The sequence below is a fragment of the Rhipicephalus microplus genome, chromosome X (assembly GCF_043290135.1).
Source record: "Rhipicephalus microplus isolate Deutch F79 chromosome X, USDA_Rmic, whole genome shotgun sequence".
NCBI classification, from domain to species: Eukaryota; Metazoa; Arthropoda; class Arachnida; order Ixodida; family Ixodidae; genus Rhipicephalus; species Rhipicephalus microplus.
In genome coordinates this window covers 380927445-381196614 of record NC_134710.1, presented here as the reverse complement: position 1 = coordinate 381196614, position 269170 = coordinate 380927445, and the positions used below count along the sequence as shown (strand labels likewise).

At 45.1% G+C, this 269170-nt stretch overlaps 2 protein-coding genes and 11 non-coding genes across 14 annotated transcripts; 12 read left to right on the top strand and 1 right to left on the bottom strand.

Annotated features, from left to right (window-relative positions):
- Positions 1-49747: 49747 nt before the first annotated feature.
- LOC142777325 (uncharacterized) lies at positions 49748-184719 on the top strand. The gene is made up of 5 exons (XM_075881624.1): positions 49748-49945; positions 112987-113042; positions 118971-119084; positions 154079-154186; positions 184558-184719. The coding sequence occupies exons 1-5, from the start codon at positions 49860-49862 to the stop codon at positions 184662-184664; spliced, it is 471 nt and encodes a 156-aa protein (XP_075737739.1). The 5' UTR covers positions 49748-49859; the 3' UTR covers positions 184665-184719.
- Positions 184720-198055: 13336 nt separating this feature from the next.
- Positions 198056-198128, top strand: TRNAT-CGU (transfer RNA threonine (anticodon CGU)). The gene has a single exon. It is a non-coding gene; the product is annotated as a tRNA-Thr (tRNA).
- Positions 198129-198515: 387 nt separating this feature from the next.
- On the top strand, positions 198516-198588 carry TRNAT-CGU (transfer RNA threonine (anticodon CGU)). The gene has a single exon. It is a non-coding gene; the product is annotated as a tRNA-Thr (tRNA).
- A 383-nt stretch (positions 198589-198971) lies between these two features.
- TRNAT-CGU (transfer RNA threonine (anticodon CGU)) lies at positions 198972-199044 on the top strand. Its single transcript has one exon. It is a non-coding gene; the product is annotated as a tRNA-Thr (tRNA).
- A 383-nt stretch (positions 199045-199427) lies between these two features.
- TRNAT-CGU (transfer RNA threonine (anticodon CGU)) lies at positions 199428-199500 on the top strand. The gene has a single exon. It is a non-coding gene; the product is annotated as a tRNA-Thr (tRNA).
- Positions 199501-199887: 387 nt separating this feature from the next.
- Positions 199888-199960, top strand: TRNAT-CGU (transfer RNA threonine (anticodon CGU)). The gene has a single exon. It is a non-coding gene; the product is annotated as a tRNA-Thr (tRNA).
- Positions 199961-200343: 383 nt separating this feature from the next.
- Positions 200344-200416, top strand: TRNAT-CGU (transfer RNA threonine (anticodon CGU)). Its single transcript has one exon. It is a non-coding gene; the product is annotated as a tRNA-Thr (tRNA).
- A 383-nt stretch (positions 200417-200799) lies between these two features.
- Positions 200800-200872, top strand: TRNAT-CGU (transfer RNA threonine (anticodon CGU)). Its single transcript has one exon. It is a non-coding gene; the product is annotated as a tRNA-Thr (tRNA).
- A 383-nt stretch (positions 200873-201255) lies between these two features.
- On the top strand, positions 201256-201328 carry TRNAT-CGU (transfer RNA threonine (anticodon CGU)). Its single transcript has one exon. It is a non-coding gene; the product is annotated as a tRNA-Thr (tRNA).
- Positions 201329-201715: 387 nt separating this feature from the next.
- Positions 201716-201788, top strand: TRNAT-CGU (transfer RNA threonine (anticodon CGU)). The gene has a single exon. It is a non-coding gene; the product is annotated as a tRNA-Thr (tRNA).
- Positions 201789-202175: 387 nt separating this feature from the next.
- On the top strand, positions 202176-202248 carry TRNAT-CGU (transfer RNA threonine (anticodon CGU)). Its single transcript has one exon. It is a non-coding gene; the product is annotated as a tRNA-Thr (tRNA).
- Positions 202249-202631: 383 nt separating this feature from the next.
- On the top strand, positions 202632-202704 carry TRNAT-CGU (transfer RNA threonine (anticodon CGU)). Its single transcript has one exon. It is a non-coding gene; the product is annotated as a tRNA-Thr (tRNA).
- A 299-nt stretch (positions 202705-203003) lies between these two features.
- Positions 203004-257340, bottom strand: LOC119161042 (fibronectin). 2 transcript variants are annotated; one of them, XM_037413364.2, is made up of 12 exons: positions 257183-257340; positions 251005-251109; positions 247346-247393; positions 238289-238594; positions 233295-233633; positions 228249-228334; positions 224388-224688; positions 217795-218088; positions 214133-214233; positions 213044-213254; positions 208463-208639; positions 203004-203381 (listed from the first exon to the last, which is right to left on the bottom strand). In XM_037413364.2, exons 1-12 carry the CDS (start codon positions 257229-257231, stop codon positions 203230-203232), a joined length of 2169 nt encoding a protein of 722 aa, XP_037269261.2. In that variant the 5' UTR covers positions 257232-257340; the 3' UTR covers positions 203004-203229. The 2 variants fall into 2 exon arrangements, with proteins under 2 accessions (XP_037269261.2, XP_075736165.1); XM_075880050.1 differs by lacking the exon at positions 257183-257340 and adding an exon at positions 252393-252503.
- Between the last annotated feature and the right edge of the window lie 11830 nt (positions 257341-269170).

Genomic DNA, 269170 nt, shown 5'->3' with positions numbered 1-269170 from the left:
TCAGTGCCTCGCTAATTTCTCAGAGACAAAAGAGAACACAGTGGTGCTAAAACACTTCACATGTAACTAGTATATATATATATCAGACCTCACCTCAATGCATACGCATTATTCTTTCCCCTATATATATATATATATATATATATATATATATATATATATATATATATATATATATATATATATTATATATGCCTCCATCTCCAGCGCGAAAAAAAAAACACAGCATATGCACGGAGTGAATGATAATGAGTGGGGCGAAGCGTCCTTCAGCCCGTCCATGCTTCCGGCCGTCTATTCGTTCTTGCCTCTATCCGTCCACGCAACCATCCGTGCATCTATCTATGCGTCTGTCCTTCTGTACGTGCGACCGTCCGTGAGTCTATTCATCTATATGTCTGTCTGTTTGTGCGTCCATCGGTCATACGTTCACGCGTCTATTCATCCGTCCGTCCGTCTGCTAGTCTGTCTGTCCATCCTTCCGTGCGCCAATTTAGTGAACACTGCAAGTGCCGCCATCTCGCAATCACTGCGGCACATAGCCGCTATAAAGCGGGTATGTGCCACCAGTGGCTACGTACTACTACATACATACGCAAGAGATGGACAGACCCAGACATTAAGGAGCTTCGCCCCTAAAAAACAAACAGTAGAATTACAGCGAAAAACTCAAGATAAATGAGCATTTGCGAATGCTACAGTTGGCATCAAAGTGAGCATGTTCATTTTTTAACCCCGTTTTGTGTTTTCTTAGCCTAGTGTTAACGCACCATCCCGGTTGGTTCATTGTAATGTAAATATGATAGGCTGCGTTCGTCAACGCTTGTTGTACGTGCCGTGTAAGGACAAATTGGACTCTGAGAGACGGCAGGGTAAAATACACACGACGTTTACAAGAAGTCACATGAACGATTAGACAAAACACTGAAGTGAAAAAGCTACAACGCACACAGAAAAAAACTGAGCTTCATTAGGAATTAACTCATGAATGTTCAATAAAAAGCGTTTAAACACCTGACGGCAAGATGGTCGGTACGACGGAAGCTGAGGTGCAGGACAAGTGGCGGGCGAATGACACGATCGAACGGCTCACGTGTTGAAGTGCGACGCTGTGGTTACGATGACGCTTGGTGGCGTGGGTTTCACTAAGGAGCAGGCAACCCGCATCGGAGACGTGATGTGATGCTCCATGCAGGGAATGGCCAGCCTATCCAGCGAACAGCTTTTCTCGAGACGCGATGCTCGGCGTCACCGGGACCATTGGCCAAGTCACGTCCGTCACAGTGACGTTCGCTAACTGCGGAGACGCTGGGCGAGATCCGTGATGCCCTCGGCAAAGAACAGAGCAGCAGCCCAGGCTACGCCCTGAGATGCATTACTAGTGCCGGTAGTGCCACCACAGCTGGTAGTATGACGGCAGCAGCACGGACAGCCGCGTTCTTTGTCTGAAACCTGTATTGCCAGCATCCATCGCTTTGACCCACGGTCCGCCGTCTGCGGCTGCTTCGGCTCGTCCCCAGCTACGAAGCTTCACCCCACGTAATCCTCCCACGTGCCCCAACTGTGGCACGCCATCTCTATTAGCCACCACAGGGCATCAGCTGATTAGCTGACCTCACGCGCACAGTTGGCTCAAAGTCACACGTGCCTGGCAACGCGCTTTATTGTCGTCGTTGTTTCCGCTCTCCCATCACACCGACGTAAGGAGCATAACACAACATATGGTACATGACTTTCAGTACGCTGCTTTCATTAATACACCACTTTTGTGGCACAAAGAACAAAACCCTCAAACTCATTATGGCTAATGCCATACTTCCCTTGTACATTGTTATGTTTGCGCTGATACCTTCTTTGCACAACTGCACGCATTGCCAAACGCACTTCCTAACTTTCTTTACTTGTGGTTATTTTGTGCCCAAAATGACTGTCACAATGCTTAACGCAAACAGACCATTCACTGTTCGAGATACATCATGATTGTAGTAGATCGTTTTGTTGTGACTGCACGCTTGACGTGAATATTCGACCTTATTTCATAGCTTTCCTGACGACCAGTGATACGGCGGGAAAATTCAAACGTGCATATAAAAATGCCGACACCCATCATTACTTGTCAAGTCATTGACGGCCGACGCACTATGCGCTGATAACAGTGTACAGAGTGCGTTGCTTGCCATGACTCGACTTGCAGTTTCCCGACTACAAGTTCGGCGAAGTAAAGTGTTTCGCCTTCAACAAGCCTACTGCTGTCTTCATACTTGTCACTGCCACGTGACACCTGGTGAAGGTGCTCTTCGTTCATGTACCTGACGGCCCCCTCAAGATACTAAACCAGCCCCCATTGCGGAAACGTCATCGACACCTAGCACTACCAACGAGTTAAATATAGGCAAGGTTTACCACCAGAGCATGAACTTCTACTTGACAAGACTCAGAAGATTAGACCATGTCCTCAATGAAACTATGACAGCCACTGTACCACAGCCCTCCTTCTTGATTCTGCCGCCCAGAAAGCCGCCGACCATGTATGGATCGCCAAATCAAGAACCCAAAACCTGCTTTTAAATGTTGGAAAGAGTCTACGCACCTAACAACTGGCGCTCTCAGGAGAGGCCACGCAATGTGTACTTCTACCTAGAGGATGCGGCAAGGATCTCGCTTGAGAACAGGGAGTCACCATGGCAACATGGAACATTTTCTGGACAAACTTTCTCGCCACGTTTACAGGTGTCATACAAAAGGGAAAAGCTACCACTTTGCCTGACACACGGACTTAGCTCCCAAACGAAAACGTGACAATATTTGGGAATAGGTGATCTGTATGTTCTATCTTGCGAACCATAAAATGACCGAAGTGCATAAAGTCCACTTCTCATGTGAAAGGTGCAAAAGCTCTTCGCTAGTCTGGTACGGAGCCCTCCCAAGACAGCACAATACATTTTCTCGGATCCAAAATCAATGAACACGCTGGAAGTGTGTATCTGTCAATACAACAGAAGATCGATGCAAGACAGCGCAGCTCTTCGCGCCCTGGCTTCCAACGACCTACGCGTAACAATCCGAGCTATCACGCGGGAGGAGCTGCAAAAATTGTGACCGACCACGTAGTCCCAAGTTACCTCGATAGCTGAGACTGCTCAAAACGAAGTTAAGCAGTCACTCGGTACTTCTGAGCCGCGACAACTTCAGCCACATGATACGACTACGCTGCTGCAGCCCGATGCTGAATTGATCCTGACTGCCCACGCCAAGATGCCGGACCACCTCATTTGCACCACCAGACACCACCGTCACCACCATCGACGCCATACCACCCATCTGGCGACAACCACTACGCCCCAACAGCAGACAGCTGGCGTACACATGACAACCTCCCGCTGTGCTACTATTGCGGGGAATCCGGCCATATCTACTTCCGCTGCTAGTACCGACAGATAGGTCTACCGGGATTCGACGTCAACACGCCTTGCCCAAAGCGGGGTGAACGACCGCACGACATCGCAGACTACCTCGCAGGAGTGCGGTTGACACACCGACGTTCTAACCATGCGCCGTCGCTAAGCCGCTACGCGTCATCGCATCAAAGGCAGCCCAGTTCGGAGCCGCCATTACTCGAAAAACTTAGAATAGCAACCGATGTAGGTGCGGTTGGTGTGTGACGAACTGCCGAAGATTCTCCGCCGATGACGACAACATAACAATGAAACCGTAAGAACCTGCTGCAATCCCAGCCCAGGTACAAGGTCAAAACTTCGTGGCCAGAAAAAGACCTCACAACCCAATGTCGAAGCCGTGCAGCAAGCCGACATCGCCGTGATTCGACGCTGCGACCCGACCACAACACCAGACGACGCACTTCGCATCTCATCGATTTCCACAGCGGCACATTTCTCGTCGACATGGGAGCTGTCTATTCTGTCGTCAGAGAATCATTCACTGTGAAGTTGAAGAACGTCAAGACCACGTGCAAGAATTTGAACAGTTGGTTCTAACAAAGTAACGCTAGATGGAAGGTGCACAGAGGGAGTCATCAATAAATACCGGAATTTCTCAGCGATTTTCATAGTCCTACAACGTTGCTCGAGAGACGTAATCCTTGGTATGGACTACCTAGGCTTTCTTGGTGCCGTGATCAATCTGACACCCGTGTCTATAACAACATCAACAACAAAAAAATTGCCCCTACCTCCCCGAAGGCAATTGTAAGGAAATGCCAATACATTTCTTGCGCTAAAAGTACACGGCGTAGTAATTTTATTGACGTAAGTAGCAACGAAACGAGGATTCATCCCGTAGTCATTTATTAACATGTTCATCAGCCAGTGAACAGTCGAGAATGATGTGCGCGCTTCACTACACTGATATATACGTACGAGCGAGCGGACGGAAAAGTAAGGTGCCAGGTGGAGAGAGACCGAACGGCGAGAGAAGTATCAGAGAAACACTGCAGCTACCCTCTTCCACACTGCCTCCACACGCGGGAGCTCCGCCAAGGATGGATGGATGGATGAATCGTTGTATCCGACAGTGCTCTTTAGATCGGGCGGTGAGTCACGCCACCTAGCCATAAAGTTAAGTACTATCACGATGTGTTTCAGGTATTAATTTCACTCGCGCCTTAATCGTAGCCACCAAACAGTTAGCCTCCTTCCAGTTATTTCTACCCGTTTAAAGTCTATTTTGCTTTCTCTGTGACTAAACTCCAATGCTTTCAAAATTTTGTGCCATTATCTTGTACTATAGGGTGGAGTTCTTTACAAAACATTATCAAATGTTCAGCCGTTTCCTCCTCCTCTCCACACGTACTACATACCGAGTCCGTGTATTTAGCTTGGTACGCCTTCGTTCGCAATACTCCCGTTGTGGCCTCGAACACCAGAGAACTATACCAAGTATTATAGTAGATATTTTCCATTGCAAATCCCTGCTCAAAAGTTTAGTAGGTCTCGAGCGATGATTTCGTAAGCATTCCAATCTTCCACATGTCCCTCTCTGTTTCCTTCACCTTCTGTTTTACCGATGTTTACTTTTGACTTGGTATTCTGCTGTTTTATAAATACCTGCTTGGCAATTTTCAAGTTCGCTTCTTCCATTCAGTATCAGCATTCTTCATGTACAAGTAGCTGAAAACTTCCCTTGCCCTAGGCTCCTCTCCCATTTTTCTTTCGCTCCTCAGAATCTATCTTGCTGCTAGCTTCCCTGCACTCAAACGATGTTCATCACATGTAAGCCTGTACCCTCTGATTTGGGGTATTCCAGTGTCCTCCCAAAGCAAGTCTACCTATGTCACGTTGTTTCTTCTTCAATCTTGCTTGAATTTTTATTTCATGCATAAGACCGCATTGCTCAACGTCAAACCCAGGACCATGACACACTTCCAAATCTCTCTCACAAAGTCATACCTGTTGTAGTTTCACAGTGCCTTATTTTCCATTACAGCTGCATTCCTGTTACCCTTAGTCATAGCGTGTCTTTCATGCTCCCTTAGCTATTCAGCCATGTTATTTATCCGTAAGCCCACATATTTCTATTTATCTACAATTCCTAGCTTGAAATCCTGCATATTATGCTCACAGCCTTTGTTATAACTAAAAACTGTGATTGCTGATTTTTCCCTGATCAACTCATTTTAATCTATCTCCCTGATTACCACAGATATCTATCAATTCCCGCAGATCTCCTTTGTGGTCGGCTATTATGTCCATGCATCAATGCTGTTAATCACTGTTCAATGTGTTTTCCTTGCTTAAAAAAAGCGTAGCTGAAGCCCAGTTGACTCCTCTCTAATATGGCTTCCAGTCCTTATAAATACAGCATAAATAACAAAGATGACAAGGGGCATCCCTGTCAAAGCCTGCGTTGTATTTCTACAGGTTCAGATACCTGTTCTTCCCATTTTATAACTACCTTGTTACTCTAATACACGTCATTTAGAAGATGACTTATTCTATGCTACACATCTAGTGTCTCCAGTGTTTCCCACAAGTATTCTTGCATTAACTATCGTAAGCTCCCTTGATATCTAGAAATGCCTGAAACAGGCGCTTGTGTTCTTTTTCCGCTATTTCTATACACTGCATAAATGAAAGCAGATTGTCCTCTAACTTCATTCGTTTATAGAACCCATCTTGTAGTTCTGCCAGCACCCCCGTATTCTCCACCCATATCTGTAGTCTTTGCTTTACTTTCTGCACCACCAGCCTGTAAACTACTGATGTCATTGTTATGGGATGGTAGTTGTTAACATCGGCTTTCTTTCCCTTTCTTTATGGACCATGCTCATACTGTTTAGTTTCCACCCATTGAGGGCTTCACCATTCTTCATTGCTTTGTTCGCGGCCTCTCTTCATATTTCCTTAGAGTTTGGTCCTAGTTATTTTATTAGCATGCTTGAGATACCGTCAGGTTTGTTGATGTGCTATTGGGAACGCTCTTTTGAGCCCTTTCGCACTATCGTTGTTCATGCGAAGCCACTGCGCTAATTAGTCTCCACTGATTCGGTACAGTGCTAGCATTGCTTTCTCGCTGCTTAAGTTTGTTCGTCATCATTGTTTATATATAGTGCATTGCCTCAACTTTTTTTTAGTCTGACCCCTTAAGCTATAGTAATAAACTTCTGTGCCATGTTTGTCTTATTACTCAGAGAATTGAGATGGGTCTAAAACTTTGTAGCTACATTTTTATCCTTTTAGTTTACTTCCATCATCCGCTGGGTCCCCTTTCTTCTAATTCTTTCACTGATCAGATCGGACACATCTTCTCTGCAGCTCAGGTTTTACCTTTTTTCTTCTGACCTCATCTTCCGGTTCCCCCCTTGGTTTAGCATACCTGTGTTCCCTAGAGGCTTTCTGACGTCTTATTATGGCTTTCTTAAATTCCTCATCCCACCAGCTCTTGGGTCTGTGTCTCCTATTTCTGGTTGATTTGACTCATGCCTTAGCAAGCTCTAATTCAAACAATCAAGCTCACGAAATGCGAGCGCCCTCACACGCCAGTGAGCGCTCTACCTCTCCACTCAATCACCGCTACTCCGCCCGCACAACGTGCTCCGGTTGCTAGGGCCAAGGATAAGCATGCGCTCCCGCATCTGTTGCTATTGAGTGGGAGTGAGAGCAGTGAGGTAACACCTGCCAGCGTGCAGACGCCACCAGACGCCTGACATAGCCCGACTAATAAATGCATTCACATGTAAAACAACTACCACCGGACGCACCGCCAGAAAAGCACGGACCAAGTGTGCTGGAAAACTAAGTCATCATTCCGCCTCGAATCATCATTTCCGCCAGTACTAAGGAATACACAGATCTTGAAGGTGCCGTTGAAGGCGACAAGCACCTGTCGATCAACCGCGAGTTGTGCATAGCAAGAGGAATCGCTGAGCTAGGTAGAGGGAAAGCAAGAATAGTGCTCACATATTTCAGCGATGAGTACAAACACTTGAACAAAGGCACTAAAGTCATTTGCATCAAGGAAATTGTGAAAGCCACCAATGCTTTCGCCCTCACTCATTCTGAAGAAGCCTTCCAGTGAACCAAGAATCTCACCAACTTTTCACGTCAATCCGAGTCTTTTGAAGCGAAAGAAGAGCCCAAGCTCCTGATCCTGCAAGATGCGGACTCCTTTTCGTCGTCGTCAAAAATCCTACAGACTTAAGTAACGAAGCACCACATAATAGCAGAGGAAAGTGCCAGACAAGTTTGTTAGAGCCCGTACAGAGTTCCGAAGCAAGAACAAAGACTTCATTGAGACAAGTCGATGGAATGCTATGCGATGATGTAATCCAGCCATTCAAGAGTTCGTGAGCGTCGCTCGATTATCACCGCCTGAACAAAATCATAACAAAGGATGTGTATTCTCTACTACGGATTGACGATGCACTGGATCGACTCCAGAACACTAAGTACTCTTCGTCAATGAACCTGAAGACTGGCTGTTTGAAAATAAAAGTCGACGGAAGAGACCAAGAAAACACTGCGTTCGAAATACCAGAAGGCCTCTTCAAGCTGAAGAAGTGTGACAGCTTGGGCTAGTTGGTATGGCATGACGATAGTTATAGCGCGATAACAAAACGACGACACAGAGGCATTTCATGTCCTTCTTGTCTCTGTGTCATCGTTTCGTTCTCGCGCTATAACTATCGTCAAGCTCAAGGTCATACCCTTCGGTCTTTGCTTGGCACCTGCGGTCTTTCTACACGTCATTGATACACAACTGGCCGGATTGAAGTGGCATACTTGCCTCGTGTACTTGGGCGACGCCCCGGCATTTTCCTCAAACTTTGATGAACCCAGCTGGTACCTTTGAGCTGTGATTCAAGCAGTCAAGTCCTCCGTACTCACCCTCAAGCCACCAAAGTGCCGCTTCACGTACGAGGACCTATTGTTCCTGGGCCCCGTCATCCCTAAGTTTCGAGTCCACCCCACCCGACTGAAAACAGGTGCAATTCCGCCTTCGCGCCACCTACCCACAAGAATGCCGCACGCAGATTTTTTTGCTGGTGTGTTTGCTACAGACGCTTCGTGAAGAACTTTTCACAAACCACCAAGCTACTAAGCGCCTCATTTAAACCGATGTGCTATTCAAGTGGGAAACCAATGCAAATCCAAGAATTTGAAGTACTGAAACGAAGGCTTCACATGCCTCTGATACTAGCGCATTTCGACAAATACACTGATACTGAAATCCAAAACGATGTAAGCAGCTTTGGATTCGTCGCCATCCTAGTGCAGAAGACCAATGTGCTGTAAAGGGTTATTACCTACGCTGGTCGCTCGCTATAAAGGAAGATGTTAATTAGTCCAGTAAATAAAAGAAGCATCTTACATCATCTGGACTATGTGAAAGTGTCACCCCTACCTCTAGGGCAGGTCCTTCAATGTTGTGAGCAACCAGCACACCTTGTTGTGGCTATCTACCTAGAAGGACCCTCAAGTCACTTTGCACGCTGGGGCCTATGACATCAACGTCGTTTACAAGTTATCGACGTCGTTTACATCAATGTCATTCACATCAACGTCGTTTACAAGTCCGGCGGAAACCATCTATCGCCGACTGTGTTTCGTACTCCCGTCTGCGCACCGCCACCCAACGACCAGGATAAGGACAGGTTCTTGTGAACTATGACTGCTGATGACTTCGCCGAATGACAGCGAGCCGACACGGAACATGAAGACCTATTGAAAAATACGTCGAGAGCAGGACCGCTGTTGTTCCGAAGGTATTGAAGCGGGTGTTTACATCGTTTTTGCTTCAAAACAGCGTTCTCCAAAAGAACTAATCCCCTCTTCACCTGAATCACCTGCTAGAGGTAATTTTCGCATTGCGACCAGAAGTCCTACAGGCTCTTCATGACGACCCAATGGCTGGACATCTTGGGTGTTTCAAGCATGTTTCGAACATACAAGAGAAATACCAATAGCCACGCCTACTGCCGACGTCAACCGCAAAGTAAAGACCCGCCGAGACTGCGAGCGACCCAACACACTGCCGGCTGGGCCAGCTGGACATCTGCAGCCGATCGAGCAACCTCTCCAGCCATTCCAGAAAATAGGCCTAGACCTACTGCGGACGTTGCAGACGTCGAATTCCGGCAAGAAACGTATCATCTTATCTACGGAGTACTTCACCCACAAACCCAAGGCAAGTGCCCGGCCAAAAGGCATTGTCGCTAATGTAGCGAAGTTTTCCGTTGAAAAAATCGTCGTGTGTCATGGCCTCCCAAAGGTTCTCATTACCGGCCGAGGTACGGCTTTTACTACGGAGCTAACTAAGGTGATCTTGAGGTACAGCCAAAGAAGCAAGCGCCAGGCCTCCACCCAACCTTCACTAATATATGGCCTAACCGAGCGTCTCAAGAAGACCATCAACAATATGCTGGCTATGTCATCATCATCATCATCATCATTACTATTAGGCTGAATGTGCCCAAGCACACCAAAGACCTCTCCCGTGATCAGACCTCTCCCGTGTCTTGTACTTATGCCTGCCACGCTCTACCTGCGAGCTTTTTAATCTCCTCGACTCATCTTACTCTCTGTCTTCCCTTCGTGCGTTTGCCTTCTATGGGAATTGAGCCTGTTCCCCTTAATTACAGGTGGTTATTTATTCTTGATATCAACTGTCATATTCTTAACCCTGGTTCGTTTCCTGACCCACTCTGCTTCTTTTTGTATCTTAATGTTAGACCTATAATTCTCTTTTTTATCCCTCACTGCGTCGTCCTCAACAAAGCTGAACCTGTTTGTAAGCCTCCAGGCGTCAAGTATCGACAAGATGCAGCTGTTATAAACCTTCTTCTGGAGGGTTAGTAGTAGATTACGATCCATGATTTGAGAATGTCGGCCGAATGTGATCAACCCCATTCTTATTCTTCTGGTTATTTCACTCTCATGGAGCGGCTCCACAGTTACTATCTGTCCGAAGTAGACATATTTTATTACCACTTCCAGCGTCTGTCAGCTATCGCAGTGCTGCGTTCTGCTGAGACTGTTGCACGTTACTTTAGTTTTGTGCATAGTAATTTTCAGACCTACTCTTCTGCTTTTATGTCTATTTCAATAATCACGAGCTGTATTTCGTCCCTTGAGTTACTCGTCAAGACAACGTTATCAGCGCTTGTCAGGTTACTAGTATTCTCTCTACTAACTTTTATCCCTACCTTTTGCCAGTCTAGGGCCTTGAAAAGCCCCTGTAAACACTCGGTGAATACCATTGAAGAAATCGTGTCTCTCTGCCTTACACCCTTCTTTATTTGGATTCTGTCGCTTTCTTTACGGAGAGCTTTGGTGACTGTAGGTCCTCTGCAGATTTTTTTCCAGTATGTTTATGTAAGGTTCGTCGATGCCCTGATTCCGTAGTGCCTGCATCACTGCTGATGTGTCAAATCAGTGAAATGAAACACCTTCTCGTAATCTATGAAGGCTCTGTATAGGGGTTGGTTGTATGCCGCGCATATATCTATTACCTGAATAAAAGTGCGAAAGTGGACTATTGTGGGAAATTCTGTACTGAATTCCGCTCGGGTCTTTCCTTCATTGAACTTTAATGTCACCTTAATTCTATTAGCTATTACTTTCTCAAACAGTTAGTATAGAATGGACACCAAGTTGATCTGCCTATAATTTTTTATGTCCTTGACTTCGCCTTTCTTATCGAATAAGATGTTGTCGGCGTTGTTCCGAGATTGTGGTACTCTTCCCGTGAAGAGACACTTCGCATATAAGAGCGCCAGCTTTTCTGACAAAATTTCTCCGCCATCTTTCAGCACGTCTGTTGTTACCAAAACATCGACAGCAGCTTTGTCTCTTTGCATTCCTTCTAGGGCTTTTATTACTTCCCTTGTCGTTATTGGTAGGATGTCGAACTTCTCTGGGCTCTCATCGCTTCGTATGATATTTTAATAGTTGTTTCGGCTTCTGTGGAGCTCGCTAAGACTGCTCTGCTACCTCAACTATCCTTTTCGAATTAGTAAAGGCAGTGCCTTCCTTGTTTTTTAATGCATACATCCGATGTACTTAATCAGAAGCTTAATTTCGCTGCTTTTAGGCTTCCGCAGATTCTTACAGCCTGCTCAATTCCCTTCATAGTATTTCTTGTGATGTGGGCTACTTCGTGCATATTGGTTGACTTCGAAAGCTTCACTAGCTCTATGTGGTTGGTTGCATTTGAAGCTTTCATGGTTTCTCACCTCTGAATGAGATTTTTTTGTCTCATGATATTGTTATCCGGTGTCTTGTCTAGTAAGTGTACCTGCGACTTCCATAGCACGCTCTTTGATGATACTTAAGAGATTATCGTTCATTGTGTCAACGCTAACGTCGGTTACCTTGTTTAGAGCCGCGAATCTATTCTGAAGTGAAACTCAGCATTCTTGTACTTTCCCTCTCACCGCGCTAGTTCTCTAATTTGTTCTTTGAGTATCTCTTCATGCCTTTGATTTTTCAAATACAGGGGAATACGTGCTGTTCTATAGTTGCTGCATCTGATCTTCTCAACTACGTTTACATTCTGCTCATTGCCTGGGTGCGCATACAGAATGAAGCCTATTTCATATTTATTCTGCCATTACGAATTCACCACGTCTGCATGTATTTGGCCCATTTTCTGAAGGAGGTATTCAAGATCTGTAAATTATTACGTTCAGCGAACTGTACTGATAACTCCCCTCTGCTATTTTTATAGCCGATACCATATTCTTCCAATGCATGGTATCCAGCCTCTGTCTTGCCTACTTTGGCAATAAAGTCGCCCAACATAATTGTGTACTGTGTCTTAACTCTAACAATGGCTCACTTTACATATTCCTAGAAGCATTAAAAAAATATCATCGTGGCTCGATGTAGGTGCGTAGGCCTGTACCACCTTCATGTTGTACCTTTTGTTGACCTTATGAAACTTGCCACGATCTGTGGGTAAAGGCTGAGCCTTAAAGTAAAGAACAAATAGAACTGGACTAACACAAACAAAGCCCATTTCATGTATGTTCCAATTGTCTCCCACACAATCTTTTCTGAATGCCAGCACGTCACTGATGTTCAAATATTCCTCTACGTTGCCAGTGATGACCTTGTGTTTGAGAATCCCATCTCTAGTTCTTTTCTGTCTTCTAATTCATCATAGCATAATACTCGTCCATTCTTCAGCACTGTATAAGCCTCACTTGTCCTCCAAACTTCAATGAGCCCTGTTACATACCATTTCACACCCTCTAATTTTGAAAATAGCATCGCTAAGCCTGTCTGACTAGATAGCATTCTTACGTAAAACGCAACCAAGTTCATATTACAATGGCGACCTTTCCTTACCCAGAGATATTTACGAGGTGGTTCTGGGCGGCATTGCGAACTCTCTCTGGCTTCGTGTACAGCCCGAAGTCATGCATGTTGTATGCCTCAGGCCATTTCAAGGGCGTTAGAGAACCTTATGACTCTACCTTTTTCGTTATTATTGTACTTTCTTGCTTTCTTGTTGGTATTTATTGTTGCATGTATTCCCCTCTCCCTGCCCCCGGCGAGTTCAGTTTAAGGCATCAGAACAATAATTTTTTCCGAAATGGACATTGTCACGCGCGTTTCTCCCTTCCTTTTTACTGTGTTAAGTTTGCGCCTACAAAGACATACAGCGATGTTCAGCTCAAACAGCACACTCACTGTTCGAGAATCTTCATAATTGCAGTTGATCGTTTTGCTGTAATTGTGCGCCGGAGGCGAATACTCCAGCTTATTCCAGAGCTTGTGCGAAGACCAGTGATAAGACTGGAAAACTTTATGGCGCATGTATAGCTGCCGAGCACTTCACCGCTTGTTGTATTATCGACGACTGACGCAGTGTGCAGCAATAACAGTGTACAGCGCATTGCTTGTCGTAACCTGACTTTCAGTTTCCCGGCCACAAGTTCGGTCATATAAATTGTTTCACCTTCAAGAAGGCTACTGCTGTATTCATACGCGTCTGTGCCACGCGACAATATTTTCCGGTCGTCAAAGGGTCCCCACTGCAGCACTTGTGATTCTGAAATTATTTATTGCCTAACAAATAAAAAAATCGCCGCTTATCTACGGAGTGGATAATGAGTGGGGCGAAGCGTTCGTTCCTCCATCGCTGCATCTAGTGAGCACTTCAAGTACCACCATTTTATATAATTTCATTATTTTGTCCGTCTGTCTGTTCATCTGTCCATCTAGTGAACACACTAAGTACCGTCATCTCGCACTTTTTTATCATATATTCATCATATACTAGTACCGCCATCCAGCCCACATTCCAAAATACTAAACGAGAGGTGTCTACCTTGCTTGACTGATATGGGGGGGGGGGGTCACGTCCCGAAACCACCGTTTGATTATGAGAGATGCCGTAGTAGAGGGCTTGAGAAATTTCTATCACCTGGGGTTTCTTTACGCATGTCAAAATCAAGCACCCAAGCCTACAGCACTTTCGCCTCCTTTGAATATGCAGCCGCCACAGCCAGTATTCGTAGCGCGACTGGTGGGCCAGGAGCCGAGTACCTTAGTCACTATACCACCACGGCGAAACTCGAGATGGCTATCTACTACTACTTACATCGACGATGCATGACCCATGGCTTGAAGGGCTTGGCCCCTAAAATGCTCGAAAACAATCAAGTGCTGGTAGTGGTAAGGTGGAAGAAGAAAAATAGGCTTATTTCTGCAGCCCTTAAGGGAGCATGACACAGTGTCTTGTAGGGTGATTGTGGAAAGCGAATAAAGAACAAGAAAGTAAAAGGTAGAGAGGGGAGCAGTCAGAAGGTCGCAGGTTGACAACACAGGGGCGAAGGGGCAACTGCCGCAGTAGAAACAGCAGTCTGTAGTGGGCGAAAGTCCTATGAATCATCTCTATGGTAGGGGGCACATCTGCCCCAGCACAGGGCTCGTAGTTGAGCTGGGTGGTTCCGGGCTGCGTGCTGAGTGCTGCAAAGCACATAGCACGCAACAAGAGTTTGGGAGGGAGCGCGTCTCCAACAGCGCACAGTGCAGTGAGCAAGGAGGCAATGAGGGCATCCGGCAGGTGCTTGGCAGGCTCAGCGTGTAGGGCAGAAGGTGGCCTCGTAGTGGACAGGCTCACTGATGGCAGGGTGGATCGGCGTGGTGCTGGAGTGGGGCGCTGCAGGCCGGCTTTCTTGGTGGGGCTCTCGGAAAGGTTGGCCTTGATCACGGCAGCATAGAAGCGAACCTCTCGGCACTCCTCGCGTACTGCTGCCTTGACCACCCTTCTCGAAAGCGGCGTTGCCGCGGAAGGTAGCGTGGCCACTCTCTGCTCCTTCTGCCAGCTAGGACAGGTGTGTGTGCGGGCAAGACGCCGCTATCCACGGTTGACACAGCGGCGACGGCAGGTAGTGGCAGCCGGATGTTGACGACTGCATCTGATGCAGGTTCCGGCACGCAAGCATGCTTCAGAGGCGTGTCGAAAGCATCGGCATTGCCGGCACTGTAGTGGACGCGGCATGAAGTCCACAGCCGCAGCTGCGGACCACTGAGGGTGGTCTGCAGCTGCGGCTGCGTGGTTCAAAGGTACGCTGCTGGCGAAACACAACTGCCCCGTCTGCGCTTCCTTGCTCGCTACCAGGACCAAAACTGTCGACGCAAGTCATGTGGTTATTTGTATGTGGTGTTCTCATTTATGCCACTGTGTGCCTAATTACTCAGTGATACTTCGAAATGTTGTTGTTCACGAATATGACTGATATAAAACGGGTGAATCATGAGGTGAAATGATCATGGCTAGTACAGTTTTTTTCGTTAGTAACCGTTACCACTTTCATTAGTAAACATTGCTCCGTGTGTTAGTAACGATAGAGGTAGTAATGGTTACAATCCTCCCCGTTACTAACTTCACTTATTCAATAGGATAGAAATTGAGTGACAAGTACTTAGCAAACCAAAGTTAGTAAGTACTTCAAGCTTATTTTTAAGAAAGAATTCATGGCAACAAAAAAACTATGGCTAATCTTTTAGAAGGGAACCCTGATGATATGCAAAGCAACAATGGTGTGCACGGCGTTGACCCGGTTGAAACGGGCGTCGACGCGGGTGCTGGAAGAATGGTTTGAAGCGAAACTCGGTGTAGCGTTTACTAGAGTAATTGTTAGTGTGAAAAGCAAATACATAGGAGGAGGGACACGTTTAAGATGCTTGCGCTTGGCTTTCTCGGCTCGTGTCTCGTCCGTGTTACCCACGCGTCGTCTGTATTTTCGAACACGATCGGCTTCCCTGGCTCGTGCTTTGGCGGTGTTGCAGGCACGACATCGCCATTCGCGAACAAGATCGGCTTCGCCAACCCTCAACGCCAGCCGTGAAAGGTACACGCACACTAGCGGGATGCATACCTTGAGTGTGTCCGGCCTATCGGCGTAATTGCGCGGCAAGCAGTGGCGCGCTGTCCACATTGCCGGCGATACTGGACCATGGCCGAGCTTGACCATGACGCGCGATTGCGCACAGCTAGCCTACTTGGGCTTCTTCTCGCCGATTGATGGAGAGAGGTGGCGCGAGTGAGGAGATGAGGCCGACGTGAGGTGTGGAATCGAGCATTGCGAGCGAAGGAGAGGGTGTTGCGAGTGAGATGACACGAGAGGAGTGGCGACTGGCTAGGGAGAAACTGACGTCACGCGCGGGCGCTGCGAGGGACACCGGAGTCTACTTGGCACCGCCACGCTGCGGACGACAGGGTTACACAGGCTAGTCAAGAGCTGCTTTGCTTCTAAAATCAACAGCACTTGCCCCTAATTGGGCCGCTATGTACAGATGCCATAGAAGCAAATATCGTCCTGACGCTGTGTGCTGCCTGGAGAGGGATATATATTGTCAAGTAGATCCACCGAGAGCAGTCACAAGGTGGTTTATTTTGACGTTTCAGCGAGAGTCTGGCCTTCATCAGGATATATATATATACAGTCGCAAGAAAAACACGACCGACAGCCACGAGTTGACCTGAATCAGAGCAACAAAAATCTATCCTCTTCTCAGCCCAAAGCAAGTATGAGCCACAAAGGCTCGTTCAACAATAGTGGCATGCGTCATTACCCCCTCTCCCAAGAAGCATCGTCTGAATTCTGTACAAGAAGGCAAAAAAAAGAAAATGAGACGAAAATGACTATGCAAGCAAAATGAATGGCATAAAGCAGAATAACGTAGTCGGTGCTGGAGTCAAAAGTTAATGAGAAAAAGAAAAATAGGAAAGAATGAAAGCAAAAGAAGAAACAAAAAGAAAAACTCAAGGTCACCAATAATGTCAGTCACTCCACTCGTGAATCACAGCGTGAAAGGTATGGTTTGAGCCATGAAATGCGAATGACTTCAGTTTGTGGAGGACGACGGGAACGTCTCGATGTGCCTTCTGGGAGAACCTGGGAAGTAACGTCACTGAAACGTCGTACGACTTTGTAAGAGCCGAGGTAGCGGTGAAGCAGCTTTTCTGAACCACCACAATGTCGGGTAGGGCTCCACACCCAGACTTCATTACCAGGCTTGAAAATAACATAACGGTGACGAAGATTATAGCGGCGTGCGTCTGCGGTTTGGTGATATTGAGTATGGCGACGAGTGAGCTGACGGGCCTCCACTGCGCACTTCGCGAATTTGGCGGCATCCGTGGGGTATATTCCTAAGTTGTCGGGCTGGAGCACGGCGTCGAGCATCGTCGTCACCTCACGACTGTGGAATAAGCGAAGAGTTGTGAAACCGGTACTTTCTTGAACAGCAGTATTATGCGCAAAAGTTATGCAAGCAAACATGGCGTTCCAGTACTTGTGGTTGATGTCCACATACATTGACAGCATGTCTGCAATTGTAATATTGAGCCGTTCAGTCAGCCCGTTTGCTTGCGGGTGATAAGTCATTGTTTTACGACGTTCCGTGCCACTTGATTACAGGACTTCCTGCAGCATCTCTGCGGTGAAAGCTGCCCACGACCAATTATGATGACAGCTGGCGCACCGTGACGTGAGACGATGCTGTTAACGAAAAAATGGGCGACGTTTGTTGCATTGTCTTTTGGAAGTGCTTTTGTTTCACAGTAGCAAGTTAAGTAGTTCGTAGTGACCATAATTCACCGGTTTCCAGGCGAAGACATGGGGAAGGGCCCCAGCAAACCCATACCTTTGCGATAAAAATGGGCCTTTGGTGGGCCTATTGGTTCCAGTAGTCCTGCTGGTCGTAAAGGTTGAACCTTACGTTGCTGACAGTCGTGGCATGTGCGAACAAAGTGCTTCACTGTTTTTGTGAGACGTGGCCAATAGTAGGAGCGTTGAATCTGTTGCAGCGTGCGCGTATAGCCGAGGTGTCGGGACGGTGGCTCATCATGACACCCATGTAAAATGTCACCACGAAGCGTGGTTGATGCAACAAGCGCATACATAAATTGTGTAGGATGAAAGTTCTTTTTATAAAGCACTCCATCGCGGAAACAAAACGACAATAGCGAGCGTGCAAAGCTTCGAGGAGGGTGGTAATGGCATCCTTCCAGGTACTCAATAAGCAGGATGAGCTCCGAGTTAGGATGCTGTTGCTCAGCCAAGCTGGCTGCTGATACCGCAGAAAGTGCCGTTGTCTTCAAGGTCAGTGTTGGCATTTTAGACTGGTGCACGCGATAGACAGTCGGCTTCAGTCTGTTTCCGCCCAGATTTCTGGATGATGGTGACATTAAATTCTTATAACCGAAGGCTCCATCATGCTAGATGACCTGAGGAAACTGAGATTCATGAGCCAACAAAGGGAAGGGTTATTGTTAACTACCCGAAATGACCGCTCATACAAGTACGGGCGGAAGTTTTTTGTGGCACAGACAACAGCCAGGCATTCCTTTTTGGTTGCAGAATAGTTTTTCTCCGCTGGGGATTATGTTCTGCTCACATAAGTGATCACGCGCTCTACGCCATTATGCTACTGAACTGAAACCGCTCCTTGTCCAACGTTGCTGGTGTCATTGTGTAATTCCGTGTCGGCACTTTTGTCAAAATGACCCAGTACAGGTGGAGCCTGGAGAAGGTTTTGAAGAGTGTCGAACGTATGGCATTGACCGGAACAACAAACAAACGAAACACCGCCTTTTGCAAGGTTGTTGAGGCAGTCAGCGATCTTTGAAACGTTTTTGGCAATGCGCCTGTAGTCCGCGCAGAGCACGAGAAATCGGCGTAGGTCGCGCTTATTTGTAGGTACGGGGAAGGCGGCAACGGCGCGGGTTTTCTTCGGATCTGGGCAGATGCCGGCATGGCTCACGACATGACCAAGGAACTCTAGTTCTTCGTACTCAAAATGGCAGTGCTCGGGTTTGAGAAAACGCACCGCTGTTATAATTGCCTGAAGAACTGCCTGAAGGCTTCGAACGTGTTGTTCGAACGTGTCCACAAAAATCACGACGTCATCAAGGTAAACAAGACATGATTGCCATTTGAGCCCTGTTAAAACCATATTCATAATTCTCTGGAAAGTAGCTGGCGCTGAGCACAAACCGAACGGCAAAACTTTAAACTCGTACAGGCTCTCGGGAGTAATAAAAGTCGTCTTTTCGAGGCTGCGCTCATCCACTGTGATTTGCCGGTAGCCGCTACGCAAATCTATGGAGGAAAAATATTTATCGTTGCGTATACGGTCGAACAAGTCACCTATCCGGAGTAGACGATAAATGTCCTTTTTGGTGACCTTTTTCAGTTTACAGTAATCAACGCAAAAAAGCAACTTTCCATCCTTCTAACACAACAAGTGAAGCCCAGGGGCTAGTCGATGGCTGGATGACATCATATTGAAATATCTGCTGGGCTTGGTCTCGTATAGCGTCTTGTTCTTTTTGCGACACCCTTTAGGCATGTTGTCGGATAGGTCTCTCGGTGGGTTCTGTGATGATACGATGCTGAGCAAGTGATGTCTGTTTAACCTTCGACGTAGTGGCAAAGCAGTCTTGAAATGAGCCAAGTATATGCTAAGGCTTTCTCGATGAGCCGAAGTTAGGCTCTCGTTTACGTCCAAACTTCTCGGGGAAGCCTCGTCGGGGTGCCCACTCAATGAAAATGAAGCTAACGTGGCCAGACCTTTGGCATGGGCAAGTTCTTCTAAGTATGCAATGGCAATGTGTCTTGTGAGGTGACGATATCGTCGCTGAAGTTTGTGAGTAGCAGGTGAACATGCCTGTTGCCAGGCTGATTGATTCCTGGGGCAACACAGCTTTGTTGTGAAATAAGCAGCCACAAATTGGTTTCCCCAATTATTGCGTCATACACGTACTGTCCCAATTCTACCTTGACAAAGATGCTGCTTCGAGTTTGGCGAGTCAGAGCGAAATCGGTAACACGGAGTGCTCTTTTCAGGAATCGCGTATTGTCAGTTGCAGCTCAAAAAGTATCAACTAACAACACAAGTAATTAACGGAGGTTGATGATGGTGCCGTAATCACGAAGTAAATTCATTCCTAGAATGACTGGCCAAGAGCACATGCGCAATACGAAGAAAGAGCCCGCAAATGTCGACATACGTACTGAAATGCGTGCCATGTACATACCTGTAGGCATCACCTGATGGCCACCAGCCGTGCGCAACTGGGGTCCTTGCCACGGTGTGGTAACCTTCCTCAGTGTAGATGCCGTGTGGGCGCTCATTACGGAATAGTCTGCGCCGGTGGCGACGATGGCGTTAACAGTATGATTATCGACGAGGATAGCAATTTCGGCAGAAACAATCATTCTGCTGTCGGAGAACACTGCAAAACCAGAATGGTTCTCATCAATTCGTTGCGTGGAAGGAAATAGGGTCTTTAACAGTTTGCTGGACTACGACTTCACCCCCAGAAGTCGCCGTTCCTAGTTTCCCCTGCGGGGACGTAGTGACCGGCTTCTGAAATGAGCGGAAGACGACGAGGACAAACTGGGTGATGAACACCAGCGAGGCGATGGTGATCTCAACTGGTGGTGCTGAATAGTCGAAGTAGTTCACTGGCCCGTGAAATAGGCTTCGATTTCGTGGGGGTGCTCACCATAGCATGGGCATCGAGCATCAGGGTGGAAGCCGCGAAGACCTAGTTGGGGGTATTGACAGTTCCGGTACACGTGACCCGCTTCGCCGCAGTGATAGCAGAGCAGACGGTTGATGAACCAGCATATGAAACCATTGATGAACGAGCCACAGTAGCTCGTTCATCAATGGTGGCATGCGTCAATTAATAAATAAATAAATAAATGAATGAATATATATATATATATATATATACGTACGTGTTTGTGTGTGTGTGTGTGTGTGTGTGTGTGTGTGTGTGTGATGTCATGGTAGCAGAGTCGAGGAAGAAAAAGTGCTTTTGAATAAACATGGCGTATGAGCCAAGCCTAGTATCCCGCCTCTAGCGTCAATCACATGAGTCCACAAGATTAAGACCTGGCCGCCATTTCATCAACTGGCCATCATCATCGAACACCTTAGCAAGACGCAGTGAACGGACGTGGACGACACAGTGCATCCCAACTCTACACCATGACCAGCATCAAGACATTGCCATCAGCTGGCCTTGACATCCCCAAGTACACCTGATCCGAGGACGACGGACCCATACAGGGCTGGTTCAACGTATTCGAACTCCACGCCGCCGCTGCATCCCGGTTGGAACGGGAGATGGTCATCAACTATACCGACTACATCGCCAGTGAGGCTTTCAAATTCTACCTCACACAGATAGTTTAATTTGACGAGTCATGGAAAAAGCATGAAGAAGAAATGACCATCCGATTTCAATATTAGAATTACGACTATGACAACGACTCCCTTATAACCAACCATCCACAGGTAATCGCACTTAGTTGTCAATTTCAGAAGCAGTCTGCAAGTTTACGAACGCTCAGCATGAATCGACCACTGCCACAACACTAAGTGGAACATGAGTAAACTGACAGGTGACCAAGCATATTTCGAGAAAAACACAGCCATCGAGCGGGCCTCCCTTCTGCACGCAAGTCGGTGCTTCCACAGTCATCGCTTCAGCATATGACATGAGACGTAGCTCAATAACTTGATACTCTCGATTCATCGTCTCGTGTACATGGCCCGCCACCCGGTTTCACATCAAGCCGCTCCTCAGGTGCTCTTAACACTCACCGTCTGCTTCGGAAGGGCACAGTGTTCATAATAGATGAACTTTTGACGCATCAGAGAAAATACCCAACCATGACATGATGACTCTAAAAGGTGTTTTTCATCACAAGACTTCATTTCTATGGCTCCACAGACTGTACAGTCCAAACCTAAGAATTCCACTTCACCTGTGGTATCCTCCTTCAGTGCTTACAGCTCTAAGAACGGAAACAATGCATAAGTAATACATACGTTAAATCTCGCACGCAGCTGTCTGTCAGAAGCGTCCGTAATGGACCACCTTACCGAAGCTTCTTAGGAGCATGCTAGCAATGATGGCGCATTACCAACTATGCCCGACAAGTAAGAGACCAGATCATCATGCATCAGCTGTCTACAGGACACGTCATCTTGCGAAGAAAATGAATGCCCGATTCCGGAAAAGTCTCTAGTACAGCTATCTGCTGAGCAACATCAGAAAAGCAAGCAAAGCCAAGTCTACAAACTTATGCGACAACGAGAGAGACTACTACGAAGGCATGGACGAACGCGAAATTCAATGGAGGCGCACTCACCAATTGAAGAACTTCGGAAAATACAATCTCCCAACCACAGGCCATTTCAACACACCAGGCACTTTCGCACAAATAAACGTCACCAGAGACGCTCCCTGCGCGTGCCAATACGCTGACTGCAACACCACAGAAAACATCGAGAAAGACACGGAAGCACTGCTTGCATACTGCAAGCACTCAGGCACTCCGTCACAGTCTGTCAAGAAACACGCAAGCAAGAAGCACCGGGATTGCACCCCTCATGACAAAAAATAACACCCCGATGACATCTGAGCTGCCTATGCAACAAGGCGTTCCAACCTTGCTCAGTCCCCACAAGAGTTCAAGCAGTATTGTCAGTATCCTAACCCACTCTGTGACCCACTTTGTCCGGAACACAACAGTCAACCTCACCCGCCAGGGTTGTTATAGAATTCACCGGACTGCTCCTTCGGCCTTGAAGATTTAGTTAGATTGAGAAACTCCGTTGGGACGTGAAACCATGAATTTTTGCACTATTTTGTTTATTCTCTTCTTGAATTTCTTGTAGTTTGTAAGCAGTACCATCTTTTGGGGGGAGTGTGAATCATGTGACGTAGTAAGGCAAGGTAGGAGAAGCCGAGGAAGAGAAAGTTCTTTTGAATAAACATGGCCTACGAGCCAGGCCACGTCTTCCGCATCTAGCTTCTATATATATATATATATATATATATATATATATATATATATATATATATATATATATATATATATATATATATATATATATATATATATATATATACGCTCCTCTAAACCTATGTATGGTCTCGCCTCTTTCTACCGAGCGAACATCGTCTTTCTAGCTGGGGTAGTCTGCGCGCGCGCTTATCTTTTGAGCGAACGAGGGGGAGGTGGGTGCTTATGGGTGCCGTGTTATGGCGGAATCAATAAGCGTGCGACTCTTTCCCCGACATCAGGCCGGAGCGTCTGTGCTCTCAGCACTAAAAAGGGTGCCAAAATAGCACCTGGAGCAACCGTCCACCTATAGACGCACTCCACACATAAAAAAACTGCCACCAGTGGCGCCACGACGCATAGCCTTTCGTACCAGCATGCGCTGCCCACAAGAAGCGCTTCTTATCAAAGCCGTCACTTCACACGAGTATTGTTGTGGTCCTCTTTTGTGGCTGTGCCGCAGAAAATTGGTTACCTAACAAGGGCGTGTTTACTACAATTATTATTGCACCTAAAATGCTAGCCTCGCTACGTAAAACTTTCGAATATATTGTTATCGCATTCAATTCGGCCTTTTGGCAAACCTGTAACTTTTTATCTGTTCGTCCTATATAGCTTCATCTCAATTATATCACGGTGACTACAAATAACATCCTCGATTCTTTCTTGCTTGGTTATTTGTTAGTTCTCATTATTAGTTGGAGTATCGGCTGCGTCCGGCAAGACTTTCTGAATTTATGACAACTAAAGCGTTCCTTGGCTACACATGTTCTCTCATGAATTAAAAATTTCACTTTGCACGTTTGGGAATATGTCAAAGTTTTTGCGCCAACAGATAAGTAGAATATAATAAGTTGTTGCAGTTTTTCTTTACGTGTACGCGATTCTTCCCAAATAATGTTGCTAGCGTTGCTGCATTTGTACGCTTGTCCAGTGATTTGATGTTGCGTAAATGTTTACGATATTGCGGAACGTTAACAGAAGAGGTAAAATTCTACACTGGTAATACTGTAAGAGTTGAGGGTCTTCTTTCGATGCTGTTGTTGTTAGATGGCTACCAGATAATTACGCTAGCTTTTTGCAATGCAGAAAAGCGGCTCCCATCAATTACAGAAGTGACAGGCAAGAACTACTGACAGCACGGTGTATACTCAGCTGGCAAGTGAAACAAAATCTGGAGAACACACGCTTCTTTTCGGAATGAAACTAATATATTTTCAGCTGATAAGGCAAAGCTTTTTTGACGTGCTTTTATTGGTTGCATCAACTTCCAATAAATAATGAGCATTGACCGTAAGCACGCATGCTTGCGTTGAAAAGTTTGAGACTGTCATTTGCCTACGAAATTCCACCTGCCGGAATTGCTCTAGTATGGCCGGGAATATTTTAATTGTGGTTAGCAAGACAGCAAAATACTGGTGCAAAACACCACAATAACTTGCTGTAACAGTTTCACGTGACATTCAAGCAAAAATGACGCAATGCTTTTCTTCCTACTACCCACTGGTGATAACAAGAGATGACTGTGCGTCACATCAGGGAGAAGTATTGTGATGATCCTCCCTGATTTGCAGACGCACGTTATATTGGAAAGCACAATCAGAATTCGCTACTTAATGCCTCAGAGCCCACACGAGCCTGAACAATGCTATCAAGTTTTAACCGTAAAACATCCACTGCCTCTAACTTTTACATAGGAAAATGCCTGCTTGGTGCAGTCCATAAAAAAACCGCAATTATATTTTAGTTAACTCGGTGGCCGACAACGATAACTACCTTCTCAATCTACTCGCCCTGACCACACAACTTGACAAATGTGAAGCATTTGTTGGTGAACGAAAGGCTCTTTTTGCGTTTCTAACTACACGTGTCTATTTATCTGGGTGCCTACATCTTAGCGCTGTCATGATCACCTCCATAGTTTGGGGAGAAAAATCGTTATGGGATGGAGGTATGAAGGTTTAAGCCTTATGACTATTTCATCATGACCCAAATAAAGAGAAAATGTTGTTGCACACGTTGTCAAACCCTTTCAACCATGCATATGTGAACCATACTCATACACCATGGGCCGTGGAGTGCGGGTATGTGCGCCAAAGGCGTTTGACATTTCGTATCTACCCAGGAATGGCGACAACAGAAAGCTCTTATACAAGTGCCAGAGCGTTTAGGGGAAATGAACAAGGCTAGCATCAACCACAAGAATGCAGAGAATAAAAACAACAAGATTATAACAGGAATCTAAGCCAAGTGTTCTGGTGGCAGTGAGTCATTCTAGTGCAGTGCCACGCTAGGTCTTGAAGCTGCTTACCACACCCTATATGCAAGCGCCGTGTCTTTTTATGTCTAGATTAATAACAATGCAAACGGTACACATGGACTACCTTGTCACCAGGGTCATGGCATCTTAATCCCAATTGTGGTTCTGGTGTTGCCTTTGCTCTAAATTAGTGTAATAAACAATACATCTGTATTGTTATAATTCATCGAACTATATTCAACTGTTGCTCGACCCCAAAAGAATACAAGAATAAAAGTTACACATGATAAATCAGTGCACCTTGAAGTGCACTTTGTTTCGTGCACATTAATGTCTGTGCCCTCACTATTTTCTAACGTCATGTTATATTATACGTTACCCCTTAAATACCAGTGTAGTGAATGGTGTACGTAAGCCAATGACGTACGTACACATACTACAATAACAAAGCTCGTCGATCTACCCCACAAGCGAAAATTGCTGCATAGACAATTACTGATCGACAGCTTATCATGAAACCGATTCTCACAAGGCGCCGGATCTGATCTGCCGAAATCTTTGCTGAAGTTGCCTACACAAACCTCACAGTCACTAATTTGAAAAAAAAACTAAAGTTTTGGTTGGTAACAGAATTAAGTGAATTTTTATTATTTCTAAAGCATGAAGTCAGAACAAGGACAAAAAGGCACACGAAGACGAGCTCTGGCATCCAACTACCTGCCCTGCCGTGGCGGTCTATTGGCTAAGGTACTCGGCTGCTGACCCGCAGGTCGCGGGATCGAATCCGGGCTGTGGCGGCTGCCTTTCCGATGAAGGCGTAAATGTTGTAGGCCAGTGTGCTCATACCTGGGTGCACGTTAAAAAACCCCAAGTGGTCAAAATTTCCGAAGCCCTCCACTACGGCGCCTCTCATAATCATATAGTGGTTTTGGGACGTCACACCCCACATATCAATCAAAGTTCCAACTACATCTATTGTGCAGAACACGAAATTTTAGAGGCAACGAAACACGTAACAAAAATTAGCAATGCAAAGAACATGAGCAAGCCAGCCAATTGATTCAAATAACAAAAACACAACCAGAAAGAACCCTTCGGAAACATAGAAGAAAAGGTATATCACTTGGCACGCGCGCCAGTGCTTTTAAGAAATCTCGATTCCTTCTAAAAGAAGAGTAAAGAAGGCGTGCTCATGCGTGAGCCATGCTCACGTGTCATCTGGGCAGCACCGACGATGATTCAGGTGCGGTGACCCCTGAGTTTGTACAGTCTTACTGTGTGCTCTAAAGAAGGCACACCGTTGCACTCATTGACTGCAGTGGTATGCAAGGGATATATCGTTCACATTTTTTTTTAATTTTGTTCAGCTGGTAATATATGTTGACTGCGCTGAAGCTTTTTCAGATTGAATTGAAACGTATCATATCGGATACAATATTTGCCGTTGTGTATTTTATCTGTATCTCAAATATTCCTAGCCCGGGTTTTTCGGACCTTATCGACATACAACTTCATAGTATTGTAAGGGTATTTCTTTGACGGTGCTCTACGGGAATGTACAATGACGAAAGTCAAAAATGAGCATGGACTCCTTGCACAAGTGGCATTTATCCAGAAAGCAGCCAAAGAAGACGACCAAGCAGCCGAAGAAAACGGTTAGAAGCCGCCGGAGGGGACGACCCACTACTATATTCCAAGGCTTCGCTAAAGTACAGTGTACTGGAACAGGGCATGACGAGGATTTGGAAATATGTGCATACAGCGCAAGTTCTCTCGGGCAAAGCGGCAGGCCGCAGCAAATAGATGAAAAGAAAGTTAGCGAAAAATCATAGCTGACCAAGAAGCATAGCTCAATCAAAAGAACTCTCGGTTCTATGCACCAGATACTTATTTGAGGAGTCTGCAAAGTTACAGAGTCACACTACAAACGGCGTGGCTTCCCAGAGTGTTTCCTAATTAAGAATGAAATCCCAGACTGTCTTTGTGAGTGTTGTTCAATTGTCCTAGGAATCTACGCGCTTCACATTGCGAAACTGCAATTTTACCAAAATTTACCAGTGGATATCTGCCACATACAACCCGGAGTTTTTTTTTTCAATGACAAGATTTTTTTCAAAAATAACGTTTTCTGACATATTTATATTTCAGTTATGGCAGGACGCTACTGCTGTCGCTGAGAGACGGCGCCACATTCATGTGTCCCCGATTCCCGGAAATGGAGTCAGAGGAACTTGCTTCAAAAACTGAAGCCCTAACCAAATTGATTCGCTTGTGGCACTGAGATCGGTAGTATGCAATATGTCATCGTTTTAAGAAGTGCGCGCGCCTGCGGCAAAGTATTTCAGAGTTTAAATGCCCGTTTCCTACTTGAAAGGCCCAGATTCAAATCGCAGCTCTATAGGTACTCAGTTTTTATTTTCTTGTGCAACTTGTTATTACCATTACGTTTTTATTTGTTTCTTCAAACTAGCTGTAGCTGTTTTGTATTATTGCAAACGTAACTTGAACTGTGAAGTAAAATAAACTAGGGAGTTCGTGAAATTGTAGCACAATTGCACGGAATTTAACGAAAATGTGAAGTACGGCTCCGGTATCTTTGCAAATTGCAAATACGAGCAGTCTCAGAGGCCGTACGTGAAGTTTTTGTTGAATGTTGTGCACCAGCGTTGCAAATAATGAAGCTCAGTATTCATTTTTTTTTTGTTTTAACTAAAATTTAGAGTTACTTCTTGTAACTACATGTACCAACTCAAGCTAGTTTTAGGAAACAAAAAAAAACAATTATTATATAACAATTTACGCGAAAAAATAAAAACTAACGTCTTCAGCTGCTATTAGAACCTGGGCCTTTCGATTGGGAAGCGAGTCACTGTGCTGGAGCCGCACAGAACTCTTAAAATGACACATTGCAGACTACCGATCGCACCGCCACAAGCGACTCGACCCTGCTTGGAAGTTCGTTTTCAATACGTTGTTGCTGCGGCCATTTTGAACGCTGCCCTGTTCTATTACCTGTATCTACGATCAAGGTCATGTGCTTAATTTTATTATAAATAATTCCATGGTCGTGTCAAAGTACGTACGAGGGAGATTATTTTGTAGAGGCGCATAAAACATTTTTAGAAAGGAAGGGGCTGCGCGGCGCGCAGCGCTCTAGTATAAGGAAAATGTGATCGCCGCGGCAAACTTACCGTATAAAATGGCAAGCTTGTTTCGGGGGTGTAAAAAAATTGGCAATTTCCACGTACGTAGGCAATCGATGTTCTGCGAGGCATGCAGAGGAAAGGTGAAAGCGTTGGATGGAGAGACTTTATTTGTAGCCCTGAGAAACACGACTAGCGCGCAGTGGTCTTCTCTATAATGTTTTTTTAATGAAACGTCACAAAACCACGCTAAAGATATGTACAAATGCTCGCGCAGACACATGTACAATAGTTCAATATGCTTTATATAACCAGTTGTCTCCAGTTGGCTAACGATGTCAACAGTAAAATGGGTATTAGAAGCACCAGAAACGATAGGCTGATATGTAGCACTCGTGCTTGCGAGGAGGGTAGCCATGGACACTGTTACATGAATCAACTTCAATTAATGGCACTTAACTACATTTAACGTTAAGCCGACGTGATGTCAGTATTATAAGAGCATATATGAAATGCTTATAGAGTTTGACATGCACCACTTCAAACCACAAGACGTTTGATGAACAATACGGTCTTTTTGAAAAGCACTTCCTAGAGTTGGCATGGCTCTGTGGTAGAATACTTGATTGCCACGCTGTATATTTGGGTTCAATTCCTGCTGGGGCGCTGAAATTTATTCTTGGCATTTGTCGAGTCAGTGCTGCCATGTCAAATATTTCTAACGCTATCGCGTCAAAATTGCTTCCGCACGTTTTCGTCGTTCCTGGGAATGTAAAAACTGTGAATCGCATGTGAAACGTACCCGCCCATGATAGAAGGTTATGTGCCACTTGTGTCTGGCTGAAACAGTTTGACGACGTAAGGGGCAGCATTTTCTCATTATTCATGAGAAGACCAGCAAGTGCAATTTCGCAACTCATCCTAGTTTCTTATACTGAATTTGATTTATCCCAAGTAGAGGGGGTGATTATGAGAGCAGCTAAAGGAAGGCCACATAAATACGTAAAGAGACACGCGAAAGTACCTATCGTACGCAAAGAAATGATTCACAATTTAAAAAAACGTGTAAGCATGCTTTTTGTTTCATTAAGCTTTTTCTGCTGGTTATTTTCGTGTTGGTGAACCACGGTAGCGGCTAAAATAGCTTCAATCTTGGCGCGCCTGCGCACTTTCTGAACATCTCTCTAACGTGCTAGTTCACTATCTACTTCAGCAATAACTCAGCTTGCAAGTTTGCCTTTCCTTGACATTGAACCAGTCATTTAGTTATCTTCACTAAATGACTGGATTCAATCTGTGGCTTCGACGAAAGCACAGATGGCCCAAGCCCAGGGGCCGTACGTGGCGAGACTGACTGGCCAATGGCTGGCGAAGGAGCCTTAAAGATTCGCCTTCTCACGTGATGCCGCCATTGCTAGGCTGCGAGCGAGCGCAGTTTAGACGCCTCTACAAAGTGGATAACGTGGCGTGACCTCATGTTTGCCTAGCTTTGATCCCTCAAGCGCATCGCGACAACACGAATGACCTCGGGAGACATATAACCACAGAACTGACGCCTTAAAAGTCAAGTATCATTATTTCAAAAAATCGTGCAAAACTGTAGAGGAATGTAGGCGCACTCTTGTTCTGGACAAACCAGCGCTATAAACTATACCTGATTTGCTTTCTCAGGTAAAAATGCCGCAACATGACCGATGAACATATTTAGTAATACAAACTACTTGTTGTAACAAGTTTTACAATCACAAACCCTGATGTTAAACGCAAAAAATTCTGCTCTCATATAACCCAGATATACACTGTCAAGTAACCTCACCTGCATTACATTTAACGAATACGTCTAATGAGAGAACTGGAAACCATATATGCTTTTGCATCTTTTATTTGTGCACAATGTACACTGAACTATTGTTTGGTGCAGAGGCAGGTATTTCGCGATAATTAAAAACCAGTTATTTCTTGCACGAGAAGTTCGGTGCATAAAACAAATAAAACAGAACAAGAATTTCAACTTACCTGTAACTGTCTTAAGCCATCTGGCGAAAGCTACCAGAGAAAACAATGACAAACCGAAATGAAAATGCGAACCCACACACGAGCCTGCAAACTCGCACTCGCGATATCACTATTTTTGTATGCTCGTTATTGAGAGCGCTCGGCTATCGCTTCGACGAGCTGCGGTGGCATAAAACCAGGTTGATGTATATATACCACAATAAAATCCGCGACTTTCGTTTTAAAACTAATTTTTTCTCATTTGAAGAGCTGCTGCTAGTACAAACCGAAGGCTTTGTCACTGAAGCTTACGACACCTCAAGAATATGGTGATCAATTTATCAGTTGAGTGGCCGATCACATTTTAGTGGCGCGAAAAGCGTCCAAAACTTCAACGTTTCCATAATCTCATTTACTCAAAACTTAACCCACTATTTGGATCAAGTTTCGGGCGTAAGCAATGGCGCCACTTTCATGAGATATCAGGGTGGTTGTGTAAGACGTATTTTTTCGGGAACTTTTTTAAATATGACTTCTACGACAATAAGTTATCTATGAAAAATAACATTCTCCCATAAAAACCAGCGTGTTTGCGAGGACGGCCGCTACAGGCGCTGCTCGCCGATGTCACTCGCGAGGAAGCAAACCAGAAAATCGACGGGGTAAATACTTAGAAAGCAGAAGGGGGCAAAACCAAAAAGAATTATCAGTTAATTAAGAAGGTGAATGAAGCTGAGACTGATATGTGGAGAATTGGCATGATTAGAAAGTCCACACTAGAGATTTATTGAACTTTTAAGCAGAAAATTGCCAAAGAAAGAATCTATGATAATTCTCGAGGTAGTTCTCTGCTGTTTGAGGCCACGACGGAAGTACTGCGAACCAAGACATATAAGGCCAAATACGAAGAGGTAGACACGGTATTCAGTGCGTGTGGAGAGCAGGAGGAAACTGCCGAACACTTGATAATATTCTCTAGAGAGCTTCACCCTATAGTTCAGGATAGTGGCGCAGAGTTTTTCAAAGCACTGGGGTTTTAGGACAGGGAGGGCAAAATAGACTTTAAGCGGGTAGAATGAGCTAGAAGGAGGTTATCTGATTGGTGGCTAAAGTCAATGCACGAGTGTAAATAAACCCTTCACTGCAAAACACCAGTCATTAACCTAAGTATTAACTAAGTGTTATGGCTTGGTGGCGTCAGCCACCCCCTGATCTAAAAGGTACAGCCATATCAATTCATCCATCCATCCTCGTCGATGCCCTGTTTGTTGAAGTGGACCTCATGAGAAGCTACTAGTGACGTTGAACACGTGTGTGTATGTTGCAGGCGGCAGCTACAAACAGGTTTTGAGGTAGGAGAGTTAGCGGTAGTGGCTGGATAGCGTTAATAAGGTTGAATTTAGGGCTTTCGAGCCCTAAGCTCTCATGGTCGGGCTGGTGAGGGCCAAGCAGGCTAGCAAAACCACGAGCGAGAATGAGCCGGTGCAGTGTGAATAATGCAAGTGCTGCTGCTACCTGGACGAGAAAGCCTTCACGAGTTTGGCCGACGCGGAGAAAACGAGCTTCGTGTGCAGTCTGTGCGAGGCACTGAAGGCGGCCGTATAGCGCATGGAGGCTAGCATTGAGATACTGCAGGGGAAGATGAAGGCGGAATGGGAGCAGAGAATGGAGCCCCTGAAACAGCTGGGAGCGTGATCCGGTGCCTGCCAATCCGGTGCGAGCACACCCCGTGTCGTCATCCAGGATGTTCTTTATGTGATTGAATTCATTATGTTGCCCTCTTGCTCTCCCGACATCATATTAGGGTGAGATTTTCTCTCCACACATTTTGCGATCATCAATTGCGCCCGCGCTGAACTAAAGTTGTTCCCGTTTTTGACAGACGTCATCAATAACAAGGACACCTATCACAAAATCACAGTTTGTGACGACACCATTGTGCCTACCGAGTATACTGTTCTTATCTCTATCTCCTGTGAATCTGAAGACGGCGGCTCAGTGCTTTACGCACCGTCTGCACTTCTAGTTTGCCGCCGATCACTGCCATGGCCTTTTGCCGTTCTCTAGTTCCATTCAGGCACCTCTGTGATGTACATCGTCAATCCATCGGCAGAGCCAATCACATTGCACTGACGGGAAACCCTCGGCAAAGCCGACCCGCTGGCGTCATCTTCGATATTCAATACCATGGACGACCCCGCTGATATGGCCACCCTCGAGACACCAACTCCTCGACCACTACCGCGATTTTCACACCAGCTATACGCAGCGACCTTAAGACAACACAACGAGACATACTTCTTTGCTTGCTCGAAAAGTTTTTTTCCCCTTTTGACTACCATGCCAGGGCACTCGGCCGCACGACGACTATTTCGCCTACTATCGACACCGGAAACCATACACCCTTTTGACTGCGGCCCTACCGAGTATCGGCGAGTGAAAGGCGCCCTATTGATGACGAAGTGGATGGTATGCTTAAAAACGGTGTCATTCAACCTTCAACAGTCCCTGGGCATCACCTGTCGTCCTTGTTCGGAAGACAGATGGCACAAAATGAATTTGCGTTCTCTGTCGCCGGCGTAACAAGATCTCCCGAATGAATGTGTACCCGCTGCCACGAGTTGATGATGCACTCAACTGCTTGCAAGGAGCGGAGTTCTTCTTTCCCATAGATCTACGCTTTGGGTACTGACAAGTGCCCATGGCTGAGACTGACCGCTCCAAAACCGCGTAACACCAGATGTATTACACGAATTCACTCTAACGCAATTATTTCTCAGTAACGCGCCCACCACTTTCGACCGCATGATTGACGGCATCTTACGTGGTCTGAAGTGGCACACTTCTTTCTACTATTTAGACGATTATGTCGTCTTTTCACCATATTTCTCGACCCATCTAAAATGGTTGCATCAAGTTTTGACCTGTGTCCAAAATGCCGGTTTCCAGCTTAACTTCACAAAGTGCCTATTCGATGCTAGAAAACTAACTATACCAGGACATGTCGTCTCCAAAGAAGGCAATTTTCCCAATCCTGCTAAACTTCGCGCCGTATCCGAGTTCCCGAAGCCTAATAACCTGAAAGCACTGCGCACCTTCATTGGCCTGTGCTCCTATTTTTGGCACTTCGTTCAAAATTTTGTTACTGTCATCTCAACTCTCAATGCACTCCTCCAAGGCGACAGCGAACTATCTACCTGGTAAGAAGCTTGTGACGATGCGTTTACGACACTTCGACGCCTGCTTACATCTCCATCAATTTTGCGTGACTTCGCTTCGAGTGCACACACAGAAATTCCCACGAGTGCACGCACAGAGATTCCCACTGAAATTCCCACTGATCCAGTGGTGTCGGGCTTGGTGCTGTTCTCGCACAACATGACCATGCCAACGCCGAATACGTGGTTGCATATGCAAGTCGTGAACTCACAAAATCTGAGACCAATTACAAGGTAACTGAAAAAGTGTGCCTGGCTATGATATGGAATCTACAGAAGTTTCGACCCTACCTTTACGGTCGTCCTTTCGACGTCGCAACAGATCACCATGCTCTGTGTTGGTTGTCAAACCTCAAGAACCCCTTGGGTCGCCTCGCTCGGTGGGCTCTTTGACTCCACGAATTTGACATCCGTGTAGTATATCATTCTGGCCAAGACCACTCTGATGCTGACGCCCTATCACGCTTCCCACTCATTTCAGACGCCAATCTATTTAGTCACAATCCCAATATTTCGCCACTTGCTATTTCGGACATGGCCTCGGAGCAACAAAATGACTAATGTATTGCCACAATTGTAAAATTTTTGTCAATCCCCCTGACCACCCCGGCTCATTGAGAGCTACGCCGCCAGGTGCAGCATTACGCTATCCGCGATAGTTTTTTTATTCCACCATAACTACTACAACGACGGCCGCACATGGTTATTAGTCGTGCGCTGCCATCTTCGTTGGTATCAATGCTCCGCTTTCCACAATGACCCTCAGTGTGGCCACGGTGGCGTGTTCAAGACGTACACGTGCCTTCGCCTACGCTACTATTAGCGTGGAATGTACAGCTTTGTCTGCATATACGTCCGCTCATACCTCGCCTGCCAACGACGCAAACCAGTATCGCACCTCTCCACAGCACTTCTCTAGCCGCTTCCCTGCACAGTCCAACCATTTGATCGCGTCGGCATTGATTTGTATGGGCCTCTCCTATGCACAGGCGCTGGCAACCACTAGATTGTCGTCGCCGTGGATCACTTGACACGATACGCTGAAACCGCTGCATTACCTTCAGCGACAGCCGAAGACGTTTCCTCGTTTATTTCACGCAGCTTTGTTCTCCGCCATGGCGCGACTCGTGAACTGCTCAGTGATCAGAGCTGTGTATTTCTCTCGGACGTGTTGCAATCACTCCTATCCGAATGCAGAATTATTCAACGCACCACTATCGCATATCAACCACAGTCAAACGGATTAACGGTACGATTGAACTGAACTCTGGGTGACATGTGGTCGATGTACGTTGCATCAGACCATTGCAATTGGGGTCTTGTTCTTCCGTTTGTCACATTCGCCCACAACACCACCTCCCAAACCGCCACCGGATTTTCACCATTCTTTTTGCTATACAGCCGTGAACCCCCCAGTAACATTGATACGATTCTACCATATCATCCAGACGTTGGTGACTACCAGCCTGTGTCTGCGGTGGCTCACCATGCCAAGAAACGCCGACAACTGACCCGTTTTTTCACATATGACCAACAGTGTCGCCAGAAACAGCGTCACGACTCCCACATCTCTCCTGACCCTTTCACCAACGACTCTTTTATGTGGCATTGGGTCCCGCCAGTTGCTGCTTTCGGCCTTCCGTCTAAGCTTCTGCTGAAGTATCACGTACCCTACCGCGTGGTTGCACAGATGTCTTGTTAATTATGTGGTCGAACCCATTACACCATCTTCCGACCTTCGTTGTCGGGGCGAGAAACAGCCTACATTAACTGTCTCAAGTCGTATTATGACCCTCTGACCTCTCTCTAGGTCGCCAGGATGGCTACCTCTCCATAGCGGGGGTTATTGTGAGGAAGAAGATGGACACAGGCGGAAGCGCATTGCCATCACCTGGATCGCTCGGCTGTTCGCTCCCTGGCTGATATCCTCCCGGTCGCTGCGTGACCTAATAAACCCTTGTAACATGTTTATGAAGGTCATGAGCTTAGGATACAGGAGGTCACGCTAGAGGAAATGGATAAATACAAATATCTGGGCTTATGAATAAACAATGTGGCCGAGTGCCCAATGGAACACGAAATATACGTAATGGCTCCAGGTAACAGGAATGCAGCAGTTACGAAAAATTGGGCACTGTGGAACTACAGTAGGTACGTTGTGAGAGCAATTTGGAAAGGTTCATGGTTTCTAGTGTAACGTTCGGCAATGCGGTTTAGTGCATCAAGATAGAGGTTCAAGCAAAATTAGAAATTAAGTGACGTGGGATAAGTAGGCCTGCATAGGAGCTCACGGGAATACACCAAATCAGGAAGTAGAAGGTGATATGGGATGGACATCATTCGAGGGCAGGGAAGCTGGCAGCAAGATAAAAATTCGGGATAGATGGAAATAAATGGGGAAGAGCGTTGCGCTAGCAAAGTTTTCGTGTATTTGTATATGAGGAATGTCGATACGAAATGGAGGAAGCGAACCAGAAAATTAGTGGATAAATACTTGGAAAGCAGCAGGGTGGCAAGCCAGAAAGAACTTTTGGTTAAGAAGAAGGTGAAGGAAACAGATACCAACATGTGTATAATAGGCATGATTAGGAAGTCGGCAGTAGAGATCTATCAAATTTTAAGCAGGAAATTGCCGAGAAAAGGATCTATGATAATTCTCGGAGAAGTTCTCCACTGTTTGAAGCCAGGAGGAAAGTATTGCGAACAGAGCTTTATCGCACCAAATAGAAAGGGGAAGACACGTATGCAGTCCGTGTGGTGAGGAGGATTAAACTGCCGAACATTTGATAATGTTCTGAACAGGGCTTCATCTTATACTTTAGGATGTTGGTGCAGAGTTCTGCAAAGCACTGTGGTTTAGGGATAAAGAGGGCCAAATAGACTTAAGCGGGTAGATATAACAATGAGGAGGCTCTTTGATAACAATCAAGACACGATTGAAACGAGCAACAATGAAGGCACCAGTGAAAATAAATCCTTCGCTGCAGAGTGCCGGTTGTTAACTTCACAATATAAAGGAAAAATAAACCTAGTTTTTGTTTACTAAGCATTCCGGCTGGTTGGTCTTAGCCGCCACACGGCCTATTGGCTACTGCCGCATCAATCCATCCATCCATTCTCAGTAACTACCGAAAAAGCAAGAACCAAATAAGGCGGGAGAGTTTTTATGATAATTGAAGGGGAAGCGTGTTACTGTTCGGAGCGAGTTCGGGTTGCCATAGAAAGCGTAGTCATAAAGCGAGATTCAGTAACGACAAACATTGTGCATGCTGTGGGGGAGTCAATAAAACGATGGAACATGTTCTGATAAATGCGGCAATATCCACCCAGGTATACGTGTGGGTACAGACCTACATGAAGCTTTAGGGTTCAGTTACAAGCAGGGAAAGCTGAATACGTCCGCAGAAGAAGAAGAAGAAGCCGAAATGTGCGAACGCTTCCACTTCGGCTCCTGCTTTTTTCAACGTTTTTGCGACGCCACTTTGTGATTTCAACGTCTTATTAGTGCAACGACTTCCACAAAACACAAGGACTCTGCCGACACAATTTGGGCGCAGTGAGTCCTTGCTTCTTGCTTTTTATTTCGCCTCCGCCATCGTCGCTCGCCCACCGACAGCTAGCCCTGACGAGTGTCTTGTTTGCTCTAACGTGGCGCGTGCTTGCTCGCGCGCCCCGTAGCCGCACTGTCTCGCTGAGCGATGGAGTATCAAGTGACAGGGGAAGACATTGACCCTGAAGAAATCACGCCAGACCAAGGCTGGCAGACTGCCTCGTGTCGCCGAGCAAAAAATGAAGGCTCCAAACGTGTGCCGTCATATAGCGCTTCGAAACGCAACAAGCACAAGCCCCGCAACAAAGAAAATGTGAAGAACAAAATTATTCGAGCAAGCCGAATGCCTCACCTACCAAAGAACGACATCCGCATTATCATTAGGCCCAGAGGGGGTCTTAACATCGCTAGGGTTGGCCCAACGACAATCGCTGAAGCCATTTCGACTTGAGCAGGTATCAGCCCATCGGAACAGCAAGCAGACACGCTCTGCTCCATTATTAAACAGAATATCTTAGTAGCAAGCACGCTGAAGAGAGAAAATGCTAATCACTACGTGCGTGTTAAGGAAATCTGCATCGCTGACAAGACCTATTAAGTTAGTGCCTACGAAGCGGCACCACATTCTACATGCAAAGGCGTCATTCGAGGGATTCCCGTGCAAGACGGTTCGGCGGACATTGATGCGAAGATTGTCAACGACCGCAATCCACTAGCTTTGGCTGCCAAGCGCATCGGAAGTACCACTGCAGTGATCGTGGCCTTCGATGGACATCGTGTGCCCAATTTTGTGCGATACGGATCGGTGCTACTTCAATGTACACCACACCGTAGACAGATAGATATTTGCTACGCCTGCGGTCGGCTCGACCACCGAGCAGACGTGTGCCCGAACCCTGGACACGTTATCTGCAGAAGCTGCAGCGTGCCGAACCCTGAAAAAAAACACCACTGCACACCAACATGCAAGCTTTGCGGAGGAGCCCACCTAACTGCCGACAGGGAATGTAAAGAACGCTACCACATTATATACGTGGTGCGCCGACGACGATGGGAGCGAGCACACTCGACGCGACACAACAGTTACGAAGCAATGAACGAGTTCAATGCAGCCACTGATGACGACCAGGCCTCGAAGCTTTCTACAGATGGTCGATCCGATGGCAGCCGATCCCGGTCCCGATCCCGGAGTCGTCCCAGAAACCGCACCATGCGTATATCGAGGTCCCGGAGCCACCCTCGGACCCATTCCCGCAGCGCGCGAAGTAGGACCCCAACCAGATCAAATTGCGAGGCTACTTCAGGTCTCGTTCTGGTTCACGACACGGTTCCCGTTCAGGTTCCCGGCCCGGGTCATGCTCCGGCTCCCGCTCTGGTTCCGGGCCTCAAACCGGTTCCGGGCCTCACCCCAGTCTCACCGGGGTCTCGCCTCAACGATCGCCTAGCCCATCAGCACCACCATCGCCAGGCAACGCCAACAAGAATAAGCGGGGACCTCTCACTTCGGCGGAGGCCGTCCGGAGAAAAGGAAACACTACATCACAGGTAGGGTCGGGTTCACTGCCAGAGCATGATACACACACCACATCTGAGATAGCGATCTTAAAGCACGAAAATGCGACGATGAAAGAAACAATACGCAAACCACAGTCGCAATTGCCGAACTAAAAACTTATAGAAATGCACGCGCTGCTACGCTCGCAACCGACAATGACGACAAAGTAGTCACCCCGTTGCGGACGCAACCCGTAGGCGCCGGTAACGACGACGGCGAGAGCGCACCCAAGAAACGCGCGGTCGCCCACAACCAGCCAGCCTCAAAGGCAGAGTTAGACGATATTGAGAGCACGCTATCGGCGATTAAGGAAAGCCTTCGCTTTCTTGGCGAAAGCATGGCTCTCGTGCAGTATACTCTCACGGTACATGGAATCCTTTGGGCCAAGTGGCGCAATATCTTGATCACGTCGTCGCCCCTGCCGTTGCCGCGGGTAAGCCGTTGTCGCAACGTACAGCCGTGCCCAGTCCACCACAACACGCGGCCCTTATGCACCCGCCAGGTGCTCAGGTCTGCTCCTAAATGCTTCAAGATGGCCAGGCCAATTGACGAGTTGCGAATCTGGCAATGGAACTGCAGGAGCTTCACCCACATGAAAACTTTCCTGCAGCAATACCTCCGTAGCCACGAAGACAAACCTCACATCATTCTATTAGAAGAGACTGTAGTACCAACCGCCACGTTTTCCGGATACCAGTGGTTGCCCAGCCCCTCGGGAGGACGCGGTATTGCCACCCTGGTCGCTAACAAGATTACCTGCACAGCGCACAGTCTCATTGTGCCCGAAATTGAACGCGTTATGGTCGAAATTCTCCCTGGCAACATATCACTACAAAGCGTATACATGCTCAATGTATACAGTAGTCCCAGCCACCATAGAGAAAGATTCACACGCGTGTTCCAGAAAGCTGTCCGTCTCGCGGGGCCTAACCCGCTAGTGATTGCAGGCGATTTCAACGCCGCGCATATCGCCTGGGGCTACACGCACGACACACCCAAAGGTAACGAGCTTTGGAAAAATGCGAATGACATGGGCCTTATTCTCAATACGGACAAGGCCTTCCCCACTCGCACTGGTACGTCCACGCAAAGAGATACTACGCCGGATCTATGCTTCGTCAAGAATATCTCCGACGCCCGCTGGTCCAACCTCGCGGTAGATCTTGGTAGCGACCACTTCATATTGGCTGTAGACTTCCCCACAGTAAGCAGGAAGACCAAGTCTTACACGTGGGTCGACTGGGACCTCCTTCGTAAGACACGCGCAGAACGACCTCCTCCCGATACCCCACCGAGCCTCGAGACGTGGACGGCCTAGCTCAAAGCTGATGTAAACAAGGCAATCAAAACTATCAGCACAGACCTTCCAACCGAAAAGATGGACAGTCGTCTCGCCCACCTACTAGAGGCCAAACAGTCTCTATTGGGCCGGTGGAAGGGCCAGCGCCTTAATCGGAGGTTGCGACAACGCATATCTCAGCTGATAAAGACCATGATGGATCACTGCCGCATCCTTTCAAAACAGCAGTGGGACGAAATTTGTAATTCGATTGATGGTCAGGTTCGAAATGGCAAAACGTGAAACTTACTCAAACACCTCCTCAACGAAACCAACACCTGCACAAATCAGCGTCATTCGATCGTGAAGATACTTCATCAGGCTAAACGGACAGTGTCACCGGAAGATGTTGTCAAGAACCTCATAGAAAAATATTTCCCGCTTTCCATGGGCCCTGTGACCCCTCACCCTGATTACTCTGGCGGCGACAACACTAACTTAGGCGCCGACTTCTCTATTAAAGATGTGCGCCGAGCTCTCCATGAGCTCAATGGCCGCTCAGCCCCTGGCCCCGATGGCATCACCAACAAGCTCCTACGCAACCTGGACGATTCCTCCGTCACTTACATCACCGACACTATCAACGAGATATGGAAAAAGGGTGAGATACCCGATGCTTGGAAAGTAGCTCACACGGTTCTCATACCCAAACCGGGAAAGACGCCGAGCCTAGATAACCTACGCCCCATATCTCTCACGTCGAGCGTGGGCAAAGTGGCTGAGCACGTCGTCCTCAACAGGGCTGGTCGATACCTCGAAGATAACGACTGCATCCCGCACCACATGATTGGCTTCCGACCAGGGTTATCCACTCAAGACGCCATGTTACTCCTAGAGCATCAAATCCTAGATGGCGGAAACACTCGGGACACTCGTGCAATGCTCCGTCTCGACTGAGAAAAGGCCTTCGATACAATAACGCACTCGTCAATCTTGAAAGCGATCGCCGCCCTCAGCCTAGGTCATCGATTTTACTACTTTATCCGCTCTTTTCTCACTCGACGCAGAGCCGTCCTCCGCGTAGGAGAACTAGTGTCGGAAGAAGTGGAGCTCGGACAGCGGGGCACTCCTCAGGGATCCGTCCTCTCGCCCACGCTCTTCAACCTTGTGATGATCGGGCTTTCCGAACGACTTTCAAAAATCTACGGCCTAAATCACACTATGCGGATGATGTGACCATATGGTGCTCGACAGGGTCGGATGGCTTCATTGAGTCCACCCTGAAAGAGGCTATCGACACCGCCGAGTCTTACCTCGACCACACCGGTGTCAGGTGTTCATCTGCGAAGTCGGAGCTGTTGATATATTTGCCCAAACACCGGGGTGCCAAGCCCAAAGGGTCTAAACCTCCGGCGGAACGCAATATCACCCTCCACACCAGAGATGGTCGTACTGTACCCAGGGTAGACACCATCAAGCTCCTCGGCATGATCATCGAGTCCCGTGGAACCAACACCCAGACAGTACACAAGCTCAGGACTAAGACTGAGAATTCCATACGACTCGTACGCAGAGTAGCCAACAGGCACCATGGCCTCAAAGAAGACAACCTGCTGCGTCTCGTACACGCGTTTGTTTTGTGCCGTTTTACATACGTTGCTGCTATACACAAATGGCTACGTGCTGAGCGCAATCAACTCAATGCGCTTATTCGCAAGGTGGTTGAACGAGCCCTTGGCCTCCCTATCACCACTCCAACGTACAAACTCCTCGAGCTTGGCGTACATAACACGCTAGAAGAGATCGCCGAAGCTCAGGAACGCGTGCAATTGACTCGACTCACTACCACCAAGGCGGGCCGCCATATTCTGCGCGAGCTTGGCTCCTTCTCCTCGAGAGCCAGGGACCCCCCCGAGTTGACTCTAATTCCCCGTGAAAACCGTGACCTTGTCACGATCGCTCCCATACCACGAAATGTACACCCCGAATACAACAGAGGCAGGCGCCTTGCGCGGGCGACCGCAATTCTCAAGCGCATAGACATGGAAGCGGACAACGTCTCGTTCGTGGACGCCGCTGTCTATCGAAACAACCAAGCCTTCGGCGCGGTCGCGGTATCATCCGCGCAGCAGACTCTTAACTCAGCCACAATCCTCACCCGAAACCCCGAAGTAGCGGAGCAAGTAGCTATAGCTATAGCTATGCTCAACTGCTAACAGGAACTCATCTACAGCGACTCCAGGCCGGCCATCAAAGCCTTCGAACGCGGAGTCATCTCCGACCAGGCGTTATGTATCCTGCGCAATGCGGACCTGAGTGCTCTGAAGCACCACACTGTCATCTGGCTCCCCACCCATCTCGGCCAGGTGCCGGGTGCCCTATCTAACCTCAACGAGATCGCCCATGATGCAGCGCGCGCACTTAGAGACCACTCTGCCACAGGGCAACCTCATATTGCTGGGTTAGATACCAATCGGGATGCACCAATTACGTACATTGAAATTACAAAGCACTTTTACCTGGAACGCCGCATTTTTCCACCCCGACATCCGAAACTTAACCGACCGTAGGCATTAACCCTACGCCTATTACAGACACACACGTACCCAAACCTTCCCCCGCTTCACGTTTATTATCCCGATGCATACCCCCGTGACACATGCCCATCATGTGGACACACAGCGACACTCGCACACGTGCTCAGGGAGTGTAGAACAACTCCTCCCGACTCTACCTCAAGCAAGTGGCAGAGGTCCCTCAGGAGCTCACTTCTCGCCGACCAGCAATGGGCCGTTCAGCAGGCCCACGAAGCGGCCGCCAGGTACTCCCTGTCGGTTCCTGCGTGGGAGACGCCCGCTACGCGCCAAGCGCGTCCTGCAGGACAGAAATAAAGTTTTTTCATTCCATTCCATTAGGTTTGTAAGAGACGGTTCAAGTACTGGTGGCAGAAAAGTAGAAATAAAGGACAGAAATAGTGGAGAAATAAGGTCATTCTGCCTGGAGGAGCACATAGGTGGAACACAAACTTTATTGTTCTTTTTTATAATAAGATCGATTAAATAGAAGTGAATAAGGCATTCAGCCAACATAAAAAGAAAGACTTCTTTTCCTATTTATCTTGTGAACTTGGTGGCACACATGTCACCTCCCGTTATAAAGGGGACTCTAATAGCATCCATTCATTCATCCCAATTCTTTCACATGCTGGCAGGTTATTTGAAAGCTGGAAACAATAAAACATTGTCGCTCTCAGTAAACAATCAAAAGCGCCGGCTCGCCAGTGGCCCGTTACCAGAAATATAAAAGCAGTAAAAAGAAGAATTAAATGCAAAAAATTGAATACTTCGCATCATGTAGCAGTAATTCTACTCTAATCCACCGCTAATTCTGTTCTTGATGCAGGGCTAATAAACCATAGTGCAGGCCTTGCGTAGTTCGAAATACCGCACGAATGTCGTTATTAAGAGGTGTTGGCGGAGCTTGAATTCGTGCTACATACATTCCCACAACTATGAAAGCTGAATAAGTGGCAAGATAGCGATTTCTTTGACAGGGGTGGGCTTGCCACCACTTTCTAAATAACACGCTTGCCGAAACGATGGCACCCTCTCCTGGCGGCACCAGGTTAGCTGCATGTTTTAGAGGCATTTGTCGCAATGTTGGGAAACCTATTGCGAATATTTTGCAGATATTTCTCTAATGTTCATTATGTGAGCCCTTGTTACTTTGTTTTGGGCTATTTTTGATGATTGCTAGCTTTGTTTTAAACCTGCACTGAACACTGTGTGACCATGAGACATCACACGCTGAATAGACCTCAAGCAGGGTCGCTAAGGTACTATGCACTTAATAGTCGGCAAAAACGGGGTTTGAGAAATAGTAAATATTATAACAGCCGCATGACACTGCTATCACATGTAAGGACTGATATTCTGATTTTCAAAAAGTTGCACTGAAGGTTAGCTCACGCACGCAATCCTCTGCTTGAGAAATGTGAAGTACCCCTCTGAGGTTCGTTAAGAAATGTTTGTTGAGGAAAAAAAACTGTGCTTTTCAATGTGAGATTGCGTTCGCATTACTAGGAATACAGAGCCGATTGGGAGTAGAGAGCAGAGCTTAACGTTCCAGGATGCTCTCGATGTCTGGTATTCAGACATCTTTTTACTTTTCTTGCCTGACCGCCTTTGCGCCTACACATTTCATTGTCTACTGAAGGCGATTATTTTGCATGTACGCTTTGTAGCCTTTTAAATAATCTGTTAGATAAGTGGCAATGGCACAATATTGCTCGTCTACCTAAGAAGAAATGTTTAAGTGAGTGCCTTCTGCATGGATCTTCCTTCTTGTGTTTTTTCGCAATTCCTCTATTTTACTTGCCGCTTTAACAACTCGGCCAACTCGTCAGACTTGCGAGTTATTCAGGTCGTCACCTTCCTTTTATGCATTTATGACAGCAGTGCTCTTGGTGTTATGGCGGACAGCCGTTATCGACGGTGAGCGATCATCGATGCAAGTGCGAAAAAAGGGCTTCAGTTTAGTGAACATGATAGCAACGGCGTCGTTCGACTGTGGGCAATACCCTAGATTTTGATGACAAGCCAGACCAGCCATGGTTACAGAACAGGCACGACAAATACGGTTATTCTATATTACCTGTGCGCGTTTGGCTGAGAAGAGGTCTTAGCCGGCGCAGCATCAAGACTGGTTGCCTGACATCAGGAGTATGAAAAATCACGTTTTTCCCGCTATTGAAATCAGCATTCCTTACTACCACATTGTTTACAGTTTATTACGGCGCATCTTGAGCTAAAAAGAATCTGTTTGTGGCTTTGCTGAAAAAGGTCTAATTTTTACGTAAGTATGTTTCGGCGTACTGAAACTCATTCCCTATTTTATATTTTTAGTATATTGAGTTTTAACTAAACTATATGGCACCACTCTGAAAAATTTGTTCGACGGAAAATTCTTCAATCAATTCCACCAGTTACCATTGTAGAGTTACGTTCCCTTAAATGAAAATGGTACAAGGCTGCAAAGCAGTTCGTACTGTCTTAATAGACTATGTATGGGGTGACACAAAGCAAATTCTAATTTATTCTATGTTGAGAGTAGGGAAGAGCAGTTTCATGATAAGATTCATAGTATTTATATGCATATAGTACCTTAACGATGATTTTGACTATTTATATATCTGCATCAAGATACATTTGAAAAATATAGTTGTATTGCAATAGCGATATATTTCAACATGTGTTTTTTGTATTGTGACATTTGAAAAATATAGTTGTATTGCAATAGCGAGATATTCCAACATGTATTTTTTGTATTGTGACACTTTGCAGAACATGTGTATCTTGTATCGTTTTTTTTTTGTTTTGTTTTTGTAAACCAGCTGGCGTGCTTCAAACATTTTGGCAGGCGCGCTGCCTATGGGAAACACATGGAGGGAAGTGAAGGGTTTACAGGCGCACAGAATGGTCACCAATAGGGAGCAAAGGTTTCCATCTGTAAATAACCCGAAAAAAGCTATCGCCATTTGGCAGGGCTTTCCATCAGTGGAACCGGTACTTATCAGTATTAATTCAAACTTGCGCTTATCTGCAGCACTAGAGAGACATTTCTTATTCGCGAATCTTCTGTAGGGGCTTAACAAATGCTGACTAGAAGGCAGCCTATTTAGGAAGCTACAGTTGCATAAGCTCAATTATTGAAACAATTTTCTCAGCCAAACACATACTGTGCACAAAATAAATATGTATAACTTATCTTGATTTACTTATTCGTCTAAGTAATTAAAAATAAATACTGTAATAAATACAGTGATTAAAAATAAATACTTGAGTGGCAAGTAACATTGTGCTAAAAATTTATTCAGGGTACTTGCAACCTGTTGTACTTAATAATTTTTTGTGGAGCATCGGGATTTCCGGAAAAAAATACTCAACCGGGTGCTGACTTGTACAAATAATACTTTCGGATGAATGCTCTAAACTAACACACTGCTATCTAGAACCGTAAAAAGGGTATTGCGGTGCATGGAAATACATCACTTCACAGTGACGTGTCATCGCAAATTTACGTCACATGAAGACAGAAAATCGTGACAGAACAGTTATATATATATCATGCGCTCGGTGTGCGCAGAGAACGATAAATAAATTATCATTCGGTGACTCCGATAGTGAATTTGGTAATTTGGGTTGAATGCAGGACACACAGTTCGCGAACTCACTGGAACAGTGTTGACTCGTTGGGATAATATCCATTGCTGCGTGACTAGCTTGATTGATTCATTTGTGAGGTTTAACTTCCCAAAACCACCATATGATTATGAGAGACGCCGTAGCGGAGGGCTCCGGAAACTTCGACCGCCTGGGGTTTTTTAACATGCCCCGAAATCTGACTACATGGGCCTGCAACATTTCCGCCTTCATCGGAAATGAAGCCGCCACAGTCAGGATTTGATGCCGCGACCTGCGGGTCAGCAGCCGAGTACCTTAGCCACTATACCACCATGGCGGGGCTTGTGACTGGCTTGCTGATGTTCAGCAACGAAAGCTCTAAAACCAATCAAATATATTTTATACTTGTTGTTTGACTCCAATGTGTGTAGAGTGTTAACACTGCATACCAAGAAAGCACAAAAAATACCTTTTACAATCTCTCGAAGTCATCACAGTACTCCTTTAAATACCCCAGCTCTTGTATCTGTATTTCTGTATGTGTATTCTGGCGTTCTTTTTCGCTCATTTCACAAAACATTCCGGCATCGGCATCAGTGTCGAAACCGGTGTTGTTGGTTGCGACTGAAAAATCAAACAAGGCGGAAAAGAAACAAGTGTCAAGGAAGGAAGGATCAGGATAGAAAGAAAAGTTAGGGGTGTCAACCAGTCTAGAAGGACTGGCATGATACCCCCACTGGGAAAATGGTTGAGGGAGTTTTGAAAATGAAGAAAAATAGAGAGGAGAAGACACAAACAGATAAAATTTTTCATATCCGAGTGAGGGTCAAACCCACACATGTGTTCCATCATGGAGCCATGAGATTTGTTCAAACTGCCTTAGAGAAAACACTATGTGAGTGTCATACGGTGCAAGGAGTCTATTTAACGAAAAATATATATATTCCATGGGAGAACCGTAAAATCGATTAGGCTTCAGAATATATGAACAGGCTTCAAAAGACGTGAATTGAGTAAGGAGTGGGTGCTTTAGAGGCCCACTCATTACAAAGAGCTCAGACGTTTTTAACAATCTTCAACAGCAGAACCAACGACAAAAGCTAACAGCTGCACAGGATCGCTGTTAGCTTACGGACGCGTAGCGGGCCCTTAACTGATTCGCAGAATAAAGCACTTGACAAGTTTGCTAGCAAAAAAAACATTCAGTGATACACAATAAAATGCCTGATGTCACCAGCTCAGTCGTTTGTTCTCCAATCCAAGGTGTAGACATGCTTCAAGAACTGAAGCACGTTAACAGTTCAGAGTACGATGAGCATGAGGCCTGATTACGCTGCCACAATCTACTGTAGAAGGTTTGAAGGTGAAGCTCAATCATACGCCATTTCCAAATGCGAAGCCTTTCTTTGCATACAGCAGACAGTTTCTATCTATCTATCTATCTATCTATCTATCTATCCATCTATCTATCTATCTATCTATCTATCTATCCATCTATCTATCTATCTATCTATCTACGGTTGCTCTCGTGATCAGCTTTTCAACTTGGGTAGACCAATATTACTAAGGGAGGGTGACAAGGTTTGACAGTTAGGGCTGTGTTGCCATGACATGAATAATAAGAAAATCCCGTCGATTACGATGTCTAACCCGTCCTCCAGACATTAGTGGCACATACCCGTATACCAAGAGCCGTGCGGTATTTGAGTATGCGGCACATGCGTTTGACACTTTATAACTACTTAAGGACGAAGAGGACAGTGCTAATTTAAGTGCGAGCAGCGTTAAAACCTACATCAGCAGCGTTGACGCAAGAAATGCAAAGAAAGAATATTATGGTCCGACCAGCGATTTAACCCAAGCATTAAGCTTTAGAATCGATTATTCCATCGCATAGTCATGAGAGTTCTCGGAACTGTTTTAGAAAAAGACCCTATGCAGGCGTGATGTTGGTGAAATGTGAATTGGGGGACACAATGCTGCCCATGTAATTTTATAAACATTACACATGTAGTGCAATGATACATGCGTCATTTCGGGTTAGTCTCACTTGTAGTTAAGTGCCACCCACTGAAGTTGATTTACGTAACACTATAGAGGGCTACCTTCCTGACAAGCACAAGCTCTATATTTCAGCTTACCGCTTCTGGTGTGTGTAATACCTACGTTGCTCTTGGCATCATTACACCACTGTAAAGAATTGGTTATCTGAAACATATGCGACTGTTCAAAATACATGTCTGTGCCTATAGCATTTGTACGCATGTTTAGCGTCATTTCAGGATGTTTCACTCAACACAAAACCTACGCCATGATCAACTTCCTTCCACATGCTTCGCACGACATTTGTCTTACGGCACGTGGGATCTGCTTAAATTTGATTGCTTAAGTATTTTCACAATATTCTGCTTCGCATATATCTCAATATCTGTATTTTTTACTTTTGCACACTTATTGCGATATCTGTATTCCGGAATGCTTTTTTGGGTATTCTGAAGATCCTTGGTGGTGAGGGTCTGAACATTCAAACAAATGCTCGAATACGTTTCCGCGTGGTATTTAGGTTGTGCACACAAAAGGTGCCCCATGAAATACTTTCAATGCTATGCGCACAGACACTCCCATGGCGCATGTTTATATGTTATAGTGTTTGCGTCGGCTAAGCGAACATAAGGCTTGCTTTCACAATTAAAAAACATGTTAGCTTGTAACACCCGCATCTAAAATAAATAGAAGTTACGAGATGCCCGTGTGCCGCAATGTATCACGGTAGAAAAGGTTCATCCTAAAGCTCTTTCAGTACTGAGTGACAAATATGTTTTTCAAGTGTATCAAAACATAAAAATACAAATACAAAAAAGCACTGCTAAGATACTATCGTGATACTGTCCAGCTGTGGCATTTACCATAAGATATATGCATAATAAAAATTTGTACGGCCGAGCCACTCTACCGATTCGTGAAAGTTAAAATTTATGAGGAATTTAAGATTGCTTTATTAACTTGAAAATGCACTATTTAGGTGATGGACCTACTCTATAGAAAGGGGAGAACACTCAAAATATTTCTAATGGCCTAAATAACTCTACTAAACATGAATAAATTGTGACAAGTAAAGAAATTGCATCAATAATAGGCACAGGTAAAACCAGATTCAGCAATCTTTCATGCTATAAATATGAGCCAAAGGCTTTGTGCGACTGTCTGCTGGTACACACGCTTCTCTTCGGTCTCGACAATACTGAGCGCCGTACAGTCTCGTGACACGCCACCCTCATGGGAACGCGACATAATGCGAGTTTTCCCTCCCGTTGTTTAATGCGTCTCGCAGACGGCTGCGCACCGCAGTACAAGGTATTCGTAAAAAGTCCTAGAAATGAACACATGCTCGAAGTCCACATCAACTCGGGTCGTAAACGCCAAAGCGTCTCGCGGCGAGAGATTTCAGAACAGCTGAGATGCGCAGCTGGTCTGTCGCAATAATTCTCGCCGGCACTACAAGCAACGAGCCCTGCCTTTAAAATATAGCACTAACGATGCACTTTCGATGATCACGCCTCGTTCGCAGAGCTAGGCGCTCGTTTACAGATTCGCTTTTGTCTGATTTGTCGCGTTTCTTCACGCACTATCACCCCACCCCCACCCCCCCCCCCACGCCGGTGTTGGATCCGCGTCCCAATCTTGAAAAGGTGTTTCACACAGGCTTCGTACTAAGCCAACTGTCCTTCAGCCGTGGGGAACCCATGGTGGTGTTTTTGTGCACGCACTGAGTTTTCAAGCACGTGCGCACGCTAAGGTGCAGTTTGCGCCATACCTTCCAAGGGACTGGCGGATGCGATGCCGCCATGCGCGACCGGACTGTTCCTGACTGCGTGCGTCTTCATCGTTCTCTCATTTGTGCCAACAACTCTACAGGGTGCCGGGTGAGTGTGTTCACGCCTCTCCATAGGTGAAAACAAAGCAGCTCTGGGATGCTAATTGCAGATTTCTCTCGAACTGAACCGTCGCATTTTTCTGCAAACATTGAAAGCGCCAAAAAGTGTGGATCAGTCCTTGTGATGGCGTTCATTTTACGAGCAGCTTCAAAATGACACTGTCTCAAGAAACTATCTGCCACTGTCACGCCTCTGCGAGCTTGACCATCGTCTGACTGGCTAAGGCAGACAGCTTCATTCTTTAGGTTTCGCGGCTAGTTGCGACCTGTGGTGAAAGTTATCAAAGCACGATAACCATGCGCAGAAAACTTAATGCGCATAGTGAAGCTACTCAGTGCACACTATGCTAAACTTGGTCACACGCATTGAGCTTTATGTTTTGCTGCCAACAACAGTAATGAGCCGGGAGGTAGAGAGACCTGTGAATGTTATTTTTCAGCAGTATATAGTATGTCTATTCTGAAAACTTTCTTCATGGTTTGCTTTTGGGAATGAGTGCTCATTCATTGACTTGAAGTGAAACCTTCAAGATGATGCAGCTAGTCTGTCTTTCACTATGACAAATCATCGTAAGCTATGACAGGATACACTTCTGACTCCCGTTCGTACCAACTGCATGTCCTTCCAAGAGCGTAAAACAATAAAATTGATAGAGTACTCGGGAATCGCTTTTAAAGGTCAAGAATGACTATACATGAAGAAAGACTAGAGTTTGGTGAATTTATTAGCGCTAAATTTTACAATATATATATCATTATCAGAACACTGAGTGTAGAGCCGCAGTTAAGGCGTCGTTGATTGGCTAACGGCTAACGGCTGCACAATAAAAATCTTTGATGAGGAGGCACGATTTTCAAAGTTACAGAGACCATACACTGCACATTTGAAAAAAAAAAGGTTCAACGTAGACGCCAAAAAGGCTTGTGAAGCCACTTCATACATGTAATGATAGTCACGTAGTTGTGGTGGTCAATTGGCGATTCGAAGGTGATCGGATCGAATTTTAGCTACTGTGGCCGCGATTTCAGAGAAGGCCGAAATGCTTGAGGCTCGTGTGTGCTGGGACATAGATACACGTTAAATAGCGCCAGATAATCCTATTTTCTGGAGACCCCTACTACGGCATTTATCGTAGTCTTACAATAGTTTTGAAACATTAACCCCAAACAGTGAATAATCTTGAACCGCCCCATGACTCAATCTACGGAACGTCGGTGTTCCTATACAGTTTTCCTACTTTTTTAGGATTTTCTCGTGGAGACCGAGATCACGTGCGCAAAGTGTACGCTCGAGCTTATCTTTACTCAGGTTTTTGAAAAGTTTTGTTTATTACTCTGCTTCAAATTTAACGACAGCGTTAACTATGTGCTACTCATGAACTGCGAGGTTTGCTGTTGTAGAAAGCACAGGAATGAATTTGCCTCTTATCTCCTGTCTAACTTGGTTTTTTATAGCACAAGGTAAACTTGTCATCTAATTCTTGCACAACGTGCCGTTTCCCGCGAACCAGTGTGAAGAATTAATGGGCATAAAACTTACGATTAGCCAACATAAAAACTTAAATACTTTTATCTGCTGTGTTGGTTTCACTGCTATGGTTTGGACCTGCCAGTAAACTCGAGAACGGGTTTTTGATTCCGTTCAATAGCGGAAACATTCGAATGCGGACATAATGCAAAGTGTCAGTATTACTTACATATCTGAGCTTCCTAGGATACTTTTAAAGATATATATATTTTTTAAATGCTCTCAGGTTCAGAAGAACTTGAAAAAGGTACCTACATGAGTACAAGGACTTCACGCAAAAAACGTGGCTGATCCCTTTATATAGGAATTGGCGTAGCACGAAGTTAAAACTTGCGCCGCCGCGGTTGTCTAGTGGCTAAGGTACTCGGCTGCTGACCCGCAGGTTGCGGGTTTGATTCCCGGCGGCAGCGGCTACATTTCCGATGGAGGCGGAAATGGTGTAGGCCCGTGTGCTTAGATTTGGGTGCACGTTAAAGAACCCCTGGTGGTCGAAATTTCCGGAGCCCTCCACTACGGCGTCTCTCATATTCATATGGTGGTTTTGGGACGTTAAACCCCACATATCAATCAATCAATCAACGAAGTTAAAACTTGTCTTCACAGAGGTAGTTAGCATTTATGTGCATTTTTTGAGCAACAAGAAAAGATTGAGAAATCACGTGAAGAACGGCAAGCTGCTCGAATCTATATAGCAGCGCACAACTCAAGCAGAAATCACACACGAAATTAGCGCACACAAAACGAGCGCCGACTAACAACTGTCAGAGCTCAACAATTAAAGCACGCTTTTCAAACAGAAAGAAAGACGCACGAAGCGACCACACAAGTATACACAAAACAGGCACGACTGTCACAATTCTTTCTTCGTCATCTGTGCAGTAATATTTCATACTACGCCAAAGAATTTTTGTTCAGAGACATCGAAAGTCTCTATTTCGGAGATTTTTTTCTGCAAACGTCGACGAAATTCCCAGCATATTTTCCTGCATAACAGTACTACCTTGCACCCCTTCCACGCACACACATACTATTAATACACGTGTCTGACGTACTTGCGACTTTTGAAATCATCACTAGCCCTTCCACTGCCGCATAACATAAGCACAACTTTGTTAATTCCTATGCTGTTAGTACACTGCACATTGTGGGATTCAAGTCTTGCACCAATAGTGAACTAGAAACTGGCCCGTGTAAATATCAGAAACAAATCTGAAGGCTTATGCTTACATGACGCCTACGCCAGAACCAAGTACAGCAGACGAAGGCGCACATTGCTGAATATCGGTCGCCATGGGAGAATTTAACCACTCTTGAAATTCCGTGTAATATCACGAACATTATCTTTTTCCATTTGGCTCAAAATTCCAGGCTAGAATTCTCCGAAAAAGGAAAAATTCTCTGCACAAAACATCACTGCATGTGTGAGCAGCACCCTCCTTTTGTAAACGCGGCCATGACAGCGAGCTAAGTGACCTTCGTGCTCTCTCGAGTTACAAGTCTGGAGCTGAATTAACAAAACTCACTTACGAAAAATGTTTGTGGAAGAGAAATTTTGCTGCGTAAGTCGATTCAGGAAACGAAAAAATCGTCGTAAGAGGCCATCTTTGTCACATTGACCGCTTCAATAAAGCGCGCTTCGACCGCCCAGGAACATGTCAGCGATGGTGATGGAGTTGCTGTATTTGCTTACGTCACTGAAAAATGCTCGTAAGTGGATTCACAAAGCAAAATTTTGCGTAAAAACAGCGTGGCTAAGAGAAAATCTTAAGAGTGGTCCGCACTTCTCTTGGTAATATGTAGCTACTTAGAACCTGCTGCCGCGGCGGTATCCTTTGGTGCCCTAACTGATTTTGAGTTAATTCACGCCGATGTAGTGCTGTGTGCTGACTGCTGGTGCCTCTTTATTTATTTCGGCGCTTTGAGTTTCATGCGTTCTTTCCCTTGTACGCCATGGATAATATTGACAATCATTGTCGTCCAATAAGTTCGGAGTCGCAGTAATTGAAGAATTCTACTGGGCGTCAATAGCGTAAAATTATGCAGGTAAAGACTTGTGATTGGATAAAAACTAATTTGCTACGTGACTGGTCGGTGCATTAGAACACTGCACGGCTTATAATGAACCTTATTTGTTATGTTGTTGCGTTGCGCCCCACCTCCTCCACTAAAAGTACAACTCGAAATGCCTGCCTCATTGGTGGTAATTACCAACAAAGAGGTTAATAGGAGAACATATTTAGCCCGCTACTGGAAATAATAATGAGCGTAACTTTTCAGTTAGCGGTTCGCAGAGCCTCTTCTGTGGTTGTGCTCTAGTGTACTTCGATTGGCTTGAACTGTTCAATAGGCACGATCTCTGAAATACAGCTGTCTATACACTTTGGGACGATCTGGAACGGGCGCGTACTTTGTAAACCGAAGCGTGTAAGGAGTGCTCGTGATTACGAATGGAACTACAAACAAATCAAACGTTTACGCCTTCACTGTTCAGAAACCGATATGGGTCGTGATTAAATGGCAAACAGTCAGGATAAAATTTACCTAGTAATTTTAAAATACACCTAGAAGGTGCGAATCTTCACAGTACCAGAGCCAACCTCTGCAGAATTGGTCCCCGCAACAATTACCAGCCGTTTAACTTGGCGCACGAATATCATTCAATGTAGAGCAAGTTACTGACATGTATTTTGTGCGACAGAGCGACCACTTGACCTGTAAATATTTTCGTTGCATTAGCGAAACCCACGTCACATGCTCTGATCGAAGTAGACAACAAACGCGAGCAGACGACGGCTTTTCCGACAGGCACAGCTTGTGATTGGTTGTGAAGCAATATTCTCAGCATCAGTTTACTCCTTGATGTTACCATAACACTTCTTTCATCTGGCACACCTATCGTGTTCGTCATATCATTCCCCTTGCACATAAGGGCAAATTTCGTCACGCCGTGAAAAATGCTCATGTACTTTCTAAAGGTTCTGTTGCGTGCTGCGCAGTTGTAGAATGGAACATGACGTCGTAAACAGCATACCTATCGGTGTGAATTTTAACAAACGCCTCTCGTATGAGTTCCGTCAGCGTTCAACTAGATGTGTTGCAATTACCGCAGCTTTTTTGGTGCTATTAGGTGGTGTGAAAACCAACGAAAATGTATCATTCCACGGTTACGTGTAGCGAAGACAGTGCCTCGTTCGGTTTACCAATGGTGTAGGCCCGTGTACTCTGATTTGGGTGCGCGTTAAAGAACCCCAAGTGGTCGAAATTTCTGGAGCCCTTCACTACGGCGTCTCTCATAATCATATGGTGGTTTTGGGACGTGAAACTTCACAAATCAATCAATCGTTCGGTTTATCAAGCCGAATCGGCGCCTGTGCATCAACGACACCTAGCACTCAAGATGGCTGCAATGTGTGTTTGTGCGCTTGTAACAGTTCGTTCGCTTCACTTACCAGTCTTTCGGTTGGGTGCTGTACGATATTTTGATTTGACAGCGTTTTCACACGTTACTTCAGTGACCCCAAATACGTATGGAAACGTTGAACTGCGCGCTCTGGTTGGTTTTTGCTTCGCTACTGGTTAGCCCGTACGCTTCTATTTTCTTGTGAGCTGTCTATAGTGTTCGGTAAGGAAACGATGTTTGTTGTGAACAGTGGTGCTGTGTTGTCGTTTCCAAGACTTGTAAAGAGGCTGTGCTCGTGTGACCGAAATTTGAAAAATAGCGTTGATAATGGTTTTGGTTTGCGAAGTGGCGGCGGTGGGGCTTAGCATTTTCGTTTGTTAACTCGTCACTTCTCTTTTTTGTGATAACCATAGTTCGAGCGCCATAATGTAACGAACCAAAGCCGCGACATGCTACATTCTCTTGTGGATCGTGTTGCAGCACGCCTAGATGGATCTTCGGTGAGAACTTGAGAGTTATATGTACCAGCGAGAGCATGTGAACGTCAAGCTCTTTCTCCGGCCCTCAGAAAGAGTGAAGATTTCACCGGTGTCTTGCTTTGGATAAAGTTGCAGGCTTGTACTAGCTAACTACAGCTTTTCAAGTTCGTCTGGCCATCGTTTTGCACGGCAATAGAGCCTTGAGAACAATAGCTCGTGGCCAGTTCCTATAACATATCAAGTATGGGCATGCCCGGCCAGCCTTTCATTGCTATGTCATCGGCAGCTTGCTGTCTGCAAATGTTCTTGGCCTGTTGGCCCCAGAGCACACGTGGTCTCTGATGACATTGACGGCTACTAAATGCTTCTATCGGTGAGTTAACCTTGTGGAACTAAATTTGTTGCTATTCACGTAGCACTGCAACACATGCAAGTTTTTCAGCCAAGCAGATTTAATGTTTCCCTGTGTTCAGTTCAAGCATGAAAAATTTACTGCTACTGTTATATACATATTTATATGCAGAGAAGGGCAAATGCATCAGCATTTTTTGTGATTTTTTATAAGCGAGCTCTTGTTTGAATATAAAGATAGGACTGAGTATTTACCACGTTTGACAATAAGAAAGTTAATGTGAATTTATTTTGCCGGAGCCAAATGGCACTTTAGGGATTCATGTTATTTTAAAAAGCAGTTCTACAGACGATTACCACTGCGGTAGCACTATACTTCACTAGAGCATATATATTGCGGTATGTAAACCCTGCATGGGGCTTTATTTTGTTCCAAAGTGATTATAGCAGATTTGGTCATTTCGATGAAGGTATAGCTTGGTAAAATAGGTATTACGAGTGTTTTTCTTGATTGTTTTAACATATAGCGTTTTCGGTCTTCACAGATCGCAGAGTTTGTTAAGTTGCTAAGACGCGTCAGTGGCACGCAGTGGCACATCAAGCCTTCTCACGACTATTAGTGTCTGTACAAAAAAAGTAAGGACACGTGCTTCTAAATGTGCGAGTATATGTCACTGCTGGGATTGTTACCATTCAGTGTACCTGGAAGTGACCTGGAAACATGCATGGCAGCCTCATATAGAAGGATTCTGAACTGCTTGGGAGCTTCGAGGGCACAAAACTACCTAACAGCTAGTTGCAAGGTTAGTTTTTCTGAAATGCAAACAATTAAGTAAACGCCACCTGCTGTGCACAAATCGAAAACCCAAACATGGTTGCTTGTGGTATTGTTCTCACACATAATGCTTACTTAACAATAATAGAAGTAAATTGCGAGATAACTGATAATGTTGAAGTGGAAAGCTTGCACTTTATGAATGAAACTCCACTCATCTGAGACTGAAAAGCTCATGCTTTTGAACGAGCACAAATACTTTGGTTCCTTATTGAGCTCTCGGGCTTGTAAATCATTCTGTAAACCAAGTGCTTTGGAAGGAAATTGCAAGTGGGTGAAAACCTCCTAGCTATCGACAACTCGCAAGGAGAAAGATTTCTCGTACAAGCCTCTGACGACATGGGGCCGGTAACTGCAAGTTTTACTTGATACAGCTTTTCTCTCTCAGTGCAGTGGAATGTTGTGTTTCAGTCGTACGGGTTTACCACGATTGCTTAGTGATATAATTTTTCTAGAAATTGTAGCTGACTTAAGTATGCATTGTTAAACTCTAAAGGGGACGCTCGGTGTGCCTCAAAGCCATGGCTCTTCATCTCCCGGTCTGTGACTGGCCTACCTGAGCAGCATTGCGATGCAGCCAGCACCCATGCAAACCAACATATGTAGCGCTCCTTTGGTGTTCTGTGCAAAACAAAGCATATCCATCCGGCAAGACATTGGCATGAATAAAAATGGTAAGTGTTGGTGGTACCTGTAGGAGCCAGTTGTGTTGGTTGGGTATGATTATTTCTCCTGTTGAATTTCATTTCTTAATTTTTTTGTTTGGAATAATAGATGTGAGCAGCAAGCACACTCATAATCCATAACTGCTTTGTGTTTTCTAGAGTGCCTATTTGCTCCTATATATTGTATGGTGAGCTGGCTATGTTAGATAGCCTTAAAGTTGTGATCATTAGCTGTTGTCTTCTCCGGCAGTCCAACTTGTGTTCCCTAGTGAGCCTATTTGTGTTCGTCTTCTCGCACTTAGTGTATAGTCAAAATAGAAGATACTTTATTGGCTTATTACGACTGGAAAGTTTTATGCCTCCATAAATAACATTGTAGTTCTGTCCATGTATGACAATAAAAAAATATTTTCAGTCTTCATTGTTTCTGTGAGCTTTGAGACTTCCCTTCTTTTTATCATTTCTGCATACTTGTCATCGGCTTCTGAAAATGCGACATCTGTAAATAATAGCACATATTTAACAACTGTACATTTTTGCATGTAGCATGGTTGTAACGACGATCTGTATTTTTCTAAGTTACAACAGTAACAAGGGATCAGGTACTCCACGATCATGTACAGTGTATTACAAACAGAGCACAGAGGACCAACAAGTAGAAAGGGACAGCCAGTGACTTTGCTCTTCTGCTCAAAGTTCACGACAGCAGAAAGAGCACATTGTGATGTCTGGAACAGTTTGAATTGTATACGCAGTACCATTCTGTGCCGCTGCAGTTTAACCTCTTAGCAGTGCATTCTTCAGCAATTCCTATGCGCTTGAACATTCCAAATAATTCAATTTCGCAGGGAAGATACCAAACTGTGACACTGAATTAAAAGCTGCTGTAGTGCTAGTGGGCAAATATATTTGAGCTGAAGTTTTTAAAATGCATGTTCATCAAAGTGCCTGCGTGTCTATGCATTCCACTGCTATGAATCACAGAAACCAAGGTCGGCAATGGAAACTGTCTTTGCATTCTTTGTAGTACAACGCGTAAAGCCATGGATGTGGTAATCTTGTACTTAGTCGATATAATCCTTAAGTATACACTCATTTTTATAGCGCCAATGATGTCATGTGTGTATGAGCTCTTGGAAGTGCTTCTATGTGGATTATTTTACTTGGAAGGAAGCGGATCATCACTGCTTCTAGTATAACCAGCACTAGGTTTTACTACTTGTGTAATGTTATCTCACTGCCTGTCTGTCCTTCAACAGTCTACTTCTCTCTTTCTACAGTGTAAGTGTAACTTTTTAATGTATTCTTTGCTCGGATAGATTTGTTAATGATGTAATTGTTTGCTATGCAAGTGACTTAATTATGCAGCTTTCCTCATACTAAAAATAAACGTATTTTTAAATACATATGTAGCTATAGCGTGCATTTACTTATCTTTTTCTAGGTGACTGTACCATTCCTCAGCCCTACAAGGGTACTGGCATACTCTAATACAGAAGCAGGCGTCTTAAAGTTATTTCGTTAGTGGAGCCATTATTACCATTATTACTATTCTCAGATGGGCTGTGAAAGCTGTATGGAATTGTATTTACAATTATTAGGCTGTGTGAAGGTAAATGTTCTTATGTTCTTTTATTGTGGTCCCTGTTTCATTCAAATGACACTTAATTACTTTGTAGTGGCATAGTGTTGTTGTGATTTTACACACATGTGCTGAGCAACATAGCAGTTGAGACCAGCAGCAAGACATACATGCAGCACACAGGAGCATCACCTCACTTATTGGGTGTACAGTCTTTGCGCACCATTGAACTGTATTTTTTTTTTCAGGCAGATTACTAGACAGCTGTATGGCAACTGTGCTGATTTGCACATTTCTAAGCCTCTTTGAGGAGTGTTTTGGAGAAGCGAAATGGGATCTATAGCTGTCAATATAAAGACTGTTTGCACCGAAGGACTTAGTAGCTTAGTATTGTATTATTCAAGTATTGTCTAGAAATTCTTTGCACTTTACCGACTTTTCAGCCCAAGGGTCCCAACATGCTTGCTTACTGTGTTGTGAATGAGCCGAGCTATGTAAATAAACACAGCAATATTGCAGACATGTACCAAATTGTGATGCACAGCCTTTTTCCTCAGCATGACATTGTCAGGGGCTTTGGTCTTCTGTTTTTTTGTTTGTAAGAACTGCTTGTCACTGGGCAGCACGAGAAACTACGCATCAAGCTTTTCCAAGATGGTTCGAGAAATGCCGAGTTCAGCCATAATGGTACTGGGGGGCTTCTCTCGTAAGTTATTATTTTTGAGGCTGATATATTCAAAATGTGTGGTTTAGAATTGTTCTTTTACAGCCGTTTGTCAGAATATATACACCTCAGTGTATGTATGTATGTATGTATGTATGTATGTATGTATGTATGTATGTATGTATGTATGTATGTATGTATGTATGTATGTATGTATGTATGTATGTATGTATGTATGTATGAGCATTTTTTAAATATGAATCCGTTTATCATTGATGAGTAAGCTTGGTAATGATTTCTCTGAATTTCTTTGTGGTTCATTTTCTTCTGAGCCATTAAAGAATTTATTTTTTTTACTGTATAAAATAAATCAAACCTTACTCAAAATATGTGCATTTGAAGAAATGGTTTCATTTGTCAACGCACATTCATGAGCAAGAAATTGGGAGAAATGGAACCAACCAGCAATGACTTCTTTAGAACATAGCCGCTCTACATGCCATATCTTGTACACATTGCGTTGGTCGAATATGTCAATTTCAACATATCAATTTCAATCAGAATAAACAAGCTACCACCCTTGGCTGTATATTTTTGTGATATTTATGCATATTGAAATACCTGTTGGCAATTACTATTAAGCGCAGAAGCCAAGTCGAGCTGAATACACATATTTTGTCCATGCACTTTTCATCTGCACTGGAACTGTTGTTAATAAAAAATAATCTTTGGTCTGAAAATTCATTGTAGTAATCAAAAGCAAAGTATCTCTATGGGAGGCAAATCAATTTTTCATTGTTCTGTTTGTTCTGTACAGTTGGGAACCCTCTCTTCAGAACTCGTTTTGCTGCTACATAAATAATAGCGAAAGTTGGGCTAGTTGGTGGTTCATACTTGGGAAGTAAAAACAGCGCAAAAATATACACAAGGACAGAGGAAGAGACGACACAGCGCTGAACTCGCAACTAAACTTTATTGGAAGACACACGCACATATATCAAGCATTCGACCCGGTCACGTGGAAAACCAAAGGCGTCTGCGCATCAAAGCAAACAAGGTACAAAAGAAGCTCTAAGAGACAAACATGAAGAAATACAGAACAGGGCTTCAACGTTTCACCTGAACGATTAATAAAAATGACAGCTGTAACAAAATGAAAAATAAACTAGGATGCGATTACTTTCATTGGGTTGAATTATTCTATGGCTAAAGCTCCTATGTCAAGCATTTCATGGTAAAAATCACATTCCAAATTGAATGCACCTAATTAGTCCTCTTCGCACATTGGTAATTAAGATTTTAGAATGTCGTATTAGACACAATTTTTCTACTAATTTGTTTTTGTTAGTTTCATGACAGAATGAAATGGCTTATAAAAAGAACAAAGTGCGTTGTGTCAATGAAGGCGTGTTTTTTTTTTTACATTGTAACCCATCAGCTGCAGCGCCTTTGGGTGACAAGTGTGATGTGCATGCAGCTTTTGTTTTGTTTGTAATTTACTTTTTAAGCGTCTCTCTCTAGGTTACAAATTAAGTTGTAGTTAAACACTAGAAGTTCTTACGTGCCGAGCTACTATGGTGGTTTTGCAAATTTATGTTTTTTTTCATTTATTGTTTCGCTACGAACCACCAAAACGTGATGTGAAGAATCAAGCTTTAACTCCTGGCCTCTCGTCCCATGTAGCTATCGCTAGCCTCATTCCTTCCATGTTCACTTCGGTATCGGGGCTGGAGAATCGCATAATGCATACGCACCAAGAACAACATGCGTACACAAGGTCATGCGCGCATGACGTGCCCCCGCCTAGTTGTGCACGTACGCTATCGATGTTGTGTCCTTACGGTGTTCTCTGTTGTGTATTACCGGTTTCTTTGAAATGGATCAGTCAGTGCGTGTGCTTTCGGAGAGGCTGGCGAGGATCATGTATAGTGACCGCGATACACCACGTCACTCCGCTTAAACTGAGTTCAAAGACGACGCACCAAACACAAGCTAAGCGTTGTCACGTTTGGCGTAGGCACGGTGCAGGAATGACGAGAACACGAACGCAAGCGAAATGGGGTAGTAGTACTAGTGGTCGTAGTAATAGTAGTATATTGTAGTAGTGGGAGTGGTTGTTTGGGTGGTGTTACGTAAAAAACCACAATATGAATATGAGGGATGCCGTAGTGGAGGTCTTCGAAAATTTTGACCATCTGGTGTTGTTTAACGTGCACTAACATCGCGCAGTACACAGGCATGTACTTTTTCACCTCGATCACTATGTGACCGCCGCGGCCACAATAGCACGCGCGGCGTTTGGGTCAGCAGCGAAGCACCCTATAGTGACTAGTCGACCGAAGTGGACGCGAAACGAGGGCCGATTAGCGAAAAGCATCTTGAGGCTATTCAAAACGAAAATATAATTATACCAAGCAGATATTGCGTTTGCATGTTTTATTATTTTTCTCAGCTTTCATTCATTATACTGATTTTGAAAGAGCAGTGCAAAGACATAAGAAAAAGAAAGACATAGAGATAAAGAGCACTGTCTTTTTTTCGCTTTGTCTTGTCGCTTCCCTTTCAAAATGACATGAAGCAGCTAGCCCAAACCAAAGAACTCCTCCTTCATGCTACACAACAGAACACACAAATTGAACATGCCAAGTGGAGTAATGTCACGTGCAACGTTCCTAATGAGGCACCGTTTAAAATGCATGCAAGGTATAACCAGGAGAGAAGACATTTTTCGCCTGTTTTTATAAATACAGCTAGGATTTAACGAAGTTCTGATGAAGAGCATGCGGTAGGCGACGTCAGCTCAGCAATGTCAACGTAAAAGAGTGACGTAAAAGCAGGACCGTTCATTGCTGTACGTCACTCCCTAGATTTTGAGGCGCACGCACGCGAGAAAGGCAAGTAGCTTTCATTTGAAACTCAGCGTTTTTCCGTGACTTGTTTCAGTTGCCCAGTTTATTGCGTGCAAAGCACATAGAATTGTTGTTTAATAATATACAGGTAGAACCCCGGAGACCATTGAAGGGCCGTTGCGGTATTCCATTTTGTAATATAATTTTGCGAATCTTAAAAGGAATGCCCAAACCTAGTGAGGGGCCCTTTAAGGTGTTCACCGATAGAGGAGAAATCAGTTCTACGTGATTAAACCTAGCATCCTTCTCTTTTTGGGGTATCAGTGGTCTGGGTATTTGCTCCTGCGCTGCCCTTCTCAGGCACAACGAAATTAAAGAGACCTAGAAGAGTGTTAATTGAATAGTGGGCACTTGCCACACAATGCTAGACAACGAAACAGAAGACCACAGACTGTTAATTGCACGGGAAGTGCTTGCCTATGTTCAATCGTAGGTACCTTTCTTGATTTTTAAACAATATCATTTTTTTGCTTCTTGTCGTAGATACAAGTCACCGACGTCGTTTTTTTTTTGGATATTTCAATTTTTGTGACAATTTATTGTGCCTATATTTATAATTTTGAGGGCATAAAACGCTGTTTTATCTGCCTGTCTTTGGCGCCTAAAACACACTTTTCGAGTGCCAAAGTATCCGGCCTCTACTTATTAGCTCGTTAGCATACAGGATCACTATACATAAAGTGGATGACAGGTTCATGTGTACAGTAAAAAGCTGTAAACTGAGCCTCATTAGGTGATTTCCCAAAGCAAGAGAAAGCACAAAAAATAACCGGTGCCAAAATAACAATTCGCAGTTATACATTCTTTCAACCTTAGTTTAGCACTTCACTGGTTCAGGAAACACTCTCTTGCAACTTGTTGAACAGGCATTTTAGAACTTTTTAAATTTCCTGAAACAATTGGAAGCAATCACTAAGGCTACTTGAACAGTGCAATTTTTAATAAACACAACGTTGCATTTGACACAAAAACAGCCATGAATGATCTTGTCTGTCTGCTTACAAAAGTGCACACATTTAATACAGATCACAGCAACAATAATAGCCAATCACAATACAAGTTGTGAGATTCCAAACCTACCCTTTCATACTGGCATGCAACTAATCGCTGCTAACAAAAAAGGAATGTGTCATGAAAAGTCCTTTGTGACACACAGAAGTACCACGAACCAAATCACAAATAATTTCGTCCTTATGTGAACTTTCTCTGAATGTAAAAAGCACCTGCCCATTTTTGCTTGGATGGGCTGACCAGCTCTGATGTCTGATTTTCAAAGGGTTCATTCTGGGGTGAGAAGTCCTCCTCATCACTGGAGCACAAGGATAAATTATGCAGTGAGCCATCTTGCAAAGGCTCTTCTTCTGTGGCAGAAACAGCTTCTGAATCCTGTAGAAATAGTGTTGCACATGTATTATTATTCCAGAACGTACCCTTAATGCAGGCTTACCATGCCACTGCACCTAACTGTAGAGACTGCAAAGCAGATATCGCAGATGAGCTACAAAGATGACCTTCATTATGCAGACGGCTTCCCACTTTGAAAGTTGGAAATTTAGCAGATGCAAGAATGTTATAACCACTATAAAAAACGTGTGCCATTTCTAATCACCCTCCCATCAACAACGACGGCAAAAATACATGCATAGAATCGAAGTACTTCTGCAGTGATAGGCTTCCAAATTTCACAAGATTTTCTAATTGTTTTTATAAAGTATCCTTTCAACTGCACAAATATTTTATAGGCTTGCCAAGCAAATTACAAAAATATATTTATTACACATTCAAGTACACCAAACATGCAGCATGACACAAACATTATTCTCCAGTTTTTTTTTTATTTTTTCGTTCTTGTGGTTGGCACAAAATATTTCAATACAATATTTAGGTGTAATGGGCAACTATGCCTTGTTTTATACCTGCCTTTTTCCTGGTTTCACTACGTAACACAAAAACTACATCCAGGTGTGCTTTAGCAGTGCCATTTTATCTTATACATACATACTCTACAGTGGCTATCGGCACGCTGCTTTTTAAACATTCTTCAGCCGAATTAGTTACTCATTGTGTTTGGTAATGGTACGAATTAATCAAAGTTGCTAAGATAAGTCTTGCAGACTGGAGCAATTGTCAGCTTGACATTAGGGTTGCCAGGCCATAAGGGAAAGCGTTAGCCTTCTTTGTTTTTCTTTCTCTTTTTTTAGCTCTCACTTTCAATAATTTTCTTCTCCCTTTGTCGGCCTATCTTTCTTTGCTTTTCTTGCTTTCCTTAACTTCGTTTTTCTCTATTTCTCTCTTTTCTGTCTAGATGTTCTTTTCTTCCTTTTTATGTCTTATTCTGTATTCACTCTTTTTCTCTTTCCTTCTGGTACTTTTTCCCTGTTTTATAGCTTTTTTCTTTCTCTCTCTCACGTGTTTTATGTGCTCTCCTTCGCCGAGAAGAGCTTTCGCTCAACTTTGGCAACTGCTCTACTCGCAGTGGGGTTAGCGGCACATAATAACCTGCGGTTTTCCTGCCACACCAAGGTTGTTACGTCCGCTGATAAAAAGCTACGTGCCGAGCACGAAAGTCAAGTATATTCGCACTAACAGCACGGTAAACTGGCACAACTAAAAGACCACATCTCTATTGGCGTACGTTCACAATGTCAAATGGGCAAAGTTCTTAGCTGGCCTACCCCCGGACAACATCAGCATGAACGACGACACAGCAATTCCATTGACGTACTACGCTGCTGCATCCACCAGTGCCACCGACACGGCACAAGGTGGCCGTCAACCTCGACAACCAGACTACTGGGCACCTGAGCCACAAATTTTCTCAGGTAAAACTGACGAAGACGTGGACGCTTGGCTAAAACACTTCGACAGAGGGAGCCGCTACTACGAATGCGGCGCACCGGCAAAGTTCGTGAACGTAGTGTTCATTCCTGTCGGGACAGCCTTGCTTTGGTTTGAGAACCAGGAACATGTCCTCCCCACTTGGGATATATTTGTTAAGGAACTGAAGGCCTGCTTTGGGGACACGAGTTCCATGAAAAAGACTGATAGCAAACGCTGTCACGTAGGGCTCAGTTGCCCGGAGAGACGTGCACAACCTACATTGAAGAAGTATTGAAGCTTTGCGGGATTGTCAACGCAAATATGTCTGACGAAGACAAAGTCGTTCGTTTGTTCAAAGGCATCGCAGAGGACGTGCACAATTTTTCGAAAACAAAAGAAAACTTTAACACTCCTTCAATTTTCAGGCAGCAGTGTCGCGCATTCGAGGCGTTGAAAACCCGGAGAATTCTACCCAAGTTCGGGCGCTTGGACAATGTTCCCACTGACGCAAGTATGGACGTCGCCACCTGCGAAGACATTCCCTTCCTCGTACGTCGGGTAGTTCTAGAAGAGCTCGTACGACTTCAAGCAGGTGACGTTCGCAACCAATGCTCGTTCGCCGCGTGCCCCGAACCACCTCCCTACTAGATGCGAGAGCGCCACGTCGAAAACCGGCCACACACAGAAACTGCAAATTTTACCTCACGGCTTCCGTTTTCCCCGACGGGTCGTGGTCGCCACCGGATGTCATCATCTCTACGTGCCGCTGCGGACCTCCGACCGTCGTCAACCAGGCCTCTACCAGAAGATTACTATGCGTCGTCACAAAATGTTCCTGTGGAGCACGACCCGTCTCCGCGTACTTCTGCCACCTCTGCTCCTGCTAATGTAAGCCGACAAGCCCCGTTTCCTACACATAAGGTCTCCCAGGGCGTATTTCGCGCTTCTGTCCTAGACGGCCGCCTGCACCGCCACGATTTTCGACGTATCCGGCTCGTATGTACGAAACGCCTGTGCTGCCACGTTTTTCGACGCACCCGCCTCGTATGCACGAAACCTGGACCTCTCACCCGGCCGACCACCGTCCCCGACAGCAATGGCCTAACGAATTGCGCAGCGAGTCCCCCGCCTCCGAGAGAAGCATCACGGTCCCGCCGGTCGCCGTCTCCGCGTCGTCGATCACCTTCCCCGCATCAACTGGGAAACTAACTGGTGCGACCGATGGAGGTGCGGTCGCGGGACGGCCAGTTTCGCCAATTCCTCCCTCCGCTGTCATGTTGATGAACAAAGTGCGTGTGTGTAGAGACGGTGTAGATACTCTTGCTCTTGTAGAGACTGGTGCTTTTGTTTCGGTTATGAGCCTTCGTTTCAAACATCGTTTCTTGGGTCACAAAGTTATGTTTGCGTGGAATCGTAAAGAAACTTTTCGTGGAGTTGGAGGCGAAGCGTTATGCCCTGTTGGTATTCGTTCAGTTGTACTAACGATTGGTGGACAAAATTTCCGAGTTGAATTCACCGTACTGGCTCGCGCCACTCATGACGTCATTTTTGAGATAGACCTCCTTGATGAAAGCGGGGCTACGCTTTGCTGTGGAACTGCAGAGATTCTTCTACATAGTACGTTACCCGCTGCAATAATTGACAATTTTCCGACTCTGCCCATTGATGCTCTTTCGTTGTCTGAAGATGTGACGATCCCTCGTCGGACAGCAGTGTTTGTACCCTTATGCTCTTCTCATGTCCGCTCAGGACCCTGCACTGGACTTGTGGAGCCTTATCATGCAGACACCATCAAGAAGAATGTACTGGTCCCACAGTCTGTCCTTACAGCCATCGATGGGCATGCTTGCTTGTGGGCGCTCAACGCAGCCTCAGAGCCTGTTGTTCTACCAGCCGGATTCAAACTGGGAACGTTCGAGGAGCAGGCCATAATTGACGTCAGAATGGTCTCAGAGTCTCCAGCCATCAGTCGGACTGCGCCCAACTACTCAGTCGAGATTAAACGTATGATCAATAAGTCGTTGCCTTCTTCCCAGCAGAATGTCCTTGAGGAGGTACTTACACGCTACGCGGGAGTCTTTGATTTCACTCAAAACAAGCGTTGTTCCATGTTGCCCGAATCCCGTATGCACCACCGCATCAACACGGGAGATGCTACACCGATACGCCAGAAACCCTATCGAGTATACCCGTCAGAGAGGCAAGTGATCACCGATCAGGTTAACGGCATGCTGCAGAAAGGGGTTATTCAAGAGTCACAGTCCCTGGGCAGCTCCTGTTATATTGGTAAAAAAGAAAAACAACTCTTGGCGATTTTGTGCAGACTACTGCCGTCTCAACGCCGTCACAAACAAAGACGTGTATCCACTACCACGCATCGACGATGCTGTTGATTGTCTGCACTTGGCCGCATACTTTTCGTCCGTCGACCTAAGGTCTGGGTACTGGTAAATACCAATGCATCTGTCTGACAAAGAAAAGACTGCTTTTGTCACGCCTGATGAGTTATTTGGATTTAATGTTATGCCGTTTGGCTTATGCAATGCCCCAGCTACCTTCGAGTGATTCATGGACTCCATCCTTCGCAGTCTCAAATGGGAGATATGTATGTGTTATCTCGATGATGTAATTATTTTTGGCAAGACATTCCACGAGCACAACCATCGGCTTAGCTTTGTTCTAGATTGCGTCAAACAATCTGGTCTCGTTTTAAACGCAAAGAAGTGTCATTTTGGTGAGCGTCAAGCCCTTGTGCTTGGATATCCAGTCGACAGGGACGGTATACGACCAGACCCGCACAAAATCAGTGCTGCCCGAGACTTCAAGCAACCGACGTCTGTGAAGGATCTCCGTAGCTTCGTGGGCCTGTGTTCTTATTTTCGTCGGTTTATCAAAGACTTCGCCAAGCTTGCTCATCCCCTGACAGAGTTGCTCCGCAAAAACGCCCCATAACGATGGACCGTTGAGTTTGAGGCTGCTTTCGAGCAGCTGAAGTATTTGCTTACTTCCGGGCCCCTCTTGCACCATTTCGACCCGGAGGCACTCACGGAACTGCATACAGATGCTAGTTGTATCGGTGTTGGTGTCGTGCTAGTTCAATATCACGACAGCCGCCAGCACGTCGTGGCGTATGCAAGTCGTACTTTAACTAAGCCGGAGAGGAACTATACGGTCACCAAACTGGAATGTCTTGCAGTTGCTTTCGCCGTCCAAACGTTCAGACCTTATTTGTACGGCCAGCAGTTCAAGATCGTCACAGATCATCATTCACTTTGTTGGCTTGTCGGACTATACGTGACCCAGCTGGTCGGTTGGCTTGCTGGGCATTACGGCTTCAAGAATATAATTATTCTGTGACCTACAACAGCGGTCAATGTCACGCAAATGCCGACCGCTTATCTCGTCTTCCATCTCCGACTGTGGATGCTGATGATGATGATTTCGACAACTACCTCGCTGCAATTCATCCAACTTCCCAAATTTGAACGTCTTCCGTCACGAGCAACAGCGTGACCCTTCGCTGAAACCAATGATTGATGTGGCTCGTAGCTCTAAACGCGCCACGCCATTTGTGATTCATGACGCCCTACTATATCGCAAGAATTACTCCAGCCATGGTTCTACACTACTCCTCGTTGTGCCAGAATGCCTGCGTCTTACGGTATTCGAAGCCATTCACGATGACATCATGTCTGGGCACCTTGGATTTGCCCGAACGCTCCACCGTATCCGGCAACGTTTTTACTGGCCTCGACTCTGGAAGACCACCAAGCACTACGTCGCAAGTTGTGATGTCTGCCAACGCCACAAACAACCTACCACACCATTGGCCGGCCCACTGCAGCCGGTTAAGCCACCCACATCACCATTCGAAAAAGTCGGCATAGACTTACTGGGCCCTTTCCCCAAGTCTACCACCGGCCGCCGATGGATTATTGTGTGCGTAGATTACCTGACGCGGTATATTGAAACGATGGCGGTTGCTTCAGCCACATCATCTGATGTGTCATGGTTTCTTCTACACTCGATCATACTTCGTCACGGGGCCCCTCGTGTGGTGATAAGTGATCGCGGCTGACAGTTTACCGCTGACGTTGCCGAAGAGTTGCTACTGCTTTGTGGGTGTCAGTATCGCCATTCCACGCCATACCACCCTCAGACCAACGGCCTCACTGAGCGCACCAATCGTACCATCATCAACATGCTTTCAATGTACGTCGCAGGGGATCACAAGAACTGGGATGCCGTATTACCTTTTGTTACATACGCCTTAAATAGCGCGAAACACGAAGTCACGGGTTATACGCCTTTTTTTCTTCTCCGTGCTCGTCATCCCAAAAGTTTCCTTGACACCATACTTCCTTTTTTGACGAACGAGAACGCCAGTGTCGCGCAGACTTTGTGTCGCGCCGAAGAAGCTCGTCGACTTGCTCGGCTCCGAACTCTCCGCCCACGCTCGCGCGAAAGACTGTTACGACGCAAAACACCCGCCCGTGACTTTCGCTACAGGTGATTTGGTCTTGCTGTGGACGCCTGTTCGAAAGAAGGGACTTTGTCAGAAGTTTCTACGTACTCAGGACCATTCGTCATTACTCAGTGCCTAAGTGACATCACTTACGCTGTTGCGAAAGTGACAGCTCAGAACCAGCGTTCGCGCGAGACGCAAATTGTGCACATTGCCCGATTAAAGCCCTACAACAACCGATAGCTTCTACTCACTCGGTGAGCTTCGTCTGGCCCGGAGGGAAATGTAACGCGGAATGAAAGAGCGAGGAAAGACAAGAGATTGGACGTGCTCGAGCGATGGTGATTCGGCAGTGACGGTAGAGCGCTGACATTTTTCAGTGTAAATAAACCCATCACATCCGTAACAATATATATATATATATATATATATATATATATATATATATATATATATATATATATATATATATATATATATATATATATATATGTGTGTGTGTGTGTGTGTGTTGGTCATTCCACACTAACTGTCTCAACCTTGGTGCTCGGCCATGTCGAATTTATTTGAAAAAAATTCAGAACTATCTACCTGAAGTCAAAAGTGCTTCCCCAAAACATTTTTTGCCAATTTTCAGTAGCGCAAGCCTTATTTGAATTTTTTCGAAAAGCTCAAAACCATAGCTCATGAAATGCGTTGTCGAAAAATTCCTTCTTCTTGTTAGGGGGGTTTATTGAGGTTCACAGCCACCGGGAAGATAGCAGCAGCAGCAGGCAAAGCATAGCCAGGGAACGAACAGCCGAGCGAGCCCGGCGATGGCAATGTGCTTTTGCATGTGTCCATCTTCTTCCTCACAATAACCCCCGGTAATGAGAGGTAGCCATTCTGGCGACCTAGAGAGATGTCAGAGGGTCATATTACGGCTTGAGGCGGTTAATGTGGACTGTTTCTCGCCCCTGACGACAAAGGTCGGAAGATGGCATAACAGGTTAAACCACATAATTAACAGGAGAGGTTTGCGCAACCACGCGGTAGTGTCCGTGGTACTCCGGAAGAAGCTTTGACGAAAGGCCGGGAGCACGAACTGGCGGTACCCAAAGCCACACGACAGAGTCGATGGTGAACGGGTCAGGAGAGATGTTGGAGACATGACACTGTTTTTGGCGACACTGTTGGTCATAGGTGAAAGAACAGGCCAGTTATCGGCATTTTTCGGCGTGGTGAGCCACCGCAGACACAGGCTGGTAGTCGTCAACGTCTGGATGATATGGCAGATTCGTATCAATGGTGCTAGTGGGTTCACAGCCGTATAGCAAGAAGAATGGTGAAAATCCGGTGGTGGCTTGGGAGGCTGTGTTGTAGGCGAATGTGACAAATGGAGTAACAAGATCCCAATTGCAGTGGTCTGACGCAACGTACATGGACAACATGTCACACAGAGTTCCTTAAAATCGTTCCGTTAATCCATTTGTTTGCGGGTGTTATGCGGTAGTGGTGCGGTGAATAATCCTGCATTCGGATAGGCGTGATTAAAACACGTCTGAGAGAAATACACGGCCGCGATCACTGAGCAGTTCACGAGGGGCGCGATGGTGGAGAACAAAGCTGAGTAGAATAAACAAGGAAACATCCTTGGCTCTTGCGGAAGGTAATGCAGTGGTTTCGGCGTATCTTGTCAAGTGATCCACAGCGACGACGATCCAGCGGTTGCCAGCGCCAGTGCATGGGAAAGGCCCGTACAAGTCAATGCCGACGCGATGAATGGGTGGGCTGGGCAGGGAAGCGGCTGGCGAGGTGCTGTGGAGAGGTGCGAAACTGGTGTGCGTCGTTGGCAGGCGAGGTATGAGCGGACGTATATGCAAACAAAGCTGTACGTTCCGCGCCAATAGTAGCGTAGGCGAAGGCACGTGTACGTCTTGAACACGCCACCATGGCCACACTGAGAGTCATTGTGGAAAGCGGAGCATAGATCCCAACGAAGATGGCAGCGCACGACTAATAACCATGTGCAGCCGTCGTTGTAGTAGTTATGGTGGTATAAAAGACCATCGCGGATAGCGTAATGCTGCAGTTAGTGGTGAAGCGCTCGTAGAGCCGGGGTGGTAAGGGGGCTTGACAAAAAGTTTAGAATTGTGGCGATCCAAGAGTCAATTCGTTTCTCCGAGGCGATGTCCAACATGTCGAGTGGCGAAATATCGTGACTGTGACTAGATGCGCTGGAGTCTGCAATGAGTGGGAAGCGTGACAGGGCGTCAGCATACGTGTGTTGTGGGCCAGAACGATATACGACCCGGATGTCATATTCCTGGAGTCGGAGGGCCCACCAAGCAAGGCGACCTGATGGGTTCTTGAGGTTTGACAACCAACACAGAGCGTGGTTGTCTGTTATGACGTCAAAAGGACGACCATAAAGATAGGGGCGAAACTTCTGGACAGCCCATATGATGGCCAGGCACTCTTTCTCGGTTACCGTGTAATTGGTCTCAGGTTTTGTAAGTGCACGACTGTCATATGCAACCACCTATTCGGCGTTCGCATTGGCACGTTGTGTGAGCACAGCACCATGGCGGACACCACTGGCATGAGTATGAATATCTGTGCGTGCGCTCGGAGCGAAGTGACGCGAAATCGGCGCAGACGTAAGCAGGCGTCGAAGTGTCGTAAACGCATCGTCACAAGCTTCTGACCAGGTAGATAGTTCTTTGTCACCTTGGAGAAGTGCATTGAGAGGTCGATGACAGTAGCAAAATTACGAACGAAGCGCCGAAAATATGAGCGTAGGCCAATAAAGGTGCGCAGTGATTTCAGGTTCGTAGGCTTCGGGAACTCGAATACGGCGCGAAGTTTTGCAAGATCGGGAAGAATGCCTACTTTGGAGATGACGTGGCCTAGTATAGTTAGTTTTCTAGCGGCGAATAAGCACTCTTTCAAGTTAAGCTGAAAACCGGCATTTCGGACACAGGTCAAAACTTGATGTAGCCGTTGTAGATGGGTCGGGAAATCTGGTTAAGATGACAATATCATCCAAATAGCAGAGGCAAATGTGTCACTTCAAGCCGCGTAAGATGCCGTCCATCATACGTTAAAAGGTGGCGGGCCCGTTACAGAGACCGAATGGCATTACAGTGAATTCGTATAATCCATCTGGTGTTAACAACGCGGTTTTCGAGCAGTCAGTCTCAGCCATGGGCACTTGCCAGTAGGCAGAGCGGAGATCCAAGGAAAGAAAGAACTCCGCTCCTTGCAAGCAGTCGAGTGCGTCATCAATTCGTGGCAACGGGTACACATCCTTGCGGTTAATCTTGTTAACCCGGTGATAATCGACGCAAAATTGTATTATGCAATCTTTCTTCAGAACAAGGACGACAGGTAATGCCCAAGGACTGTTGGAAGGTTGAATGACAGCGGGTTTAAGCATGTAATTCACGTGGTCATCGATAAGGCGCCTCTCACTCGCCGATACTCGGTAAGGACGCTGACGAATGTGCGCGTGGCTTCCGGTGTCCATAGTATGTGAAACAGTCATTGTGCGGCCGAGTACTCTTGCTTGGCAGTCAAAAAACGAAGAGAAATCGTCGAGCAAGCGAAGAAGTTAGTCTAGTTGTGTCGTTTTTAGGTCACTGGCTATAGCTGGTGTGAAAGATCGCGGTAGTGGCCGAGCAGTTGATGTCTCGAGAGTGGCCATATCAGTGGGGTCGTCCATCGTCTCGAATATCGAAGGTAACGCCAGCGGGTCGGTTTTCCCGAGGGTTTCCCGCCGTCGCAAAGTGATTTGCTCGGGCGATGGATTGGCGATGTACATCACAAAGGCGCCTGAACAGAACTCGAGAACGGCAAATGGCAATGGCAGTGATCAGCGGTAAACTAGAAGTGCAGACGGTCCGAAAAGCACTGAGCCGCCGTCTTCAGAGTCGCAAGAGATGGAGACAATAACAGTAGACTGGGCAGGCACAATGATGTCGTCACAAGCTGTGATTTTGCGACATGTGTCCTTGTCATCAATAACATCTGTCGAAAATGGGAACAATTCGAGGTCAGCGCAGGCGCAATTGCTGATCGCACGATGTATAGAGAGGAAATCTCACCCCAATATGACGTCGTGAGAACAAGATGGCAGCACAATAAATTCAACCACATAAAGAACATCCTGGACGACGACACGGGCTGTGCAGGCACCGGATGGCTATACGTGCTGTGCGTTGGCTGTACGAAAGGATAGTCCAGAAACAGGCGTCGTGACTTTTCCGATATGGGGAAAATGCGGGCATCAATCGCTGAAAGGGCAGTGTCGGTGTGGACAAGGGCTAGCGTCCATGTTCCTTCTATGGCGACTTCAATAACGTTTTGGGGAGAAATTTGAGGCCTTGTGCATTTCGCCGGAACCGCAGTTCTCGCCTCCTGAACAGCGCCTCTTAGTTTTCCTGGCGCACAGGGCTCCGCCGTCGGTGCATGGGGGAAAGGGAGCGGCGGCGAGGAGGAGGCGAGCGGTGAGAGAAGGGTGGGGTCCGGGAGGTAGGAACAGATTCGTAGTCGTCTGAATAACTGCGGCGGGGTTGATGTGGTGCATACGTGGCCCATGGTGGACGCACACTGTTAGAGTCAGGTGGTGCACAAAAGTGACAGCAACGGGCCACATGTCCAAATAGGCCACAATGAAAACAAATGGGATGGTTGTCTGGTGTGCGCCAAGGGTCGTCGGCTTGTGCTTACTGTACGACTGGGAGGGTGGGCGTCGATACTGGCGGGCGAATGGGCGGACTACGAGGCCTGTAACCTTGCATCACAGGCCTGGAAGCGACTGCGGCGTACGTCAGGGGAGCAGCAGTCAGAGCCTAATGGAGCGAAGGCGAGACTTCTTCGGCGACCTGGTCCCTGATGATCTTTCGGAGAGGGGGCGCCAAAGGGGAATTCGATTGGTCATGAACAAGCGGCATCAGCGAAAGCTGGCGAGCGACCTCTTCACGAATGAAATCCTTAATTTGTAGCAGCAGCGATGAGTTGTCAGGAGCAACAGCCAATCCCGACATTGAAGTCGCCTGTGGATGACAGCAACGCGTGGCTGTGCGTTGTTTGCGTAGCTCATAAAACTTTGGCAAAGACTGACAAGTTCAGACACTGTGGACGGGTTCTTTGCCAGCAGCATCTGAAAGGCGTCGTCTTCAATTCCTTTCAAAATATGCCTGATTTTATTGGCATCGGCCATTGCGACATAAACGCGTTTACACAGGTCGACAACGTCTTCATTGAAGCTGGTGAAAGTTTCACCATTCTGCTGTGCGCGGTCACGCAACCGTTGCTCGGCTCGACGTTTGCGAACAGCGGGGCGCCTGAATACTTCCGTCACGAGCTTTTTGAAAGCAGCCCACGTCGGGAAGTCACGTTGGTGGTTTTAATGCCACACGCTGGCGACGCCACTCAAATAAAATGACACGTATCTGAGCTTCGCAGCGTCATCCCAGCGGTTGTTCACGCTTACCCGTTCGTATTCGGCGAGCCAGTCTTCAACATCCTCTCATTCTCAAATTAGGTCACGACAAATTTTTACTTTGAGAACAATGGTAGGCATTTTATTTAAAATAGGTTTTAGAAGCTATTACGCTTTTGTGGATTTTTTATCTTGCCTAATTATGCAGATTCTGGTCCAAATTGGACACTTTTTCATAGAAAGACAACAACTAGAGAAACGGGATAGTTGACAATGACATATTGGGAGAATGTTTTACTGTAGACAAATATAAATTAAGTCCTATACATTGTGAACTAAAGTTCGCAGGTGGTGACAAAGTTGAAAAATTTTCATTTTTGCATATGTTCGGTCACGAAATAAACACTCAGGCGGTTCTACTACAATATGCTGAATAGTAGATTTAGTAGAAATTTTTATTGGCTATTAGCTGAGAAAGTTTTCTCAAAGTAATTTGTGTTTTGCGCCAGAAAAATATTTTTGAATTCGTGTTACTCATCGTTTGGGCGTATTTCTAGCCGTAACAATGTCCTTGCCGTAAGTACGAAGTGCGCGGACGTGGGGATCATTTGGCCAACGCAATAAACTTTTTCTGTGCCTATTTTATTTATTTAAGAGCTAGTATTACTCTTAGTTAACGAGAAACGCGAGACCTACTTGACTGCATTTAGCCACATGCCGCCGTCTGGCAGCCTGCGTATATATTTGCTTACGCAGAACCGGGAAGTGGTACCGATGTGTGCAACAAACCACTACCTATACGCTAACACTTAAAAGTAGGATGAGCACGATGAAGGAAAAGATGAATTGAACCTAAAAACAAAAAAAAACACCAGGCCTGCTCAGAACGTGCTGCACAGTCACAGCAAAACCTAGAATAGTGGCCTTATAGGGCCTTCTCTAAACACCGTTCGGGTGAGTGCTACAAGCGCACTGCTGGATACCCACTACGCCATAAATAATTGTCAATTTTGTGTAGTAGGCCAGTGCTCACTATGCTATCCTTCGTCATTCTTTGGAGAAGGGTGGTATCCACTACACACTTGTTAAGAATTTTGTGCATTTTTGTGCAGTGGCTGACGACGATGAAGAAATATGCCTGAAGTGGGTATGTGCCACAGTTATTAGGTAATAGAGAACAAGTTTTCGAATGGGTTGGAGCATGGGACAACCAACCCGTTTCACAATTCGCATTGTGTGATGCCTGACTGTGCTTTTGATGTTCTAGAACCCTTAATTACTCATATTAACGCGATTCCTTCCACGACATTAAGCCTGCCTAAGGCCAGCTTAGAAACCAGTGTCAAGCGCTAGCGTGGCTTAGTGGTAGAATACTGGGCGGGCACGCAGCGGAACCGAATTTGAATCCCATTGTGTCAATAATGTTAATTATTGTGGGACTTTCATTTCTTTTTTTTCCTTCACTACTGGTTACGGACACTGGTGGCGGCAGTGCTGGCGGCGGACAACTACGGCGCCGAGCATGACCCCTGGTCTGATCTCATAACATTTTTCACTGTAAAGAAAGGATGTGCTGCTTGGCAGCTAAGTGTCAGTTATGCACCAACATATGGCCACTAGTGCCAAAGGCTCAAATACGTACGATTATGTTGGTCCTAAGTGCGACTTGTCTGTGATGCAACACATTTCATTTTAGTTCTATGTAGACCATTTTCTTCATGGTTCTGCTCTTCCTAATTCATAGTGCTTTTCATCATATAATAAACATTTTTTGCATCGCGGACAAGTCGCATTTGGGACCAACATAATCGTATATAATTGACCATTTCACACCAGTGATCATATGCTAATGCATAACTGCAAATCAGCTGCTAAGCACCACATCCTCTTTTTTTACTTCAACTGATCCTCCCATTCATCTTGCTCTTCCTATTTCTAAATGTTTGCACATAGGTAACGGTGTGTTGCACACATCTGTACCAGTACCCTGTTCTGCGTAAGCATATATATACGCAGGCTGCCAGACGGCTGCATGTGGCTAAATGCAGTCTAGCAGGTCTCGCGTTTCCCATAAACTAAGAGTAATACTAGCTTTCAAAGAATTTAAATAGGCACGGAAAACGTTTATCAAGTTGTGCGGGTGATCCCCACGTCCGTGCACCTTGTACTTACTGGAAGGACACATTGTTACTGCTAGAAACACGTCCAGACCATGAGGTGGTAACACAAACTCAAAAATATATGTTCTGCCCTAAAACAAAATTGAATTCGATAAAGTTTTTTGAGTGGATAGCCAACAAAAACTTCTACAAAATCTGCTATTTAGCATATTGTAGTAAGACTGCCTCAGTGTTTAAATCACGACCGAACATTCACAAAAATGAACATTTCTGCAACTTTGTTGCCAGCTGTGAATATTAGTTCACAATGTATAGGCCTGAAACTATTTTCGTCTACAGTAAAAAATTCTGACAGTATGTTATTGTCAACTATCACATTTCACTAATTGTTGTCTGTCAAAAAAATCTCCAATGTGGACCAGATTCTGCGTATTCGTGGCAGCAAAAAAATTCACAAATCCGTAAAAGCTTCTAAAACCTATTTTTAATAAAACGCCTACCATAGTTCCTAAAAAAAATTTGTCTTGACCTAACTTGAGAACAACGAATTTTTCGACAACGTGTTTCTCGAGCTATGGTTTAGAGCTTTCCGAAAAAAAATCAAATAAGGCTTGCGGTACTGGAAATTCGCGAAAAATTCTTTGGGGAAACAATTTGGCTTCATATAAATAGTTCTGAATTTCTTCAAGTAAACTCGAGATGGTCAAGTTCAAGGTTGAGGCAGGTGGAGCGAAATAACCCATATATATATATATATATATATATATATATATATATATCGCTGCATTAATCACGCACACCTTCCAAGTGGCTAAACTCTCTATTCCACAGCAATTTGATAGAACCTGTGAGCTTTGTATGAGCATTTCAATTAGTACAAGACACAATGGTGGACGCTACTTTAAAGTAAGCAAAAGATATACTAAGTGAGACAAAATTAGGGCTTCCTAAAAAGCGGAACACCTTAGGAGAAACTTCACCGTCCAACACAAAATAAGCTGAAGCAAGTAAATGGCACCAGGTGTATTGGTAGTTCTTTTTTTACATTTCTCAAAGTCAACGTACTGTAAGTGCATTGTACTGTGCATAAATTTTGTTCAGCTGCCCTGAGTCAAAAGCTTTAATATCTCAATAAATCGCTCTAGAGGAAAATGTTTATAATCCCGCTCATGACTTTAAATTCTTACCTAAAGAAAATTGTTAAATTCCATCGCTGCGCCTTTGGATTGCCTGTACATTAGCACCTTGTTTGCAGTGGAAAAAGCCAACACACAGCAAAGAAAGTTCATCTAGAGGGACGCGTCTACTAAGCCAGCGGAAATCTCTAAGAACAAGCACGCTGACAAAATAGTTGAATACGCTTGCGCATAACAAATGTGCAACAAAGCAGTAATCGCGTTTATCGGATAAAATTATCGTTGAATTTTGCCATTTTGATCATTACACACACAACAGGAAACGCAGATGTTGACATCGCAGTACATTCCCCACTTACATGAGGTTGTGTGGTATAACCCAACGGCTTACTGCAGGAGTGAGTGGGTGACCTTCATTCGGCAGAGCTTTAAAACGAAAACAATATATATGTTTCCTAGATGACTACTACTAGGTCAAAGAATTCAATAACATCTAGTTTTCTGTGGCTAACAGTGACGCACTTTGTCACCATGGGTAGCTTCTTAATCTCCGTCATAGCTCAATCGTCTGCCGCAGAAAGTCTCTCTAAATGTTTTCATTGTCCTTGTTTTGTTGCTAGAAACATCAGCAGAAAACAATTTACCACAAAACACAAAGCGAACAATATATTGCGAGAAAACTCTTTAGTAAAACGCTACTACAGAAGTTTACAGCCTTACTTCCTCAACGGCAGATACACACAAGTCCACATCAATAGGCCCGCACTTAAAACTGACAGGAGCTGGAGGAGTGAGTGATCCTGCTCTAGGGGAAAATCGCTGCATGCATGAGTTGGACTACTTCGTTAGCCGTAGAGAAGATCAGCTGCCAGGCTTTTGTTGTCTGAAAAGGACGTTTCTGAGCTTTCTTTCTCACTATAGTTTCTATGAAGAAGCCAGGTTGCTCAAAAATAGTATGGCAGTTTACTGGCTTTACCAGACATGTTCGAAATCACTGATTTTTGCAAAGTTTTTATGCTAGGACACACCATGAATTTTGAAAGCAAGTGATTTTCCATAAACTCTTCATCACATGGCGTATGAATGAGTGTAAGACATATTATCATGAAAAAGAACAACACAAGCATCCGAACTACGGCAATTTTTATGAACGCAAAATGCTTGATGCTTGTGCTATATTAGGTACATGTTATAGAACATCGGAATGCCATGTGTTTAAGTGTGTGGCAAGCACACCATGCAGCTCAATGAAAAAGGTATTCTTCGTCGAAAGTCCATAACTTCGGCATCTTACGCAGGAAAGTTGAAGCTGCCTGTGAAATTTTCTATTTGACAGCGCAGGTGCTTGGTGCTGCTGCAAAATCACTAGACTCAGAAGTAGGCTGCATATCGAGGCATTATGAAAAGCGTACTGTACTCTCCACGTGTAAAGCCTGAGTACTCTATTTGCATTGTACCAATTTGAAGCAATTTACATTGGTGTAATTATATCTACAAATTTTAAGGTCGCGGCCACAACTATCCTTTTATCAAAGGTAGTAAGCTTTACAATGATCCTGGAGAACATAGACTGCAGAAATAAATCCACTGATCTAGCCCTGTGAGTTGTACGATTGGAACAATGTTACATGCACGATGGAAGGCGCCACCACAACAGGTGACTCTATGCACAACAATTGAAAACGTTGTACAAGTATCCTAACATTCCCAGTGTCAGCAGTTCATGTTACTAAGGAAAGGTTGGGACAGCAACCAACCCAAGAGCATAACCAAAATAGCAACAAAATGGCACGGCGTAAGTTAGTGGTGACTCGGCTTCTGTCTTTTTAGTGGTCTTAGTGCAACACCTAGCCATTTCCAGAAAGCGGACAAAATGGCTGAGAACGATGTTGTATACCGGTGTCAAACGGACACTATTAATCGTGATGACGATGAGGCAGATTGCTTTTCTTGATAGCAATCAACCTTATGGCCACTGCTACACAGCACAAGTTAATCCGGTTCCAGCTTAGGTCAGATGAAATGCACCAAGTGGAACTTGGCTGCCCTACATCATGTCACTGAAAAAACTCGGCGTCCGATATTTCCATAGAGCCATTTATCAGCAATATGTTATTCGTGCATAAACTGCTGGAACGTCCCATACTTTGCGTGCCACTACAAAAGTAATTTTATAAATTCATAATTCGGTAGAGTTTTTTTTCCATCTACTTTTATTCCTCTGCGAGAATCTTAATCTTTACTTTCATTTCTGATGGCACCAGCTCGTAGCCGTCCAGGCGCAGTGAAAAAGGCAATCTTCTTGTACACGCCAGAGTTTCACTTTTAGCGCCTCAAGTGTCCCAGTTGTTCCTTCCAGCCGTTAATTACTGTAAAGGTCTCTTCATTGAACCTCGAAGTGTGCGTACGCTGTGACGTAGTCGAAAAGCGGACGACACTCATAATCAATTTGCTTCGATGTGTTCCAACTACTCCAACGATGCGTGAGTTCAACTAGTCGTCTGATTATCGGCTGCTTCTCCTATAAATACATGTGGTCAATACGAATAATAAAGTATGCCATATCACAGATATTTTTTAAATAAAACAGTTTAAAATGTCTTTTATAAATAAATATCTGGATCTTGAAGTCTGTTTTTACAGAGCTCTGCTTGATGTTTTGTTTTTTTTTTGTATCAAAAAGCTTGATCGAGAGTGCAGATGACATGAAATCGCGATCTTGCAGCCAGATTACGATGAACGCATTGCGATAGTATTGATCCCGATTAGACCTGATCGTGATTAAAAGTGATTATGCAGCAGAACCTAAGCCGGATCGTGGTTAATCCCGATCAGGAATGATCGCGATTGAAAATGCCAGTGTGGCACCGTTATACACTACTGACCTGTGCCACGTCTCCGCTCCGATGGCCCGTATTGGGGAAAGTCGTGGACCAAACAATTTTTCTGGCACTTTCTTCAAGTTAAATGCGCAATTTACTGCTTATTATTTCGCTGCCTAAACATTACTTCTGCACAGTTTCTAGAAAAAATGTAGCACGATCCCCTACGGAATACCACCCATCACATACAAAATAGAAATCGAAACTGCCAGTTTTCTGCGCATCATAAGATTAGCCTCATATGCAGTATTTAGTCATTATTTAGCAATCACATGAAGTGCGAACATCTCATAATGCGTTGAAAGGGTTCTCAACGCGTAAGTTTCAGTCATAAATATCATAAACCTTGCACTAGGCAAACGCGTCAAGTGATACATGTGTTGTTCATGCCCAAGTACACGTATGCCAGTTTGTAAACCATCAAATTTGCTTTGTTTTACGATCTTTTTAAGCAACTTCAAATCGAGCACGGCTTCTACAATGGAAAAGCACGCATCACAAATAATCAGCACCACAGCTAGAGAGCGCCCCGTCACGGCACTCATGTTGCAAAACAATCTAGAAGAAAATCTAGGTGCCGCTCGAGAAATGGCGCACAGTAGTGGGTCCACTATTAAACTAGTTTCAACTATTATGAGCAATGTTCATGAGCTTCAACGTTTCATGTGTAATACTCATATCATCGCTTTAGTCTGAGCGGCGAATTACAATATGGAGTATATTGGCCCTCCAGTTTATTTCGCGTGCGCACTTCACCTTTTTGAAATCTTTTTGGTTCATTTCCTCGGAGCTTATTTTTCCGTACGCGAGCAGTCGTAACTCCTTTGTTAATAAAACATTTACGAAAGCTGGGCACGCTTTTTTACATTATAGGCGTGTAATGAGCCTCAACAGGCAAAATAGAGGCATAAGATTTATTATGGCTTGCTGTAATACATTTATGCCCTTAGCGCATGCTTTATGGGTTATTTATTTACTGTGTTTGTATTAATCATCACATATTTCTTTTTTTCCAATGCATAGAACACGGATTTTTTTTATATTTCTCGAAAAAAGCAAATTTTCAATAAACGAAAAATTAGATAGGAGTGTTCGGCAGGACACAATTTTAACAAAATTTTAATTACAAAAAATACCGCAAATATTATTGACTTTATTTTCACGAGCGCCTAAAGAAGAAGTGCTTTATAGTGCATACAAGTATCTGTAGTGATTGCGGCCTTTTAAAAACATTTTCCGCTACTTGGCTTTACACCTCCATGAGAAAGTCTCATCATCAAAAGTTTGCAAAGATAGAAATTTTGTGTTGAAGTAGTGTTCATACTCAGCAAACAATCTGATGCAACTCAAGAGTCTGGCTAGTTCGCGAGTACATGCGATAATACTCCATCCTGATATGAACGCCCTAGCAAGGATAAGACAAATTTGCCCCGTGAATACAGTGAATACTACCTACTGGAGTACCTCAACGGTGTATTAGCTTCTGTGTCAAATGACAAAAGCGATGCACAAGAAACTATGATCGAAGCACCACAGTGTAGCTCATAAGAAATGTGATGCTCATGTTTAGGAATGACGCTTTATCGCTGAAAATATTATTGAGAACTGACAAGGAAGGTATAGGTGTTGCTAACAGAAGTAATTTTATTGCAAACGTGCAGAAAGAGAAGTGGACGAAAAGATGACTTGCCACCAGCAAGATCTGAACCTGTGACCCAATAAAAACGCATCCGATGCTATACCGACTGAGCACTCACCGTACCTTTCACCCCAATCACATTATATGACATACATGTGAATTTAAACATGCACATGTCTATGCACGTTTAACTGCACACATATATTCTATGAAGGAGACGGGGGACAGCCGCCATCGTTTCTCAGTTGGTAGAACGTCAAACACTTCATTCGAAGATCACATATTTGGTCCCCGCCAATGGCAATTATGTTTTGAACCACTGTTTTCTCTTCACATTTAGATTAAAATACCTACTAATAGCGTCCCCTATACTTCTTTCCGCGAAGTTGTATGTTCTCGATAATAATGTACATAACAAAGATAAACAAGCCCTTAAAGTGTCTCATTTTTCCTTGATTGCCATAAAGAACGGCTCTATGCTTCTTTCTCCACACGGTAGGGGAATACATTCAACCTGCCGTAAGGTGATACCATTACCAGAGATATGCGCGCAAGGCTAATGAAAGCAGCGGGACCATGAAATGCAAGGCATGCGGGAATGCAGTATATTACAAATAATTGACGTCGAATGGAAAACGTAAGTGTAAAAATTGGGATCAACTACATCCCACATTGTTTTCAGGTTGTCCTCGCAACCAACGTCGCTCGCAACGAAGTGTTATCAACGGTGCAAAGAGAGACGGTGGAAAGAAGTAAAGGAGTACCATATGATAGGGAGAACCACATTGCCCCGCGGGGAATAGTTAAAGATTTTTATGCACCACACAGCCATGCAAAGAAGATGCTACAAGAATCTTACTCGGTAGTTTTGGGGAAATTGGCCCTACGACGTCGAGTCGGCAATGAATCTCGGGCCCAAGAATACGGAGCCGTCGAAACTTCAGCCAGGGTAGAGAAACCCAAGGAGTCGTGCATAAACAAAGAAAAGTGTCACAGCAACCTCTAGAAGAAGGCTTTCAAGAAATGTGTACTTGGTGGAGACAGTCAGAAAACAAAGGGTCATTTTAGCTGTAGTCTTTGCGGCTTTTAAAGTGATTCTGTAATCCCTGCCGAAATGAGGCTCTCAACCAGAAATGAAATGGCTGCAAAACCTTAAGTATCTTATATTATAGCAATAATGGCGACCGCACTGCCAAACTCGTTCAAGAGCAGTGCACTATTTTAGTGGAACTGCAGTGGTCTGCAGAATAAGAGGATTGTTTTTTTAAGTCGTAGCTCAATACGTGTTTTTTTATTATTTTGTGTCTTAACGGATCCAGAGTGTACACTAACTTTCACCTGTCCAAATATGTGTTGTTTCAAACAGAACGCCTTGGTGAAAAAAAGCAGAGCATTGGAGCGTTAAAGTGATCAGATGTTAACATTTAGACTAGACATGTCGCAGTTTTGCAGCTGAGGTTCAGCTGTCCCGCCTGCCTGCTTGTAGCATGGTGTTTTAGGCCGCTTTCGGCCGATAGCTAGCTCGCAGTTCTGGTCAGCTAGCTCAGCCACCACACGCCTTTGCTCTACTACACTATCCAAGAGTGATATATACTCTCTTTCTCTATTTTTCTAACTCTATTTCTTATCTCTTTCTATTTTTCTTTCTCTTTATATCTTTTCGTGCTTCTCTTGTCCATATATATTTGGTTTCCATAAATGTATGTTGAGTTGCTGGGCCTAGATAGCTTAGTGGGTCAGACACTCGCTTCAAAACTATAGGTACCTTCATACAAATTTTATTGCATATAATTTATTTCCGCTCTTTCCGCTTTTTATTTGCAATCTCTTTTTCACTCCTACCTGTTCTGTTCTCCACTTCACCAATCGAGAGTGTTCGCTGAACGCTTACTTCCCGAGCCCTTGCCTCAGCACTCCTCTTATCACTATTCTTCTCTCTCTCCACCCTAGACTTCAACCTCTTTTCTGACAAGCCTGCATCACTCTACTTGTCTCCGTTGTATTTTCATGTTTTCGCTTTCCCTCGCATGCGCTGTGCTGTGTAGAGTGGCCTGCACAATTGCTTCGTGCACAAATGCCCAAGTTTTCGCGAACACTACGCAGGCTTTCTACAAATATTTCCGTTTGAAATATGTGACAAGGTTTTCCTTCCCTTATTCCTCTACCCTCCCGCCACGCCCTCGTTCTGCTTTGGAGTCTGCGTAATAGAGTCATTGCATGTTATGTGTGAGACGACATATTGCATCTCGCTGCTGGGTACTACAAAAACAGATGGCCGGATTTCTTTAGATGGAGATGAAGTTTGGTCAGGGTACTCTAACTGTAGTTACTGTACACGTGCACCCTCAAGAAGAAGTTTCATTTACTGAATTTGCCTGTAGTCTCTGCATCTGATCATGATCAATATATATTATGTGGCAATTTTAAAGCACATCATGAATTGTGGGGTAGGGGTAGTGATTAAAGGGGATTTCTTATGATGCGTGTTGAGGAAGTGAGTAATACAAAGGTTAGTGAGGAAAAGCGTAGGCGAGGATTATGGTAAGGAGAAGGAGATAAGGGTGCAGCAGAGCATAGCAATAGCCCCACCGCGGTGGTCTAGTGACTAAGGTACCTGGCTGCTGACCCGCAGGTCGCGCGTTCAAATCCCGGCTGCGGCGGCTGCATTTCCGATGGAGGCGGAAATGTCGAGGCCCGTGTGCTCAGATTTGGGTGCGCGTTAAAGAACCCCAGGTGGTCAAAATTTCCGGAGCCCTCCACTACGGCGTCTCTCATAATCATATGGTGGTTTTGGGACGTTAAACCCCATAAATAAATAATAATAATAGAGCATAGCAATGTATATTAAGCGTAGTATGGCGATGTGAAAGAGACGTGAAAGGTAAGAGGGGTTGATGAGAGGGCTTGGCATAGCATAGCCTCATATCCCCTAGCCCTGGTTCTATCCAGTTATGATCGGTTTATAAAGCTACCTTCCACATTCAGATTACTAGTGGTCTACTGCATTTAATGCACTGTTGTCACCTATATTCAGCAGAGATGATCTTTTCGGCATGCGACTTGTACCTGTAAAACGTGCAGCTTATTGAAATGGGGGTTAGCGGTATCGCATGTCGAATTAAAAAGATTGAAGCATCCTCATCAGTTGGTACTGCTATAAACTACATGGTAACAAAAAATACTGTTTTGACGTCGAGCCCTACAGTGTGCCAGATATTATGACAGTTGCTATTGTCTAAAAAGTACCCTCACGAACGAAAAACTGCCGGAGTTATGCCTAATTTTAAATCTGGAAATGGAACCTAGCTGACCTAAGAATTGCCACCTGATATCATCCATGTGGGTTTCTTGCAACTTACTGAACAAATAATCGCCAACTGTGTCTACAGCCACTTCGAGACAAACCGACTTTTGCTCTCTAACCAGCAAGGATTCAGAAATTGCACGTCATCTGAAAAACAGTTACTAGAATCCACACCTGACCTTCATTACAATATTGTCACGTGCTTGCCCAAGAAAGACGATGACAGTTGTGCATGTGCCACGAAGGACTACGAAATGGACGAAGAAGAACTCGCTTGCGCGTTTTAATTAAAAAGATCGACCTGCTTCTGGTGTCTCAGCCTCTACGGCAAGACCTCTGTTTTGACGTCGTGACACTGGTGGAGGTGCTGGAGCCTACAACCGGATGCAGGACAATCTTGCTCGGACCCTTTCACCTAGTCCAGAGACCCAGCCCCTCGTCACGACTCCGGTGCACCGATTCAGTCGGCGCCTACTAGGCCTAAGTCCGGAGTCCGTACCTGTTCCGCCTCTAACCAGCATGGCAGCTCCTACCACATCCACAGCTACCCTTCCGTCGCAGACCACTCTTCCCTCCCAGGTGACTCTTGAACATCCTCGCGTTTCTGAAGTTTTTCATGGGGAAGAGTACGAGGATGTCGAGGACTGGCTCGAACAGTTCGAACGGGTCGCTGTATCTGACCACTGGAACGAACAGCACAAACTTGGCCGTGCATATTTCGCCCTGGAAGATAGCGCTCGCACGTGGTACGAGAACCATGAGGCTACTTTCCAATCTTGGCAAGATTTCCGTCGAAAGCTCCTCGCCACATTTTCGAACACGGACCGACGGGATCGCGCACAGCAAGTGATTGAGGCTCGCGCACAAAAACCCAACGAAACAGCCGCCATGTACGCAAAGGGTATGATCCGTCTGTTTCGACGAGCTGACCCTGACATGCCCGAGGCGAAGAAGGTGCGTCACCTAATGCAGGGTGTCAAAGAACCAGTGTTTGTGGGCCTCGTACGAAATCCACCTACAACAGTAGATGAATTCATAAGAGAGGCGACTGTCATCGAGCGCGCACTGCGACAACGATACCGACACTTTGACCGCCTGCCGAACCACACGGCAGTAAGTGCGGCAGCTCAGGACACTGCCGTGTGTGAAAGTTCCCTGCGACAAATGATCAGGGAAATACTGCGTGAGGAACTTTGGGCCCTCTGCGTCCCTCCTACTCAACCGCCCATCGCATCTGTTGCCGAAATCGTCCGCCAGGAGTTGAGGCAAGCCGTTACACCACCGGCGCCAAGTCCTGAGCCACATCCAGCGAGCTACGCTGATGTGGTCCGTCGTCCTCCACCGTCATTTGTGGCGACACCCTTCCAGCCACGACCCGCGGCCGTACCTTGGTGGCAACGGGATTCCATGAGACGACCACCAGTTCGCCGAACTGACTTGTGGCGCATGTCCGACCGTCGACCTATTTGCTTCCGCTGCGGAGAACCAGGTCACATTGCTCGCTATTGCCGTCATAGCGATTCCGGCTTCGAGAACTTTTCTCGTCCCGTTTCTTTCCACTCTGAAGACCATCGTGCCCACGATGCCAATCAACTGTCGACTGGCCAAGCAACTACACCGCGTCGCTGGCGATCTCCATCTCCTGCGCGTCACCGTGACTTACCTCAGAGCTACGCGGACGTCACCAGAGGCCGTTCACCTAGCCCGCGCCGGGGAAACTAACTGCTGCGACCTCCGGGGGCAAGGTTGCCAATCGTCGAGACACCAAAAAGTTCCCCCTATCATCGCAAGAAGATATGGTGACAACCACGACGAATACGACGACAAATACGACGACGAATATTAATGCCGGTAAAGTTGTACGTGCTGATCTCGGCGTTTTCATTGACGGACATTACGTTACAGCACTGGTCGACACTGGCGCCGACTTCTCAATCATACGACAAGAACTCGCCGACCGCCTTATAAAGGTCAAGACACCGTGGACAGGGCCACACACAAGGAGTGCTGGTGGTCAGCTGATGATTCCCACGGGTAAATGCACCGCTCGACTTGACATTGGGGATTCTAGCTTCGGGGCCACTTTTGTCCTGTTGCCAGACTGCTGTAAAGAGCTAATTTTGGGCATGGATTTTCTTCGAGATCATGGCGCTGTTGTCAACATCCCTCAACGTATGGTGACGTTCTGCGCACATCCGTATGTCGACGATAGCAGCGACGAACTACGCGGCAGTTTGCAAATAGCCGACGATGTGACGCTCCCACCGAGATCCTGCTGCCTTGTGTCTGTGTCCAGTGGGTGGCCTTCCTATAAGGATGTGATAGTGAAGCACATAGTCGCTCTTTTGCTCACGCAAGGCATTTCTATCGCGAGAGGCATCCTAACGCTTACTGGTGGACAGGCAGAAGTGCTCCTTACAAACTTCAGCAACGAGCGCCCTTAATTCCAGAAGGGTACCGCAATTGCCTACTTCGACGATATAGACCAAGCCTGGGATTGCTGTGCTTTGCACCCAGATGACGCGACAGTCCCTGCCTCGACAACTTTGTCGGTGGACATCTGCTCCACGCTACCGCCCTCGGATAGGAAGCGTCTGCTTGGACCTATACACCAATTCGAAGACTGCTTTTCGCGTAGGTCAAAGGTCCAGCGGACACCATTGACCAAGCACCGCATCATTACCGACGACAACACGCGACCGATTCGGCAGAACCCCTACCGTGTGGCTCCGAAAGAACGCGAGGAGATTCAGAAGCAAGTACAGAAGATGCTCGTGGATGACGTCATACAACCTTCGAAAAGTCCTTGGGCGTCCCCCGTGGTTTGGGTCAAGAAAAAAGACGGCAGCTTGCGTTTCTGGATTGATTATCGCAAGTTGAACCAAGTCACGAAGAAAGACGTCTATACACTGCCTCGCATAGACGATTCACTCGATCGGCTGCGTCATGCGCGCTATTTCTCTTCAATGGACCTCCGAAGCGGCTACTGGCAGATAGAAGTCGACGAGAGAGATCGTGAAAAAACGGCCTTTGTGACGCCTGATGGCCTTTACGAATTTAAGGTGCTTCCTTTTGGATTGTGCTCGGCGCCAGCCACTTTTCAGCGTCTCATGGACACCGTACTATCGGGCCTGAAGTGGTAAACATGCTTGGTCTATCTGGACGATGTTGTTGTATTCTCAGCATCATTCGACGAACATCTCAGCCGTCTATCCACCGTACTCCAAGCCATACGCTCGGCCGGCCTGACTTTAAAACCAAAAAATGTCATTTTGGTTTTAACGAACTCAGCTTCCTAGGCCACGTCGTCAGTCACGAGGGTGTTCGACCTGACCCGGCCAAAATAAACGCCGTAGCGCAATTTCCTGCACCCTGTGACAAAAAGGCTGTGAGACGCTTCTTAGGGTTGTGCACCTATTACCGGCGATTTATCGAAGACTTTTCGTCTATTGCGGTGCCATTGACACGACTCACACGTGAGAACGTCCCCTTCCTTTGGGGTGAACAGAAGCAAATGGCATTCAATGAACTGCGACAACGCTTGCAAACACCTCTAGTCCTTGCGCACTTCGACCAGGATGCCCCTACAGTACTTCTCACTGACGCCAGCAATGTAGGTCTAGGTGCCGTTCTGGTGCAGTGGCAAGACGGCTGTGAAAGAGTAATAGCCTACGCCAGCAGAACTCTCTCTCGCACGGAGCAGGACTACTCGACCACCGAGAAGGAGTGTCTCGCCGTGGTGTGGGCAGTCATCAAATTTCGTCCGTATTTGTACGGCCGCTCCTTCAAGGTTGTTAGCGACCATCAATCTTTGTGCTGGCTCACCAACCTTAAAGATCCATCTGGTCGTTTGGCGCGCTGGAGCCTAAGACTTCAAACGTTTTACATGGCCATCGTCTACAAATCTGGAAAGAGGCACACCGATGCCGACTGCCTCTCACGGTCGCCAGTGGAAACTGTCGCTCCTGATGCCGAAAACATCGACGTGGCATTCTTGGGAGTTGTCAACACGGCCACTATTGCACGAGAGCAGCGCAGTAACCCCGAGCTGTTACCACTCATTGAATATTTAGAAGGACGACGTAAAGACGTGCCGCGGTTATTTGCTAGAGGACTGCCATCTTTTTGCTTGCGAAACGATGTTCTCTATAAGAAAAACTTCTCACCAACCGGTAACCCGCACTTGCTCGTCGTGCCTGCCTCTCTTCGAAAAGAAATTATGGAAGCGTGCCATGATGAAGCAACTTCTGGTCATCTAGGCTACACCCGGACATTGGGCCGACTACGATGCAAGTACTACTGGCCAAAGTTACCTGCTGCTGTTAACCATCACGTGCGAACGTACACCGACTGCCAAAGGTGCAAAGCGCCTCCCAGCAAGCCAGCTGGTCTTTTACATCCAGTCGAAGCACCAGAAAAGCCGTTCACCCAGATTGGAATGGATTTCCTGGGTCCCTTTCCAACTTCCACAACAGGGAACAGATTGATTATTGTGGTCACTGATTACCTGTCCCGTTATGCGGAGACTAAAGCTATGCAGCATGGCACAGCAGCAGAAGCCGCTCAGTTTTTCATCGAAAACATCGTCCTTCGGCATGGCGCTCCGACAACAGTGATCACAGACAGAGGACCTGTCTTTACCGCCGAGCTTTTGGAGTCGGTTCTCAGACTCAGCGGTACAGCTCACCGGAGAAAAACTGCATACCATCCGCAGACAAACGGACTGACGGAGCGCCTCAATAAGACCCTCACAGACATGATCAGTATGTACGTTGACACGGAACATAAAAACTGGGATCAGATATTGCCGTACGTGACCTTTGCTTATAACACCGCTCGACAAGAAACCACTGGAATGACACCGTTCAGTCTGATCTATGGTCGCGAAGTCACGACAACATCGGACGCCATGTTGCCGCATGAGTGTGACGACATCCATGTAGACGCCGAAGAATTCAATCAGCGTGCCGAAGAAGCCAGACAGCTCGCGCGCGTGCGCATCTGTCATCAGCAGCATCAAGATTCACAACGCTACGACACCCGACACAAGTTTGTTAGCTACTCACCAGGCGACAAAGTGTGGGTCTGGATTCCAATACGTCGGCGTGGACTGTCTGAGAAACTGCTAAGACGGTACTTTGGTCCATACAGCGTCACGCGACGCTTGAACGACGTGAACTACGAAGTCGTTCCCGACACTAATTGTAGTTCTAAGCGCCAAAAGCTTTTGCCCGAAGTCATGCACGTCGTGCGTATGAAACCGTATTTATCGAGTTAATTAGCTCCCGGTTACCGGTTTCGTACGACCACTTCATACGCCTGGTAGAGCACCTAAGTTGCGCATCGGGACGACGCTTCTTTCGGAGGGAGGCAAATGTCACGTGCTTGCCCAAGAAAGACGATGACAGTTGTGCATGTGCCACGAAGGACTACGAAATGGACGAAGAAGAAGAACTCGCTTGCGCGTTCTAATTAAAAAGATCGACCTGCTTCTGGTGGCTCAGTCTCTACGGCAAGACCTCTGTTTTGACGTCGTGACAATATAAACAATGGCCTGCAGACTGAATGCACATTTCTTGAATTTGCTAACGCTTTGATCTGGTCACCCACGGCCCCCTTATTTCCACATTGCCGGCCCTTAGATTAGACTACCCCACTTTATTATTATTTATTACTTTTTAATATTTATTAGGTACCTGCTTCGCCATAAGGCATTACAGCAGTGAGGGTACAGTACATATGATAAAACACATAAAAAACATTAATAAAGCATAGCTAAATCATTACTTTAATCAATAGAGACTATATCCGGTGGTAGAGTGTTCCATTGTCTTACAGTGCTGACAAAGAAATAGTAGCGAAAAGCGTCACACCCAAAAGAAATCTCGCGTATTTTTAAGTGATGATCGCGTCTTTGAGAAACATAGTTGGGTGGTTGAAAATACAACTGCCTGATGATCCCTGTTCTCGAATGATAAATGCTATGAAATAATTTAATTCTGAGGTTTCGACAACGGTTTTGAAGAAGATCCCAATTTAATGTTTTTCTGCTCTCCATCACACTAAGCATATTGTCGTAATTTTCAAGGACAAATCGAACTGCTCTATTCTGCACTTTTTCAAGTTTATCTGTAAGTTGCTTAGTGTATGGGTCCCAGCAGACGCATGCATACTCCAGTATACTGCGGACGTGTGTAAAACAGAGCTGCTCTCTAAGTTTTTGTGGTAAACTACTGAAGTAACGTTTCAGAAAACTTAATGTTCCTACCGCCTTGTTTCTAACATGACATGTTTATTCCATCTCAAATCAGCAGCGAAAAATACGCCTAGATATTGATATTCTGTGACATGTTGAAAATTAACGTTATTAATTGTGTAATGATTTCTGCAGTGCGAGAGCTTCCTGATAAAAGTGACGTGGACGCTTTTTTTTCTCATTCAACGACATTTCACATTTTTCACACCATGCGGCACTTAAATCTAAATCGTTTTGCAGTGCTTGTGTGTCAAGGTCGGTATTTATGGCCCTATATACAATACAGTCATCTGTAAACATTCTAAATAATGATGTGATACCGAAAGTGATGTCATTTATGAGCAACAAAAATAAAAGCGGAGCTAAAACTGATCCCTGTGGTACACCAGAGGTCACAGCAACGTATGTAGAGGAACAATCTTTCAGAGCCATAGACATCCATCTGCCTTAAGCGAAGATACTCAGCTATCCAAGCCATAGCCCTATCATGCAATTCGTAATAACGTCAAAAGCTTTTCTGAAATACAAAAAATATACAGTCAACACGTATGGCTAACATCAAATATCTAAATCCTCGCTGATTACTCGTTGCTCTAAACACTAACTCTCTTAACAATGACTTCACGCTTCAATATGACCTTAACACTATTTTTAACTGGTGCGACACTTATTCATGGTCCTAAATACTAATTATGTAAAGTTCTTCCTTTTCAACGTGAACATGACGTTTCTACCTTTTCTTACCCCATACGAGGTGACAGGGTCTTCCGAGGTACTTCTTGTAAAAATCTGAAATTTAGCCTTACACCAGAAATTTTCTACTTGAACGAATCACTGGTATTTTGGCGATGGCTCTTCCAACATGAACGGATGATTTACAGCGAAACTTCGCCTCAGCTTCACTTTAATCTTTGGTAGCACAAATGTGTTTAACAAATCAGCAGTACCGCAAGCCTTGCGCATGCATAACGATGGTCTTCCCAGTGATATCGCATCTGATACAAAACCGTGACACGCTTCGACGTAAACAATAAACACATTTTCTTAATGTATCGTGGTTTATCATTTATCTTGCAAACTTCTTTTTTCTGTAAAAGTGGTTGGGATTCATCTTCATTATTGTGCTCCAATGATAAAAGTACTGCGCTAAATACGCTTACATGCTTCTTTGTTAAATTTTCTGCAGTATGTTTTGTTGTTCTAATAGGTAACATGCACTGTAACCTTGATTTTTATATGTATCTTTGCGATTTCCTTGTAACCCCCATCGCCCAGTGCCTTTGGGCATGTAAGATATCTTTAAGCAAATAAACAAGTAACTAAATAAAATATAGTATAAAAAGGGGAAATGACAGGGTATAGGAAAGCAGGAGGGCAGTATAGCATAAAACAGTGGAGGTGATTAGAGGGTGACGAGTTGGAAGGTGGAGATATACAAGTGGTCAGGGAGAAAGGAGGCTCCTAAGTGCTAAGCCATGGCTATGTGTGTCTAGGTTTACATCGCGTTGCGTAATATGACCGAGTCTTCTCTTCAGCTTCCCTGTACATTGGCCTTTATGACGTTAAGTAAGTCAAAGCCACCAGGGAAAAGTTGAGCTTTGCGAGGTCTTCTTCAAAAGAGAGGTCGCCTACCCTTACTTCATGTAACGTTACAATTTTTAGTTTTTACTCTGCTTTTGTTCTTTCAAAGTGCAACAATTTTTGAACACGCGCTTTTTTCTTAAATCAGACTAGATGTAACACACGTTGTCCCACGGCTTGATTCGCGTAATGCTTAGCCTGGCGGCATACATTTAAATATCGAAAACGCATACGCAAGTATTGTAGAGGTTCATTTATATTAGCTGTAGGGGTACAGTGCATTAATGTCTTTCATAGAGAGGATTACTGCCCTGTCAAATCTTCACACTTGCTCACCTTAATGACTGAATCGAGACGGCAGCCTTACTTTGTAGCGGAGTTTTTTCAAGTGACTCGTACAACTCCACTTTTGAGGCACATTACTTCTGCCTTTGTAGTTTTGGTGACCTTATGGTGTGTCGCTGTGGTCACCACCATATGATCACACCATAAATGATTGGGGAAGTGGCTGCAATAATGTCATAATAATTTTCATTATTTGAAGCATAAAACACGATATCATAAGAAGCCGAGCAGCAGTAAAGGCTCCGATAATTTCGGCCATTTCTGTTGTTTACGGTTCACAAATGTCGCACAGTACATCAGCCTCCTGAATTTTGCGTCTATGAGAAAGCGGCCCCCGTGGCCAAAGAGAGGTGGCTATAGCTAATTATTTGGAACAACTAGGTTACAGTATGCGTAAAATAAAACGATGGTTCAAGAAAGCGCACACTTCCCAATTAAAAATAACACAAAACAACAGAATCAACGTTCTGTTGCCTGACGCGGGTGCCTTGTTCCCAATGAAATAATGCATGGTGATCTTTCCAATGTATATATAACGAAAATCACCATGCTTTCATTCATTTAGAGCAAGGCTTACCCGTATTGGGCATTGAAATTTCGACTCTATTTTGTGTTCTTTTTATTGGCGAGTGTACTTTTTCTTAAACCATGATTTTCCCTCGCCAGACTATAGTCTGTCAAGCCCTAGACTTCATTGGACTTTGCGAAAAACATGGACGGCCCAATGCAACCCAGGTTCGTGAATTTGTTAACCTGAATTCGAATCTATCACCATTTCAATGCCACCTACACTTCAGTCTGCGTGTAAAACGGGCAGCGTGATCCTGAAGTCACTTGGCCTACCAGTATTATTTCATGCGCCATTTGCATGCTGTATCACGTTGTGAGAAGCTCCATCATTAGGTACGCATACTTGAAATGAAGGCCACCATGAAACGCTTCAACAAGCAGGCTTTCTTTAGCCAATGGACGCTCAAACACGTCGCCTCTACGGAATTCCAAGATATTGCACTCTACTCTGAAGAAACTGCTGCTGCGACTTGGTAGAAATAAGAACAGTGCCTGGAAAACAAGTTTTTGTCTCTGCTAGACAACTCTAAGCCTCGTGACAACGAGTTTGGTGTTTCCAACTTCTCGACACATCTAAATGCCACCGAGCTTCATCTTCTATTTTCTGGCCTATACTTCAACGGTGGTAGAACGCCCAAAATGCGGAAGACGGCGCGTTCGGTCGAAGAGGTCGCACGTCCAGTTTAGCCTGCTCCAGCGAGTGAAGCATATACCCGTGCTATTTGGGCTCTTTCAAAGCTTTGAAATGCTACTCCTCAAGTAAGAGTGTCTCAACAAAGAAACCATGAATAAACTGCAGAATAACAAAATAATTGCTATCTTCCCAGTGGTTAAGGAGAGTTCTACAGTTACTAGTCGTAGCGACAACGCTTCAAAAATAACGTGGCATCTCCAGGACGAACGTACGTATTCAAAGGTCGACAAGGATTCTAAAAAAAGACCGAAGAAGTACTTCAAAAGCTGATTTCTTCAAACTTGTGCCGCATAAAAAAACAGGCATTTGTAAAACAGGCTCCTGTGTCACACCGGCTTGGCTCATGCAATCTAGGGCCTACATAAGATTCACAAAGCTAACGTCCCACTGCGGTCGATTCTAGACGAAACGTGCTCCCCGTAACACAGTCGTTTTGTTTATCGTCATGGTATGCTAAAACTCTCGTAGGATTAACGCCGACGTACGTAAAGAATTTCACAGGTTTTATTGACAAGCTCAGGAATTTGACTCTCGACAGCGAGTACATCATGATCTCGTTTGATGTCAAGTCTATGCTCACGTGCAGACCAGTGGACAGTACTGTTGACTGCTGCAAAGCAGTTTTGAAAAACGATAACTATACTGACGCGCACCCCGGTCGACGCCAAATATGTATGCCGTCTTTTGAATTGCCACTTGCGCAAAAACATTTTTGTCCTTTTGATGGGTCATTCTACAAGCAAGTGTACGGAACGGCAATTGTAGCGCCGGCGACAGTGTCATATCCGCCAATACCACATTGCAAGACCTTGAAAAAAAAGCCCTCGCAATGTTCCAGCTTCCACTGAAATTGTTGCTGTGGTACGTATACGACTGTTTTGTCATTATCTGCCGTGAAGACGCCGTCCCATTTATAGAGCACCTGAAGTCATTTCAGAGCGCAAATGATTTAACTGTTCAAGAATAGTCAACGGTCGCTTGACTTTCCTGGACTTTGAAGTAATACGGACCGCATCCGGCATTTTAACAAGGGTTTACTGAAAGTCTAAGCATAGAGGGAAATACTTTTTTTTAAATTCTGCACAAAAACGTTCATCATACAAAAACGTTGTTTTGCTCGGCACTGTTTAACCACTCATAGCGATTGTGTTCTACATCAGACGCACGCATAGCTGAGCTGAGAAGAGTCACGAAGAAATTTATCAGCAATGGCTACCCTAGTCACCTCATTAAACGGAAGAAAGGCGCGCAGCTAACTCCCCTGATAGCACAACGACAACGAAAAGGAGGGCTTCACTTCCCTATGCACAAGGCGTGAACGAGGCACTTCCAAGAGTATTCCGTGACTACGAAGTGCAAGTTTGTCATATTCCTTCAAGTAAGCTTGAAGGACGACTCTTGCGAGTCAATGACCACCTTGAAAAGGAAAAATACCCAATCGCCATCTAAAAATTTGGTACCGCGACTGCCAGGCGCGCTATAAAGGCGAGACAGGAAACTTTAAAGGAAGACTACAGCTGCACCGTAATCATGTAGTCAAAGAACACACGGTTTCAAATGCTCTGGCAGAACACAGTGGTTCCGTTAATGAAAGAAGCAATCGCCGGACTGATTCCAGAGGCCGACGTATCAGCTCCCTAAGCTTCACCACGAAACCATGGACAATTTATATTTAGAGAAACGGGATGTTAAACAAAAAAGAGTTGACTCGGCGAACGAGAGACTTATCTAGCGCAATGAATAACTGAATGGAAACCTGCGATCACAGCTCGTCTTCTTCTTTCTCTACTCGAGCTGCATGTCCACTGCCCTCGTTACAATCACCCCCGGCGACGAGGAAGCCATCCTGGCTACCTAAGGACAGGTGAACAAAGAAGGATCCTGGTATGGCTTGAGCCGAGAGACGTGTATGATTTCTTGTCAACGACGGCGCTTGTCCGGAGATGCGTCCAGCAGCTCGACAAAGCAGTTGACAGGGAATGTTTGGCGTACAACTCGATAGGGACCATAGCACCTGGACGAAAGCTTGTGGGAGAGTCTTGGAGGAGTAGAAACAATCCATAGCCACACCAGTGAGTTAAGAGCAAAGCTCATAGGTGTGGCTGATATGTCGTGGCGTTGTTTCTGGCGCGTTTGGTCGTGTGACATAAATGCACGAGCATGCTTACGACATTCTTCAGCGTGTGCTGCTGCTCGTGAAACGGTTGTCAACTCTGAATCATTCGGTCTATAAGGAAGAATGGTATCCATTGTTGATGATGGCTCGCGCCAATAAAGAAGGAAGAAAGGCGAAAATCCGGTAGTGCTTTGCGTTTCAGTGTTGTATGCATATGTCGCAAAAGGCAGTATGCTATCCCAATTTGACTGGTCGGATGAAGCGTACATGGCCAGCATATCTCCAAGTGTACGATTAAAACGCTCTGTCATCCCATCAGTTTGCGGGTAGGCTGTGGTAGTGCGGTGTATGATGCAACACTCGCTCCACAACGCTTTGATGGCATCAAATAGAAAACGCGGCCACGGTTGCTTAATAACTGCCGAGGTGCTCCATGCCCTAAAACCAGGTTTTGCAGTATAAAACATGCAACGTCTTTTGCGGTAGCAGAAGGTAACGCAGCTGTTTTGCGTACCACGTTAGGTGGTTGATAGCGACAATGACTCAGCGCTTTCTACTCGAAGTATAGGGAAGCGGATGATAAAGGTCGAATCCGACACGATCGAAAGCTCGTGTTGGACATGGCAATGGCTGCCCTGTGGCATCTTGCATCGCTGGCACGTAGGACAAGACGTTACGTAACGGCGAACGAAATGGTACATACAGCGCCTGTTGTACCGCAGCTGCAAGCGAGTGTATGTTTTCAACACACCAGCGTGGCCACATTGCGGATCATCGTGGAACATGGCGCAGATGTCAGAGCAGAGGTGTCGGGGAATGACAAGCAAACACTTACGGCCGATCGAGTTGTATTTTCGGCGGTAAAGCAGGTTATTACGAATCGCAAAGTGTTGTGCTTGACGGCGAAGAGTCCTGGAAACTGGAGCGGGCGTCCAGTTTGAGAGAAAGTTCAAAAGGGAAGAAATCCAAGCGTCTTTGCGTTGCTCAGAAGGCATGTCGAAAATGCTGATGGCCAAGGCAGCACTGGTGGAGATAGGCGAGCAGACAGGCTCTGAAGCCAACGGCGAGCGTGACAGGGCATGGGCGTCGCAATACTCCTGGTCAGAACACTAGATAACACGGACATCGAATTCTTGTAACCGCAATGCCCAACGAGCGCGCCGACCATTCGGATTTTCTAGTGAAGATAACCAGCAAAGCGCATGGTAGTCTGTCACAATATCAAACGGACGTTCATAAAAATAAGGCCGAAATTTTCTGATTGCCCAAATAATCGTGAGACACCCCTTTTCAGTGACACTGTAATTTTTCTCGGCTTTACTGAGCGTGCGGCTTGCATAGGCAATGAAGTACTCGTCAAAGTCATCCTTGCATTGGGCCAGTATGGCCCCTAGCCTGACACCACTAGCGTCCGTATGAAGCTCCATTGGAGCAGATGGATTGAAATGTCGGAGTATGGGAGGTGTAGTGAGGAGCCGTCGGAGTTCCTGAAACGCATCATCACACGCCTGCGACCACGCTGTCAAATCAGAACTTCCAGCAAGGGGGCGATTGGTCAACGGGGAGATAATGGAGGCGAAATGGCGGACGTAGCACCGGATGTATGAACATAGGCCAATGAAGCTTCGAAGCTCTTTGATGGTGGTTGGTTTTTGCAACACCGCGACTGCACTAAGTTTTGAAGGGTCCGAAAGAATGCCGTTCTTAGAAACAACATGGCGGAGTATTAAAAGCTTGCAAGTGCCGAAGTAGCATTTCTTCAAGTTAAATTGAAGTCCCGCCGTGAAAAGGCACGTAAGAACTTGCTCGAAGCGGCTGAGGTGGGTCGCAAAGTCACTTGAAAATACCACAATGTCGTCCAAATAACAGAGCCACGTTTTCCTATTCAAACCTCGCAGGATGGTATGCATTATCCTTTCGAAAGTGGCAGGTGACTTGCAGAGGCCAAAGGGCATAACGATTAATTCATATAGTTCATCCGGTGTTACAAAGACTGTCTTCGGGCGGTCACCCTCTGCCATGGGCACCTGCCAGTAGCCGGACCGTAAATTTAAAGAAAAATAGAACTCTGCTCTTTGTAGGCAGTCCAAAGCATCATTGATGCAAGGGAGAGGGTATACATCTTTGCGCGTTATCTTTTCGAGTCGGAAGTAGTGAACGTGGAACCGGATGTATCTCTTTTTTCTTGACGAAACAACCTGTGAAGCTCAGGGACTGTTGGAGGGCTTGACGAGGTGACGTTTCAACATGCCATACACTTTTTCGTCGATGACACGGCGCTCAGCAGATGACACACGGTACGGACGCTGTCTTAGCGGGGATTGTTGACCGGTGTCAATACCGTGAACGACCACAGAGATTCGGCCTAAGCCTAACTGGTCACAATAGAATAAAGAGCGAAAACGGAGTAGAAGATTTATAATCTTTTGGCACTGAGTTGGTGCGAGCTCAGAGTCGATGGCATCCAAGAAGACGTCCAGAGAATCATTAGGCGCGTTGGTACGAGTGAAAGCAGAATTTGAGAGCAAAACTGTAGAATCAGGTATAGTAGCTGGAAGAATGCAGTCGTAATATTCGTAGCTTTCCGGGCATTGCCAACGTTGTACGGATGACGGGCTGTCTGAGAAATTGCACGCATAAATTGCAGCGTGACCGTTGCGAAAAACGAAGACGGCAAACTGAAGCCTGAAACTTCGACAGCACGTAGATGTGACCGTTTGCATAAACAACACAGGTGATTTTGGAGGAGAGGCACATGAAACCCGGACAACAACAGCTGAGAAGGGCGCAATGTCAGCGGCAGAAGCAGCAAACACTCTACTTGAAGTGCTGTGTCGGGGTCATTGCAGGGCACATATAACGCGAGTTCGGAACGAGCGCAGTTGAATAAAGCAGTGTTTTGAGGAAATAAAGTCCCACTCAAGGATAACGCCATTTGAAGAACGGAATACAACTACAAATTCGACGACGTGCATCGCACCTTGAATGTCAACTCATGCAGTGCACAAAGATGAAGGCTGAATATGGTGGGACGTAGCTGTATGCAAAGATAGGTCGGTCAGTTTAGTGGTCATTTTCTTCAAGTTTCGGCACAGTTTTTCGCTATTGACAGATACGGCAGCTCCAGTGTTAACAAGTCCGTGCACCTTAATGCCATCAATATAGAGTTCGATTTCATTCGGGGACAGACAGCAGTTAGGTCTTGAAATTTTCGTTGCCAACGCAGTTCTTGCCTCCAGAACTGCGCCCGTCAGTTTTCTCCTCGCGGTGGGCTGTTGCGACGTAACATTGGAAAAATAGATCGATGACGAGTAGGAGGCGAACGGCTTGAGCCGGATGGTCAGTGACCGCGACGTACGTCTAGAGGTGGATCGGCAGGAACGGGATATCACGGCTGAGTGGGCATGGCGGGCATGTATTGTGTGACCCCTGCAATATCCTGAAAAGGAAAGCTGTGATGGCGGCAGTGACGAGCTATGTGGCCTGGGATGCCACTTGAAAAACAAATTGGCCAATTATCGAGAGTGCGCCATTGGCTGGCGGTAGGGGCACTGTTCGCTGAATAAGGTACCGTAAATGGTCGTAAAGGCGGCGGCGCTATATAAACGTTCCGAGCTGTTTCGTATATAGCCTGAGACTGGACGGTTAACGGGTGGGCTGGTGGCGTCAACGAATAAACGTGGCAAGTTGCTTTGTAGATAGCCGGAGACGATAGCGCACGTGGCCGAGGAACAGCGGCTGCGTACGTTAGTGGTGCGGTACCAGATGGTGGAGCCTGAGCTGGCGGCAATGCTTCGGCAACTTGCGATTGAACGACCTGGCGAAGCGAAGGTGACAAGGACGCCATCGGCTCGGTAGTTCTTGTAATCATAGATAGCTGCTGGGTGACCTCCTTGAGTACGAATTGCTTTATGAGTGGAATCAGTGCTGAGGAGTTGGCAGTGTCATGGTGATAGTCGACGGATGAGAGGTCCACGGTGTCTTGAGCAGCGCAACGTGTGGAAGCGTGCTGCCTACGCAGCTCATCATAGCTGTGGCAGAGATAAATCACCTTGGTGACCGTCTGGGGACTCTTCGCAGCAAGCATTTGGAATGCACCATCATCGATTCCTTTCATGAGGTTCTTGATCATGTCTGCCTCGTCCAGAGTCGAATTGACGAGCTTGCAAAGGAAGAACACATCTTCGATGTAGCTCGTGAAAGTTTCATCTGTTCTCTGTACTCTACCACACAAGTGCTGTTCAGCACGAAGGTGGCGGACAGCAGGACGGCCAAAGACTTCCGAGAGGGTTTTTGCCAATTCTGACCCGGTACTCAAGTCACTTTGATGATTTCTGTACCTTAGTTTCGCCACGTCGTTTAGGTAAAACTCACATTTGTGAGCTTACGTGCAGTGTTCCCCTTATTGTACGCGCTCACCAGTTCATACTCGGCAACCCAGTTGTCCTCATCTTGGTTCTCTGTGCCATGAAATATGGAGGGGGGGGGGGGGGTCGCGCTGCCAGAGAGCACCAGCGCAGAAAACAGGTACGGTTGCGAGATCTATGATGGCGGCCTGAGACGGCCTTGGAGCATTCACTGCAGAAGGTCGTTGGAGTGTACGGCTGCGAAGTTTCAGGGTGAAGGCCAGATGTATCCCAGCCCTTCTACCACTTGAAATGGGGTGTTGAACAAACAGGAGTTGACTCGGCGAACGAGAAATCTATTTAGCACCGGGGCTAACTGAATTCAAGCCGGCGATCACAGCACGTCTTTTTTTTTCTCTACTCGAACTCCATGACCACTTCCCTCGTTACATTAGTCCTATTTGGCTTACCAGAAAACGCCGGCTGTGGTTCAAAGAACGAGTCATACCGAAGAGTTGATGACAAAACAATTATTTGTTTTAAAATGGGGCAAAACAAAGAACACACAAATATTGTCCACTCGGCAATTTTCTAATACAATCCGTCACCAATCAAACAACGTGCTACATAATACAACCAGACACACTCAAAACAACAGGCACATACAACAACACGTGCTACGGTGCAATCTCATGCATTAACCAATCAAAACACTTATAGACTAAAATGAACGAGTTCAGTCAAAAGTTGTTGGAACAATAGTTCAATGATTCTCTTGAAAGAAGCATTCACTCATATAGTCCAGCGGTCATTGTCAACCCACTGAAATTTCTCTTCCAGAAACTCTCGCGTCGTCAAATGTTCGCGTTACAATAACAAAACTGAGTCACCAGAAACAAGTCGGCCACTAACGCGCTGGGACTGCAGAACATGTCTTCGGCCACGGGCGGCGCACACACACTCTTCTTCTGCTTGCAACACAAGCATTTTTCGCAGGTGTAAAACCGCTTCATCTCATCTGCTTCGTCACTGTAGAAAAAGCACTCCGCCTGACAGCGGCAGACTTTCTTTCTCTCCTTTCTCTCTTAGCGCAGCTCCCTCCGCTGCTGGGTTATATGAAGTCGCCCTTTATTCTAGAAGTTTCAATCCGTTTCGTCGGCACGCCGCGCAGCCAAGGCAGGCCAAGGGGCGAGACTTTTTGCGGACTCTTTTCGACCCAAGACGCAACGTTTCAGTGACTCACGCTTTCCTTCTCGATCATTCTGCACTTCTCTCGGTGATGGATGCGAGGATGGTGGTCATGGTAGCGGCTCTTTCGAGGGCGAGAGAACGCACGCATGTGGCGTCCTTTGATACTTGTTTTCCTCTTTAAACCAGCATCTGTCACGTCCGTCTCGTGCCCCAATTTCGCGTAGAGGTTACAATTAGGAGGCGCGCGCTTTGTTGAGTATTTGTTTGTGACACTAGCCCTCGCCTTAAGAATATTGTTACGTGAGTAACAAGTCAAGATGGTGCGAATATATTTAGAAAATATATTTGCAAGAGCGGTAGCAGTGCTGGCCAGTCTGGCTCCAAGCTCGAGCAGCAAGCGACCTTTGTTCTTTCTTCAGGCACACACGCGCATTGACAAAATATACATTGCGGCATCCTACATGCAGCAGAACCCCCGTCGGCAAAAACGCCGTCTCGGCGCATCTAGGCGTCACCATCATTGGGTGAGTGGTTTTGCTTGAACCGTGTGACGTGTACGATCTGGCTGGCCCGAGGGGTGAATGAAGACGACGAGGCAGCAGGAGCGTTTTTATAAGTGAAGGGAGTCACCGCACGAAGCACTCTGTATGGCTTTGTGTACAGAGAGAGCAGTTTGACAGACAGTCCAACGTGCCTAGTCAGAGACCACAGCAGAACCAACAAACCGGGCAAAAAGTGTACACCGTGGTGACGTTGATCATACTGGCGCCGTTGGTTTTCTTGGGAGGTCAGAAGGCGAGCACAAGCGGCTTCGCGTGCGTGGACGGCCCTACTGATGGCGTCCAGGGCATATTCTGTGGTCGGAGCTGCTGGCAACAGAATGACTGTATCGAGGAGGATTGTGGGTTCGCGGCCAAATAACAGGAAAAATGGGAAGCAACGAGCTGTGTCATGGCGCAATGAATTGCACGAATATGTCACGTATGGTAGAGCGAGGTCCCAGTCAGAGTGGTCTGAGGACACGTACTTTGAAAGCATGTCCGTTAGGTTTCGGTTGAGACGTTCCGCGAGGCCATTTGTTTGCGGATGGTACAACGTAGTGAGCTTGTGGCGCGTTGCACGTGATCTTAGGATGTCCGCTATGACTCTCGATAGAAATTTGCGGTCTTGGTTCATGAGCAGCTGACGTGGAGCACCATGTTGCAAGATCACTTCGTGTAGAAGAAAATCAGCGATGTCTGTGGCGCAACTTGTTTGAAGATCGCGTGTAATGGCGTAGCGTTTGGCGTAGTCAGTGGCCACAGCTATCCACCTATTGCCAGCATAAGACAGGTGAAAAGACCAAGTAAGTCCAAGCCGATGCGGAAGAAAGATTTAGAAGGAATGTTGGGTGGTTGAAGGTGCCAAGCCGGAAGCGTCGACGGTGTTTTGTGGCACTGACATTCCTCACATGCCGCGACGTATCTTCTGACAGAGCGTGCGAGACCTGGCCAATAGAAGTGATGGCGAATCCGGTCGTATGTGCGGAACACGCCGAGGTTACCAGCATTGGGAATTCCGCGAAGTTCGCGGAGTACAGCCGAGTGGAGGTGTTTGGTTATAGCAAGTAGCAGAGATGAGTCGTCTGGAGGGAAGTCATGCCGGTATAGTGTACCATTTTGGATTACGAAAGCGCGATAGGATTGGTTCGATCAATGGAGAAGAGTAGAGGTGCTCAATGATAGCCCATAAGGCTGGATCACGACGTTGCTCGTCGGCTATGTGGGTCAGTTGAGAAATGGAACACACGCAGGCGTCGTTGTCAGGTATGCCAGCTGGTTTGCCAACTAGATAGCGAGAAAGGCAATCTGTGCCCTGATGAAGGCGTCCAGTCTTGTATGTCACAGCAAAGGTATATTCTTACAGTCGCAGAGCCCAGCGACCAGGTCGACCTGTGGGATCTCTCAAGGATGAACGCCAGCAGCGCGCATGGTGGTCCGTGACGACGAAGAAGTGTGTGTCATATAAACATGGACGGAACATTGCGACCGCTCAGGCAACAACAAGGCATTCTCGCTCCGTGATCGAATGGTTGCGCTCTGCAGGTGTAAAGAGGCGGCTAGCATAGGCGATAACGTGGTCGTGCCCCTGTTGGCGTTGGGCGAGAACGGCTCCGATAGCGTGACTACTGGCATCCGTTCGGACCTCAGTTTGGGCGGATGGGTCAAACTAGGCCAGGTTAGGAGGTGTCGTCAAAAGTGTGATGGGCGAGAGAGTGCTGCAGCTTGAGTGGACCCAACGGAAATGAGACGCATTTCTTCAGAAGATCGGTAAGTGGTTGGGCGATTGTTGCAAATTCTTTGACGAACCGCCTGAAGTACGAGCAGAGTCCCACAACGCTCCGGATATCTTTGGCGAATCTGGGTACTGGGCAACTCAGGATGGCACGAATTTTCTCAGGGTCTGGACGCACACTAGAAGCATCGACAAGGTGACCCAACACTGTAATCTGTCGGCGGCCGAAGTGATTTTCGAGGAGTTCAACTGGAAGCCAGCATTGTGGAAGGCCTCGAGAATGGCCGACAGACACTCAAGGTGGGCCTCAATTGTAGGTGAAAATACGAGGACGTCGTCTAGGTGACACAGGCATGTTGACAATTTAAACCCGTGTAGCAGAGTCCATCATACATTCGAACGTGGTTGGCACGCTGCTTAGACCAAAGGGCATAACCTTGAATTGGTACAGGTAATCTGGAGTGACGAAGACGGTCCTTTCTTGGTATTTCTCGTCCAAGGCAATCTGCCAATAACAACAGCGAAGGTCGATGGATGAAAAAAGCGTGCGCCATGGAGGGAATCAAGATCGTCAGCAATGCGGGGCAAAGGATACACGCTCTTTTTCTTCATTCAATTTAGATGCCGGTAATCGATGCAAAAACGCCAAGTGTTGTCCTTCTTTTTAAACAGGATGACGGGAGACGCCCATGGGCTTGATGACAGCTCAATATTGTCTTTAGTTAACATCTTTTCACTTCAGCTTGTATAATCTGGTGCTCACATGCAGACACGTGGTACGGCCGACGGCGAATGGGAACAGCATCACCTGTGTTGATGCGGTGCTGGACAAGAGAAGTTTGGCTAAGTGGTCGATCGCAAATGTTGAAGATGTCGCGGTAGGAAGCTAAAAGGCAGATGAGGGCAGCTTATTGTTCTGGGGGGAGGTCAAGAGCAATCATGGGACGTATTGACATGTCGAGGACCGTGGCATTGGGTGGGTGACAAGGAAGATTAGTGCATACATCGGCTGCAAAAGTGTGGACGAGGTCATCTCCTGCGAAAGTGTGGACGAGGTCATCTCCTAAGTACCGCAACGTCGTGATTAAGATGCGTTCAGGGAGGACTTGCTTCACGAAGCCGAAATTTATGACGGGTAGATGAATTCGGCAGAGGGCTATATTACGACGCAGTGAGGGACGGTGACGTCATGGGCCAGTAGGACATCAGGAATTGGCGTGACGATACAATACCCAACTAATAAGGGCGAGGTAGTGGTGAATTCGGTGAATGTGAGAGCTTTAGGTGATAAGCGGAGGAAATCTGGGGCACAGAGGCCGCGTTGAAGTTCAGGTTGAATATCCGGCTGAAGAGGAAGGTCTAAGCAAAGAGTACTAGCGAAACAGTCAATCAGAGCAGAATGAGTCGACAGGAACTCTATCCCTAAGATGAAGCAATGAGGACACTTATGGAGCATCGTGAATACGACAGGAACGTAGTGGTCGGCGATTATTATACAAGCCGTACTCATTTCGAGGATAGGAATCGTTCCGACAACGGCGACACGTACAGCTTCTGTAGCAGGAGGCGTCAGTACTTTTATTAAGCGGCGACACAGATGAACACTGATTACAGACACGTGAGCGCCAGTGTCGACTTGTGCCGTCACAAACATACCGTCCACGTGCACATATATAAGGTTCTTGTTTGTAGGAAGCGTCAATGGATGGTTTGGTTCAGACGCAGATAATGCAGCACTACCTACAGGAGCTCCATGGTCTAGTTTTCCGTCGGTTACGATGGAAAGTTGGGCGGCGAGCGATGGCAGTGTGGCTGGGGCGACGGGAAACGATGGCGTTGAAGGGATGGAAAACGAGCAGGAAGGCGGCTGTCAGGTGCGTTGAAAGCAGGATTCATACGGCTGGGCGAATACCAGGAAATATCTTTGTATGGGCGATAAGGTGCAAAAGACAGGTGCGTATGTGGTGGCGTCCAGGAGGCATGGCAGTAGCAGGAGACATGTCTAACGCGGTTGCACCGGAAGCAAATCAGTTTGTCGTTGAGCGTCAGCCATTCAGTGGAAATGCGAGATCGTGGAGGACCAAATTGGTCACGTCTATAGATGCATTGATGGGCATTAGTCTGGAGGAGGGGCGGGAGATAAGGCAGGCGACAGGGAACGCGAGGTTGGCGAATTCCTGTCGTACGACCGCCTGAATAACCGAGACCGCGGAGGTTGTTGGTATCGTAGCATGTTCGAAAGGAGAGGGCTGAAGCGGCGCTGAACTTGCTGCTTCAAGTTCCTGTCGAACGATATGCGTGACACTCTGCTCAAAAGGCGGTGTGGTGGCGGAATCGAAGCTGGTGGATGTAGCCACGATGTTTGTCAAACTAGAAAAGGGAGGGTGCGCCGGACGAAGTTTTGCTGTTTTGAAATGGTGGCATTCCTGAATGATGCGGTCGATAGTCGATACGTTGGTGTACACCAGCAAATTGAAATCGTCATCCGTGATTCCCTTTAAAACGTGACCAACCTTGTCCACTCCCTACATCGCCTCATGGACTTTCTGGCAAAGAGCAAGAACTTCTTGTATGTAGGACACATACGATTCAGTTGGTAACTGGACATGGGTAGCCAGCTTCTGTGGTGCAGCTGCGCGGTGACCAGCGGGGTCACCAAAAATGTCACGTAGCTTCTCCTTGAACGTGTCCCAGCTGGTGAGTTCGGACTCATTAGTTTCATACTAGACACGCGGGGTTCCGTCCAAGTAAAAGATAACATTAGCGAGCATCATGGTAGGGTCCCAGCGGTGAGTTTAACTAACTGTTTCATACAGGTGAAGCCAGTAGTCGACGTCGAGGCCAGGCTGCACAGAGAATGTTCCGTAATCACGGGTTGTGGGGACCGCTACAAAGGTTGTCGGAGAAGTTGCATATAGAGAAGGCGATGAGTTGTCCCTGGAAGCCACGGTGGGAAGTTCGAGAATGCGGCCACTGCAGAGCTACGTGATGATGACGGGGAACGTTCCACCTCCACCAAATATGTTACGTGAGTAAAGAGTCAAGATAGTGCAAATATATGGATAGCACAAATAGAAAATATATTTGCAAGAGCGGTTGCAGTGCTGGCCAGTCTGGCTCCGAGCTCGAGCAGCAAGCGACCTTTATGCTCTTCGTCGGGCACACACACACATTGACAATAATAATTCCGGCAGCCTACATATAGCAATATTATCTCATAATATTCAAGAGTACACAATTGAGCGTGAACAAAGCGGTACTTTACAAATGTACCACATACACACCCCATCACTCATGGCACATCCCATTCACATTGAAACACACAATACAATTTCAAATTGCAATTCCATTTTACAACACATGAAATATAAACAGTGGCCCATGAGCACAAATGTTCATGACACATTTCAAACAATACAAACGTACAAAGGCCTGCCTCTACGACACATTACAGTCATATAAATGACATCACATCACTGCAACAGGCGCTTTAACTTACTTGACAAACACTCGCTACACAGGATAACACTGATGACACACATTGAGGTTCAACACAGCCAAACACATGCAAATTCAACATCAACACCTATCCTGTGTGCTTCATGTCACATTTGCGCCCTTTCTTGGGGTGGTCAATTGATCTCTTCTTATTTTTGTGAGCCCTTTTGATCGGTGGCATCTGAGACGGCGTCTCTACCATCGTTCACACTTTTAACACTGCTAAGGTGTCATCGCGTTCCATATATCTTGGCTGGTTATTTACCAGCTTGTGCACGTCGTCGACGTTGAGCCTGGCTAGCCGACTCCGTCACCTTTTCACTCTTAGTCGATTGACGTCGTTTCGCTGCAGCTCCTACTGCACGGCACGTTTTCCCATCTTGTCCGATAACCTCATGGTTCACTTTCCTTTGCACCACGGCTTCACCTTGAGCTCGAGTGAAATCCGTCGTAGGATTCTCTCTCACTGTATCTCGCAGTTCTTGCATTGACGGCAGCCTCATTTCTGGGTCTTCCCCCAAGCGTTCTGAATCGTTCGACTCTCACGCTCCGTCGATGTTTCCGATGATGATGTCTTTGAGGGGTGCCGTCATACACACTGCAGTAACTTTACCGCCGAAATAATGTCTCAATCTCACCTTCAGGAAGCTTCCGAACCGCACCGTCAACTAGGCAAACAAGCCTCGTTTTGCCTGATAGCTCGCTGTCAATCAATAAATTTTTCTGCACAATAACAGTGAACATCCTAGTGTCTCTCAACACAGTCATTCTCCTTCCCGCAATTTTTTCAGGCAGCGTTGGCATTTCTGCCGTTCCACCTGTTTGGTGCATTGTCCTGACAGCACCCGCAATAAGTTTCTTCCCGCTCTTGAGCTCCACAAATCCATCGCTGATATCATCATCATCTTTTCATTGAGCCTACACGCAGGCTACTTGGTGAGTTTTACAAGCTTAGTTATGACATGCGTCTGCCTTGTACCCAGTCTGACCATATTTATTACATTTGCTAACACAGGGACGTGTAAAGTTTGTTTGACAACTGTTGGCGTGATGACCCAATCGGTAACACAGAAAGCATCGCGTAACACTCTCGTGTGTGTGCTCTTTTTTTGGGTGCCAGTTTTCTTGACTCTTCGGGATTTTCTTTCTTGACGCTTGAGAAATTCGTTCTACCTTGCGCTTCCAAGAATTGACCGGCCAGTTCAAGCATGTCTTCAAGCGACATAGTTCTCTTTCAAGTACAGCGACAGGTTAGGGTGGCAACTGATCAGAAATTGTTCTCTAATAAGAAGCTCCCTAAGCTCACCGTACTCCTGTGCTGTCCTTCAAAGCTCAAGTCATCTGTCAAAATAGTGGCAAAGTCGGGCGGCGTACTGTGTAGCCATGTCACCATCAGCTGACATTCCCGTCTGAAATCTGTCTCTAGAGCCTTTCGCAGTGAATCTGAATCGCCTTGGGAAAGCAGCTTTTACTTTTGTATAGTTGGCTGCATCGGTTGGCGTCAGCCTACCGTACACACTGAGCACTTCGCCACTCAGGCAAGTACTAAAAGCAGTTGCCCACTGACGTTCCGGGAAATTATGGCTCCTGGCAATCGTTCCAATCTGTGAAATTACACATCAAGGTCTCCCTTCCTCTCATCAAACTCTGCCAGCAGTTTGCTTGGATTTAAACACCAGCTATCATCTTGATTCCCTTTCACTTATTTCGACTCTACCTTGGACGGGAGTCTCTCTTCACTGTTGAAAACGAAGCCGCTTGAGTTACATCTCTTGCTGCCGCTGCCTTATCCTCTCAGCCATCTCCACTTGCATCTGCCTCTTCTGCACTTCTCTTCTTCCTGCAACAGATGCTCCTTCGTCTCTCTTCTTTCAAATGCTGCTTCTTCGCCCCTATTTTTTCTTTCGCCCTCTCAGCTGCCAGCCTTTCTTCCTCCAGTTCAGCTGCTTTTTCCTCCTTGACCCTTTCAGACGGCAACCTTTCTCTCTCAAGCTCAGCTTCCTTTTACTCCTTGACCCTCTATCTTTCTTCTCTCTCCTTCTGACTGACCCACATACGCAGTTCAGCCCAACAAAGGCCCATCTTGTCACCAAAAGCTACTTAATTCTCTAAATTCATGGGGCTTCTGAAATAAATCCTTGTCGCGTGCACAAAATATCTGCCTACCACCAGCTATTGAAAACTCTCTGCACACTCGTTAACGAGAACGCCGTGCAACAAACAAAAGTTGTTCCGATAACACTAAGAACGACTCGAGGCTCTTTCTCCCTACTTTTCACACGTAGTGCACCACAATGGTCCTGTTACAGGCGCAAGGATAGTTTTCATTGGTCATTGCATCAGGTAATTGTCGGGCTAATTCCAAGGGCCAATGCATCAGCCTCCCCCCCCCCGAACTGCACCACGAAAACACGGACATTTTATATTTGGTCCTATTTGGTGTGCTAGCGAACGCCTGCTGTGGTCCAAAGAACGACTCAGAGCCGAGAGGTAATAACAAAACAAAAATCCATTCTTAAATACGGCAGAACAAAGAACACGCAAATATGCACACTTGGCTATAGTCAAATACAATACGTCCCTAATCAAACAACAGGCTACAAAATACAACTAGATACACTCAAAACAATGGATACAGACAACAACACGCGCTACAATACAATTTCATGCATTAACCAACCGAGATACTTATAGAATAAAATGTCCGAATTCAGTCCAACGTTCCTGGACGAAAACTTGAATGATTTTCTTCAAGGAAACGCTCACTCAAAGTCCAGCGCTGGGTGTGGCCCCACTGCAGTTTTTCTTCCCGGAAACTCTCGCATCGTCAAATATCCGCACTTCAATAATCAAACTTCTTCTTCGGTAATACGTCGGCCACTCCCGCGCTGCGACTGTAAAACATGTCTTCACCCACTTGCGTAACGCACACACACACACTCTTCTTCTTGTAACACAAGCCTTCACCCGCAGGGGTAAAATCTCTACATCGCTGCTAGGTCACTGTAGAACAAGCACCTCCTCTGACAGCATCAGACTTTCTTCTCCTACCGTGCATCGCTCCGCAGACGGCTTATATGAACTCGCCATGGGTTCTAGAAGTTTCAAGTCGTTTCTTCGGCATGGCGCATAACCAAGGCTGGGGAAGGGGCGAGACGTTTCTCGGACTTTCCTCAACCCGTGATGCAACCAAGAAGTGATTCGCGCTTTCTTTGTCGATGATTCTGAAGTTCGCTCGGCGATGGATGCGAGGAGGTTGGTCAGGGTGGCGGCGCTTTCGAGGGGGAGAGAAGGCGCATCCATAGATGCCTTTGATGCTTGTTTTCTTCTTTACACCGACTTCTCTTGCGTCTGTCTGGCGCCTCAATTTGACGTGGCGGTTAAAATTTGGATGCGTGGGCTTAGTTTAGGCTCGTTTGTGACAAACACCATAAAAAATCGGGGCACTGTAAAAATCGGCATTCATAAGCGAAAATTAGAAAAGATTACCCCGAATGTCCATACAATCATTCTTCATACAATCTACTACTAACACGAGAAATAGAACGCGGGGTACACTTTATTGATTTATTTATTTATCAATACTGCAGGCCAATACGCTGGCCCATGCAGGAGGGGCACATACAATAATACAATAATACTTATATTTTTACCCTGTGGTATACGCGAGCGCGTTGTGTCTTTCGATACCTGTATTATAAAGATCACTTTGCATTTGTTTGTTGTAAAAAGACGCCCACATCAGACACTAAAACTTAAACTCTGTTTGTGTTCTTTTTGAATCGCGAGTGTAGGTTCTTGTGAAAAATGATTTTTACTCGCCAAACAGAGTTTTTGTCAAGCTCGAGACTTTACAATAAAGTGATATGAGCATACCTACAACGAAAAGCCTTTTATTGTACGTATTCTTACTTTATTCTTATTTTAACGCCACCTTTTTGCTTGTATTTTTCAGAAAAAAGGAGGGAGGACGACAAGGCAAGACTAACACAGTAATCACACCAATAAAATGTAAGAACTTTGCATACCAGACCTTTTTGTACATCCATGTAGATCGTGTCCGAAATATTATGAATTCAGCATATTCACACTTCGTGAAGAACGTGATTCAAGTTTTTTGCTCGCTAGTTCATGAAGAAGAAACTGGTGTCAACTTTGCTCATTTCGGTAGAGCAGGCTTCAAAATTTGCGTGTCGTTCATTATTCCTTAAACAGTTCGAAAAACTAGAACACTGCAACGAGGTAAGTTAAATGAATTAAAAAGTGATAGCAGACACAAAAATATTTACTCCAGGTTGTTACCATCAAGTCTTCTAGACAGTGGTGGCGTAGTTATTCAAAATTTGTAGTTGTCCAACGCGCTTAAACCAAGTTGGTTCTGCTTCTTTTGAATAGAGCAATAGGTTAGTTCGTTTGCTGATATTTAACTTTTTTGCGTGTCTTGATTTAGCCAAGAAAGGCAAAAAATCTACACTATTCGACCATACACAACAAATTGCTTAACAAGACAGCACACAGACACTCCTCGACACCATCGGGGCTCTCGGCGTGAGCGTGCAGTGAACTTGGATCCAGCCAGCACCCACTGTGATGGCGGAACAAAATATTGACCTTTAACTACTCCAGGACTTCGTGAAAGTGCCCTAATAGTTTTTTTCGAGGATTTTTTGGCTGTGTTGGCCTCGGCCGAACTCAAAGGGAACATTCGCGGAATGCGAAATTTGCTGGTTCTGCAGCTGTAATAGTAGGGCGCCGAAATTATTGTTCATTCATCGGGGACGCTATCGAGAGTAGGCTTATTATATTCTACTACCACGCGGGTGACGTGAGAATTTCAGTCTTTTGCGGACACTCGCCTTACGCAGACACTTTACAATGTCATGTAGCTGAGAACTGAACATAACTCAACTGGAAGCGTTTTAGGCACAGTGTCTCTCTTACAGATTTTCTCCAAGTGTAGGACATCTGCTTTTGTATAAGTAGGTCATATCAGACTACTAAATAAAGGTTAAGTAAAAAAAGCACTCACTTCAAACTTCATAACAGCAAATCAAAAGCGGAGATCACAAACATCTTGAGGTCCTAAGAACGTACACACTGATTGAAAAATTCGAGAACACAGCTGTTGTATATTTGTCTTTGCGTTGTTCTAGCTTATTAAAATATATATTTAGGTTTAAATTAAAATAGCACATAACCCGTTTCACTTTTGTTAGATAAATCATAGCACAGTATTTTTCTTCTTTTTTTGCCGGAACACTACTTGTAGCACATGTGGATATTTCTTGCATTAGGTTTAAGTTCAAGTATAAGGTGTGAATGCTCATATAAAACAAGAGGGATATCGCTTATGCCTGTATAACACATGCGGTTAAATGGTCACAGGTTGTAAATGTAAAAGTGGTCGAAACGCCTGGTAAATCAACTACAAGGAATACCATGTGCTGGCAACAGTAGGCAACAAAAGCTTCAACGAAAAAAAAGAGCATGAAACGGACAGATATTGGAAGGACACTGAAGAGAACAATTCCTTGGTTTAAATTGATAAACCGCACTCTGAGAACTATTGGCCGCGAAATCAAGCAGAGTTGCCGCCTGGCGCCAGCTGGCCGAAACGGCGAAGAGCGGATTGCTCCTTGTGTCGTCGGTTAGCCACGTCGTGTTTCCTTGAGCGCGTACTTCATCCACATTCTCAAAGTGTGGTTTGTCCGGTCATGTCAGCGTGCGTTCAACTGTTTCTATGTATGCCTGAAACAGCGTACGAAAGCATTTGGTCTTTCTCGGCTGCTAATGCATTGTAAAAAGAACGGAGAGTGCAACTTTCCAGTGTGCTGTTTGTTGTCGTCGTACCCTCCATTCACCAGAACAATATCAGAGTGGGGGCCGCTTTCTGTTCGAAGCACATCGCAAACGCCCTTGATTTCCTCCAAGGAATGAGGACTAATAAATGCTGTGTGAATGCAACGTTTTGTGGCGACTGCGTTGTAAAAAAAAAGGCTCTAGGCCATGCACTTGTGCGCTGCTGGTAGGTGTAAAATTACGGCACTGTAGTTTATCGACCATGCAAGGAACCTTAGTTGTGTTTATATGGCTGTGGTACCACTACTTAGAAATATTACTATATGTCCATGTAAATATTTTATGACATAAATATGAGACTTCGGTCCTTACACTATACCTAAAACAGAGTTACCGTGCGAAACCATGTGTTTCAATGTGAGAGCGCTCTAAATAGCCCAGACGTTGAAAATTAGATCAGAGGGCATGCCTTATATATATAGTCGTAAAATTTCACTGAAAATTTCATCTTTTTCACATAGATTTCAGCGTTTGTGGGCCATTGTTGCTGACTGAAGGAAGACAGTGGGAATTTTTGTCCGAAAAAAAAACATGTTTGTCCCTTTAACCAGGCCTTTGTTGTAGCACTGTCATGCACGTAACCCGTCGATGAAAGCTTTCTGCTGAACTTTGATATAACAATTTTACTGCTGCAAGAACATGTGCGTACTCGTGGTAAAGGCAGTGTAGCGCAAAGCGCTGTCAGCCACTAAGCTTTCTTGACTTTGCCTATTGACTGTCCCACAATTCATAGTGAGCAGATTGAGAGGGAAAAAATCTTAAGCGTATAAGGTGCGAACAGTGGTACTGAACAAATCGCAAAGATAAGCGAGCTTTTTACGGTCTTTATTTTTCTTTCTTTTGTGTAGTATGTAGATAACAAAGATGTAATTAGGTAGTTCAATTACGCTACAACCGTGCATAGCAGGCATAACGCAAGCTAACCACGTACGAACAACACATAAAATGCGTGATATACTGCGAAAGCGTGAAGAAAGTCACCCAGGGCAAGCGTCTCTATGAAAGACAGATTGCGCTCTACTCGCGGGTAATGTTAACGTTACATAGACGTCATGCATCGATTCAGTGACAAAAGCATAGATATTAACAGTAAACTGTATGTAGTCAACGTATTTTATCTACCGACAATTGGCTGAGACTGAATGCAACGAAGCACCGCTGCATGTATTTGTATACCCACCGCCGACCACCTATCCACACTTGCGCGGGATGGTGCTGCCACTTATTGCCCGATCTCGCTGCGAATTATGTCATAACTATCACTGTCATACGTTCAATACATACGCAGGAAATCGAGGTTGAAGTTTTATTTTTAAATTTTGCGATGCTACTCGCGTGCATAATGTTAGAAATTACAAAACGTGGCTTTCGTATTTTCGTGATGTTGTCTCAATGAAATTTTCTCAGACTTCGTATGTTCAGTCTGTGACATCCACAGATGACAATATGCTTCATTTTTATCGAGTAGATGTTATGTAGAGGTTGGACCCAGGAGACGCCTTTAATATTTACTAGGTGACTGTGTTTATAGTGCGGGAATCTAACGGTGGTGTCTCCACCCGCATTTTCTTTTCGGACGTGTGGCCCCTTACCAAGCGGTATGTCTCAGCGATAATAATATTTTCGGCATCGTGAAGTTGCACTTTATTATTACACGAAAAATTGTTTTAATCTTTAGTGTCCTTTCAAAAACGAAACAAAATTACACCATCTCTCACCAAAGAGAGCCACTATTAGCATGCAAAGCAGCGTATGAGTTTACTTAAAGTTCCCTTACTCACAAGCCCCTCGCCCGATGTTTACTTCTCTTGCAAGAAAGTGGAGCACAATATGAATTGATTGCAGTTTTTGTTGCTGTTACTTATCCTGAGCACTTGTTGGAGCACGCCACGCGGGTTCATCGCCATGCCATGTGAGAGCACGTGCGTTAATCGCGCGTCTGCAGATAGATTTCATTCCTCGACACTATCACGTGATTTCTGACAGAGCGTAAGAAGGAGAGCCGACAGCCTCATACACAGGCACTTACGCAGGTCTGAATGCGGCAGCGCCTTCTGCCTAGAATACAACGCGTTCGTTCATAGCACGTCTGCAGAATCTCATCCTTCGACGCCATCATGTGATTGCCGAAAGAGTGCAAGGGAAGAGGACACAGCGTCTTACCCAGCTCCTGAAGGCCTGACCACATGCACTTGTTGCAGTGCGTCAGCGCGGCGCTTTCTGATGTGGCGTCGTGCCCTCTTCAAACGGAGATGGCATGACGCTGCGTCAAGAAACCCCACGATCACGCACTCCAACGGGTGCGTGTGGTCGGGCCTTTACCCTTGCCCGAACTCGTTCTGGCAGTGCCTAAGACAGCTCTTCCGCATGCGCAATTATAGTGGACATGCACACCGCATAAAGGTCGACCATAACCTGTTTTGCATCTACAGAAGCTTTATTCGTTCCGTAAATTTACAATGTGTACTGTTGAACAAACTTTTTTTGCCAACGGTAATATGTCCTAGTACAAAATTTCCTATGAAAACGTACGCCCGAAACATCAGCTGCATATTACAGGGTGAAAGTGCATGAGATGAAGGGAGAAAAGTGGCTTCACACACACGAGTGCTCGTTTGTTTCAAGCCTCTTTTCTGTCTTTGTCCCATGCCCTTTCACTCTGCATCATGCCAAGCCAACGAGCCCAAACTTCTACCCTAATAAACATCAGCTGAATGCCAAGTTACCTGCATGGACAAATCAAGTTGATAGAACTGCGCAGAAAAGTTATTGCATGGTCACCATGAGAAGAACTGTGAATACAAAACATGCCATGCGACTGACATGTATGCGAGGAAAGCCTTGTATACGCCGCTCCTCTGACTTGTGGCAACGTACTTGTGGGGAAATAAGGAAAGCACCTCAGTGAAAGACTTAAGTCTCCACACACCATCCAGCAAATGGCAGCATTATAATAAGGCAACCTTACTATCTTCTGCAGGAAGTGTACATGTCAACGATTTGACAAATCTTCATTTCGGGGAAGACCTACGAATTAAGCTCCATGCGAAATTTACGAAGCCATCAACTTGTCGCAATCGTAAAACCTACTGCTGCATTCCACTGACCTCACCCTAAATATTTATCACGTGCCACGTATGGCAAAAGAGTCAGTCACGACATGTAATGGCGAAATAAACTGAAAAACTGTCGCATTTTTGTGACTTTACCATGCGTCTAGCATCAAAAAACAAAACATATTGACATTATTATCATCTTTCTTTCAGGGGCGAAGCTCTTTAAGCCGTAGTAGATGTAGTAAGCAGAAAACAAACTCAAAAAAGTTTTTCGCACACGCGATGGTGGCTTACGACGAGACACTTGCACAGTGATGCACTGATACTGCTGATAAACAGATTAACCATTGTTACTTGTGCAGAGCTATAGGGTGCAACTTTGGTATTTATTTTCTTCAAAAAAATTCAGGAATAGTGAAATCACAACAACAATATAGCACATATGTTCAACACAATTTGAATATCGAAGGGGGTTGGGAGGGCATAGAATGAGTCTCTTCGCAGTAACAATACGACTACTGTTGCAATTATTAGAAAATAACTGTAACGTGCAAGCAGAAAGGAAAACAAGAATGTGCACTGACCTGCAACTACCCTAGAAAAGAGAATACGTGCGATGTAAAAGGTGAACTTTTTATTCTATGCTTGCTTCCGAATATTTCTTACATATGATTTGGCTCAGGAGAACCTTTTTCTTGTATGCGATCACAGTGCGTTCGAGTTTAATAGTCACGGTCACTGATGAACGGTTGAGGCATATAAGCGCTCGACGTAATCTTCAATGGCGCCTTCAGTTTAGCATGGCGCACGTAGATGGCTTGTCTTTCTATTTATTCTCTGCATTTCCAATGGAGGCCGAAATGATGTAGGCCTGTGTGCTCAGATTTGAGTGCATGTTGAAAAACCCCAGGTGGTCGAAATTTCGGGAGCCCTCCACTACGGCGTCTCTCATAATCATATGGTGGTTTTGGGGCGTTAAATCCCACATGTCTGTCTCTTCTATTTATTCTATCTCCTTGTGCAGATTGTAATCCTGAGCGCTGCAAGAGATCATGCGAACAGCAGAGGACCTTTCAGGAGATTGAGGTGGAACATGCTTACTGCAACGGCAGCCAGTGCACTTGCAAGTACAAGCTGGGTAAGTCGCTTAGCTTTCAATAAAAGCCTTGCCGCCCTATTTCATACCTTTTCAAGCTGCTTCGTGGGAAAAGGTGTGCAGATATAAACAAATACAATCACAATCAGGCATACTGCCAACATGAGCACAATTTAGGTGGTCTTTCACTTTTCCGGCAACTGACTGAAATTACAACACTATAATTTGCAAGTACACACATTTACACTGTATCACCACCTTTATTCGGGATCGTGTGTTGATACAATAAGTAAAAATGTTTGAAGCATTATTTAACGCATCCGTGCGTACTACATTCTGTGTGTATATTCACCTCTAAGAAACGCGTTTTCGAAATCTTTACTAAACTGTAGGGGTGAAGAAGCCAGACAATCAGCAGTTGGATCATCTCTTGGTGTGATGCGTGAGCACTTTGCGCGCGCTGTCTACGCCGACCCCTTCGACTGTTTCAATCTGTGCTCGGCATATATACATATATATATATATATATATATATATATATATATATATATATATATATATATATATATATTTATAAATATATATATAAATATATATATATATATACACACACACATATATATATATATATATAAATATATATATATATATTTATATATATATATATATAAATATATATATATATACACACACACACACACACACATATATATATATATATATATATATATATATGACGCTATCATGAATTGGAGACGTGGCCTGGCGGCCTGGCTCATGCACCATCTTTATTCTATTCTCACTTCTTCCTCATCGGCTTCTACCAACTATCGCTACCTTTTACGTCACATGATTCGCTCTCCCGGGCCCCCGAAAGAAGTTGCGTCAGACACTTAAGAAAACCACAAAAACGTAAAGCCTTAAAGCGAAAAATGTGAAAATGCACCGTAGTTTCATTTCAGAAGGAAGTTCCTTAACTCGCACAAAAAATGCACAGAAGAGAGAAGCAGTGTGGCTATATCTAAGAGAACTCGGGTAGACGAGGCTGGCTGTTGCGTCCTGAATGGCATAACCACACCCTCGAGATCTGCACAGGTGACGACATCGGTTGAGTTCTTGTGAGGAATGGACAAGGTTGGGAGTCCCTGTAGCGTTCCAGGGTCGAATGTCGAAGGCGTCGAATTGTGTGTGGTGGTAGGAACAGACGGTGTGCTTCCAGTTTGCGAGTGCGATGGTCGTGGCTGACGGAATGGTGTCTTGGTCTCTGCGTTCTACAGATGATGCCATTTTGTCTCTTTCGTAGTTTTCTGTGGTTTCGGAGCTGTAATCGTAGGTGCAGTCTTGATCTCTTGTCCAAAACGCGTTTGTGGCGCCGATACCTTATGCGTAAATGCCTCACGTCTTGAGTTTACATGAAGAGGCTTGCTTTGCGTCGTCGTCCTTGTTGCCGTATCTGTTGGAGTGTCTTGAATCCCTGGACTCGCTTTTGCTGGCGTTGCTGCGGTTGTACTAGAACGCGCTGAGGTGGGAGCGCTTCTTGAACATCATGCCGGTTTTCTTTACAATATGTTGTAGTGTTCAGTCAGCAGCTGGTAGTCTGTGGGCTGTTGTAACGCTTCTCATGCAGTGAAGTTGGTAGGACAGATTTGAACTGGAGGAACATCAGAGGTGTCTGCGACAGCATTCATTACACAGGCTTCTGGCACCTGGTAACCTGTAAGAGTTGCTTCCGAGCCTCCTGTGTTTGGACTTTCAAATGGATGTGCTCTCAATGACAACACCGCCATAGGCGTAGTTGGGTCAGATTCTAGATGGGAATGACTGTCTTTCTGTGCAACGAATGATGTCAGCTCTTCTGGCGCATAAAACTGAATTGTAAGTCCCGGGCTTGACTTAGTATGCTCCGAGATTTTCCGCTCTATTCCCACCATAGTGAACGTGTGAGACATGAGGTGCGCGTTGTGAGCGACCAAATATCCACGCGATGGAAAGGCAGGAGGTTGGTCACTGCGTGAAGGCTGCTTTTGACTGTGACGACCGAGTGTGGTTTTCTGGGGATAGTGGGTTAAAAGCAAGTCTTTGTCGCAGTCGTCATTGTATTCTTTAAACCAAATAATCATTTCTTGTTTGATCTTTTCCCATGACTCGTCGTTTTGAAATATGTGGGTGAGGTAAAATTTGAAGGCCTCACTGAAGACGTAGTCAGTAAAGTTGGCGACCATCTCCCGTTCCGACCATGATGCAGGGGTAGCGTGGAGCTCGAGCAGATTGAACCAGTCCTGCACGGGTCCATCGTTCGCTGCCCCGGTGTACTTGGAGATGTCAAGCGAGGACGATGCATCTGTCACGGTTCTGGTCGTTGTGTCCTGATTGGAGATGATTCGGTGGTCGATGTATGGTCAGGGCATCTTGTGGGGAACTGCGTCGATGATGAGCGACTGATGAAGGGGCAGGCAGGTCTCCATCCTGTCGACTCGTGTGACGCTATGATGAATGGGAGACGGGGCCTGGCTCATACGCCATCTCTATTCCCTTTTCACTTCTTCCTCGTCGGCTTCTACCAACCATCGCAACCTTTTTACGTATATATATATATATATATATATATATATATATATATATATATATATATATATATATATATATATATATATATATATATATATATATATATATACATTGTCACGCACCAAGAGCCGTGAAGACAAGACAGGAACAGCGGGCAGAAAGACACGAGCATGTAACTTTTAACGAAGCGCTCACACACGCTTCTTCTTTGTTCTCTTTTCCTTTTTCGGCTCGCTAGGGCTTGCCGGCTCACAACTTTAGGTGGCATTATTCCCCCTCCCATTAGAGCATCGACTCGATGCTCATACACGTGACAGCAGGGTCCATAAGGGAATAAAAAGAAAGGGAGAAACGATAATTATAGCACACAGGGCATATGCAGGTGAAAAAAAAAAGAAAAATGTCTGTGGTTGGTCATCAGAAAAAAGACATTAATACAGCTCAAAGTTCGTTCGAGACCCTATGGACAACAAAAAAAAGAAAATGTTTGCTGCCCTGGCACAATAAAGCGAGTATTACCGCGTAAAATAAGGTTTTAGGCGGACGACATGCACAATCTCTGTTCGTGGTGAGTGGCGCTGGGTCGTTGCCGAGCCTCCGTCTGGAATGACTTCGTGGTTGACCTCGTTCAACCGCTGTAATACTTTGTAGGGTCCGAAGTACTTGCTCAGGAGTTTCTCGCTGAGACCTCACCGTCTAACAGGAGTCCAAACCCACACTTGGTCGCCAGGTTGATAGGTAACTGGTCGATGGTGGATGTCGTACCTTCGGGAGTCTTTACATTGCTGCGATCTTATGTGCACGCGAGCTAGTTGACGTGCTTCCTCTGCACACCGAATGTAATCCTCGACATCAGGAGTTAGCTGCTCGTGCTGGTCGATGTCACAAGGAATCATGGCGTCGAGCATGATTCGCACGTCTCGACCGTAAACGAGGCTGAAGGGTGCGAACCTTGTCGTTTCCTGGGTTGCGGTGTTATACGCAAACGTTACGTACGGCAGAATCTCGTCCCACGTTTTATGCTGCACATCCACGTACATAGAAATCATGTCAGCCAGCGTTTTGTTTAGCCTTTCTGTCAAGCCGTTACTCTGGGGGCGGTATGCGGTTGTCTTACGGTGGTTTGTGTAACTGAGCTTGAAGATGTCGTCCAACAGTTTTCCCGTAAACGCTGTCCCTTGCTACGTGATGACGAATGACGGGGTGCCGTGACGAAGCACTATGTGGCGCATAAAAAAATGGGCGACTTCAGATGCTGTACTGCGTGGCAGTGGCTTCGTTTCAGCGTGACGCACCAAATAATCAGTTGCGACTATAATCCACTTGTTTTCAGAGTGAGACAAAGGAAACGGTCCAAGGAGGTCCATTCCAACTTGGTCAAAAGGCGTACGCGGTGGGTCGATGGGTTGTAGGAGGTCTGCAGGCTTTACGGGTGGTGACTTGCGACGCTGACATTCGCGGCATCCTTTCACGTAGCGTTTTGACACAAGCTGCGAGTTTTGGCCAGAAATATAGCTGTCGTACCCGGTCGAGCGTCCGTGAGTATCCCAAATGGACGGATGTCGGCTCATCGTGGCAGTCTAATAGGATATCATCACGAAGGTCTTGAGGAACGCCTAGAAGATAGAATCTGCTGCCGGCACCGGTGTTTTTCTTGTATAATATGCCGTGTCGTAAGCAAAATGATAGCCACGTACGAGAAAGTGGTCGAGGAACAGACGTGGTGCTACCTTCTAAATGGTCGAAGATGTGCATTACCTCGGGGTCCGCTCGTTGCTTACTGAGGAGGTCCGCCCCACTGAGAGTCCCCAGGAAGGCACTGTCGTCTTTTGCAGCTGTATGGTCGGATTCCAGAGGTTCTCGTGATAGCGTGTCGGCGTCTTCATGCTTTCTACCCGACTTGTATACGATGGTGACATCAAACTCCTGAAGTCGTAGATTCCATCGTGCTAATCGCCCAGAGGGGTCTCGGAGGTTAGCCAACCAACATAAAGCGTGGTGATCAGTCACAACTTTGATTGGGCGCCCATAGAGATAAGGCCTGAACTTTGTAATCGCCCATATTACCGTGAGACATTCCTTCTCTGACGTTGAATAGTTGGTTTCGGCACGTGATAAAGTGCGGCTCGCGTAGGCAATCACACGCTCGGTCCCATCTTGTGTTTGCACCAAGATAGCTCCGAGACCAATGTTGCTTGCGTCAGTGCGCACATCTGTGTCAGCGTGCTCATCGAAATGACCAAGCACACGAGGGGAAGACAATCGATGTTGCAGTTCCGCAAAAGCAGTCGCTTGTTCGTCAGTCCGCAGAATTGGGCTGTCGTCACGCGTAAGTCTGATGAGTGGTTCCGCAATCTCAGAGAAGTTTTCGATAAAGCGGCGATAGTATACGCAGAGCCCCGAAAATTGTCGAAGACTTTTCTTGTCTGTCGGAGCTGGAAAAGCGGCCACAGCGGCAGTCTTCTCGGGATCGGGCTGAACGCCTGCCGCGCCCACAACGTGACCCAGGAACTTCAGTTCATTGTAGCCGAAATGGCACTTCTCCGGCTTGAGGGTAAGGTCAGCGGATCGTACAGCTTCAAGAACACTCCGAATGCAATGAAGGTGCTCGTCAAACGTTCTTGAAAAGACAACGTCATCTAGATAGACGAGGCAACTTTTCCACTTGAGGTCAGCGAGAACGGTATACATCATTCGTTGGAATGTGGCCGGAGCAGAACAGAGACCGAATGGGAGCACTCGGAATTCATAAAGACCGTCAGGAGTTACAAAAGCAGTTTCTTCGCGGTCCCGTTCATCAACTTCAATTTGCCAGTAACCACTTTTGAGATCGATTGAGGAAAAGTACTTTGCTCGCCTCAGCCTGTCAAGAGAATCATCCACTCGAGGCAACGAGTACATGTCTTTCTTTGTGACGTTATTCAGCTTCCTATAATCGACACAAAAGCGAAGTGTACCATCCTTCTTCTTTACGAGGACCACTGGCGATGACCAAGGGCTGCTTGATGGCTGTATTACACCGTCTTGAAGCATTTCCTTTACTTGATTTTGAATCACGCGTTGTTCAGTTGGTTAAACTTGGTAAGGCTGTTGCCGTATAGGGTGCGCGTCGCCGTAGGTGATAATACGCTGTTTGATAATCGATGTCTGACAGATCCTCAATGAACGTGCAAAACAGGCGTGGAATTATATCAACAGTTCGTCAAGCCTTCGTTTGTTGTCGTCAAAAAGCGTTGGATTTACGTTGACACACTGGAGAGGTGCTTCGGCGTTATCGGTCGCCTCGGAAGCAAAGCACTCAGTCACATTGGTTACTGGGTAGGCATAGGCGATGACAGTACCAGTGAATAGGTCTCGGCGCTTGTAGCTGAAGTTTGTAACAAGAACCTCGCAGTGGCCAGCCTGAAGGTCTACTAGGCTTCGTGCTACGCAGACACCCTGGCAAAAGAGTAGGGATCGATTGCTCTCCGCCACCATTTCACCGTGTGCTGATTCGTTATACGCCACTTGAACCTTGACACTTGAGTGCGGTGGTATCATCACACCATCGTCGATTATACGCAGACATACTCGATCGTGGCTGGGATTATGCTCTGATGTGGCGCTTTTTGTTGAAAACACGAGGTGTTGTCGAATGTCGATGATAGCACCACGCTCCCTCACGAAGTTCATGCCAATGATCAGGTCTCGAGAACACTGACGGCGAACGCTCAAGCTGGCAACAAAGGTAGAACCACGAATCTGTATTCGTGCTGTGCAAACGCCAAGTGGCGTGACGATGTGCCCGCCAGCAGTACGAATTGGCCTCAGGTTCCAAGGCATCGTGGCTTTCTTCAGGAGAGCAGCCTCTTTTTCACTTAATATATCAAAATCCGCCCCCGTGTCAACTAAAGCACTGACTTTGCGACCGTCGAGCAGCACTGGAATGTCTAATGAAATCTTTGCGGGAACCAGCTGGTGTCGTCGTCGTCGAGGTATTGTCAGTTTGCGGAAGCGTCGGTAGGAGGCCTTGAGCTTGTCCAGTATGAGCGGCCTCGCCCCCGAAGGTCGCTGTGGTTAGTTTTTCCGGCGTGGACTAGGTGACCGACCCTGCGCCACGCTCAAATAAGTACAGCGATTAGGAGAAAATCGCCGCGGTACGGGGATTGTAACTGGTGCAAGGACGACGAAGTTCCGCGCTGCTGAGCCACATACTCTTTAATTTCAGGGGGCGCTGACCGAACCTGGCTGGTGGTGATTTTGTCTAAAATCCACGTAGTCCAAGTTTTTGGTAAGAACAGTGTCGGTACAGATGCCCGGCTTCGCCACAGGGGAAGCAGAGAAGACGTCTATCTGGCGCATGCCAGACGTGTGATTTGCGCTAAATCAAGCGAGGTGCGCTGTAATATGACGCCGCTTGGACCGTCTGCAGCATGGCTGCGGCTACGGCGGGATGCGGGATTGCGGGTGTAACAGGTTGCCGCAAAGCTTGAGCATACGGCATGCGGGGGAAGTCACTGGGTGGTTGATAATGCCGCAAGAAATGAGGTTCTCTTAAGGCATGCTGGACTTCATCTCGGACTACGCTGGACAACGAGGAGATAGTGGGCTGCGAGGGCACTGACAGCTTCTGGAGTTCTTCGCGGATGACTGAACGTATGAGCTCTCGGAAGAAATTCATTTGGCCACCGAAAGCTCCCAAGTAGTTTGTAGTTGGAGCGTTGACGTGCCGTTCGTATGACGGGGCCCGGTGCCTAAGAGTGATTTCGATGGTGACGGCTTCTCTGTGAAACTCGGACACAGTCTTGGGAGGACTGCGCACAAGCCCACCGAAAAGCTATTCTTTCACCCCGCGCCCGAGGTTCCGTACCTTCTTTTCTTCTGGCATACCAGGGTCAGCATGGCGGAAAAGACGCGTCATGTTGATTGATTTGTGGGGTTTAACGTCCCAAAACGACCATATGTATATGAGAGACGCTGTAGTGGAGGGCTCCAGAAATTTCGACCACCTGGGGTTCTTTAACGTGCACCCAAATCTGAGCACACGGGCCTACGACATTTCAGCCTTCATTGGAAATGCAGCCGCCGCAGCCGGGATTTGAACCCGCGACCTGCGGGTCAGCAGCCGAGTACCTTAGCCACTAGACCACCGCGGCGGGGCAAGACCCGTCATGTCCTCGACATACGTGGCAACCCCTATTCGGCAGTTGTATGCGGCGGGACTGCAGATCGCGCTCAGCTCTCTCCTGTTGGTCAGGGCTGGCATATAAGTCCCAAAAAGTCGGTGTTTGAAGTCTTCCCACGATGTAAGAATACCTGCCCGGTTCTCATACCACAAACGTGCGGCGTCCAAGAGAGTGAAATGGACGTGCCGCAGTTTGTCTGCGTCGTTGGACTGGTTGTGCACTGCAACGAACTCGTAATGAACGAGCCAATCTTCGACATCCTTAAGTGCAGAGCCATGAAAGGGATTTGGCGTTCGTGATGTGAGTAAGGTGCAACAAGGCGGCGTTGTGCCGTTCGTACCGTTTGTGCTGGTGTCAGTAGGGCTGGTCGGAGCTGCCATGTTGTTTACGAGCAGCTCAAACTCCGGGGATTGCCCTCGGATTCTTCTGATGGCGCAGTGCACAGGAGTGACCACCGGTACGACGCTTGAGTTCTTGGTATGTAGAGGGGTACGGTGCATAGATTACCCAGCACATCCACCAGTTTGTCACGCACCAAGAGCCGTGATGACAAGACAGGAACAGTGGGGCAGAAAGAAACGAGCGTGTATCTTTAAACGAAGCGCTCACACGCACTTCTTCTTTGTTCTCTTTTCCCTTTTCGGCTCGCTAGGGCTTGCCGGCTCACAATATATATATATATATATATATATATATATATATATATATATATATATATATATATATATATATATATATAAAATAAAATAAGGGAAAGAAGTGTATACCTAAGGGCTCGTTTTTCCGTGTTTTTAACACAATAATAATGAGATATAACAGACAGTAATGCCAAGGAATGTACAGGGGAAGTTATTAACATTAATGGAATGTAAATAAGAAGAAAGAAAAGTGGATGAAAAAATTACCAACTGTAATATATATATATATATATATATATATATATATTAATTTGATGAGATCTAACAGACAGTAATGCCAAGGATTGTTCAGGGGAAGTTATTAGAACCAATAGATTGTAAATAAGAAGAAAGAAAACTGGATGAAATAATAACCAGCCGTGAGCAGGAATCAAACCTACGACCTTCGAATAACGCGTTCGATGCTCTCGAACGCGTTTTTCGAAGGTCGTAGGTTCGATTGCTGCTCACGGCTGGTTATTTATTCATCCACTTTACTTTCTTCTTATTTACATTCCATTGGTTCTAATAACTTCCCCTGTACATTCCTTGGCCTTACTGTCTGTTAGACCTCAATAATATTGTGTTAAAACACGGAAAAACGAGCTCTTAGGTATACACTTCTTTCCCTTATTTTAAATATGTATATATATATATATATATATATATATATATATATATATATATATATATATATATATATATATATATATATATATATATATATATATATATATATATATGCACCAACTACAGCCATCATCGGAAACTCGCAAACAAGGTATTTACATCGGCATTTCAACCCACATGAGAAGACGACACCTGCAATCATTTCCATCCGCGGAGCCTCTACATTCGACATCGAGAAAGAGCTTGCTGGCATACCACGATCTCTGACCACGCTCGTTTTTCACGTCGGTACGAGCGAGCTGGCGTCGTACGGACTAGAGCAATCGCTACGCCGCCTTCGCCGCCTAGTGAACAACACGCTTCGGACACGCCAGGAACTCGAAAGGCTCGTTGTTTCATGCGTGCTGCCCCGGTACCTCAACCTACACCTGGAACGATCGAACGAACAATTCGTGCACCGCTTCAACCGGGACGCTCGTCAATTCAACGAGACAGTCAAGGCCTACTGCCGAAGACCCAGCAAGGTGTCATATATTGACTACCAATTCGAGCAATTGCCACCAAGACGCTTTCTTGCTGCGGATGGGCTTCATCTGAGTTTTATGGGTGTCGCTTTCATTGCCGAAACCATCAAGAAAGCACTCGGTCGTAGAAATTTCGAAGCTACCACGGGGGGTTGACTCAACCAGCAGCTCCCGTGAATATACGTTCAACACAAGACACCCACGAGAAGACTTCTGCATATCAACATACACCAGGAGCCCCACACCCACCCAACACCACAGATGAGTTCCCGACGATCAGCGAAACTGTGACTCCCGCGAGCCACAAGCACCCCCTCACCATCATCAACAGCGCACCACTACTAGGGGGGAAGTCTGCAGAACAGCCAACAGGCGTCCCTCCATTGCGGATGTCGAAACCAAAAGCACTACACGACAGCACCACTACACCACTCCTCAAAGGGAAGCCTGCCGAACTACGAAACCACGTCCCCCTATTGCGGACCCCGGAACTGCCAACGAACACGTTCGCCGGGAGCCCAACGCCGAAATCCTCTCCACAACGACGAAGGCCTGCCGGACATAACTACAACCTGCGCACCTCATCAGTGCCATCCCCGCACCCAAAAGAAGATTTACTTCTGAAATGTAAGTCCAGCTCATCGCTTCCCAGTTGCAGTGCCACTTTCCTTAAAGTACGAAAACTTGCTGACAAACAAATTAGACATGAAATGCGTAAATCAACATTGCAAGTGTACCTTCGTGCTAGAATAGCCCCCAAGGGTATGACACTCTCCCTCACACCAGCCGCTACAAATCTAAATAAACACGACCAAATAACATGGAAAAACGTCCTCCTTGAGGCATCTCTTAAATTAACAGAAGTCGCTCTTAATCACAGTGACAAGCAGGTAAAGAAACTGGTCGCTATGACCAACACCATTCTCCGCCACAACACTTTATCGAACGAAGAAATCACGCAATTAACAGAATTTGAGCAGAATAAATACCAAGCCTTCATGACCACGAAAATTCATAAACTGAAAAGAAACCATGTGCCCGAACCCGCGTGCCCTGATATTGTTCCTTATCATTACAACACAACCACCCAGGAAATCACTAATGGTACAAACGAGCACCCATCTAGGAACACACCGTGTGACACTGTGGTCGTAAACTTATCGGACACGAGCTTGTCACCTGATGAAGAAAAACTGCTAAGGGACTAAGCTTCTGCCGGACCACAAAATTTTTCGATGAATTCCACTTGCTCCGAGACCTCGACAACTTCGCTCGAAGCTTAAGGTTGCGCGAATATTTCTTGGACAGGCCTTCTAACCACGAAACAATTCACCGTCGAAAATCAAATGATTGGACACCGAACAGTAATCGAGACAAGTGCTTGGACCTTTATATCACCGCAGTACAGAAAGATATAGTACACAAATACCACAGACATAAAGGAAACCGAGAAAACCGAGAAACCGAGAAATTTGGCATCTAGGAAAGACATAACAATAAAACCCGCTGACAAAGGAGGAGCAATTGTAGTCCTTAATACAACCAACTACTTACAAGAAGCATACCGCCAACTAGACGACTCAAGATTTTACGAACGCCTCCCAGGTGATTCGACAGACGAATACAAACGTATCGTATCAACAGAACTAAAGAAACTGTTGGATGCAGAAAAGATAACCAACACTGACCACAAACTGATGCAAGCAGCATACCCTCGTCCAGGTCGCTTCTACATCCTCCCAAAAATTCATAAACCCGGTAACCCTGGTCGACCAATCATATCAGGCATCGGAACAATAACTGAACCCATATCAGGGTACGTGGACAAACTAATAAGCCACATTCCATGCACCCTCGCGTCGTACATAAAAGACACCACACATTTTCTTCGAGACATTGCGGGTATCTGTGTGCCGAAAAACTCGTACTTGGTTACTCTTGATGTCTCTTCATTATATACAAATATTCCTCACGATGACGGCATAGCTGCATTACAAAACATGTACACAAACCATAGACAATCTAACACCCCAGATTTCTCTGCCATTGCAACATTGACGAGGATGGTCCTCGAATTCAATTCATTCGAGTTTAACCAAGAGTATTTTCGACAAATCAGCGGGACCGCTATGGGCACCAAAATGGCACCTAATTATGCCAACATATTTATGGGAAAGCTAGAATCTGAATTTCTTGCACAAAGTTCCTTGAAACCAATGTTATACAGAAGATACATAGACGACATCTTTCTTATTTGGACCCACAGCGAGGACGAACTTCTCAGCTTTATCGACACTTACAATGCTGTACATCCGAACATACACTTCACACACACATACTCGCAAGTTACTGTAAATTTTCTTGATGTTACCATAATGATAGAAGAAGAGAAGCTCTCTACAACCCTATATCGCAAACCAACGGATCGACAACAATATCTTCATTACCAAAGCGATCACCCACTCCACTGTAAAAACAGTATTCCATACAGCCAGGCTCACCGGTTTAAGCGAATATGCTCTAGAGACGCTGACTTTGACACGAGCTCACAGAGGCTAAAACGTATGCTCGAGAAACAAAAATACCCCCCACATGTAATTAATGACGCTGTTCAAAAAGCGAGAAAACTAAAGCGTGAAGACTTACTTATGAAGCGACCACCACGAGAAGACCCACAACGAACAAACCTCTGCTTGACTTACAGCATAAACTTCCCCAATGTAAACAAAATCCTTAAACGACTTTACAACATTCTGGAACAAAGTGAACGTCTGAAACGCGCATTCCCATCCGCTCCAGGCGTCGTTTACCGACGACCACGTAACCTCAAAGACACCCTTGTCCACTCCCAAATTAACACACCACCCCCCAATAATTCATGCCGCCCTTGCTTAAAGCCACGATGTCTTGTATGTAAGGCGATGCGAGAAACAGACAATGCAACCAGCACGCAATCCAAGTTTTCGATTAACATACGAGGAAACCTAACATGCGATTCCTCTAATGTGGTGTACCTACTCGAATGCAACGTGTGTGGTATGCAGTACATCGGACAAAAAGAAACACCATTTAGGATTCGCTTCAATAATCACAGAGCCCATGGGAAATCAGCCCCAAGTCTACCTCTATCAAAATATCTCAATCTTCCCGACCATGCATTCGACAATCTATCAGTAACGCTCTTAGAGACGGGATTTAAATCAAATCGAGAACGTGAACAACGAGGGTCATACCTTATCCACCGATTTAACACCCTCGGTAGAGGAATAAATGAGAATCCTGGTACACTTGCAGCAATTAAAGCATTAGAAAACAATAACGGCAACAATGAAAATAGTAACTGAGTTCACGGCACTGCAGCTGCGAAGGGCACTGGACAACCCAAAACAATTCCAAGTGTAACTACTCTTCCTAAGTGCAGCTGTCGTCTGTTTTCTGTTTTATTTTACTACCCAATCAATTGTGCCATGCACGACATGCCCAACAGCAACCCTGTGCACAGCCGGGAGGCCCCCACTACACGCGTAATTTAGAAGCGGGCAAAGAATTCGCATTGCACCCGCTTGCACAGCCTACCGCAATACGGGGCACCCCTATTTTTACGACGAAATGTTGACAGGGCGCGTAGTAGTTAAAGGCTTAGAACTTCCTAAAATGCCCGCTTACCAGCCTCTGCCACAATACGTGGCCCCCGTCCTTCTACGACGAATTGTTTACGGGACCCCGAGTAGTTAAAGGCTTAGGACTTCCTGAAAAGCTCTTTTTCGCCCCACACCGAACCGCCAGTGCCAGGAGGAGCCGTCTGATCGGGAGGAATGCGTTAGTGAACGAAAACATACACAGACCGCTGACATCAGAAAGATGAAGGGGAGAGGGGGGACAGAGATGAGAGGGGAAGTGGAAGGAAGAGTGGAAGGGGGCACCCGAAGGGCGTCCACCCTGTATTATTTTTCTTTTTTTTTCTTTTTTCCTTTTTCTTTTTTTTCTGTCTTTTTTCCTCTTTCCTTGCCCTCTGATTTGAGATTGTATAAAGCTGAGCACCAACAAACTATATCTTTAATCCTGATGAAGGCCAGACTCTAGGCCGAAACGTCGAAATAAACCACGTTGTGACCACTCACGGAAGATCTACTGGCCTATATACTGGCCTATATATACATATATATATATATATATATATATATATATATATATATATATATATATATATATATTGTCATGACCAAGAAAGACGCTGGCGCTTCGGCGCGCGGGTAGCTAGAGAAAAGAAGAGAAGGACGAAGTGCAGAATAAGAACAGCTGGCTTAGCATCAGGTGTTGTCTCTTGTTCTCTGTCTCGCTCATCACAATGGCGCAGTCGACGAAGAAGAAGTCTTACGTCCCGGCTTCGTCATCCAGGACAGCCGTGATAAGCACCGCTTGAGGACGGCGTCAAGGCCTCCTCGGCAGCTGTTCACCGGCCGCCACTGCCACCACCGTTCGGGGACGGCGTCAAGGCCTCCTCGGCGCCTGCACTACACAAGGGACGCTGTCCACGCGTCCTTGGCTGTAGATTCTGCCGTCAGCGCTAGCCAACAAGTGAACCCTCTGCGGGAAGCCACCGTTACGTGTCTTCGTTGTTCGTCGGCATCGTGAGCTTCTCCATCGAGGAACGCCGTTCACGCTTCCTTGGCAATGGGGTCCCACCCGCCGCTTCAGCTACCCTTCAGACCACCAGTGGATGGCGTCCAGGCCTCCCCTGGGGTTGTAGGGCATGACCTTATTGACACCCTGCCACCGTTTCACGGCAGGGATCCGCACCGGATCTTGTCCTTTGGGAATGCCGCTCGCGCTTCCTATGGCCTACATTCCCATTGCCGCACTCTTTCAACAAACGAGCCGCCACGAAACGCCGTCCAGGCTTCCCTGCTCGTCGACCTCACCGGGGTGAGTGCAGCAAATGCTTCTTACTCAAAGACCACAATCATTGACTCTTCGGGCTTAACGCCCGACAGCACCGTGGACCTGCGGCGTACCATCGCGCTACTACTCGTCGAGACTAACGAACTGACAGCGTTGATCGCCGAGCGAGCTCATACAATGTTTCCAGCATTGTGTGACATTAACGCAGTGTTGGATATAGCTGCCTCGTACGACCTTGAGGTAAGCACACCCGAGCAACGCAGGGAGCTTGGGTCTTCTCTGATCGAGCTCTCACACCAGCTCAACTGCTTCGCGTCGGTGATCTCTGCATTGCCACCTGCCACCTCACAATCACCAGCCTTCAGCGAACTACCAGAACTCCACGGGGTCCGGAACGACGCCGACAGCCTGGTGGCAACCGTCAACGCGATAGCAATGCGTGAGGCCTGGACGGAATCTCAGAAATGAACCATGGCTGTAGACCGTCTTCGGGAAGGTGCAGCGGCATGGCACCGGTATGAAGGTTGGAAGCAGCAGTCATGGGCGGAGTGGAGCTTCAAGCTCATAGCTGCCTTCGGCCGGACACTCTCCGATCTGCCTTCCACTACCCAGTTCAACCTGACCAGTACCGAGGATGGAGTTCAAGAAGGGTTCCATCTCGAGGCTCCAGCTGAGCACTCCAGTTCTCCACATGAGCTTCCAGACTCGTCGCTGGTACCGGAACCAAATTCGTGTCAGCCATCGGCCACCCCGTCCTTTTTGTTGGGGGGAGATAGAGGGGGCACGGGGTAGCTGGACCCTCTGGACCCTCTGTAACAAGAAGAGACAGAGATGGCGGCGCAGACGCTCCTGCGTCAAATCTTGATGCCCCGGCATCGCAGCCGGTCCAGAACGCTGACGGCAATGAAGACCAGTGCCCCAAACTGTACCAATAGAATTACCTGCTAAGTGTGCTGCGAGCGCCACGAGATAGCCATGGTCACCGACCATAGTGTTTGACAGCCCCGCAAGGCGAGTGATCGCGTCCATGAGAGGGACCCCACAGATGCAGCCAATATGATGACAGCTTCACAGAATGTCCTGCCACAGATTGCAAGACCGGCCGTGAATTATGTTTTCTGCCACACATCACAGAAGTTGCTTACCCACTCTCGACACCAGTCAACGCACCTAGCGCGTCATTTGGGATACGCTTTCGGCAACCTTCGTCCGGCATTTTACGTCAGCCGATGATTTTGCGGCCCGTCCGAAGCGCGCTGTCAGGTGCATGTTTGGCTGCTTCCCACAGAGAACCTCTGCATGGCCGAGACCTACCAAAATGATGCAGCCAGTCGACCTCCCGATAGACTTGTGGCAGACTCCGGCCCCCAGTTCTAGCGTGGCCAAGGCCGACCTCCGAGATGCTGCCAGTATCGACCACCAGATCTACTTCTGGCAGATACCCGGACCAAATCGCAGCATGGCCGAGAGCGTCGGCGGCAACGGGGCAGCCAGTGCCGGCCGCCTGAGTCCACAGCACTTTTTCAGGAGGCATCGTGGTGTGCAAAAGAGCGACCAGCTCGAAGCAGCCAGTGCCGTCCACTAGAGACGCTTCCCCCATATTGTCGCTCTATGTTGCATTGTGGTCCGGGCTGACCATCACGATGCAGCCAAGCCCGCCCACCAAAAACTTTGCCGCCAGCTCCGCGCGCGCGCAATGATGGCCGAGTGTCATGACCAAGAAAGACGCTGGCGCTTCGGCGCGCGGGTAGCTAGAGAAAAGAAGAGAAAGACGAAGTGCAGAATAAGAACAGCTGGCCCAGGATCGGGTGTTGTCTTTTGTTCTCTGTCTCGCTTATCACAATATATATATATATATATATATAGATATATATATATATATATATGTGTGTGTGTGTGTGTGTGTGTGTGTGTGTGTGTGTGTGTGTGTGTGTGTGTGTGTGTGTGTGTGTGTGTGTGTGTGTGTGTGTGTGTGTGTGTGTGTGTGTGTGTGTGTGTGTGTGTGTGTGTGTGTGTGCAGCAATGCACTCTCAACTTAGAAGGGCCATAGGGCAACGCTGCCGAAGGTGGCACAGATCGCAGGTTCTGCGCAATTAGAGCACGGGGCTTTTCGTTTTCTTCCGAAGGTGCATACGCGTTTGCGCATATGCTCTACAGCAATAGAACCAGAGTGTGGCGCAGCCATCCTGGCGACTTAGGTTGTAGGCACCACGAGGAGGTCGTAGTGGGGCTTGAGATGGTCTACGTATATGTTCTCGCGCCCTCGATGGCACAAATCGCGATTGTGTGAGGGGCTCAACAATGCAATTCACCAGCGAGGTCCCATCAATGACACTGTACAGTCCATGATACCGCACCAGAAGTTTACAAGAAAGGCCAGGGACGTGCGGGGACACCCAAAGCCAAATAAGGGAGCCAGCACGAAACATAGACGCTGGGTGAAGAACGTCGTCATGTCGAGTCTTTTAGGGGCGAAGCTCCTTAGGGCGTGGGCTGTGCGTCCCCTGTATGTAGCCACCTCTAGTTTAGTTCTTGCAGTGTTCACTAGATGGCGGTACCGTCCCCTGTATGTAGCCACCTCTAGTTTAGTTCTTGCAGTGTTCACTAGATGGCGGTACTGTCTGCTGTATGTAGCCACCTCTCGTTTAGTTCTTGTAGTGTTTACTAGATGGTGGTACTTGGTGGTAGTGTTTACTAGCTGATGATGAAAAGATGCAAGATGTTATAAACTAGAAAGCGGTACTTGTAGTTGATGAAAGACTCGAGATCTTATAAAATAGGAATGATGTCACATATGGCGCGTGTCATTGGTTGAAGGCAATCGTTCGATTTAGTGCGGCGACGTACGCTAGGGGGAGTGATGTAAGAAAAGCGAGTGGGCAAAATGTACAGAGGATTCATGGTTTACCAGGTTTACCTCCGGAGCTTCGCCCACTCATCATCATTCACTTCGTGGATATGGCGGCACTTTTTTGTCGACTTGAGCTTCATTTGTCAGGGAACAAGCCAACTGCCGACAGTCTTCGGCGTATCTGGCGACTTCAGAAACTGGAGAGCACTCAGATGCAACAGGGCGGTAAGGGAGTATGGTGTCCTTTGGGCGGGAAGGTGCACGGTCGTGCAACAGAAAGAAGGGGTAAAGCCGGTAGGTGCTTGCGTGGCTGTGTTGTAGGTGAAGGTAACAAAAGGTAGTACAGCGTTCGAGTTAGCGTGGTCGGAGAAGGTATACATCTTCAGCATATTGCTGAGTGGGAGGTGGACCAGCTCTATGAGACCATTTGTCTGTGGATGGTAATTGGTGAATTTCCGGTGAATGATGTTGCAGTCAGCAAGAATAGCTTGGATAACCTCCGACTGGGACACGCGACCCCTGTCACTGAGTAGTTCCCATGGGGCACCATGGTGCAGAATGAACATGCTGAGAATAAAGAGGGCAACTTTGTAGGAGGTCGCTACCGGCAGAGCTACAGTCTCAACGTAGCCTTTCAGATGATCGATGCCAACAATAATTCACCAAATCCAGAGCCATTATACGGGAGGGGGTCAGAGAGGTCGATAACCACGCGGTCAATTGGGCGAGCTGGGCATGGCAGCGGCTGTAGCATGCGAGTAGGATTCCGCAGCGGTGTCTTCTTTTGTTAGCAGGTAGTTCAGGACTGAACGTATTTCTGCACAAAGCGATAGATTCCTCGCCAGTAGTTTCGCTGACGCAGTCTTCCGTGAATTTTCAGTACACCAGCGTGAGCACTTTGGGAATCTGCAAAACAAACAGACTAACAAAGAACTTTTTTGGGTCCTGAGAAACGCTGCTCCTTTAGAGCAACGTCGCGGGCCGCTCCCACGTAGGAATGGGGAGGCCTAGCCTCACTGCCGCATCGTGGGCTCTCTGGACAGCCCGTAGTTGTGCTAGCAACTCTGAACTTTGTAAGGCAGAGTCTCAATCTTCTTAAGGGAGCCAACTTGGGCCCAGTAACGAGGGGCAGTAGCAGTGCATATGTGGTAAGTCACTAACCTCATCACAATCAGGACAAGTAGAGTCAAACGCCTCTGAGGAGACTATGCTGAGAAAAAAGAGGCTTGAATAACACCTGGTCTGGAGCATTCTAAAGTAATGGCCTGAGGTTTAGACAACTTGTTGTGCGGAGGAGCAAATGACCACCTACTCAACTGGCAGTGTTTAGCCACATCACTGAATCTAAGTAAAGCATCCCTGAACATCTCATTGCCAACCTGCGTACCTACGTCCTCCCCAGCGTGGAGGGTTAGGGCATGCGCCCGGGAGGGAGCAGTGTCATTCAGGTTTACTAGAGAGTCCAGTAGAGGTTCGAGATGTGCAGGAAACCAGGTAATGGTATGTGGAGAAAGTGTCCTAATTTCAAGTAGTTTAAATACTTCAGTACAGACGAAACCAGAGGCGAAAGCCTTGAACACTGACCTTGTGTCGGTGAAGGTTTGCGATCTACTGTCATTCAAAAGGGCAAGGGCTGCATTCAACTGTTTGTATCTGTATGAAAATTCATTACATGTCAGAGCGCATATAACTAGGGACTGCAAGGGGTGACTTCTGACCACCTGGCATGTAGTTGCGGTGGTACAGAATGTTACCTTGCACAGAAACGTGGATTGCTTGACGGCTTAGTGCTCTCGTGGAAGGGACCGCCGCCAGATCGGTAAGGTAGTCGAGTAAGAAGGCAGGGTAGGGGTATTTACACTGCTCCGAAAACATCTCAGTGGTGTCGAGCGGCGCCAAGGTTGTAAAAAATGGTGACGAGAAGCCACATCTTGTGGTATTGGTAAGCGGGAAAGTGCGTCCGCATCCACGTGTTTGTGACCGGAACAGTATACGACACGAACATCGTATTCTTGCAATTGAAGTGGCCAACCGCCCAGGCGCCCCGCCGGGTCTTTCAAAGTGGAAAGCCAACATGGAGCGTGGTGGTCTGTGACCATGTCAAAAGGATGGCCGTAAAAGTACGTGCGTAACTTTGTCAATGCCCAGATTATCGCTAAAGACTCCGTCTCTGTCACGGAGAAATTTATTATTTGAGCCTTCTTGAGAGCACGGTTTGCATAAACAATTACGTATTCAGCTTGGATGAATCCCGTTGGGTCAAAACTGCACCAAAATTGATGCAACTTGCATCGGTGTGAATTTCGATGGGAGCAGTGGGGTCTTAGCGACTATAGATAGGTGGTGAGGTCAACAGGCGGCGCAGCTGGCGAACTGCGTCGTCACATGCAGCTGACCATGCAGACATAACTTTGCTGGTGGCAAGCAGAATTGTCAGAGGTGCGATGATGGACGAGAATTCATGCACAACGCGATGAAAGTATGAGCAGAGACCAACAAAACTTCTGATGGCTTGCAGAGATGTAAGTTTAGGGCATTCGGCGACAGCTCGACACATATCGGAATCCGGAAGAACGCCCTCTTTTGAGATGACATGTCCCAAGAAGGTTAGTTTGGGTGCTGCGAAGCGGCACTTCTTGCTGTTAAGTTGTAGGCTTGCAGATGTTAGACACGTGACAATTTCGTGGAGACGAGCAAGGTGTGTCCGGAAACCAGCTGAGAAGACTACGATGTCGTCCAGGTAACACAAACAAGTATTCCATTTATGGCCTGCGAGATGGTATGAAGTATGCGCTCAAATGTAGCAGGTGCGTTACAGAGCCCCGATGGCATGACATTGAAATTATATAAACCATCGGGCATTTTAGAGGCTGCTTTAAGGCGATGACATTCAGCCATTGGAACCTGCCATTACCGGGAAAGCAGATCCAAGGATCTAAGGTACCCGGCGCTTTGCAATTATTCAAGAGCATTGCCTATTCATTGGGCATATTTTTTCTCATCTTGTTTAGGGAGCGATAGTCTGCGTAAAATCAAATGGTGCCGTCTTTTAGATGCGGAGCATCTTATACTCGCGCCTTGTAGTGCGCCGTCCGCACCGCTTCTCGAACATTCGACAGCTGACGCGCGCGCATGCGCCGTCGCGCCGTCGCCCACTCTTCCACCATCTGTGCATCCCTTCCTCCTCTACACACCGCGCGCGCTTCACTCCTCCACCATCTGTGCACCCTTCCTCCTCTACACACCGCGTTCGACATCTACCATTCTCCTGATTCTCCAGTGGACGCGCATGTGGCATCGCGCTTCGAGAACATTCAACAGCTGACAGTGCATGCGCCGTCGTGCTGTATATATACTCAAGGTCGGCGCTCGCTCGCTCAGTTGCCGCTCGTCGGTTGGTTTGTACGGAACGTCGACGTCCAAGGTCGCGGTGAAATGAATTCCAACGAATCCACAAACACAATGATCGACGTCCCTTCGACCAGCGCCGCCCTTTCGCATACGTGTGTACGTGTTCACTCATTTAACACCCCCTCCTACAACCACGTTAACCAATTTAGCCATCGACCCAAGTAAGTCGCAATTTAACACCCCATTTCACAACCACGTTAACCAATTTAGCCATCGACCCAAGTAAGTCGCACTTTAACACCCCGTTAACCAATTATATGGTCCGCATCCTCCTCAGTGTTCCCCCGAGGGAAGCTGTGGGCAATTTTTTTTTCTTTACCAGTACCACAGCGGATGAACAAGGGCTCTGAGAAGGCTGTATAACTTTACGTTGAAGCATGGCATCTACTTGCTCCGTAATGACGCAGTGCTTTTCAGCGGAAATGCGGTGAAGACGCTGTCGTAGGGGCGAGTGTCAGGCGGTGTCCACAGTAGGACTCATAGTTGTGCTCCGGCCTAACGAAGGTTGGTGAAAGTTAAAAAAAGAGAGACACTTCCTAAGGAGAGCACGAAGTTGGTGACGATGAGTGGGGGGAAGGTCTTCATCAATAAAGTTATCGAAGGCTGACGAAGTTGATGGCTCAGACGGAGGACTGATTGTGGCAATGTGGCGTGAGGTTCCATCGGGAAGATCGAGATCACCAATGTGGTCGACAGGTTGGACCTCTCCTAAAGTTTTACCATGAAGTAAGGTTATGAGGTAGTTGCAGTGGTTGATAACCAGCATTATGGTTGACCCAAAAGCAATTGTGACGCAGAAAATGGAAGAATAGTCATCTTGCAATCAGTAAACCACGCAAAGGACGTAAACGCCACTGTGGCGTCAGGTTGAGCATGACATCAAAGGGTGATAGGGACAGAAGCTTCCGGAGGCAAGTTGGTGTCATCATCAACGATGAGTTTCCAGGGCACAGGAGAACGGTCGGGGATGAAAATTCACATGTTGCAACAAGGGATCCTTTCACACGTGAACAATTGATGATTGCTTCATGGCATGATCAGAAATCCCAACCCAGGAGAAGGTCATGAGAGCAAAATAGTAGAACAAAAAGTTGGACGATGGACACCACGTCTTGGATATTACGACGCGCACCATACACACAGCCGAGGGATGAATGCTTTGCGCGGTAGCCGTGGACAGCACCATGCCAATGAAAGACAGGGTCACTTTAATAAGCCTCCGACAAAAACAAAAGCTTCCGTTCATGACAGAAACGGTGCTCCCAGTACCAACAATCGCTAGTGCGACGACTCTCTCAACATTGACATCAAAAATGTTTTGTGGCGAAAATGGAGGCCTTCAGAATTGAGAAATTGAATTTCTTCCCTCCGGAAGTGCACCGAATAGTTTCCCTCCAAAGGAGGTGGCCGACGATGCATAGGTGATGGCCAGTGGTGACGCGGGGATCAAAAACGAGCACTTGATCAATGGCGATCTGAGTCGGAGTGCCTCTGTTAAGATGCAGATGTGGTGGAATGTTACGGCGTGTAGGTAGGAGTTCCGAAGGAGGCGTACGCATGTGTGGGACGGCGGCGGCAGACGCGTGTTATATGGCCAGCGATGCCACACGCGAAGCAGATAGTGCGACTGTTATGGCTGCGCCATGCATCAGATGGACAGAAAACGCGAGGTGGGGGCCTGTAAACTGGAGTCGAGGCAGGATGAGGTGGTGCCGAAAAGAAGCCTGGATGCGGCACAGGCCGCGCGACCACAGCTGCGTAGCTGGGACGCGAAGTTGGCGCTTGTGGCGCATAGCCAGCAGTCAAGAGATGGCAAGGAAGGGGACTGCAAAGAGGCCGGAACTGCGGAGAGGGAATCACAAATTTCGGTGCGTATGGCCTGCTGCAATATCGAAGGCAAGCTTACAGTGGGCGCGTTGCAATGAGGCAGCAGGGAGAGCTGTCGGGCGACTTCCTCTGTGATAAAGTCTTTAATTTGGTTAGAGTTTCTTGCCGAACATTGCCGTTTGCGACTGCGACGGCCAATATCGAATCTTCTGGCGGGACACTCAGCCGGGTGATGGAACGCTGACGGCGAAATTCATCGAAAATGTCGCACTGGCTTACGAGGACTACCCCTGTGGTCGGGCTTTTCGCCAGCAACATCCGGAATGCGCTATCGTTGATACTCTTAAGAGTGTGCCGGATCTTCTCTTCTTAAGGCATAGATGGGTTAACTGGCCTCCAGAATTCAAGCACATCTCATTATAACTGAGAAACAAACGTCTGGCTAGGCTGCTGTGCTCTGTGGCGTTGACGCTGGTCAGCTGGGAGCTTGCGGACGTCTGGTCGGCCGAACGCTTTGGTGACGAAGGTCTTGAAGGTGGACTAGTTGGCGATGGCGATTTCGCGGTTAGTGAACCAAAACTTAGCGACGTCAGCCAAGTTAAATATCAAGTAGACGAGCTTAGAGTGATATTCCCTCTTGTCGCTGGTGCTTACGCGTTCGTAAAAAGAAAGCCAGTCTCCGACGTCTTGCTCACCACTGCCGTGGAAGGGCGGGTTCTGTTGACGGATAGCACCGGGGCATAGAGACGGGGCAGCTGGCCGTGCTGGGGCGCACTGGTTGTTGACTGTGTCTCTCATGTTGCGGGATGTTCCTTCGGCCAGCTTGCGAGGGTGGACCTCCAGGTCTGCTTGTTGATCTCAGCAACCTCCACCAAATGTGATGAGGTTTATTGAACCAGAAAAGTAGCAGTGAGGGCGCTACGGAAAGGGCCATACGTCAAGGCTGGCAAAGGTGGCACATATGAGTGTGTATATATATATATATATAAATATATATATATATATATATATATATATATATATATATATATATATATATATATATATATATATATATATATATATATATATATATATATATATATATATATATATATATATATAGTCAATTAGATTCTCTGTGAGGTGACACAACGTGGTTTATTTCCACGTTTCAGCCAGAGTCTGGCCTTCATCAGGAATGAGGGTACAGTTTCTTGGTGCTCCGCTTTATACAATATTAAATGAGAGAGTGTACGCAAAAAAAGAAGAAAGCAAGAAAAGAAGCAATTATAAAATGAGGTAGACCCCACCCCCGGCCACCCCCTTACACTCTTTTTTTTTCGACGATCACCTTTAAGATGTCCGCGGTATGCGTATCCTTTCTTCCATCAACGTATTGTTCTCGACCAGACGGTGCCGCATGGATCTGGCAGTTCGGATTAGAAAAAAAAGTTTTTTAAGAAGTTCAAGCCTTAAGCTACTCAGTGCCTCGTGGAAGTCTGGTCGTTGAAACAGGGGTGCCGCGTATTGCCTTTGAGGCTTGCAAGTGGGCGGAATGTCAATTCTGGCCCGCGCCTACATTAAGCGGTAAGGGCCTCCTTGTTGTGTACAGGGTTGCTATTAGACATGTCATGCTTGGCACACTTGATTGGATGGTAAGGTGCAACAGAAACAGACGAAAGTTGTACTTAGAAAGAGTAGCTACACTTAGAAGTATTTTCAGTTGTCCAGTGCCCATCGCACCTGCAGTGCCGTAAAGTCAGATAGTATTGTCATTATTGCCGTTATTGTGTTATAATGCTTTAATTGCTGCAAGTGTACCCGAATTTTCATTTATTCTTCTATCAAGGGTGATAAATTGGCGGATGAAGTATGACTCTCGTTGTTCCCGTTCTCAGTTTGATTCAAATCCCGTTTGTAAGCGTGTTACTGGTAGTTTGTCGAATGCATGGTCGGGAAGGTTGAGATGTTTTGATAGAGGTAGACTTGGGGCTGATTTCGCATGGGCTTTATGATTATTGAAACGAATCTTAAGGGGTGTTTCTGTTTGTCTGATGTACTGCATACTGCACACGTTATACTCGAGTAGGTATACTACATTCGAGGACTCGCATGTTTGTTTCCTTGTATGTTAATTGAAAACTTGGATTGTGTGCTGGTCGCTTTGTATGCTAGTCGCTTTGTGTTTCTCGCATCGGTTTACATACAAGACATCGCGATTTAAATAACACCGGCAAGAGTTATTAGGGGGCGAAGTATTGATTTTAGAGTGGACAAGTGTGTCTTTAGGTTGCGTGGTCATCGGTATATGACGCCAGAAGCGGATGGGAATGTGCGTTTCAGCCGTTGACTTTGATCCAGAATGTTGTAATTTCGTTTAAGGTTTTTGTTTACATTGGGAAAGTTTGTGCTGTAAGTTAAGCAGAGTTTTGCTCGTTGCGGGTCTTCTTGCGATGGTCGCTTCATAAGTACGTCATCACGCCTCAGTTTTCTAGCTTTCCGGACAGCGTTATTAATTACTTTTGGGGAGTATTTTTTGTCATTGAGCATGAGGTTTAGCCTACGTGCGCTGGTTTCGAAATCAGCGTCTCTAGAGCAGACTCGCTTAAACTGGTGAACATGGCTGTACTGGATACTGTTTTACAGTGGCGTGCGTAATGGCTTTGGTAATGAAGGTATTGTTGTCGATCCGTTGGTTTGCGATAAAGGGTTGTGAAAATTTTGTCTTCTTGTATCGTTATGATAACTTCAAGAAACTAACGGTTGTTTTCTAATTGGTGTGTGTAAAGTGTATCTTTGGGTCTACAGCCTTGTAAGTTTCGATAAAGCAGAGAAGTTCATCCTCGCTGTGGGTCCAAATTAGAAAGATGTCGTGTATGTATTTTCTGAGTAAAGGTGGTTTCAAGAAACTTTGGGCCAGAAATTTAAATTATAGCTTTCCCATAAATATGTTGGCATAATTGAGTGCCATTTCGGTGTCCACAGTGACCACGCAAGTTTGTTGAAAATACTCTTGGTTAAATTCAAACGAATTTATTTCTAGGACCATCCTCGTCAAAGTTGCGATGGCAGAGAAATCTGGGGTGTCAGGCTGTGTATGGCCTTTGTATGTTTTGTATTACAGCTATGCCGTCATCGTGAGGACTATTTGTATACAATGAGGACACATCAGGTGTAACGTACGAGTTTTTCGGCACACACAGACCTGCAATGTCTCGGTGAAATTGTGTGGTGTCTTTTATGTACGATGCCAGGGTGCATGAAATGTGACTTATTAGTTATTTCCACGTACCCTGAAATGAGTTCAGTTATTGTACCTATGCCTGATATGATGGGTCGACCTGTGTCACCGGGTTTAAGAACTTTTGAGAGGACGTAGAAGCGACTGGGATGAAGGTATGCTGCTCGCATTTATTTTTGGTTAGTGTTGGTTTTTTTATTTCTGTTCATACGATACGTTTGTATTCATCTGTCAGATCACCTGGGAGGCATTCGTAAAATTTTGGGTCGTTTAGGTTTCTGCGCTCTGTATTTTTAGTGAAACCATCGGTTTTTTAGGTTTCTCGACTCCACGTCTTGTGGTGATGGCCAAGGAGCATGCCAGAGGTCCGCCTGGTCAAAGGTCCTCACACCCGTCAACCACAAGGAAGCGAGCTTGCTCCCCCATTGACCACTGAAGACACCAGTCTCTATTCTATGTCGGAAGACGACACATTCGTTGACAGCTTTATGCCTGTCCGGGAAAATAGGGCGAAGACAAGGACTGCCAATACATCAGAATCAGCTCCTGCAAGTACAGCGACTGTACAGTCAAGGCCTACGCGCTGGCACACGTCATCATCTTCATGCCGGAAGATCATTCAAGCAACCTACGACTGCTGGACAGACAAGCCCTTTCCGTTGGTGTGGAATGTGCGGTTCCAGATCAAATTGAGGACGTAAGAGTAAACCCAAGGACGAATATTCTCGCCATAGACGTGCACGATGTGAGTGCGCTAGGACAGCTGCAGCAAATGACTGAGCTAGGCGGCATAAAAATGCGCCCATCTATCCCGATAGATGAAAAGTCAATTGCCCGTGTAACTTATGACATGGACATTGCCATTCCTAATGTTGACTTGCCTACCCTCATCAAGCCTGCAAATGACAAAACTGTCATCACGCAAGTGCGGTGCCTTGGAAATACGCGCTGCGTAAAAGTGGCTTTCAAGGAAGATTGTGTAGCATCCCACGTTAAAGTTGGACATTTCCGACATTTGGTTCGACCATTCATCCAAAAGCCACTTCAATGTCACCAGTGCTTCCAGCTAAGACATGTCAAGGGCGTATCCCCCAACTCACGAATGTGTCCCCGTTGCGCTGAACCACATGCCGAAGACATCTGTCCGTCGACTACTCTGAAGTGCGCCAACTGCAGCGGTCCTCACGCTGCCTCGTTGAAAGACTGTCCTCGAATCCTAAAGGAGCGCGTGGTTCTCAAATGGCGCGAAAGAAATCGACACACAGGGAGGCAGTCGAAGTAGTCCGGCGTCGGCGTCGATGTCGGCCTCATCGAAAGTCTTCAAGGAAGGCACATTCCCGAAATGTTAGTTCTCACTCTTTAGCGGTTCCACTCAGTAACGCCACGAAAGGACCCACCACTTCTACAAAAGAACCGGAGAAGCCTCCTTCTCTGGAGAAATGGCCCACGCTCCAGACCTGCTCTTCTGCCAAAGAATCTCAGCAGGTGGTGGCCACACCAGAGCCGTCTCCAACCATGAAATATTTGCCTAAAACAGATTCTCAATTGATCTCGGTGCTGCGTTCTCTTATTGGAGCCATCCGAGCAATATTAGTCGACATGACGTCACAAGCCCAGTGCTTGAATCTCTCAACTAGGAAGATGGCTACACACACCTAATCATTTCGTAAAGAAGTCAAAGCTGCATTCGTCGTCCAATGGAAAGCCAGAGGACTAGAATCACGCCTTTCAGATTTTCGTCAGTTTGTGCTCACCAACGTGTTTCCATTCATCGTCATTTGTGAACCCAATTTGTCAAAACAAATAAGACTTTCGGGGTACAAAGCTGTCATGTCTTCAACAAACGGTGCGTGCAGCAAAATCATCGTCTTTGTTCATCGTGAACTGACGTATTTTGTGCAACCAGTTGCGCCTCACGCTGACAATCAGTATGTCTGCATCACTGTGAAAAAGAACAAACTCATGTTTACTCTCATATGCATTTATATATCGCCTTCGAATAATCTCGATTCCAAGAGATAAGCGGATATTTTGAGAGCGTGTCCTGCACCACGGGTCATCATAGGTGGTTTCAATGCACACCATCACGCATGGGGAAGTGCGAGAACAGATGCAAGAGGACGCAGGTTAGCAAACATCGCCTACAACTATGGTCTTACTCTTCTGAACAACGGAAGCCCCACTTTTCTTCGAGGGGTGACATACTGCCGCAATCACTTGCCATCCTTATCGCTTTGCTTGTGACGCACGTGCTAGTGTGTATCTGCGCTCCGTCATGAAGGCGTGATCCGTGAACTTATCTTCGTGCCGCGTTTTATCGGAAAACACCCCTCACGAATAGGCCGAGGGCAGCCGTGGGCACCGGTGTAGTAGTTCGCCAGCTGTACGGTGGTTCACTTGTTTCTTTCGGGCGCAGGTCAGCCCAGTGAAATAAAAGATTGTTGCGGCTTGCTCCTGATCCTGTCGTGCACGTTCCTTCATCATCGCCGCTACGTGACAACTGGTGGAGGTGCGGGGTATGCACCAGGTCCCTGAGCCGACAGCTGCACGGAAGGACGAGGCCCCCAATAGCAGCGACGCGACTCGCAGTGGCCGCCGCCTACAAGGGTTGCCACCGGAACCCGGAACACTACCGGAGTACACTCGACAGAAAAAAGAAGACTCGACGTCAACCATGAGCCTACAAGCTGCGCCCACCCCTGTCATCTTGCAACAGCCTCGAATGCCTCGAACCTTTCACGTCTCGCCTGCAGAAGATGCAGAAGATTGGCTCGACCAATTCACTCGGGCGGCTTCACTAAACAGATGGGATGACGAGATGAAGGTGAGTCACGTTTTCTTCGCACTCGACGGCCCCGCTAAAACGTGGTCCACGAGGCCTCTTTGACTACGTTGGAGGTGTTCAAGACTGATTTCTTCAGGACGTTTGCTAACATGCTGCGCAAAGAAAGGGCTGAAATTCTGCTACAATCGAGGATCCAAAAGCCTAACGAAACTGTGCCTATATACGTCGAGGAAATGAAGCTCCTGATCCGCCGTGTGGATCTGAACATGGCAGAGGAAAAGCAGGTTGGGCTTCTAATGCGAGGAGTAAAAGAGTCCCTTTTCGCTGGCCTAGTTCGCAACCCGCCGAAAACCGTTGCCGAGTTCACGCAAGAGGCATCCACCATTGAGAAGACCCTAGATTCCCGAAACCACCAGTACAACCGTACAGCGCACATAGCTTCCATGAACCCTCAAGCAACGTTTGCAAGTACCAGCAATTTGCGTGAAATAATACGCGAAGTCGTCCGCGAGGAGGTGCGGCTACTTATACCATCACCCTCGCAGCCTCCAGAAGCGTCACGGATGTCATACGCGACGACGTTCGCATTGCTTTGGGTGTTTCTCGGATGGCGACTCCATGTCGAGAAAACCAGAGAAACAGTTACGCTGCCGCAGTACGCAGCCCAAGCGGTACCACCAACATGAGCCGTGAGCATTACGAAACACCCCAGCGATCGCCGTCACCCGTCCACTCACCTGTTTTTTTGGAAGCGCCGCGAAAAGCAGACCTCTGAAGACCCCCGACCAACAACGCCCACTATGCTTTCACTGCGGTGAGCCAGGCCACATCCTCAGATACTGCCCTTACAAACGCATGGGACTTCGTGGTTTTGCCCTCAACGCCCCACGAGCGCGACCCGGACAGCGACCCCGTGAAGTTGAAGACTACTTGCGCCGTGCCGAGTATTTTCCCACCCGTCCATCACGATCACCATCACCGCCATACAGCCGCTACACATCGCCAGGCCGTGGCAACACGGCGGCAGCGCGAGGAAGGTCCCCGAGCCCTCGTAGGGGAAACTGAGTAAAGCAGCCTTTAAAGGCGAGGTTGCTTGCCGGCGAATAGACAAAGAACCTCCACTGATCATACCGCACGACGATGACGCCCCGACGGAGACACCACGGCTGCTACGACGACACTTCGCGCTAAGCTCGATGGCACGCCCCAACCGCACTTGCAGCACTCGCAGAAGCCGTGATTCGACACCAAGACTGACGTCCAACTCGAGATCGAGAATCTCTAACTTAGACGTACTTATAGACGGCCGTAGTGTAACAGCACTTATCGACACAGGAGCCGACTTTTCTGTAATAAGTGGAGCCTTCGCAGAGCAACTAAAGAAGGTAATGACTAGATGGGATGGTCCCGTGATCCACACAGCCGGAGGCCATCTCGTGTTGCCAACGGGACGATGCACAGCACGAGTGACTGTCAGTGGATGAACTTACCCAGCACCTCCACCAGTTGTCACGTAGCCGCGACGATGAAGGAACGTGCACGACAGGATCGGGAGCAAGCCGCAACACTCGTTTATTTCACTGGGCTGACCTGCGCCCGAAAGGTACAAGTGAACCGCCATACAGCTGGCGAACTACTACACCAGTGCCCAAGGCTGCCCTCGGCTTATTCGCCGGCAAGCAACCTCGCCTCCAAAGGCTGCTTTACTCAGTTTCCCCTACGAGGGCTCGGGGACCTTCTTCGCGCTGCCGCCGCGTTGCCACAGCCTGGCGATGTGTAGCGGCTGTATGGCGGTGATGGTGATCGTGATGGACGGGTGGGCGGATACTTGGCATGGCGCAAGTAGTCTTCAACTTCACGTGGTCGCTATCCGGGTCACGGTCATGGTGCGTTGAGGGCAAAACCACGAAGTCCCATGCGTTTGTAAGGGCAGTATCTGAGGATGTGGCCTGGCTCACCGAAGTGAAAGCATAGTGGGCGTTGTTGGTCGGGGGTTCTCCAGAGGTCTGCTTTTCGCGGCGCTTCCAAAAAAACAGGTGAGTGGACGGGTGATGGCGATCGCTGGAGCGGTTCGTAATGCTCACATAAGAGATGTCACAGAAGAGAACCACAATGTCGCCACCTACCTTCAACGTGCCGAACAAGCCCGCCAACTTGTACGCCTGCGGATTAAGGAACAGCAGTCCATCGACGCTCGACGCTACAACTTACGCCGCTGCCATACGGAATACAAACCCGGTGACCGCGTGTGGATTTGGACCCCCCTTCGCCACCGAGGACTCAGCGAAAAGTTGTTGTGCCGTTCTTATGGACCTTGCAAGGTCATACGTCGTGTTAGTGAACAGGACTATGAAGTTGTCCCCGATGGCGCGACGACACCGCAACGGCGCCGCGCTAACCCCGAACTTGTGCATGTCGTGCGCCTTAAAGCTTATTACACGCGGTAATAGACCTTACAGTTTGCAATGTCAACTGCGAATTTTGATCTTCCTTTTTGTTCTCGTGTGTTCTTATGACACTGTTCTCGGTTTTCAATGTTCGCTTTTTTAAGCATCGGGCCGATGCTTATTTAAAAGGAGAGTAATGCCGCAATCACTTGCCATTCTTATCGCTTTGCTTTTCACGCACGTGGCTAGTGTGTATCTGCGCTCCGTCATGAAGGCGTGATCCGTAAACTTATCTTCGTGCCGCGTTTTACCGGAAAACGCCCCTCACGAATAAGCCGAGGGCAGCCGTAGACACCGGTGTAGTAGTTCGCCAGCTGTACGGCGGTTCACTTGTTTCTTTTGGGCGCAGGTCAGCCCAGTGAAATAAAAGATTGTTGTGGCTTGCTCCCGATCCTGTCGTGCACGTTCCTTCATCGTCGCGGCTACGTGACAATACGACCGCTGTCTCGACCTTGCTTTTGTCTCCGACTACCTCGCGAGATATGTCAAGTGGTTTCCAAATGTTGAGACACGAGGAAGTGATCACATTTCAATCTACCTTAACATCAAAGGCTTGTCTAGTTGTTGTCCACGAACGACCACTCTAGCAAGCTAATGGACCAACTTCAAATCTGACATTAAAGATGCTTGCAGCGATGGCCTACGATCTGGGTTAGAGCAAACAATGAAGAGCACACTGCAAAATGCCACTCGCACGGTGACGATGTCTTCCGCACGAAACGACTTTGACATATAGTTGACGCGACTCTGAGCAATTCGACGCCGGGCGGAGCGTCGGTATCGGTACAAAAAATCAATTCGCGATCTTAGAGAAGCCAGGAGGATGCAAAAGAAGATTCAGCGTGGCATGGATAGATTAGCGTCGGAACGATGGACATTTTTCCAGCCACTACACCCTCGCAAGCCACTCTTACACAATTGTAAAACGCTGCAAGATCTGCGTCACCCTACGGAACAGCGTTTTCCTTTAAAAGCACTCGTGCTCTTTCAAGGGCGGCAAGACATTGATGTTGCAGAAGATTTCTGTGGGCAGATCGCCAACCAAGGCACTCGTCCAGATTCCCCGGTGAGAGGTGACGTCCCCTACTCCCGTGACTACCACATGGACCTCCCTTTTACAATGGAGGAGCTCGAGGCGGCACTAGCTCTCTGCAGGCGTTCAACTTCTCCGGGTCCAGATGGTATTCCATACCGAGCCTTGTGCAACCTTGGCTAAGGTTCAAGGAGAGCACTTTTGAGCCTTCACAACATCTCGTGGCAGGATGGCAATGTTCCTGACGACTAGAAAGTAAGCCGCTGGGTACCCATCTTGAAGCAGGGAAAATCCCCACTTGAACTCGCCTCATACGGCCCAATAGCACTGGCCAGCTCCATGGGTAAGATAATGGAAAGGATGATACTAGGCCACCTGGAGAGGTATCTTGAATACTACAAGATTTTTTCCAATTCCATGGCTGGCTTCGGACGCGACCGCTCTTCCATTGACAATGTCTTTGATGTAAATTCGTACGTTCAGCACGAAAGATCCCGTAAGTGACCAGCCACAGCTTTGTTTTTAGATGTGAAAGGCGTGTATGATAATGAACTACATGAAGCCATTTTGGGTGCTCTCGCAGTGGTTGGCCTTGGTGGTCGAGTCTTTCGGTGGATTTTGAGTTACATGGCTGCGAGAACATTCTTTGTGTTAACAGAAGATGGCCCAACTACGCGACGCTATACTTCCAAGGGTGTTTCTCAAGGCGGAGTTAACCCGACGCTATTTATTCTTGCACTAATTAGCCTTGCTGAATACTTCCCAAGTACCGTTAAGATCTCAATATACGCCGACGACATCTGTGTCTGGACTTCGGTAGTCACACGTCCTCAGATACGTTCCCGGCTTCAAAGAGCAGCAAGTATAATTGCCAACTACTTGTTGTTAAAACTACGTCTCAGCATATCACCAGAAAAATGCGCGCTGGTGGCCTTCACCCGCAAAGCAATGACCCCTATGTGATCTCAATCTGCGGGCGACCCATTTATTACGCCAGAACCCACCGGTTTATGGGCATCACTATTATAGGGACCTCTGTTGGAGTCCGCATGTGGCCTATATGAAGAAGCGCTATTTTCCAATTGTCCAAGTTCCTGGACGAAAAGACGTGGGGGGTGTCAGTAGAAGCAATGATGGAACTCTAAAGAGCCCTGTTTCTCAGTTTCCTGAGATATAGATTGCCCGTGCTGAGCAATATCTGCAAGAACAATGTTCGTGTTCTACAGGCAGTGCAAGCCCAAGCACTGAGAGTGGGCTTTGGTCTGCCTAGATGTACGTCAACAGAGGCAACAACTGCAATTGCTGGTGACTCTCCGATACAAACTCACATTGCTGTAGAAGTCCTGAAAGCGCACTTTAGACACTTTGTACGTGCTCCCTGTCATCACCTTGCACTGTTGCCTTCAGAGAGGCGCCAAGAATCGTTCACTAAAATGATTGTGAAGTACAACGAGAAACATCCCTCGGACTTCACTCCTGCATCTAAACCATCAATACCTCTTTGGTGTCTTATTCGACCCACAGTGCATCTTAGTGTACCAGGAATCCGGAGGAAATCTGAGCTCTCATCGTCTGTGCTGAAACAACTGTCTCTTCTTGTTTTGCACGAGAAATATTCAGACAGTTTACATGTATATACTGATAGCTCCACGAACCGCCAGCGTTTGTCCGGTGCAGTAGTTGTCCCAGCAAGAGGCGTTACCATGCACTTTGGGACTGATAACTCCACGGCCTCTACAGCAGCGGAACTAGCTGCTTTGCGCGCTGCACTATGTGTGGTCACTCGGGAACCACCACAACAATGGTCGATTTTCAGCGACTCAAAGGCTGCCCTACAATCTGTGCTCTAAGCGCTGCGTCGTAGGATGTACGAACAGCTTGTTTTTTTTTGTGAAAATTTGATGCCTTCTCCACACTTCACACGAAAAGGGGCATCATGTGACGTTTTAGTAGCTGCCAAGTCACTGCGGCGTCCTAGGGAACGAACAGGCCGATGCTGCCGCGCGGGCAGCTCTTCAGGGAACACGAGAAGAAGCCATAACACTTTCGCGAACCGATGCTACCAGTAATATTCGACGACTTGCGCGTGAAATCACGTTTTCACTGTGGTGCCCACCAAGCAACGGGACGATTCGTCCACACCACCACCTGTCCTCTTTGATGGCTCTCCGCATGCCCAGTAGGCTCAACCGAAGAGAAGCCACCCTTCTTCATCGCTTATGGCTAGGAGTGGCATTTACAAAATCTTATTCATTTGTCATAAGAATGGCCGACAACGCTCTCTGCGATGCCTGTCGTCGCAAAGAGACGCTACACCACATTCTGTGCGAGTGTCCGTTGTATGACATCCAGAGACAGTCACCGGCATCCGTTCTTGTGCGCATCGACAGTAGCCAAATGTCTGTGGACACTATTATTTCAAGTGCCCGAAAGAAGACATTGCAACAGAAGGTGACAAAAGCTCTGTCGAAATTCCTACGCGACACGAACCTGAACAAGCGGCTGGAACAGCCATGTCACACACCACGAAAGAGAAGACTGGACTATGACTGAGTGTGCGCGCGTGTGCTGCCATAACGTAAGCGCGATCCTCACAGCGAAGACACGCGAGGAACAAATTGCCCTCCCCCCGAAGACAAGTGCGCGCACGGACACGGGCTACTATGCCCCGTAGGCTGCAGTGCAGGTTATGAACTAACGCATCACATTGCGAACACGCTTAGATTTTTCCGAGAAAGGGGCGTAGCCAGCGGTAAATGGTGTAGATAAACAGCTCGCCGCTAGTTTGCTCAAGGATATCTGTTGCTGGGGCTGAATGATAAGAGCTGCTGAGCGAGAGGTCACCCAATCAATCCCGTGCATTCGGAGAACACTTCTCTGAGTTTAGTGTCCATATAATTGCTATCACAGTAAAGGATGGGTGAATCTGATTATCGTCAAACTCTTAGTGCGCGAGCAATCACTGAGTGTTTTGTTCTTTTTTTTGCTTGCAGCATGCGACGTGTCGGACTGCTACCAGAAGTGCGCACGTGAGAAATTCGTGACGCGGACCAAGACAAACGGTTGCGTCATCCAAGAATGCTTCTGCCTCTTCGAAGACCGTAAGCAGTTAGAACTCGTCAGCATATGTGTTGTGTACCGATGTGGCTGGTGTTTTTTATCAGTTTTCTAATGTATTCTGGATGTTCACAATTTAAGTCACTGGTATTGTCTTGCGCTGGAGATTGCGAACAGTATCAAATCATGGTCACCAGCGCTATACTCGGTATTATGGCTTAAGCACACTTGGACTTCATTGCATACTTTGGTAGTTGTTTGAGAATGCTCCGAATTACACGCTATGTAAGCCGCCAAAGTGGGCATGGTGACGTGCGAAGAAGAATGTGGGACCGTGCAAATAAGTTCAAAACTGACATTAGCTACCCAGGAAATAGGTAGATTTTTTTTACTCGCGGTGCAGTTGCACAAAGCTTTCATCAGCGTGTCACTTCCATAAGTCATTGTATACTCGTGAACTTATGTCTTCCGTTGGTGACGTGTAGGCAATAGTATGCACCTCTGCAGTGGCTGTCGGATTGTAAAGGTATAAAATATGGGGTGCCATTTGTAAATAAAAGATACTTCTGAACGGCTCCTCACTCACTGGGGAACCATAAAACCAGCCGATTGCTTTCAAGCAGCTTTACTAGGTGTGGTCTGATGGCAAGAATTTTTCGAATGATGTGTGTAAAGGGGAGCGTCACCCAACAAAAAAAACGCTTCCTCAATAAGCATCACTTCAGAGTAATCAGCGACAGTCCTGTGTTTACATGTGTCAAGAATATTTTCATTTTTGTATGCGACATAAGCAAGCTTTTAAATCAGGCGTTGCTGCCAAACACCATTCATTACGGTGTATACTTTTATGTTGGTGAGTTGAGCACGTTAAGTTCAAACAAGTGGGACATTGTGAAGTCTACAAAGTAACCAAGGTAGCATAGCAATAGGATGGAAAGGTGGACTAGTTGGTAATTCGTGATGATTCAGCGAACTGGGAGCGCGGGGGTAAACACAGACACAAAGCAAAGAGGAGGCACACAGCACGAGCGCTCATGCTGTGTGCCTCCTCTTTGCTTTGTGTCTGTGTTTACCCCCGTGCTCCCAGTTCGGTTAACCATCAAGCTAGCATACGCACGTGAACTGTATCAAGCTGGGTATATCGGTGTCGATCATTCAACCAAGCTAGGAGGTAAAATTGGCGCGAGGTTCAATTTTTATAAACCATCAGACACGTGCTAATGCTGCGTTCCTCTACTAATGTTTGCCGCGGGCTCTTGCTGAGGGCGGTGAGAAATTAAGGGACTTGTGAGTCATCATTTAAAAGCACAAATATTTCACAAACGCCTCCCAATATATTTCATTTTTCGCCACAAATATGAGAGAACACGTCCACGCGCTGCGGGACAAATGGCTCAGAGAGCTAGCTTCTACTATACTTCTTTTTAGTAACACAATGCTGTGTTAGAGGTAATTATACGGGATTTGTGGCAATGACAGTGGTGGAACCAAATGCATCTCTTGACAGTAATTACTTGGATATGAAGATATAGGTCAGTTTGTACTCGGTGGCACAGCATCCCCATTTGGGTACTTTCAGAAGTTAGCACGTCATTACTGGAAACCGAAAGTCATAAGAATGCCCCTGCGACCAGCATCACATGATAGTAAAATATACTGCAAAAAACAAAGGTACTGGAGCGTTGTGTCTACGGCAGCTCGCAGGAGATCTTTGCGAGCTGCCGTTGACACAAGGCTCCTTCACCGTTGTCACACGCGCATTTTTAGTCGCCATCAAAACCCATTCGTATTAACCATGATCTGATTGCCGCTTCGCTGCAAGTAGAAGGCTTTGAGCTGTCACCATCAGACATAAAAGTGGAGAGCAGTGAAACTCATGCGTGTACAACGATTGCCGCGTCGCTGCAAGTAGAAGGCTTCCAGCGGTGTCCATCAGACATAAAAGTTGAGATAATCTCTCGTACCAATAGGGAAGGTAAAACTCAATTGAAGTGCATGTTAATCAAACTATTTTTGAGTGGCAAGCAAAGTTTTGATGTTCAAGCGGTTCTTGCAGAAATAACATTGCTGATAAAGGGCTCTGTGGAAATAGCGTATGCTGAATTTTGTCAATTAAATGTTTTATGGTAAACAAGTGCAACCTAGTGCATTTCATCTGACGCAAGCTCGAACCGCATTAGCTAGGGTTGTGTAGAAGTGGCCATAAAGTTGATCATAGTCAAGAAAACCGATCCGGATAACCCTGATCGCGATTAAAAGTGACTATGTGAAACCATTATAAGAAGGAGCTCCGCTGATGGTACCAGCGTGACGGCGTCGGAGAGACTGCCACATTACAAGGACACAACTCTCGGTTTTAATTGGCTTCATTGTCTGTCTGTTCTCATCATTTATTTATTGGCGCAACCAGTGAATCGTCGGGAGGAACGCATGTCTGTTCATACTTTTACAGTCAAGTTACTCTTGTCCGATAAATTATCGGTGAAGCACTAATGTATTGTCGGCAAGACTTCTATTTGGGCACACGTGTAGTACACCATTTTGGCTCGACAGGCCCTCTGAGTGAACGATGACATATGAGCATGAGGATATTGTCACGACTAAAAGCCGGGTCGAATATCAGAAGACGATGCAGGGTCGAGCACTTGGAGTATATCAAGGTAGCGAAATGGCCATGAGCGTGACATGTATATCATGTACATGACTTCCACGTCATGATTTTTATATTACCAGTGGTAAATTAAGTTGGTCATGCAGAAATGTCTCATCAAACAAATCTTTGTATATATCAACTTAAGGAAACGGCTGCTAGAGCCCCACGGCCATGACGTGTAAACTATACCGTTCATTAGATATTAGTCATAATTTTTTATAATATGACCAGCCGTTCATGTTCATCCTACAGTTATGGTATGCCACACAAACCTTGGTATCAATCCCCTGAACGATACGGTCTGGAGAGCACAAAGTCATAGGCGGCTTGATACGCTCCAAATACGCTCAAAGTCAGCGAAGTTCGCTAAAAATGCTTCGCATTTAAACAATATCCTGGATCAGGTGGGGACTCAATCTAGGCAAATTCGTAGCAATCAAGTGTTCAACCACACAGACACGATAGTGCTTGTATTTTTTTCGCGTTTACAAAGTGTTTCCGCTAAAAAACACCAATCAATCATAAATAAACATGAGCGCACCGTATCTCTAATACGCGCAGTATTGTTCTGAGCCATATAAAGCGTGTCCAAATATTTTTAACGCGGTAACGGAGACGTAATAGACAGACCATAAAAGAAAAGCTGAGTCGGAAAAGCAATAATCATCAAAGGGCTGACATCATCGGACGTTCTTATTGTTGCCAACACAATATATTAAAAAGGGTAACTATAGCAATATATAACACTGAAATTCCTGCATTAAAAGTTATAAACAAGCATGTTCACGTATTGTAACGAAACGGAAATTGTTCGATGTTGATTTCAACTACCTTTAGGCAAAATACAATGACCATTTATGCAATTTAATTTGTACAGAAAGGAGTGCTTGGAGATTTGTTTAGTAGATAGCACCACAATCCTTGTACCGTATCAACATTTAGGAGCGTGGCCGTGCGGCCTGCATCCGGCTTGCTTGCACACCGGTTGACTCGTCATTCGCGTTTTTTTTTGTTTTTTTTTTTGCGATGAGCGAACAACACGACTTGATGTGTTCATTGCTGCGACTCAACAGAGATGCACGAAACATGAAAAACTGCGAGGGGATATTGCAACGTACAGTGGCGAATGCTAGTGTACGCCAGCCAAGAGCTGAGTATCGTTTCATCATGGCGGCACCCGAGTGGTCATATGTTTTAATGCATACGGGTAGCTTTTCCTCAACAGTCTGTTATGCAGGAGAGTGTTTTATGCCGGGGTCCACCACGGCACCACTCACGTATTCCGTCGCTAATATCACGTTGTAAAAAATATACAAACAGATTCCAAAGAAAAAAGAAGCCGCCCGCATCTTCCCACCGGGAAAACTCAAGTGAATGCGTCGCAGACTGGTAGGGCGTATTACGTAATTGTTGCGCAGTTGCATGTCCAGCAATACGAGACAATGAGTAGTGTAACAAAGCCCACCCCAAGGGGAAGCGCTGGGCGTAACACTAATGGGAGCGTTCTTCAAGAAATAATTACTGATCAATGCCTGATTTTTCGCTGATTGAACTTCAGAAACTTAATACTGACTACGTCCTTATGCTGTACAACGCCATTAGTTTTAATTAGCCAGCTAGATTTTTTATAAGACGTTTTTGTGTAATCCCTAAAAATAGATGTGGTGATTTTCGAAGTGCTAATTGTAACGCAACAATACGTTATTCGCCAATGGCACTATAGTAGCATGTACGGTAGGACAACCAGTTTTCATATTTGCAATTTCGTGGGACTACGCTGGGTGGATTTTTTCCTGAAAAGCTTTCTCTAATCAATATTGCAGAAAAGCACCGTTAGATGGGTGAAATAATCACCTGTCGGTAAATTGATGAGAAAGCTGACGTTGATCATGGTAAAACATCAGCAAAAGTCTGCAGATGTGATGTGCATTAGGATGTACAGCATGGAGCTCTGCACGCCACGTGGTGTGAAAAACGGTGAACTAAAAGTCATGTCCCGAATCGCTGAGTATGGGTATGATTTGGGAATGCCTAATTGTTTTTTCACCTTTATAATTCCTAGGCAAAGTTCCTTTTGGCGTTGCATAAGTCAGTTGCCAGACTTTGGGGTGGTTGTTGCCAAACTGCCACTAAATTTGCCTGAAAAATTTTCTTCTGTAGTTGTGGCTTCTTTGTAAGAGTTTGCTGCCATCCGCGGTGCATTTCGCGAGTGCATGAGCGACGCTGGCCGTTTTAATTAACGAAATGAACCGAGCCTAGCAGAAGTCGAGCATGGTGCTGCCGTGCAATTAAGAGGCCGTTTTATTTCCGTTTTAATTAACGGAATGAGCCAAGCCTAGCAAAAGTCGAGCGTGGCACTGCTGTGCAATTAGGAGGCCAATTTAAATAACGGAATGAACCGCCTAGCAGAAGTCAAGCGTGGCGCTGTAATGCGCGGTTCATTCCATTAAATAAAATATCCTCCTAATTGCACGGCAGCGCCATGCTCGACTTCTGCTAGGCTCGGCTTATTCCGTTAATTAAAAAGAATTCTGTAATGCGTGGCTCATTCCGTCAATTAAATTGGCCTCCTAATAGCGCAGCAGCGCCACGCTCGTCTACTGCTAGGTGCGGTTATTTCCGTTAATGAAAACAGCCAGCGTCGCTCATTCGCTAAATGCACCACGGATGGCACCAAATTCTCACAAAGAAACCACAACTGCAAAAAATTTTTTGCAGTCAAATATAGCGGCAGTCTGGCAAAACTGACCCTCCCAGTCTGGCAACCACATATGCAACGCCAAAAGGAACCTTGCCTATTCCTATTTATTTTATGAATGAGAAGGGCTGCCTTCATCAACTGGTGTGACACTGATGTTGGGTTGTGCCTCACTACTGATTGAAGGTACTGTTGCTTCCATCGGATCTATTCGAGTCAAGCAAAGCGGCAAGTGAAGCGAAAGCCACGTGAAGATGCCCTTGACTGAATTCCAAACGTGCGCTCCGCCACTTATATGCACACTGCCCACGTTCAAGGGAGAGGGGTACGGAGGAGAGGTCCGCACACCAACTACACATGCTTGGCTTGCTTAACGCCCGGTGGTGTTTTATCCTTTAAAGCATCCTGCTATGACAGTTCTGCGGGTGTCTTCCTAAGCCGGCACGAGACCTGAGCATTTGGCAGAAGGCACTAGCATGCGCGGTGAGGGTGTGAATGGTGCCGCCGACGGAGAAGCGCGACATTGTGCGACTAAGAAATGCTCTGCATTTAAAGGGACCAAAAATTCATTTTTTTCGACCAATTTTTTTTTGCTGGCGTGACCGGATACTTACTCTTCGCATTGTTAGCAGCTACAGTAGTTACTTTCAAGAGTACATAGGTATTCTATAAACAGTGTTATTTTTTATTTTAAAAGCCCTCATCACCGATGTGCCTTTGTGTCCAGCAACGCTGAGAATTGATAACGATGCCGGTAGCCCTTCAAGCGACTTGTGCATGCTGTCATTGTTCTGCTTTCGGAGAATTTCTCGCAAATATGCCAACAACGTTTATTTTGAGATTCGGAACCATTTTTGAAAAGTAACAAGTCCTTCCAATGAGGCGATGTGGCTTTATACAGCTTCCATGCATTTGAACCACGCTGCGTGCGCCCGCGCCCAAGGTTGTTGCAGCTTCGCTTGTCCCGTCATCATCACTCTTTCGACCCACGAGCCAAGCCATGACTCCGAAAACGTCACTGCACGTCGTTTCTGAGACAATGTGTAGGTAAAAAAAAACACGTCACTCCAAAATCTTAGCAACCTGCAAACTGCGTGCACGCTTCCGTGAGCACGCTGAAAATCTGCAGAAGACGCATTGACGAGCACGGGATCATTACGCTATGCGAAGGCAGTGCCACAGTATTGATTGATTGATTGATTTGTGGGGTTTAATGTCGCAAAACCACCATATGATTATGAGAGACGCCGTAGTGGAGGGCTCCGGGAATTTCGACCACCTGGTGCTCTTTAACGTGCACCCAAGTCTGAGCACACGGGCTTGCAACATTTCCGCCTCCATCGGAAATGCAGCCGCCGCAGCCGGTATTCGATCCCGCGACCTGCGGGTCAGCAGCCGAGTACCTTAGCCACTAGACCACCGCGGCGGGGCAGCGCCACTTTATTGCGCACTACCAACGCAGGCCTATAAGTAGACCTTTATGAAGTAATACATTATTTTTTTCCATAATAACAAGAAAATTGTTGACCACGTACTCTAGATTACGGTCACGTGAGAGGGCACACCAGATAATTTAAGTGTCAGCCAACAGGTGGCACGACAGGCTATTTTCGCAATTTTCAATGAAGGAAGAAAAATATAACTCCACTTCTAACGAGAAAAAGAGGGCTAGTATGAGTCACTATGAGGGACTCTCTTTCCTTCCTTGCTGTCATTTTACTTTGTGTTCTGGGCAGTTGTCAGTCCCTTTAAAAAACGAGAACAAAATATTCTGTCTAACGGGATCGACGCAGCCGCCTTTCGATTTGCAGCCCGTGACGCTAAACACTATACCACGAGGCGTACGTTGATTTGATTGATTGATATGTGGGGCTTAACGTCCCAAAACTACCATATGATTATGAGAGACACCGTAGTGGAGGGCTCCGGGAATTTCAGCCACCTGGGGTTCTTTAACGTGCACCCAAATCTGAGCACACGGGCCTACAACATTTCTGCTTCCATCGGAAATGTAGCCGCCGCAGCCGGGATTTGATCCCGCGACCTGCAGGTCAGCAGCCGAGTACCTTCGCCACCACTAAACCACCGCGGCGGGGCAAGAGGCCTGGCGTACGTTGTCGAGCATGCTAACGGCAAGACACTCATATGTATACCATGCATCATTTGGCGGTCCTGAGAGCTTCGAAACTTTTGCGCATTTTTATTATCAGTAGCTAGATTGCGCGACGGGCTTGCGTTGGGTAAAGCACCTTGATCTTTAGCATTGGGCGCGCTCGAAAGGTCGCCGCCTCGACGGAGCGTCTTCTCTCCTGTGCCCGCGCTTATCGTAATTCGAAATAGGACGAAGGGCCCTTCGTTATCCGTGTTTACGAAAGGAGCGTGCTGCTCAATCACGATAAATTAAGATTTGTAACAGTTGCTCGCGCTTGTCCTGTGCATACTTGTGCGCTCGTTTAGTGTGTGCTTTCTACTTCAGGTTACAATGCGAGTTTCGAGCTGCTTGCCGTTCTTCACGTGACTATGTATTTTCTGCAGTTGCTCAACTATGCACAATAAACGTTCAACTACTGTAAAGACACGTTGCACTTTTCTGTCATACCGATTCCTGAATAGTGGGATCCGCCAAGTTTTTTCCGCGATCGGCCAAGCTTGGCAAATACTTGAAATTGCTCAGTGAACATTTTAAACAGTGACTCTACAAAAAAAATTCTAAAGAAAGCTTGTACCACCCATCTAGAAATTTAAAGATAATCTAGCTGCTTAACCTTTTTCTGCCCTTTGTGTAAAGAGCGAAAATATCACGTGATGGTCGTGTAATGCAAGGCGCTTATAGTGCCCTCAATTGTAATTTGCATGAATTATCAAAGGCTGTTCCGCGCACGAACGTTGTTTAAACAGGCTGTCGGTGACCACGATGGCCGTTAAGCCATGGTATGATGGTACATAAAAAAAGTTGATCAAAAACTTTCGCTTAAACTTTGCACCATCATTTGCTATAAGATACAATCTGTTCATGCGAAGAAGCGGGTCATATAGCACTTACACTGGTGGGGACGTTGACACTGTCGCTCACTGCGGCGTTGAACAGAAGATAAACCTGGAAAGGTGCAAAGTACGCAGTGAAAGACCGGCGTTTCCCACTAGAACATGCCAATCGCTGCTAATGGGCAGTGAGAGACAGAAGGCTCCGATTAGACACAGAGACCCACAGTCCGTTTTACTTGACGCGCACGCTGCGAATTTTTATCGTTCAACAACACACAGGATAAATATCCCACCGGCATACCCTGGAGGTCAACATCCGGTGTCTATAAGAAGCCAAAGCAAAGCATGGCGGCATTGCAACTCTGGACAGGCAGCGCTATCTATGGTAAAAAAGTAGAAATCAGAGATGTATATCATGCCTTTTCCCTTTCCGTCAAAGCGCTGCCGATCGCTTACGTGCTCGTACAAAGAAATCGCGGTGCATTTGAGTCACCTCACAACGTACCACTTGCAGCACGGCTTTATAAATGTTTCTGAGCTGAACAAGAATTTACGTGAAGCAAATATAGGAAAAGGAGTAAAGCTCGTTAGTCAAGTTTCGGATGTGGAGCAGACGACGGAAGACGGGGACGCCCGAGTCACTGCAAAATGCATTTCTCAGGTCCGTGACAATACCGTGTATGACTTACGCCTCGGGGTAAGTCTCATTAGGTCGACATGAAGCCGCGGACTCTATTGAAAGTGCCCCTAAACCACCCAGCGGTCGAAATTTAGTTGAGGTGAAGAAGTTGTGCATGAGTTTACAACAAAGACGTAGCCGTACGAATTTTTCGAAACGGTGCCGTAATAGCAGAGTTAGACATTTGATGATCAAAACGCGACGATCGCTTCGTTCCCTTTTTGCTACGCTACCCTCTTTCAAAACCACTTGGCTCCTCCTCGCTGAGTCAGCTAAGTCAGTCCTCATCTCACGTGGCATACGTCGCCGCTGAAGCGCTGTTCGAGGCAGCGTCTACTTTCGGTTGCCCCGATCCGCCACTCCGACGACCCAGCTCGCCGTCAACTGTGTTGTGTGTGTATCATCTGGGTGCACTGATCGTTGACTAACCGCTGTTGCTGTCGCGCCGGTCCATGCCCCTACGAATTGTGCCGGTATGGACCCTCTGTTGCGTTACGGGCCGCAGATGTCTATTCGCAAGCGGCAACACGACCAAGAACAGCAAGGTGCACCGAACAGCTGTTTTCAGAGTGAGCGAAGTTGTTGGTGGTCGTTTGGGCAATCGCAAGCATCGGAAGTAGTAACGTCATCGAGTTTCACTGGTGATGTCACACATGTCAGTGGCGGGAATGGCGGAACCGGAAAAGAGAAGCTATCGTTTTTCCGAAATTGTGGCGCGCCCACTACGTGTACCGCTGTGGCGTGTGGCATCGTTGATCGCGACAGCATTGTGCATGTGATGCGCGTGTTTACTTGAAGTGTTTGGGAAAATGTTGGAGGGAGTTTAGGGGCGCTTGAAGGGCTGTGTTTACGTTTATGAAAACGGTATGATTATTGTTTTGATGTGGTATAGGGCTGTAATCGCCATGCACTGTCATGTGCAACATTTGCAGCGTGCTAATAAATCAATAAAGAATAAAGTTATGCGGTCAGAGTATTAAGAGGTCGAGAAGAATTAGAATAATACCCTCACGGCCACGGAAGCATCACCCGCTGAATTCACCGTGAAGCAGCAAGCTGAGTTTCAACCACAGCGAGGAAAGTTGTAGTGCTCGCCTCGCTTTATCCAGCTATCGTGTCATGCCTGCTGCACCTTTCGCTACCGCGGATGTGCTCGGTTCCTCGACATGCCTTGTCAGGAAACTGGTGCAGCTTTACACGTGGAGAGCGTCCCTTGGTGTCGTCTGCATTGTTTTGGCAGCCCACAACACAACAATACTTCGGACCTCACCAACTCTTCCGTGGGGCTGCTTCTTACATCGTGGAAAGGCAACTTCGCACAGCCAGCGTTCTTTCTTAGCGCGGGAAGCTGACGGCACGGCGCCGAAGTTATCCGAACCCACTGCGAACCGCGTTCCGCACGTCTCGCACGCATTCCCTCATCACCGAAACACACTGAATAGCATGCACCCTCTGCCACGCATATCCTCAAGTTTCCCAGAGTACACCGCCACAGCCAGGCGCGCCGTTGCCATCGCTCAGCAAACTTGAGCGTTGGTTCCATATACACGGGGTGGCGTGCGAGCAGTTGGGCAGCGCGATGAGTCGTTTTTTTTTTTTTCAACCAAGAAACTTGCGTGTAGACGCTGCCTGCGCCGGCGTTGAGGTGCGATAGAGGAGAAGCGTAGGAGAGGAGAAAAGAATGGGAGAGACGCGCATGCGCAGCGGAACACAGACGGCACCGGATTCAGCCAACACCACCTAAATTAGTTCTTCAGGTGGTGTTTATTAAGCTCGTTCATGAGAAGCTTCGCATCTAAAAGCGGCCGCCATATGTGAATGCGATTAGGGACGGGTATGCGATTCTTTTCAGGTATGCAATAAATATCACGGTGTGGAAGAAGGTGACACTGCGATGGAGAAATGATATAAAAACTGTAACGGGAACAGCTCCAACAAAGTTCGTTCAGTCATATTTTCTGATATTACGTGCGATTGCTCTTCTGGATACTTGCAAACAATGTGGCATGATTAGGTGTGGGTTCAAAAGTTAATTGCTCGTACTTTATACCCATTTTGGATATAACGTTTAGTTCTTGTCTGTTAAAGCGGAATGTGCATGCATGAAAAATAAATTAAAAAGCGTTCAGTGCTCTAATAGCTAACTTTTGAACAATACGAATGTTTGGTGATGAAGGACTGATTGATTGATACGTGGGGTTCAACGTCCCAAAACCACCTTAGTGTTATAAAAGACGCCGTAGTGGAGTGCTCCAGAAATTTCGACGACCTGGGGTTCCTTACCGTGCACCCAAATTCGACCACACAGGCCTACAGCATTTCCGCCTCCATCAGAAATGCAGCCGCCGCAGCCGGGCTTTGATCCCGCGACCTACGTGTTAGCAGCCGAGTACCATAGCCACTAGACTACCACAGCGGGCTTGTATAAAAAGGAGATAAGTTTAATTGCAGTCTTAATTGATTTTATTAGGACATTATGAGCACTTACATAGCGTGCTAATACAGCCGTCCATAGGCCGCATGCAGAACCTAGATGGAATGAGCACAGTCTCTGCTTGTTTTGCAGAAATTCTGGAGTAATTATTTGTACACAAATCTGCTATTTTAGAATTCAACCTTCAGTACGATGGTACTTAATGTATACCCATGAACACAAATCTAGCAGAGTCAAATCTGGTGACATAGCTCACCAGTATACAGGTTGAATAATTGAAATGTGAGGTTTAACGTCCTAAAAGCACGATATGATTATGAGAGAAAGCCGTAGTGGAGGGCTCCTGAAATTTTGACTACCTGAGGTTTTTTAACATGCATCCATATCTGAGCACATGGACCTACAGCATTTACGCCTCAATGTACAGGTCCAACACGACCAATCAATTGCTCAGGAAATTCTCAATCAAGCTAAGGTCGAGCCCGCCCGTAACTGTGTGGAGTAGCCCTTTCTTGCTGGAATAACTTATTTTAAAACTGCTCTAAAGATAATTGCAGGCGAAATCACTCAAGAGGTGATTTAGTATTTGCCTTGACGTAGCATTTTGTGAGGGGTTTTCCAAAACCCAAGCCAATTATTTTGCCGTCGTAAAGGCCGCACCAAAAGCTGAAAGACTATTGCAGCTGGGGTGGTGACTGCAACAGCGAAGTCCGCTGTGAACGTTGACTTGGGAACTGCGTGAAAAGGGGGCTTCATCTCACCAGATTATGTTATTGATTGATTGAGTGATATGTGGGGTTTACCGTCTCAAAACCACCGTATGATTATGAGAGACGCCGTAGTGGAGGGCTCTGGAAATTTCGACCACCTAGGGTTCTTTAATGTGCACCCAAATCTGAGCACACGGGCCTACAACATTTCCGCCTCCATTGAAAATGCAGCTGCCACAGCCGGGATTAGAACCCGTGACCTGCGGGTCAGCAGACGAGTACCTTAGCCACTAGACTACCGCGGCGGGGCAGATTGTGTTATTGAGGAAGGCGGGATATTCTTATGTCCGTATCAATACACGGTCACAAAAGTCAAGACGCCTTTACAAATCTCTATCATCTGACGGCTGATTCAGGTGAACACGGTATGGGTGCCGTCCTACGCTTTTCAATGATGATGATGGAGCCCGTAAACTCAGACCTATTGTGCCCCGCCGTGGTGGTATAGTGGCTAAGGTACTCGGCTGCTGACCGGTCGCGGGAGTGAATCCCGGCGGCGGCGGCTGCATTTCCGATGGAGGCGGAAATGTTGTAGGCCCGTGTGCTCAGATTTGGGTGCACGTTAGAGAACCCCAGGTGGTCGAAATTTCCAGAGCCCTTCACTACGGCGTCTCTCATAAACATATGGTACGTTAAACCCCACAAATCAATCAATCAAGCAGACCTATTGTTATACCGGTGTCACACGGGTACTTTCAATCACTATCAGGGCGATTTGACTCAGTTTTATTGATCGTGATCAACATTATGACTGCTGCTACAGGGCCCAAGCTAATACGGTTCGTGGCATATTAAATGCCCTAGGTGGCAGTTGAATACCCCAGGTGGCAGGTGGCAGATGAAAATACCCCAGGTGGCAGGTGAAACTCCTCAGTGCCGTAAAACACGCCACAGACAAAAGTCGGAGTACGGTGTATCTATAGAGCCCTTCATCAGCAATGTTATTCGTGCAAGAACCACTCGAACTTCAAAAGCTTTGCGTGCCACTGCAAGAGTAATTTCATTATTCTATCAATCAATAAAATGTTCCTAGCACTTACCTGTATTGCAGTGTGAGATTTCTAACCTTCGCTTTTATTTCTAATTGCCCCCGCTCGTTGCCGTGTAGTCGCAGCGAAGCGTCAATCTCGTTGTACGCGCTAGTGTTTCCCTTCTAGCACCTCAAGTCTGTTCCAGTTGCTTCTGTCAACGGTCAATTCGTGTAAAGATCTCTTCATTCGAGCACGAAGTACGCGTACGTTGCGACGTAGTCGAAAGGCTTGCGACACTCATAATCAGTTTGCTTTTAGGTGCTCGCCCCGCCGCGGTGGTCTAGTGGCTAAGGTACTCGGCTACGGACCAGCAGGTCGCGGGATCAAATCCCCGCTGTGGCGGCTGCATTTTTGATGGAGGCGGAAATGTTGTAGGCCCGTGTACTCAGATTTGGGTGCATGTTAAAGAACCCCAGGTGGTCAAAGTTTCCGGAGCCCTCCACTACAGCGTCTCTCATAATTAAATAGTGGTTTGGGAGGTTAAACCTTACAAATCAATCAATGCTTCGTTGTGCTCCACAGCTCCGACGGGGCGATACTTGAACTAAGCGCTGAAGGCAACGGTCGATTGCTTGCCGTCTGTTTGTCCCGTAACTACATGCGGTGGATGTGAATCCTAAAATATGCAATACTTCACAGATTGTTCTAATATAAACAGTTTATAATGTGCTTTTTTATAAACATGTAGCTGTTTGAATGAACTGAGGATCGGGTCTTGTCATACGATGAAATCTGCGAGCTAGTGCTCTCAAAGCTAAAATTGACGCCGGAGGAGTACAATCGCCGATTTTACGCCTGTCGAAAGGGCAAAGAGAGCTGGGGACAATGCGTCGCAAATTTAGAGATAACCCTGGACTACTAGTTACGGAGCCGGAAAGTAGACACTTTAGAAGAGCTTCGTGCACTCATAGTCTCTGACCGTGCGAAAGAGATTATGTCGCATGAGCTTTGTGCCTATGTGCTCTAGCATGAAACTGGCGGCTGGTTTCAACTAATGAAGGTAGCTGATCTAGCCGAAAAGTTTGAAAAGAGTAGAGCTGGGTGCCGCCAGACAGGGGCCACGGGAACTACATTTGCGGATGAGCCGAGGGCAATAACGGGATCAGGCGAATGCGGGAAAAAATTGCGGCAGAGTAAGCCGCGCCCACCGCCGAAATGCTATGAAAGTGGGAAGTTCGGTCATGTGCAATGCAACTATCCCCAGACTAAACCGAGTGCAGCGACAGAATGGCAGAGTGGTAGGGAACCACAGGAAACGAAGTCTACTGAAAGGGTTGCGTTTGACTTTAGTTGAAGAAAAACGATATGCAGATACTCCTTGCCTAAATATACACTATCTTCAGTGCGGCGGGCGGGAGTTAAAGGCATGTCTGGACTCGAGAGCCGCCATAACTATACTGAGAAAGAGCGTCCTACCTGAGGGGTTGAAAGGAAGAGGCGGTAAAAAAGTGCGCTTGCAAGGAGCGTTTTGGCACATGGTCATAGCATACCTCGTGCGGGTGCGTCAGTTTGCCAGCGATGAATCAAGAGACAAAGCCACAACTGATGGCATTGTGTGCCACTAATAATGAGTTAGCGCAGGACGTTGAGGCCTTACTTCCCCCCGATGTGTTTAAGAAGCTTCAGGGTGACAGGAAACTAGTTGTCGAACATACGAAGCAGGTAGCTCAACTGGAGAATGAGACACAACGCAAGGAGGGCAACATCCTGGCTTCGGTGTTCGTAGTTGGGTCAACTGATCGCGCAGTACAAGATACAACGGAGGGACTGATGAGGGAGGAATCGCCATTGAACTCTCCAACAGAAGATATGGCCGAGCCAACGTTAGTAAGGGGACAGAAACAGATAGAAGAAGAGAAGTTGGGCGATGTAAACAACATTCTAGGTTGTTCTAATGATGATGCCGGGTACTCTGAAAAGACGTACGATGAAAGTCGGGAGGAGGTAGATATTGAGCGCTACAGTAATAAACAGGTTAAGATTGTCAACTCCACTAAACGTAACATTGCACAGCGAGATGTGGAAAATCGGGGCTTGTAGCGGGGCCCGGGTAACAATCGTGAGACCCAGGGCTCATTCAAGCTATAAACAACGTAACGCACATGGGACGAAGAAACAACTTCCTAGCGCATCTGGTTTGCCCAAGTACGGCAGGAGCTACATTTCGTCATACTTCAAAACAGTGCGCCTTCTGACAGATTCTCATTCTTCCATACGAGTCGCATTGTCTGTCTTGTCAATCCAAACTGAGCGTTTGGGTCTGTGAGTGTGGCATGGTGGGCCAAGAAACGTATGAGGTGGTGGCCTCACCAGCAGACTCTCGTGATGTGACGGTGCTCTGTGGTGCGGAGGGAACTTTCTTGAACTCTTATTTCATGTTTTTGTCGTTATTGTGGTGTCATTAGTGTTGATTTATGCAATATTGAAGTGTCATGGCGTATTACATGTTTTTGTAGTGTGTTGTGTGTACAACAAGCGTACCACAACATTCTAGGTGGGGAGGACTTAACTACACCGAGCCTAACCCTCGCCACGTTGAGTCAGCGGGCAGCGTATGGAACTCATGTTTCAATGGTTTAATGTTTTCGCGCCCATTCGGTGCCGCGGAGTTGGTTCTACTGCGTTGCGGCAGAAGAACCATTCCTTTGAAGGATATACGGTCAAGCCGCCATCTGTGTACGTCGGGAGGGTCCCGTGTGTGAACAAAATGTCTCCCCGGAGGCGCGCGTTCGTTGCGATTTCGGAGAGATAACAGAGACGTGGGCCTAAGCTGGCGCGGAACGGAAGCTTGCTATGGGGTGATTCCACGAAAGATTGACACGGGTCCAAAAGTTGATATTTTAGATTTCATTGAGTATTTTATATTTCGTGCACCTCTCACCAGGTAGCCCGAAAGTCAACTTCGTTTGATGATTAACTGCCTAACTTGCGAGAAAAAAAATATCAAACTTCACCAACACGGAGGCACCAATTTCGTCACCTGTCATTTTTGAAACTTGCAGATGCTATAAAAAGACAAATAATTTTGTTTCATGGAAGATATTTTCTACCTGAAATACATGTCTAATGAAGAATTAATTCATGCGGTTTCAAGTTTGTAGACCTTAAGAAAATAGCCTTTAAAAATGTATAATTTTGCGACAGCTTCAAATAAGTTACGGATTCTCACTTTTTTTTCCTCCGAAAATAATGCGAGCAGCGTTTTCAAACTTGACACGTTTTAAGGATATAGTGTGTTCATTAGGTACATAAATTATTGTTGCCGTAGGGCATATGTAAATGTTTATATGTTGCCTCAAAATTCTCATATTGGCAAAAGCGTACTCCACTGAAATTTGAATAATAAAAAAAACCATCTTCAATTTTTCCTAAAATCTCGTAAATAGACAACCGAAGGCCATCATACAGTAATATAGAAAAATATGTTGCATTATTTTGTTTTTAGCGACAATATTTGTGGTACAATTCAGAGCTTTACGAGAACACGCTGATAAGTTGAGAAATCTAGAAATAGGAACGGAAAAGCGGCAATAAGCTTCAAACGCTAGTAAACGTGACCGCATTTGGTGTAAAAAGGCTGTTTTAGCAGATAGGAGTAACTATTTTGAACACGCTATTCTACAGTATCTGAATTCACTCTTATACATAGAGCACTGAGACTTCTAATATGTGCTACCTCTCCATTACTGACACACAGATGGAGCTGCTGTGACGGCCATGTGTTTGAACACGTTAGGTAAGAGAACTGAATGTTGAATGAGTTCATATACGATTCATAACAAATTTTTATCATTTGGGGCACGAAGACTGCTGCATTAGACTAAAAGAACACGCTTTAGGGCAAGTTGTCATTCATCGTCGGCTCTACAGATGAATTGCTGTGCGCCGCATCTCGGTGGCAATGCTTTGAATCATATGGTTCAAAATAGGGACAAAGATTACGCCTCCCGTAATTTTATCGACAAAAACACTGTGAAATTCATTTTAACGTACGATACTTCAGTTTTGCGTTTGCACTGTGGATACTTGCGCACAAGTGATTGGTATGGAAGCTTGTCATGTACAAGTATTTTGAATAGGAATGATCTATAGCGTGACTGCTGAAACTGGGGTGTATAGGTATCTATGTGCGTGAGAATGGAGGCTTTTAGCTATATTTCTTGCCAACGGGACATCAAAAAATGTCTTCTGTAAACGTAACCCATTTTCCGTGCGAATTAACGGAAGAGCGGTAAAGAGCTCCCTCCAGAGAAATTCCGGCTTAGGTGTCGGTGGCTCCGAGTGGAAAATTGTCTTGTCCATGGCCGAAAATTGAGAGAATGCAAATAAAACAAATATTATAAGTTTTCGGGTCTTAATTATGATCAAAATCAAGCAGATCATTTACACAGAAAGCAAGTGCTCTACCTCGCAGCTATGCGTCTGCTTGGAAATGAAGTACGAACAACTTAATCTAGTTGGAAGTATAGGAAAAATAACTGTCATGCTTAACAAATACATGCATCCTGTATACACGTTTCACAGCACAGCATTTATTATCGCAGCAATATTGCATGATAGAAGCGTGCATTGTCATCGGGCATCACAACACGTTATTACCAATGTGACTTCGCGGTCTAAAAACAGCCAACCATTACAAAAGGCGCAGATGTCACTGCGTATATTCCTTCAAGACTGCGTAGTGGGTGCGTAAAGTTCTAAAACATTTTACACACACAATATTGAGCATCACGGTCTGCTGGACGAGTTGGTTTTCATCTTAACGGAGTTGCGCAAAAAAATTTGAAGTGCGAAGAGAAGACGCCTGGACCCAGCGCACACTAACAACTAAAACTTCATTGGAGAAAACAGACATATATATGTGGTTAGGAGAACACTTTAGGTAGAAAAATATTTGATGAGCAGACATCTAATTATTTTCTTTTTTTATACGGTATTTATTAAAGTACTTGGGCAATAAAGAGAAAATCAAGCGAACAAAAGTACAATCAAATCGCGAAAGTAAGCGTTCAAGCGTTACACATAAACACTAAATGGCTCACACAGCGCGAGTTCCTCACATGGAGAGTTCTTCACATCGTGTTATACAAACAAAAAAGGGGTGAGGTCAAACAGTTCTCTAAGACGGAGTACAAGTCCGGTCTAAAGTCTAGCTCGTCGTGAATGTTTTTTAGATGGATAGCCATTTGAATGAAGTGTGCGCTTGAAGAGGTGGTGGGCTCTGCATTGCGGTCTTGCATTCGTGTCTTCCACAAGTTGTGCAAACCCATGAGGAAAAACATATCATACTGTCCTTCATCACGCGTTGCTGGTAGAAGATAACGTATTGTGTGCGAATTAATGACGAAACGCTTTCACCGTGCGTGTGGACATCGTGTGGTGTGCGGCACTCCGCTGTCGTGTGGGAAGTATTATTTAGGATTCAATATTTTAATTGTGGATTACAAAGCTTCTCTAAAGGGACAACCATGCTCTAACCAATCATCGCAATTAGAGAGTGCGGCTGCGCGCCCTTGTTTGCTGATACGGTAGTTAAAGCTAGATTCAGGGACACGGTAGCACGGGAAATTGAAGAGGCGTATCTCGCAAACAAAGCTGTTGATTCATGTGTCGCGTAACTCGTGGTTATGTTGCTTACCCCTGAGGTAGCTTTTCTGGAAAGAAAGGCATCATTCATACAATATGTCTGCTCATCTGATCATTTTCTTTCACCACGCGTGTTCTCGTAATCGCATATATATATATATATATATATATATATATATATATAGCATCGAACGCGTCATTCGAAGGTTGCAGGTTCGGATCCTGCCCACGGCAAGTTATCTTTTCACCCACTTTTCCTCTTTGTTACATTACAATTCGGTCTAATATCTTTCCCTATACTTTCCTGGGCATTATTGTCTATTAGATCTCAGTAATATTGTGTAAAACACGAAAAAACGAGCCCCTAAGTATACAGTTCTTTCCTTAATATATATATATATATATATATATATATATATATATATATATATATATATATATATATATATATATATATATATATATATATATATCTGTTTTCTCGAACAAAGTTTAAGTTGCCAGTTTGTGCTGTGCCCAGTTGTTTTCTTTTTGTATTTCTTTTTTTTTCGCGCAACTCAAGTAATACCATTATATTGTTTGTGCTTTAATTTATGCAACCCTTTTTTTACACAGAATGCAGCCTTGTGCAAAACCTTCACTGAGACAAGACACTTTCAACTTTCTATATTACACAGAAGAATTCCAGAATCACAGTTGTTCAAGTAGCCTCATGCAATAAAAGTTACACACTGAGGGGTTGAATTACGCACAAGAAACATAATATTGCTATCGCATTCAACTCTGAAAAACGGAGCTTAATGGTCGCCCAGTTTTTTTCACACAGTAGCAAGCCCTAATGCATCAGACCAGTTTATTTGTCGGATTGCGTGAAACTATCTACAGTACTCACGGATTAAACCGTTACATCACATTATTTTATGTCGCTACGTATTTGAGTATGTGCAGTTCTTCATGACAACCACGCGATGTTGCGACATCTCTGACGATAATCTCCCCTGTGATGTGCGCATTCCAGTCGAATTTACACTCATTTCACCCGAAGTGTAGATGGTAGGAACAAAATTATGGTCTACTTTCTGTTTTTTGTTTCTATTCATGAGCTTTGCACCCTGCTTCAAAGAACCTAACTAGAAAAAAATTTCCCTGCGTGTCTTTATCAAAAGAGACATAAATAAAAAACAAGGGGAAGTAGACGAACAAATACCAATTCAAGCGCGGGCTCATAAATCTCATGACACCCTTGGAATGAAGATATGCAAGTGTTTTTATTTGTAATTGCGCAAGTTGTAATTTATTCCTGGTAATTTCTCGAGCATTAAAATGACAAAAACGCAAAACAAGTATATTTAAATCAATATATTTAGTTAAAGTACAATACCGCAAAACCCATATTTTTCCTAGTGTAGAGTTTTCGATTAAATAGAGCACTCTCTGGAAGAAATAGAAAAAGAAAGTGTTGTCGTATCACTTAAACAAAAGAGCTTAATCACGTAACCACAATTAGTCTGAAGTTATTTACTCACGAAGCATGCAATGCGCTATGTTTTCTGAGTTATCATAGTATTTGCGAACAACTTGTGAAGGCAATAAAAACTTACCTTACCATTTAAGCGAGACTTGTCTTTCAAGGAGCCGGTTAATCCAGAAACCTATTCACACCTTAAAGCCACCGCGTCCATTTATACTGCTTTTGGGTGAAGTGATGGAATGCTTGCCCGCAAGCATAGGTACCAATTTTTTTTTTCGCACGAAAAGTAGCGATTGCCAATCCAGCGGCCTACACACGCACACGCACACAAAACCACTTCCACGTCCGTCCAAAACTTCGCCACGTACAGCGAAGTAGATTCCTGAGAGCTGCGTGATTATCTTGTCTAAATTGGAGCAGTAGTTGAAGACTAAATAAGAGCAAGAAGAATGGAAAGTGTCAAAGTCAATCAGCAGCGCACCCATGACTCCGGCAAGCGGAGAAGCAACAATGGCGCGGATGGATACAGTGCAAGCTTGACAAGGTAACTACAGTGTACTAGAATAGAGGCAGGTTGCTCACTGCCCTATCCTTGCGGCGCGCCACCGTAGCGCACTCTGTGTCGACTTCCACGATGCCCACCAGGGGCGCTGACGCTTGACGCACCTGAAAAACTTCTCTTGGTTCGTGTTGACCGTGTTGGCGGACGGGGCTGGTTCGCTTAGTTCAGTTCAATCGGTTCAATTGGATCAACGTGGGTACCCCGTGTGCGTGTTCTGTGCTTTATGCTTGGATCATTGTGTAGTATGTGTTCGTGAAGATGCCTAACCGCCGTCGAAATTACTGTTTTGCGCCCGGTTGTCGAACTGGGTACAGTCGTGTGCAGGATGCACCACAGGCGTCTTTGTTCAGCGTCCCGCGTGATGAAGAACGGCGGAAGAAGTGGGAAAGAAATCTCCACCGTGCAGATAAGAAACTGCATGAGTTTTCTGCGGTCTGCGAACTGCATTTCGACCCGAGGTTCGTTATCAAGGAGTTCGTGCACCATATAGATGGCAAAGAGGTACGCATTCCTCGTGATAAACCGATGCTGTCGGAAAACGCCGTCCCCACGATTCTTCCAAATTTGCCGCAGTACCTCACGAAGAAGATGCCAAAACCAAGAGCTAAAAGGAAGATGTGCGAAAATGACCATGCAGCCGCAAAGAAAAAGAGCCGAAGTGCTCTCGAGACTGACTGCACTGAATTTCCACGGGTTGCTGTTGGTGATTCAGGGGAGGACTGCGACTTGACACACGATGACGTTCCAGCGGAGCCCGAGCATTGCTTGTCGTTTTGTTATTGTTTAAAGACTCCTTCCAAGTACTGGAGTATGCATCACCATCCTGACCTTAACGGAGTGATGTATTGCTCGTCGACTTACCTTGAAGAAGGCGTTGTCACGTCCGAAAAAGTTGTGTTGTTCCTCTGCGATAAACCGCCCGATAGCTACTGCAAGGTGTTTGTGAGGGGGCGGCTGATTGAGGAGCGCATCATTAAATGTCGGGAAGAAGCGGAAAGCGTGCTGGAAAGCGTGGAAGCTACCAAACTCTGTATTGGTGCTCTGAATGCCAAAGATTATGACACCTGCTTTTTAACAGCAGGACTCCAGAAGCAGCTCAAAGTCAAGCATGCGACGTATTTCAGCATCAACTGCAGCGGCAAAGTAACAACCAAAGGTGGGTAACGAGTCACCCGATTTTCACTTGACTGAAGTAGTGCAGTTCTTTGTTACATAATGTATTACTTGCTGGCGCATTCTGGCGCCTATAAGTACTGGCAGTACTTTCTTGTTCACGTCCCAGTCAGAATTTGCTACAATTTCCGCACATTTCTATTTTCAGGTGGACAGTGCATGAGCTGCAAATACTTCAGGAAGGCTCTCTTGACAAGGAGGTCAAGAGTACAACGAACACCTTCCAGGGCTTCCAAAAGTGTTGCCCAAAGGCTGAGGTTCCTTGCACGTAAAAACAAGCGCTTCGCTTCACGGATTTTCACAATGAGGGAAGATGTTGAAAAGATGCGGGCATCCAATGCAGCAGTAGCCGAAGAGACTCTAAGTGAGCAGATTTCGAAGCTTCCCCAGAAGCAACAAGAATGTGTCAGACAATGCTTTGCCGCAGCAGCAGCAAAAAAAAAAGGTTTCCGCTATAGCAAGCTGTGGATCCTGGAATGCATCATAATGAAAATGAAGAGTTCTCACCTTTATGACCACATCAGGGACAATGAAATACTCTCCCTTCCGAGCAAATCAACACTGAAACAATACATGGCTCTGTACAAATCAGCATTTGGCTTCAGCAAAAAAGTGTTGGAAGAATTGAAGAACAAGACGCGAGACGTGGACCCATTCAAAAAGCACGGCGGACTTCTTGTAGATGAGCTCAAGCTTGCAGAGCATATATCTGTGAAGCAGTCAGGTCAAATCGAAGGGTATGTAGATTTAGGACCGTTCACTTCTGCAGCAGACAGGACCACGCATTCGGATCACGGCATGGTGATCCTATTTGTTCCGTTCGTCGGTGGATGGACGCAAGTGATCGGGACATTTGCAACCAGAGGCAACATCAAAGGCGATTTGCTAGCTCAAATAATGGTAGAGGCCACAGTGTTTACTGAGAAGAGCGGGCTTTTTGTTGACTTTATAACGTGTGACGGCGCCACTTGGAACCGTCGGATGTGGACATTGCTCGGTGTAAAGGGAACGCGTGGCAGCGTAAGTGCAAAGTGAAACATCCAGTTGATGAAAGCCGTTATTTGCACTTTGTATCAGACTTTCCCCACCTCATAAAGTGCTTGCGGAACAGACTTTTGAAGTGCTCATTTAACACACCAGACGGGGACGTAAGTCATTTTCTTTTGCCATTTATGAAAAAGGGCACATGTTTACGAAATTCCACATCTTTCAAACCACCTGGTGAAAGAAAAAGTGCTGTTTGCTTTGTTTCCCAGCTTTACTAAGCATTTTTTTTCCTCAGGTGTCGTGGCATGTCAAGAAAGCCTACGAGCTTGACTTCAAGAGCCTTACGTTAAAGGCAATGCCAGGAATAACCAAGTGCCACGTGCAGCCAACTTCATTCGAGCAGCAGAGAGTTTCCTACGCATTCCAACTGTTTGGGGAGAGAGTTCTTCAAGGGCTCCTCCACCTTTACAAGGATAAAATTGAGGCAAAGACAGAACCCATAAATAGCACACAGGAGTTTTTGAAGTAAGAATTTTGGAGATGTTATTTGGATGTGAGCAAGTTAGTATGCATGCTTATTCATAGATAGTTCCTTAGTCATAGGACCTTCACGTATTGTACAGAAGTGCCACTACATAGATTAGAACTCAACCAACAAAGACAGTACAAAGTGCAAAGTTAAGGTGCGATTGCCATGCAAGCCAAATATAACATGTATATGAAGGAACTTAAACTCATAATGATTCGAATTTTTTTTGACAGGAGGATCAACCGCCTGATCACCATTATGACGTCTCGGCACCCAAGAGAAGCCCTGAAACCCAACTCCTCTTCAGCAACAGCTCTTTCGGATTTTCTGGAGTACCTGGATTCTTGGGAGCAGCACACAGAAAAAAAGGGGGGTTCTTGAGCCAGTCAACTGCGATTGGCCTGCGTGTCACGATATCAAGCACTCTTGAGCTTCTTTCCTACCTTGCAAGTTTAGGTTATTCGTACCTTATGACATCCAGACTTTGTCAGGACCCCCTTGAGAATATGTTTGGGATAGTCAGGCAAGCCTCTGGCTGTAACAATCATCCGACACCCACTCAGTTTCTCATAACCATGAACTGCATATCTTTCTACAGTTTAGTGAAAACCGTTAGATACGGTAATGCAGATCCATGTGCACTAAGTGCCTTGCTAGACACACAGTAGAGCCGCACAAGTTGCCCTCCCAGCAACAATTTGTGGGAACAGGTAGATGTTCTGATTGCTTCGGGGAATTTACCTGAAGCCGAAGTGGTGTTGTCTTCGATGGAGCATGACGAGCACATACAGAGGAGTGACTCTCGCCTAATTTACTATGTGGCGAGATACGTTGCACGAAAGTGCGTAATGAAAACTAACTGCCAAGACTGCATGGATGCTCTCACCGGGCCATCTGAAGATGAGAATCCTGGGCTTGCTGCGCTGACGCTGCACAAGGATCGAGGTGGACTTCTCTATCCACGCGGCACACTCTTTTCGTTTGCAAAAATGCTTGAAGACATGTTTACAGAACACTTCAGCAAGAAAGAACTGCATGCTGATAGCATATTGGATGTGCTGAGTCTGGTGAGGGCAAAGTGCACACGCCAAATAGGCTGCAGTGAGCATTCAGCTCGGCTCACCAAGGATGTAATCAGCTTTTACATCACAACGCAGCTTCATTTCTTTGCAAAGGGCATTAATTCTGAGAAACTGGATAAGAGGAAGAGCATGACACACCGGAAGATTGCGAAAACTTAATGAGGCATGTTCACTGGTGCCATGTTCACTGGTGCCACCATGTCACTGGTGCCAATGACATGGTGCATGTTCACTGGTGCATATCAATGTGTAAATGTCTCGATTTGCCATTATTTAGCCTTTTTTTGCAAACCTGCATGGTGCATGTTCAATGGTGCATATCAATGTGTAAATGTCTCGATTTGCCATTATTCAGCCTTTTTTTTACCCTAATATTTCTTGTGCAAATTCTTTCATCACGTATTTGTAAATAAACATTATTTCATCAATTTACATGGATTTTTATCATTTCTTTTTAATTTGCTACGTCATTAACTTGATGGATACACGAAATATGAAAATTCAGAGGCAATGAATGGAATGGACTCTGGCTGTGAAGGACAGGAGCAGGTGTAAATCAATGAAAGAGGTCTCCGTCCTGCAGGACCTAACAGGCTGTTGATAATAATGATGCTTACAGCAAGAATCACGCCACACACCAATCATCACCTAAAGTCTCGAAGCAGCGATGCTAGAATGGTAAACGTCGTGCGTGGTTGTCATGGTGGTTAAAGTTTGGGTTTAGGGCGCGCATTTCTGCAGCAGGCACGTTATCAAGAAAAACCCGGCGTGGGGGCTGTCTAAAGCGTTGTACTGTTGAACCTAAGGACGTTTGTTCGATCCTAGCCGCGGTGGCTGTTCTCCCGGCGGAGGAGAAAAAACGAAACAAGCCGCGTGTCGGCATTTCGGCTGACGTTAAAAATTCTAAAGGGATCTAAATTAACCTGCAGCCCTCCGCTATGGCGCACCTCATAGCGGAAGTATGGCTTCGGCCCGTTAAACTCCAAAATTTTAATTCTGACATTGCGAAAAAAAAGTGCGTAGTGTTTTTCGCACCTCGGAACCGCATTCGACATGACCGCTGCATTAGCCAAACCACTTTGAACATTTAAACGGCAGGAAAATAATACGATGTCAGTTGCTTCACGCCCTGCACACTGATAAGATGCCCCAAAAGAAGTGTCGTGCATTGCATGTCGCGAACGTTGCATAATTTCTGGCATTTCAACAATTGCGCTGTGGCTCTCTACTTCGGCGCGCAAAGGAGTTTCAGGTGACGCTGCGAACCGCACCGCCTCTCGGCGTCGACACGAAGGGAGTCACCCACCGCCGCCTGTGAGCACACTGCCCCTATTCTAGTACACTGTAAAGGTAACCCATTACCCCTTGAGACCGATGATTTACGCACTTTTCACTGGAACCAAACTCTCCTGGGCTCATTGGCAAACGACGTTTCGTTTCTTCACAAATATTAACGCAATAATATTACCATACGACTGAATGTTTGCACAAACTAATTTCTTCGTCGTTACTTGAAATGGGCCGCAGCACTTTCTTTCCTGCTGTGTCGACCCACTGCTGTAGGCCTTGGCTGGGCTAGACGGCACCTACGCGCTTTTTCGAACAACGTTTTCCGAATTTTCCACCCCTCCAACTGACGCCCTTTTTGTAGTCTTTACTATGCGCATCCCTTGCAAACTTGGCAACAGCTGCAGTGTGGTTAGGCGAGTTTTTAGGAACAATGGATATCAACTTCCCCCCATGGGCCCAGAAAGCTGCAGGTGCATGGCCTTTGAGACAGGCATTCGGTGAAGCTGAAGTCACTGCTTTATGTACGCTGGCTACCAAGACGCGTTCCAGCCAGATTTTTCTGTTATTTTTAAGCATTTAAAATAATAATAATAATAATAATAATAATAATAATACTTTTAACGTATCCGAAAATAACCATAGGGTCTTTCATGCTGCAGTGCGAGCAAAAATAAAACAGCAATAATAAACAATACGTCACAGACTGTCCTCATAAAATCTACTCAATAAAAAGAGCAAAAACACGCAGTTGAAAAGAATAATATTATTACACACATAATATTCTTTCATATCCGAAAATATCTGGCCACATTGAAGCAAATGCTAGTGTCCGGGTGCCCAAGAATCTCTATACGCGAATGTATCATTGCACAATTTGGTGGGTAAGTACCGGTATACATATTTTATAAGTGAATGCACCGCAGTGTTAGTGTTGAAAGGATATGTTCGCAAGCAGTTTTGATTATTACGCTGCTGCACTGCGAAGGCCTGTTTACATAATGTAGAATTTAGCTTAGGCATCACGCCAGCCCTTATTCGTAAAAACTGTGTCTCACTAATTGTATTCGCAAGGTAATGTTTAAGCTAATCCTGATGATGGCACGTGCGCATTAGTGACCTCGACAAAGTAATGAGAAGTTGTGTGAATCTGGCAGCCTACGTTAAAGCCCAAACCACATAAGCGCGAAAATGCACGCGACAGCGACGAGCGACGCTATGAGCGACGAAACAGGGCGTTCGCGCGACGTGTCGCGTGCTCGTTTTCGCGCAATCGCTCGGTTCTCCAGATTTGGAAACCGTCGCTCATCGCCCGGAAGTGCTGAGCTCAAGCAGCCAATAGAAAAAAACTGGAAAAGGATATACATCAGTGACGTACTGCCGGTTGTTTTCACGGCCAACGGCAATGAGCGCAACGCGTACAATGAGCGCCTCATTGATGTAATCGAACATGGGCGCAACAAAAAATAGCGCAATGTTTATTACGCATGTGCATATAAAGAAGTGCTGCAAGGCAATAATAAACACTTTCCGTTCCATTACACAACAATATATCTTATTTTTAAATTGGAAACCGCTCGCTACGCGGTGTTCTTGGTGCGAGTTGACAGCCTCATGCCAGCAACAGTGGAATTCGCTCGCCGAATCCGTCGCGTGAATGAGGTTTGCCTGCGCTAGCGACTGATCGCGCGAAAACGATCTACGTCGCGTCGCTCGTCGCTGTCACGTGCATTTTCGCGCTTATGTGGTTTGCGCTTCAATGTTGCTATAAAGCTTCAGCATTTCAATACATGGTCCGTTATAAGTGTATCGCGCTTGAGTCAGTTGCATCCTTCTTAACGTATTTCCATTAAGTGTGTATGACGTGAGGTTTATTTGGCGCTTGCAAACACTGAAACAAAATGATTGTTTACAAATGAACTTATAAAATTGTTTGATAAATTCACTATCGGCACAACCAAAAACGTAATACGTAGTTAAGGGGAACGCAATGTGTATTTTTGCGATCAATTAGTGCACCTTCCATTTTGAATTTAATCATAATATTGCCCTCTTCGTGATGCACCCGGTGCCTATGCTTCTCCGCTCCCTAGTCGCTCAATTTTCAGTCGACGACAGAGCAACGCTTTTTACCCGTGTTGCTCATGTCAAAGGCGACGTATGTTTGTATGGGCGCACAGGCGCTGTAGCTGAGCGAGGGGTGTACACGTGCACGCGGCAACTGCGAGGCTAGTTCTTTCACCGCATTTCCACGAAACAAGGGACAGTTTCGTAGCTGTGGGTGGGAACAGGAACTGACGTTGACTTCACTACTGTTTTTTCACACCCGTTTAGACCGATCGGCGAGCTGCGTTCTACGTCACGTCGCCGATCGCCGAGTTGACTTCACTGCGCGTGCAAGGGGGCTGGTCAGCCGTAAGAAAGACGCGCGGGAATTGTTTTTACAAATAGAGGCTCTGCGCGGGGTGGAGCGCTGTAACATTCAGAAAACGTGGCCTCTGCAGTCTCGATTGATTGATTGATTGATTGATTGATTGATTGATTGATTGATTGATTGATTTGTGGGGTTTATGTCCCAAAACTATGATATGATTATGAGAGACGCCGTAGTGGAGGGCTCCGGAAATTTCGACTATTTAGGGTTCTTTACCGTGCGCCCAAATTTGAGCCCACGGGCCTTCTACAATTCCACCTCCATCGAAAATGCAGCCGCCGCAGCCGGGAATCGATCCCGCGACATGCAGGTAAGCAGCCGAGTACCTTAGCCACTAGACCACCATGGCGGAGCTCGCTGTGGTCTAATCTAGGAATTGCCGAGCTTGCATTGGGGGTATAAAAAAATTCGGAGCCTGTTTACTGGCCCTTTCAACATCACACTGCGCATGCAAATACGGTAAATGGCAGCTGAAAGCAATGACAGATGGATATACACAAGATAAGTGAAATCTTGTTATATGAAAGGAGCATATAGCCATCAACACCTTCAAATAATCAGCAACTTTGTACACCGATGTGGAAGCTTAAAAGTGCTTTGAAATTACTATTTCTTGCCGCTACTCCAAACAATGCTATAATGTGAACAATAAAAGTTGCATGCATTTCGCTTTTACATAATACTATATAGGATCGCTCTATAATAATAGCGAGGTTCGGGGGCTTCAATACGTTTTGTGACCCGACACGATTCCTTCCTTGTGAAACAAGTCTACTCTCGTATACATTATTTACGTTGTAATAACTGCAACCTATTGTTTTAAACCTAAATCCCATGGAAAATTTGTACAAGTTAAATTTCACGAATGCATGCATCGTTGCAACTATCACGTAAACAAAGCTGACCCAAAATTTTGTTTGTTTTTTTTATCTGGCAGAAACAATATATATAATTAGTACTCTTGTTGTTGTAGAAAGTAAGCAGGTTGCCTTTGTGTAAGAATTGTTATATATGACAATCCGCATAAAAGTTTGTGATCACGGTACTATATATATATATATATATATATATATATATATATATATATATATATATATATATATATATATATGGTTCATCCCATATAAAGGAGCACTTCACCGTAAACTGATCCTATTGATATGATACATATGGTGTGGTCGTGCCTAATAAAGCTGGATTTGACTCCTTATATGGCCAACCGCTCCATTTATGGCTGTATTTAACCCCATATATGAACCGATCCCGTCAGATATACATCAATATATGGTATACGGAAGCGACATATGCTGACATATATGCTTTTATGTGGCCACATATAACTTATATCAGTGCCATATATGGCGTTTCCATAAGAAACCCCTCTTCAAGCCTTCGCTATGACTGTGCTGCATGTTCGTTGCAGGCCCTAGGCAACCCTCCCCCTTTTATACGGTGAAAGTATTACGAGGTCACAACAAGGTTTGAATCTGGCGCCATAGTTGTCCGCTGCTGCAACCGCAAGCACTATCGGGCGAAATAAATAACTAACTACACAAAACACACCTATGACAGAATCGGAATCGAACCCTGGATAGCTGTACTCTCGTAACACCCAGGCATCACACATTGTGAAGTACATTACTAATGGGTCCTTGAATGCTTTAAGCGACTAGAAGAACCTCAGGCATAATTATTTCACGTCATCAGCCACAGCATCAAGAAAGCACATATTGTCTTACAAGTGTTTAGCGGGTACAACGCTTTTCTGAAAAATTATGAATAATAGTGTAGTAGACACCTCATTACAACACAGAAATTATGATGATTTATAGCGGAAAGGCTACCATGCAAGTGCGCTTGTAGTAGGTGTCCAATGAGCGTATCAAAAAGATATTTGTTACGACTGTGCTGCGTGTTCTACGCAGGCCTAGTGGTATTTTTTCGTGTGAATAAAATGTAACTATAGTAGGTCATGAGATTATATTAAAAAGTAAGGACATTCTGACACTATGCTTCAAGTACTTCAAGTACGTGTTTTCGTTTGCATTTTGTAGGATGTGAGAAGCGCAATTGTGCCGAAGGCTGTCAAGGAGCAAAACCAAACACCGACGGCGTGAAGGGTGTTTGCGTTGGAAGTGGTTGCAGCTGCAGATGGATGTGAACGAAGCTCGGCGACACGCCACTCACACCAGTGACTGGTTGATGTTATTTCGCACGTTTAAAACTTTAAAAACAGTGTTTTTGCGGATGCTTAAAGCTACAAATCTCTTTCATCATCAATAAAACCTTGAAAACCTATGGTTTAGTCTCATGTAAGAGGGAAGTACTGGGCGGCACGAAGTGCAACAGTAGTGCAAAAGAATCTACTAGTGTCACTTATTCATAAGTAATTATATTTAAGTGGGTAGTACTTTAGGGGCCCGGCTCATCGTCCCTCTGTAGATCTCTGGTGGTGTGATCACGCTAACAATCCAGGGGTCAATGCAGACCTGAAGCGATTCTGAGTTAATGTAAAGAAACATGGTCTAAAAAATAATATCTTAAAATGAAATAACCAAAAAATAACCGCAATAATCATAAAGAATCAAGTCGCTCCTTCATGGCCAGACTTGGCAGTGATGAAATTAGTGTTGTCAAATTATTAAGAAAAAAGCTTCACATGCCCAATCAGACGTGACAATTCACCATTGCCACTGGCATTAGCCTAAATAATGCAGAAAAAGTCACGTGATGGAGTTACGACATGACATCATAACAGATCACAGATCGCCAAGGTATGCACACTTCATTTCCTTTTTATATTATTTACCTACAGGGGGATATCGCATTTTAGGAAGGATTGGTTACAATGTAAACAAGAAATAAAATATGGCATGATCGAGTTTCATATGGGGTTGAACGTTCCGAGACAGCCGTATTATCATGAAAGGTGCCATAGTAGAGGGCCCCAGAAATTTCGGCCACCTGAGGTTCTCCCGAGTCTAAGCACATGGGTCTACAGCGTTTCCTCCTCCATCAAAAATGCAGCCGTCGCCACTGCGACTTGATCCCGCGACCTGTGCATCAGCAGCCGAATACCTTAGTCACGAGACCACCACGTCGAGACTAAATTACAGCATGAAAATAAATACCTCTCGAAAATGCAGCTGCTTCAGCCGGGATTCAATCCCACGACCTGCGGATCAGCTGACGAGTACCTTAGGCCCTAGACCTACCACAGCAAAGCGAAAATACAGCATGATAACAAATGAAACGACAAACAAACAATGATCTTCTGATTACAAATTATTAGATTTATAAGGACGATCACCGTTATGTAGGAGGAACTTCACACAATTTCTACTTAGACAATATTAGAAAAGATTGGTTGGAAAAGAATATTAGAACTAAAAGTCACCATGTGCTCGGGTAGGTAGTTCTAATCTACTGATGTACGAAGTATAAATATTCGATGGAATAGGCAAGTGCTCTTGTGTTTTGTCTGGTGTAAAATAAAATAAGACAGGGAATGCAACTATGTGTCCAAGGGCAAAAATAATTACGCCAACTCCCACTAAAGGGAACCATATGTAGATGCGATGCAGTGGGCGCGAACGCTTATGTTGACGCTGGCGCTGATTGTGGCGTTACGCAGTAAAAAAACCTGGGGAGGCGCAAACCTTGCAATAACCACCCTTGTTTCCTACTGGAACATTCTCTTTGCTGCTAATGAGCTGTGAGAAAGGGAAGACTCCTATTGGACTCATAGACACGCTGTCCGCTTTTAGCTAACGCGCACGCTACGAACGTTTATTGTTCAAAAACGCACAGGAGAAATCTCCCACCAGCACTACATTGGATTGGCGATCCAATGTCTATATATACGGGGTAGCTAGTGAAGGGTTGTGCAACGAGAGCAGTCCTGTTTGAATGCGAAGCATCTCTTAGTGAACGTTAGCTAGTTTTACCGCATCTATCTATCTATCTATCTATCTATCTATCTATTCATCTATCTATCTATTTGTCTATCTATATCTGTCTATGTATCTTGATTTCTCTCTTAATGAGGTTCTTCGTTTCTTGGGCCAGCTTGCAAGTGCCGTGCCTAACTACCGTGCCTCCAACTTCCACTGCACACTCCGTAATGATACTCGTCAGATTATCAATCATTGGGTCAACGCTAAAGCTGGTTTCCTCGATAAGAACAGAGCACTTGTTCTAAGGTTGGACTCTGAATTTCTCTACTATCCATCTTAGTGCAAGCTCATTGATTGGTTTCTTGCGTATCAGTTTCTGTCGTTCCTTCTTACAGTTTAGATGAACACGCAACCATACCATTCTATGGTCACTGTGACGTACCTTGCCAAGCACTTGCACATCTTGCACAATGCCTGGGTGTGCACTCAGTATAAAGTCTATTTCGTTTTTACTTTCGCCAATGGGGCTCCTCCATGTCCACTTACGGTTCCCTCGTTTTCGCTAGAGGGTATTCAAGATCCGTAAATTATTGCGTTCTGCGAATTCTACTAATAGGTCTCCTCTGGCATTTCTAGTACCAATGGCGTAATCTCCTACTGCCTGGTCTCCAGCCTTCTTCTTCCCTACCTTGGCACTGAAGTCTCGCGGCATTACAGTACACTGTGTTTTTACCTTACTCATCGCCAATTCCACGTTTTCATAGAAGCTTTCAACTGACGTGTCATTATGGCTGGATGTAGGTGCATAAGCCTGCACCAGCTTCATCTTGTAGCTCTTATTATTTAGTTTAATTACGATACCTACCACCCTTTCTCTATTGCTACAGTATTCCTCTATGTTGCCAGCTGTTCCTGTAGATAAGGAACCCCCCTCCCAGTTCTGTTTTGTCGGTCAGGCCACGATAGCGAATGACGTGTTCATTCTGTAGCACTGTATATGCCTCATCTGTCCTTCTTACCTCGCTCAGCATTATTACATCCCATTTAACACCTTCTAGCTCCTCGAATAGTGCAGCTACACTTGCCTCACTAGATAACGTTCTAGTGTTAAACGTATCTGCAAGCAGTCCTAGGAAACAACGAACCTCATTAAGAAGCGTCAAAGAATGAAAATCTCAAGTACAACAGACAAAATAGAGTTGGCAGAGCTTTGGAAGTTCATTATTAAGCGTAAGATATCTCATATAAGAAGGTATAACAACGAAAGATTTGAACACGCTCTGAAGAACGGAGAAAGCATCAAAGCAGTGAAGAGGAAACTTGGGTTCGGCAAAAATCAGAAGTCTGCACTAAGAGACAATGAAGCCAAAAAACTACCAATATGTATAGCAGAGTTAAAATAGCGGAAGAGTTTTGGAAAGATCTGTATTATAGCAGGGACAACCACGACCCTACTATTAGAACTAGCAGTAACCCTGATGGCACTCTACCAGTAGTGATAGAAGTCAGAAAAGCCTTGGAGAACATGCAAAGAGGCAAAGCTGCTGGTGAGGATCAGGTAACATCAGATCTGCTGAAAAATGAAAGACAGATTCTGTTAGAAAATCTAGCCATCCTGTATACGAGGTATCTCCAGACGGGAAAAATACTGGAATCTTGGAATATTGCTAATATCATCTTAATACACAAGAAACAAAATGACAAGGACTTGAAGAATTGAAGGCCGCTCAGCTTGCTCTCCGTCGTATACAAGCTATTTACAAAGATAACTGCTAGCAGAACTATGGCAACATCCGACCTCAATCAAAGTCAAGCAGGATTTCGTACAGGCTACTCAACAATTGTCCGCATTCATACTACCAATCAGGTAACAGATAAATGCTTAGATTACAGCCAACAACTATACATAGCCTTCATAGATTACAAGGAGGCGTTTGAATCAGTAGAAATATCAGCAGTCATGCAGACACTGCGAAATAAGGGTGGCTATGAAACATATATAAACATCTTGGAAGAAATCTACAGGGGATCAAATGCTACCATAGTGCCTCATGAAGAAAGTAACACAATACCAACCAAGAAGGGTGTAAGGCAAGCGAATACAACCTCCCCAATGCTTTTACCGCGTGCTTACAGGCGGTCTTCAGAGGCCTAGAATGGGAACAGCAAGAGATAAGAATTAATGGAGAATACCTTGATAATCTGCGCTTCGCCAATGAACTTGCATTTCTAAGTAACTCAGGGGACGAATTCCAACTCATGATTTCCGAGTTAGGCAAAGAGACCACAAAGGTAGGTCTAACACTAATCCGCAGAAAAGTAATGAGCAACAACCTCGATAAAGAACAGCTCTTCGAGATAGGTAATAGTGCACTAGAAGTTGTACAAAACTATGCCAAAGCCGAACCACGATATTGTAAAAACTAGAAGAATAAGAATGGAGTGGAGCACACTTGACAAGCCCTCTCGAATTTTAACAGGTAAGCTGTCACTATCCTTCAATAGGAAGATATATAACAGCTGCATCATGCCGGTACTCAGCTACAGAACATAGACCTGGAGACTTACAAGAAGGTTCAGCTTAAATTGAGAACCACGCAGTGAGAAATGGAAATGAAAATGGCAGGTATAACGTTAGGAGACAAGAAGAGAGTAGAGTGGATCAGGAAACAAACCGGGGTCAAAGATATCACAGCCGAAATCAACAAGAGGAAACGGACATGGGCTGAGCATGTAGCACGTAGGCAGGATAACCGCTGGTCATTAAGGGTAACTTACTTGATTCCCAAGGAAAGCAAGGGGCTTAAGGGGAGACAGAATGTTGGATACGCATATGAGATAAAGACGTTTGTGGGTATAAAATGGTAGCAGCAAGCACAGGACCCTGTTGACTGGTGGGACATGGGAGAGGCCGTTGTCCTGCTGTGGACGTAGCCAGTCTGATCATGATGATTATATATCTATCTATCTATCTACCTATCTAGCCGCTAACGACTTTTCGCTTCCCTGGCCGTTTTGATAATCGAATCTATAGCAAAATCGGTATGGCATAACTTGGCTGTGTGACGAGCCTAAGTGACAAGTAAAAACAAGAAAATCGTAACGTGATGTCATAGATGTCATGATTTACTTGTCTTGGTCTTGCTGCTCCTGCGGTGGTTCCGTTCACATGATATATCACACAATTGCTAAGGTAAGACATGACTTCATGGGGAGCATAGGTGACAGGTCCTCACGTGGAAATCATGACATGCGTGCCATGTAAGTCATGACTACACGCCATACTCGTGGTGCACTCGTGGTCATTTTGCTAGCGTCACATATACCACAGTCCTGCAATGCTTTTCTGTTTACAAAACTCTGCCTACACTTTCATGTAGAGACAAAGGCTGCCACAGGACTTGCAGCAGAAATCTAGGGGGCCTACGTGCATGCGCGCTCTATTTAGCTAAATGCTGTGCCTGTTGGAAGCAACAGCTTGTCTTGTGCCACACCACAATATTTAACTACCACTCTTACTTCACCTAACATACACTATAAGTGCATCAACAGGTGCAAACTTACTTTCACGTATTATTAAAGATAGCAAGGCTGCAACAGGTCACGCCGTAGCATTGAATGAATACATATTCGCTGTATATGTCGTTTCAGCACGGCTTTCTACCCCAGGAAATGGAGCGCGATATTATTTATTCAGAGAAAGGATGCTTACTTAAACTGCTGACACTGGGCAAGTGTTGTATACCCACCAACTTGCAGAATAAAGTCTCACAGCGAGGGATGAGCCAGCGCCGATCGCGATGTTTACAATCAGAGCACCTGTGCCACGGGAGTTTGATACGACCGCATAGCAAAAAATAAAAGCTCTACGTGTATGTTAATATTTTAGAAAAACTTTTCCATTTTGCTGGAGCCTACTTCACAAATTTGCAATAACAATATTCTCGCAAGGTAACGTCCGTGGAACGCGTTGATACCAACGGGCCTCCAGAGTTTTCCTATGCCTCTTAACTTCAGATTTTCAAACAACATTCTGTTCATTACCTACATCCAAGTTTGACAAGCTCATATTACATAGGCATTGCACAAGCGAGAGTATGTCGCACTTCACATTGTGCACCTACGCAAGGGCACTCGGGCATTTGCCATCTATGCACTGGTGGCACTTTCACAAATCACAACTTGAGTTACTGAGCCTGCTTGGACGGGCTACGTTTGCATGGCATGATCAAATAAATTTTGTAATGAAGTCTTCACCGGGAAGACTTGATTTTGCGAAGCAAAGCGATATGTCACTTAGCGAGAGAAAATCCGCATATATGTTGACAAGCAGAGGTTCATTTCACTTTCAATTTATTCAAAATGCATAAAATGTGACATAGGGCAAAATACCCAAAATCGTTTCAAGGTGAGGAAACACTAAAAACCATTGCACCGTAGCTGTGGCATTGCACGTACGCGTCCGCTTCAGCTACGGCAGGTGCGAGGTTCGATCCCCAGTGCCGGCCCGCCACCCACTGGTAGCTAAACAGGGTACAGGCGGACTTCGAGAGGCTGTGACCCGCCGCCCCAGTGGTGAAGCTTACTCTGCCTGGACACTCCCAACACGCTGCGTGGGGACCCGGTACTAACGACCATTGCGTCTATACTTCACTATGGTTTAATCGTTTCAATGCCGATCTTTGAGAGCATCATCATGTCGAACCACTAGCTTACAATAAAGCAAGAATACTTCAATTGAAGGACAAATACAGAAAACGTTTATTAAAAAAACTGCAGGAAATAGAGTGCTGTAAAAAAATTCCTAGCTTAGGAAAACTCTCACCAAAGCCTGGGCATGAGCAACACAGGCTATTGCAAAAAAGCAACACAAATTCCTAAGTACAATATTACAACGTAAAAAAAAATTATTTTTACAGAACCTAAATACAGTTTGAAAAAAACGTGTTTCATGCAAGCTGACAAAACAACAATGAAAAGCACTTGGCAAGAATCTAAACGAAACCTGCAAGCATCACGGCTAGTTAAACTGACTAAGGAAACACTGACCGGCATTTTTGGTGCCTTGACTTCTCTCTTGTGTACATGTTTAGTCTCTTTTTAACACTTGAGTAATCTAAAAAAACTATTTACAAAGCCAGCACGTGCAGGAAGCACACTACTATTGACAATAATGAGAGTGATGTAAAACTTAGAAACACAAGAAAAGAACATATGATTCTCATATCCATTAATAACGGGTTGATAAAGCAACTTTAAGACGCCACTTTTTGCCTCCATTGGCTTGATATGTTGCGCGCTTACTTGTACATGCAACTTTGCTCTTCTCTCTCGTAAAGAAACGCTGGTGGCACCTTATAAGAAATTGTACAACCTTTGCCGTTATGCTTACATAGCAACAGCCTACCACGGCTTTTGAAGCCCGGTTATCAAACAGAACTCTCTCCACAATCTTCATGTACACATCTGCACAAGCCACTCTAAAAACAGTAAGCTCTTCTACATAGCTGTCCACGATCTGCAGAAGACTGAGCAGTCGGCATGATGGCAGCAGCAGGAAACTTCTTGACTTTGCAGCTACTAGGTCACTTGCTTGCCTAAACGAGCTCTTCAAAGATTCCACGCAGCTAAGGTAGCTTATTGATGAAAGCTTCTTGGCCACATATCTTGCGAGGTAGTTCAAGATGCACTCTTTGGGAGACAGGCTTGAACCAGACGTGTCCTTGAAATTTCCTGGTGGCTCCGTCAGAACATCATGGAATAGAACTGACGGCGTGTCAGCTTGAAACAAACAATGCATGAAGTCATGCTACGGCATTCTTCTCAACAGCTTGAAGGAATGCCTACTTTTGAGATTTCAACACGTTAATTGCCGGCTGGTTATTCATTGACAGCGCTTCAAAAGTAAAATAACGAGCAAATGAGAACACAGGCAACGCCTCTTTTATTTCAATGCCAGTGCAAACGCGCGCTTCTCAATGGAAGCCATCGGTGTACCCTAATTCATGGAGTGGTGGTAATGCGGTGCTATATAATGGGTCGCGCTGCTCGTGTCATACGTGCGTCCGACGGCTTTCTGCCGAAGATGCGATAGACGTGTTTCCATATAAATGTTACACGTTGGTCAAATTCACTCTTTCATGCTGCTTCTTTCTGGCTCGTGCCCCGCCGCGGTGGTCTAGTGGCTAAGGTACTCGGCTGCTGACCCGCAGGTCGCGGGGTCGATTCCCGGCTGCGGCGGCTGCATTTCCGATGGAGGCGGAAATGTTGTAGGCCCGTGTGCTCAGATTTGGGTGCACGTTAAAGAACCCCAGGTGGTCAAAATTTCCGGAGCCCTCCACTACGGCGACTCTCATAATCAAATGGTGGTTTTGGGACGTTAAACCCCACAAATCAAATCAATCAATCTGGCTCGAGACAATGTCGCCGCTGCGTCACGTAGCAGCGCATGCAGAAACGTTGAAGTGACACTTCCTCACTAGTTGTTTGCACAGTGCCACTGACAACAACACGCTATTTCAAAACACAGTATATTTCACAGAGCCAGCGTGACTGCTGATATTGCGAACACGAGGAATGCAAGGCACCGCCCCACGGACCTGTACACAACTGAACAAAAACTTGCTTTATATGATTTCTGTCATGAGGCACTGCATGAGGGGCTACTCCCCCATGGGAAAAGATTCTTGAATCGAAAGACGGTGGAGGGTTGGGTTAAGCGACGCAATAACTGTCTCTCAGACAAGGACACCACAATCACGACACTTGAAGTAGAAGGGGACGAAGGTAGGGGAAAAATTAGAGGTTATTGAGAGGCATGTGTGTTGGCGGGAGGGGGGAGGTAGTATAACAGAGGACTGACAGCTTAACACACACAGACACAGTTATCGAAGTTTTTCGCCGTCAGGTTGAGTCGGCGTGGGCTAGAGATGGTCAGCCAGTTGCGCAACTTCAATGAAGTTGAGGACGGCGCACAGGGCAGAGCGCATATGATGGGCCCATGCTACCGGGCTGCGAATGTCATCCACTGTAGCAAACGACAGTCCCAGCTACCGCAATAACTCGAGATGGAGGTAGATAAAAGCTGCAGCTTGGTAGTTATCACCTACGGAGCAGAAACCTCGAGGCTTAAAAGATGCTTCAGCTTAAATTGATGGTTGCGCATCGAGTGATGGCAAGGATAATGATAGGTGTAACTTTAAGAGACAAGAAGAGAGCATAGTCGGTCAGAGAACAAGTCGGGGTGCAGGATATCATAGTTGAAACCATGAAGAAGAAAAGAACATGGGCCGGGCAAGTAGCGCGTAGGCATTATAACCACTGGTTAATAAGGGTAACTCACTGGATTACCAGAGAAGGAAAGCGGGTGAGGGGGAGATAAAAAGAAGCTTGGAAGATGATATTAGGAAGTTTGCGGGTATAAATTGGTAGTAGCACGCACAGGACGAAGTTGACTGGCGGAACATGGGAGAGGCTATTATCCTTCAGGGGGCGTAGTAAGGCTGATGATGACGACGTTGACTAGCCACTCAAGATAACGTTCAAGCGTTAATCGTAGCCAAAGTCGGATTCCTATAGCGGCCTCTCTGAATCCAAAGATTCTCAGCAGCCTCTACCACGATGCAGGTCTCATCACCTTATTGGTCAATCGCTTCGCAGTCGCTTGCGATTGGGAGCGAAGGGTTATTTAATTTATTCATTTTGGAAGTAGTGGCGAAGTACTGCACCAGAGTGGCCAATTTTAGTCTCATGAAAGAGTGCATTACCGGCAGCAGTCGCCCGTTAGGGTACCCCTTGGTTTTTTTAAGGCAATTACATCATCTCATGGATTTCCGATTTGTTTTTTTTTATCTGACTGAAAATTTTCTGGCAGTGCCATTTCAACTACGGACTTTTCCCCTGCGAGATTGATGCACATCTTCTAAGTAGGGGTTCTGCCGCATTTGCTTAACAATCTTGAAGTCTACATTAACTACGGGTAATTTTTCTACTTTGCCTTCCATGTCGTCTATGGTATCCAAAAATTCTACTTCAAAGAGTATATATATATATATATATATATATATATATATATATATATATATATATATATATATATATATATATATATACGGTAGAAAAAGAGGGTGACAAACGCAGGTGGGCCTGCCTTCGTCGGAGTGAACGGTTACACATGGCACACAGGGCACATATATAAGCCGCTTCTTTGCGTATCACACGGCTAAGTCATTATCAGTAGTTTAAGAAACAAGATTAAATATCACCAAAGGTACGTGGCTATAGTGCATATACAGCTGAAAACGCGTATTATTATACAATAGTGAATTGGCACGTATCAGATACCCTACAACTTGTGTGGAATGAAACAGGTCAGCAAAATAACAGACTGCGCACGCAGTAGCTCACTTGGTCATACGTTCTGCGGGATAATCACAGCCTAAAAACATTCAGTAAGCCTTTAAAAAAGAAAAAGAAGTTTAGAGACATAAACAAAATCACAAAGCAGGCAGAGCAAAATGAATGCGAGTAAAATGGTGAAGCGACAAAGCCCACCTACATTATGTAGGTAATATTTGACAATAGGCCAACATCGTGCGAAGAATATACACTTGACAGTAAATCAAAAAAGCGATTTACTAAGGCAATATGCATGTAAGCGTCCCCGGGCTCTCGTTCATGCCGGCAGATAGTGTTTTGAATTTATGAATTAAAAATGACTCTTTTACGTCGCGTTCATGGTGTGATTTAAAACCCGATTCCAGTATTGTAGCTATCATGTTACTGAATGAATGACCTGCCTTGGTGACATGCCTTGAAATTGGTAAGTTAGGAAGGGCATGCACATGAGCTTTATGATTATTGAAATGGTATCGAAAAGCAGTTTCAGTATGACCTATGTATTGCACATGACAGATTGAGCATTCTAGCAAATATACGACATTTGCAGTATCGCAAGTGAAACTGCCCTTAATATTGAACTTGAAGTTCGTCGCAGTACTGGCTGCCAGTGTTGTTGTGGTCATGTGTGCACACACTTTACAGCGGGGCTTTTTACAAGGACGGCAACCAAGCGTCTGGACGTTATTGCTCTGTCTGGTTTTAGAGGAAGTTAATAAATCTTGCAAATTTTTGTCTCGTCTGTACACAACACGTAGTGGTTCTGGAAACGCTTTTGCAAGGCGTTCGCTCTGCATAAGTATGTTGTGGTAATACTTTGATAATAGCTGTAACGAGCTACGCACTGCACTTCTTAAACAGAAATATCCGCCAAAGTTAGTCGATGACGCAGTAAGGCGTGCCGACGCACAAGACCGTAGAGCACTCTGCATCCCCAGGAAAAATCCTAAAAGTCATTCGCAGGTTAACCTGGTTTTAACCCACAACGCATCGGCACCTAACGTCGCATGTATTTTCCGTAAACACCACAACATACTTATGCAGAGCGAACGCCTTGCAAAAGCATTTCCAGAACCACTACGTGTTGTGTACAGACGAGGCAAAAATTTGCAAGATTTATTAACTTCCTCTAAAACCAGACAGAGCAATAACGACCAGACGCTTGGTTGCCGTCCTTGTAAAAAGCCCCGCTGTAAAGTGTGTTCACACATGACCACAACAGCTCTGGCAGCCAGTACTGCGACGAACTTCAAGTTCAATATTAAGGGCAGTTTCACTTGCGATACTGCAAATGTCGTATATCTGCTAGAATGCTCAATCTGTCATGTACAATACATAGGTCATACTGAAACTGTTTTTCTATACCGTTTCAATAATCATAAAGCTCATATGCATGCGCTTCCTAACTTACCGATTTCAAGGCATGTCACCGAGGCAGCTCATTCATTCAGTAACATGATAGCTAAAATACTGGAATTGGGTTTTAAATCACACCATGAACGTGAAGTAAAAGAGTCATTTTTAATTCATAAATTCAAAACACTATCTGCCGGCATGAACGAGAGCCCGGGTACGCTTACTAGCATATTGCCTTAGTAAATCGCCTTTTTGTTTTACTGACAAGTGTATATTCTTCGCACGATGTTGGCCTATTGTCAAATATTACCTACATAATGTAGGTGGCCTTTGTCGCTTCACCATTTTACTCGCATTCATTTTGCTCTGCCTACTTTGTGATTTCCTTTATATCTCTAAACTTCCTTTTCCTTTTTAAAGGCTTACTGAATGTTTTTAGGCTGTGATTATCCCGCAGAACGTATGACCAAGTGAGCTACTGCGTGCGAAGTCTGTTATTTTGCTTACCTGTTTCATTCCACACAAGTTGTAGGGTATCTCATACGTGCCAATTCACTATTGTATAATGATACGCGTTTTCAGCTGTATATGCACTATAGCCACGTACCTTTGGTGATATATAATCTTGTTTCTTAAACTACTGATAATGACTTAGCCGTGTGATACGCAAAGAAGCGGCTTATATATGTGCCCTGTGTGCCATGTGTAACCATTCACTCCGACGAAGGCAGGCCCACCTGCCGAAACGTTAGTAAAACTAGTGTTTTTTCGTACGTTTGTCGACCTCTTCTTTACCGCATTTTTCACCGGATCCATTAAATTTCACCCCCCATATATATATATATATATATATATATATATATATATATATATATATATATATATATATATATATATATATATATATATATAATCTTTGAAGGAGAATATGAAATAAGAAGAAAGAAAAGTGGGTTCTTCTTATTTACGTTACATTTGTTCTAATAAGTTTACGTGCTACGTGACGCCAGACAGGCTCATAAAATGGTGTTGCACACCCGCCGCTTGGCTACAGATGACGCTGACTGACACTCCCACGTTTAAATTCCCATATAAAGCCAAAAACGTGGGTTTGGGGATGGCCGGTGTGATAGCTCAGTGGTTAGAGTCTCGAAAGCGTTATTCGAAGGTCATGGGTTCGATTCCTGCTCCCGGCTGGTTAATTGTTCTTCATATTTACATTACATTTGTTCTAATAACTTCCCCTATACATTCCTTGGCAATATTGTCTGTTAGATCTCATTATTATTGCGTCAAAACACGGAAAAACGAGCCCTTAGGTTTGCACCTCTTTCCCTTATATATATATATATATATATATATATATATATATATGAGATATAACAGACAGTAATGCCAAGGAATGTACAGGGGAAGTTATTAACATTAATGGAATGTAAATAAGAAGAAAGAAAAGTGGATGAAAAAATTACCAACTGTAAGCAGGAATCGAACCTACGACCTTCGAATTACGCGTTCGATGCTCTAACCACTGAGCTATTACAGCGGCACTCCCTCCATCCACTTTTTTGGGTTTATCTGTGAATTTAGAAGTAGGAGCGACAGTCAGCGCCATCTATAAGCCAAACAACGAGTGTGAAAACACTCTTATGCGCATGTTTGGCGTCACGTAGCACGTGAACTTATTATGAGCGGGCAGCTGAATAATTGTCCCTCTTATACAACCTAAACACACCAAGTCTGCCAGTACGAGACCCTCGTTCAATGAAATAAGGGAAAGAAGTGTATACCTAAGGGCTCGTTTTTCCGTGTTTTTAACACAATAATAATGAGATATAACAGACAGTAATGCCATACTTCTAAATTCACAGATAAACCCAAAAAAGTGGATGGAGGGAGTGCCGCTGTAATAGCTCAGTGGTTAGAGCATCGAACGCGTAATTCGAAGGTCGTAGGTTCGATTCCTGCTTACAGTTGGTAATTTTTTCATCCACTTTTCTTTCTTCTTATTTACATTCCATTAATGTTAATAACTTCCCCTGTACATTCCTTGGCATTACTGTCTGTTATATCTCATTATTATTGTGTTAAAAACACGGAAAAACGAGCCCTTAGGTATACACTTCTTTCCCTTATTTCATTGAACGAGGGTCTCGTACTGGCAGACTTGGTGTGTTTAGGTTGTATAAGAGGGACAATTATTCAGCTGCCCGCTCATAATAAGTTCACTCACGTGCTACGTGACGCCAAACATGCGCATAAGAGTGTTTTCACACTCGTTGTTTGGCTTATAGATGGCGCTGACTGTCGCTCCTACTTCTAAATTCACAGATAAACCCAAAAAAGTGGATGGAGGGAGTGCCGCTGTAATAGCTCAGTGGTTAGAGCATCGAACGCGTAATTCGAAGGTCGTAGGTTCGATTCCTGCTTACAGTTGGTAATTTTTTCATCCACTTTTCTTTCTTCTTATTTACATTCCATTAATGTTAATAACTTCCCCTGTACATTCCTTGGCATTACTGTCTGTTATATCTCATTATTATTGTGTTAAAAACACGGAAAAACGAGCCCTTAGGTATACACTTCTTTCCCTTATTTCATTGAACGAGGGTCTCGTACTGGCAGACTTGGTGTGTTTAGGTTGTATAAGAGGGACAATTATTCAGCTGCCCGCTCATAATAAGTTCACGTGCTACGTGACGCCAAACATGCGCATAAGAGTGTTTTCACACTCGTTGTTTGGCTTATAGATGGCGCTGACTGTCGCTCCTACTTCTAAATTCACAGATAAACCCAAAAAAGTGGATGGAGGGAGTGCCGCTGTAATAGCTCAGTGGTTAGAGCATCGAACGCGTAATTCGAAGGTCGTAGGTTCGATTCCTGCTTACAGTTGGTAATTTTTTCATCCACTTTTCTTTCTTCTTATTTACATTCTATTAATGTTAATAACTTCCCCTGTACATTCCTTGGCATTACTGTCTGTTATATCTCATTATTGTTGTGTTAAAAACACGGAAAAACGAGCGCTTAGGTATACACTTCTTTCCCTTATTTCATTGAACGAGGGTCTCGTACTGGCAGACTTGGTGTGTTTAGGTTGTATAAGAGGGACAATTATTCAGCTGCCCGCTCATAATAAGTTCACGTGCTACGTGACGCCAAACATGCGCATAAGAGTGTTTTCACACTCGTTGTTTGGCTTATAGATGGCGCTGACTGTCGCTCCTACTTCTAAATTCACAGATAAACCCAAAAAAGTGGATGGAGGGAGTGCCGCTGTAATAGCTCAGTGGTTAGAGCATCGAACGCGTAATTCGAAGGTCGTAGGTTCGATTCCTGCTTACAGTTGGTAATTTTTTCATCCACTTTTCTTTCTTCTTATTTACATTCCATTAATGTTAATAACTTCCCCTGTACATTCCTTGGCATTACTGTCTGTTATATCTCATTATTATTGTGTTAAAAACACGGAAAAACGAGCCCTTAGGTATACACTTCTTTCCCTTATTTCATTGAACGAGGGTCTCGTACTGGCAGACTTGGTGTGTTTAGGTTGTATAAGAGGGACAATTATTCAGCTGCCCGCTCATAATAAGTTCACTCACGTGCTACGTGACGCCAAACATGCGCATAAGAGTGTTTTCACACTCGTTGTTTGGCTTATAGATGGCGCTGACTGTCGCTCCTACTTCTAAATTCACAGATAAACCCAAAAAAGTGGATGGAGGGAGTGCCGCTGTAATAGCTCAGTGGTTAGAGCATCGAACGCGTAATTCGAAGGTCGTAGGTTCGATTCCTGCTTACAGTTGGTAATTTTTTCATCCACTTTTCTTTCTTCTTATTTACATTCCATTAATGTTAATAACTTCCCCTGTACATTCCTTGGCATTACTGTCTGTTATATCTCATTATTATTGTGTTAAAAACACGGAAAAACGAGCCCTTAGGTATACACTTCTTTCCCTTATTTCATTGAACGAGGGTCTCGTACTGGCAGACTTGGTGTGTTTAGGTTGTATAAGAGGGACAATTATTCAGCTGCCCGCTCATAATAAGTTCACGTGCTACGTGACGCCAAACATGCGCATAAGAGTGTTTTCACACTCGTTGTTTGGCTTATAGATGGCGCTGACTGTCGCTCCTACTTCTAAATTCACAGATAAACCCAAAAAAGTGGATGGAGGGAGTGCCGCTGTAATAGCTCAGTGGTTAGAGCATCGAACGCGTAATTCGAAGGTCGTAGGTTCGATTCCTGCTTACAGTTGGTAATTTTTTCATCCACTTTTCTTTCTTCTTATTTACATTCTATTAATGTTAATAACTTCCCCTGTACATTCCTTGGCATTACTGTCTGTTATATCTCATTATTGTTGTGTTAAAAACACGGAAAAACGAGCGCTTAGGTATACACTTCTTTCCCTTATTTCATTGAACGAGGGTCTCGTACTGGCAGACTTGGTGTGTTTAGGTTGTATAAGAGGGACAATTATTCAGCTGCCCGCTCATAAAAAGTTCACGTGCTACGTGACGCCAAACATGCGCATAAGAGTGTTTTCACACTCGTTGTTTGGCTTATAGATGGCGCTGACTGTCGCTCCTACTTCTAAATTCACAGATAAACCCAAAAAAGTGGATGGAGGGAGTGCCGCTGTAATAGCTCAGTGGTTAGAGCATCGAACGCGTAATTCGAAGGTCGTAGGTTCGATTCCTGCTTACAGTTGGTAATTTTTTCATCCACTTTTCTTTCTTCTTATTTACATTCCATTAATGTTAATAACTTCCCCTGTACATTCCTTGGCATTACTGTCTGTTATATCTCATTATTATTGTGTTAAAAACACGGAAAAACGAGCCCTTAGGTATACACTTCTTTCCCTTATTTCATTGAACGAGGGTCTCGTACTGGCAGACTTGGTGTGTTTAGGTTGTATAAGAGGGACAATTATTCAGCTGCCCGCTCATAATAAGTTCACGTGCTACGTGACGCCAAACATGCGCATAAGAGTGTTTTCACACTCGTTGTTTGGCTTATAGATGGCGCTGACTGTCGCTCCTACTTCTAAATTCACAGATAAACCCAAAAAAGTGGATGGAGGGAGTGCCGCTGTAATAGCTCAGTGGTTAGAGCATCGAACGCGTAATTCGAAGGTCGTAGGTTCGATTCCTGCTTACAGTTGGTAATTTTTTCATCCACTTTTCTTTCTTCTTATTTACATTCCATTAATGTTAATAACTTCCCCTGTACATTCCTTGGCATTACTGTCTGTTATATCTCATTATTATTGTGTTAAAAACACGGAAAAACGAGCCCTTAGGTATACACTTCTTTCCCTTATTTCATTGAACGAGGGTCTCGTACTGGCAGACTTGGTGTGTTTAGGTTGTATAAGAGGGACAATTATTCAGCTGCCCGCTCATAATAAGTTCACTCACGTGCTACGTGACGCCAAACATGCGCATAAGAGTGTTTTCACACTCGTTGTTTGGCTTATAGATGGCGCTGACTGTCGCTCCTACTTCTAAATTCACAGATAAACCCAAAAAAGTGGATGGAGGGAGTGCCGCTGTAATAGCTCAGTGGTTAGAGCATCGAACGCGTAATTCGAAGGTCGTAGGTTCGATTCCTGCTTACAGTTGGTAATTTTTTCATCCACTTTTCTTTCTTCTTATTTACATTCCATTAATGTTAATAACTTCCCCTGTACATTCCTTGGCATTACTGTCTGTTATATCTCATTATTATTGTGTTAAAAACACGGAAAAACGAGCCCTTAGGTATACACTTCTTTCCCTTATTTCATTGAACGAGGGTCTCGTACTGGCAGACTTGGTGTGTTTAGGTTGTATAAGAGGGACAATTATTCAGCTGCCCGCTCATAATAAGTTCACTCACGTGCTACGTGACGCCAAACATGCGCATAAGAGTGTTTTCACACTCGTTGTTTGGCTTATAGATGGCGCTGACTGTCGCTCCTACTTCTAAATTCACAGATAAACCCAAAAAAGTGGATGGAGGGAGTGCCGCTGTAATAGCTCAGTGGTTAGAGCATCGAACGCGTAATTCGAAGGTCGTAGGTTCGATTCCTGCTTACAGTTGGTAATTTTTTCATCCACTTTTCTTTCTTCTTATTTACATTCCATTAATGTTAATAACTTCCCCTGTACATTCCTTGGCATTACTGTCTGTTATATCTCATTATTATTGTGTTAAAAACACGGAAAAACGAGCCCTTAGGTATACACTTCTTTCCCTTATTTCATTGAACGAGGGTCTCGTACTGGCAGACTTGGTGTGTTTAGGTTGTATAAGAGGGACAATTATTCAGCTGCCCGCTCATAATAAGTTCACGTGCTACGTGACGCCAAACATGCGCATAAGAGTGTTTTCACACTCGTTGTTTGGCTTATAGATGGCGCTGACTGTCGCTCCTACTTCTAAATTCACAGATAAACCCAAAAAAGTGGATGGAGGGAGTGCCGCTGTAATAGCTCAGTGGTTAGAGCATCGAACGCGTAATTCGAAGGTCGTAGGTTCGATTCCTGCTTACAGTTGGTAATTTTTTCATCCACTTTTCTTTCTTCTTATTTACATTCCATTAATGTTAATAACTTCCCCTGTACATTCCTTGGCATTACTGTCTGTTATATCTCATTATTATTGTGTTAAAAACACGGAAAAACGAGCCCTTAGGTATACACTTCTTTCCCTTATTTTATATATATATATATATATATATATATATATATATATATATATTTGAAATAAGATAAAAGAGGCCAGATGGTTTTCGCGCTGCACAACTTGACGCCAAGAACACACAGATAAAGTAGTAGAGGCAACAGACCAGTGATTTAGTAGTTATATACCGTTTATTGAAAGAACAAGTCTTAAAAACATTTTCAAAATAGCAACTGGTAGGATAAATATAAGAGGCATAACAAAAATCAAGAAAGGAAACTGATATGTAGACGTAATGAATGAAAATATGTAGACGTAAATGAATGAGCACTCTTTTTTCGCTTTGTGGCTCAGAGTTTTGATAGAAAAGCATACGCTGGAATGGGTTTTAAGGCATATTAGACAGCATGGTTGTCTTGCTGTACAGATGACTTCTGAGGTGGCCAAGGTGTCCTCAATTTGGCTGATATTCCGCGTAGCTGCCGCCCGTCCTTCGCCGTGTTGAAAGCAGACACTGAGATTACACACTCCTGAGCCACGCTAGGAAGACCTGTGCACAAATGAAAGGATAACAAAAGAATCACGTGGGAACCATTTTCAAGTCAGTGGGTCGTTGATTTTCTGGTAAATTTTACTGAGTTTGTTTAGGTATCCATTCGTATTTTAACTCATTATCATCAGATGTTATGTCGTTTGTTTTATATGTTCATTTCTGACGGGTTAATAAATCATGTGTGGCAATTCAAATTCAATAACGAGAAACAAAGGTAAGCACATAGTATAAGAAAGAAAAGAGTGGAAGTGTCCTCCGTATTCATGGACTGCATATCAAATAAAACATTTTATACAGTAGATACTGAAGCAGCTTCGTCAGACTAGTACATCACGATAGAATTGTCTGAAAATACCTAAACACAGATGAAAATTCTTTGTGCTTTACTCTCTCCTATTTAGAATTTGGGTGAATATCAGATGAATAGAAGAGGTGTAGCACCAGGGAATTACTTGCGCTGTCTAGAGTGACTGCATATCATGCCTTTCAAGAAGACCTGAAGGACACATCAGCAGTAATTTTACCACAAAAGCATTAGCTGAGCCACGTTGTGGCATCGACACCAACTTGATGTGGCAGAACTACAAAGAATAAAATAACCATATTCTCTGTACACCGTCCTGCTGATATAATTAACATGACCCGTTACGGGAATTTCGATTGCTTTTCATTAGGCCTCTGGAAAGTATCAGTGCTGCTGAATCATTCGAGACGCTTTATTTCTAGAAAGCGACACTGGATGGTACCACAAGTGTTGCTGTTACCTGTGGCGTTGTTGTTGTTGCACTATGCTATAAAACGCTACATGACTACGTACAGAAAAACCCCTGTAATAACTTCTAAATTGTGTCACTGATAAGGTGTCTGATCTCGTAAACATGCGTGATGCAGATCGTAAACACAATCTCGTAAGCTTTGGCATACATTTTATATATAGCTGTGCTCAACAAAAATTCATATCAGACTCAGAAGCTCCACTTCACAAGTTTGTACATACTTCGTGAGCATGCACATGGCCGCTTTAAACTGATATTATTATGTACACTATTGATTACACTGATATTAGGACAGAATCTTTAAGTGTCTCATTGAACGCTGACATTAAAAAATGCGATGTGTGGTAAAACATTTACCTTGCCATAGCGACAAAAAAAATCATGGTATGATTTCAAACGAAAAGGAAATATTCCGTGCAACGCATTTTTCCCCAGAACAACGCCACTGCTTGAAACCACGTTGGAAGCACACACTCTAAAGCTTGCATGTTGAAAAGGGCATCATGTCGACAGACATGTAATGTGGCGTGACAGAAGCGTAGAATTACGCCCAGCGTCACATCTAGTTCACAGCGTAGCTACCAACCCGGTCGAAAGAGCCCCTCCACATAAATCATTATTGTCCCCATCGCCATCAACTATAGCCTCAAATAGTGTCATGATAACAAGAGCAGCTCGTCTATGTTGTAGAGCTATTCCATTGACCTCCAAAGATGCCATGATGATGATTATACAGCCACAAGAGAAGGGTTTTGCCTAGTAGACATCTTAGGCAAATCTATGAGGGACCGCGTGAGTTTTTATAACGTGAGTACTATTGTGCTTACTCTTGTCCTTCTGCTTCCTCTTCTTTGTATTATTATTATTACTGACTTTATTACAAATAATATAAATAATAATATTTGGCCTTAGCCACAGAAGTGCTTTCCTGAGTGATGATGCTTGTGGTCGCATTTATTTAAAAGCAGTAGCCGCCAGCATGATACATTTGTTTACGTGGAAAAGAACATGGGTACTCAGAATGCCATTAGTTGCTTCAGGTACAGCGGAACCCACTCAAGGCTGTCAAGAATTAATGACGAAATGTTGAAAAAATCAAATTGTATTCATATCACGGGATCGCATCACGCTACAAAGAGCCGATATGAGTGCCAAACCCCAATCTACAGAGTTATTGGCTGCAACGATCGGCCGGTAAGCAATACTTCGCATCGGGAATAGAGTTGCTGCAGCACTTGCATCGACATTTTGCATGTAAGTTGTTTTGCACTCACGCGTAGTTCTTCAGATGCTACAATCAGCTACTTATATCAAATTTGTCAGCTGTTTTTCATTGAGTTTCATGCTGTGCCGACATCATTCAGCGATCGAGGTCGGTTGTGCTAAGGCGTTTTTTTTCGTATACCTTCATCCTCATCATCATCAGCAGCCTGACTACAACCACTGCCGGACAAAGGCCTCTGCCATGATCAAGCAATCAACCCCGTTGTGTGCTTTCTGCTGCCCCATTATACCTGCAAACTTTTTAATATCATCGGCCCATCTAACCATGTCTCCCCTTCGTGCGCTTGCCTTGCCTGCGAATCCAGTGAGTTACCCTTAATGATCCACGGTTATCCTGCTTACGTGTTATGTTCCCGGCTCATGTTCATTTCTTCGCCTTGATTTAAAACTAGGATATTCTTAACCCAAGTTTGTTCCCTGACCCACTCTGCTCTCTTGTCTCTGAAGGTTACACCTAACATTTTCCATTCGATCACTACCTCTGTCGGGATCTAAATTTAAGCTGTACCCTTATTGTGAGCTTCCCGATTTCTGCTTCGTATGTAAGTACCGGCAAGGTTCAGCTGTTATATACTTTTGCTCTTGAAGGATAGTGGAATATTACCATTCATGATTTGAAAATGCTTGCGGAATGTGATCTACCTTTTTCTTATTCTTCTAGCTATTTTACTCTCATGGATCGGCTCCGTGGTTGCTACCTGCCTTAAGTCGATATATCACAACTTCCAGCGTCTCTCCACCTCACGCTAAGTACTGTTTTCTGCCGGGACTGTCGCACATTACTTTAGTTTTGTGCAGAATACTTTTCGAACTCACCATTCTACTTTCCGTGTACAGTTCAGTATTCATGAGCCGTAATTCGTCCGATGTCATCAGGGAGTTGCAGGTTACAAAGATACCCTTCGTTAACACCTGTTTCTCACTCTTTCCAATCTAGGGCACTGAAAACGTCGTGTAACCACGCGGTGAATAGCATTGAAGAGATTGTGTGTCCCTGCCCTGAAGTTTTCTTTGTTGAGATTCTGTCCCTTTCCTTATGGAGAACTATGGTGGCTGTGGATCTACTGTAGACTTCTTCTATAGTACGTTAACAAGTATGTTCAGTTATCGCCCCTGCCTTCCTTTCCCTCCTGTTTTCTCTTCTTCCAGTATGTAGGGATCACCAATGCCCCGGTCCCGTATTGCCTGCAATACTGCAGTGTCTCCGCTGAGCGAAACTCCGTCTCGTAATCTATGAAAGCTAGGTACAGAGATTGGTTGCATTTCGCGTATTTCTTCACTACCTGATTGATAGTATTGACGAGTGTGTACTGGTGGACCAAAACGACAATAAGGGGATTTGGCGGGCACCAGGTAGTGGAGCTCTGGCTGATTGAAGATAAAGGCCATCTTGCTGTTCGGCTGCTGAGAGTCGCTGTGTCAACGTTTATCTGCGTTTGGTTCACGCTGTACCGCGACACTGGTGGAGGTGCTGGGACGCAACCCTACCTAATGCTCCATACTCCCACTGGGAGCCGTTCATCTAGCTCGGACGCATTGTCACCCATTGCGACTCCCGTGCACCGGTTCAGTCGGCGGCTGATAGGCCTCGCTCCAGAGTTCACGCCTTCCACGGAACCTCGCAAGAGCCGATTACCTCTCCAAATGGCCAACGCCAGTCCGCAATATGGTTGGTTGTGGAGTAGCCTGTATAAAATCCTGCTTTTCCTTTTATTGATTTAGCTCTAGTGTCGCCTTAATTCTAACCTTCTACTTCTGGCCTACGAGTTCACATTATTGCAGGAGAACTTCACCTAAAGAATAATGAAAAAAGCAAAAAAATTTTTTTCATGATAATGTGTAAATGCTTCAATGTGAAGCTTAGTACTCCTAATATATTACATTGTCGCTCCAAAAATGGCAAGACGACGCAGACGAGGGCGTGCGTAGCCAACGTCAATAAAGGCCCGTTGCGGAATATCCGCTGCCGGATATGTCGTGAACTCTTGAATGAAATCCAACTTTGTGGAGTTGTAGTTCTGTGTGCAGTGTTATGTTGACAAAGTTCTTAGAGACTGAGAAGTGCACTTTGCCTCCCATACCAAGCAAGCAACAACTCGCGGACTCTTCGGGTGTGTGTTGCCAACAAAGGGCATCGTGCAGTTTACGCTACACTTCGGAAGGAATCATAATATATGAACCATGCCATGTAAGTGAGGCATCAGTTCTTTCACACAAGATCTCCATGATCTCTTCAAGAGTATTCAAACTGGTGGTGCTTGGTTTAAACGCTGCGTTATAGAGCTTACAAACTATGCCTGATGCAAACTGCAAAAATAAAGATACAACTATACATTAAAATTATTAGCAAAGGCCCTGCAAACATGAACACCCCCGACATGAAAGAACACTGAGTATTTAACAAATTATTGCATCCTTAGACGTGGATCACAACTAGTATATGCCTCAAATGAAAGCTAGGATTTGAGAATCTAAAACAACCACAGGCTACCTGAGGCACGTTTTGGGCGTCCACAATTATTCTTACATATTTGTTTTACAGTAAGCATGGTTTTCACTCGTGAGAAGGAGTATGAATTGTGGTGTGATGACTTCAAATGTGCCTAAGAAGGAGAAGTACGTAATGTTGTTTTGACCCTCACCTATTTTTGATAAGATCATTTCCTACGCTGCTGTGTTATTTTTAAATACTACTGAAGTTACCCAGCACAAAGCTGTTAAGTAGAAACGTCGTAGCCCCAGGTGGTAACCTCCTGCATCATCATGCAAATGCCAAGATAAGCTTCGTGGAAAGCAAAATGAAACTGGCAGTATACTACTCCTATGTGTGGTTGTTTTACGTGCTTTCAATCTTAGCATTGCTCATTTCAGTTTTGAGCCTTGCATATAACATAGGAAAAAAATAGTCAAAAACATCAAGTCTTCATATTTCTGCATATGTCACTTGCGGCTTTCCTAAACTTTAAAATGAGCGTATCAGGAGCTAATTAGAGAAAAAAAGAAAATAGCGCTGCCTACCAGGTATGAAAATAAATGAGTCATCAGTGGTCGCAGCCATCTGGTGGCCCAGATCACAATGCCATGAAACAATGTAGCCGGTCAGTGGCCCTCTTGGTTCATTCGGCGCCTTCCACTCGACATAAGCTGAATCATCTTCTGTTACGTTCAGTCTCAGGCTTGTAGGCTCACTCGGATCTGGAAAAGAGGCGCACGAAAAAAATCACAACCACGTATCACACATGCGCATCAACGCGATTAAATAATTGTGCACTTAAACTAGACTTTTCGGTCACTCGAGAAGACGCTCTTGCTACGTTTTTACTACAGCCCACTTTGTGTGATAAATTGAGAAGACCAGGCCCTACAGTGCAATTTATTGCAGCGAAAATTGGTATGAAATCACGAGAGCAGCAGACTTTGGTGGCGTAGTTGTCCACTACCACAGCTTTCACTACCGCCGGTGTCTACAGCCGCTATCACGCAAACCACGTAAATACGAAACGATACTATCAAACGCTACGATCGGATAGTATTTCAACCATGGCGGAACCTTTGAGTATTCTGCTACCTAGCCATGCCGATGCTTCGGAAGTCTTCGTGAAAAAACACTACACAGGTGTCAAGTCGGACTAGGAATTACGTAAACACATGCAATATAGCGTGGTAGAAGGGTGAAATAACTATCAGGTGCCACACAATGCTTATTATGTAACGAGTGGATCATCTAGTTCTTGCAACCTCTTACAAAAGACTGATAAAATCTAAGGCACATTTCTTCATCGTCATGCGCCATGGAATCATCAAGATGCCCGTGATGCTGACAGATCTGTGGAACGTACTTCGCTTCTCTGAAGAAAGACAAATTATGACATAGTGGGTGCTTTCCATATTTAAAAAAAGTTATGGAGACTCATAACGTAATGAGTAAAAAGTGTACTGGTGTTAGTTATCACAAGATAGTAATGGGCTGTCTAAAAGCTGCTCTTCCAGCTTTCACTGAGACATAGCTGCATGTTCTGTGCAGGCCTGGTGTTTTTGTTTACTCATACGTAAAACATTTATGGGGCATAATTTAATTACCATCGTATGAAACCTATTGAGGGCGAAATTGTCGGTTGTATCCAATTCTTACATTATATATTAAGTATGGGCTCCCTAATGTACAGGGTTTTCGAAAGAAAAAAAAATGAGACAAATGTGTCCTAAAGACCACTCAGACTGCCGTTTCAGAAAAAAAAAGGGCTTTTATTCTTTTATGACGACTTCCTACTGCCTTACAACCAATAAAGAAGAGAGCCTACAAACACCGACTCTCAACAAACAAACAGTAACAAAGAGGTCCGATAAAGTTCTATTGTACAGTGTCCATTTTTATGAAACGGAACACAGGATTGCGTGGCCCGCGTGCTCCGGCTACTGGTGGTAGTGAATTCAAGTGTGAATGAGAGCAACCACAGTCTCTTTTTGCGTCATCTTGCGGCGAGAAAAAGAAGGAGTCCTTGAAGATATAGAACCACTGGCAAAATTGCAGCTCCCTCGCCTTTCAATGTGATTACGCAAGAGCCCGGTAATTGGCTTGAAGGGTGAGGGGGTTGCATTCTTGCCAGTGGTTCCATACGAACAATGATTGCTTGTTTTGTTCGCCACGAGATGACGCGAAAAGAGGCTATGGTTGATCTTTCTCTCATTTCAACGTGCTACCACCACCAGCCGAAGCATGCAGGCCACGTGTTCTCTGGCTCTCTTTCAAAAAACTTTGCACTGTACGGCCGCCAGCAGTTTAACTCGAACGCTCCGATGCATGGCCACGGCTCGCTTGAACTGAGGTCCGCGCCACCAAGCGTTAAACATGATATGTTTGCTGCAGTTGAGAACAGATCTACCACACATCGGTTGCACAAGTAAAATTCTGTTTCCAGTCTGCCTGACCGATGGGTCGAATACACTCACTTCGCATCCCGTTTTCGCCACTTTTCGCTTGTGGCTACGTTATCGCGCGCACCCATGGCACACATTGTTGTATACTTTTCTCGACAATGAATCATTGCGTGCTATAGCATAACGCACCTTGCGAGTTTGAATTCGAAACAGGGAATCACATATCTGAAAATCAAAGAAAATACATGGTCCGGACGTTTATAAAAGTTGTACAATAAATAAATCTGAAATGCGGTGGCGATGTTTATAATCTGATTCAGTAATTATCAGACAACGTGAATGGAACTGTTCTCGCAATTTTGAGTGTGCCTTCCTTCTCGGTTCACGCTACACAGAAGATTTAATCTTACAGCGCAGCCCCACCGCGGTGGTCTAGTGGCTAAAGTACTCGGCTGCTGACCCGCAGGTCACTGAATCAAATCCCGGCTGCGGCGGCTGCATTTCCGATGGAGGCGGAAATGTTGTAGGCCCGTGTGCCCAGATTTGGGTGCATGTTCAAGAACCCCAGGTGGTCGAAATTTTCTGAGCCCTCCACTACGGCGTCTCTCATAATCATATGGTGGTTTTGGGACGTTAAACCCCACAAATCAATCAATCAGTTCTACTCACGATGTCTGAAAGTTATTGAACCAGAACATGAACTACGTCATTGAATTTCAGACTTATTCTGCAACTTCTACAAAGGCCTTGAACGTGCGTTTGCTTTGCTTTTTATACATGTAATTTTCTTTGGACCGCAGCAGCTGTGAATTCTAACACGAAAAGTGCGTAACCTGTCGCACGCAATGGTTCATTGTCGAAATAAGTATACGACAACGAACGCCATGGGCGCTTGGTAACGTAGCCGCAAGCGAAACGTGGCGAAAACGGGATGCGAAGTGCATTCAACCCGTCTGTCAGGCATACTGGAAACAGAAACTTACTAGTGAAACTGACGCACGCTGCATCTAACCTTAACTGCAGCAGCAATATCATTTTCAGCGCTTGGTGGCGATGAACACAGTTCAAGCGAGAAGAGGCAACACGTCGGGGCGTTCGAGTTAAATGTGCTGACGGCTGTACGTCCACTGGCTAACGGCTCTCGGGCAGCAGATGTGGATACTGGGCATGCCTGCACAAGCTTAAATTTTGTTCATCGAGGAAGCTCAGCTGCATTTTTCACGAGAAGAGCAGAATGAAAATTTGATGCGGCAATCAGCTGAAAACAATATTACACTGGCAACGCGTTCATAAATATCTCGCTCAATAATTCACGAATTTGTATTGCACTAGTTTTTGTGAGACCTGTATGGCCACAACAAATAAAACCACTATTATAGCCCATAGAAGAACTTGTGAGTATGAAATAAACTTTTTAAGCTTGCCTTTTATGCGGAATCAGGTGGAGAGTGCCCCAAACTCACATAAAAGAAGAATGCAATGAGTGCAAGTGGCGTCGTTTGCTTAGAACGCGTGTTTGTGCTGTCGCCTTGCGAATACCATTGAAAAAACTAACTAAACCATTTTCTAGAAGATCCACGCAGTTGCAATAAATGTCTGAAAGCAATCGATTGAGTGGTTTTAATTTAAAAAATTGAAATTTGCAAAAAAGAAAGTAGGAGACATGGATTCTACTGCTCGACTTAGCGTTAACGCAAAGTTCGGGGGTCAATTTTTTTCCCATATAACATGCAAACATAAGCAATGCTTTATGCCAGCAAAGTTCAGCTTAGTGCTTGATCTTAACCTGGGTACGCTGGTGATAGGATGTAATGACTCCTAGTGAGCCCAATCTTTTATAAGGGCATAGTATACGATTCAACACAGCCATAATGTAATTATCAGCACTCGTAATGGACTCGACAACTAGAACGTGTGAATTTTAGTTATTATAGCACCAATGCCACACACTCTAGACTTCTTTGGGCCTTCATGGCTACTGACAATGTGTGCTACCAAACAGATCAATTGAAGGGCCTGAAGTAGTGTGTATAAGAAACGTTTCAGCAGCTTCAACTTTTAGTATTGGTTTGAAATACGAGCACAGTACGTAGACATCGACCGCTATGACGTGCCTAACACGAACAAAGGACAGATTACGGGATTAGTGTGCAACTTTCGCAACAGCAACGATGGTCTTCTGGCCCAACATCTCGGTTGATGCGGCTGTGAAGTTCAATTTGACAGCACAGTTGTGATGAATAAACACAAAGCTGAGCGCTCAACGGTTATCTACGAAGCTGCTAATGTAGCACGTAATAACTTGACTTGTGTAAGCAAATCTTCAATGGCCCTGTACAATAAGGAGCTTGCGTTTTTGGACAGTGGCAGATACCATATAAGCGTTAAAAATTGCTTAAAGGCAAAGTGGTCATTAGTAAGTTCGAGCTTAATACATTATATGTTTTGGTTATGCCATGTTACGTTTCCGGTGTGGTATTATTGTAAGTCATTACGAGTAGTTTCATCTGTCAGTATATATGAATTTCACAGCTCTCCCAATAAACTTTCAGTTGGTAGTAAGTGCTTGTCCGTGTCTGAGCTGTCCCTGTCTACATATCAGGTTCATATTTCAAATTGTCATGAATTACCAACTCGCCTAATCAAGCATTTCAACTTACCGTAAGCTTCAAATCAAACAAAACGGCTATTATTATTGGTGCATTGATAATAACAACTCACTTGAAATGTCAGTGGTGATTACCACTGTGCTATTGTCACCACATCCTAGGTTATTGCAGCCTTTCGCAGATAGGAAGTAAGTCGTGTATGGTTTGAGCTCTGGGATTCTCACAAACCCTTCCTTATAAGAGGAGTTCCAGCCGTGCATGACGACCACGTCACACTCCGTCGAGTTGTCACAGTTCACCCAGCTGTTATAGTTGGTCGTGACCTGAGCAAACAAGTAAGATCAAACGCAGTGCAGTGAGGGGTCCATGTGAAATTATTGCTGCGTAAAACGCATTTCCCCATAAAAACAGATTGCGTTAGCTGGAAGATGTTTTACGCAGTAGCGTTGAAGCCGCAACGTGTGTTAATAAATCACCACATCAAACTCAAGTTTCTGTTTTTTCTAAATTCAGTATTTGGTATCAGCCACATGGGCAAGCAGGAACTTCTCTTGAGTTGGTCCGTTCCAACTTATCTTCCTAATATCAAAGAAATAATATGGCATCAGTACCATTACATGTATTGCGAAAATGCGGTGGTCAATTGCGCTATTAACAGGTATACTTATGTTTCGAAGGATTACAATCAATGAACATGAAGGGCACTAGAACTAGATGTGTCCAAAGAGCACTAAACAAGAAATATTTTTCATACCACTGTCTCCGAGACACTGCCTACTCACCAGTCGGATAGTTAAGAACGTTGTTTTATGTACATATTTTGTGGCTGGGAAGGTATTATTAACAATTGTTGGTAAACAAGCCATTTCATTCTAGAACTTCCCAGACATAGTTACTTATACCACCCGAAGAAAAATCGGGAGCAGTCTTCTCCACAGTTCAATTATTTATTTGTTTGTTTTCGTTGAAGCTAGAACGCTATAAACGGAACTACATGCTGCACAGACCTAAAAATGACGAAACTATTGTAATATTATAGTCACACAAGAGACTTCGTCATAAGCCGCCATCTTCGCAAAATATTTCTCGTGAAATAAAGCAAAGGAAATGCAAGCTGCTTCTAAATACAGCCTGGATGAGTATTTACGCCTTAAAAGATGTCATGTAAAATATTATGAAACAAAGCAAATGAGCAGCCAACCTCGACATGAGTAACCGTGCTGTTCAGAAACACCCATGACACCACCGCTACGTCTGGTGCAGTTTGAAATCCCTTCGTGGACAGTGTAGGGGCCAAAGGAACTGTTAAAAACGAAAAAAAAAAACAACAAAATCATGTGAGCGAGTTTTCTTTTGAATAATTGCATAAATGCGAGAGAATTAGGTAAAGCAAACACTCCAAATATTGTATATGTTAGTAGACTACCAGTTACTACTGGTAAAAACACGGACAACTCAAATGCCTTTATACTACGAACGACACACCATAACATATGTAGCGATTTCCCAGAGTGTATGTGGACAACCACAAATTATGAAAACATAACCACATTGAAATAGTAGTAGTTATTGTTGTATTTATGCAAATGCATTTCGCTGCAGAAACAAACCACTTTTATTTGTTTTACAATGTTCATTATAATGATACTGTTTAGCCACATTCATGCGTTCTATTACAAGTGTCACTGTCATTTCTCTCTTATCTGAAGAATAAAGTGTATGTTGCACTTATACCCACCATAAATGCGCATGCAGTCTTGCACTAGCGCTGGTTGCGAGAGCATTTGCTACTCTTGAACAAGAGCCGTACAAAGTTACCGACGCTCATGCCTGCTCGAGTAACACAATCATAATCACAGAATTCACAACTCATAGAGACAAATCAGAAATACATCCCGCACATGCGATTGCTTCAGAGGTTTGGGTCCACATTCGCAATACTACGATCTCGAGCAGCGAGTGGCGTAGCCAAATCATTCGCCTTTCGTGAAAAGCGGCCACTTGCGACCATTCAGGACCAGCTTGGACGCGAGATAGTAACTATACCTGCATGCTTAAATGAGTCCTGACTTGTCTCTACTTCATATCTATTTGCCGAATGGTGTCTTTATTCTCAGCGCATGCACTCCTAATGTGGCTATTTATCCACACATCATGAATTAATTATACACACAATGTGTAAGTTAAGCACATTATTCAAGATATACTTGAACGAATAACGTCTTTTTTTATAAATTCGTAATGCTCCGCCACGGTGGTCTAGTGGCTAAGGTACTCGGCTGCTGACCAACTGGTCGCGGGATCAAATCCCGGATGTGGCGGCTGCATTTCCGATGGAGGCGGAAATGCTGCAGGCCCGTCTGCTCAGATTTGTGCACAGTTAAAAACACACAGGTGGTCGAAATTTTTGGAGCCCTCCACTACGGCGTCTCTCATAATCATATGGTGGTTTTAGGAAGTTAAACACCACATATCAATCAAATCAAATCAAATCAAATATGAAAGCCCAATTCCTGTTTGAAATTATCTTTTTCATATCAGGGGTGCTATGAAGAAAAGCCCGAGTTTCTTGGCCAAACGAGTTGGCGGGGAGCTCGCACTATGGTTGTCATGAAACCAAGACAGTGCGGAGCACGTGATAGCAGCACTCACAAAAGCGGCTACAAGAACGGACACGGCTTTACAAACGAATGTGCGGCATTATCATTCGTTTTGAAAGGAACGCCATGCGCGAACTGTTAGCGCCAACACTCAGCCAACATTTTAACAGTGCAGCCAAAAGTCAGCGTAATGGTTAGGCTATTATTTTTTTAACTCTACGCCATGCCTACCACAGACCTGTTTGCTGGTGTGTGTCCTCTTTTGGGCAAGTTCTTTCATTTCTTGAACTCTTAGGTAGCGCAAACTTCAGGGACGAGAGGCAAAAGAATGCGACACAAGAGCGCTAACTTCCAACTAGAGTGTTATTGAAGAAACACGTGAAATATATAGGTAAACACGTGCCTGCGCAGCTTAAAACCACAAAACCACGAACTACCCTGAATCTGTGCAGGCACGCAGTAACCTGCATATTTCATATGTTGTTTCAATAAAACTTTAGTTAGAAGTTAGTGCTTTGGTGTCACACTCCTTGCCTCACGTCCCTGAAGTTTGCGAAACAGTTCAATGGAGCACCAACTATAGTTGAAACAAGCACCCTAAATGTTTAATTTCAATTGTTACATCTGCACAATAAAAATTTGCCCTCTCGAAGACAACAAAGACAAACACGCAGCACTCCCGCGCAGCTCGTTTCACTCCTAACGAATATTGGGGACAAATATGCACACCGGTTGTCATCAGACATTCCTATCACGGCAGCAACGCGGCTGTGAGTGGTGCGTCGTGAGCGCGTTACACCAAATGCGAGACATTGTAACCACGGGATGAAATAACCGTTACTTCTTCGTACGTGTGTAAATGGTCTATATGCGATTAAGCTTATAGATAACCACACTGCTCACTCGTGTTGTGACGTGAGCACTGCTTCTTTGCAAGAGCAAAAGCGGTGAGCCGGCTCGATCTAATCTGCGGGCGTCTTTCAATCCAACTGATTGACGCATGTATTGATTCTGAGGTGGCCCCCATTCAACTTGTGACTGTTCAAGTTCCAGTGTGACTGGAAATCATTTCATGTGGTGGACGCTAAGCGGGAGCTTTTTTGCATATGAAATAATTTGGTCTGTTTACTTTTGCAAGCCTGGAGCGATCAGAGGAGCTTGTGGTCACCTACCTTTATTCAGCTTTTTATGTGGCTCGTCTATTGTATGTTCCGTCTGCTTCGAAGCGGAGACCATGTCAGTTTGGTCTCAGTATTGATGGCACTTATCAGTGATGGCTTAAGTGGCATGATATTGAACAGGTGTCATCTTTGGTAAGGTTTTCATTAACACGAAAGTGGTTACCTTGGGTGCAATTAGCAAGGTCTGGAATCGTATGAAGCAAACTACAATGCCTTAATTGGCGTGGATCTAACTGGCGTGATCCTTCTGTTAAATTCCTAGTTAGCTTGTTTTCAATTAGGGCGTTCTTAAACAGCACTATGCTAATTATCATTGTCTTAACTTGCACGGTCCTCACTTTACATCGCTTACCCGCATGTTCTAATACAATGTGACCTAATTAGCTCGTTTTAACAGGACTCAGCCTAATGTTTTTGTCAGAGCTTGATTTGACAAAATTAGCTAGGTATACCTCTCAGCCAATCAGCTAATCTTCTGGGCGCACACGCTCGGGGAGCTAGCAGAGGATGACGACGACCAAGAGGGCACGCGCCGGATGAGCAGCACACTTGAATGTACAGGCCGACCATTATGAGTATACAGGTGACCTCGGCGATTAGCTATGGCCGCTACGTTGTAAGGCGCTCAGTCTGAACTAATCACAGAGGCCAATGTGTTCAGAAAAAAATATCGTTTGTAAATGTTTCTCACACTTTTCGTGCATGCGTGCACTTTTCCCCTCAACGGAACGAAAAAAGAAAGAAGATGCCAATGGTTTCAAGAAACCTGCAAACTTTGCCAACCGCCCTTGACATTACGCTCTGTTCTGTGGAACGCAGCGTTTACTGAAACGTAGAGTAGACTGAAGGAAGTACTTCGCTTTTCGTACTTTTAGCTCGTTCAAAAAGGTTGTCTGCAGAGCTCGGACGGATTCCGAGTTTCGCCAAAGTCGGCCACACCGCAAAGCATCCCAAATAAATCATTGCTGCAAGCCATCACGCTGAGGCTAATATTCCACGCAACAATATCATGACGGGAGACCAGCAGGTAGCAACCACAATGTCAGGCATAAAACAACACAAAATGAGTAGCTACTGCTTACCAAGGGGCCAAGTTGTAACGGTGGCTCTGGCGGGGCTGCCATATTCACGATTCCCTGGCTTCCTCTCCAGCGACAGCACTACCTCAACTTCGTACTCGGTGCCTGAGCTGAGATTCCCGATTGTTACCGCCTTCTCAAGCGTTCGGACAAGCCGGCTAATGCCTTTTCTCTCCACTTTCACTTCAATTTCCGGGCTCAAGTCAGGTGTCTGCAGCGGGAGCGTGAAGTTCCATTCCAAGTACAGAGAACTCGTATCATTCGACAGGATTTTTGTGATGACAGGCGTCGGAATTGCTGTGAAAATGTTTTTAAAATATGGGTGACATAACGAATGAATAAGAGAATTATGAATGAAAGGAGAGCGAAGAAATCAATTTGTGAGAGAACGAGAAAAGACAGAAAGTTCAAGGAGGATAGGAAGACGCATGTCGCATTTCAACCCTTCACGACAGAAAAAGGCACATGGGTACGACAACACAGTGGGTTGAAAGCACAATATTACTAGACTTTGAAAACAGGTTGTAAATAAAGATTTGTTTTAAATGAAGGACATATTACAGTAGAGACAACCATTTTGTGACTCATGGCAAAACAGCCAAATCTTGACAGCACGTTTTTTTTTTTATTCGCGTAATTGTTCCTCTAAGAAGAATTCATTGCGTAGTAGCTTACTTCAAATCTTCACCTAAAATATTTTGTTTATTAACACACATTTTAAAATAATTTCTGCCACTTCCATACAAAATATTGTAATGACAAATAAGGATGTCATTAGCAGTAGTTTACAGTAAGTGTGAAGAAAGTGGGCGAAACAATAACTTGCCACCAGCAGGGACCAAATCGGCATGCTTCGAATAACACGTCCGATGCGCTACGGTGGGGGTCATCTCTCAGTTCACTTTATTGGATGTACATACTTAATTAAGTATATCTAACAAAAAAATTGTGTATGAAAATAAAAAAACGAGCCCTTACACTAACGCCTCTTCCTTTTATTCATGGCGACAGTTTTGTTCTGGCAGACTTGATGCCTTCAGGTAGTATGCGATGGATACATTATTGGCCAGCTGCCAGCTGCTAACACGATCACGTGCTGCGTGATGCCAATAGGCAGAAAAGTGTGTTCCACACGTGCCGTAAAGGCAACGAACAGGTGGCGCTGACTGATGGTGCCACGTATGTATGCATAGATATACCTTATAAAGCGGACAGAAGGATGACTGCCCCTGTACCCAATGACACAGAATCCGACACGTTATTCGAATGTCACAAGTTTGGTTCCAGCCAGTGGCAATTTATTCTCTCGTCCATATTTCTTTCCTTACATTTACACAATAATTACTGCTTATGAAATCCGTTATACTATCATTGGCATCATTACCAGTTGATTATCATTATTATTGTAATGACAAGTGCTCCTCACGCTGAGATACCCGCCACTGCTATTGAGATTTGTCAGCCATTCGAATCTTTCTCGACTAATAGTACTCACTCAAGTTGATAGCAGAGACAGATGGCATGTACCTTTTTGTGAACACCATAATCCATGAGTACATGAAGAAGAAATTTTTACCACCTACTTAATCAAAGATAGATATGCGTACGAGAGTCTCAACAGTCGACATGGATGTATGAAAGACCCGTAGGCAAGAGTACACTTGATGGCACAGTGGGATTCATTGTTTGTTCGCAACATAGCGTAAGCCGACAGAGCCGGCGAACTGCACCGGTCTGTTTTGGTTATCTTTGCACATTTACGCCTGTGAAATGTGTGCGTGTTCACTTTCTAAAGCAAAATCAGTGACTGTAGAGGAGGCCTCGAAAACTGCTACAGTGCTTGGCATGCTTCGCGTAGTTTCTCATTACGTCGAAGCGAAATACATGTAAATTAGAAGAGGAAAATGTAGCGCGAGGAGTAATTACGTGCTCCTCACACGATAACTTGCGGAGGACTATAGTACTGTCACAGTTTGCTGTCATGTTCAAGCGCCAGCATCAATAAATGAACAATATGAATTTCCTGATAACGCTTAAGAGCCACCGCTCATACGATCGCCTCAGTATTTCGTTGCCAGCATTGTATCCCACCTACACTCTAAAACTGTGGAGGGTATCGCAGGAGTAAAAAGGCCAAGTTACTCTTCAAAGTGTTCTGCTCTCGTAGAACATCAGATAGAGTGAAATTCATTTACACTCTGCATGAAACGAGAGAGTGAAACAGCTTTCTACTCTTCCGCAGAAATGCCCATACACTCTTCAGGCACAAGAGAGTAAAACGCGATTATACTCCTGCCATTGATTACTTTTAGATGCGTTGGCACAACTCGAGTGATTATCACTACTCAATAACCACACATATATGCAGTAAAATGTACTACACTTGTTTGTTGATGCGTTAGAGACTATGAACAAAGAACAGCGTTTTCAGCACACGCCAGTGAATTTCAGCGCACTGGAAGACACTTGGAACACTTAAAATCCACGTTTTTAGCTTTGAATCTGTGTAGTGAAATAAGCGAATACTATCTCATTCATTCGGTCACGATCGAAACTCAACGCAAACGGCTATGATATTCTCCTTATATTATTATTTATGTTTTTAGCTATGACCATCACACACGAGCGATGTTGCCGTAAGCCTAACGTGCGGTACGGCCACAGGGAAGTATTATGAATTTAGTCGTAGAAGGGAAACAAGAATGACAGCAAATATGGCCAAGAAGGTGAAAAACAAATAGATTGTTTAGTGTACACTACAGAAGCCTGATGTTTCGTACGCAGAAATGACTAACCACTTAGCGAGTAAGTGGAAAAGACGTTCATATAATCGATTGCGCTAATATTCCTTTTTCTACTGTAAAAAAACGTGCCGGATCCATGTTTTAAACTCACGAAGCACCAACAAAACGCAGTAAACACATTGACTACAGTCCAGATGGTTTTGAGAAGCGCGTAGACACTCAAATCTATGAGCCTAAACATGAAAATGCCGACATAGCACCAACATTATTTATTACATAAAGAAATAAACGCCCATTGCCCGTCTTCAGTGTGGTGTAGTGGTTAGCGTGGCGAGCTGGCAGTCTGTGATGCGTGTAGAGATTGAAGGTTCGAGTTCCACCCAAGAATGTTTCATTTTCTTTTACATTTACTAAATTTTTTGTAGTGTTTGTATTTAGCTATCCTTAAAATTCGCGCGCGTAGAGATTCGTCAAAAACAATTAAAAAGCCCAATTCCGGCACAAGTTCTGCTATTTTCTTTCGTGAGGTGTACTGTTACTTTTTGCGGGGGTCACGCTCCTCTGCTTCGTGCAGCGATATGTTACTCTGTTGAGGGGGACTGCTTTGACCCGTTCGGGGGAATCACTGTACTATGCCTCAGCAAGAGGTGATTTACTCGGGAAAGGAGAGTGAAATATGGGACAATAAAGTATCCTCCCAAAAACAGTGTCCAGAGCTCTCTTAGCTTTGAGAGTGTATTTGTCTGTGCAAATTATGGCTGCTGTGCACTTTGCGTTTATTAGTGGGAGAAAGAAAAACGTTAGTGGTCAAGGGAAAGAGAGCAGAGAGGCTAGCCTTAACGGGGCCTCCCAATCATGAGGTGGAGGTGAGACCTTGAATCGTAACGGCATCTACGGCCAGCCTGATTGCATCATTATGGTGAGCATACCCTCCTGATGAGTCGAAATAAGGGACATCAACCAGGTACGCCCTCTGCACCTATCTCGTAGCAAACAGAATGATGCACTAACGAATCAATACAGCGTACTGTCAGAATTAATGTATTGTATACACGGATTCTTTAAAATAACCCGCAGCATGATTGAAAACCAGACAAACGTCGTTACGCGAAGCGCACCTAGTGCATATTGTCTTGAGTTTAAAGTCTACTCATTTATTTACTAATGAGTTTTAGTTATTCAGTCATAATAATGTTGCTAACTGGACAAATACTGATTACGTGATTAAAATATCAATGAGGCATATCAACGCATGCTCCAATTCCATTCGACTGCGCTATGTTTCATGATGCATTAACTCTGTGTTGCTATGTTTTTCGCTAGTAAACGAAACCCGCGAATTGTAAAAAATGACGCGTGACTAGACTCCAGCGTCCATCACGAAGCAGCGCACTCAACTAAAAAATTTGTGTGGTAGCAAGTCAAGACTAGGCTTCCACCTTTTGCAGGTGGGAGTGTATGTTGGGTATTATTTTTCATCATTTGCATGCTTCTTTAATAGACCGGAAAGAATAGTTCGTTGCAGAAAATAGCACAGTGTCACATCATTTAAGCATGCCTATATATGCTTCCCTGATAACTTAATGATTAAGTTTCTCTCGGCACCCCCTTCTCTCTCTTTCCCTTATATCCCTCTCCCCACGTGCCGGTTAGCAAACAGGATGTAGTCTAGTTAACTTCTCTACCTAGCTTATATTCTTTTTTTCTATCTTGATTATTAGGTCAGTACTTCCTAAGTTACAAAGATAATTAGCACTAACTAGCCATACTACATTCATGAAAACATCATCAGTGGCTACTGTAGTAAAATGCCGACAATATGCATTAAGTGTGCTTCACGCAACAACTTTGTTCTTTTTTTATCGTGGTGATTCACATCTGGGACACTATGTATTTTTGGCTGGCCGATTTGTTCGGATTTTTCAGCTCTATTTATTTACATGCTTTCGATGTCATAAAAATTGTTTGCTTTTTTCTCATACGTTACCGTATGAACTCTCCACAAAGCTACCGTTCTCGAGTTGTAGCGTGTAGCTGCAGGAGACACTGTAAAATTTCCACAATCGAAACGCCAGAAGAACGGCGTCACACATGCTAGCGCGTGGTGCATCAGCTGTTTCCGGAGCATGTCCGAGTTGATGCCTGCCGTTATGACTTGTAGATTGCTGATGCTGATGCTGATGACCTCTGATGGATGGCGCTTACCCACAAAGGGGGATGGGCCAAGAACCGGGCGGCAGGATACTTAAATGAAACTAAACTGAAAATGAAGCCAATCTGAAAAAGTAGCTTAAAATAATACTACCAAAAACCAAAAATGTGTGCTGAGCAAGCGGTCAAACCATCTTTTGTTTTTGAAAGACATAACTACGAATTATAAACTAAAGATCTGAAAAGGTAGTGGTTCACTAGCATGGTAATCTTTTAGTTGCGTTGATGTAATCAAACACAGCGGAGCATACATCCCTGTGGCAGTAACCAAATGAAGTTCCGCCAAGTGATAAAATTACTGGTAAATTTACTTGTATTCCTAGCTTTTGTAATGGGGCTACCAAAAATCTTTTTCTCTGATAAGAATAACGATGACAGAATAAAAAGAAATGTTCGATTGTTTCAATTTCGTTGCACCAAATGCATAGCGGTGACGCCTTGAGCTGAGCTTTATTAAGGTAATAATTTAGTTGTGGAACTGCACAGCGCAATCTGGTATAAGTGACCTCTAACTGGCGAGATACACACCACTGTTTATTCCAGCAATAGCTCAAATGCTCGAAATCTTTGAATTTATCCAAATTACCTTTTCCCCATTGCAGGCAAGCATTTCGGAACCTTAGCGCGGTTACGTAAGCCGTATCTGGCAAAACTGGGATGGTGGGCCCACCCAGAGATACTGCTGCTAAAGAGTCCGCCATTTCGTTCAAATATAAACCGCGGTGGCCTGGTACCCATAGCAAATGCAGTTTTTTTACGTTTTTCGGTACTAAATGCCGAAACGTATTCATCAGCTCTGAATTTACTGCCGCAGAAAGTGCATTACAAACTGATAACGAATCTGTAATGATAACTGCTAATGATTCGCGTGAGGGTGATTTGCGTAGGGCAAGAACAATGGCCAATAATTCTGCCATGAATACCGGGGTATAATCTGGGAGTCGAATCGAAAAGGACCAGTCCAAAGAAGGAGAGAAGATGCCAACCCCAGCCTTTTCTTTTGACACAGATGCATCAGTCGCTATGATATTGCTTAGCTCTAGGTGGGCTAGATAATCTGCTAACTGGTCATTTAAATACCTATATGCCAATTGTTGCAGATTGTGAGCCTTAGGAACGAGCTGAATCCCCATACATACCCACTATAGAAAGTCGATGCGACCTTCTATAGAAGGTCGCATTGACCCATTACAGGAAAACACGCATGGTTTAACTCATTTTATGAATACATCTTCAACGTAATTGTCGGCCGAATATTGATCCTTCCCCGATGTTTCACAATTATTTAAGTATTCTGCTACCAATAAATAATTGGTTTCTTCAGCTTCCTGTAACTTGAAAAACGTGTCTTATAATACCTTGACGCTACCTACCAATAAATACTTGGTTTCTTCAGCTTCCTGTAACTTGAAAAACGTGTCTTATAATACCTGGACGCCATTGTAGGCTACAATTGCATATTAGTAAATGTACCACCTTTTTCAGTCCTAGTTTTTTATTTTGCCCAAACAACCTTGTTTTCTTATATAATAGGCTTTGTCAGTGCGGCGTTCTCTGGAACCTAATAATATTATTGGGGGCTTTAGGTGTCACAACCACTCTAGCTTGACGCAGACTTCGGCTGAGCATGTGGCATCTCACCTGAAGGAGGTGTTGTGAAAAGCAGGGTTGCCTCACCGCTGCATGCGTTCGTACCACATGCCTTCACTTCGACTGCGTACTCGACCGAGGGCGAGAGATTGAACATAGGAATCCTGTAGGATGACGATTCCTCCGAACTTCCGTCGACCACGATGCTCGAAAACATGAGGCGGGTGTCGTGAACAGCATCTTGGTGATTGACCCGACCATAAGGATAAACGGGAGATGGGAGATACTGTTGGCCATAGTTGGGCGAAGACTGGCTTGGCGGTTCCCATGGTGCGTAGGTGGACCGCAAAATCTGCGAGGTTTGCGAGATGAAGTTATGGCAGAGCAGTAAAAAAATTCAGGAAGCACTCACTCATTGTGAAATCAATTTCGTACATTGGGGTATAAGGGGAGTAGGAGCCTGATTCAGAATATTCATGGACGTCGTAGTGTAAGTTGAGAAGTTCTTTGCATATCATGGTCCTTATATTAGTGCCACCTGGTAGCTGGTTGAAGACCTTTCAGCATGTCTGTGGCTGTTTGTCTTCTACATTAAAGTCGTTAACTATGTAATGAGACAAGTCGCTCCAGTTTATCCCAGTGATTTCCCGCCATTGTACATTGGAATATATGGTATCGCGCTGTTAAGCACGAAGGTGCAGGTTCAATTTCCGCGCATGGCTGCTGCGTTTAACCTGTGATGACAGCAAAGAATGCACGTTGGCTTCAATTTAGGTTTCCGTTAACAACCCAAATGTTCGAAGTATACCACTTCCTCCTTCAAGCCTTCGCCATGATCGTATCCCAGCTAATACTACCTTGTTATAAAACTTTCAAACTATACTGCATTCAACCTGTGGCACATAGGAGCACAATAAAGGCAGCGATGTACGTGTATGTGTCACACATGACTTCAATTTTGATAGTTGGAGTTTGACGCCACCCAAAACTACGATACAGTGGAACATCCATGATACGATCACAGCTCATATGAATTTCATGGTGATACGACTTTCTCTTTGGTCCCGGCCGAGGCTCATTGGCCTGCAATGTAATAAAGTGATTGTTCGGAACCAATCCCCCTCCCCATGAAGTTTGCTACGAACATACGCTACCGCCCACGTATGACGAGGTGCTGTCCGTGTTGTCGCGGAAGACGCGCCGAGCACGTCCGAGTGCTAGAACGCAATCGCGGACATGCGCACCACACAGCGAGAACGTCAGAATCACGGCGTAAGAAAAATACGCTTGTTATTGGCAGAATAAACCTTCAGACACGCGTCACGGCATCAAAGGTTGTGTTCGCGATTTTTTGACGCTCTATTGTACCTCCTGTAGCTTCGCGTTTAGATTACAGAGGGCATTGGCGCTTTGCTTTATTTCCCAGCCTGTCAACGCAGGCTGCTGTCGCTGTACTGTGCGTACACGTGCCTGCCGCCCTCATTAGACATCTTTGAAAGATGAACTAGGACCAAAATAAGGCGAGGACGCGCTTGGCGAACTAGTCAGGCCTCAACTTGGCAAGACACGTGACTTTTTAGGCAGCACTTACGCGGGCACAATTGTATATCTCCAAAGAATTATCCGCGACATCTCCGCGATAAGGAAATCATGCCATGGAATTGTGATTTTGAAATTTTAAATCATTGATCTATGACGTCAAAGTGCTTTTTCTGTTAGTATCGCTGCAGTGGTGTAGTATTATGCTACAAAGCATAGTAATACTTTTAAAGCGGCTACTGCTGTCGTGGGCTCAACGCTCCATTAACTCAGTATGCGCATACGGGTCATATATTAGCGCTGACATAACTACGGATATGTGACTATCATTGATAGTTCTTCCTAAAATCACTGTGGTCCGGAAAAACAATTTATAGAATGGTTGCCTCCTTTCAGGTGTTGCAGGCTTTCTGCTAATGTGAATTCCTGACCAAAGGAGTATTTTTGCTGGTCCTGGGAGATTCGTATCACCCAAGCTTCACTTCATAACTATGAGAGCCAGGTAGAAGAGGCCTCCGGAAATTTTGACCACCCGGGATTCTTTAAGACGACCCTAAATTAAAGTAGTCGGGCCTCAAGCATTTTCAACACCAACGGAAACGCGGCTGTCGTGGCAGCGACTCGATCCTGTGACCTGCAGGTTAACACTCAGGCATCATAACTATTAGACCAGCGCGTGCGGGTACCTCACAAGAATGAGGCACGTGTTCGTCCTGTAAGCGACAGGAACGTCATGTTATTTATGTGGTGACATGTCCGTTAGGTTATCATACATTATTGTCATCCTATGCGGAATTTCATAAAAACCAAGTAAGCAGACACCAGGAGAGCAGAAAATCAAAGTCACATAATAGATAGATAGAATATCATCATCATCAGCCTAACTGCGTCTACTGCAGGACAAAGGCATCTCCCATGTTCTGCCAGTCAACTCAGTCCTGTGCTTGCTGCTGCCAATTTATACCCACAAACTTCTTAATCTCATCTGCCCACCTAACCATCTGTCTCCCCCTAACCCTCTTGCCTTCTCTAGGAATCCAGTTAGTTACCCTTAATGACCAGCGGTTATCTTCTCTACGTGCTACATGTCCGGCCCACGTCTAGTCTATTTCCTCTTCTTGATTTCAACTATGATATCCTTAAACCCAGTTTGATCCCTAATCCACTCTGCTCTCTTCTTGTCTCTTAAGGTTACACCTACCATTTTCTTTTCCATTGCTTGCCACGTCGTCCAGAATGGAACCTGAACCCTCTTGGTAAGACCCTCTTGGTAAGAAGTGGTTTCTGCTCCGTAGCTGAATACCGGCAAGATGCAGCTGTTATATACCTTCCTCTTAATGTATAGCGGTAATCTACCAATCATCATTTGAGAGTGCTTGCGAAATGTGCTTCACCCCATTCTTATTCTTCTAGTTACTTCTGTCTCATGGTTCCGCTCCGCGGTTATTACCTGTCCTAAGTAGACATAGGCTTTTGCAACCTCAAGTGCAGTATTACCGGTCTAGAAGCGCTCTTCTCTTCCGAGGTTATTGTACATTACTTTCGTTTTCTGCAGAGCAATTTTAAGACCTACTTTTCTGTTCTCCTTGTCTAACTCCGTAATCATGAGTTGCGATTCGTCCTCTGAGTTACTCAGCAATGCAATGTCATCGGCAAAGATCAGGTTACTAAGGTACTCTCTAAGGTACTAAGAATGGGCTTAGTTTTTTTTTTCATTTCTAGAAATTGAAATAAATGAAACTGCGGCAATATTTTATTTCCCGAAAGAGAATTTAAATAAAAATGAGGTTCTGTTTCGGCAAGTCTGGTTCATTGCATAAGCCACTGCGGTCAACTAACATATGCAGTAGGAAGCTTCACGATAAACTGTGGTAACATATCCGAATAATAATGAATGTTGCGATCTATCTATCTATCTATCAATCTATCTATATATATCTACCTACCTACCTACCTACCTACCTACTTGCCTTCGCTTCCTGATCGCTGCTGATTCGGCTGTGACTTCAATGGGAACTCACAATGGGCAGCCACTTTTTGCGTGCCATACAACCATCTTAGCTCCTTATTCGTCTGCCAATATTATAATACAAAATTTCGTTTGGTGCTAAAAGTTAATTGCAGATACTGCCGTCACAGCAAACACAAAGAAAGTTTAGAGAACAGTTATGCATTAGTTGTAGGCATAACAGGAAGAGCACTTGAGCCTAACATAATAGTTACGCGAATTCTCATAATTAGGTCAGTGCGACAATTGAGCTGTACGACGGATTCGGTGGAGTTTGGCACAGGAAGTGTTTTGGCAAAGCAGCAGTTTGCCCAAAGATTACGTGAGAAATGTCAAATATTTTGTGTTACCACACCGTAACTTACCGCAAATTTTCGCACAGGACTAGCAGCCTCCCAAGAAATGATAACGCTAGTTGGATCAATGGTCTCCGCTGATAAGTTAGCGGGAGCTGCAAGACATGAAATAATTAGAGTCAATAATTAGGTATATACATACTATGACAGCCATATAAAAATAAAGAACTGCAGAGGAGCATGACTAGAAAAAACATGCACCAAAAAGAAAAACAAAAAATGTACTTGAAAAAAGAGACACCAAATGTTATGGCACCGGGTAATAACTCAAAGAAGCAAAGTGAGGAAAGTCAAACGGAGTGTAATGATGAGTAATTCTTCGGTACAAGAAAACAAGAGGGAACTACACATGAAAAAAGTGTCAAAAAACTTGAAGAACCTGTCAAATCATGTTATGTCTCAAAGCTTGTAAAGTAACTATGACTGACAAATATTAAAATATGTTGACTAAAAATTAGGTATCCACAAACTTGTATTTTCTGGACGACTGAAGTTGCCTATGGAAGGCGGGAACACAAAAGTTCATGCTTTCTAGCTAATCTTTCTCGACTAGAGAGTATTTTGGGCAGCTCAAGCTACCATGAAAAGTATTGTAACAATACTGATTGTTGGCATTGTTGGTACTTTCTTAATGACATAGTTGGGCCGCAAATATCACAAACGCAGAACGAAAGAACACACAACGACAAGCACACGTGGCACTTCTAACTGAAGTACACCGAGCGCAAACCGAAACCCAAGTAACAACATACACACAAGCGCATTCTTCACACAGCCTTCACACGCTATCCATCTATCGAACAATCTCTTCTCCAATACATACAACGTCATCGACGTGTCGCTGATACACCTTACTCCTTGTTAATGTAATAGGCTTCCATCAACTCACATGCAGTTTGTACCTACTACGGCTTAGAATCTTAAACTCTTTAAAACGTGGTACACTGCCGCAGGCTATGCAATGCATAGGTAAATGCGCCAAGCCATCCTTCTGCCGATTTAATTTATGCTCTCTTACCCATTCATTAATACAGCGCCCGGTGGTCCCGATGTACGAGTTGCCATACGAAAGAGAAATTTCATAAACAACACCTTTAGCACATTTCTCGTACGTCATGTCATGTTTCTTGCCGCATCCCTGACGGCTCACCTCCTCCCGAGCATTTCTCGGGCACAGCTGAGCCAGTTTTCTGGGCACCGAAAAGACGACAGGTACCCCATACCAACCTGCAACCTTTTTCAGGTTGTGGGAGACCTTATGAACATAAGGAATCACTGCAGGTCCCAGGGTTTCGGTTTTTCGCTCGCCCGTGGCAGCTCTAGTACCTCCACTCTTTGCTTTCCGCAAAAGCGCTTCGGAGACAGCTGTCAGTAATGGGTCAGGGAAATTCGCCGCTTCAAGTCGTTGAATCTGGTTTTCGAATGATTACTGCATCCTGTGCGATCACAATTGTTTAAGAAGAGATCCCAGGCAGAGCATAGAAATACCACGCTTTACTATTTTCAACTGGCACGAGTCATACGGCAGTACGCTTTGATGGCGCAAGGAAACTATTATCAGCATGTTTGCTCGTTATGGAACGGTAAACGAAGATCTAGTAATTGCAGGATGTTACATTGTGGTAGTTCTTGTGTAAAAACCAGCCATTTTCCGTGAGTCTCAAACATATATTTTTTTTAATTCATCGCAGCTTACCAAAAAGCCATGTCTGTTAAAAAGAAATAAAAAGTCATCCGTATAGCTAAAAATCTTAGCAACGTTCAAGGTACTACCCCGATTAAAAGGTTTGTCGAGCAACCAGTCTACATTAGATGAAAATATATTGTTCAAGTTCATTGAGGCACTATGTGTAAACTCAGTATATGCCCATGTTGGGTCTTGTATGTTATATATAGGCCATGTTGAGTCGGTATTATGTAAAGTAGCTTTGGACATTACTGCATAAATAAACTACAGCGGATGACACCTCCCTACATTGGATGTTAACCCGACGTGACGGCTGTATCGTAAGAGTACATATGTATTTTTTTCTGAAATTGCAATGCCTGCCCTGCAACAATAATTGGAGTTTCACAAACATTATGGTCTGTTTGAAAGGTGGTCCCGAGACCTGATGTGGCTCTGATTGATTGATATGTGGGGTTTAACGTCCCAAAACCACTATATGATTATGAGAGACGCCGTAGTGGAGGGCTCCGGAAATTTAGACCACCTGGGGTTCTTTAACGTGCACCCAAATCTGAGCACACGGGCCTACAACATTTCCGCCTCCATCGGAAATGCAGCCGCCGCAGCCGGGATTTGAACCCGCGCCCTGCGGGTCAGCAGCCGAGTACCTTAGCCACTAGACCACCGCGGCGGGGCCTGATGTGGCTCTGGGTGGAATACTTGATTGCCACGCAGAATGCAAGGGTTCGATTCCTGCTGGGTCGATGACTTTTATTCTTTGTATTCGTTCGGTTAACGCTGCCGATGCCCACTTTTTCTCAATGGTCAAGAGTTAAAATTACCCATGTGCGCTCTCGCTGTTTTTGGATGGATATAAACTGTCACACACGTGTGACACATGCCCGCATACCAGTGCTCATACGCGTCCCCGGATATGTGCCACTGTCTTTAGATGTGTCGAGCTTATAGTCAAGCTCAATCCGGTGTGTGGCGTGACCATCCTTATGGCGCATGTGCGTCCTCTCCCCCTCTCCTACGCTCTTCCTCTGTCTCCCCTTGGCATCCCTCTGAGCGGTGTTTACACCCCCATTGCACATGCGTGCCCCCTCCTCTTCTACGCTACCCCTCTCTCACCTCGCAACTCCGATGCAGGCAGCGTCTGCTAGCGAGTTATTTTATTTGAAAAACCGACTGCTCGCGCTACACAATTGTACACTGGCCATACTATATAAAGGCGCTGAAGCTGACTCTCCAAGGTAGTGCTCATGGTGGATGTTTTGTGTGCGTTGTGTGACAATAAAATTTTGCAGCGTGCGCGTTAATTGAAACCAGAGAGCGGGTACCTTTGTCCAATCGCTGTCTTTGGTTTCTTATTGCCCATTAGCAAAGATTGGCAGGTTTCAGTAGAAAACACCGGTCCATCATTACTTGTTTTGCGCATTCCCAGGCTTTTCTCCTGCACAACGTCGCGATGGCCGCCAGCGTCAATACCGCAGGCTCTGTGAGCGTTAGCGCTCGCTGCTTCGAATTTACATAAGATCTCCATTTAGTGGGAGAATGTGTATTTTTGGAAAGTGTTTGACGGCTTACTTGACGGTATTGTGACATAATCCATGTCAAGAACAGTCGTATTCGTCAAAAACATTTACCCTCCTATAGTAATTTTGGGTTACCCCAAGTTCAATTCAATTTCAAATCAATTTTAATTTCCAGTATATATATTCTGGATGGTTCCGTTGAGTTAAAAGCAACAAAAGTAGCTTGAGGAAACTTAACGTCCAGATTATACTATACTATACAAGGCGCAGTCTAGTGCAGTGGCGAGCAAACAAGCAAGTAAAACCATTCGAATAGATTATCATATGTACATATACATCGGGTTAGACGTATTTCCTGCGTGAGAACTTAAGAAAGTTAAGAGGGCGATTATGAGAGCACCGCGACGTAAGCGGCTAGCTAGCTAGCTAGCTAGCCGCTTACGTCGCGGTGTTCTCATAATCGCCCTCTTAACTAGTGCTCTTAACTACGTCGCGGTGCTCTCATAATCGCCCTCTTAACTAACTAACTAACTAACTAACTAACTAACTAACTAGCTAGCTAACTAGCTAACTAGCTAGCTAGCTAGCTAGCTAGCTAGATAGATAGATAGATAGATAGATAGATAGATAGATAGATAGATAGATAGATAGATAGATAGATAGATAGATAGATAGATAGATAGATAGATAGATAGATAGATAGATAGATAGATAGATAGATAGATGGATGGATGGATGGATGGATGGATGGATGGATGGATGGATGGATGGATGGATGGACGGACGGACGGACGGACGGACGGACGGACGGACGGACGGACGGACGGACGGACGGACGGACGGACGGACGGACGCTGAACGTGAATACAGTACGCAAAGAAATCATTTGAAGGAAACGAGATTCATAAGGGTATGTTATGCCACCAAATTGAGCAATCATTTCTTGGAGAGTAGTTTACATAGTAAAAAAAAAGAAGCTGGACTCTGCCATATTCTGCTAACGGAAAAATATGACTGTTTTCTTGAGAATGGCATTTTAGCTTACGGCGTGCTAACAAGTTGAGCCAGATGCTCGTTGCCATAAGCAATGCTTTAGTTATAAGATTGGATTGTAGTGATAGCTAAGTATACAAGGTTGATATCCTGCGAGTAAATTCGGTATGTAGATACATCAGACTTTTTTCTACGTAGTGTATACTGTTTATCATACCTTCATAAGGCAGACTGTGCGCACTACTGAATATCAGAAGAGTTGTGCAAACTTGAAGAGGTCCTGCAACACTTTTAGAAGTAGCGAGTGTACTGCCTCGTAAATTAACCACCGAAGAGAGCTTTTTGTCCGTCAAGTGCTAATGGAGTTAGATTTGTCTCATGCACGAATTTTTTTCCTCTCTTCTCTCACTGCGATGAGCGCGGCACAAGCCAAGCTGGGGGGAATGGCATGAGGTAAAGAATTCACATCATGCATGCGTTAATTGATTAGGCATAGTTTCAATTTTTTTGTGAACGTGCGGCTTACTTTCACTGTAATCGTGAGCGTGCACTCGGGCACGAGGTGGCCTCAATTGGCAGTCATGGTATCAACGCAGCTAGCGATGATCTGATCAGCCTATGGCAGCGACTTCGGGTGTATGATGTCGTCATTTCAATATATGCCTTCATCTCAATTTGAGAGGAAATTGAAAATTAGGTTTTTGTGCCCATAAGTAGTTTGTTACATGAAGACCGTATTACTGCATATTTTCATCAATTGTATTTGATTTCGTGTCAGCGTATTTCCTTTAAAAAGGGTTCTAGTGATTTTGTATCAATCACTTTACGGTACTTTAGTGCAGGTGTTTGACTCACCGACTGGAGTAGTTTCCAATGTGACAGATGTCTCGGGACCAACGAAATCTTCTCCAAATTCTCCAGCTCCCCGTGCGCTGGCAAACAGCGTGTATTCACGTCCAGGCTTCAAAGGCAGCTTGACATCGAGGTCTTTCGTGGTTCCCGGCATGTCAACAGGCAAATTGAAATCCCTCGCTGTTTCATCGAGTTCCCCCTTTTGTTCCCATCGTAGACGAAATCCCACTGGATTAGAGTTCCAAGACACTGGTTCGAGGATTGTTACGGTGAGCTCTCCCGCACTTCCGTTCTGTATTTCCGACTGGGGATAAAGGATAATATTCTTCGGTGCTCCCGGAGCTGTAACGAATGGCGCACCAAGGAAACTATTGGTGAAAGTGCTTTACATTAGCTTACCTAAATAAAAAAACGATTTCAAGAAGGAAAATTCATACGAGAGGAAATACAACTGGTAACAGCTTGGAGGTCAACCAACGTCTTCGCATTTAGCGTGCCACTCACTTATCCTTGGGGCATTGCGGTGCCATTTTCATGAGATTTGGCTTGAGTACTTGTGTCTGATAGCACTGAAGTATTCTAAGCTTGTGTCATCTGTTATTTAGTTAATGGCAGCAGACTGCAGAAGACGTGGTTCATGTAATATATTCAAGCGATTTGCATTCCAAACTTTTTGAACATGATAAATCACAGTCCAAATGCCGGTGTTTTACTACAGGTTTAATAGGGCCTTCAGTGCACACTGAATTTAACTGACTTTTCATTTCATTTCATTTCATTTCATTTATTTTACCCTCAATCGCACAAAGCTTTACAGAGAGGAGTGGGGTACAGAAAAAAAAACTATAACCAAGAGCAAACATAGTAACATCAAAATAATAAAAAATTACAAAACATGAAAATTAGATGTTAGACAGTACAATGAATATACGTGTAAGTATCATCAGAATGGGGCAAACAGAGTACAAAAATATATATGTACAATATACACTTCACGTGTCATCACGTAAGTAATTCTGTACTGTAGATGAGAACAAGTCGTGACTTGAAATGGAAACCATGTCTGAGGGAAGGTGGTTCCAGTCGTTGGATGTGCGTGGGACGAAGGAATGATGAAAAGTGTTCTTCTTATCTCAATATCTGAGGCGTACTTCTTTGAGTGAAGGTGTTTCTAGCTGCGGTAGTTGAAAATGACTTGAGCATGTTTTGCATGGCTGCGTTTTGCATGGTACAAAACAAGTGCTCGTCTGAACTTCTAAAAGTGTACCATGCAAAATATACAATACGTCGGTACATCAGGTGTTCATCTAAAAACAAAATACAGCAACTAATGCGACATACAATAACTCTGTAGCACTCTCATTTGACGACACAATGGCACTTATACTTCTAAAGGGCCCCTCACCAGGTTTCACAATTTTGAGCTGACAAGCGCAATGCATACATGGGGCGTCAACGATCACGTCTGCCGACATTTGCAAAGCTATGTGTCGTGGAAATAGATGAAATTTCAAGACGAACGCTGCTTTTTTTCTTTTTTTGACGGGTGCGTGCACAAATGATAGGGCATGACATACATGCCCGAATCGCCCTTCGTAGACGGCAGTGCTGTGACGTCAGTCTTCTACATAGACGTTTGTGCTGTGACGTAGCAAACAGTAGCACGTGTCATGATGAAAGTTATTTAACACTGTGCAGTTTTTGAATAGATGAATAAAAGTTTAGATAAATCAAGAGACACAAAACCGGAATGTCTTTTTCATTTTTCTCCGTGAATAAAAAATGTGGAGCTAATGTGCCTGTGTTTCGCACGCGTTTGTGTCCTCTTGGTTAGCGAACCGAGCAGATGTCAGCCCTGAAAACAAAATTAATGGTTCTGTGCGTCAAGGGTGTTGTGTTCGCCTCCTCCCATCATCTTTTTCACGCCGCTTCAAAATATCAGGGACGCTATGCAGTATGATCCGAGCTTCTCGGGCAGACGAGTTAGCTCCGAGCTTACTCTGCTGCGGCCATGACATCAAGACAGTGTGGAGCGCGTGATAGCAGCGTTGATAAAAAAAATGCCTCCACCTCCCCGAAGGGAATTGCGAGGAAATGCTAATACATTGCGTAGCGGCCATAGCGGCGTTTCGCACGTGAAAGCCCAGCGTTAGACGAATGATGTTTCCTTTTTTTTCTTACAACGTGCAGCCAAAAGCGCTGTTTGCCGCAGGTGGCGTATTTCTGTCGCGAGAAACGTGGTATGCGTTTCGAGATCTAGTGGCTAGCGTACACGTTTAAAAATACTATGAAGTGAACCAAACAAACAGTGTTCTCGGCTCGGCGTTGGCGGTTCGCAGCGGCGTGTTGAGCACACATTCCGGGGTGTTCTTGATAGGCGCCCAGACAGCGAACGGTCGAGAGTGTGGCGCAATCCGACGGGAAAGTGGGGCGCAGTGAGGAGTGAGAGTGAACAGAGAGACATGGTGGGGGCTCCGGATGCTGGGAACGCGCGCGCCCGCAGCGGTTGCTATGGGAGAAGGCGGTGGACGGATCCCGGCGGACGCCTCTACCATGGACGCCTCACATAGCCAGACTAAGGAATGCATTCGCATTTCAAATGGCTACAGGAACGCGTGTGGCGTAAGACGCATGTGGGACATTTGCGGCGGTTATTAAAGAAATGCCGCGTGCGAACACGTCAACGCCGCCACTCAGTCGACATTTTAACAGCGCAGTGATGTCAGCGTGATTGTTTTGCTATCTTTTTGCCAACTCAACACGCACCTACCAGAGGTGTGTTCGTGGGTGTTTCTCCTCTTTCTGACAGGTCCTTTCGTTCCATTCGCAGCATGGAAATTTCCGCTCTCGAAGGCAGCAAGGGTGCACACGCAACACTCTCGTACTGCTTTTCGCTTCTATCAACTATTGCAGATAAATATAGTGCAGGTGGTCACCAGGGGCACTCGCATCACGATAGCAACGCGGCTGCGATTGAATACGTCGTGAGCCGTGTGGTGATATAACTTTTACTTCTTTGTTCGTGTGTGCATAGTCTGCGCGATGAAGTTAATAGATTAATCTTGCCTTTCGACGAGAGTACTGCCCCTCAGCAACAGCAAGCGTCGTGGACTTACCCGATCTTCGCCGCGGGAATCTGTCAATCTAACAGATGGACGCGTGAACTCGGGTACAAATTCGTTGATTTTGAGAAGGCACCAGTTCCACTCGTTACTGTGATAGGGACGGCTGCGGTGAACGCTAAGCGGCAGCTTCTTCGCATGTCAAATAATTTTCTGAGCTTGCATTACTTGTAAAAGGCTGGAGCCTCAAACCTGGAGCTTGAGCTTGGTATAACCTAGCTTCTCGCAGCCTTTTAAGTTGGTCGTCTTCTCATGTGCTTTGTCTGCTTTGAAGTGAGCACCGCATCTGCTCTGTCTCAATTAATTGAACCAACTGACTAACGCTCAACGACCATTAAACTGGGCTGTTTCGTCTTCATTGATAAAGTTTCAAATAAAGGGTAATCTCGGGCACAATTAGCAAGGCCATGATCAGTATGAAGCTATTAAACGTAATCCTGATTAGCACAATACTGATTCTTATCATATCAGTAAACTTCGATGAACATGGTTTTTCTTAGCGTGCTCATGAATAACGTAGCGTTAATTAGCAAAGTTTAGTTAGCTGATCAAGTAACAAGCTTTAGTTAGCCCAGCCTAAGCTTTACACGACTTTTCTAGCATAGTCTTTTTGAGAAGTGGCGTAATAACCACAGCCCAGATGCGTAGGCAGAAATTTTTTCGGGGGGCGCACGTTCTTTATTTTGGGAGGGGCATTTCCTTGAAATGGTCATTTTCGGCGCGAAGCTCCTTAAGCCGTGGATCTCTACATGTTTGTCTCTCTTCGTACGTGACCGCCTAGTTCTATGACTCATTCATCAGGTGTGGACGGACGGACGGATGGACAGACAGACAGACAGACAGACAGACAGACAGACAGACAGACAGACAGACAGACAGACAGACAGACAGACAGACAGACAGACAGACAGATGAACGGATGAACGTATGGACGGAAAGACTGAGAGTTGGATGGTTAATTCAAAGACGGGTGCCACCAAAACTCTGAAAGATACCTAGTTTCCCGAAACTCGGTTGAAACTCGGCCGATCCTGCATAGCACCCCAGTTTTCTCAGCTCCTAATGAACCCAGCGAAGAATTTCTGTTGCATCATGCTCTTTATCGGACACACAATCGCTACGATGTAACTAATATTTATTTTGGGGCCTGATGTTTATTCCTTCAAGTGTTTAACTGCAGTCAAAAAGTGTAAGCGGTAGGTCCCATTCACCAACGAATTTTTATCTAATCAGGTCACAATGACGGCATAGTTAGAATATATAATTAACTAAAGCGAATGCACATCTTTAAACTACAGGTTTGACACACAGTAATGAAGAGATGGCTGGAGTTTTATGCTGCAACACATTGGAACACGAGTTGTATGAGTGAGAAAATTATCACAAATTGAACAACTGTGGCTCTCCCTTTGAGTTTCGGCAAAAAACGTTCACCAAATAGAAAAAATTTAGTGTACCTAACGTTTCGGGATGACATCAATAGGGTGCTTTGACACGCACATAGTCTTTGTCAATCATTTCACATCACTCACTTAAGCTGAATTAGCTTCAACCAGTAATTGCTGGCCTCTCATCAGGTCTACCTGAAACTGGCATTTGTGCGAGAAAATAATCTTAGTGACGAGTATCGGATGACTGAGCCACAATGAATCAGTCCAATGTGAGACTGCCTGCAGCCTTATTTAGTGGTACAGGGTCGGACAACAGGCGTGCCCACGAAAGCTTAGCTGTGTAAACGTAAATTTTGCTGCCTATACTGAAATCACACGAAAAATCGCTACCTGAGTTTTGGGCTATTATAAATTGAATAGTTATGAGACGTCGCATTGAAACAAACAATCCAACACACAATAATAATTGCAAGAAAACGCTTACCGGTAGCTGGAGTTCGCACGGTCAACAGCACCGCCTTCCCAAGTTTTGGATGGTCGTCAGAGTGCCCGTAGAAGGGCCGAAGCGTAATATTGTATTGGGTGTATCCTCTGAGGCAGTCAGGCGAGTATTCACTAATCAAGGGTGACAGCGTTCTCTGAAAAGTGTGGTGCGAGCTGGCACCACGTAAGTAGTAGCCCGCCAGGTGAGAGCTTTGTGGCACGCTCCACGTCCACGAAAGAAGTAGGGAGCCGTTCGTGTGTGTGAGGCTGCTCAACTCTGGTGGATGTATAAGCATGTAGTCTGGTGCTGGAAGCAGAAGAAGAGATTATAGTAATGCTAGGTAATAGGTTTTTTCATATGGAAAAAACACCAAACAAACCCCTCTATAATGTATACTGCCCCGAAGTTTTGGCGAAATCCGCAGAATACAGGCTCGTAAGTATTGAACAGTTTCTTGAGCTCACCTGCGTCCATCAATATGAACACTATTAGTACGGCAGTAGCGGCAAGCACAACTCTTGGTCGACAATTGTCTGACCGTCACATGAAGCACGTCGGCATTCGTACTCGCCTGATCGAGTGCTCAAGCGTGTTCGCTGCTGCTACATTTAGACTAAAAAAAAACCCCCAAGAGTTCGCATCATGCACGCAGTTTTACGAGAACGTTCTAGAGACATTGTGAAGGCTTTCTTACCTAATCGAAGCCATGGAGACGGCATTTTCATGGAAGCGATAGGTTGGAGGCTTGTGTGCTTAAATTTAAGCACGGAGACAGGCGCAAGCTATAGTACACTTCAAGCATACGAAATTTCTTAATCCTTTCACTAGAGTATCTCAATCGAACAATCAATCAATGAATCAATCAAATTTGCTTCACTTTCACTACAGCAAGATAATGAACACAAGAACAAGAACAAAAAGCGGCTGCCTAGCAACTCGAAATAGGTGCTTGCCCCAATTTTCGAAAGCAGCAAAAAAACAACGCACCATTCACCTAAAGATGTACACTGCTTCATTTACAATACACATTTCTCGTTTTCATATCGAGCAGAGTAGTTAACAAAAATGAAGTTGTAAATCAAGAACAAGAGAACAGAGTTATGAAATACAGGGTCTGTTTGAGGAAACAAAAGATGTTAGAAATTAAAAACAGTGCATGCACTGTTTTCAGATAGGGCATTGATAGCGCATAGATATTGCTTCGCGGTTGGTATGAGCGGTTTATTTGCAATGAGCTGGACGGCGAGCGTCAGCCAGTGTTGCATGTCGTTCTTCTCATCTTTTCATCTCTAGACCCACTAACTATATATATAAATATATATATATATATATATATATATATATATATATATATATATATATATATATATATATATATATATATATATATGACACTCCCACGTTTAAAATGACACTCCCACGCTTAAAAATTGACATAGATACCAAATAAAGTGGCTGGAAGAATAGCTTTCGTGGTAGCTCATGTGGTAGAGCATCGAACGCGTTATTCGAAGGTCGCAGGTTGGGATCTTGCCCACGGCAAGTAATTTTTTTACCCACTTTTCTTTCTTCTCATTTAGATTACAATTGGCATAACTTCGCCTATGCCTTCCTTGGCATTATTGTCTGTTAGATCTCATTATATTTTGTAAAATCACGAAAAACGAGCCCTTAAGTATACACTTGTTTCCCTTATATATATATATATATATATATATATATATATATATATATATATATATATATATATATATATATATATATATATATATTTATATATATATATATATATGTATGTATTTATATTTATATATATATATATATATATATATATATATATATATATATATATATATATATATATATATATATATATATTTATATATATATATATATATATATATATATATATATATATATATATATATATATATATCCTGTCCATGGTAAGTTATCTTTTCACCCACATTTTTTTCCTCACATGTGCCTAGCAATTGGCTTAATAACTTCCCCTATACGTTCCTTTGGATTCTTGTCTGTTGGATCGCATTAATATTGTCATGTGGTATATCATTCCTGTTATTATACACAAAAAAACGGGCCCTTAGTTACACGCTTGTTTCTCCCTTTTCTTTATATATATATATATATATATATATATATATATATATATATATATATATATATATATATATATATATATATATATATATATATATATATATATATATATATATATATATAATTATATATATATATATATATATATATATATATATATATATATATATATATATATATATAGATTATAAAGAGTGTGGCTTCGGTTGCCGTAGAATTAAGAGAAAATAAGTATACGCCTCTAAAAAACTGTTTATTGGTGACGTTTCGATAGGCAACCGATCTTCATCAGACCTGCTTCATTTACTATACACGTCTGATGAAGATCAGTCTCCGATCGAAACGTCTCCAATAAACAGTTTATTAGAGGCGCATACGTGTGTGTGTGTGTGTGTGTGTGTGTGTGTGTGTGTGTGTGTGTGTGTGTGTGTGTGTGTGTGTGTGTGTGTGTGTGTGTGTGTGTGTGTGTGTGTGTGTGTGTGTGTGTGTGCGTGTGCGTGTGCGTGTGTGTGTGTGTGTGTGTGTGTGTGTGTGTGTGTGTGTGTGTGTGTGTGTGTGTGTGTGTGTGTGTGTAAATGGCCATTCGCGTATGCCTTTATAGCTAAGCGGTTATGTGCCACGCGTGACTTAATAGGTTTCATGGCGAATGCGCCAAGATTTTCGCACCATTCATATCATAGCAGAGAGTCACCTTCGTCATGCCCTCCTATGGCAATTTCGGTCCACACCAAGTTATGTAACTGACCACAAGAGCACCCATATGGTGTCAGCTACATCAATAGATATGTATATAAAGATTACCAGAAATGTTCAAATGCCTTGAGCTCACTGTGAAATACTGCGCATTTAAAACAAAACAATTGATCGAAAACAATAGTATACAGGTAACGTAAAACACACAAGTGCTTACCAGTGATCATTGAAAAAAACTTACTCGGGAAAGAACCGCAACGGCTAATATATTTGTTGTCACACTCTAGGTCATGTAGTATGCTTCGGTGACCTCACGTGTGCAATCATTATAATAATGCGTGGTGTGGTTCAGGCCAAAAAATTCATACGTCCGCATTCACGACAATGACTGCTCATGTGACAAGGCAAACCTCCTTTCAAGGTGTCACCAGTATTATGCTGCAATAATAACACATCTGGCAGTCTATCTGGTGTAGACACTGCTGAATGAGCAAGAGATTTTATTTACCACTCTAGTAGAACACGTGGTGGACTTATCAAAGTTCCTGACAGAGCAAGCGTTATGATCTGCCCTTGTACACTATCCTTGCTTGCTGCTGAATCTTGCCACATAGAATACCAAATTTACTGCCGCATGCAAAAAATAAACACCACAAACTTCATTCTATCTTGAATTTTTTTCGCTTATGGAAAATGGATTCTACATTAAAAAAAGCACCGCTAACCGTTTTCGCTTTCTATATGTTGGTTATCCTCGGATGCTCGCGCTGCCCGGGGAGGCGGAAGGTACGGCGTTTTAGAGTTACTGTATACGCTATCTTTAGGCAGCAGAGTTTCACCACTGATAGAACTCGCCGCTGGAGCCCCCATTCACCAAGTGTGCTGACGTGCGCAAAAAAAAAAGTTCATTTTAGGGAAAGCCAACGTCACGGCCAGGTAGGTTCTCGCGACCACCGCACCACTGGCGCCACCACCACCGCTACCCAAGCAGTCGAGCGAGGCGATCCCGCTGAGTGCGGAAGTATTTCTTCGTTGGTGTTGTGATTATGTCTTGTGTTGGCCGTGTTTTGTAAACGTCAGTGTTAGTGGTGTCTATGTGGTGCAGTGCCGTGACTCAGTGCTGCGTATATAGTTGCCACGGTGACTGGATTCCACAGGTGTGCGTATAGATATGCCAAAAATTCTCGTTTGCTTGTGTTATTTGTAAAACACCGAGGTATAGCTTTAGCGATTGCTTTATCGAGCCACCTGCTTAATGGTTTAAAGTGGTGAAAAGCAACATGAAATGAGTGATTAGAGGAACTTTAGTTGTCACAAATTGTGTACACGTTTCTCGACAAATAAAGTGAATGCTTTCTTGTTTGCTATTTAAATGGTTTTCTATGTTCACTGTCATCGAACAAGCTATAGCATCAGTAATAATTAGGTAGAATATACATTGGAGTTTTTTTTTTCTTCGAAGCGAAAATCACAGTGCCAGCGATGGTTTGTGAACGAGCGGTAAAACGCACGGAGCCGCTGGGCAGCGTCGGCTCCTACATTCAAAAGGAGTGGCTTTCCTGTGTGCCATGGACGTCTAAGTAGGCAAGATGGCGGACCTATGCGAAACTCTGCTACCTAAAGGTAGCATATAGAGTAACTCTATGGCGTTGCTGGTAGCAGCGGTGTCTACTGACGGAGCTGACTGAAGTGGGGCGATGCGGCTTTGTGTGAGTTCATGATCTGGGTGTCGACGGAAGTGTGACGAAAGACTGCTGTAGTGTAGCTGAAACATTGCGGCTGTGCTGGCTAGCTAAGCAACGCCCAGTGACTGATAGATTTCCTCACGTACAACATCAGCAGCCGGCGTCACGTGGGTCTGCTAGAAAAACGTACCATTCGCAACTTTTCTAGCACGAGATACCACCGCAAGTTTCGTTCAAATTGTCGGAGTCTCATGCTTGAACGTGGGCGCTGCCTGGAATTGAGGGATGATTGATTCCCAGGTGTTTACTCCCAGCGTATCCTCAATTGTCACCTCAAGCGACAAATTTCTGAAGAATGTTTGGTGGGTTCTGGATCATTCCGACAAAAATTTCCTGCATTAATTCTTAGATTAGGAAACAAGCTTTGTCTTCAACGGAATGTGAGGGTTGTCTCAGCCAGAATAGAGATTTGTAGCAGAGCTTCGACCCTCTCCTTGCCGAAGACGCTCTTATAGTGGTCATGAATGTGGTGCGGAAAGTGCCCAAGTCATCAGGACTGCCTTTAAGTTTTGACCTATTTCAAGCAACGTCTACTATGGTGAAACGAACATGTCGCAGCTGTTCTTGATTATTCAAATAATTCAAAAAGGTGACCTTGTCGTTTGCTAGAATTCAACTGTGGGTGCCTTTCAGTACTGATCCATGAAAGTTTGGTGGTTCTTTGGCTCCTCGAGCAGGATCGATATACGTGACACATGAACTGTCGTTGTTGCGACTGATGTAGTCTGTCTTACAGGCTTCGTTGTTTTGTCAGGCAGAGGCCTATATTCTAGCGGTAGTCTTTGCTGGTCAGCCGCTAGCAAGATCATTTTCTTTATGGTATGTGCATCCTTTAGTTGTCTTGTCTTGTTCATGAGCGAAAAAGTGTCTCCACCATTTGTCTAATTGTTTGGACGGTGAAAACGCAAGACGTAAACCCGGCAATAGTCAAGCTATTTACTGTGACAAACCTCAATAACTGCCCATCAGATGAACTACTCACCACACGAGCAGCCCACCAAGTGTGCTGTTTATACCTGAATCATTTTTCCACACTACCATTATTCCGTGTTTAGACTACAATAAGCCATTACCTAATTAAATTTGAACAGTGGCAAAACTGCACCAAATTAACTTGACGTGTTAGAAAACTACATGCAGCATGAGAAATCCCTCATGTGCATTCGACGAAACTACAAGCAATGACGCACTTAATGCTGATGTGCAATAATTGAAACTATCAAGGAAATAATAAACAAATGTCTGCTACATCAACACTGTTTTAGTCTCGTATATTAACCTGTAACTATTGCACTCATTTCCATAGAATATTTGAAAATTTGCCGTTTTTGTCAATTAATGACTTTCGCGTGAAACAGTGACTATCGTGTTTAATTGGCCAGAAGCGTACTTACACCCATTCCTTTTTACGTCTGCCACAATCACGGGTACGTGGCGATAGTGCTGTTGCGTACGAAGTGGCTGGCAACTAATAGTTCACCCATCGCGACGTAGTAAACGAGTATTATGCGAGCATGGCGGCAGCGGATGGAAGCTGTTTATCTGCTGCCGCTTCCAGCATCTTTCGGCTTAGCAACATTGCGCGCGCATTTCTTCCAATTGACCCCTTTTATGTTCACCTATAATTTTTACACGGTGATAGTGATCTAATTTACAAATAAATATTGTGAAACCAATTTGAATGTTATCGCTCCAGTAGTTTAGCTAAAAAATCAGAGACATATATGTCCCACTGATTAGGGAGAAAGTTTTCAAAGCGTTGGAAAACACTGACCCACTATCTCAAGAAGACACCAACTCGAGATTGCATACACAGGTATTTTCTGTTGAAACATGCTGAAGAGGTGCCACATATTTCCACTTATTAACTGATTGATATGTGCGGTTTAGCGTCCCAAAACCACCACATGATTATGAGAGACACCTTAGTGGAGGGCTCCGGAAATTTTAACCACATGGGGTACTTTAAAGTGCACCAAATCTGAGAACATGGGCCTACAGCGTTTCCGCCTTCATCGGAAATCCAGCCGCCGCAGCCAAGATTCGATCCCGTGACCTATGGGTCAACAGTCGAGTACCTCAGCCAATTGAACACCACGGTGGGGCACAACTTATTATGTGAAGAAAAAGCTGTGTGGACCTCACTCTAGCAGGAGAACACAACCTGCAGTTGCGCCTCTTTCTGAGCGGGTAAACACAATCTTAGTAGTTTTTTCCATAATATCACCATGGAAAGAAAGATTACACCTGGATTGAGCAACTGATGGCTATATGTCATTGGCTGACACATAGAATTGCAAAGTGCTACTTCAACCAACTAGAAGGGTTTGAATATTGCTATGATATCTCCAAGTAGGAGTTGCAGTTACACATTCCTGTTATTTGCCAATTAGAATGACCTATAGGGGTAAAACCAACACCTTCACGTAAACAAAAACTGTAAAAACCGTACATGGCTTCTTGTCCTATTTTTCTGCTTAAGTTGATGAGACGTTGGGCTTTAGGGTGACTTCTTTTCAAAATGGCATTAGGCCATTTTGAAAAGAAGTAATCAGAAGGAGGATGATTTCTAGGCCATGAACTGGCGTTTCTGCAATCTTAGAGTCTACGACAGTGTGGATGTCCATCTTCAGATGACCCAATTAAAACAACAACTGATGAAGGACTGACCAAAAAACGCACTTTTCCGTGCATCCTTGAAAACCGTGCATCGCACATTTTCCGTGCATCCTTGAAGTGAAACGCTAATCCAATTTACCAGTCTTCCTGTTTTTATTATGGTTGTGACAGACGAACAAGCCTTCAGAAATTTTCCTCATTCAGTTTTTATGTGCAAGTAGCCTGATATACAATCTGTTCTCTCTCTTACTTTTCTGTCCCCTTTTCCGATTCCAGTGTTGTCCAGTCGACTGAATCTCGCTAGAATAGCTGTGTTTTCCCCCGTGTTTTTTGTTTTCCCCTCAACCTATTCCTCTCATGGTTAAGTTGCAAAAATGTGCCGGTGTATGAATTGATAGTAAAGTGAGAGTGAATTGATACGTCTGCTGAAAAGCAGGTTGGATAGAAGCTCCGCGCCATGAAATGGACCCGGTTTCGCCAGGGAGGTATAAATGTAGTCCAACAGCCTCGATGTTTCTGGTCAGATCAACTAGCAGTATTTCAATAGAAAATAATGACATATCGATGCAGATGTAAGGCGTCTGAGTCATGTCGTCTTGATATTGAGCAGCCTTTATTAAAGTTCCCCAGTGGAGCTCTTTGTACCCATTACGACAATTTTCTCCTCTAAATAAAAAGCCTAATTTTGATGTAAGTGCAGTCTGCTAACGTTTTCATGATATGGACTTCTTGAGAGAGGGGGATGAACATAAACAACAAAATACAGGTAATAATACATAACCAAACTTCAGTAAACAACCGTTAGTACCCGTACAAATGAAATGGTAGCTGCGTTAGAACACACAAAGCAACTTGTCAGATGTTCGCATGCTACTTTGGTAGTGCCCTTAACTATCCGCCCTAAGAACTTTCTGTTGTTTGCCCCACCGCGGTGGTCTAGTGGCTAAGGTACTCGGCTCTGACCCGCAGGTCGCGGGTTTGAATCCCGGCTGCGGTGGCTGCATTTCCGATGGAGGCGGATATGTTGTAGACCCGTGAGCTCAAATTTGGGTGTACGTTAAAAAACCCCAGGTGGTCGAAATTTCCGGAGCTCTCCACTACGGCGCGTCTCATACATATAGCGGATTTGGGACGTCAAACCCCACATATCAATGAATACTTTCTGTTGTTTTCCTCACACATTCAATTACCTGTTTATTTGGGACAGTATAGTTGTTTTTAGGCGTGGTTATTGTATCGCAAAATCACATCATCAACTTTACCTAAATTTAAACACATTCTCGTCAAGATGAGTATATTATTAGCCAAAAGACTTAGGCTCCATACAAGTGATTCGTTTTCAATGTCGCAGCATGCGCAGATGCCCGGTTACTCTTTTAAAAAAATGAGAAAAACGTTACGCTTGGGCAAATCGGCTAAAATGACGATGACAGTCCAGCTTATGAATCTTGCGGTGGCAAATGCACGGCTTTCTATCTAGACTCATTACTAAGCTGTATAAAAATAAGTTTTTTTCTTATATAGGCATTAACAGTGGACTGGTACCCAATAAATCCTTACATATTCCTGCTATTATGAATTACCTGTTGGGTGCAAATAAAACAAAATGCACTGAAAGCAAAAGGTGGCATACGTTGAGCAAACCAAAGCAGCTCTTAATGCACCACCCGTTGAAACTTTCTTTTCCACAGGCGACAGGGGTTGACAAGCTGATCATGCTGCAGATACGCAGGTTTTACATTGATATCCTCGATATGTACGCTTCATTTGCATTGTTTTAGAAGTGAACTGATTTCTAAGTTAAAGGGAACTTGAAGCACGCTTCATGCCATCACTGGCCACTCTAAATTTTTCATGAAAGCACAAAAAATTTTCTCACCACATAATTGTTCGTCTTCGTCTTCAGAATCATCTCTCCTGTTATATCCTTGAAGTAAAAAAAAATCATTCGGTAATAAGTATAAGCTTTGAAAAGAATAATAACTATGTATATTAGGACCCGTTTGCTAAAAACAATGTGAAGGTGAAAACACTAAGCATGAACTGTAGTTCAACAATTACTTTACTGTTAGCTTTATAATGCAATCAAGCATCACAATTCAGAGCTCTTCACACTTTTTCGTGTAAAAGCCGGCAACCTAAAAAATAGAGAATATGCAATTATATGGCCACGTTTTACCTAATATTCGTAACCTGAAAAACTGGCGTGTAATTTACAGACATCAAACACAAATCCCGAAAAACTTTTCAAATTCACTCTTACATTTGGCAAGAAAAGACAAAACTCTGCAAAAAAAAAACACCCCAATGATTTTGTCCAGAAAAGTGAATGAATTATAGGAAGCATGGGAAAAAAAAGTCGTTGGGGCCGCTTTGGCGAGAGGTAGTCGCTGCTGGGATGACATAATGCGCTCTTGTCTCCAATTGCTGAGAAATTAAAGAAACCGAATACTTGAAAGCTACAACGAAGTGTGGGTTTAACAGCGCAGCTTAAGTGATACAGCGCATTGCCGTTCACAGTTTACGTAAGAGAGCGAAGGTTAATTCTGTACTCCTACAGCCGTCATCCACATCAAACACGTGTACAGTCAGCTTTTCCTGCTCGCATCATGCATTTTAAAAAAGAGAGTGACGTAACTGTTATTTGTGTGTGGATGTAAAAGTGAAGTGGAATAATAGCCAAGCCCAATGCAGAGTTCCCCTGCTGTCTCTAGCCAGAGTTTGAAAATATGCCGAAACAAGCACTTACTACACTGCGAAAGAATATTTCTGACCGTTACCTAGATTGATTCAGACTTTTTTGTGTGTTCTGTATAATTGTTTAATTATACCCCCCCCCCCTTTTTTTGAGAAACGTTTGAAGGAACAAAGACGGGTCAAAACTTTCAACAAGAAAGAGGTAGATTGGTTCGCGAAACGCCCAATTAGACACTTTCGAACTTTTATAACTGTCAATCAGTGTTTTTCTGCTAACTTCAAATGCTCACTTAATGCAAAAAATACCACGTCACATGCCGACTGCCACGCCTACGCGTGCCGTACTTATGGTCTTGTTCAAAGCTCCGACTTTTTTATAAGTATTTGTTTAGCATTATTAATGAAGTAGCATGGGAGGATCACTTATTTTTATAAAAATCGCGTTGGAGTCACCTGTGGGTGTGTTGGCGCACGTCTCTAATTACTGTCTCCCGCTGTGATTCCATGCGCGATTATGGCTCATTGTGTAATGTTAGCGGATTATTGACAGAAGCGCTGACACGTGGTCACACCACGTGGAAATAAGTGCATCTTATCTAAATGGCGCTTTTTATTTCTGTCAGCTTTCGGCTAGTGACAACAATCTGCTTTCTTACGAATTAAAGGAGGAACCCCACCTCGCCCCCTGGGAAGCGTGGACGTGCCTCTGTGTTGTAGGGCGTTCGAAAGAAAGCTTTCCGAACTCCTTGCCATGCACAACTGCAAACTTTTGCTGATCTGTTCAGAGCAGTGGAAGCATTACGCAGAATTTCCTCTCTAAAGAGACCCTAAAAGCAAATATTAGGTCTACATTCATTGTTCAAACAGTGGTCCGGAAACTTTGCAGGGCTACTTTTGTGACAAGAAAACTTTTTGTTTTTCATTAAAATCTCCTTTCTGTGATTCACACGACGTTAGCAAACTCCAAATCACGTGCCTGGAAATGAACCTTCATACGTAGTAGTGTTGTCTTGCCCAGTGTTGCTCTTCTTTACTGAGCGGGCACCGACACCAATAGCAACACAGCACTGCTCGTAAGCGCACATTGCAAGCTGTGCCCCAGTTGTGGTAGATTTCGTAATCCACCACATAAAAATGCATTGAGCACACGCACAGAGTTTTTGGTTGTTTTGAACACTGGCTCAGAGACATGGCACTCAGCCACTTCGAGCGCAGTTCTTTGTTTTGGGACACCTAGTGGGAAGTAATATTCAAAAGTAAAGCACCGTACACCAGTACATTATCTGGCAACATCACATGTGCGCGGCACTTTGTCAAACTTTCCATCACAACGACTTTTTCGAGCGTGCAAAGCACACGCAGCTGTATACGTTATACCGAAACTACCATTGAGATGTGAGTGCGTTCGGCGAAAGCGGAATTTTAGAATTGCTCGCGCCGATCTCAATTGTAAAGCCACTTGGTTCATTTTTTCACGAATCAAGCAGAAATGAACAAGCAGTACTTTCGCCATGAATGAGAGATTTTTTTTACTGCAACTGGTTTGATTACAAGTGGTTAATTGGACTCAGGACGGGAGTAGCCTTGACGACATTAAATATCCCACTCATGGCTTATGTCATGTCATGCATTTAGCTCAATTTCAGTTCAGTTCAGTTTATTACCTTAAAGGCCCCCCTTTCTAGGAGGGGCATTACATAAGGGGTGGGGTTTTATTTAGGTTAACAATAAGCAGTAAAAGTTCTTTTAGTATTGAAGATGATCAATAACACGGTCTTGAAAGGCAGATGATGAGGCGATGTTGGCGATGTCCCGGGGGAGGCCGTTCCCGTCCATGGCTGCTCGAAAAAAGAACGAGGCAGAAAAAGCAGTGGTGCCCTTTCTTGATCAGTCGAGCACGTATGTTCATATTATTGACGTTTTAGACGTTCTCAAACATTTATCATGTACTTTGATGTAAACTGTTATTTGCGCTTGCGTTCTTATAAAGCTTAGGCAGCAAAGATGAAGCACAAACACCGAATTTGTTATAGGAGCTAGACACTACGTGAGACGCCAGAAACGATCAGGTAACGTTAATTCGGTAGCCCGAGAACTTTTGTTGACGTCATTCCCGCTTTGTACTACTGCGTCCGTTTACTCCTATCGAGTTGCGGTGTGCTAAGCATTGGTGCAATTTTATTCCTATGTTTTATGGCGACGCTACTTAAATGATGACAGCAACAAAAAATTGGGAACTATGATTTTCGATACACGCGCTTAAAAATGTATATTTCAGAAATTTGGAACCCATTCAGCTTCTCTTTAAAAGGAAACTTTAAGAAGAAATGATTCTTTTCGCTATAAGTAACATACCTTAGCATAATTCTAAAACCACCACGCTCACCGTGATATTACACTTGGTAAGAAGAAAGCGCCCAAAAAACAAATGCAGGTTGTGACGCCATCTGGAAATTCCTGAACAAAACACGTTGACGTCAGAAATTTCTACGCTGTCTAGTAACGCCTACGAATCTGCTAATGACTAAAAATGAAGCACGATTTCTGCTGACGAGGCCACAGAGTTAGTATGCCAAGTTTTGATAAACTTTATTGAACCAATACCAGGCAAATGCAAGAAGTACACGAACATTTGTGATGACACGCGCGCAGGTTTTCGCACAAAATTGAAAAATGGTATTTTGACCTTGATTTTCTTCTATGGTAATTAACCATGATGCTAATATAAACAGAGCTTAAGTTCTCGGGAAATACGTTATGAATCTAAGGTGATTCATTGTTTTACTTTAGTGTCCCTTTACGTCAGATGACGTGAGATATGAATTGTAACAAACAACTTACTGTATCTCTGCTTGCAGTCGAAAATTCCATCGCAGACCTTGAAGCTTGGAACCAGAGTATTGTATTCAAGGCATCGCATGTCCTTTTCTTCGTAGGGTGTCACACCTTCTCAGAGAGTGAGGAAAGAATGAGATGAAAAGAGAAAAGAAATTCAGGGTCTGGGCTTCATGTGTCGCATTTTAAGGCCGTATTTTAATCTGAACTATATTTTGTCATAACCTAGAAAAAAGTTGAATCTTGAGACAAATACATTTCTTGGTTTAACTGAAAGTCTTGGAGTAATTCTTATTTGATGAAACACTTAAACTTAATAAATAATTTTTTTCAGCAATGTTCGGAGAGTACTAAAATTTTCAAAGAAGCAGATGCTCATTTTTTTGTTTTATTCTGCCAGGACAGGTCTCGTGAGAATAACAACACCAGCCATCACCAAGTGTGCTGCACCTTTGTACGTGCTTTGTTAATTTGTATCGAAAGATAATTTTAACCAGAATACTTCCAGCCTAATATTAGAAATATTTACTAATAAATACAATCAATTTGAATCTCTACATATAGTTTCGCTGAAAACCCGGATTTGTAAATGGTCATCAGTAGAGAAAGAAACCACTCGGCTATAATTTACTTAAGCTTTTATTTTACCGCAAACAACGCCGTGATATCAGTGGGCGTATTATTTATGCTAAACAAACCAAAAGCCTGTTCAAGCATACTATATTTCTCCCACTTTCTGGCTTCCTCGTACATTAGCAACCCGTCACTAGTGTGTTCCACGTTAAGAAAAAAGATGATGAAACGACAACTTCAAGTGGTTTATGCTGAGGCGACGCTTACACGGTGATAAATTGGCACTCGCAAGCGTTACCTACGCTACTTCGCGCAACAACTCGATCTGTGCTCTGTCAATGCACCCACTGAAGGCTTAGTTTTATTCGTAAAGAATCATCCTAAAACCTTGGTGCACGTTGTTTAAACATTAGTAGGAGAAAATACAAGTTGTCCCCGTTCAGCGATTTACCTTTCAGTTTCTCGTTCATTCATTCACAACATAACTTGTTATTCTGACACCTAAGCCATTTCAAGATGTTGATGTTTTTGGCTTGCCAATAAACTGCCGGCTCCTTATGCTTCGTCTTCAATAGTTCAGCGCGATAGCGATATCCTGTTCCGAGCACGTGCTTCAGCCACAGAGAGTAAACGTTTTATTGTATGATGTTACGCGATAAGTTTAAATTGTACATTACTACAATGAAATCGATAAAGTTCCAAGTGACATGTTTCGGAGAAGCTTTTTCATATTGCTGCATTATAAGTAATAGAAAGTATAATTTATTGAACACTGATCAATTATGCGAGTGAACTCTTTAATAATATTACGTGGGGCTTACCTTCCCAAAAGCACCACATGATTATGAGACACGCCGTAGTGGAGGCATCGAGAAGTTTCGACCACCTGGGGTTCTTCAACGCGTGCCCAAATCTGAGCACACAGGCCTCTAGCATTTCAACCTTCACATGAAATGCAGCAGCCGCAGCTGGGATTCGATCCTGCAACCTGCGGGTCAGCTTCCGAGAGCCTTAGCAACTAGACTACCACGGCGGGGCACGAGTGAAATCTTTTCGAATTTGCAATGCACCCACAACCTAGCCCTAAGAGAATAGGCGCAGTAAGATGTCCGCCTTTTGAAATCGGTGGCCAGCTCTTAACGGTGAAGTCATTATGACAATCATTTAATCTGACACCCGATGGCAATGAACGCTTCTACCACGTCATATTAGTGCGATATTAACGCGATAGTGTTAGAGAGCTCGTGTCGCAGAAATTCCGCCGTCGGCACCATTGCTTGTGAGCGAAAAATTGACAAAAAAGCAAACATAATAAACAATAAAATTTACGTATCTTTGAGGATCGATACCGGGCCATTCGCGTGGCAAGGTGTCCTACCACAAAGATACGATGTTACTTGCAGCTGCTTCGAGAGAAAAAACTACACAAAGGTCATGTAGTAGAAGGAGTCTCCTTAACGCATTTTGTTCGATAGGTATCACGACAAAAACGAGCCCATTCGGCAATTTGTAGGCGCACTTGGCGAGCCATTAAACTACCTAAAAAAAGCCGAGATAGTGCAGCCATCACCGCTAAAAACGCACTAAAAGCTCTAAAAATGAACTATGTCGATCTAGCGGAAAACGAAACATGCTTTTCCAAAGGCGTTGATCAAGCCAACAGCAAACGCTAGACAATGTGGTGCCGTCTGTGAGGCATTGTGAGACTCTTTATGGCCTCCGAAATGACGAGTGCGCGTCGGGTATCTTGGAGGCCATGCGACTGTTGCTTTAGAAAAAAAAACCTGTATGTACCTATCACGCGCGCGCGCTGGTACACTCTACTGTGTACGTGTTCGTGTGCGTGTGTAACAAAGCATATTATTAAGTATGCACTTACTGGTTGAAGGGCCCACGAAGAGCTGGATTTCACTATCGCGTTCAACCCTTAAAGGCGAAGCTTAAGGGTCCCCCAATTTTACATGTTGTATTGGGAAGCGTGTACAGAAAATGCGTGTTTGTAGAGCATGAATGTCACTTTCACTGTTGGTGGTTATAAGATGAGAAAAGGCACCTAATTTCGGCAACCTGGTTGGGAGCATGGCGCAGTGCCTGTACTTTCACTGCATTTCCAAGCAAAGGGTGTTACTTTAACTACAGTGTCTAGAAACATACTGCCTAGTGTGCTGAGTGCGGGCTAGGAGATGGCCCCGCAGTTGATGACTGCTGGCAGCGCCCGCATGGTGCGCTGCTGTGCGAGTGGGTGCATTTGCGTTCAATCCTTGCGCTCCTCAAGCGCTGCGAAGCCTACAGGAGGCCGAGCCGCGTGAGGCCAACTATTATATTCTTCCATTTTCGGAGTGTTTTTTTACATAATGCTTTCTTGTATAAAAACTACTCAATTGCTTTCACAGTACTGGCGCTTTGCAATACCAAATGAAGATCATTTCGTGGCATACATTTCGCCATCCGCTTCTGCCCACAAAAACAAAAGACGCAGATCCCACGTAACTTGGGAATCAATGCTATGCAAGGTGACTCTGTTGTGATATTTAATAAGTGAAACATTATGAAGTGGCGCTAAATATATGCAAGAAATTGGATAGTCGGAACTGGAACCAGCATTGACGTTTCACAAACATTTGGCTCTTCTTGCAAAATATTTCGAAAACTCTATGTTAAGGGGGGATCGTGAGGGCACCCAGACGTAGGCGATTAGATAGATAGATAGATAGATAGATAGATAGATAGATAGATAGATAGATAGATAGATAGATAGATAGATAGATAGATAGATAGACGGACAAATGAACGGATGGACAGGCGGACGGACAGACAGACAAATAGACAGACGGACGGATAGACAGATGGACGGACGGACGGACAGATAGATAGATAGATAGATAGATAGACAGACAGACAGACGGACAAATGAACGGATGGACAGGCGGACGGACAGACAGACAGACGGACGGATGGACAGATGGACGGACGGACGGATAGATAGATAGATAGATAGATAGATAGATAGATAGATAGATAGATAGATAGATAGATAGATAGATAGATAGACGGATCGATGGACAGACAGACGGACGGACAAATGAACGGATGGACAGGCGGACGCACAGACAGACAAACAGACAGACGGATGGATGGACAGATAGACGGATGGACGGACGGACGGACAGACAGACAGACAGACAGACAGATGGATAGATAGATAGATAGATAGATAGATAAATAGATAGATAGATAGATAGATAGATAGATAGATAGATAGATAGATAGATAGATAGATAGATAGATAGATAGATAGATAGATAGATAGATAGATAGATAGATAGACGGACAAATGAACGGATGGACAGGCGGACGGACAGACAGACAAATAGACAGACGGACGGATAGACAGATGGACGGACGGACGGACAGATAGATAGATAGATAGATAGATAGACAGACAGACAGACGGACAAATGAACGGATGGACAGGCGGACGGACAGACAGACAGACGGACGGATGGACAGATGGACGGACGGACGGATAGATAGATAGATAGATAGATAGATAGATAGATAGATAGATAGATAGATAGATAGATAGATAGATAGATAGATAGATAGATAGATAGATAGACGGATCGATGGGCAGACAGACGGACGGACAAATGAACGGATGGACAGGCGGACGCACAGACAGACAAACAGACAGACGGATGGATGGACAGATAGACGGACGGACGGACGGACGGACAGACAGACAGACAGACAGACAGACAGACAGATAGATAGATAGATAGATAGATAGATAGATAGATAGATAGATAGATAGATAGATAGATAGATAAATAGATAGATAGATAGATAGATAGATAGATAGATAGATAGATAGATAGATAGATAGATAGATAGATAGATAGATAGATAGATAGATAGATAGATAGATAGATAGATAGATAGATAGATAGATAGATAGATAGATAGATAGATAGATAGATAGATAGATAGATAGATAGATAGATAGATAGATAGATAGATAGATAGATAGATAGATAGATGCTCAAAGTCGTTGCAGTACGCAAAGAAATTAAGTTTTAAGACCATTGACAGTATAACCACCATAGTTATTTTTTTAAATGTGCTTTGTTCTTGAGAGCAAGAATTATCACAAAACACCCTGAAACCTTTACCTCTTAGCCTGTATTCCATTAGGATTCGAGTGAAAATAAAGAATGACAACATGCCAATGAATAATCTGACACTCGCCGCATATGATACTCAAAACGTTGTTGGAAAGGGAGTCCGACGTTGACATGGGAGAAAAACTGTGTGAACGAAATTCGAGAGGGTATTTTCAATTTTTAGATAAATATTATTATTTGAAATTTTGCCTAAATGGCGATTTCATTCCCGACACCATTCACTCTAATCCGAAAAGATAGTTCGATGGAGTCCCTCTCAGAATGCTTTTCTCACATGACAGCCTTTGGATTCAGCCTTTTGTCTGCCCTCTTGCTCATACTTTTTCATTCAGGAAACCGTGCTGGATCCGTTAGTGCGGAGAACAAGACACCTTTTCCTTGTTCGACCGATAACTTCTTTAACACAGCGGCACAATACGCGTCCTTTGTTTGAATTGCCGCTTAGCTTTGAACATATTAGGGTGTTGCAGTGTACATATGGCGCCGTCGAACTTCACAGTAAATCAGATGGCAGCTGTCACACACTGATTTTAAACGTGGCGAGGCCCCGGCAGCAACAGCACGAGAGGAATTTCGCGCGTTCGTGCACCCTGTCGACACGCAGCGCCGCTTGTGGCATCTGAGTGCAGTCATCACATGCGCGGCCACCCTCTCTCGTACGGAATGCGCGCGCTCAGCACACTACGCAGTATATTTCTAGACACTGTACTTTAACCGAACTTCCGAGCAGACACGTGGCTGTGCGGCAGGACACTCACTTGCCACGCAAACAGCCTGGTTTTGATCCTCACTCGACTTAGATATTTAATTATTTATTTCATTTGCATTTTTCTCAATTTTAGGTCACAAACAAAATAATTTTTTCCCTCACAATGAATGACGCCGGTGCCGGAATATTTGTGGACCGAGCTTTGTAACCCTATCGTGTTAAATATTTCAGATCAAGCTCGTTTCTAGCAGCGTGCAATTTAAAATTTAAACACTTCCAACACAAATAAAATCTTTTAGATGCGTTGAACATAGGATAGAAGCAGACATGGTATGTTAACTTGTTCTGACTGTTCATTAGTGCGTCTACAGCATTTTACACTTCTGAACAGAGCTACAGATACAGGCTGACTGGCTTCTCGTTACAAGCCACGAATACTTAATAAACATTGCTTTTTTTTTTGTCCCTGCAGTAGTACTTTGTAAAACAAGAGTGTTTATAGCTGAATAGTGAGAACAGTTATGAAACTAGGGTCAAGTTCAATCTAACGAGTGCTATCAGTGCCACTCCACAATTTCCTTCGTCACACAAAGTTGTTCATAGTGAGGGCAGTGCACGCGCTCCAGCTGCTTCTCTGCTGCGTCAATAATATTTTCCACATATCGAACTAGGAGTGTCGTGCACCACGCACACACGCACACACACAAATGCCTCTTACCTGTCAGTGCTGCGCAAAGCAGCAGGGTATGGAGTCTGCCAACATGCATCCTGGACCTCTTTCTGTGTCTTACCGAGAGAACACGTTCTGAACGTCCGCTCTCAACGAGCGTGATCCTACCACTGGATGAGAGTTATACCTTCCTCTACTAGGAGTGAGAAAGAAGGCCTGTTTGGCGGACGATACCGAAACCATAGGGGTCGCCAGCCGAAGGACAGACGAGAGGAAGAGTGGCGTGGAGACTGATACGAGATACGGTGACGCTTTTGGCAGCTCGCTTGAAAGACGACGCTTCGCTTCTGCATGCGAGACGCACGCGCATGACCGAAGATAAAAAAAAGACTGGCTTTACCGTACGTGGCCGCTTACTCATTTGACTGCGCGCGCTTCTATACGCACTCGAAAAAAATGTACAGTTACTACCATGAATTGTCTTAAGCAAACTCTGCAGCCGCAATAAAACGAAACACAGCGAACGATTTTGATACCCTCCTTTCATTCCACGCAAAGAATTCGACTCGTAAAATAATGGTAACAACGATTGGCTGTTCAACGCATCATAACCATCATATTGATACGACAGACGCCTTAGTAAAAACCTTCGAATATTCCGACCACGAGGGGTTGTTCAACGTGCAGCTGAATCTAGCTGCACGGGAATTCTCGCCTCCATCAAATATGCGGCCGCCGGGGCGCCGGTTCACGGCTGAGATCCGATTCAGTGACCTGCGGGTCAGGCGTCGAGCATCAAAACCACTATATCTACACGGTGAGTATTCCTAATGACAACTCTGAAGGTTGCAAGGTTACACATATCTCATCTCATCTGTTTCTCAATGTTTCTCCTGAAAAGCGGTGAAAAAACAGCACCCCTTTACCAGGAATTCGATAATGCTACACTCAATAGCATGAATGGGATACTGCGTAGGGGCTATGAATTGTCCATTACAAGCTAAAGCAAACTAACGAACCGGTGTTACTGAGTCATCACACGCAGGGTTCAGTAATCATTATGAAAGATTTGCCTTACTATGAGACGTGGTATAGTGGTTAGACTCTGCTGCCTGACTTTAACTCAACCAACTGACACATTCCTAAGTCAAAAGCCGTATGTGGACGAAGATGGATAAGTAACTTAACGCGGGATGTAGACGGAAGCCGCAGCCTCTATCATTGGTTTGTCAATCTAAAATGATTTGGCAAAGCAATGCCAAAGTGTGCAATGCAGTTAGCTATAGCACTTGTTGCACGCGGCTTACAAAAGTGCGGCTGGTAAGGCACAGCTACAACGCAGTGGTTTTCTGTGGCTGGCGGCTGGCGGTGTAGGGTGTTCGGAAAGGAAGTGGCTGGCGGAGTTTCCCAGGATCTCGCCCGGGTATCAGTTCACCACCGCACAGAACCCAGACTTCCCTTAGGTTTACCCTTACAACCACGCTGCCGAAGCGTCGGTGTTTTTATATTCATTTGGATGAAGACGCAGCGCGTGCGCACACGTTCTTTCATGAATGCCATTGAGGTGCAGCTAGTAAAAAAAAACATGCAGCTTCAAATTGGATATACAAGATTACGCTGAAGCTTGGTCATGCATCAAAATAGGCGTTCTCGCTAGTTTGAGTGTGAAGGCACAAACAGGGCTGTACCCAGGAATTTTTTTTCTGATGTGTTTGTGTGTAGAACGGCTTACGTTGGTCACTGGCGGTGGATTTAAAGATATGTAAATACTTTAGTGCTAGCCGAAAACTTATAGCAAAAACAAACTTCAGTGGTTATCAGAGCCCCCTAAACTTCCCCTTAGTTACGGCCCTGAGCGCAGACACCACGGGCAAAGGAAAAAAGGACATCACAGTCGCGAAACTATGAGGCCGCAATTGGTGAAAATCCTGTCTGGCGCAAGCCGTACGACGCAACTATTTCCTGGATGCCAGGCATGTGGTATATTTGTATGCACTAAATGATGTTGACATGTGACTTGCGGTGTGCGAATACTGTCGCTGGTGAATGAACCATACGCAACTTCATTATTTTTCTGGCTGGCCGTACGCACCCTCGCAGTATTTCTGCACAAACAATTCATCGCAATTCACCGCATGCAGGCGCTTTGGAGAAGACTATTCATTCGTAAAAGCAAGCTGTGAAATAAGCATGCCCGTTTTTGTAGCGAATCTGCAAAACGGCGCCCTTCCACGTGTTTGTTTGACAGCGCATGCAGAGAGAGCACGTGCGTTTGTTGTTCATTTTATCGCTTACCTTATCGCTGTTTTCGTCACGATATTCTCGATGGTGGCACATGGGAACGCAGCACGTCAGCACCATTGCAACACGCCGTATCTAGGAAAAACTTTTACGGAAGTTCAGGATTTGGTAGCACTGAAATGTCACGCACTGGCACCTTGCCGAAGCTACAGTGTACCAAAGCCTGCGCCATCTGCTGCGGTACCCTCACAATGGCGGCAGAGTGTAGTTCGCGTCCGTGGTGCTAGGGGCACCCTTTTTCGAAAGGGGTCTATAAAGAGCTCTAGAAATTCTTCACATCTGTTACTCTAAGTCTAGCTCCTAAATTTTACCTCAGTAGAAATGGAACCGCTGCGGCTGGAGTTTGATCCCACGACCTATGGTTCAGCAGTCGAGGACCAGAACCGTTAAAAATTCACGGGTGGTTATTATTCTGTATAGCTTTTTGTTGTGTAGAGCCGCCTTCTGTGCTGGTCTGATGCACATGCATGTATGTGTAAAATTAATTTTTTTTCTCCTCGGTTTTCTTGTTTCATGGTTACCCTTTCGTCCTGACGTAAAGAATCGGGCAAATATTCTTTGTTATTATTCACGATCCCTGCGAAGCAACTAGTGGCAGTCATCAGCAAACTTTACCTTAGGGTGTCTTATTTGTGTGACTACTTCTGTCAGCAAAGCATTAATGCGCACAGATTAATTGTTTGCACACTCAATATTTATAGGAAGAACGGCAGGCGTTCCGACGTGCACACAACCAGTATTCTAGTTTTTGAGCAGGTGTTAAGATTAAGTGATTTAGGTAAACCACAAAGACTCATACAGATGTGTACATGCAAACAGTGCTCGCAAAGCACCCATACAGTGAATACGCGTGCAAACAAAAAAAGTGGGGCACCACTGTGTGCAATGAACACGTTGTGTCATTAAAAACATTTCAAAAAACAAATTGCACTTGCACAATGAGTATAGCTTGGGTCTGTGCTCGTTATGTCTTTCACTCGTCTTCGTCTCTGTTTATTGGTACCGGTATAAGCCTAAAAATAAATATAAACCAAGGTTATGTGTGGTGATTTGTGGCGCAAGGGCCATTTGTTGGCTAAAGAGTGCCAGGTCATAAGACGAGATGTGAACAACGAATATGTTGGGTGGCTGTATAAGGGCCTTATAATTCCTGCCGCTGAAGAGGGTAAAACATAGAACTAATAAAATAATGACAATGACGTGAAATGTATAGTAAAAATGGGTGGCGAAAGGCTCTGATAATAAAAGCATGTGTGAAGATATTTGGCACTAGCACAAGTGCCTCATCAGCACCCTTGTGTCTGAGGGCCGCGAGGCAAGTGCTTTTCAATGTAGCCACCGCAGCAGCAACCTCTCTTTAGAGGTCGTGCTACGCAATGCCTGGGTATATTACATGGTAGCATTAGAAATCTCTTTTAAAAACTAGCACAGATTTATGAGTAAGAATGGTTCCTTACCGACGAACATTACAGGGTGTAGTGGTATATGTTGTCGGTAGGGTAATGGAAAGTGTTGTCTTCTAAGAGTGCATACTTGTTCACACTGGATTAAAATGGGAAGAACTGATAGTGCTTCACCACATCTCTCACACAATGGTGGATCGCCGCCAGACAAAAGATATGAGCGTGTCGTGTATGTGTGTCCTATCCTGAGCCTTGTTAGTGTTACCTCTGTACGACGTGATTTTTATACCTGACGGCCACTGACCATGGTGTGGCTTAATAACGTGTAGTTGGTTTCGTGTGTGTGTATCCCGCCTGCTCTGCCAGTTGTCTCTAAGCTTTCGTTTGAGAGACGGTCTAAGATTAAGGGCCAGGCTTGATATGGATGAAGTGGCAGTGCTTTCTTGGACGGATGCACCGAGCAGATCCGCCATCACGTTTCCTTGAATCTCATGGTGCCCTGGCACCTAGCACACTACGACATGTTTTTTGAGTGTGTAGAGTGTGCATAAAATAGAGTAAAATGAGACTAGGACAGGGTTTTTTTGTTTTTAAGTGTTTGTAGAGCTGTTACCACACCGAGGGAGTCCGTATAAATTACTGCTTTTTGTATTTGTACTTGTTTGATGTGTTTAGCCGCCACAAGTATCGCGAAAGCTTGCCCTGTGAAGATACTTGTGTCTGGATGTAGAGGGCCAGCATCCTAAAAGGGTGGGCGGACAGCAGCGTAGGACACAGAGGAGTTAGAAGCATCTGTGAAGAACTCAGGACGTGTGTATTTGTGTTGAAGTTCCAGGAGGTATGTGCGGATATTGGGAAATGGGCGTGTGTTTTGTAACTTCTAGGCAAGACACAACGCAGTCTATAGTCTGCCACTGCCACGGTGGCGGGTATGCTGCAGGAGCCATTAAAGTGAGTTCAAGTCACACACCAGTTTCCTCAGCTAGACCCTTCAGGCGAACTGTGTAGGGCTGCCTCATCGAAGGCCTGTTTTGAAACAGAATGGAGCTCGACAAATCATTAATAGTGAAATATGAGGAGAGCTTCTTGTCAGCTTTCACCTCAAGAAAGTATACAAAGGACATGTAAGTTCTCTGCGGATGAAGCGACCACTAATTTGACTCAACGTAGAGGCTTTCTACGGGGCTGGTGCGAAAAGCACCCGCAGAAAAGCGGATGCGCAAATGGTGCACAGGGTCCAGCATCTTCAAAGCACTTTGAGTCGCAGACTGATAAAAAACGGCCCCATAGTCTAAGCTTGTGAGAATGAGGTTTTTGTACAAATTCATGAGACATTGCCTGTCACTACCCCACGTAGTACGTGACAACACTTTTAGAACATTCATGGCTTTAACACGCTTTGTTTTTATATACTTGATGTGTGGTATGAAGGTTAGCTTGTCGTCCATGATTAGGCCTAAGAATTTATGTTTGGCATTCACAGACAAACGTTGACCAGTCAATTGAATGTCAGGTTCTGAGTGCATGCTTTTCTTTCGGGAGAACAAGACACATGTGCTTTTTTGTGGGATCAGTCGGAATCTATTTTCCTCTGCCCATTTGTAGACCTTGTTTAAACCTATCTGAACCTGCTGCTCACACATTGGCAGAATGCATGACTTAAAGCCAAGCTAGACATCATCAGCATATGTACAATCGAACACAGTGCGGAGGATGAACAGGTGCAAGGTATTCATTTTGATAAGAAAAAACGTGCAACTAAGTACACCTCCTTGTGGTACTTCCGTTTTTTTTTGACAAATGTTTAGGAGAAAACACCGCTCTCATGGACACGGAATGTCCGCTTGGACAAGTAACCCTCGATTATGGCAAGCATTCTACTGTGCACACCTAGGTGAGACAAGTCTCTTAATATGCCAAACCGCCATATTGTGTCGTAAGCTTTCTCAATATCGAAAAACACAGAATTGGTGAATTGTTTGTGGACAAAAGCGTCTCGGATCTCTGCCTCGATACGCACCAGATGGTCGGTGGTGGATCTATCCCCTGGAAACCCACACTGGAATCGGTCGAGCAGATTGTGTGTTTCAAGGAAATGTGTAAGTCGGCGGTTTATCATGTTTTCAAAAAGTTTAAAAAAGCAGCTTGTAAGTGCAATATGCCTTTAACTCGAAACTGAGGAAGGATCCTTGCCTTCTTTTAAAATGGGAACAATTACAGCCTCTTTCCAGAAAACAGTGAGAGCGCCAGAAAACCAGACAGAATTGTACAAGCAATGTAGGGTTTTCGCGTTTCGATGGGTAGGTTTTTCAACATTCCGTACACTGATGAGAACCTGGGGCGGAATGACTGCAGGAGTTTAGTGATGTTTGGAGCTCAGCTGAACCGAAAGCTTGGTTTTATGCTTCGTGTTTTGTACATTTGTGTTCAAGTTTCTGCTTTTCAATTCTTGTTTTGTATCTTTGGAAGGCTCCACTATAATGGCGAGCTAGACACTTGTTCGAAGTGTGTGCCGAGGAAGTTTGCTTGATTTTTCAAGCAGTAACCTTGTGTGCTTACGAGACACACATACAGAACATGTTGTTGTAGTGCCTCAGATATGCGCGATAATTGCTGTTTCATTGACAATGGCACAAATATTAACGCTAAACCTTGAGCAACATTGGTGGGCGCTGTGGATGGGATCGGCTGTTTGAGATATCCGCTGGGGCCGTTTAAAATGCCCGGTGCCGTTAAAGGTGGACAAACAAACAATTGGACAGACAGACAGACAGACACACAGACAGACACACAGACAGACAGACAGACAGACAGACAGACAGATCGAAATTTTTGCGTCGAAGATTCCCAAGAAAAACTGTCGTATCTAAAAACACTGAAGTAGAGGTTGCACATGTGCTCAGCAACTCCGATGCTCTCTCTGCGCGCCATATTGAACCGCCGTTTGCGCCCCTATAGGCGACAAAACTTGTCAATGAAAAGATGGTCCTTGCGAGAAGGAGGTGGGTGTCACCAGCCCTAATGAGCTCAGTAAAGAGCTGGAAACTCTTCCTTGTGCCTTCCACGGCCCAAAACATCAACCGTTCTCTCGGAACTCTTCCCCCGGTGTACGTACCCGGACGACCACTCGCTGGATTCCGTGCCAAATGGTTGTGCCCTCGCGATCTCCGACGTCAGCGTAGCTCTGGCCGACTGGGCTCGCTCTACGCCATCTCCTGACGCCGATCTCTGACGACAGCGTAGCTGTGACCTACTGGACTTGCCCTACACAATCTCCTGACGCCGACAAGAGCTCTCGCATATGGTGCCCCGTCCTCCGACTCCTTTGACTGTGTTTCCATTTTTCCTAGCTCTGCTATCCCTTATATGTCCTCGCTCGCTGTCCCAGTGCATCTCTCTCTCTCTCTCTCTCTCTCTCTATATATATATATATATTTATATATATATATATATATATATATATATATATATATATATATATATATATATATATATATATATATATATATACCTTTTAATCTCTCCTTACCCCCCTTCCTTGTGAGCTACTGTTGAGGTGTCGCACCCTAATGCAGACAGTTGCGGGGCTCACTTTTCTCTTCTTCTCCCTCTTATAACCACTTGTCTTCTCCGCGGCAAAACGGGAAAGAGTGAAACGGGGTTATTAACCACCCCACGAGTGATTTGAAGGCGCCGCTGCAACGGAACCCCAGTACCCCGTGAGGAAGGAACAAATTAAGTTCTGAGACGTCAAGTTTACGCATCTTGACGTACATTTTGGTTGGAGTTTAAATCAATTTTCATACAGAGATTCACTGCTGACGTTGCAAAGGTGTAAAGAACAAGTCGTAGGTTTACTTTCGAAGTTCTATAGAAGAAAGAGTTGCAATTTTTATACCTTAGGCTGTACTTCAAAGTGAATCATTTGTGTGGTCCTATCAATCGAGGTCAAAGAAGTATATTCTTGATTTCTGGCGCGCCCACTCCCAATTGATTAAACGAGGTATCGTGACTTCACTATAAGGGCAGCCCTCAACAAATGCTGTCCGTATAGTTGGCCTTACAGCGTTAACAACCACGTGGCGAGGCTGCGTGAAGCAGGCTATCCTAATTCTTTTATTTCTATGACATGCGATAAGCTGTTGCGGGAAGCCGAGGGGCAGCTCTCACGAAAGAAGCAAAATTTATAGCTGATTCATCTACATCCAGTATGCCTATTCTTTCCCGCTGTTGGGACTCCGGGTCCTGCCGGTCTCGTTTTCGGTAGCTGGCCCCGTAGCAGGATCCATCGTCCGACAATTCAGTGAGAAGAAGCGCCCAAACGAACGACAGAGATTTATTTAGATGTTGAGAAGTGATCGACTGATCCAAAGAGAGAAGAGAGAGGAGAGAGATACAAAACGTCTTCGGCATTTTATAGCGCCGCGTTGCCAACACTGGGCGCATTGTCCGCATCGTCAGCCAATACGGTGGCCCCGGCACCTCGGCCACGAGGGAGGGGAAATACACCTCACAACACATGGAGGGGCACCACCTAACACGATGCCCAAATATGGTCACGACGGTCTAAAAATGCCCAAACATGGTCGTGAACGCACAGCAGATTCCGGAGTTCTCCCGGCGAGAAAGAGGAGCCTGAATGGGGAGGTGGGGGTCGACGACACAGTCGGTCAAGAACCGGTTCTCTCCGCAACTCCTCTTGCTTGGTTCCCTAGCGCAAAACCAGTGCGTTGACCTTTGTTTTCGCTTGGCTGCAAGGCCGTCTCAGGTGCAGGCTATCCCGGGAATGCGTCGACGATCTCCCAGAGGGGTTCGCAAACCTTCGGAGAATCCCAACGCTGGGGCCGGTCGTAACAGTCTCTCGCGCGGGGGGGTAAAGATCTCGATGGGCTGAGGTTTGCAGCCACTGTCCGGAGAGATCAGCGCCGGCAGTCGGTTTGGTGACGACCGTCTTTGATGAAGTAGAGGGCAGCACCTTCTTCATTGTGGGCTCAACAGACATCACATACGCACATGAAAACATAACTACTCAGCCGGTGAGCGCCGGACAATTCCGCCAAACTCTACCAGGCAATTTTCCCCTTTAACTGATATTAAAGGAAATACACAATTTATTCAAAATGTTACTGATGCGTTAAGGTGACACAAAACAACAACACTGGAAGCACACCGAACCCGAAACCCTGGATAGCCGTGTCTTCAACGTTTTCAAACAAGTACACCTAAAAGAGTAAAAAAAAACAATCACTAGCCCTTGTCTAGGTCAGGAAAAAAATTGCCAGAGTTCTCGAGACATCCTCTCGCGTCAGGGGCATCGACTTAAGCCATCAGCGTTGCCATGGAGGACACCCTTTTTGTAACGTATTTCAAACGTATATTGTTGCAAAACGAGGCTCCAACTCAGCAGGCGGCCGTTCATAGAGGACATGGTCTGTAGCCAGATGAGAGGACAATGATCCACTTCCACAATGAACTTGCTTCCGGCAATATAACAAGCCAATTTCTGGACTGCCCAAACCAAGCACGCACATTCCTTTTCGCTAGCGCTGTAAACCTTCTCGCGAAGGGTGAGTTTCCGGCTAACATAGAGGACGGGATGCGCTTCATCCCCCTCATCCCTTTGACTAAGAACTGCCCCCATGCCTCTATCACTAGCGTCGCATTGGACTATGAAAGGCCTCGAGTAGTCCGGTGAACTAAGCAAAGGATGGCTCGACAAGGCCGCTTTCAAAATGCGGAAAGCCTTTTCTTTCTCCTCATCCCAGTCGACCATTTGGGGCTCGGTCTTGCGCAACGCGTCAGTAAGAGTGCTGGCAATGTCGGAATATCTAGGAATGTACCTACGATAGTAACCAGCTATTCCAAGAAAAGCCCAAATATCGGTTTTCGTTCGGGGCTGGGGAAAGTCTCGGATAGCTGCCACTTTCATTTCAGAGGGACGGCGATGCCCTCGACCGATAACATGCCCGAGATAGAGTACCTCTGCTTGTGCTAGCTGAAACTTGGGCGCCTTTACCGTTAAACCTGCTTCGCGTAGGCGTGCCAGTACTGCTCTCAAATGCACCAAGTGTTCTGGCCAGGACGAGGAAAACACGGCGACGTCGTCCAAGTAAGACAATGCGAAGTCCTCTTGACCCCACAAAACCTTATCCATTAAGTTTGAAAAACAGTAAGGCGCGTTCTTTAGGCCGAAACTCAACACTTTAGGGCGGAATGTCCCCAATGGTGAAATAAATGCAGCATACCGGCTCGCCCTCTCGGTGAGCGGCACCTGCCAGTAATCTCTCACTAGGTCTAGCGTTGAGATAAATTCCGCGCTGCTTACCCTCTCGACGTGTTCCTCAATGTGGGGAATTGGGTATGTCTGATCCTTGTTGATGAGGTTTAACTTACGATAGTCTACGCAAGGACGCGTATCTTTGCCGGGTACCTCCACAAGAATTAACGGGGAAGTGTAATCACTTTCACACGGCTCAATCACCCCCAATTCTAGCATCCTGTTAACCTCTGCTTTTATTAGCTCAAGCCGGCGAGGTGACACCCGATACGTCTTAGATCTTACCGGTTGCGACGAGGTAAGCTCTATGTCATGAGTGAGGACGGATGTCCGGCCTGGCTCGCTTACAAATCTGTCCTGAAACTCGGTCAAAATACCACGCAAATCCTGCTTCTGCTTCATTGTCGGCTGTAACCTTTATACTAAATCCTCAACTCTTCTCTCGATCTGGACTTCGTCCGATTCGGGAGCTAATTCAGGAATTTCTGCCGGAACCTCTTCCGGAACATTTAAAGTCATGTTCACGATGGCTTCCCTGTCTTTATAGGGCTTGAGTAAGTTGCTATGATACACCTGGTGTACCTTACGACTTCCTGGTAATTTTACCACATAGTTGGTGTCAGACAATTTTCGAGTAATCTCTGCCGGGCCGACCCATTGCACTTCAAGCTTATTCTTTTGGGAGGGCCTCAACAACATGACCCTGTCTCCTACAGCAAAGTGTCGCGCTTTAGCTGTTCAATCGTAGTAAAGCTTAGCCTTCTGCGGTGCTTTGGTCATCGCACTCTCGGTCAGTTCTTGGGCTTTTGTTAGACGATCCAACAAGGTGAGGACATATTCCACTACTACAGGATCATCACCCTGACCTTCCCACGACTCTCTCAGCATACGAAGAGGAGATCGCAGTCTGCGGCCGTAAACAAGTTCCGCTGGCGTAAACCCTGTTGTCTCATGTGGTGCAGTTCTTAGTAAAGTAAAAAGTTGGGCGAGTTGGTGCTGGTTCATGATGATAAGGGGCGCGAAAAAAACGACACACAACAGAGAAGAAGTACACGGGACGACGCAGTTCTTAGTGCAAACATCGTTGCAGGTAAGCACATTTCCCAGTCAGTTTTTCGCTCAAAACATAAGGCTCTTAACACTCGCTTCATCACGGAGTGAAGCTTCTCTATCGAGTTCGACTGCGGATGGTAGACTGAACTATGCAATAATTTCACGCCACACCGCTCTAGAAAGGTTGTCGTTAAGGCACTCGTGAAAATGGTGCCCTGGTCTGATTGTATCTCGGCAGGAAAGCCTACCCGGGCAAACATGGACAGAAGTGCGTTCACTACTTCCACGGATCTTAGCTCTTTTAGCGGGACCACCTCTGGAAATTTAGTAGCTGGGCAGATTAAGGTCAGGATGTGACGGTAGCCTGAAGTTGTCTTAGGCAAAGGACCTACTGTGTCAATTACCAACCGACGAAAGGGCTCCGTGATTACGGGTACCAGCTTCATTGGAAATTTCGCCTTATCTCCCGGCTTACCCACTCGCTGACACACATCGCAAGATTTTACAAACCTCTCTACATCTTTGAAGCATCCAGGCCAGTAGTATTCCTATAAAAGACGATTTTTCGTCTTCTTTACGCCTAAGTGGCCTGACCACGATCCTCCATGCACCAAACTAAGCAAATCCTGACGATACGCCTGAGGTACGACTACCTGGTCAAAGTCTACTCCTCGCCTATCTAGATATTTTCGATAGAGTATGCCGCTCCTCTCTTGGAATCTCACATTTCGTTTGGCGATTCCCTCTTTCGAACTGTCCTGGAATTGCTTAAGCGTCGGGTCACCCTTTTGTTCGGTTATTAATGAAGCGGGGCTCACCTGCAGCAGCCGACTGAAATTATCCGAAGTTAGCATGACACACAACTCTTTTGTAGTTCCTAGTACCTGGAATGTGTCACCCTCTGTGCTTTCCTCTGTACTACCAGGAATCGGCTTGGGAGCAACGGCATTTTCTATTTGCTCGGTCAACGAGGCGTAATTGACCCCTTCCAACTCGGGAGGA

Excerpts from the sequence above, each read along its gene's own strand:
- LOC142777325 (XM_075881624.1), top strand. The coding sequence starts at position 49,860 with ATGCCGCCATGCGCGACCGGACTGTTCCTGACTGCGTGCGTCTTCATC. Across the intron at positions 49,946-112,986 it reads ACAACTCTACAGGGTGCCGG|AAAAAAGGAGGGAGGACGAC; the intron begins GTGAGTGTGTTC and ends TGTATTTTTCAG. Across the intron at positions 154,187-184,557 it reads CTTCTGCCTCTTCGAAGACC|GATGTGAGAAGCGCAATTGT; the intron begins GTAAGCAGTTAG and ends TGCATTTTGTAG.
- LOC119161042 (XM_037413364.2), bottom strand. The coding sequence starts at position 257,231 with ATGCATGTTGGCAGACTCCATACCCTGCTGCTTTGCGCAGCACTGACA. Across the intron at positions 233,634-238,288 it reads CGTGCGAACTCCAGCTACCG|CTCCGGGAGCACCGAAGAAT; the intron begins GTAAGCGTTTTC and ends CATTCGTTACAG. Across the intron at positions 224,689-228,248 it reads GTCCTGTGCGAAAATTTGCG|ATTTTGCGGTCCACCTACGC; the intron begins GTAAGTTACGGT and ends CAAACCTCGCAG.